This window comes from Notothenia rossii (assembly GCF_949606895.1).
Source record: "Notothenia rossii genome assembly, chromosome: 3".
Classification (NCBI taxonomy): Eukaryota; Metazoa; Chordata; class Actinopteri; order Perciformes; family Nototheniidae; genus Notothenia; species Notothenia rossii.
In genome coordinates, this window is record NC_136901.1 from 83,087,992 (window position 1) to 83,370,800 (window position 282,809).

The following is a 282,809-nucleotide window of genomic DNA, read 5'->3' on the forward strand; positions in this document are numbered from 1 at the left end:
CTATTTGACCCGAAACAGACAAACCAGCCCAGCTGTGGAGAAATGCTTAAGACACAATACGTTGATGACCAAAGTCTTCAGGCTACTCTCACAGTGAGAGCGTGGATGGAGAAATCAGACTGACTTATGGGTGCGTCTGCCTTTAAGGTTGGCAAACAGGCCCTAGAACTGGGACTGTCACCTTCATGCTGATTTACTGTGAGCTCACAATGACACGCCTTCCTCTTTAGCCATTGTGATGTACATTCGACTCCTGTGCAGTGATACCGGGCGCTTTGCTTCTCTCCTTCCTCACTATGGGGTCATGCTGGGGTCGATGAGGAAGGTCACCTGGGGGTCTTGCAGCTGAAAGCAGTAGCTTGGCTCTTTATTTCTGGCTTTGTGCGGAAAGGCTGCCACGCCCGGTATCTGGTTTGTACGTGTCTATGGTAGCTGGAGGAGGTCAGGCTACTGTACGGTGTAGCGTTTCCCTCGTCCCCCCGAGTTTTATTCTTTGTGTGAGGTTTCATTGAAGTTGTCAAGGATTTACCCCGTTCTCATGCCCCTGTGTGTGTGTGTGTGTGTGTGTGTGTGTGTGTGTGTGTGTGTGTGTGTGTGTGTGTGTGTGTGTGTGTGTGTGTGTGTGTGTGTGTGTGTGTGTGTGTGTGTGTGTGTGTGTGTGTGTGTGTGTGTGTGTGTGTGTGTGTGTGTGTGTGTGTGTGTGTGTGGAGGGATAGAACCAGAAGCAGAGCAAGAGAGAGACAGATACATACAATTGTAAACAGTGAACTAATCCTGAATTATTAATAACTCAGTAAGTCATATGACCCAGAAAAGTTAAAGGCCAATCCACAACGACCACAAAAAATACATTTGGAAAGAATCATTTTAGACTCAAACGAATATTACCATCATCATGTCGTCATAAGTGACATATAAACACAAACCTTTCTGGGCAGGGTTAGACACTTTTACCACTACTCAGTGTCCAGGGCAGACTGTCATGTCTCGGCCTGTACATAAACAGAGCTGTCTCATAGGCGTCAGCAGGTTATTAATTCCAGTCATTAACAGTGGAGGTACCCAGCATGCTACTAGAAGTAAACACTGCTAATCCTTTGGATCCTGCACACTTGGGAAAGGTTATCAATCATGTGTGACAGTCAGATTAGCCAACATTAACATGGTGGCTCAGGGGCTGAGGAAGGCACGTTACTGTTAGTCAAAAAGGTGTAGTGAGGTTTCTGATTCCTGCCTGTGGGAATGTGCACCAAGGGGAGGGGAAATGAAGAAGTAGGCAAGAAAAAAGGGAATAACTTCAACAGAAGTAGAAGAGGCCTTATTTCTTAAGTACATCGCAGGTGGAAAACCTTTAGAAGTTAATAATATCAATGTAATTTTTTTTGCGATGTATAGCATTTGAAGCATTAATGATTTGTAGGTGTTGCAATGTAGTCGCTAAAAGGCATTTGACATTGAGGTCAGTGTCAATTGAAGTGTAAACTATGAGTGCATTTTAGTTTCAGTTCAATAAGTTCAGTTAAAGTTGCAGCAAAGATAGTTTAAGTGTGTGCTGTGTAAATAATTGTCATTTGTTATGTAAGCAGTGACAACAGTGGGGATATGAGTTGAAGTATTCAAACTGTTAGTTGAAAAGTATGAAATGAAGTGCGAGCTGATGTGTAGCAGCTGCAGATTTGAGTCTCTGGGCATGTTGTCATTGAATTTTAGATGTTCAGATTTCTATTTTAAGAACTCAGGGAAAATTTCAAGATCAGATGATACAGAGAAATCTACAAAATGTCCTCGATATGCATAAAATGCCAGACCTATTTTTGTTATTTGTTGGGTCCATGATTTGTGAACAACTTCTCCTTTTATGTTCAAACTAATACTTAAGGTGGTCCCATGTTCTCACACAAAAGATGTTTCCCCATTTGTCTTTGTAAACTGAAGACTAATCCCACAATTTTAGTCTTTTGCTCAATTTTTCTCCCTAATGTACCCATTTCTACTTATCAGGTCAAGACAATCTTCCTCCGATGATCTGGTTTCCCTCTGTTTCTGTCAAACTGTACATCAGCTTAACAACCCAGAGGAAGTGACTGCAAACACGAAATAAACTGTTTAGTCGTCCGAGCACATAGAGATAGTGGAGAGGATCATCACTCCCCGAGAGCGATGGCCCTCCCTCGCTCTGGTCACCGTCGGTGTTTATTTAAAAGGTCTGCCTGTCATTGCGGTGAATTACAAGACAACAGTTGGAGATTAATATCTGGCGGACAAATTGGGCTTTTACCGTAAATATCTGATTTGTTATTGTGGTGATCCATTACATAGAAGGAAACACAACCAAATGAGAGCAAACTATGAAGGCTCCTCTCCACATGTTAGTGTCTGTGGGGATGTCAGCTGAGCTCCTTCATGGAAAGACTCTGCTCAGTGGCAGACCTGATTATCCTGACAGCACACAGACTTGGCATTAGCAATAAGTTTTTATTTTGGTTTGATGGATCCGGCCAGAAAATGCTCTCAAACCAACGCTGTTGCGATATCACCTTCCCTTAAATAATAGAAACATCTGCGAAAACTGACTTTAAAATAACTGAAGAGGCATTGTTACTTAAGCTTAGTCCTCTGGTATTTGGAAAACAAACCTTGTCAAGAGATGTCTGCCAAAAATCTATAAAAAAAAAAACGTCTATAAATACTTTTATAAATAATGTCTTATTCCTTTCCCAGTAAGTCATGAAAGCCAAACTTCAACCCAGTGAATAACATTACATGAATCCCTCGTGAAAAAGATGTCTAAAAAATAAATATGTTGCTCTCTTTTAACGAAAAAGGTTGGTAAAGCAGCTGTTATTACTAAAAGCCTTTTGAAACACTCCCGACCTGTATCATTAAGTTAGCTAAACTGCCACTGGGGCAGCAGGTGATAATTGCTGGATAATGCTGATATAGGCCACCTTAACTTAATTTTTTTTTTTTTTTTTAAATACAAGTTTTAATTTGAAGATTTGAGCTATTTCTACAAAACATCCACACTCTTGCTTTAAATGGGAAAATTCACACCAGAACCAAAGTCAACTGGCACATACTTTGCATTTCCAGACACTCTATTGTTATTCTCATTGACACATTAAGAGGGCCAAATGTGGACGATGTGAGAATTCAGGGGTGACTATTTCTTTTACAGTTCACCAACACATGTTGCCAAGGCAAAACAATACGCTAATAGCTCTACGTTGGCCAACCAGCCTGGAAACCCAACACCGCACTGTGTGATCCTCAGTGGGCTTTTTAAAAACCATGCTGTGATAACAGAGACACCTACTTACTGTTCTGCCGAGTCGGCTGCTGGGGACCAATTGGAGCAGTTTACCCAGCGCGCAACAGCCAGAGAATAAGCTTGACATAACACAGTTAATTGCCGGCAGCCTCGTTTTAAACTAAACAGCAGTGGGTGCAGAGGGGAGTTTGAGGGCTGAGGGTGGAATGTGTGAACTACATGTGTGTCTATGTGTTTGTGTGTGGTGGTGGGTGTGTGTGTTGTCAGAAACGTGGGGCTCTGAGGGGTCATATCACATTAAGTGAAAGTTACAGGGTTGAGCCTAATCAACCCCAGGGGAGAACCTATCACTTCCAACATTACCTCACACTATGTCTTTAAGACCCCGTTAAGAGGGTTTGCCTCAGTTTCCCCTCAATGACGACCATGAAACAATTCAGACTGTTTAGTGAGGGCAAGGATTACTGATAATGAATTGACTTACAACTGTCTGAACACATTTTTCACTTGGCAAGTATCAATACATCCCAAAGATGTTTCCGTAGTCCTGACATTCAATGAAATCTGGAATATTAGCTTTTTCTTTCAGATTTTGGGCCGCTTTGGTTGTATGGAGATTCATGTTTATGCCTCAGACTCATCTGCATCCACATACACCTCTGCACAGAAGTATTTTTGTGTTGCAGCCATTGCAACACCCGGGGGGGGAAATGAAATAAATAGGACCAGAGCAACACATTCTAATCAGCTCTAGGGGTTGCAGAGTGAAGATAGCCTTAAAGTGCTTATACGTCTCACTTTATTTTACATAAATGCTTCAGCAAAATGTCTTAAACATTCATTGGATCACAAGCCATAATCTGCACAAGCCATAATCTCTATACTCTAATGTATGGACCTTCATGTTTTTTCTGCAACAGTAATATAGTAGTCTACAAATTCAATTCAAATTGAGGAGTTTGATATCTCTGGCTTATGACTACTCTATGCTGATTTTAGTCTTCGTACTTTAAATGCATTGCCTGGTTGTGCTCTGTTTTATGCTTTCTTGGTGAACTCTGTCTCACAAGAGAAACCAAGTGGGAAGTGATTCATTATTAGACTTTCACAATCTATCATAAATTGATATTAAACTGCAGGAGGTTGAAAAAGCAGCTGAAACATTTCCCCTCAATATTTTATAGTTTCACTGGTTAGTTTAATTGCATGTGACATTTTATTTACTTTTAAATGTTCTGGTACAAGATACGGGGAAACCTTTACTACCTTAAAAGTCAGTAGAAATTATAATGAATCATTCTGGGGGTTGTCTGATTGAATAAGACATTGATTTAACTTTCACAACACCAGTGGCTAATAAAAAAAATGACTAGTAGAATTTATGTGAAGCATTTAAATGATTGGGTCCAACTGGTTTACATGACTTGGTGAGAGCTCGTAAAAAGTATTTTGAAATATGAAGGGCGGGATAGGTCGGTACGGGTATTATAAATATGGACACCATAATGTAAGTGTAAACAATATTAATTATCCTCCTTCAAAAAAGTGCTGGCTACAGTATTATACAGAATCGTCCCCGAAATAGTTTTGTATTAGATCTGAACAGTGTGCGTTTTGTTTACAGTTGTTTCAGAGGGAATGGAACATCTAAATTGAAATACCTTTAATACCTTTTATATAACTGTTATTTAAAACTGAAAGTCTTAATTATTTTTGTATTCAATAATAATTTCTGCATTAGTACAATTGCATAATATGTCATCAATGTGTGGCCCATTCTATACTGACTTTGGACATTGTATAACTAGATTTGTGAGTATATAACTTGTGGTGGAATAATTAGGGATCATTTTCAGTGTATTAGAACTTGAAGGAAAGCTAATAATATTATCATGACTTTTTCTGAGTGAGGACAGACAGATGAAGTGCTGTTAGTAGCCCGGTGTTGTGGAGGTGAGCGGGGCCCGTGCAGGAGCCCTGTGGGACTCCTGACAGAGACAGAGCGCTCTTTGTGCCGCGGTGCCCCTGCCCCGGTGGCCTGAAACGGGCCGGGACCGTCGGGGGACTCGCTTTCCACTAGGTCAGAAGTGTTCTGTCGACAGCTCATTGATCACAGCTCATCTTGTCATTTGATCGCTCTTCATGAAACGATGTGCAGACACACACACACGTATTCACGCTTTTAAACATAATCAGATACTCCGCGGCGGCTTGTAAAACAATGTGCTCTTCCTCTCCGGTCAGGGAATGTAAAACAGAGAGTGTCCAGCGGTAGCTCTGCAGAGAGCTGGAGTACCGGCCTGTCACTGCTTCAGTAAAACATGGCCTCGCAGCCTGGGTTAACGGGCTCCCAGGACTCATGAAAAGTGAACAAAAGGCCCAACTCTGAGCCGACCGCACAAGACGCTACCCTTGGTTTCACTGGCCATGTCCTCCGAGCTCTCCTGTTGCTGTTAAACTAAGTGGACTTTTATGGCCGAGCTGTAATACATGCCTGTGTGAGCCGGCAGCGTAACTATGAGCTATAATAATTATACGGAGCACATGGGAGCCTTCGTAATCGTATGCATCGTATCACTATAGGTCTATTCATAATTATAAATTCTTCCTACGAGCAATGATGCGTTGGACCGGCCTGCATATTTAACATCAAGCCGCAGCAGTGAACTGTAACATGGGGAGTGAGTTCTGCTCATGACTGCCTGAGCAAACAAGTTAAAAACCTGAAGCAGGAGAAGTATGCAAAGACAGTGATGTAACAGTTCACACCACAAACAAGTAGATTCAGCAAAAAAGGAGGGAAAAAATATGTTGATATTTCCCATATATTTAAAATAAATGCCTTTGGATCCAGATCAATCAGTTATTTACCCAACCCCTTGTCAGCAAGGCCCCTTCCAGGAATTCCTCCATATCAATGTTGTGAAGCAGAGAAATAAAGTGAAGCCTGAGCGTGATGAGGGTTCCAGGCTGCACTCAGGTCAGGTGGCTAAGCTGTGCTGTGAAACTCAAATGGCCCATGACTTGCCACACAAGAAGGTATGCGAAGACTGATCATCTACTGCATGTGGAACAATATTTGCTTTATGGATGGCTAAAATGAATGAGGACTTTCCATGTTTCGACAGGCCAGAGAGTTAAGAGAGATGAGTGTAGGGACCAAAGCTGGGTCAGCTGTTGATACAATTAAATCTTAGCGTTGAATATGGTACCAGATTGTGACTGTTGCATTGCTCTGTTTTTAAAGACCTCCTATCAGCCACCAAGCGGGTCTTAAACAAACCCTAGAAAGTATTTCTTGATCACTGCTGGACACATGTCATCGTCTGCAGCTGTGATTTGACACTGAGTTGTGAACTAAAGGGTAATTCAGCTGTAACTCTCCATTCATCCCTCCGTATCCTTTTAACCTGCATTTCTATTTCCCATCTTTTCCAGACTTGCAGAGAGATAGCAGGCTACAGTTAGTGCGGTTACTGAGACAATTCGATACGCATGTCTGTTCTGACCCTTTACCTTTAACCAAATGTGAAGAGACAGGAAACACTGGATTTGGTGTAAACTGTAAACATTCCAGATCTTTACAGAACCATTCAAGACATGCCTAGGTCTTTATATTGTATATATAATGTTTTACAGTTTTAAACCTGTGGTCGCGCTACCCACAGTGCAAAACAGACACTGCTGACGTGTTCATCCCCTCTATCTGGGGAGGGTGCCGGGGTAAGAGCACTGGGCTTTTGTCCCACCACATGTCTATTGTGGCTAAACCTTTCCCTTGGGGGCAATTAGGACCTTTTAGTTTGTTGTAAGAGGACCTAAGTACGAGTGGGTTGAGCCAGGAAAAACATTTGAGCTAAACCAAAAACAGAAGCGCATTGAGCTCCTCTGCGCTCCTGGACTTCTGAGCATCTCTCTATTAAGAAATGTGCAGGCCTGCACTGAACAGACAGGAACTGTGGCAGCTTTACGGGGCAGGGAGGTGACGGGGGTGAGAGAGCTGGGGAGGGGAGGGGGGCTTCAACCGAGGCCTTGCCAAGATGGCAAACAACTCAAGACCAACAATATTGGTGGCAAGGACATGCTCCACAAAAAAACCAAGAGTAAGGGGAGATTCATGTTTCGTCTTAACTTTCACATGGCTGAATGGAAACTGGGGAGAGTGAAGTGCGAGGGGTAAAAGGTATGCAGTGAGATCTGCCGTAGCGTGCGGAAAGCAAACACGCATGTTGTTTAACACAACAGAGAGTCTGAGCCAATGAAAAGACATTACTGTAAGCAAAGGCAGCTACAGTAGAAGTGTTAGTCTACACATCTGAGAGATAAGAGCTAAGGGTAGGCCTAAGTATGTGATTGAAAGAGTTCATGTTTGCACAGGGATGTAAATGAGTGTGCATGGTTGAGAGATGACGCAAGATATGGACTTAGAGGAGGAAGAAAGGGCAAAAAGGAATAGAGCAGAAGAGAAAGGCAGGTAAGACGTAATTGAGTTTCCAAGTTCTCTTCATGCGGGGACCTTATCTTCCTGCAGAGGGGAACGCTTCCCATGGCAGGCCTGAGTGGATCAGCAGTGAACAGTGTTAGAACCTCTGAGCAAAAAGCCATGAGTGATGAGGAGGGGTTAAGAGAACTGAACCCATTTAAGTCACCCAAATAAGGGCTGTACAAGCCCATGATGGATGCTCTGGAGTTCCTGAGGGAGAGAGCGCTAGCAATGGGAAGGGTGATGGGTGAGGAGCGAGCAGGGGTCCTGCGATCCCCACTTAATAAAAACAAATTGGTTTGATAAACGACACAGGCTTAATGTCTAAAAATGAAATGTGTGCACTGATTTTCAAACTGTAATATAAGCCATTTTAAAAGGCTGACCTGATATCACTGGTATGAGTTACACTGAACATTACAGACAAACATCTTAAAACCCACTTCTCTAAGTTGACTTTTCTATACTTTCTATATTAATATTGTATTCGTTCAAGGGTTGATTGTTTCTGTATGCTGTCTTTGTTAGTAAGTGCGTTGCGTTTGTATGAATTGTTCGAGCTTATCGTTTTTTATAATGCACTTTGTAACCCGTGTTAAAAAAGTTGCAATGATAATAGTTTTTACTAAATTGTTTACAGAAAGATGCAAAATATGAATTAGGACTGCTAACAATACACCATGTTGTTTTCATATCAGACCATCTCTGGTCTTAAAGGCAAACAGTCACAGGCCGAATCCAGCTGTTGTTAAGCAAAGAGCAAGAGAATTTATCGTTTGGAGCCCACTCAAAACTTACAGCACTTATAAGTCGACTAAAAATGAAACATTGGAGTAGATGACTTCCCTATAGGCCAACATATCTCTTGAGAAGATCCTGTGTTACACTGCGCTGTAATAAACAGTTATAGTATGTTTAGACAGACCAAGAGCTTAGCATTCTACCATTACTCGTGTGTTCCCAGAAAGTGTGTCGCTCTACCTAAGTGTATGCACCTCTGTGAGTGTCTGTGTACGCGTGTGTGCATGCAGTTGAATAAATAATTGTGTGCTTGCAATGTGTGTGCCCTCAATAAAACATTTCATTGGCTTCCTCTCTGAATTGTTACAAGTGGTACCATTATTTAACACAAGGCTCTGGGCAGCATATGGGGTTGCAGCATACTGACGCTTAACAAGCACACTTAACCCCAACCGGCCATGCTAAGCCGAAGAAAGGGAAGGTTGTTCCCCAGAAGTGACATGGCACAGGAGGGCAGTCAGGCCAAGGTGAGGAGAGGAGGGGACAGCATCATTAATGAACCAGTCCATAGGCTCAATTACCGTACACTGGGTAAAGAAGACGGTTTTAAAACCAAACGGCAGGCACAGGGTAATTCAGGAAACTAGACGTATTATACAGTAGCACATGATCTCTTAATAAGCCAAACAGGGTCACATTTGATTTGTAGCCCCCATGTTGACTTATCTTAGGACTTTTATTACATTGGCTGCATATGTATAACTCTTTCTGCTCTAACCAGCAACTAAATGAAGTACTACTACACAGAAGTGACTTCTACAGCCTGTGTTCACCTAAAGTTGATCTAAGTGAAAACACTCAAAATCTCCCCAAAGACTAGCCCTCACAGAGTCATAAATCTGTAGTGTTTTTAAAAGCCCCTTGTTATGTCTGTACGTCTATTTCTGTTGTCACAAACATGATGCCTTACTCAGTCCAACATCATGGGAACCATTCAAAAGTCATCTCAACTCCGCTCTCAAAAGAATGCTCTGTATTTATATGTTCAGCTTATTGTTTGTGTGTGCCAAGTATCCTTTTTGGAGAAAGAACAAAAATGCTACAATACTAAAAAAAGGCAAGAGAAAAAACTACGATGGGGTGTGGAGACGAAAAGTAAAACGAAAAATGTAGGTGTGGACACTTTTAGCTAGATAGCCAGACTAACTCTTCAAGCTCACTGAAAAGTCCATGGGAAGGTTCAGGGATTCATAAAGTCTCGCAAGGTAATTGATTGCTCCTAGCGGGGCAATCTGTGTGGGATTTTGTTTTTCTTTTTTTCAGTCTGTAGGAACAAAAAAAACACACATGGGCCGTTCTCAGCAATAGAGCCATTAGGGGGAGAGTGACTGTGGGAGTGTGGGGGTGAGGAGCCTGACAGCAGGATGAACACTACTTAAATATTACAGTACACACACTCATCCATACACCCAAAACCTAGCCTAAATACAGAGGCGCCCACCGTTAAAGCCGGGGCATTAGGAGATGCAACGGATGCGAGGACAAGAGAATCTTCTCGAGACAGGCGAATTAGACCGCGACCTTTGCTCCCCGCTGAGTAACATTAGCGAGAGCTTCCTGTGTGCAGGCACCACTCTGTTGACCGTTCATCATTGCCCGGGAAGGTGGACAGTCACCATTACACACACACACACTGACGCCTCACTTTACAATAACACGGCGGCAGCCATGACTCCACATCTGTCAAGGGGATGTTTAAAAAGAGTCATCATTATTACTCTTTATTCTGGAGGTGGGTGCAGGCTGATAGGAGGAGAGCCGTCTGGTTAACGTCGAGTTCCTCTCCTTAACCAACGACCTGGGACAGGAGCGCAGACTCAGGGGGGTACCAGACGGGTACTCACTGGGAGGGGGCGGGGGAGGGGGGGGGACCACAGATAAGCGGTGCCCTAGGTCCGTTGGCCCGGGGATCTTAAATCATAGTCAGTCTCTCCCCTAAGTTCACAAACATCAGCATTCCCATCGCTCCAGAACCTGACTCTCTTATCAACGGGCTTATCACAGCGATCAGTTATCTGGTGCTCTAACAAACACGTCTGCTACCATCTCACACTCACTCCTCCACACACAAACACAGACACGCAGAATGAAAAATGTGTCAGGGTGAAGTGAAGAGTGAAAAACGCTCTAATCATTTACATTTTTGCAGAAAATATAGCAAGTTCCAAACTCACACAGACACACTTTTCTTTAAAGTTGACTGTAATTCTTCATCTCTGTTGAAAAAAAACAAATCTTATTCTCACCTTTGTTCCCAATCAGGGAGACCACCGGCTGGATGTCATTTTCCTCGTTGGCCTTCTTCACCAAGCTGAACCAATCCTCCAGATTCTCAAAGCTCTGGTAGTTGGTGATATCGTAAACCAGGAGAACCCCCTGCATTGGAAAAGCATAAAGAAACAACCTGTGAGTACAGTACATATCATATTTGATTTTGATTTATATTGACTTGAGTATTACTAAGGGAGCAAGGGAACAGCAGATGGCACTGCTCCTCTACTGAGAGTCGGGGACACACTCACTCTCACACACCTCATCTGAGGGTCACTAGGATTATAATTCAGGTAAGACTCTGCGGGATGCTTTTTAAATGAAAGCTGTGTTCCCAGTTTTGTTAGCATTACATTCAGTCAAGAATTTGGTGCAGAATAAAGGTGAGGTTTGGTGATCTGCTATCTGATAATGAATGCACGCTGTCTGACTGAAGGCGTTCTCCTCCTCCCTCTGTAATCCTCTACACTGTAGGCACTGCAGAAACACGCATGCAACAACACCAGAGCCATGTTTGAGCAAACACACGGACACTTCAATGAATCAAAGAGTAAACACAGACACGAGAGCTGCTGGCGTAAATCAAGACAAATAATCAGGTAGTTGAACTTTCTGCTATCGCTGCTGAAATTGTTGCCATGTCTAAAAAGGGCCGGTAATTAAAAACCTGAGCCGCGGTAAATGTCTCCACTTTTACTGCATGATGCAACACGACTGAAGGGTTGTCTGTTGCTTTTTGTTCGTCAGACACGCACTGTCACAACACGCGAGGTTGGTGACGACAGCTCAGCCCTCTGACAATTACTGAAAGTCTTTCCGAAACAGCCATGATTGATTACAGGACGCACAGTGCTGAACAAAAGGTGTGAACGTTCCATACCGAGGAAAGTGGCGTAATGTGGCGGGCGACATTTTGCTTTTGAATGAGATGGACAGTAACGCACAAAATAAAATAACTCACCACATGATGATCCTGGCCGAAATAAATTCAGTTCACAATATAGTCAACATAATCATCCACCTATTGTTACAACTCATTACACTTAAACAGACCTTGTATATTCTTAGGAAACAACTATTGCATGACAGATAGGACAACTATCTTAAATATGGTTATCAAAAGGTCCCCCTGCATAAATAAAAAAATTTTAGAAGCGACATTGTTCTTTCATACAATAAATGTATTTGATATTTTTATAACGAGCTAGAATATTTTTTCAAGTCACTCGTGATGATATTTACAATAGTAATAATATAATTTACCCCATAAGGGAAATTCTACACAACCAACTTATTGTGAGTTTTTTTTTTTTACTCGATCGGCTATAAAATCCTATATTGTCCCTTCCTTAAAAGGAAGTGCTGCAGACATGGTTAATATACTGTACACTGCACAGTATTATTGCACAATTTAGAGCAAAAAAAACATGTCACTTTCACTATTTTAATGCCAAGTAGATTCATGGAATGGAAAAGAACCTCCAACTAATGTTTGTCTAGCTTCTATGGACAAACATGACAGAAGTGTGCTTGCAGCTGCTATATGGTGAAAAGTTTCCTGCCTGTGCCCGAATGTGAGGTCTAATGCTGCAGCACGGGTCTCAGATTCGACAAACTGCGTCCTTTAAGTAGTCCTCTTCAAACAAGGGACATCCTGGAGGTGACAGATAGCACTCGTCTGTAGCAACACGGCTACCTGATGTTGCTGACACGTGTACAAACTAGTACGCAATGACACAAATTACAGTGTTTTGCAGAAAGCTCACTTGTCATTTTTTGAAAACATGTTACGTTTTCCATAGGAGAATCATTAAATGAGAGTGAGGGATACATTTTAAGTATATTTTCCATAGACTCACAAATGAAATGACTAATATCGAAAACTGGGCAATACTTCGAATGATTTCAGTTTAAAAGTTCAATTCATTCTAATTTTGGAGTAGTTCAAGCATACTAGAAATGTTGTTTTTGAAAATGCTTACGATAAAACCTACCGTGTGCAGTATGATTAACATTTGTTTAGTCTGACACAAAACCTCAAACTAGGGCTGCTCGATTATTTGTGTCAATAATTGCTATCACGATTATTAAAAAACGATTATCCATTTACTTTGAAAACATCAATTTATTGGAGAAAGCTTTTTTGAACAGTATGTTTTTAACAGTTGATTACCCTGAACTTTAACTCAAATGAAAAACCAATTAAAAAAAAGAATTCATAAAAAGAAAAAATCGTTATATATTTCGATTACGTTGTTTTCGTAATCGTTGCAAGCCATAATCGTAATTGCGATTAACTGAGCAGCCCTACCTCAAACTGTAAAAAAAAAAAATGGAAATTAGCGATGCAGAGATTTGAAAAGGTCTATTGGCCTGTTAAGCTCACTGAGAATCCAAAATGACAGTTTATTATGATTTGGCTGCAGAGGGAGGGAGTGGCTGTACTAATAAGCACGAACAGTCACCAATACAGGACGAATAGGGAATAAGAAATGTATTCTTCTTAAACCGTCATCCGAGCATTCTTTACAAAGAGCGTTCATTTTAGAGGAATCCGATTCTGAAGTTCAGAGAGCGTGCGTGTGTGCGTGTCATCTTACATGAGCTCCGTATACATATTTATCCAGCATTTTTCCTCCTATCGTTTGGCCTCCGATATCCCACACCTGCAGGGTCACGTTTAAGTTTCCTACACAGGAGAAAAGACAAAACAATTAAAATATCAGAAAGACCTCATAATGCAATGACTAAATATTAAACCAGCTCCATAAAGAAGGTTTCAAAATCCCCAATGTTTTGTTTGAAAATGCTCTTTTCCAATAATGATTAAAAAGATTTATCAAAACAAGAAATAATGCTGCAATTTCTCAGTTTCCATTCATTTCTTGTGCTTTTTATTCATTAACATGTTATTTGAACAAAGCTCGTAATCCTGAAGAAACGAAGAGTCAGCAGTTACTGGAATTGCGGCGAGCGATTTTCTATAATAAAAGTCCACATTGTTGATATACATAATGGAAAACAATAAATCATCGATTAATATTTCATGCTAAGCGCTTTTGCCTGGCAGGTCACCCACACCTCACATCCAAGAATATCCAGCCCATAGATTGAGGGGGAGGAATAGGTGCGCTTACCCTCTAATTTAAACACGCTCAATACACAGGCAGAAAAGAGAGTGACTTCTTGTTAGCCTGGGAAGAGCTGTTTGCATTGTGCCATGTCCTGCCAGGTTAGGAAAGTGAAGAGAAGGATGTGCTGTTAAGGGAAATAGCAATAATTAACACAAAACGAGAGGAAAAGGAGACTGTTGTCCCTACGCCTGTGGAAAGAGAAAAAAGGAAAGAGAGAGAGAGAGGAAGACGGGCACAAAAACCAAAACCAAATAAATATTTTCTTCCTCTGGAAAATGAAAGGAGTGGTTGAAAAAAAAAAAAAAAAAGATGTAAAAAAAAGAGGGTGGACCAGACAGCGGGGAGTTTATGTTGGTGTGATGGGGAGCTGTGGACACGGCTGGACGACTCACCCCTTCATGAGACCCCCTTTTTAAAGCGAAGGAAGGAAACGCTGAGGTTCACAGTCACTACATCTAGACTATACAGTGTCAATGTAAAGCTACATTGAGGAGTGCGATGCATAACGGCTCCTTGGTGTTGTAGAGAGCCATCCCCACCCGCCCGTCCTCCAGGCCTGGACACTGGCTTTATTTATGTTTCAGAGATTCACGCTGACTCCACAGTGCTGACATTTTTCTGCTTATGCTTTGCACTTTTGGACTTAAATGTCATATTTATTTTTTAAAGTGATTGTTTTTACTTTGTTTGCATTTATTTTTAAATGATCTCCCGGTCACAATGTGATTCAAAGTGTTTTTATTAAGTCAAAGTTGAGTTTTCGTGTCTCGATTACTGGACCAAATGTCCCTATTTCCCGAAACTGCAACTGTGGAACCAAGCGATGAACCTTAAAACTGATAACAAGGCTAATGGGTAAAAAAAACACATGTTGACAATTAATTGACCTCTTAATGTGACGTGAAATGGACACAGACAAAGCAGCGCCAGAGAGTTTGAGGATTTCTAAAGTAAACTTCACCTCAAGTCAATCCCCTTCACCGCCTGTACCTCATTGGTTTGGCAGAGACATCTGGAAGAGGTATTGTTATAAAAGCACACACAGAGGAGGCTGTTGTGTGCCAGTCGGCCTCACCTCACCTCTCCCCGCGTTGGAAAATGTACATTAAGTTTGACAAGCTGGGCCTTCATGGTGAGAGGGGCCAACCCTGGCTAAAGGCTACTCTCCCCCCTGCTGGAAAAGACCCTTACAGCCCCATAGAGACCCGGAGAGCCACACAACCTCTCCGATACAAGGCAGGGTGGGGGTCCTAACGAACGTTTGGGACCACCCAGCTCGCAGAGCCACCCTCCTCTTCATCAGCTCATCAACACCCAATTCCCCAGAAAATGGGCCATTTAACAACTCCGCTGTTGGACCCAGTGTTGTTGCTGCCCCGGTGATACGTGCGCTATATTTGAACAAAGGTTGCAGTTCAGCACTGCCAGTAGAGCCCTTTCAGGAAAGAAACTGACTGGAAAGAGAAGTCAAACGATTAACAGCATTTGTTCGAGTTTGCATTAAGACGTTTGGGCCCGGTCTGTGCTTATGGTTGGCTCTTTTCATCCACCACAACATTTTTGGGGGTTTAGTTCTCCTAAGTCTCATAAGCTGAAACTGACACAAAATCAAAATACAATCCTTCAGCCAACTCACAAATCAGCATAACTTTTACTTTTAGCACTTAATTTGCCCTTGCTTAATGTTGTTTTATTAGTAATGAAAGAATGGAGGCACTTTGCAGATTTCTGCAGCTTAGGGCCTTGGCAGAGTTTTACAAAATGCCATTTCAAAATGCTGAAAATCCCCATTTCACATGGTAGGAAGTGAAAATGGAGTGCTTTCGTCTAAATATAGCATTAGTCAATAAACATTTATTTTACAGATCTAAGGGGGGCACAGAGTGTGGCTTTATTTCTGCGGGTTCAACATAAACAAATAGGAACATGAATGTTTTATGTGGTGCAGGACAAAGATCGGTTGAACTTGGGGATCAGTGATATGGATATAAAATGTTAATATATTTACTCTGTACGGTGCCACGGAATTATGAGCAAGGCTTGCCCTTTTGGACATAAGCTGTACATTGGCCTTGTGGAGTTTTAAAAAAAAAAGGTGTGCTGTTTGCTCTGGAGAGAAGAGCTTTCAGAGCGAATAAGCCTGAGAAGTGGCAGACACTCTACAATGAGGAGCTACCAGAAAAGACACATTCAAGAGTTAACCTGAAGAACAAACTCTGCCTTGAAATGGTAGGACAAGAAAATATGTACAGCGCCAGAAAATATGAGAAATTAAAATATGACAGAAAGTGATGTTGGAACAACAGGCCTTTTTGTCCGACTTTGAATTAATATTCTGGACTGGTACTTTCTGACTTTGTAAAGTACACACAAACATCGAAAACCTTGACATAATGTATATTTTACAGTATTACAAACAAAAACACTAAAGTCCGCCTGTCTAAGTAGATACTTACCAAGGACATAAATCCTCAGTATTTTATTGAATGAACAAGTCTGCCACTACGTGCTTGTGCAACACGCGTGTCTGTGCTGAGTCTGCGAACAGGCGAGCGCTCCCAACAGATTATGAAGGTGTCTCACCTGGAAGGCTTATTCTTTTCAGAAAGAAATCCAGGCCGATGGTTTGTTTGTACTGCTTCCCAAAAGCCTCCTGTGCAAACCTGGTGGCGAGTGATGTCTGAAACAGAGAGACAAAGTGAGAGACATGGTTAAAGTGCACCGATCTTAAATCCTCAGCGATCAACAGGAAAAGAATTAAGTCATTTACAGGAGTTAAGTGTTTTTAAAAGAAAAGACCTCAATCCAGTGCTTAGTATTTGGTTAACAAAAAATATTCACACGTATACGCACAAAATAAAAAGCAAAGCAAAATCGAAGCATAGCCTGAAGCAGATACTGCCTTCCAGAGAAAATATACAGTATATTAAAAGACTTCCTGAAAAAGTGATACTTTCGGTGGTGAGCAGAAGTACAAAAACGTTGATATAACTCAAACTGAGCTAACGCCAAAGAAAGCTTTTCACAATATTTCTAAAAATACAATTTATCTTATGACAACACTTGTGTGCAGCCATAATTCGTATGCGTTGCAGACTTTAAGAATGACCTGTAGGACATTCATTTAATTATTACAAATCCATTCTGGGCACCTTCAAAACCGTTGTTATTGATTGAAAGGTACGCTGATGTAATTGTCTGCCTCCTCCCCCCCGTCTCGCTCCCCAGCCACGGTTGTGACAGTGAAATCAACGTGAATTACAAAAACAGGTGCCGGGGTATGTCATGTCTACAGACTGCAGACCTAATAATTGCCACAAATTATAAAGCGTCCATCACTGTCACTGTTGTGTTTGAGGAGGGGGGGGGGGGGGAAAGCATGTTAGGGTCTCTCCTGAAATCCATGGGAATTCATAGCACAGGCTTGACATGCCAAGTTTAATTCATTTTGATGGATGAGGATAGGGAAAAAAATGAAGTGCTGAATGTCTATTAGCTATCTTTAGAGCAGTATGCTTACATAAACACAACAGAGAAGTGAAGCAATGGGATTCCCTGAGTGTTCATGTGGCAGCAAATGCATTTTAATGTGGTACTTGCCACTCACTGAGTGTTAGAGGATCTCAAACTAAATTCTTTCTTTCAATCCAGTAAACCTTCACTTGAGCCAATATCTTATCTACCTCCATTTAGGCAAAGGTAGTTTAAGTTTAGCCAAACAAAGTTTCAAATAAAACTTTAGGGCGGACACTGGCTAATTTATGAAGGAAAAACCTGTATCATGGTTTACCCATATCCTCTTCAAGTACATAATAGTATCTTTGGCTTCCTTAGGATACTTTGTCATTGTGGGGGTCAACTTTATTACTAAAGCTTTACGTTTATGCCAGCTTGGAATTAAACCTACGAAATGTTTAATGTTGGACTTTACCAGCGGCTTTTTTTGCAGTTTTATCCATCTAATTCTTTTAAAAGTTCACAGACCTACAGAAGACTTGATTTAATCTCAGCATTTCGAGCCTGTCACATGCTCAAGAGTGACTGAAAAATTAATAAAGGTGACTGACGCAACAAGGAGAAAATCGGCCATTTAAGTAGCCCAAACGATCATTGGCAACACAGGAATAACAAGCTCGGACAGCAAAAATGTATTCCACATGCTCGCGTTGGCCTAGTGGGCCATTTGTCTTGGCATTCCAGTAGCTTGGCTCTCCTCCCTCAGCGTAGTCCTTTTTTTCCAACGTACAATTGGAACTAACCAGCAAATGTAAAAGCTGGCGTAATCCTGACACTCCAACAGAGAACAGCACAGGGTCACCAATGATACCAATGCCGGGAAATGGGGGAAGTTATACTGAAACAAGAAACTACGAGGGAAAAAAATATGGCAAGCTGACCATTTCCATGTGATGCAACTCAAGATGCGGTGCATTTTTGCAACATTGCAATCAGCTTTCTCTAGATTCTCTACAGTGAAGACTGATATAAATGTTGGTATATTGCTGACAAGTTAGACTACACTTGCTCGGAAGCAGCATCCGTTAATGTACAGGACCTGCACCTAAAGAGCCTTTTTAAAGAGCAAATATTCAGAAAACTCAGTGACTTCTAACAAAATAGACCTGTGTGTAAGTTCCCCGCAGCACCTTACGAGCCTGGCTAAATGTGCAACTCCACATTTAAAAAACATCTTGCTCAGGTGGACAAGCCTTCCCACATCTCCCTATATTTCTGAATGGACAACTAACCACAAGCAAAAATACCACCGAAACTGCTGTCCAAGAAAAACTGATCCGATTGCAATTTGCTCAGCAAATTGACATTAATAAGGGGGGAAACGGCATTCAAGATGTCAGTCAGTGGTGCCTACTCAAAATGGGGGGCAGGGCTCCTGTTTTCTGCCCAAAACAGACAAGCAGGTAAGTCATTCAGACAGTGACGAGCTGACACCTGGCAGCAGTGTGAGGAGGGTTATTAATGTAGCGTATCTACTGGGAACTGAGTTGTGTGTGTTCTCTTCACCCCCCCCCTCCCCCAAAAGAAAATGTCGACTCTCCAGAATGAGAACATTCATTTTTCTCATTGGGTCTCACTATTACTGCTACATTCATTTTCTTTCTCCCAAAGGAAGGAGAGATTAGTAACGAAAGGGGATGTGTAGTTGAAAGCACTTGACGTCCCTGCCTTACATTCACACTCATTCATTCGAGGATTTGAAATGCAGCGAAGAAGAACCATATAGCTAAATTGTCATGACAACCTCCTTGCTTTGCTGCAAATGATTGTTTGGTGTGAGTAGGAAAATATTGCACTGTTGTGGAGGTAACTTAGGTTTATTTAATCTACATCATTATCACACTCAGGATCCAGTCCAGTAGTTCTGAAAGGGAAGAGCAGTCATAAAGCCCGTGTAGATTTAGCAAAGAGAAAAAAAGCACTAAAGGCCTATATTTGTTCAAAGTTCAGACAGTCATAAAACTCAGTCTTCACACATGACACTTTGTTATTTTTAATCTATCAAATGAGAAAACAGAAACATTTCTCATATGGGCTGTCCAGACATAATTTTCTTAAATGGGGCCTCACTCTGGAGCCAAATGCATACAGGGGGTGCTTGGCCAGGAGAAAAGAGGTACACTGATGGAAAACAACCACCAGCTGCAAGAACCAGGCTGAAAAACTGTCATACTCGGTATAACACTGCACAGTGCAGTGTTTTAGCCCAAGTGAATTGAGCAGTAGCTGCAGTCCCAAAGTGTTCTATAAATATGGGGACTGTGACAATTAATCATTCAGCTATATTTCCAATTTAAAACAATTAAAATATGCATTTTATTTGAATAGTCTAGGGAATGTTGTTATGTTTTCCTTCAAGCTTACCCTGTTGTAATTTCTCATACAACTTCAAAGCAGGCAATACATCAGTGGTGAATTAATTTGGGTTGACTTAAATCGGCCCCTTTTGATGAGAAAGTTTGAAAAGAATAACGAAACAACATCATATAATTTCTCCACCATGTAAGCCTATGTTCTTAGTTACTATAAACCACAGCTCCACCAGCACGTAGAGTACAACTACGTTCAATGGCAAATCCAAAGTGGATTAAGGACTGGGTAGACCTAATAGATTTAGATCCAGAAAACGTGCCACATTTAAATCATTAATGCTATCTTAGAGGTGGGAGTATGTCCGTCAACACAGGTATAACAGGATTAGGAAACATTTATTTATACAGACTTCATCTTTACTTTATCATGCAGTCATTACAAATCGTGATTAATACTGAATAACTTTTCAGTCCACAATTTAATTTGAGAAACCATATTCCCCCATCAATTTATTAAATGTCTTTAAAGGTCTTCTTTTGTCAGTCCTAAAGATGTTTAATTTAATATGAAATAAAACAGAGATTTAAGGAAATCTCCATATTTGAGAGGCTGAAATATCAAAGATGGCTATTTTTTACTGACCATTAACTGATCAAGTAGTTGACATATCATTTAAGCTCATAATTCAACCATCTCAAGCTCTGACTGAGATGAACCTTGCTGCTATCTTTCCCTGCCTGTCCCTAGAGCTATTAACAATTATTATAATTGTATACATAAGACTTCCAAGGGTAATAAGTCAAATGTAGGTAAATTAAAGTGTGTTTTGTTTGTTTGCTAGTATCACAATTAATGTTTGTTGAACTGTTGATAGTGATAAACTTGGAGTAATAAAAGGGAACATGCACAATAATGCTCTATGTTACTATGGCCTATGCTTTTGAGTAGTTAATGTCATACGGACAATTGTCTACAAAAGCTTGATATCCATGTTATATTGTTTTATGTGATGTTATGCTTCCTGCTGCAGTAATTGCACATTCGGGACGGTTGACTTGACATTAACTGATGTTGTCATCTAGTGATAGCTTTTGTCTAAGGGGTCATGGAGCATTTGTGCTAATATATTACATTTTGTTGATATTTTCGAGACAACGTACATGAGTTATATTAAGTGCGTATTGTGTTGTTGAACAACTGTTACATGAGATAAAGGTAACAAGTCTCCCTGTGTCGTAAAGTGTAAGAAACAAACCAAGTGTTCGCTAATTATATCGAACTATATCGAACTGCCTGTAGCCTTGGATGTTGTTAGCATTAGCAAGCTAAGCTACATAGCGTCAGTCGCCATGGTGACTGGGAAGACTGCAGCGGTTGGATGAGCAACGTAAACAGAAGCCTGCTTTCGTCCAACAACAGACAATAAAACACAACTATCTTTGTTGAATTTAGACTGTATCTTTAGTTACTTTCATTATGTGTGCGTTGAATATGTCTGTGATGGTCTCACCTTCCCACAAGCACCGTCTCCAACCACTACAATTTTAAGCTGCCTGTCCTGGCTGTCCTCCTCCGAGTCCGACATGACGCTGAAATGTTCTCCGACTTTATCAGCGTGCAAAACAAAAAAGGAAAACACTAGAAGAATAAAAACACCGTCACAGGTTGTCTGGATGTTGTTATGACACTAGTGTAATCACAAATGGATTAAACGATTGTTGAGTGGGCAAGCAGCAGACGCCATTTTGACTCTACTAACACAACACTGCTCCACTCGGCATGATCCACTCACACAACCAGTGTGCTTCCTCCACTGATTTTTGGTTAATCGGAGGGTAATGGCAACCGAAAAACAAACCGGAGGCCACTCTCAGTTTGTAAATATTTACAGTATTGCCATGAAGCCTTTTGCTTTGACTGGAAACGATCAGAACCGGAAACCCAAATTCACCAGCGGCGTGGTTGAGTCCTGTGTGACGCGTTCCCGTTGCCGTGGTAACAAAGGTCAACGTGTGAATATGAAAACAGAAACACCTCAAAGCAGTTTTGCTTGTTTATTAAGTAGGCTATTTTATTTTACGTTGGTTTGTTTGCTATTTGTGGGTCACTTAAATAGATTATACTGAGCAAAAGGTATTACACTATGTGACCCAAAATAAAGAATAAAAAAATCTGCCTAAAAAGTGTTTAAAGTAGGTAACCGTTTACACAGCAATAAAAATAGTTCAACTACTCTAACTAGTTTATATGTTCTGCCTACGTTATCGCTTACTTAAATATGGGCTTCTTTTGACTCTGCTAGTTTTATTGACAACATGTAGTCAGGTTACTTATTTTCCAAGTTTAAACAAAAAAACATATGATCAGTTTTTTAAATATGTTGATCTGTCCTACATGGCCAGTGATTATCAAGGTTGGCTCCCTCCGGGATAGCACTGTCACTGTCAAATTTTCCTTTTACTTAAGTATAAAACTACCTTTTGTTTTATTTTTCTTGCACTTAGGCTATGTATTTATTTCGTACTTTCTGCTGCTGCAACGCCTCCATTTTCTGTCTCATAAAATAGATGGAGATACCCTTATATTTTTTTATATTGAATGAAATTCTCTCTCTGCCTCTCTCTTAAAAAATAGACAGACAGACAGGCAGGCAGGCAGACAGGCAGGCAGACAGACGGTCACACTACACACACAAATACAAACACATACATGGTCTCATTGACTTTAGTAGTAATACAGTTTAATAAATATGATAATATATTAATATCTGAAAACCCATTTTGACATATAGAAGATGTATAATGTGCTTCCAACATCAAAATGCGTTCACTGTCTTGACACAGACACACTCACATACACATGCACTAGGCCTATATGTCATGTCAAAGTGAATCAAAAGTTTAATGGCTATGAAAACAGAGATCTAAAGTCTGAAGATCTCCATCACACACTGAAATCCACCTTTTAGGTTTGTACCTCTTAAATCATTATAGAGTCTGCAGTGTTCATCAACTATTATGAGGTTAAAGTTATTCCTAAAGCCTCTTAATCATAAATGGATGGACATATTTAATTTTTCCACAGCTAAATTCACAGCTCAGTCTCACCACAGTTTAGAAGAATATCTTACCAGCTGTGTAATGTGATGACACACTGATGTATTCACCAAATGATGTATGACTATTTTTGGCAATATATAGTCTCAGACAAAATGCAAAGACAGAACATTTAAATAATTATTTTTGTGACATTTTTCTCTGGTGTAATGGTCAATTATGCTCAATTATTTCAAGACATAAACATGAACAAATTGTAGTTAAAGAATCACGTTTCAAGGCTGAATTAGTTTCTCCACGACCTATTGCCAACAGAAACTTTATTCTCCATTTTTGTGATCACAGTATATATATAGTTATTTTTTAGGTTTGGAGTCCAGAAGATACATTGCATTATATTAAGGAACAACAAGGATATACCTTTGTCATATATAAATGACTTGAAAATGCAGCCTGTTTGTATTTATAAAATGTTAAAACATAAGGCCAATGAGAGGATTTTCATTGTGATCCTTGATGCCCTTCTCTAACAGTCCTAACTAATGATAATCTGTCCAAAAGGAGAGTTAAGACACAAGTATTCCCAAGAACAATATCTATATTCAAAATAATTTGGAGGATCTCCTGTATTTATATTTGTTTGTACGGAAAAAATAAAAAAGATTCCTGTGTTTTAACCCTTTTTACTTCAAATGCCCTAAAGTCCACTACATGTTTAGTGTTAATATTGACTCCTCGCTCAGTTACTCGCTTTTACGTTATATGTTTTGTAATATTCCCGTCCAAATGCTATAGCTGCAGTGTTTTACAGGCCAAAAGTTGAATCACTGTCCTCGTCTTTCACTCTCTTTACTCTCCAGGGGAGGATGTCGCTGCAGCATGAGGGAAGCAGAGGAATTTGCACCTGGGCCATGAAGCAGGTGGCAGAGACTGGCAGGTCAGTGGCTCCAACATGAGGGTGTGATTGACAGCTAACTCTGAGCAGACACAAAGCTTTGAAGGGAAATTAAGCTTAATTTTTTTTTCAAAAAGGTTGTAGACAGAAACGACCAAGGCAATTTCGAGTGAGACAGCAGTTGGAAAAATCTGTCAATTGACTTATTTTCATCTCATGGGTTTTGGATAGTCATTGTATCGCATTAATGGAGAAGGATTTATTATATATTAAGCTAAATTGCTGCACGAAAATTCATGGAAGCTGTGAAAATAGCTTACAAAAATGCTATTTTCTGATAATTTTTATAGTTAAATTATAATATTTTAGATAGCCTTAAACGCCCAATGTTGTTTCAGTGAGCTTTTGCAATGAAACAAGTTCTTCAGTTTTTATTTGTACTTGAAATATTAGTGAACAACATTGATTCAAATAAAGGCAATATAAGGATTAATGTAAATTAGGCCAAGGGCATTATTCAACGTATGCATGGGCCAAAATAAACAACAAACAAAAGGGACCTGTGGCACGAATTTAAACATATTTTAGATATCTATTTTAATGTAGTAACTTTGCATATTTGTATTTGATTGGTAATGTGTTATATATGATCAGGTTGAGGAAATTAGAACTCAGGTTATATGATATTAAGTTTCAGGGAGAGAAATATTCCTTTATTGATTCCTGCTACTAAAAATAAATATCTTAAAGCAAAATATCAGTTATTTATGGTTGAATTATTGCATTTGTTTAAGCCTTAGCCTACATATAAAAAAAACAATTCTTAGTGGGATCTGTCATTTGGTATTGCATTTTTAGACACGGGTGTTCTGATATCATAATAGACTACCATAATGATACATTTTAAAAAAGAGCTTGAAAAAAGGAAATTCAGAAATACTTAGAAAAGCGTTGAAGCAAATCAAACACAACCGTACATAATTAAGGATACGATATTTAAAGTTTTGTAAAAATTGAGTTGTTTTACAGTTTAATCTGGTGGTTAAAGGAGACATCAGTGCATTTTACAATCTGTGCTCGCTCCGCCGTAAAAAAAAAAAACACAAATGCAAACCATTATGTAAAAAAGAGGATCCGGGCGATAAGCTGCAGCTGTTGCAAATGCCAGTTTTCTATAATCAATATCAACTGTGGAGAGTCTCTGCAGAAGAAAATAATTACTGCTGAGTTAAAGCATCTCACAAGAGCATAGATCAGTTTAGGCCAGAAAGGATCAGCTTGTGTAAGTAATTTCCAGATGAATTGAAGAACAACGAAATCGTGTTTTACGAGGTGAACACGAATTCTGTTGGGGAAATCATAATTTAACCAAGCAGAGTTGTCTTTTCGAAATCACAAAAATCAAAAAGTGATCCTCCAAAAAGAAAATACTCAAAATAATGTAGATTGTTGTTTACTGTTGAACAATAATAAAGACAAAATCAGCGACTTGTGCGTACACTTCCATGCATAAATCATTTACGTAAAAAGGTTGCAAATAAAAAAACAAATCTTCTGGGTTCCCCTATAATTAGATTTTCAGGTGGCGAAATACACCCTAAACAAATGGTTTACAATCACAGCCTGTAAGTAAGTAGACTATATTTCCCACGCACGTCACGTAAACAATGAAGGAAGGAAAAAAAAGTAACGGGGAATGCACACCTATGGGGGTGTTTGCATTTCAGCGATCGAAGGTTGTAAGGAAAAACAACCGCGAAATATCTCTCTATATCAGATATCTCCGCATGCAGGTAGATCTGATGTTAGGACATAGGCGCCTTTCGTGAGTAGGGATGTTCTATATAGGTTTAAAGAAGATGGGGCACTGATTAGCCAAAAACCACACCATAGAGGTTAACATATGCCCGGATGTTGGTGCGTAAAAGCGGATTGCCATTGCGCAGTTTTGTCAGGGGGGAAATACTTTCTCATGGTTGGTCCACAGGAATGGCCCTGTACTTTTATGCTCTTTTTATCATCGTATGCAAGGTGTTGTACAAATTGTGATTCATTTAATTTCTTCGTATTACTCACGTTTATCACAATACAGCCTCCCACAGACTGTGAGAGTGCCTGCACGAGTTGTACAGTAGATATTCTTTAATGGTAAAGATGGCTGGCTGATAAGGCATGCTCCACATTGACCCTGACTTAACATCCAAGCTATTAGTGGAGACACAATATAGCCTACTCCCGTAATATATTGCAGTATTAAGCCTAAAAGTAGAGAAACAAGCTTAAAGTATTTGCCAGCTGACAAAAAAATATTGTTTGCGATGTGCCAACTCTTCCTTCTTTGACTGAAATGTACGCGCAGTGACATGGGCCTCCTTAACCCCGGAATACTCCTTTCCTTGTGTTGACATGCAGCCCTAAAGGTAGCTGTCAGTTTGCCCTGTTTGGGAATCACACAGCTATTCATCATTGTTTGACAGGTGTGTTTGGGAAAAAGCCATAGTGGCTCAGAGGACACAAAGTCCCAACGGTGGGAACCTTCATATGGAAGTTTTGGTTTGGAGAAAAAGCTTTGGTAAAAATCCACAGGTTTTACCCTAAAAATGCGCAGGATAAAGCTGATATGAAAAACATCGATAAACCAACGTATTTATATTTGCTGGATATTTGGCCAAAAACACACAAATATGTCCTGAACCAACGTCCTTAAGATATGACAATTAAATAAGTAATTGTAAGCAATTTCACTGTTATACTGAGGCTTTTTAGTCAGAAAAAAACATTGCGATTGTCTCGATTTTTACAATAAAGCCAGCCTTCTTAAAACTCAGGTTGTAGCAGAGATAGTATTTTCAGCACTGAGTAATGATAATTGCATTTTTCTTTTTATCACCGAGTTGTCCAATTATAGTTTTAGTGTATCCAATGTTAGTTCGTAAAATCGGACAGAAAAACGCGACTGTCCCAATATTACAATTAGTAATTTACGATCTTAAAATAAAATAAAATCCAGAATAAAAATAATGCCTGATATGTTTTTAATGTTTTTTTCGATCTTAACACAAATAACACATGTACAATTAGAACAATTAGAAGTCGGTCGGTTTTATGCTGCTTCCACGAGATCATTAATAGGCCTAACACAAGTGACCGCCCCCTCTCAGTCTGACACACACTGCAACGCATTTTACATTAAAGTAATGTATATAGCTCAAAAGTGCTGAAATATCTTACCTTTATAAACACAGCAAGAAAAAAAAAACACAACCTGTAACAGAGACAGTTCTATGAAAAGTCAATGGAATATGCCTATTTCCAATCACTGCAGAGGTAGGAAGGCGCATGTAAAATATAAACCAACATAAGGTGACATTTACAGTCTATCAGGCCGCTGGTTCCCACAGGGGGGTCCGTGTGGCTTCAGAGGTCCTTGTTAACATTTAAAAATCAGGTCCAAAGTCTTGTGATTTAAAGCCTAAATCGAAATGTCTTCTTCAGCGGGGTTCCTTGGAACAGACTCTTATTTAATTAAAGCCTGAGTCTTGTTTAAGTATTTGAGGATGTGATAAAGACGTTTGGGTACCCAGACCTGGTAAGCACCATGAGACCAAAAGTCTCCATCTGGTCTCATCCTCTTGTCAGAAAGAGAGTTTGTTTGATTTCCGGGGTCATAAAACATAAAAAGGAATAAATACAGTCACGTAGTTCACTGATTCCCCGCACATGCAGAGAGTGTCCATGCAGGGAGGCAGTAGGCGTATGGGTAATAGTAGGAGGGCTGCAGGGAGAGCAGCGGGGGCCGCAGGATCTCTCCCGGGCTGTACTGTCTCTGGTCATCCCGCACCAGGACCTTCACCGCCACCTTCTTGGCAGCCGGGGTCGACGCCATGAGATCGGCGGCCATCTGGCGCCGTTTCGTCTTGTACCGGCGGTTCTGGAACCAGATCTTGACCTGGGTCTCTGTGAGCTTCAGAGAGGCGGCCAGGTCAGCGCGCTCCGGCCCGGACAGATACCGCTGGTGGTTAAAGCGACGCTCCAGCTCGAAAACCTGCGCGTGAGAGAAGGCGGCCCTCGAGCGCTTCTTCCTCTGTTTGGGCTGATCCTGACTCTTCTCGTCCAGGGTGCTGGAGTCTGGGAGACACGCAGATGCAACATGATTCAAGATTGAAATGCTCATATGCACAGTATTTACAATGTAGTTAAACGTTTAAGTCCCAGTCTCCTTCAACAATGCAACATACATATATATATATAAGACATCAAAATGAAACAATACAAAATAAAGCAAGAAGAACAGAAGAGAAATCAAATCAAATAGTGCCCGAGTGCGTCAGAAGTAAACTATATACATGTAAAATAGACTACAAGTGAATTCCAGGATTTGTTTTTGTTATTTTAATACAGTTGGAAGCACATGTGCTGATTTGAAATTAGATAGGTACGTGTTTTGGGTGAGACTGATTAAAAACATAAAGCAAGCAGATTCAAAGTATGCACACTTGTACGTTAGGGTGTTTCACTTTTCTGATTTTAAAATGTGTTGGAAATGATTTGCCATGAATTAAATCAAATATACTTGGTGCTTTGGTTTTCAAATTGAAGTGGAAAATGTATCAGAGTTGTTATTCAAGCATCAGTGTGTATAACATCATCATTGTTATTCTGCAAAAACGAGCAGTATTAAACTGCACTATTACAATTCAAATCAACATTTTCAAACGTGTCTGTTTACAACATAACTTTCCTCAAGTCTTTACAGTTGTTTTCAGAGTGCCACACTTTATTTTGTATCATTTGCATGGGATTCTTTCAGTCCAACTCACCCGTAGCATTGTTGGGCTCACTGTCACTCTTTGCGTTTTCCGCAGCTGCAGACTCTTGGTCCGTCTCTTCTTGCAAACTCTCCTGCGGCACATCAGACGCAGGGTCTCCGTCTTTCTCTGACTTGCACACGGCCGGAGTCTTGCTGTCGTTGTCATCGCTGAGTCCCGAGTCAGAGTCGTAGCTTTTCTGGTCCGCAGGCTCACAAGCCTCCCCATCATCTCTCCGAGATCCTCCGTTCATCTCCCCAAATATTTTCCAGCAAGCCGTCTTGGAGAAGCACATGTCCAAATCTGGCAAGTGTCGGCTGTCGTCCTTTTTGTTCAGGATGGCTTGGATGGAGAAAGGCATCAGCGAGTTTCCACGAACGGCCATTTTCAAAGAAGCGGAGTTCTCTCGGTTCTTCAAGTTTAAGTGTAATCAACCGGTTCAATAAATGTCAGTTCATCCACATTTTAGACTACTCCCTCCGTGGAGCACAGCTGTCGCTTAACACTTTCCCTCCAGTGTTGGTTCCTGGTCACATCCCCGCGGTAAAAGCCGTGAAAAGTTTCTGCTACATCCGCAGGCACGATGCTGCTCCTCCGCATAGCTCTGCCATCAGCCCGGGCTGCCTCCAATCTCCGGCCCTTTTCACCCAGTTTTTTTTTACCAGCAACCCTCACCTGTGAGTGACAGGCACTCCTAGTGGCCTCCTATTGGCCAGGGTAGGATGAAAGTCGCTCTACGATTGGCCACTGTAAACTACGTCATGCTGCTTTCAACCGGGTGGGAAAAAGTTAAAGAAAAAGTTGGAGGCTGAATTGATAACCACACGAAGTATTTCACCTAAAAGTGTTTCCAAAACTTGAGAGCTTACTGTGTTTCTACATGGCTTTTGACAATTAACTGTTTTGTTGAATTTGATCAATGATTTATGATTTGTTTTTGCCAAAGTGCAGCATTTTCTGGGTTGGTAATATTCAACGTTTACGCAGTCAGAAAAGCAAAGACTCCGTGCGCTAAAGTCCGCGATCAAGAAGCTGAATATTAGCAGCAACACAAGTTCAAAAATAAACCAGGAAAGTCGTGTATTCCATTTCCGTGCAACACTTGAATGCAGCATGAGGACAATAAATCGTAGGACATGTCATCTTTTTCCTTTTTTTTTTACTCAACCCCTCATCATCCTACCGGTCTGCCGAGAGTCCGGTGCGTAATGGCAATTATATTTGTTGGAACATTTTGGGCACTGATCAATTTGTGTCAGGTTGTTACCGATTTCCTCTTTCTACGTTTGTATTAAACATTTAAAGTTATCGAAGTGCTAATTGTTGTCACTTCCTTGACAGCCTGCATCATGGATCGCCATGACCAGGTAGGCCTCAGCCTGTGCGCGGATCATCTTTTTTGCTGAATATAAATATTACATTTCCAAAAAAACAAAAATCAGTAGCTCGACCTTCTGTGTACGCTTGTATTTAACGTCTTATATATAAATGTAATAATTGAAATAGGCTAAATATTCGTTTTCAGCACCAGCCAGCTTTTGCTGCAGCACAGATTCATATTTGTGGACACATGAAACCTTGAAACATCTGAAATAACTGAAATGATTTACAATCAGAATATTTGACTCTATAAAGACGTTGATATGTAGCATAATCACTTTTAAGATCCCATATTACGCAGCATATTAATACTTGTTTGCTTAACTAATCCCCTGTTATATCTTTCAACGGCCGAATTGCCGAAGATGATTTGTATTAAATATTTGTACTTTTAATTAAATATAAAGAGTGGAAACAGCTCGGTCCTCGGATTTTAAGTGCCCCAACATCTGTCTCTGCGGATGCGGATCGTGACCTCTGCAGTTTTTTACGTCGTCAGTCTATATAACAGATCTCACAGCTTTTCTACTGTTCTCAGTCACCAACCATCAACAATGTAAATACTTCTTCAGAATATATTTTGTTAAAAACATTTAATAAAATAATCGACTTGGCTAAACGGACTATGGGGCAATGTTATAAGTTGATATAGGGCGTCTCTCATTTAATGGGCTTCTATCTTAACCCGTATATAAATCAGTAAAGATGCTTTGAGGCTTTTTCATCTTGAAGGCTACACACTTTCATGATTTTAATTCCTTATAATGAATTGTTTCTCTGAACTTGTTACATTTGTTTACTGTTGAAGATTGAATGGGCTACAACATAAGCATTCGTGAATCACGCGGTCTGTAATAGGCTAATGAATGAAAGTGGGTTGATGACCTCGGTGCTGCACCGATCAAAGTATTGTTTAATAAAACGAAGGGCTAAATAAAACATAATTTAAGAATTTGATCATAAGCCTCATTATAAATATAAAAGTCATAATTACAATAATAATCTCATCAATGTTATCTTGCTTGCTGCTAAAAACATTTTAACTATAGTAGCCTATAGAAAAACATGTTCAAATCGAGAACAATATCCTTTCAGTTTCAACAATGATGCTGTCAGCAGATCAGCTGTTGAAGACAACAAAACGGATTTGTTATTGTATTTTTGTTGTTTTTCCTTATTGTAAAATGCATCAGCCTTTTGAGTCGTTTTTTGGCACACGAAACGATTGCAAATTAAAACAAATTGCGTAACAGCTGAGACAAATTAATCTGATTTTTAACTTTTAAATGTCTAAATATGTGTCCTTATCCAATATGTCCCCTTAGGAATGACTCATGTGATGATTGATGGTTAAAGACCGCGTAAAGGCGGATTACATTAACCCTTGTTAAAATAAGAACACGTAAAAAATAAATAATGGAATTATTTATCTTCCTCCTGTTACCTGATTCGTAATATTTACACTCCAAAGAAATCGTGCTATATAAAATAATACACTAATTAATATCTTTATTGTCCTTAATATTATATGCATTATAAGAAAAAGGAATACAAAATGGCTACACGTTTTAATAGTCATTCAATTAATCCGACCTCTGTGCTGCTCACCTTATGCAAACTCGTTGCATGCAAACATTATACCATCTAGTGGCCACTGGAAATACCTCTGCAGCTTGACTTTTTGACATCTTGTACTTTGAGGTCAAAACACACAGAACTTCAGAATCTATGCAGATTATTATAAGATGTAAAGACATGTTTAAACAATGTACTAAGAGATGTGCTCTGTGAGAATGAATTGAATTAAATGATTTGGCATTGTCTCAGAGCTGAGTGACGGCCTGAATCACCGCAAGCAAAGAAAACAAGACTGGGAAAAGGGAAAAGCACAAACCACTGACACCATCTGGATATTTTCACACACCCTGCCTTTTAAAAACTACTCATTCCACCCAAGGCCAATACACAAGTGGTACGTGACATAGTTTTAAAATTATCTCGTATTGTTCAAGTTGTTTTCTCTGCGCCCTTCATGCAGTTTTTCATTCTTTTGTCCTAACACCAGCCTCACTGACCCGTACACAGTGGGCTTTACTTTAAGAAAATATGGAAAATAAATACAACCGTCTGCCAATTCCCCAACAAAGTGAGTCTATGTGCGCCCATCAATGTGAAGTCGAGCAGAGCTCCACGGGTTACTCTGTGTTTTGGTAACCACACTGGGAGGAAGAGTAATAAGCAGTAAGTAGCTGTAAGTGGCAGGAAATGTAAACAGCAGCTTGCTTTTCATTCAGACAACTGCAGGGGCATTTACAACAGGTACACTGCGGGTGTGATGGGATTCACAATCACAGTGTAAGGTGTTCATATCAGAGAGTGACATGTAATCATTCACTTGAAAAAAATTCAGAAGCATAGGAAACTACGGCTATTTCCTGAGCCCTTATTATTTCATTAAAACAAGGAATATTGAAGAAAATTAAATAGAAATGTAACAAACATAGTTTTACCTTAGGTCGACAGGTGCTCATTCCTTATAGGGGATGGCAGTAATGAAGCCAATTCACGTATAATAGCTGTAAAAGTAGCAACAAAATACAGCTTTCTTTTAGAACAGTTGATCAAAATAGCACTTATAGCAACACAAATAATTAAGTATTAGCAAGAAAATGTACTTATAGTATAAAAAATGCACAAATTATGCAAATAGGAGTGCTTACAGTTATTTATAAGCACAATTTTTAATGTTTAAATTGTTCATGGTGAAGCTACATTTAAGTTGTTATGTTTAATCTTTAATGATCCTTATAGATTTTATACTGACAGTTTCTCAGGTATCAAAAGATGTAATGCAGAGGTAAATTAGCATATCATGGAATATTTAAAAAGTATTAAAAGTCAAGAAATAGAAACTCAAAACTAAAAGTACAGACTTATTCCACTAATGCTGCAGCTTTGTATTAATTGAAGTGTTTTAACATAAGCTGTTGCATCGTTACTATAATAATTATTCATACTTTATTAGTAGAAGTAGAGATAATAGGAGTAAAAGTAGTTTAGTAAAATATGAGCATTATTTCAACCGACAATAGGCTATACATTTGCAATAAAATATATAATACATTACATCAGACGAATATATGTATGGGCTGCAACTTATATTTCCATTATTGATTTATCTGTCAATTACTTTTGTTATAAATTGCTGTTTAGTTTTTTTAATTGATAAAATATAGAAGAAAGAAAGACCAATACATCATCATATGTTGGGGTCTTCAAATGTAAAACATTTTCAAAAACACAAAAAAAATTCTTTACAGGGGAAAAGCAGCAAAACCTGAACATGGAAAAGCTGTAACCTGTGAATGTTTGTGTATTTCTGCTTCATAAATCACTTCAATGATGATCAATTTTAGACAATTCATTGGGACTATTTGATTAGTTGTATCAGATGGATTTCTGTGAACAAAAATATGAAAAATGAACATGAAAAAGACACTTTGTATAAACCCCCCTTTGTGTGCCAACAGTCATCATTAGGCCTTGTCTCTGTTTTTGTACAGGAGGTCTCCCTCTGCTGGTGGGAAGCTGACCTGCTGTCATGGAAAGATGAGATGATCACTATAATCGCCTTGCCGGGAAAAGGTACATTTTCTCAGCTTTTTTCTATCTACAATGACACGATCCTCTTAATATCCCCAGACTGTTTGTCTGCTCCCCTCCAGTTTTACACCGGGGTGAAATTCCCACCACCTTTCCAGTAAGGAAATCAACTTTAATGGCATATTACACTATTACGTTTGCCCCTCCACCCACCAGCCATTTTCCTGCCTCTTCCTGTAACTTTAACCTGGTGTTTCAGACTGAAATCACGCCTGATGCAGCAACACGCCAGTTGCCTTGGTAACGTCTCTGTTTCCCCTCCTCTCTCCTGGGTGTGTTTATGACAGGTCTTTAATTTTTTTCTAGCGTGCTGGTCTGAAAAAGGAGGCTCACAGCACGCCATACTTACCCCCCCCCCCCCCCCCCCCCCCCCCCCTGCTCCTTATGTGAGAATAGCTGCCAAATTGTGTTCAGATGGAGCAATACATAAGAGGGCACTGCCAAGAGTCATTTGCAGTAAACGCTCCCAAAATGCCCTCTAGATTTCTCACCAAATATCAGATCCACCCTGATAGCAGCCTTAATCATCCTCAACATTGGAAAGTGGAAGGAAAGGAAAGGGACGGGGGGGTTGCTGCCAGCTTGAAGTATGCTTTTAGACCCTAAATTACAATTGAACCCTCTTCCCCAAAGAAAAATTATCCTTGCATGCGATGGAGCACTAAATGGAAGAGCCCTTGGGACAGAACACTTAATACAGTAAATGGAAGCAAGAGACAAGCAGGGAGAAGTTCCTGCGTCTCTTGGAAGCTATTCAAAACATCCCAGCAATGGTTGCATTACTGCAGACACAGAAGTGGGGGGAAAGCCCGCTGTTACACTCCAATTAATGTGTGTAGATAGTGCAGACGTGATTTATAGTTTATTTTTCGGCTCTGCTGTGCTGACAAACGAGCTTCCAGCCGCCTCTGGCACGCAACAGATAATGCGTGCAGCTCAAGCACATCATGAAAGGCTTCTGAGCTCCTGAAGAGGGTTTGGCTGCGGCTCAGGTCTCTGTGACCGGCTCCCTTTCTCCTGCACTCATGCCTTCATAAAGACGTCTTTCAAAGCAGCAAAGCCCTTTCAGGGGTTCTAATATCACATGTATAATACCACTTTTCAACATGAGAGTTGATGTACTTATGAAAACGTCAAGCATCATTTGGAAATTCTTGAGATATTATGGGCCCTTTTTCTTTAAGTGGCTGACTGCAGCTGCATTTTGGATATTTTCAGAAAACAGATTTACCTCTCTGACAGGTGCAGTGGTTGGAGAGGTATTCAGATGTTTTAGCAGTAAAGTAGCAACACCGTTGTGCAGGAAATACTCTGCTACAAGTAGAAGTCCAGCATTCAAATCTAACTAAAGTAAAAGCGAAATGATATTTGCATAAAATAGGCCTACTCGCAAAGCACCAAAAGTTGCAAACTCATTATGCAGAATGAGCCCTTCTACATTCATTTAAATTATATTATTGGATTATAATTGTATATGAATTAGGTTGCTCATCATCAATTTAATTTAAGTTTATGTGCAGCTCACATTAACCTTTTTATAAACTGCTAGCTTAACCTATACAAAATCCAAATGTCCTGATTTATATTCTGACATAATCTGAATGTGCAAAGTAACACAGTATACAGTGAATAAAAAAGGTATCATATTTACCACTTCTACTCCAAAATAAATTGGAGTTTATAAACTTCACACACTGCTGGTACTCTAATGACTCAATTTGACCCAAAATGTGGTCAGTAAACACATATATCAGAAATAATCCTGCACTCTGGTGTGTTTGTTCCAGCCTCAGATGCCAGCAGTCGATCAAAATCTCGGCTCAACTGCAGCAATATTTCAATACTGCAAAAAAAAAAAAAATGGAGTAAAAAAACCTTTAAGACCCTAAACCACCACCCCTCCCTGCCGCCTGTCGCTGGCTATTTCTCTGACTCTCATATGAAACACTTCTGACGTTAAACACCTGTTAACTTTTATGTCTTGTGAGAGGAGTGGCTGAATGGGGGAGCATTATGTTCAGCGCTGGCCAAATCCCCAGTAGAGGAAAGACCCCTCCCCGTGCAGAGAGGCAGGATCCTGCGAGGTTCCCAGCAACAGTTACCTCGATTCCAGTTGACAGCTGCGTGAAACCACCGTCTCTCCGGCTCTCTGCAGCGGCCCTCAGAGGCAGAGTGAGGGGATGTGAGGGGGCTTATGTTGTTGGTGTCCTGTATCAAACTCACTTTCTCTTTCACATTTTAGATGCTGAAGTGAGGCCGGTGCCAGAATACACATGACCTGTACTTACCATCATGAAGAGCCTCTGACTGTACTGTCATGTTCAGGTACTTGAACTTTACTTACACATAATACTTCATACTTCTACTCCACTACAGTTTCGAGGCAGATATCATACTTTTAACTCCCCTAAATGTATCAGATTATTCAAAGAGAATATAATTAACAAATGATTAAATATTATGATAGATGAAGCTACCATCATTATAAAAAGTATTAACCCCACCTTAGCTGCAACAAATGTGATTCATTTGATTGAAAATTAGATAACGCTCAGAGCATTGGCATAAAAACACATCTTTGCTGGAGAATGCTGTGAAACGTTGATCCCAATATGAATGGCTGCAACCAATGAACATTTGCATTATCAATTCATTCGTTGAGTGTTCCCTCATTTGTTTAGGTGTCAATGAAATGCAAAAAAGATGGGAAAAGGTATCACGAGAGCAAATGAGCAAATCCTCAAGAAACTAGCCAACAGGAAATGTTTATAATTTTCACAACAAAAATAGTTGACTTATTGTTTAATTCATTGTCTGTAGCACTGATGGATGCTGGTCTTGTGAGATATGTTGTATTATTTGATAAATACATTTCTATTGTAGATTATTCGGTTAAATCTGAGTTAATATTGTTTTTGAATGAAAACTTTAGCTGAATTATCTAGTTAATCTATAGATTACATTATTGACTGATGGACTGTGTATAAGGGGACTAGGAGCAACCTAATGATAAAGGGTAGATAGACAGAGAAGTTGAAACATTTGTTATTGTTTGTGATTGAGAGCCGCCACTTCTTTCTCTACAGAATGTGTAGGTAGAGTACATTCAAAGCAACCTAAAATCAGGTCAACACGTGTCCAGATTTGTGCTTCAGCAGCAGTTTTAAAGATATATGTTGGATATTAACTTGTGTTGCTGCTTTCTCTAACTTTCTAGATTCTTGCTGTGAGGTCCCCGCTGAGCTGAAACCTCATACATAAAACATGCTGCCAATAAATCGCTCTAATGTGCCTCAAACTGCTGATACTCAGCACTAGAAACCTGCTTGGCAAATGCAGAAAATCATTTTTGGACTACAATGCAAACGACATATAATAAAATGACGTCTTAAGTGGCTCCAATTGGCATCGGTGAGTGAAAGGAGCGCTGTTTGTGTGCCAGGCCTGGTGGCTAAATGAAACGAGAGTTAATATTTTAAGGCTTGGATTGCAGCACCAGGAAATACCTGGGAGAGGTACACCTTTCAGGAATCAGATTTAGCAAATCCACAGGAATGGTTGGAAAACTTTACCCGAGAAGTCTCTTTCCGTAACATCTCTCCGGGCTTTCTGGATCCCGTAAGTTCAGGTGCGATTAAAGCCTCCTAACGTGTTAATGATGGTGGAATATTTCATCCTGAGTTTGTCAGTTTTATCCCCCATTAGCAGCCAGGAATGTGCTCTCCTCTTCTCCGCTAAGAGGCGATTGGTTTCTGTCTTCGGCTATTTACACATTTACAGACAGCACATCCATTTAGGAAACACAGGCGATAACGCTCGAGACATAACAAGGGGGTATAAATCAAAAATGTGCAATGTTTTATCTTTTCATAAACAAATGCTTTAGATTGTCAGACGCTAATCTTTGAAAAACAGAAGCAACGCAGTTTAGGGATTACTTCAGAGGTTGTTTTGGAAAAGTGGAAATCTATGAGCTCTGTAATTTAAGCATATTCCAGAAATTAACATGTTTTAATGTTTTAACAACCACATCCATGAATTAACCACAGAAGTGTAAAAAGGAAAAAGTGATACCTTACTTTAAAATAGGTATGTATATTTATAATTACTTACCACAGATAGCTTGAAACAGTGAAAAAAGGAAGGGAAGCAATATTAGGTATTTTTACATTTATAAAAAAATGTCTTTACATTGACAGGTAGGCAACATCTAACACCATTATATTGATATACAGTTAACAAAATACACATAACTAGATCACATGAGTTTGACACCAACAAACTGTTCTTTGTTACACTTGTGTCATGAAGTAGATTCAGTTCATAAAGTCACTGTTCGAGGTTTTTCCTGTCTGATGCTAATACTGGCGTTATTTAAAAACAAACTAATACGTGTCCCTTACCGTGTGAAAAGTATAAAAAAACACATCTTAAAAAAGACTGGGAGGGAAAACCTCTCCTTTCATTCACAGAATGAATATTGAAAAACTCCCAATGAATGCTAAGACGCTTCACGATGATTTCTATGTAAGTGTTTGAATTTACACAAAGTCCCAGCAGGAACGGAGATTTGAACCTCTTTACCTGAAGGTAGGACTGGGCTGCTGTTAGGCCTGAGATTGGGCTGGAACACTCTGACTCGCTGGGCATTACTGAATAAACGGTGGGATGATGAAGTCTGATGCAAACCATATGGGCGTAGTGCGGTAGAAGGTATTCTGGGGGGATTCCCGCACAGATCCTCAGGTTTACACACAACCATCAGATTAATACTATCCAGAGCTTTTCAATATCTGCAGTCAGTGAAGCAGAAACGTCTCGACATGCTAACGGACTGCAGAGACCCTCTGACCCCCCCGGCAACAGAACGGACTTTAATAATATGGAGTGCAGCGAAAACGCCGCCGGGGCAAACAGAAAGTCTGAGATTTTAGCGTTTGGCTCTCTTGGACGGGGGCTCCTCTGATTTCTGTCCTCCCCGCGTCCGCACAGCAGGGGGGCTGGCCTCCCGTTTGCGGCCCCCCTTCACTGCTGCTGCTGCTGCCTGGCCCCTCGTCCCGCTGCAGGAGGGAAACAAGGAACAAGTGTCAGGCCGTTTGTCTAAAGACTCATATGTAGGCCCTGGGAGATGTGTCTCAGTGCACTTGTTTGCAGTGAAGGAATACTTGTTATTGCAACTCTTTTCACGAACAACTCTAGACGGGGCCGGACTTGGTGGGTCCACATTCACTTAAATAGAGAAAATGTGCATGAGACAGATTTCTAAAAGACCCATTTAGACTTTAATTTAGTCTGAGGTCAAAGACAGAGTAAGGAACATTTCTGACTAAATCTTCATGGGGAAAAACAATGGGTGGAATTGGAAGAAAGATGTTCTCAGGGATGTAATTAAAACAAATAATAATACTGTAGTAATGTGAATTAATCATCTCATTTCTTACCTTATATAAAGCAACTGATAGTGTATCTTTGTTGAAGAAACAGGGATATTGTTTTTGTAAAACTTAAAAAATAGATAAAATGTTTAAGTGAGAGGAATTAGGCATTGTGTGTATTATAGTCGTTACACAGTTATAAGTCTATATTCAGTGTATAAAAAGTCAAATGGAAAAAGTGAGACTACTTTTGAGGTTTCTATCATTTTGAGTTTTTTTTTTAGGTTTTCTATCATTTAACATGACTTACATGTATTAAAGAGCATATTAAGTACACAAGCCTCTCACCTGAAATACTGGATTAATAAATAAAAAATACTGTTTATTTTATCAAATTATTAAAAACGTTACAAGTTCTTTTGATCCTATAGCTTACCTGCAATGCCCAATGTTTGATACACAACAGAGGCCATTCAGAAGTATGTCTTATTTGGGGAGGTATTAACTTAAAAGCTATTTAGAATTTCCGGGAAAGCTTTAGCTCTAATGTTGTCTTTCTCAGCGGCGACCTCATAGCGCTCAGTTTTGGTCGGATCCCTCAGAGGAACTCACCGTGTGCCAGCTGCGCTCTCCTCTTGGCCGTTCTGTCGGTTCGCCCGGGTGGATGGTTTACTCGGCTTGTTCCTGAGGAGCAATAAAAACAAATATGAAACATAGTGCTAAATCTCCCCCCCCCCCCCCTCACGCTTTCATTGAACAGGATGTGACACTAGTGATGATGCCTGCTGGGTGTTTCAGAGAGTAAACATTCAGCGCTAAAACAAGCCTTTCATCTCCACAGAGAGTCTCATCACTGCGACCGCACGATATCAAAGACGGGTTATTAAATGGATTTAACAGCATGTGTTTTGTGACAAGCGATTTTTAAAAAGACTTAATTGGTCTCATTCAATTCTAATGACTTGCTTTAACTGCAATTACCAAATAAGGATGTTACAGTACAGTTTGAATGACGTGGTACGTATGTTGTTGTTATTGTGGTGCGTTTGTGTCCGTGTTCAATTACTTCTCGGCCTCCAGGCGAGCTGCAGATCGCGTCGTTGCTCTCCTTGCGTTTCTTTTGTCTCCGTCTTCTTTATCCCCTTCATCGTCCTCCTCCTCATCATCATCATTCTGCTCGCTCTCGTCTGCCTTTCCTTCCTTTTTATCTGTGGGTTAGGATGACAATAGATTCTAAATGATGTATTTTATTGCCAAGTCAACAGATTGTAGGAACTCATCCATAACATTAAGACAAGAAACACCTATGTACTTGCTAGTGTAAAGCTTAGAATGATAATGAGTATTAATAAGAACAAAGTAACAATCATTTGACTTTGTTTTTGTTTGTTTTGTTAGATAAAGCTTTTAATCTCCTCACCTGGATCCTCGGGGGCTGCCGCTGACTTTGACGGCCGTCCCCTCCGACCGGTTCTCTTTGGAGTCGCCTCCTGGTCCTCCTCTTCAACCTGGATAAAAAACAACAAATATTAAAGTCCTGACGTCTGATCAGAGTTTGGAAAAGATTGGGGGAATGAGATATGAGCAGTGCAGAGTCAAAAGGTAAGAAGTTCCACGCTTTTTAAGTTCTGCGAGAGTGAATGATGCACATACAGTGTTAACAACATACAGGTGAATGTTTAAAGGCCTGAGCGGACAACATACATCGTCTGGTTTCTTCTCGCTGCAGATCTCCTCTTCACTCTCTGCCTGGCTCGCTGCAGGGGAAAAAACTGGAAGAAGATACAAAACAACAACTTTAATGATCAAAGTAACTCATTTTCATTCTAAAAGGAGGGCTTTTTTTTATAACGCACATTTCAGCAACAAGGCAATTCAACATGAGGTGCCAAGAAAACACTGTACAAAAGGACATTCATATTCAGTTTAATAAATGAAATAAGTATCCAGGCTAGGGCTGCTTGATTATGGAAAAAATCATAATCTCGATTATTTGGGTCAATCATTGATATCACGATTATTAAAAACGATTATCCATTTACTTTGAAAACAAGAATTTATTGAAAAGAAACATTTTAACAGTATGTTTTTAACAGTTGATTACCCTGAACTTTAATTATAATTCAACTGAAAAACCAATAAAAAAAAAATTGTTTTATTTCGATTATGTTGTTTTCATAATCAAAATTGCGATTAAAATACGATTAATTGAGCAGCCCTAATTCAGGCCTTGTGTTTTTTTTTTTAGATACAGTATACAAGGACCTTTGCTAAAATGACAGACTAATGATTTATCTTGGATGTGCGTGCTTTCTCACCACTGCCGTCTTCAGGTTGTTCACTTGGTTCCTGTTGACTGGAGTCATTCTTCTCCTCCTCTTCAGCCTGAGTTTCCTGTAAAAGGATCATTCAAATACACATTTAGACACATACAAAGTTAAAGGTAGGGTAGGGAAGAATGGAGAAACCAGCTCGAGTGCGCTAGAATTTGAAAATACACAGCCGAAAAAAAAATCTGCCCCTTCCTTCAGACTTCCTTACAGAGCCCCTCCTCCAACACACACGAACGCGCACATGACCAATGAGGGCACGAGATAAGTTTGTGCACAGATGGAAGGCTGACAGGCAGGTAGGCCATCCAATCATTTTAGCCAGCTAAAATGATTGGTCGTGCTTTTTACAGCGCCACGGCTTCCAGAGATAAAAATTGTTATGTATTTATTGTCAAAGCATTTAATGTATTCATTGCTATCGGGATGTTAAGAGCATTCCATGGAATATAACAAAAAGTGTTTCTGAAGTGAATTACCTATCCCACCTTTAAGTAAATACAGAATTAGATGGAGGAATTGCAGACCAGGAGACAGCGAAGGTTTTAATCCACAAATACGTCAAAACTCACCTCCACAGATTCCTCCGTATCCTCGGACCTCTTCCTCTTCACCGCTGGTTTACCTGGGATGGAAACATGATGAAATATGTATCCTATCATCTCTCTCACATACAGGGAACACCCTGAAAATATTTTGTTTTGTTTAACTCATAGCAACGCAGCCAGCATTCCCCCACGTCTACTACCAATGCCAACATACTCAATCAAACTATTTGACAGGCTTTTAGCGGTGATGACAGCAAAATGAAACGTGGTTTACTTTCAACATCATGCTATGAAATGTTCCAGTTAGCTGTTGAGGTTTGGCTCACTTATTCTTTTAGCTTGCATGTAGCCACACCTCGCCAGAAAGTTATTCACCATTCATAGCAGGCACAGTGGTGTCAGTCATTTAAAGAAAAGGGACAACAAAACACAAAAAAGACTTGAACGTACGTGTGGCGTCTTTGGAGTCGGAGCTTCCTGCAACGGCAGATTCTTCTGGAACAGTCGACGGCAGAGCAACTTGACTTCCTCGCCGTGTTAATTTCCTCGGTCCACTTTCTTCTTCTGTTGCCTGCAGATTTGAAAAGATATTGTGAAAAACAAGATGAAAATTCAGATACAGTGAAATATTGCTTATTTTGTTGGTGGGCTCAATCATCAGAAATGAAAAAAGTGTATGTAAAAAGTAGAATTTTTCGAACATCAGGTTTTGTTGCCTTATTTGAATCCATTTATATACAAAGGCATTCTCTTAACTTTTATTTTATTGATCAATTTATATTGTGGAATTGTACTTTTCCCTAAATGTAGCTCCTTTTGTTCAATGTTTAGACTGTGTACAACAATTAATTGGCTGTCTACCAGTTGTCCTTCCTGCAGCGGTCAGACTATACAAACAGCACAGCCGCTAGTTGATTATATTATATCATAACTTAGTACTCTTTTTTTAAATGCATGTCACATATTTAACATATGTAACATTAAGCTGTCTGTGGCTCTTTTTCCTGCTGTAACCACGCACATTGCCCCTCCGTGGGACTAATAAAGGTATTCTGATTCTGATGTCTTGTAAAGCACTTAGTAACTTAGTTTTGAAAGTGGAAAAGACAAAGTTCATTATTATTATTATCATTATAATTATTATTAATGTACATTTCTGTTAACGTACCTCTTCTGTCTCGGTGCTCTTCTCGTCTTTGTTCTCCTCATTCTTCTGATTATCTGAGGTTGGAAAAAGAACACAAAAGAAAACTCAAATTAATCAATATTTTGAACACTTTTTAGCTGCACTAGCTTAGAGAAGGACATACAACTGAACCCTTTATAGTATTTTTATTATAGCTTATTTGGTACCACTTTACAATAAGACTACCCTTATAAAGGGTTTACGAATAGTTTGTAATTCATTTATTAATATTAAGTTGTGAACACTTTATAAATCATTAATAAGCTTTTATAAGACATGAGATAACCAGGGCAACTGTGACCGGTTGCTTGCCAAATAGTGAGCCCACTGTTGGAGCTATATATATATATATCTCTTTATATTATTTAATAGTTTAACATTTATTTTCTTGCTGTTTATTATTATTTATCATTTATTTATATGTATTCTTAGTTAGCTTCATAAGTTAAAGTAGTTTCTATGCTTTTATTTTGAAGGCATGTTTTGGGCACTGGGTGATTAGAGCACCTGATGTAATTGTATATATTGGAGACAAGGGGTGGTGGGAGCCAGAGCACTAGTAGGCAAACGGTTTTTTATCAGGGTATGTCAAGCCACACAAGCGAAAGCCATAGGAAAGGCTTAAGGAAAGATATATAGGAAACCTGTTCATTGTATTTTGTTATAGGAATAAAATGTACAACGGAGAATCTTGTCTGGACCTGGATCATTGCCCTGCGTAAGATCCGCTAACTAGTGCCTCAGCGGCTGTATTATTTTAAGTTAATTATCTGTTTTATTTCTATATGATTTTGGCCGCTACACCCACATTTATCTGTACTGCTAAGAAATGGTAGTAACTCATTAATAAATGGTGATTTGTTTCACACTTTACAATAAGGCTCCTTTTGGCAGTTATAAATGTTAGTAACTCATAAATAAATGGTCATAAAGAGAGTACATATGCCGGGCCCCTAAGTGGCGCTGTAGTCCTACCACAAAAGCAGCGAAGAACACTTCCCGCACATGGTTGCCCTTCTGTTTATTCTCCGCTGTGGCTCTTTTTCTCCCTCCCAGAGGCAAGCGTTCGCTCCTGCTGTATATCTCTCCGGTCCACCAGCAGATGAAAAACACCCACCTCTCCGCCTCTTCCAAGGGACGAGGGGACCGTGCGGCAGAGTTTCCGTTAACATTTTTTTTCACCGGTCAACATGTCCGTTAAAGTTTAAATGTTTCGGATAAAATTAGAAAAGTGCCTTCTTTGTTATTTATTGAGCTTTAAAACAAATTGATTTCCTCCCCCTCTATATATATATATATATATATGGGGAGAGGCGGGGCTATTGCTTCAACGTTATCAGGAAATGATCCAATAGGCGTAAACACGGAGCCGTTTGCCCCCCCAGAGTGTTTTGTTTGCAGATCTACCCACCTTCGGACCCGTTATTGTTATCGTTTTATGAGTTTCCATTTCGGCCTCGTGTGGCCGAACCATATTATATGATAGAGAACTGTAGCGGATACGACCGTTACCGTTCTCGTGTGGCTAGGGCCCAAGTCATCTTGCCAAATAGTGAGCCTGTGTTGATGTATGCTGGTTTATAAATGGTTCTTAATGATTAATGTGTTTACAACCTAATTATAAACCCTTTATGAATCCTTTATAAGGGTAGTCTTATTGTAAAGTGGTACCGCTTCGGTAAATCAATATTGTGCAACAGTGTTCCTCAGGAATACATTTTTTAAAACATTCAAATTATATTTTCCAGATCCTGATATCTTGACTCAACTTGAATATTTTGGCTAGTGCATTATATCAATGAACTGATATTGCACAATGACCAGGAAGAACAGTTCTCTTTAAAAGTGAAATCCTAGATCAGACGTTAACAACAATTGTGTTTGCTGATTTGAAATCTTACCAGCAGAGGTGGGTTCCTTAGCAGCCGCTCCTGAGCGCCTCCTCCCGCGGCTCGGGGTCTCCTCTGGTTTCTCAGGTTCTTTAGGTTGCTCCTTCTCGGCCTCCTCGCTGGTTTTGGATGATCGACCCCTGCGAGGCGTCCTGACCTCCACAACCTTCTCCTGGTCCGTTTCCTGAAGGTAACAAGAATCCATGTGTGTAGTCAAAATAAACGTATACAGAAGTCAATTCAAGAAAGGTTTTGAACCCCCCAAAAAACACACATTGCACCAATTTCATAATTACATGGTGGTTTTAGGGAAAAAGGCTGTGTTTACCTCAACAGACGGTTGCTCTTTACTTTCATTTTCATCCCTCTCATCACCTGATCAGGAACAGAAAACAGGTGAACACATGAAACTCATCCCAAAGGCAGATACATTTTAGTAAGTGCGCTCTTCAGTGGAATCAAAATGTTATTTACTGACTGGATATAAATTTAAAAAGGTTCCTATTTAGTTGGATAGCTCATAACCGGCAGTGGCTCTGTCAGTAGGGGCTTGGACTGTGAGCCGTAGGGCCGTAGGGTCGCCGGTTCAAGTCCCCGACCAGACCTAAAATATGGTGATTCATCCCTCCCTATTCTCTCTTAAAACATTAATTTAACCTTATCAATTGACCAACTTATCATTGCAACTCTAATGTCTTAAGATAAATGTTTAGTTTTTCAGATGTAATGAAAGTATAAAATCTTCGCCAGAAACTTTGAGAATTATAGGCGTTGAATCTTGAAAAGTGGGCGAGGAAAGAAAATCTCACCAGATTCCTTCACTGCGGCAACTTTCTGAGTGGACAGCTTTCGCTTACGTCTTCCTCGTCCCTCCGTCTTCTCTTCCTACGACACAAAATAAGAGGTTAGGACACTGCGTCCACACCTACATTTATCAAATCTGTAACGCAGCGTCCACACGGCGGCGTGCGTTGAAGCTTGCCGGTGGGCGTGTCTGAAACTCGACCAACAACCAATCACATGAATCTCCCGCCCCCGACACACAAGCACCCGGTTTGATTGGCTAGAGCTTGTACTGGCATATGATTTGATTGGCTGACGCTTCCGTCGAGCAAACCGACGGAACCACAATACAGTTCGGCAAAGCGTGACGTCACCCCATTCAAAGTGGACGGGCCGTAAGAGCCACATTGTACACAAACTGTTGCATTACCTTTTCTGACAGATCTGACCCCTTCTCATCTTCCTGGCTGTCTGTACTGGAGACATTACCTGAAAACACAAACAAAAATGACTGACCGACAGTAGAGGAGTTGATGACACATGAAAGCCATGTTCTGGAGTCCGATTTTTCTAACTGTAAATATCTTATTTAAAGGCAGCTGTTGAGGAAAAAAATGGTATGATACAAAAGTCACATGACTCACTAATTTGTTTGACCAGTACGGACTGACCCACTGATCCACTTTCTCTGATCTCCTCAGTCTTCTGCGGTGCATTGTGTTCCATCTGGATATCATTTACAGATCAACAAAAGGATTTGGATCAGATAATATCATTACATTACATTGCATTGCATTTAGCTGACACTTTTTCGACCAAGAAGATACAAACTTCAAGAAAACAGAATCATATAAGTACATCAGGTTTCGTAGAGCCAAAAAATTTCAAGTGCTACTCAACTGGCTTTAGATAAGACAGTCCTTTATTAGTATATAAGTGTTTTGTTAGTGTATTGCTCGAAGTGGAGTTGAAAGAGATGAGATTCTGCGCCGGAAGATGTGTAAGCTTTCTGCTGTCCTGATGTCAGAGGCGAAGTCTCTCCCTTTCCGGTGGACCTCCGTCGGACCTTATTTCAGAAAAATTATGTATTGAAGTCAATGGCGAGAGAAAAGTTATCTTTCGATCCCGTTTCAATTTGTGCCACGATTTACACATATGATGTCTGTCAATTTAAAAGATAATTTTGCAAGTAACAAAAACAAATGTTTTGCCGTAAAACTTTGAAGTAAGACTTTTGTGTGAAACCACTCAATGAACTACATCTCTGGTCTCGCACAACAACACACGTCACCAAGATGGCCGTCACTACTGTCTTACCAAACAAGGGATTGACTACCCTCACCGTCACCACAATGAAACACGTCCAGAAGAATGTCATGCAAAGCTGCCTGCCTGATCTTTTTAATGTTCAACGTTAACATTTGTGCAGATAGCATGAAGTAGAATAGATCCCCGATGCTAATGTAGCGTTAGCATGTCTCCCCGGGGGCATCCAGGCTTAAACGGATTACTATAGAATGATCACACCGGTGTAACAGTACTCTTCAAAGGGTTCACGAAATATGACTACTACTCTTACTGTTTAACATTTTGGGTTACTTAAAGGGGACCTATCATGCAAAATGCACCTTTGTACTTCTTGTATACATGAATATGTGTCCCCGGTGTGTCAGGGAACTCAACAAGTGTCAGAAAACACAAACCTCTCTCTTTTCCACCATACCCAAAATCTCTAAAAACGGGTCTTTAACGGATCTGATACAGACTGATCCAGATTTGAAAATGGCTTGACATCAGTGACGAGGAGCTCCGCCTATAGGGCCAAATGAGGCATGGCTAAAATGCATGATCTGTTTGGTATTTTGAAAAAGAAAACGTATAAATATACCTTATATAGGTATAGCCCTACAATATATTATTCAAATATAGCATGATAGGTCTCCTTTAATGTTACTTCATGTTAAGGCTTATACAAATGACAAGGCTAAGGCTGTAATGCTAACTAACGTGCTCACTTACGCGACTCTGGGATTTGTAGTCTTTCTAGTTGTGTGTTTTTCTTATATTTCAACAGTTTTACAACAAACTGTGACTTTTTTGACATAGAAATTATTTTTTAAGATTGACCAACATCATATGTGAAATTCATGGCACAATTCAAACGGGATCGAAAGATACGTTCTCTCTCTCCATTGACTTCAATACATTATTAAGTAGAGACTTCGCCTCTGAGCTCATTCCACCATTTTGGAGCCAGGATAGCAAACCGACGTGTTTTTGCTGATGGGAGCTTGGGTCCCCCTCGCAGTGCGGGTGCAGCGAGCCGCTTGGCTGATGCAGAGCGGAGCAGGGGGAAATGTTACAGGTTGTTTACATCTGAACAGAGTGAGCGTGACGGAGGCGAACACTTACAGTTTGTAGACTCTTTTCTGTGACAACGTTTCCTTCCTCCACTGTCTTACTCTCAGCTTCACCTGGTGGAGAAAAGAAGCAGTGTTAAAGATATTGCTTACAGTATTAAGAATGTCTGTCAAAGTTAGATGAGAAAACATCTTACTATGATCTACATCCATCTTTTCCTGGTCGTCATCAGCTACCACTTCCTTGGCCTGTTTCACAATAGATAAATGAGTTTGGTTTTGTTTACAATTAAACAATGTAAACAAATAAAATGTATTCCTGGTACCTCACCTTCGGGCTCGTCTTTGTGTCTACAACCTCTGCACTCTCAGTTTGCTCTAAAATAACGGTAGCATGAAAAGTTAACAGTCAGATTAAGACAACACATCTTTGACTTTTTTACAAGAATGTTTTCAAGCACTCACCTTGTTCAGTGGAAACTTCTGAGACTTGTTCAGTGGAAACTTCTGAGACTTGTTCAGTGGATACTTCTGAGACTTGTTCAGTGGATACTTCTGAGACTTGTTCAGTGCATACTTCTGAGACTTGTTCAGTGGATACTTCTGAGACTTGTTCAGTGGATACTTCTGAAACTTGTTCGGTGGATACTTCTGAGACTTGTTCGGTGGATACTTCTGAGACTTGTTCGGTGGATACTTCTGAGACTTGTTCAGTGGATACTTCTGAGACTTGTTCAGTGGATACTTCTGAGACTTGTTCAGTAGGAATATCTGAGACTTGTTCAGTAGGAATATCTGAGACTTGTTCAGTGGTATCAACTGCAGTAGTGCTTTCATCTGTTGTTTCTCCAACTTCTTCTGACACTAAAGTACCAGCATCTGAAATATCGTAGACAGTCAAATTAAATGAAAGAGCATCGTCAGGCTGAAACACAGTTGATAGTCAAAAAGGTATTTTACCAAACGACAAACTGAGTGGTAATCATTATAGTAAAACGTTTACTTTCGTTGGTAGTTGATGCTGCTGCCGGTGCCGTGTTTCCATCTAGCTGCTTCTCAGGAATTTGAGTTGTTTTAGCTTCATCCATATTTGAAATAGATTGATTTGAAGTAGTTTCATCGTCCTGTGTAGAAGCAAAATTGTGATTTTCCAAAGCACAATAACACCTTATAAAATGATACTTTGAAAAGTAGTAGAAATGTACCAGGTCATTTGAAAATAGTCCAAAAGGAGCAAATGAAAACCAAAGGAAGAATGTTTTTATCCATAAACAGCAAAAAAAAAAAGGCAACTTAATTGTACAATGTGGAGAATGCTCTTACCTGTGGAGCAGGAGAGTCCTTTCCCACATCCTTTTCTTTCTCTGAACACTCCGACACATCTGTAAGAGAAAAATATTTCTATTTAGGAAACCTCCCGATATGTTTATGTAGTAAATAATGCACACATTTTCCCACACTGTTCTGTATTTACCTGCAGTGCTTGGTTCCTCAACGAAAGCAGCTGGAGACGGCTCAACGACAGCAGCTGGAGACGGCTCAGCTTCAGCAGCCGTTTGCTCTTTTGGTTCAGCTTCAGGACTTTCCTCCAGTTGTCGGGCCGTCTGACTTTCCTTTGGTGCCTCCCCTTTATTCGGGGGAATTATTTTGGAGGCACCTTTAGGATCCATGGACAGCAGAGTGAGAGCGGCCTCCTTCATCAGATCAGCGTCCTGCAGGAGGGTCTCCGGCTCCTCGTGGGGGAGTCTGGCCTCGGCTGAAGCACAGACGTCCATGAGAGCCAGCAGGGCGTCGGCCTCGGCGGGCAGGACGGGGATCTCGCTGAGTCGGGACTCAATGTCGCCCTCGGGGGGCTCGGGGGTGATGTCGCTCAGTGCGTCGCAGGTATCGTCTGAGTAGGGGGTGGTGACGGGGTCCGAGTCGGTGCTGGTTTCCTGGAGAAGGGAAGGTTTCTTCGGCTGCTCCTCTGCGTCGAGTGAGGACACTGAAGACTTTGAAGATTTGTCTTCTCTGGGGGTTTTCTTCTCCTCCTCGTTATCGTCTGTCTTTTCTGGGACTTTGTCTTTCTTCTCTGTTTTTTTCTTTGCAGTCTTGATTTCAGATTTCTCCTGGGGAAGCTCCTCTGAAACCTTTGGCTGTTCCTTTACCTCTTTTCTCTTCTCCTTTGACGCCTCAGGTTTTGCTGCTGAACTTTGAACTTTATTATCCGTCTTCGATAACGATGGAGTCTTTGTTTCCTCTTTAGATTTTGATTTAGATTTATCCACGGTTCTAACTTTTTCTGTGGGCTTGACCCTTTTCGAATCTTTGTCCATCTCAGAGCCAGACTTGATTGATCTCTGGCTGTCTTGATCTGCTTTGCTCTTCTCCTTCTCGCTGTCTTTACCTTCAGTTTTAGATTTGGCTTTGTCTCCTGGCCTGTTCTCAGTGTGGCTCTTTGACCTTTTCAGGACTTCCTTTGAGGGTTTATCTTTCCTTTTGCTGCTGTCGGACCCCGGCTCCAGGTCTGACCGGTCCTCAGAAGAGCCGGCAGAATCGTGGCGAAGCAGCTGCTTGAATTCACTTTTCGCTGAAGCTTTCTCTCCCTTGACCTTGTCTTTACCCTTATCCCTTATTTTGTCCTTCTCTGTTTTAACAGTATCAATAGATGGAGCTCTTGCCTTCTTGACAGCAGCATCTTTAGGACCCTCCTCTGCCACAGCTTCTGACGACTTCCCCTCTCTTGTAGTCCCGGCCATTTTCTTCTCACTTTTAATCTTAGGCTTCTTCTCCCCTTTGTCTTCAGAGGACACTTTAACAGCTTCCTTCTGCTGAGATTCCTCTGCCTGCTGTTCTGATTTTTTCTCCTGCTTTTGTTTGAGTTTGAAACGTTCATCTGACAAGCTGCGTTCTTTGTCTTTGCGTTCTTTAGGGTGAAGTTCCTTACGGGACAACCGATCAAATTTCCCACTGGTGCGTGGTTTGAGAGTCTCTTGGGAACCTTGCTCCAGCTCCAGGATGAAGGAGTGTGTCCGGCTTTTTTCTGAGAGCTTTTTGGGTTCACTGGAGTCTTCCGAGACGCTGCCGCTCACCCTTCTGTTCCACTCATCACCCGAAGCTGATTCGGATAGGTTTCTCATTAATTTTGGTTGTGGAGGCTTTAAAGGTGTAGGTCTCGATTCCTGATATTAAAAAAAACAAAACAAGAAGGACGCATGTTACATCTCAGCAATCCTGCTCCCTATGATATAATTAAGCAATAGCTCACGACAGGCCGTGGTATATGCTCATTATATCACAGCTAAGGGGCGTGGTTCGGCCCGACGCGAAGCAGCAATTAGTGATGGGAATTATGGCTCTTTGAAGGGAAAATAAGCGAAATAATCACCAGGATAATGATTGACTGTATTGCCAGACCTAATTTCAATAATCTTCTTTGTAAACATGACACAAGGTGGCGCCATATCCATGTCAGTGAATGTACTACTTTGAATTTAGCCTCTGTATGTGTTAAGTAAATAAAGTTGTCTTGCCTTGAATGAAATTCACGCAACTCTTTACCAATGACTGAGCCTCCGTGCAGTGAGTGATGGCGAAGACCGGAAGTACTCGGGCTCACACCCAGCCGCCGGAAGTTGATAGACGTCATCTTGTGCAACTAGCCTATTCATTATGTTAAACCTTCAAAAGTATCTAGATATCCCTGCCCTAATGCCAAAGGAACTGCACACTGAATATGTTTTGACGTTTGATGTCTATGTCTGGACCGTTGCGTCAAAAAGGTTTTGCTTTTCAGCCCAACGGTATACTGTTTTTCTCAGACGCGGAGGGATACTGACTTGTTGTGAAAAGTAACTTACAATTCTACCCGTGGAATACGCTCAGTATATCACGGCTAAGAACCAATCAGATTGCTTGATTTGACTTGTCCGTTTTATAACAGGGTATATGCAGGAATCCTGAAGTCAAATGTAATTCCTTTTAAGACCCTTTCCATACGTTTTAAGACCTCATCGCTGCGAGTTTTAACCGGTTACATTGGCGACACGTTACCTCACATTGACTATATACAGTATTGATTGTCCTTCCTCCTTATCTTCCAACCATTTGGACGCAAACTTGCATTTCCCCCATAACGATGTTGTTTAACAACCGGCGTAAACGGAGCTTTGCGCGCTATCAAGCAGTGAGCGTGAGATGTCCTGTTCAGATGACGTCAAATCCAACGGGATGCCATAAATAAACTACACAGAATCACACTACACACCTACGCAATGATTACATTCAGGCAGACTGTAGAATACAACCTCTTTGGACAATTTATATACTTATTGAAAACAAGCTACAACATGTAATACCTTGGAAAATGCCGTTTAATACTTTTTAATAGCCGTAACTTTTTGCTAAATTGATTGATCAACTTTTAATACTTTATAAGACCCCGCGGTCACCCTGGATAATCAGTTTTATTCATGAAGTCTTTCACATACCGATTTCTTGGATCCTTCCGTATCTCCTCTCTTTCTGCTTGAAACATCTCCATCTTTCCTGAAGGGAGAAATCATTGAATGCATTTATATATTGTGTCAACTTTAATATTTGGTTCTTTTGTTTATTATCAGCAGCGTTAACTACCTTGAGTCTAGCTTCCTCTTCCTGTTGAGAGCCATTTTTTTCTCCAGAACTTTCCTTTCCTTGCGAGCCTCTTTGGCTCTGGGGAGGTTCTGCATTTTCTGATCTGTAGAGGAAACAAAGCCTGATAAATGGTAGTTCTCAGTTTGGAGGAACATAAAAACAAGATTTTATTAAAACGTAAGATGAAAGTACCTTGTTCTTCGGCCTGTGCTGCTTTCTGTTTACGCCTCTCTTCCATTCGCTCTCTGTTCTGTTGTCTCTTGAGCAGCCTTTCCTCTTTGTCCTTTGCCTATGAGAGAAAGGTTGAAAGACAAAAATGACAGAAAACTTCATTTAAAACAATTCTGCGTTGTTTTAAAGCTCACGATCAACTTATTTGCCAAGTAAAGCCTTTGATTTAACTGTAAAAGCAGTAAAGCAAAGATGCTCTGCTAACGCCATGCCTTCAATGTCAACATTAATAACTCACCACAGATTTCCTTCGTTCTTCCACAGTGACTTCATCATCCGAGTCGCTATAGTAACGGGAGTAAAGGAAGGGCTTGTGAACGTAGGCCTTGCGGCGAGGTTTGCGCTCCACTTCTTCTGCGTCTGTCGGCTTCTTCTCTGCATTCTCATCTTGATCTGAGGCAAGATACACAAAAACATGAGACTCTAAAATAGAGACAGGGTTGAAAATGCAATGTTTGGTAGTAGCGACCACAATTAACAAAGTGATGAAGGAGACCATCTGATGGAAGCTCCCCCTCCTCAGAAGAGTCCGACAGCCCGTCGTCTTCACTTTGTTCCTCGAATGACGACAGGTCGCTGGTGTGGACGGAGCTCACTGTGATGTCACTCAGCCCGTCCAGGTCCGAGTCCTCCAAAAAGTATTCTGCAGGGCAAAGATACATCAATATTTAAACTCAAATCCAGCAAAAACTGCAATTCCTACTGACATATAAATGGTTAGCATTGAGGTTTTCATACATTGATATGCCTTGAACCTTTTGTTATCTGCTGTAATAACTCATATAAGGAAATAAATAGTAACAACACAACAGCAGTGCATCAAATATCCACAAAAAGTCCTCGTTTTCCAAAATGTAATTATTATTATTATGTTACTCAAGTTCAGTGGATTGTCTATTGCGTTAGGCATACAGATGTTTGCACCATACACATCTGGACAATGAGAGAATTGTTTTATAAGTTCTAAAAGAAAATCTTTGAATTCTCTCTACTAGGAAATCCAGAAAATGCCCATCACAGTTTCTTAAAAAGGTCCTTTTTAAATTATACACCCAATGATGCAAAACCATAACAATATATTAATTTTACAATGACATAAAACTAGATAAAAGTAGAAAACCTTCGTATTTTCACGACAGTTAGTTTTCTGTCGCTGGACTACTACTCAACTAATCATTTCTGCTTGAACTTTTGTCTACCCGAAAAAAAATGAATATAAAAACCCTGAATACTAACACGTGGTTTTATCAAGATATATTATGCATGCTGACTAAATCACAGTAAAACAGGAAGTACCTACAGAGAGAACAACAGCTCACCTTCTTTAATCCTCTCCCTGGCTTTCTGCTTATCCTGACTTGGGGATTTCAGAAGATCTTCATCCTGCTTCTCCTCCGTGGGTTTCCCAGTTGTTTGGCTTGCAGCTTTATCCTTCTCCTCTTCGGTCTGTTCCAGAGTTCCTGACTCCTCCTCTTCCATCTTCACCTCCTCTATTAACCCCTCTTTTGCCAGATCCACCTCTTCCTGCGTGTCCTCCGTCTTCACTTCTAGAGCCTGAACCTCTGAAGCCAGCTCCTCTTCCTCGTCCTCATGGTGGCTGTCCCCTTCCTCAACAATACACATGTCCTGCTCGCCCTCCTCCCCCATCATGGGCTCATCTCTACGTCCTCTGTCGGTGCTCGCCCTCACGCTGGCCTCATGGTTTAGAGAGGTTATGGTGTCCAGGATGGACATGGCGTTGCTGGCTGCCGTGGTAGTTGGAGCAGATGACGAGGCTGTAAAAAATATAATGTTGCATTTTAACTATGTAAGTGTGATCCTTTTTTATTTTAATTGTCTCCTAATATACTATTTTTAGGTCTCAGATATATATAAAAATATAAAAAACATGTCTATGAAGTGTTTTGCTCAAAATACCAAATTGATCACCCATTCTAGCCATGCCTCTTAGAAACTAAAAATAAAAAGAGATGGGGGGGGCTTTTTTACACATACTCTCTCCAGTACAGCGTTAGCTCTGAATGTTAGCGATGCTTGCTAATGTAAACAAAGATCATATTACTTCCAAAACACGTCGCACATTGTTTCTGATAGCAACGTTTCTGATACGGCCGTGGGTCTAAAGCCAACCCACATCTCCGATATTACATCACATCGGCAGCAAATCTGGATCAGCTCCGTTGTACCCCCGTTTTTAGAGATATGGGTACGGAGGAAAAGACAGAGGGTTTTGTTTTCTGTGACTTTGTGAGTTCCCTGGCACACCGGGGACACATATTTATGTATAAAAGACAAAGATAGGAGACAGTTAACTTTTGTGAGAAATTCCTCATTTTGTTTATCATGGTTGACTGATGGATCAAAAGCGGTGCACCTTGCTCAGGAATGCTGCTCTCTGGTTTGATCTCAGCTGAAGGCGGTGGTGGCGGCGGCTCCTCCTCCGAGCAGCTGCCAGGGAACAGAAACTGACGAACCACCCTCTCCACCTGCGGCCTGAAGATATGGTTGACTTTGGGATCCACCGTCTGGGCCACAATCCTGTCCACCCCCTGCTCCAGCATCCCAGATCTAAGAGGAACAGTTTCATTTTCTAAGTAAAACTAGTTTAAAACAACATAACGCAAAAAATACATAGCCATTCCTGAAAAGTATAAGCAAAAGCTGATTTAAATAATAGAAGGTGGAACATGTATAATTCTCCTTTCTCACTCACTGCAGCACAAGTTGTCTGATGTTGTTTCTCAGCTGGTTCTTGTTCAAATGAGGGCTCCATGTGTGGTTAGAAAGGTGATTGGACACAAAGTTGTCCACTCTTTGTTTCAGGTTCAAGTAAGCTGGCTGCAGGAGAAGAAAAAAACAACATGATCACAGTGGAGAAGCTACTTTTGCATGTTTACTAAATACTTACTTCTCTTTTAGTATATAAAATGTCAGCTTAAGTGGTTAACTTATCTTCTGAAGTAGCTACTGGTATAGTAAAATACATTAAATTGTAGTAAGAAAATAGTTAGTGTTCGGTCTGTGTTGTTTTAACAGCAAATGTGAAAGTCAGCTGCCAAATTGCAACAAGCAACTAAACTTATAGTCCTTCATATTGTCCTTTTACATCCTTTGTCAAATTGGTATCAGTTGACCAGAAAGTGTCAGTAGCATGTCTGATATAAACCCCACAATAATGTAAATACAAATTGTTTATCATAGAGGTCTAACTTGACCTTCTCATCAATATGTAACATGAGTGATTGTGTGTTACTGTTGCAACAACACATTCATATGTACTTATTCTGTATCATAACAATGCTCAGTGGCATTTATTGTACTTTTTCAACCTCATTAAAACTACAGGAACATTTATTACATTTAAAGTTTTAACAAAATTAATGGACGAAATTGATTTGGTTGATTGTCAAAAACAAATAACACAACTATGCCTTCCCAAATAAAACCCTAAGAGGGATGAAATTATGTGAAGTACACTACTTAAACACAATGTTTTACTACTTTGTACTTCCACTCCTACAACTACAATTCAGAGGTAACACTTTACTCCACTACATTTATTAAGTACCTTTAATTACTTTCGATAGATTTTGTTTTATGAAGTGAAATATAGACAACACTTAAATAAGACTTTAGTTACACCTGGAGTAACATTCAAAAGCTACCTAACATTTAACAATTGTGATAAACACATGAATGCATCACTCATTAGAACCAACACATAAACAATATGTTATAATAATATGAGCCAATCTGCATAATGAGTACTTTTAGTGTTGGTACTTTAAGTATACTTGTTGTACTTTAACTTGAGTAACATGTTGAATACAAGAGTCTTACTTGTCCTAGACTGTGGTATTTCTACTTTTAATTAAGTATATGATCTGAGTACTTCTTCCACCTACAGTGAGGAGTAGCTTTGGTGACCCAATACAGATATCTACTATCAATGTACCCTAAAAAAGATTCGCATGTTGACGTTACATTACCAGTTATATAAGACAGTAAACAGTTACACATTATTAGACGTTATGACTGTTTCCTTACCTTTGTGTCAACGTCTGCCAGGCAGTCCCTCCTGAACTGGTCGAAGAGACCCTGAGTTTTTAAATGATTGACGATCATGGAGACCAGCTGTGGGTCTCCGGGCGGTAAACCTGCCATGTCTGAATCTAGTAAGCGTTATCTTGCACTCGGTTAAATTAAATTAGGCAATAATGACAACCACATGAGGATATATCCGACTTGAACGGCCCAGGCTTCTGTTGTGGTTTGTGCAGTTCGAAGCGGGTTTGAACCGGAAAGAGAAAAACGGTTGGCTTCCACTGAACCGGAAATGCTTTGAAAGGGATGGCTTGCTTACCTAAATAAAAGCTTGTCAATTACATTTTCCGTGAAACGAGTTAATTACCGCTTTATTTTGCACACATGCCTGAAACCAATTTCCATGATAGTTTATAAAAGTCAATGTCGGAAATGGTCTTGATTCAGCGTTATGGTCTTGTATATATCCTTGTTGAACTCAATGGTTGAATGACTAAAGGGAAATTAGTTATTTATTGTTATTTGGCGACATCCAGTGGTTTGAATGATTATTGTAGCAAGAATAATCCACATTTCATTTACACATTCACTCATTAATAGATTTGTTTTTAATTGAATAAGGTAAACAAAACTTGTGATATTATGAACTGATCTACTAAAAATTAAATTGTCTCAGAAGTTAGCGAGGCTAAGTAACGAATAATTGTGTGTGCTTTCAAGGTATATCATTGTAACCTTGCAAGGTGATTGGCTCTGCCCATTGTTAGTCGCGGCGTGATTGGCTCAGGTCCACTCTACATTGGATAACGAGTGTATAGATTGGATGATGATATTGGGAATTGAATTTTGACAGAACAAAAAAGATTCTGGCAGCGGTGGGATTTGAATCCACGCCTCCGAAGAGACTGGAGCCTTAATCCAGCGCCTTAGACCGCTTGGCGTGATCAAATGAGATTTTGAAGAAAAATGCCACATTATCAGATTGTGTTGCAATTACGTAACAATGATTTAAATGTTATGAATTACTTTTCACAGTTGAGACAATTCTTCAGTCTTATCCATCTTTAAGGAAATCTCACCTACACATTATTATGTGAGCATTTGTGTGTTCCCGTAACAGTCAGTAAATGGTTGCAAATTACCTACAAGGAAGTTATACAGAGAGGTTTTACTCTTGAAGCTTTATGAAAATGTTTTTCAGGATAGGCTTATAATGGGCCAGAATCTCAGCGAATCCCTTACACCAAGTTCTGTTTAGGTAGGTTGAACTAGAAAAACCTGTTGCGGCAGTAAATCCTACCTTCATACATCAACCAATGGTCAGTTTTGTTTTTAACTAAACTCTTTTTGCTTCACATATGTAAATAAGGTTGATACAAAATAAAAAATGCTTCCAAAATTTGTTGGATGAACAACTTTGTAAAACTGTTTAAAAAAGCAGAATATAACATTTGTTATAACAAACTGTTGGGATTGGCAGAATGCAAAAACATTTAGATCATCAATTACTTAAACGTCAACCCATTGTTTTAGAATATTTATTAGAATTTAAAAGCTTGAGGGGAAATAAAACATACTATTCAGTACAACCCTCAAACTATTGAGAAAAGTCAGCTTCAATCAGTCCAACAGTAGTACTTTCAACTGTCAACACTGATACAGAAAGTCAAAATACAACTGTGTACATTTAAAATAAAGAAAACAAAGGTTCAAGAAGGAAAAGACTATAAAATACCTCTAGATAAACATAGATAAGGACATCACACTGTACAAGAAAAAAAGTGGTTAAACCATCCCAATACAAATCACACAATGTGCTGATAAGATGGCAGTTTGAAGCCCATGCCATTGAAACCTAAAGGCCCAGTGTCTTGTGGAGGACAGATAAAACACCCCTCAGTGGCAGGCAGGCGGGCTCAGGATTGGTCCCCAGGGCAGACGGGCGGTAGGACTCTGCGAGAGTTGGCACGCACCCATGTGTGATCAATGACACTCTGTAGTGGGAGACGATCGGCGGGGTTGTGGCGAAGCAGCTTGGAGATCAGGTCCCGTGCACCGTCTGAGATGTTTTTGGGGAACTTCAAATCCACCTGCAAACAGTAGGATATCATCTATTAATGAAATCTGAACCATGACTGTTATAAAATAACCTTGGAGTTTAATTCAAAATCAGTCAAGGGACAGTTTCCCCCAAAACAAATATAGTTCACTTGTAATGCTATTTATCAATCTAGATTGTTTTGGCGCATTTGTGTCATTGTGAGTCATGCGCATTATCATATAGAGCACACATGTCAAACTCAAGGCCCGGGGGCCAAATCAGGCCCTTGGTGGATTTAATTTGGGCCGCAGGATAATTTCTAATTACTATTAGATCTGGCCCGCCGGTATATTGCACGCACACCTTCCCTCAACCCTGAGGATTTCCTCCGCTCAGAGCCTGAGCGCAAACATTGATGAACTTGCACCCAAGATGAGATGCCAAGTATCTGAACCAGCATCACAGAGCAGCACACTGAGTTTCAATGGATGTTTCCTTCTGGACTTTTTTTCCTGCGACAACAGGGCATGTTTGGTTTGTTCTTTGAGGGAAATTCTTTTTTTGAAGCTGTTGTTTGCCTGTGGGAAAATGTGATCATAAGAAATGACTCGGGGAAAAGCTGCAGATAGAGCCCTAAGAAATGAATGCAACTGATTATTTAATGTTGTTTTTATCGGCAATAATTTAAGCTTAGTTAGTTCCAGGTTTAATATGAGCAATAAGTCATTTCAATAAGTTTTGCAATAAACATTGAACCAAGTTCGGCCCTCGACTAGTGCCAATTTTTTAATATTGGCCCACTGTGTATTTTAGTTTGACCCACATGATATAGAGGGACAATTTTAAAGTTAATTTACAAATGGTTAAATACATTTCTCCCAGATGTTTCTATCAAACGTTCCTATAGAAAAGATTACTCAACATTCATATTTGTCCAACACCAACCTTCGTAATTCTTTTGTACGTTTCTGAAGGGCTGACAGTTTCAAAAGGTGGGTTCCCGACCAAGCATTCGTAGCAGAGGACCCCGACGCACCACAGGTCCACCTTCTCACTGTGAGTTTGACCCTTAATCATCTCTGGAGGGAGGTAGTCCAGAGTCCCACACATTGTACGACGCCTGGAGGGATTTTAAAACAAGAAGTGAGCTAAGAAAAGCAGCAACAAGCATCGTGTGACTCATCAGTATTGAGACAGCGCTGATAAAACACAGTAGAACTTTATACTGGATCCTCACCTTAGAGAAGGGGCATGGACGGACCATCCAAAATCGGCAATTTTCAGCTCTCCACGAAAGCCCAGAAGCAGATTCTCTGGCTTGATATCACGATGAATCACTTTCCTTTCATGGCAATACAACAGTGCGTCCGATATCTCCTCCATGTACTAAAAATGTAAAGAGGTTAACTTAATAGACAATAAGACTTTAAAGAATACTTATTTTTCAAGATAAAAAAAACTAAATTGTAGATCGGTCAAACTTCTCTTTGAACACAGGGCACAGCAAGGATTGAAGGAATTAAGAATTCCAAAACTAGGTTCACTGACTAAACAATAACAGCGTAAATAAAATGCCTTTAAGAAGCAACATCATGTCTTACTGTCGCAGTGCGCTGGTCATCAAATTTTCCACATCTCTGTAGCTCTTTGTACATTTCACCACGTGGGGCGTACTCAAGCACCAAGAACACCCTGGTCTGATCATAGAAATAATTGTAGAAGCGCAAAATGTTGGGGTGCCTGAGGAGAAAACAGAGGGTGTTTTGAGGAAACTGTTAGTCTTTGTTTTGAAAACAAATTAAAATACTTTTCAGGTCAGCAAGTTTGTGGTAGGAGATACAAAAAATCCTGTTTGATTTTACGTGAAACTATAATCCACTTTATTACCTACAAATAATTTCCTGAGCATTTTGTTATGTTCCTGTAACCATCCGTAGATAGTAGCAAATAACCTACAAGGAAGTTATACTGAGAGGTTTAATTCCTTGTCATTTATCAAAATGTCTTTTAGGATACTCACTTAAGATGTGACTGGATCTCAATCTCCCTCCTGAGTTGATGCTCCACGCCTTCTTTCTCCATCTGTGACTTGAACAACACCTTCAGTGCCACGACGGCCTGCAGCGACTTCAACCTCGCAAGGTAGACATTTCCAAATTTGCCTTTCCCCAGAGGTCGACCGATGTCAAAGTCATTGATGGAGATTTTCCTTATGAAAGTAAAAAGATGGATATTTATACTCATTTTAACCACTTTGATTTGGGAAAGCATTACAAAAAACACAACTGGCAACAAAAACGAGATGTTTTTAAGGGTTATACGTACTTTGAGACAGCACTGGAGGATGAGCCAACACACTGTCGCCCTGGGCCTGAAATGATAATACAATTAAAACTGGAAAATGTCTTATGGTTTTTTAATGTTATTTATTGAAGAGGCAGGTAATGTTACCTGTAATGGCTTTTTTGTCAATCTCTGCTCGTGGTTTCACCTGAACGTGCTGTGGGCCTGCCACCATGCTTGGGGTTGCGAACTGTTATACAGAAGCAAACACAAATAATAAGAAACCCATTGTTAAAATGTTGTTCCAGCCAATAATAGTTTCTGATCCATTTTGATACCAATATTGGGATGATAAATGGTCAGTTGTAGTTCAATTTATTAAATATTGCTTGATCCCAGCGGGAAATATATATGTATATATTTTGTTTGACATCTTACCGGTCCTGTGAAACCACTGGGCTCATCATTTTCCTTATTCTGTAAAGAAATAAATACAGCAATCACATTAATTTACCATACAATTGAACTTAATGCATATTTTCTTGTCATTCAGACTCTAAACTGGGGTGAAACTTCAAACCTATATGCTGGAAGACTCCGAATTGGAAACAGATTACTTTTTAACGGTGCAATTGCACTTTTAAATGTCCCTTTTTAACTATTTGCCCACGTCGTACTTAATAGTGAACCTCATTTGATCACAAACTATTTTGTGCTCAGTTCAGAGTCAGACAATCTGTAATACCGCAGTGGATTGTGTGTTTTTTGTCTTATAGTGTACATTTTCAGCAACACGTTGGAGAATGTCTGCTGTGTTTGATATTGATGTACGGTTATACGTTGTATAAGGATAACAAAGGCGCATTTATTGTAAAATATATTCTAACGCCAGATGATTGCTATATTCCTAGTCACTGCATGAATTATTTAAATAGCTACAGGTGTTTCCTGTGGATTCCGTATGTAGGCTAAGTTTAAATGTTAACGTAGAAGTTTTTTTTTTTCAAAAAGAGAAAGGTCCAGTAGGCCATTGTTAGGCTACGATACGCTAACATTGGCTCCCTGGTCTGAGGTTGGGTGTAATGCAGGGACTATGTAACCCGTACTTGTCAACCCTCCCGATTTTCGTGGGAGACTCCCGATTTCATTGCCCTCTCCCGGTTTCCTCCCGGGGTCATATTTCTCCCACATTTCTCCCGATTTATGACAAAATCAGATTTACACACGACTGTTTCCACTCTGACTGTAATACAGCTACACCATTGTTTGGTTTCCATGGTAACACGTCTCTTTAGTAGCGCGCGCTAGGGGTTTTAACAACTAATCGACTAGTCGACTACCTTTACCACTAGTCGGCGCTGTAGGCCCTAGTCAACTAGTCGTGAAAAAAGGGAGGTAAACGAGGTGCTGCAAAACACGTCCGACATTGTTATGTATGGCAGTATTTCAACGAAGATGTAACCAACTCCACAGTGAAGTGTCAGTTGTGTACAGCTGTACTGAAGTACAATACAAATGCATCTGCTATGCGCAACCATCTGAAGATGAAACACCCGCTGCCGACAGCTAGCACTAGCAGTAATGCTAGCACCAGTGAGCAACGGACCGGCGTCAACACTGAACAGAGGCAAACGAACAGCAAGGAAACACGGGTCAACAGTGATGCGGATGATGAGCTACGGGATTACTGCCTGCGGACACCGCATATCCCCACAATGGATAATCCACTGGAGTGGTGGGCAGAAAACGTGCACCGCTTCCCCCGCTTTCGAGGAGCTCCCTGGCTATTTCAGCCACAAGCACTTTGAGTGAGATGGTTTTTTCCCTGGCAGGCAACACTGTCACCTGAAAGCGGTCAAGCCTCCTTCCCTCACATGTCGATGCATTGGTGTTCAAACCAAAAATATGGAAAGGTGGACGTTATCGTGGAGGACAGCGAATAAAGTGTTGCGCACTGGATTTATGTGGCATTTATGCAAACAAGAGTTTTTTGGTGAGTCCAGTTACTGTTTGTTATTTACTCAACCATGTAACACAAATTAAAATGCAGTGTTTAATATTACTGTATGAGTTCCAATATAAAATACAGTTGTACACCTCTCTTTGTGTGACTTTATTATGACGTAACGACTAGTCGACTGCTATTTTGAAAAACGCGTCGACTAGTAAATATTGGTAGTTGTGAAACCCCTAGCGCTCGCCACTCAAAGTCTGAGAAGGTGAGGCAGATATTCACAAAAAACAGAACAAGAATCGACAACTACTCTACTCTCTGCTCACTCCTTTCCTGTAAAATACAGGTCCAGCCCACACATATGCTCCATCAAGGATGGTGCTACAGGCCGCAAGGCAGTGCACTTACAACTACAATAAGCATGTTAATGTTCATCTAACAGCTCCGGCGAGGATTTCTCTATCAAAGACTTAAAAAACTAGATTTACCTGCATTGTAGAGAAGGATGAACGTATACACGTTTTAGTAAGGAAACACCCGAGTTACTGTCTCTTGAACTCTCTCCGCCGCCAAAGTTTTAAAACTGTCTTGCGCGCACCTGGTCGGATTTGTTGCATGTGATTGATTTACACCAGGGGTGCCCACACTTTTTTGTAGTGATGGGATTTATGGCTCTTTGAAGGGAGCCGGATCTTATGGCTCCGTTCCTTTCAAAGAGCCGTTCAAAAGAGCCGTTTTTTTGGCGGGGTTACTTGGTTTGTCTGTGAAATAATCACCATGATAAGGATTGACTGTATTGCCAGACCTAATGTCAATAATCTGCTTTGTAAACACGACACAAGGTGGCGCCATATCCATGTCATTCATGTCCGTGAATGTACTACTATGTGTTAAGTAAATAAAGTTGCCTTGCCTTGAATGAAATTCACGCAACTCTTAATATTAGATACTGTGTTTTTAAGTGGCGATGGAGATCATTTGTTGGCCCTGCTTTAAAGGATATTTTGCCTTTACAAATGGTGCGCTTTTTTGGTTGAAGTGCATCAAAATGCTGCTGCGTTTTCGCCTTTGGCTCATTTTCCATCCGAAAAACACGTCGTCTACCTGTCCTGTAGCCTACCACTTGTTATGACTTCTCTCTCTCGCGTATTCCGTTAAGACCCACCCCATCTCACTCCTCCTGCTGAAACCTACTAATCAGAGTAGGGGCGGGTCTTCACAGAATACGTTTGGGGAACAAAATCAAGCTTTTTAACAGGCGAGTGGATTTTGGCAGGCAGTGAGTGCGGACTAACAATTGAACGATAACAAGAACGGCTCTCACCAAGTACGACTCGGTAACCCTCGTTCATACCAAAGAGCCGTTCAAAAGAATCGGCTCGTTCGCGACCGACACATCACTACTTTTTTGGCTGGTGAGCTACTTTTGAAATGACCAGCTCACCGTGACCGAGGTCTATCAACCAAAAATAAAATCCCAAATTGCAAGGCTTGCTGAATAACACGTTTTATTTATACATAGGATAACTACAATAGGGCTGCCTGCAACAAACGACTAATTTGATAATCAATGAATCTATCGATTAATGGACTATTCGGACTATTACTGCCTTGCACAATTTCTCAAACGCTCTTATTTAGCCATCAACTTTTAGATTTAGCTTGAGGTTGTTTTAGGCATGTGGAAACTAACAATGAAGACAATAAAGTTGAATACTTGATTCAAAAATACATATATTATTAAATTAACTTGACAAATTGTGAACAAAATTAACATTGCTTTTTATTTAAATAAAATAAATAATATTTCACATCAAAAGAAACAACAATGTTTTAACAAATCTTATTAAATAATCTGATGACAGAACTGTAAACAGAATAGCTGAAACTTTAACAAAATAAAGAGTAACTCAGATACCTCTAATCATTAACGCATGTTTGTATCATTGAGTTAACTCTGGGTGTTGCTGCTAGCATACATAACACCTGACGTGGAACCGTTACTCGTGGATGGGGCTACAGAGCTACTAGAAAGACAGTCGAACGCGGTGCATTCCTCCGTCTGAATCGAATGTGGTGCACTTTAGCTAAATGTTTAGACAAATTGCTCATGTTACCGCCCTTACATGCTCAACACTCTTGGCAAGGAGCATTGTCCACCCCAAGACGGGTAACATTTAACCACACCTTGGAGCGCTTCTCTCCGCCATCTCCTCTGTGTGTTGCTGCATGTAGCAGCCGCGTGTGTAAACTGCCCGCCCCCTCGCACACAGACTGGAGAGAGATCTGGGGCCTCATTTATAACGCCGTGCGTAGGATTCACGTGGGAAGGTTGCTTATGTAGTTGAAATCCGAAAAATATGTCCATACATTTTCCGCCACATTCCGATTCACCAAACATTGCGTACCAGCTAGGAAAGCTGCATGTGACTGCAACTTGTTCCTGTTCGCGGACGACTCAGCCCTGCTGGTCTCTGACAGGAGCAGATTGCAGGTTGAAAAAACCCTCAGCTCCGAGCTCGGCACAATCTGCACCTGGCTCGCCGATAATAAATTATCATTACACCTGGGTAAAACAGAGTCCATTCTCTTCGGTTCGAAACATAATCTCAGCAAATCCGACGACTTCTCAGTTGCAGTGGGTGACATTATTGTCACAAGTAAGAAGGAAATTACATACCTAGGATCTATTCTTGAGGCAAACCTCTCCTGTGACAAAATGGCATCCAATGTAATAAAAAAAGTCAATCAAAGAACTAGATTCCTATACCGGATCTCCTCTCTGGTAAACAAAAACACCCTGAAAACTCTGGCAGGAGCACTCATTCAAGGGTACTATGACTATGCTTGCACGTCATGGTACCATAGCACCTCCAAGGCGCTAAAAATAAAACTTCAAACATCACAAAATAAACTGGTCAGACTACTGCTTGACCCTTCATCTAGAACCCACCTCACCTCTGCCCACTTTGACAACCTAGGATGGCTTAGAGTAGACGACAGAGTACAGCTACTTGCAATGGGCCTGGTCTACAAGATCCAATACACCTCTATGGTACCCATGTACATGTCAAAATTCTTCCCAAAGGTCAAGGAATATCATGATCATAACACCAGAGGGAGCTCCACAAATCATGTAAAACCCAGATTTGGCACAAAAAAAGGGGAATACACGTTTCGCAATTATGCCACATCAAGGTGGAACGCTCTTCCCACTACTGTAAAGCAAAGTAAAACTATACTTACCTTCAAAACCTCTCTTAAAGAGCACCTTCGGGGAAGAGCATTGCAAAACTGGCTCCGGTAATGGTACAAATCTCAACCTGTCGTACAATGGACAGCTTCCCCCCCCATCTATGTATATACTCGCATTTTAGACTCTGTTACTAACTGTATATCTGTAGACTTGGTATGTCTTAAATGTCCGGTTAGGATGTATTAGAACGAAATCTAAAATGAAATTTGTAAGTAAGCCATCTGTATGTAAAAAAACACCTGTATGTAAATTGTAAATAAGCCATCTGTATGTCAAATATGTCTTGTATGTCTTAAATGATATGATGAATTGGAAATGGGGGACCCTGATGTAAACAAGACGAAAGTCTTTATCTGGTCTGCATCCCCTTAACGATTGTATGTTTTGAGCTGTAGGCTACTGTACTGTACCCAATATACAAGCTGTTAATAAACTTTTCAATCAATCAATCAATCAATCAAAAGTGCGTATGGCACTTCCTACGCCGGTTTCCCTTTATAAATAACAACCGACTCGAAATACGTGCAGCTTTTGCGGGCTTCACGTAACGCCCATATTTGCCTATAAATAGTCAAAGAAACGCCCTTTCATGCATTCATTTTGACTGACTGCATGGAGAAGATCGCAGGAAATGACGACAGAACAGCTAAAAGAAAAAACATCTCACACCGTGTCAGATTTTGATTATTTTGGGGAAGTCGAGATAAATGATATTGTTCGGTGGATGCAGTTTGAACCAGAGTAGCAGCATGGAGGTCGGATCGTCACCAAAATAAATAAATAAATGGTCTGAAAAAGGTTCATGACAAAAAAAATACACATAGCCTTCCTCAGGCAGTGTGTTTGTACCGGGGACAGGAGACCCCCCACCTTGATGAGAAACTGTAAGAAATGATCGGGGAATCCCTCCGGAGTGGAGTCACGACCACTGGATCTGAATTATGTTTTAGTATTTGGTGGTTTGTGTCCCAGCTGTCGATCAGCTGTGCGCAGCGTCTCCACTGCAGCCTGTGCATCTCAACCCCCCCTCTGCAGCAACTCTATATCCGTCAGTTAAAGGAAATACAACTAATGTCTGTGTTGTGTTATATTAGCTGTACAATTTACCACATATGGTGCTCTTAGTTTCCATACCTCCCGTGTTTTACGAGCGACTTATCAAATCTTTGCAAACGGCATAAAACACGATTAAACATTTATTAAACATATAAAACCATGCTCGTATCTGCAACCTATAGAAATGCAAAACGGCGTCAGTTTAGACGTAATTCTGTCCTCCTGCTTACTGCATAATTTATGAGAAAACATTTCAATACATTAACACAACATATTCGAAGTGGTTTTAAATAACATATCCGTATTTATTTATTTCTCCCAGTTATGTTTTTGTGTGCACTGAGGAGTCTCAAACAAGCGTTTGTTAAATCATTTTAAGATTGGCTTTAATCAATGTTTGAAAATGAATTCTTCATATATGATAAATGAGAGGTAACATTTTATTTATGGTATTATTTCCACATATTTCTCTCCATTCTTCCTTCTGCCAACGGTGTCGCAGTTTCTCGTCTCTCCCGTTGTTGTGCTTAGTGCGTACGCATTGGTTAGAGTTTGCGTGGAGGACCGCACGTTTTCCCGTCAAGTTAGTATTTTATAAATCGGAAACATTGCGTAGAAACTGCCGTAAGTCATTTTTTGAGCGCAAAACCCTTTATAAATGAGGCCCCTGGTCTGGATTGGAAAGGTCGAAAATACACTGACCATAGACGTATTTGTTTGTCTTTTTGCATGTTAGAAACGAGTTGGCGACAGTACGACACTAAGACTGCGAGATAAGGTTTTTGTAGCAATAATAGATGGCCTTTCTCTTTCTCAACTCGCTACTCGGAGGGAAGTCGCTGTCATATGCCTTGTGAACACTCCGATAATGCCTCTCCACGTTACCTTTCTTTGGCAGAGAGATGCTTGCTTTACAAATAAGGCAAATAACCTTTGAATGTGACATCACAAAAAAATATTCTTCCTCCCATTCTGTGTGGAAGTGGTATGTCTTTAGCTTTTTGCTCGATCCCGCACTCATTTTGTTGTTTGTCTCTTTAACTTAATTTGAGTTTTCCTGGCACTTGACTGATTTTGTATTGCTTTGCATTCTGGGTTAACAGACTGGAAAGCGATAGGTCGCTTTTTCTGTCAATCAAGTAAACTCCTGAATTAAGTGGCAGGGAGGCCAAGGGAGGAAGGATCAAAACCTGTTTTGTCTATTTTAACGGAGCTGGATTTTTTATTTTTATGAATGACTCGTGATCTACCAGCATTGCCCCCGCGGTCGACGTACTGGCAGTGGTTAATTTGAGCCGGATCCTGCCGGAACAGGATCCGGTGTCGGTACCAGATGTGTTCGGGGTACCATATGTGTTCGGGGGCCGTCTCTTACCAATGACGTCACGCATTGTACGCATTGTGATTGGCTGTACGGTAATTTACGCAGGGGTGCTCGGGGGCAAATCACATCTACAGATCATGACGAACCGAATTGAATTATTCCTATGCTCTTAGCGTGTGAAAATGTTTGTGAAAAACATGTTAAAAAAACATGAAAACGGAGCAATGGCTGTACGCCATTGGCTGTACGGCAACTCAAGAGGACCATCATACACGGTCAAATTCCGAACATTTAAACATAGCCTACACTTCATTCTTTACTTTGTCCGTTATTATATGTAGAAGATGAACTACCTCTCTGAAAGGTCCCAATGTGTTCATTTTGATGGGCTGTCTTCTGAGTGGTTAAACATCACTAAAGATTTTCTGACTTCTGACTGCTTTGGATATATAATTACACCACAATAAGGTTTTACTATCACAGTGCACTGAGATTTGTGACAAACTGTAAAGCACTTACGCATCACTGTACACTGTAAACCAAGGCGGTTTTGCCATCACTTACTGTACTGAGGCTCAGTCACTGGTACATTTTCATTTAGAAAAGCCATGTTGGATAAAGTACCATCTTATATCTGCTCCCTGATCTCTCGGCAAATTGAAAGTACTTATTGCCTGAGATCTCATGCTGTGGTTTTATTAAATGTGCCAAGTGCTAGGACTGTCTTAGGGAAGAAAGCTTTTAGATGTGCAGCTCCACTAACTTGGAACAGTCTGCAAAAAGAATGTAAAATTACCAAGCTGGTACCACTACATGTTTTTAAAGCTCGGTTGGATGCTCCACAGTCAGATGCTGTTGGTACCTGTACATGTGGATAGATATGTAAATTGTAATCCCTGTATTTTTTGCTGTATGATGTCCTTTTGTTGTTCTGTTGTTTATGTTTTTATGTCTTCATGTGGAACCTACTGCTGCAGGTCTCCCTTGAAAAATAGATCATTGATCTCAATAGGATTTTACCTGGATAAATAAAGGTTTTGAATTGAATGTCGAGCATTAACTGCAAGTCACTCAAATGCATAAACTGGAGAATAATTATGTTACAAGTGTTACAGAAAACATATCCAAGTGTAACAAACATCCAGTATTAACCTTACTTAATACTTTTCATGAAGTGCATATTTATTCCAAACTCACAATATATATATATATATATATATATATATATATATGTATATGTAATAAAACATAATGCACAATGGTACACAGTATCCAAAATCTTTAGGCACTGGTCAGAGGCATTCATGTAAAGCAGATCACCAGAATCCAATACTGGTAAAAACGGTGCAGAGATCAAATGTTTCCTTGTCTGAAAGGAGAAACCTAATTTTAAAACAACATTTTCAGTGTGTGACTTGAAAGATAAGTTCTGATCAATAATAAAACCTAGATATGTGTATGTAGTGACCCTTTCAATGTCAATGTCAGTCCCTTGAACAGTACAAATGTTGGGGAGAAAATAAGTTAACTTTTTGCGATTTGAGAATATCATGAGTTTGGAGTTGTCTGCATTTAATACTAACTTGAGTTGAGATAAATGGGATGGAATAACATCAAAGGCAGACTGGAGGAAATCAAGACTTGCTCTATAGAAGAGGATGAACAATAAATAACAGTATCATCTGCATAAAAATGGAAAGCAGCATTTGAAAGATTATTCGAGATTATTTACATACAGTATATGGTGAAATTATTGGTCCTAATATGGAACCTTGGCGCACACCCTTTCAAATCAAATCAATCAAATCAAGTTTTATTTATATAGCACATTTATAAACGATTTTTGGTCGAGCCAAAGTGCTGTACAAATAATAAAAAATACCCTACAGTAAAGACATTTTACAGCTAATACAACAGCAGTTTGTTCAGAATATCAGTATGAGAAGAAAACGACACCCTTTGTCCTTAGACCCTCACATCGTACAAGGAAAAACTTCAAGAGAAAACCCACAGTTTAAAGGGAAAAATGGGAGAAACCTCGGGGAGAGCAACAGAAGAGGGATCCCTCTCCCAGGACGGACGGACGTGCAATAGATGCCGTGTGTAAATCGAGGAGATAATACATTTGCAACATAGGTAGACCAAATGTTAGGAAATGCATGCGTCTATAATAATAGGATGAATCCACGAAGATGTCAACAATCCTGTGGGAGCCTTCAGGGAGGCAGCACGACGAGACCCAGGCAGGACCGCAGAGACAGGTTCAGCCACGACCCGAAGTCCACGACTTAATCCAGAACTCAGGATAGAGGATCCAGGATGCGGGACCACAGCAAGAGGATCAGCCTCGACTCAAGATCACATCAAGACACAAAAGAAGAAAAATTTGGCCGGGTTAATCGGAACATGAGAATACACAGATTCAGACAGACAGAAGGAAGAACAAGCACTCCCTTTGGAGTGATTTTTTTTAAATATTGAAGTTAAATGCATCAATCTGGTGCACTTTGATAGCAAAATGAAGAGATATATAGATACCTCTCAACATACATATGAAACAACTGTAAACAGATTTACTTTGTCTTTATGGATTCGATTGTGGACTTGATTGTGATTGCTGCACATTATCCCTTACTTAATAAATACTTTTTTTGATAATCTATTATATAGAAAAGTATATCATATTGATATATAATATATAATTTATTGATAATATATAAAATAATCAAATATAACAAGCAAAACTAAATAAGTAGTATTAAGTATTAGGGCTAAGAAAATATTGTACATGTGAAATAGTTGTATGTATTGATTTAAATTGACATGCATACGCTAAGAAAAATAGTCCGTTGTTACTGTTTGAACTAACGTACCAACGGCACTGAACATATTACATATTGTATACCATATTACGTTTTATACTTCTTACCTTCGATTTCTCTTGTTCTTTTCCTCATTCGTCTTTGTTTTTCTTCAAGTTTTATTGTATTTCTTCAAGTTTTTATCTTGTTGGTCGAATGCATTTAAGCGTCAGCTAAATACAATGTAATGTAATGATCAAAAAACCCCTCTATACTCTAGACAGCGTGGGTAAATTACCGTAGAGCCAATCACAATGCGTGACGTCATTACGTCGTGACGTCACTGGTAAGAGACGGACCCCGAACACATATGGTACCCCGAACACATCTGGTACCGACACCGGCACCTCTTCATTTTGGCCACCCTGTGTTCCGGCACCTATTTGGGCAGATCCGGTACCTCTCACAAAAAATAAAAATTAAAAATGGTTAAAATGAAATAAAATATGCAGATATTAATTTACAGAAAAAATCCAAAGAATTTCATGTCGTTTATTAAGATTAAGATTTGAAAGAGTCGGAGATCTGTGTTGACGCACTGAAAAGCTGGACCAACGGACAAACGTCTTTCACTTTTGAAATTCGCCACATGAGGAGCACGTCGCAGAGAGGAAGAAACGGTGATTCAATGCAAGCATGTCAAAAAGACAGTTACATTTACTGTCTTTCTTCAAAAAGAAGGAAGAGGTAATAGACACTTCAAAACGAGTCAGAAAAGCCTCCACAAGCAGCGACGAGGGCAGCTGCAGCGGTCATATTGATGGTCAAAACCAGGAGGAGGTTAGCGCCGCAACAGCTAGCCAGCTAGCTAACCGACAGCTAGCCAAGTCCGGGCAGCGGGTCAGGTTCACCGCCAGCCGGAACAGGAGCCAGCTACCGTCAGCCAGGTGGACCACCAACAACAACGGGTGGGTACCCTGGCATCAACTAGCCCGGTACAACAGCCGGAGCAAGAGGCGAGCGGAACCGCGACATCAGCTGGCTTACAGCAGGAAGATTCAGTAGGAGAGGAGAGCGCATTGAGCGTAGAAGAGTGTGGGACGTCCAGCGACAGGTCAGTTTTTTCTAACTGTGGCCAAGAACTTGGAGGACCGTATGTTATCTCAAGGAGGCCGGATGCCACATAAAACTGGATATAACAAGTTCATTGAGGAGTTGAAGGTGCTTTACGCACAATACTGGCCCGAGGACGCAGGTGCGCTGTATGGAGAGACTGAGGTCGAGTCACTGTGTCAGCGCTTCAACATTGCCAACCCGCGCGCAGTCATACGGGCCTACAGAACGTACAGAGACTCAGATGGTAAAGACACCCCCGATGAGCTGATGGAGTTACTTGTTGCTGTCAACAGCATTCCCATTGCAAGTGCTGAATGTGAGCGCGGATTTTCTCAAATGAGCTGGATTTACACTCCCAACCGTAGCTCTTTGCTCACATCTACCATGTCATCTTTACTCTTCCTAAATCTTGTTGGACCCCCCCTGGCTAAATTCAATCCAGTCCCGTACGTGAGGTCCTGGGTGGCCAAAGGACACAGAACTGCCACAGACACACGCAATAAAAGCAGAAAAAAAGAGATAGAGGACAATCCGGACATGCTCGTGATGTGGGGTGTTTTAAACAACTAAATATGGTGAGCAAACATACTGTCTATTAATAGGCCGCCGTGCCAATCTTTGAATAGGCCTAATAAATATTTTTTTTACACGTTAAACCTGTTGAGAAATTAATTGCTGGCTGTATACTGAAGTCCCACCTGTGGTGATGTGGGCATTTGCCTATGTTGTGCGTACTAGCCTAAAAAATTATAAATTATCGTCATAACATTTATACCATGGATACTATTTGAAATTGAGGCTTGTAAGTCCCACAGCGTTGCAAGTGGACATTTTCATGTTGTTTTCAGCACCTTTTCTGTATACGTTCCGGGACCTGTACACGTCTCGTCATCCCTGAGCTGTCATATGTACTTTGCGTTCCGGCACCTTATGATTTACAAATTAAGCACTGCGTACTGGGCACCTCTGGTTTACACTGACGGCAGTAAGACGTCGACCCGCCCTACAAGTTCCATGGATGGATGTATAGTTCCCTACCTATTTTTAGAGTACTCTTCAAAGGGTTCACGAAATATGACGACTACTCTTACTGTTTAACATTTTGGGTTACTTAATGTTACTTCATATTCAGGCTAATACAAATGACAAGGCTGTAATGCTAACTAACGTGCTAGCTACTAGCTAGGTAGCTAACTTGATCCAGCAACTCCTGGGATTATGTATTGTCCTATGTTATTTTTGTGTGTATTTGTTTTGAGGTTATAATTCATTAGTTATATATAATATATATATATTAGTTATATTCATTAGCCGATTCTTTTGAAAATGAAAAATGGAAAATTAGCTAAACTCAGCAGCATTTGGATGCACTTCAACCAAAACCCTGGGAGTGATAAAACGCACCATTTGTAAAGGCAAACTATCCTTTAAAGCAGGGTCAACAAATAATCTCCATCGCCACTTAAAAACACAGTATCTAATATAAAGAGTTGCGTGAATTTCATTCAAGGCAAGACAACTTTATTTACTTAACACATACAGAGGGTAAATTCAAAGTAGTACATTCAATAGAGTCTGTATGCAGACCGCAGCAAGGAGGCGGATCCTAAAGGGGGTGGATCCTATAGGGGGCGTTTCCTAAAGGGTTATGAGCCCCGCTCCCCACGTATTTCTTAAAGATATATGACGCTCTGTTTCTCATGCATTTTAATGCTTTGAATGAATCATAAAGGAACTTTGAAAAATAATAATTATAACTAATTTGCATAAAGAATGAAGAGTATACAACCCACAGAGAAGACAAATTAATTGACCTATTGACAGATCATAATGAATATAGAGTCAACCCTAACCCTAACCGTAACCCTAACTCATAAATTGTAGGCATATCATTTTTTTAATGGTTGGGCAGGTGTAGTAATTATTATTCAAATCAATCAACTGCGTTTTATGGAAGAGATTGCTGTATATCATTTAACAACATGAGTAGAGGTTTCTGTACACCTAAAATACTGAAGTTGAAGTTACTGTCCTGATGTGTATCATTCATTTGTTCATGTTGTGTCTGGTGGTAAGATTAATTAATTAATTAACGTATTTATTATTTTTGAAACATTACAATACACATCAAATACTAAATATGAAATGTATACTACATACCAATACATTGTACAAAGGAAAATATATACAGTACATACAAAGAGGAAAGTCTTCAATAAACATAAACATTTTAACAATTCTGATGCCTGCTTGCAATTTTCAAGCTCACAAACAACTTGGAGGCTGTTTCCCCAGGTGAACTTCTGTACATGAATGGGGTTTCTCATCCCAGAAAATGTTCTTCCAACAGCAAAAATGCCCTTTTGAAGTCTAAGCATTGGGATGGAAGATGGTGATTAGAAGTAATATCAGGAACAGATGATGAGTGACGTCGATCCATTTGGGTCTTGAGGTTTTTCATATATAATTCAGTTTTACACAAAGGGCATGTTGTCCTTTTGGCCCTTGACTGGACTACTTTGCTGCGACTGATGGCTTGGAGTGGAGTGGAGGCTACAGATGCTGTGGCAATTTGGGAGGCTGCAGAGGTGACAGGGTAGGCTGAGGAGGAGACAGTGGATAGATTACATTATAGCAGTATAGTTGTATAATACATTTTTCCCATGTTTTGTTTAAGTTGTCTTTAGGGGGAATAAGGTTATGACCACTGCTTCTGGTGTGTTCAAGTGCATCACTTACTCTGGCGAAGCGATCCAACGCTGCAGGCTGCTGGGCCAACGGTGTAGTCTGCTGGGGAGACAGAGGAGACTACAGTGGCGGCTGGTGGGGAGACAGTGGATAGATTACATTATAGCAGTATAGTTGTAAAATACATTTTCCCCATGTTTTGTTTAAGTTGTGTTTAGGGAGAATAAGGTTATGACCACTGCTTCTGGTGTGTTCATGTGCATCACTTACTCTGGCGAAGCGATCGAACGCTGCAGGCTGCCCCTGCGCACTTCTGAACATGTTTCAGAATAGTGGGCTGGGTCCCCACAGTAGCAGCAGTGGAAATGCGAGGATTTGCGACACACACCATTGCACCTGTACATTGTGAATCCTACAAAGAGAAATCCAGTTTACAAATGACTTCATTCTTAAGGCAATATAAAAATGTAAACTGTATTCAAATTCGAGTTAGAATAATATTAGTTAGTAATACTTAATTGGTGTAGACTAACTAAAATTAGTCAACTATTTGTACATTTTTGAAGATCTGCAACATTTATTTAGATTAAGAAATACCTCCATGTTTAACAGCCGTTCTTCTATGTATGGAGCTAATTTCCTGCCTTAACTCCACAAACAAACTAAACAGGTTTTACAAATGCCTCATGATTCACTAACAAACACAATGTGAAAAATTGTATATGAAAAATGTGTTTATTTGATACGTTTTTTCTTTGCAAAACTAAATGCATTAGTTTGTAGATGGTGTTTTGTATTTGCAAACCACATTGTGTTTGTTAGTGAATCATGAGGCATTTGTAAAACCTGTTTAGTTTGTTTGTGGAGTTATGGCAGGAAATTAGCTCCATAGAATTACTTCTTCTGCGAGGATTTATAAAAGCAGCTGGAATCCCTTAAGTTGCATTACTGCCACCTACAGTATGTATTTCTGCTGATTGTCATTATTCTATTGGATAGGGGATAGATATATATATAGATATAGGATCCTCCCCCTATAGGAACCGCCCCCTGCCTGCGGTCTGCATCCAGACCCATCTCAGTACATTCACTGAAATGGATATGGCGCCACCTTATGTCATGTTTACAAAGAAGATTATTGACATTAGGTCTGGCAATACAGTCAATCATTATCCTGGTGATTATTTCGCTTATTTTCCCTTCAAAGAGCCATAATTCCCATCACTAATTGCTGCCCAGGCTTGCCCATGCTTTTAACAGCGGTCCGTTCTGGTAGTTGACCAGGAAGCAAGCCACATTCAAGAGCTCCTCAATGCTTCCACACACAGACAGTGGTATGGCTTTGTCAAATAGTTTGTTCTCTTTGACTCTTCTGATGCACCTCTCCACATGGACGAAACGGACAGAGCCGGCCTTTTCCCCCTAAAAGTGATGTTTAATCGGGCCCACTGACAGGTGCATGAGGAACAGCAGCAGCTCATCTATGGGTGGAAGTTTCTGTGAAAACAAATAAGTGTTAGGCATACTGTAGATACTGTTATAGGGGAGACCGGGTACAGTTATAACACATTTTCCTGGGGTTTGTTGTTCTGTGTGTGTGTGTGTGTGTGTGTGTGTGTGTGTGTGTGTGTGTGTGTGTGTGTGTGTGTGTGTGTGTGTGTGTGTGTGTGTGTGTGTGTGTGTGTGTGTGTGTGTGTGTGTGTGTGTGTGTGTGTGTTTTGTGAGTGATGTGATGCACTTGTTAAACGGTGGTATAGTGCGCAGCGTGCACATAATTATTCATATACATCCACGCTTGTATGCTGCTTACCGTTGTTGATGGTTGAGAGGAATCCGAGCTGCTGGCAGAGGATGCCTTGGCGTTGGTAATCCGCACCATCTTGGTGTTGGCTGCAGGCTCCACCAATTTCCAAAAGGCGAGGAAATGCTTGTATGTGGCAAATCTAAGAATGTAATAGTGTTCATGTTAGACATAGTTTTGTTTCTTAAATTAGCTTCACCAAATGAAAAGTGTTTATCAAACTAGTGGCCATAACAACATCCTGATAGCCTTATAAACAAACCTGGTGTAGAAACGAATGTCCTAGTCCGACCCTGCCAGGCGTTGTATCCCGAAACGAGATCTCAGTTGTAACACTTCCAGCTGGTGTTGGAGCTCCCTAACCTGGATTTTCAAGGCTTCGTTCTCGTCGGCCACCTGATTTGCCATCACTGCCGTCGCTGGATTTACAGAGTAGTCATGATCCGGCAGCGCAAGTGTTTCCACCTCGTACTCAGCTGTCAAGTCCTGGGTGGGACTCTCTGCCCTCGGCCGACGCTCCCAAACATTACGTCTTGGTGTTGGCTCTCGTAGTTATTCCAAGAAAAGAGAACAGGTGTAGCTCCTTTCTTTACTCTGTTCAGTCCTCCAGCTGTGACCAATAAGTCTCCTGGTCGAAAATGCCTACTACACACAGGGGTATTCCCTACGGACCTTGATCAGCCACTGAGCCTTTCCCTCAGCATCAATAGGAAATTGATGGAAACTTATCTCCCGATTATAACGGGACTTATTTGTACAAAGGGGCACACAGCAATGTAGTGCCGACTTTCTTACCCGCTGGAAGGCCAATCGCTTTTCTTTACCGCTCATCTATGCTATCTATCGCTATCTGTATGCTAACTGTATGCTATGTATCTTGCTATCTCTCTCTCTCTCTCGTATGTATATCGCTAACTCCCCAAACAACTCCACACCGAAGACCGGTTTTAATAATTTTTCAGAAATAAGGTCCAATGGGGCGGAAGTAGATGGGCGTAACTTCGCCACTCTATAGATTGGATGATGATATTGGATTTTGACAGAGAACAAAAAAAAAATCTGGCAGGGGTGGGATTTGAACCCACGCTTTAATCCAGCGCTTTAGACCGCTCGGCCACGCTACCGTGCGGCCATAAGTGATCAAGTGCGAGTTTGAAAAAAAATGCGACATGATCAGATTTTGTTGCAATTACATAATGATTTAAATGTTATAAATTACTTTTCAGTTGGGACAATTCTTCCGTCGTATCTATCTTTAAGGAAATCTCACCTACACATTGTTGTGTGAGCATTTGTGTGTTCCAGTAACGGTCAGTAGATGGTAGCAAATTACCAACAAGGAAGTTATACCGAGACGTTTTACTCTTGGAGCTTTATGAAAATGTTTTTCAGGATAGGCTTATAATGGGCCAGAATCTCAGCGAATCCCTTACACCAAGTTCTGTTTAGGTAGGTTGAACTAGAAAAACCTGTTGCAGCAGTAAATCCTACCTTCATACATCAACCAATGGTCTTTTAACTAAACTCTTCTTGCTTCACATATGTAAATAAGGTTGATACAAAATAAAAAATGCTTCCAAAATTAGTTGGATGAACAACTTTGTAAAACTGTTTAAAAAGCAGAATATAACATTTTTTATGACAAACTGTTGGGATTGGCAGAATGACAAAAACATTTAGATCATCAATTACTTAAATGTCAACCCATTGTTTTAGAATATTTATTAGAATGTAAAAGCATAGCTTGAGGGGAAATAAAACATGCTATCCAGCACAACCCTCAAACTATTGAGAAAAGTCAGCGTCAATCAGTCCAACTTTCAACTGTCAACACTGATACAGAAAGTCAAAATACAACTGTGTACATTTAAAATAAAGAAAACAAAGGTTCAAGAAGGAAAAGCCTATAAAATACCACTAGATCAACATAGATAAGGACATCACACTGTACAAGGGAAAAAGTGGGTAAACCATCCCTATACCAATCACACAATTTGCTGATATGATGGCAGTTTGAAGCCCATGCCATTGACACCTAAAGGCCCAGTGTCTTGTGGAGGACAGATAAAACACCCCTCAGTGGCAGGCAGGAAGGCGGGCTCAGGATTGGTCCCCAGGGCAGACGGGCGGTAGGACTCTGCGAGAGTTGGCACGCACCCATGTGTGATCAATGACACTCTGTAGTGGGAGACGATCGGCGGGGTTGTGGCGAAGCAGCTTGGAGATCAGGTCCCGTGCACCGTCTGAGATGTTTTTGGGGAACTTCAAATCCACCTGCAAACAGTAGGATATCATCTATTAATGAAATCTGAACCATGACTGTTATAAAATAACCTTGGAGTTTAATTCAAATCAGTCAAGGGACAGTTTCCCCCAAAACAAATATAGTTCACTTGTAATGCTATTTATCAATCTAGATTGTTTTGGCGCATTTGTGTCATTGTGAGTCATGCACATTATCATATAGAGCACACATGTCAAACTCAAGGCCCGGAGGCCAAATCAGGCCCTTGGTGGATTTAATTTCGGGCCGCAGGATAATTTCTAATTACTATTAGATCTGGCCCGCCGGTATATTGCATGCACACCTTCACTCAACCCTGAGGGTTTCCTCCGCTCAGAGCCTGAGCCCAAACATTGATGAACTTGAACCCAAGATGAGATGCCAAGTATCTGAACCAGCATCACAGAGCAGCACACTGAGTTTCAATGGATGTTTCCTTCAGCACTTTTTTTCTCGCGACACGTTTTTTTTCTTTCTAGGGATGCTCCGATCGCCAATTTTGGGGCCGATCGCCGGAATCAGTATCGGCCGATACCGATCGAGTAGGCGGGGACTAAATGGAAGATTTAAACATCACTTTAAATCTTCCATTTAAATTGATGATTAAAACTCAGTTAATGGGGCTCATTCACTGGAGCTTCCACAAACAACAACCAACATAATTATTACATTCAAATGATGTACATTATTCAAGTTTACATTCACTTTGGATAATAACACGGGAGAAATGAGCGGAAGCGCTCTCTTTTGATCTCCTGACAGCCCGTCAGTATCTTCTCATACAGCTCACTGATCCAGTAATGAGTGACCCGACAGTGAAGAATAAATATATGTATAACTAGTTTAGCTTGTTCCAGAGGTAGTTAAAATAGCTAAGTGTGTTAGGTCTAACTCTTGTGTGTTTCGCTCCGCTCACCGGTCCGGCGGGTGGAGCTGCAGGATTTCTGCTTCACACACGTTGCATTCCGCTATTTTACTTTCTTTTTCGGACACCTTAAAATACTGCCAGACCGGTGAAGCCATTTTGGCGAGCTTGTTTTCCACGCACAGAGAAAAGTGTAATGTATTTTAAGTCATGTGATCTGCTCTCGCGATCGGCATGTTTAGAGAGTAAGTATCGGCCGATCTCGATCGGAGCATCCCTAGTTTTTTCTTTGAGGGAAATTGTTATTTTGAAGCTGTTGTTGGCCTGTGGAAAAATGTAATCATAAGAAATGACTCCGAAAAAGCTGCAATTAATTCAACTAATTATTTAATGTTGTTTTTATAGGCAATAATTTAAGCTTCGTTAGTTCCAGGTTTAATATGTGCAATAAGTCATTTCAATAAACATTGAACCAAGTTCGGCCCTCAACTAGTACCCATTTTTTAATATTGGCCAACTGTGTATTTGACACCCCTGATATAGAGGGACAATCTTAAAGTTAATTTACAAATGGTTAAATAAGTTTCTGCCGGATGTTTCTATCAAATGTTCCTATAGAAAAGATTACTCAACATTCATATTTGTCCAACACCAACCTTCGTAATTCTTTTGTACGTTTCTGAATGGCTGCCAGTTTCAAAAGGTGGGTTCCCGACCAAGCATTCGTAGCAGAGGACCCCGACGCACCACAGGTCCACCTTCTCACTGTGAGTTTGACCTTCAATCATCTCTGGAGGGAGGTAGTCCAGAGTCCCACACATTGTACGACGCCTGGAGGGATTTTAAAACAAGAAGTGAGCTAAGAAAAGCAGCAACAAGCATCGTGTGACTCATCAGTATTGAGACAGCGCTGATAAAACACAGTAGAACTTTATACTGGATCCTCACCTTAGAGAAGGGGCATGGACGGACCATCCAAAATCGGCAATTTTCAGCTCTCCACGAAAGCCCAGAAGCAGATTCTCTGGCTTGATATCACGATGAATCACTTTCCTTTCATGGCAATACAACAGTGCGTCAGATATCTCCTCCATGTACTAAAAATGTAAAGAGGTTAACTTAATAGACAATAAGACTTTAAAGAATACTTAATTTTCAAGATAAAAAAAACTAAATTGTAGATCGGTCAAACTTCTCTTTGAACACAGGGCACAGCAAGGATTGAAGGAATTAAGAATTCCAAAACTAGGTTCACTGACTAAACAATAACAGCGTAAATAAAATGCCTTTAAGAAGCAACATCATGTCTTACTGTCGCAGTGCGCTGGTCATCAAATTTTCCACATCTCTGTAGCTCCTTGTACATTTCACCACGTGGGGCGTACTCAAGCACCAAGAACACCCTGGTCTGATCATAGAAATAATTGTAGAAGCGCAAAATGTTGGGGTGCCTGAGGAGAAAAAAGAGGGTGTTTTGAGGAAACTGTTAGTCTTTGTTTTGAAAACAAATTAAAATACTTTTCAGGTCAGCATGTTTGTGGTAGGAGATACAAAAAATCCTGTTTGATTTTACGTGAAACTATAATCCACTTTATTAGCAATCACAAAGCTTTAAGCACATCTAACCTACAAATAATTTCCTGAGCATTTTGTTATGTTCCTGTAACCATCCTTAGATAGTAGCAAATAACCTACAAGGAAGTTATACTGAGAGGTTTAATTCCTTGTCATTTATCAAAATGTTTTTTAGGATACTCACTTAAGATGTGACTGGATCTCAATCTCCCTCCTGAGTTGATGCTCCACGCCTTCCTTCTCCATCTGTGACTTGAACAACACCTTCAGTGCCACGACGGCCTGCAGCGACTTCAACCTCGCAAGGTAGACATTTCCAAATTTGCCTTTCCCCAGAGGTCGACCGATGTCAAAGTCATTGATGGAGATTTTCCTTATGAAAGTAAAAAGATGGACATTTATACCTCATTTTAACCACTTTGATTTGGGAAAGCATTACAAAAAACACAACTGGCAACAAAAACGTGATGCTTTTAAGGGTTATACGTACTTTGCGACAGCACTGGAGGATGAGCCAACACACTGTCGCCCTGGGCCTGAAATGATAATACAATTAAAACTGGAAAATGTCTTATGGTTTTTTAATGTTATTTATTGAAGAGGCAGGTAATGTTACCTGTAATGGCATTTTTGTCCATCTCTGCACGTGGTTTCACCTGAACGCGCTGTGGGCCTGCCACCATGCTTGGGGTTGCGAACTGTTGTACAGAAGCAAACACAAATAATAAGAAACCCATTGTTAAAATGTGGTTCCAGCCAATAATAGTTTGATTTATTTTGATACCAATATTGGCATGATAAATGGTCAGTTGTAGTTCAATTTATTAAATATTGCTTGATCCCAGCGGGAAATATATATGTATATATTTAGTTTGACATCTTACCGGTCTTGTGAAACCCCTGGGCTCATAATTTTCCTTATTCTGTAAAGAAATAAATACAGCAAATCACATTCATTTACCATACAATTGAACTTAATGCATATTTTCTTGTCATTCAGACTCTAAACTGGGGTGAAAGTTCAAACCTATATGCTGGAAGACTCCGAATTGGAAACAGATTACTTTTTAACGGTGCAATTGCATTTTTAAATGTCCCTTTTTAACTATTTTCCCAAGCGTACTTAATAGTGAACCTAATTTGATCACAAACTATTTTGTGCTCAAATTAAAGATGTGTACAGTTGGATATACAGTTTAGAGTCAGACAATCTGTAATACTGCAGTGGATTGTGTGTTTTTTGTATTATAGTGTACATTTTCAGCAACACGTTGAAGAAGATCTGCCGTTTGATATTGATGCACGGTTTTACTACGTTGTATAAGGATAACAAAGGCGCATTTATTGTCAAATATATTCTAACACCAGATGATTGCCATATTCCTAGTCACTGCATGCATTATTTAAATAGCTATAGGTGTTTCCTGTGGATTCCGTATGTAGGCTACGTTTAAATGTTAACGTAGAAGTTTGTTTTTTTCAAAATGAGAAAGGTCCAGTAGGCCATTGCTAGGCTATGATACGCTAACGTTGGCTCCCTGGTCTGAGGTTCGGTGTAATGCAGGGACTATGTAACCTACTAATCCGGTTCATTTGGATTAAACCAGTTGCTATTGTAAATAATATCCACGTACGTTATATACGGCTTTTAATAGAATATAACGTAGCGTAATGCTAAATTAGCTTAAGCTAATTTATTTAGCAAAAACCTGTTCCCTTTTACACCTTTCAGAATTGGCGCGTATGGCGAATCTTTTGTTGCCCTAATCTAGTACACGGTCTTATTTCTCTATCAAAGATTTAAAAAAATAGATGTACCTGCATCGTAGAGAAGGATGAACGTATACAAGTTTTAGTAAGGAACCCCCAGAGTTACTATTTTGAACTATCGCCGCCGCCAACGTTTTAAAACTGTCTTGCACGCACCTGATTGGCCGGATTTGTTGCATGTGATTTGTTTACAATGACGTCAGTAAAACGTCGACCCGCCCTACTAATCCATGGATGGTTGTATAGTTCCCTACCTATTTTTAGAGGAGTGTCCTGTCTTCTCGGTACATTACTTTTGTTTTCTTCATAAGCTTGGCACCTTATATAAACAGTTTATGGCCTGGCCACATGAACCTAACCTAATCATATTCATATGTAATACAACTGAATAAATGTGTGATATATCAACATATTTGATCACATTACACGTTTTTTTCCCTAATATGCATAAATGTCAGTCTATCAAGCAAAACTTAGATCTTTTATGGAATTTGTAGTATATGGTGCAATTAGAAGAAGAAAAAAAGACAAATGATACAAAATATGTATTTGTTCAAAATAGTTTTATTCAGAACAATTCCTAATATGTATTCTACAGAGTGATAAAATGAAAATGGTTGGTATCAATGCATCACAATTAATTTCAAAGACATACATCTTCCATGTTTTCCACTATTGAATAGGCAATGGTTTTCCCAATAATACATTAATGGTTTTCAATAACACATCAAACAGACATTAACAATTACCATTTCTTATTTCTACAAATAAAATTGAAACAGAATTGGGACTTGTTAAAGACTTATTTAAATATCCCTTGCTGTTTTGCTGTCAAACCAAAACCAAACACCTGCTTGTATCAGATGTTGATGTTTTTTTTTATTGTATACATTGTGAAGCGAAGGAACAGGAAACAGGTGCCAGCGGTATGCTCCTGTTATACGCCTGCTTGTGGCTTCACCCTCTAGCTGTGACAGTTTCATATTGTGTTATTTTAGTGTGACTTTAAAGAGTACATATGAATAACCTTGAAGACTGTCTTCTTATTTCATACATCAAGAGCTTCTCATTTCGTTTTCCATAACGGTTTTTATAACGTTCTTCACAATATGTAGCACCATAAAAAAAAAAGTAAGCTTTTATTCAAGTTTGAAGAACAATGTTTGGAAAATATTCTGTTAAAACCAAATAGATATGTATGGATGTTAAACAAATTATGGCCCTGAATCATATTAAACATTTTGCTTACCAAGAAACCAACCATTTTTTATTTGCAAAGTTGAAATCAGATTTTACTCCTCTTGCTTTCGAGGTTGACAGATTATTAAAAGGTGGCAAAACAGTCTTAAAAGCCTGGACAAGTAGGCCAGTTGGTGGACTTTCTTCAGTATAGTTTACTTCAATTTCATCAGTATTATACAGTAAATGTTTTGACAGCGATCATTTTTAAAATGTATAAATTAAAAGATCTGATTCCGATATCTGGAACCTGCTTTACTTCATTTGTGATATCTTGTCGTATCATATATATACGCATTACACAACAATACAAACTGAAGTTGTTTGTTGTATTTATAACGCTACATAAAATGACATATGCTTTTGTGAAAGGGAACTGTATCTCTATTTGCTACTGCCTGTATAATGAAGTAGTAGAGATTTAGTCTGGATTAATCTGAACAGAGCAGTTGGTGAAAACCACAGTGCATGATGGCAGCAGGGCAGCCAGTGAGCGACGCAAACTGGGTATGGGATCGTTTGCATCTAGTGTCCTGTTCTCATCATTGTTGTTATCTCCACCTGCTGCTTCATCATTGTCCTGCTCTTCTCCTCCTCCACCACCACCCTCTCCCTCCACTACAGGTGGACACTGTGGAGGCTGGAAGATCACGTCCAAAAACTCCAGCCGGCGGAGTCCACGGAGCATCCTGCAGCTCCGCACTATCTGCATCTTGCTGAGTGTGCAGGCCCACAGGCACAGACACTTCAGGTCCTTCAGACGGCTGGCGCAGAGCAGGCCCGGCCCCACCTCCTTACCCCCTAGACTCAGCTCCTCCAGGCCAAGCCATCCTGCCCCCAGCCCGAGGGAGGCCATCTGTAACTGGTAGCCTTGCCGCCCAGTGATGCCTATTTCTAAAAACTTGAGTCTGGAGAGGCCTTCCACACCACAGACGCCCTCCTTGGCAGCACTGCTCCTGAGCCCGTTTGCTGTTACACGAAAGGTGTCGCGCAGCTCCAAGCGCCTGAGCCTCTCCCATGTTGTCAGACTCTGCAGATGCTGGTCTGTGAAAGAAGGCACGTTGTTGAGGACTAACGTATCAATGCCAATCCCTGATGGAGAGGTTTGCCCTTTTCCTTTCTGATCCCTTCTTTTCTGTTGAGCACCAACACTGGATGTGGCTTCTGGTGTTTCTTGCGAACTAGCAGGGAAAGTCTGGTTGAAAAATTCTCGCGGCAGCTCACAGCCACGCAGCTCCAGGATCTGCAAAGATGGAGGGAGGAGCTGGCAACTGGGGAGACCTCGCAAGTCTGCGTGCAGAAGATAGAGCTTACTCAGGCGAGGGCACTTTGTGGACAAAGCTTTTAGCCAGGACTCAGACAGAAAGGTTCCCCCTCGGGCAGAAAGAAGCAAACCACGCAACCGCAGGCACCGTAGACCACAACCCAGGTACTGACGCAGCAGGAGCCAGAGTATGCGGGATGTTACCTGGCACACAATGGACAGTCCATGTATGTGTTGAGTGGGGGGGAAGGGAGGCAAAAGAGACAGTTTCAGTCAATATTGCAAAGACACAGAACCTGTATGAACAGTATTTTCTTCAAGAGAAAACTGAACATTTTTATTTTATTTTAGCATTACCTAATGAGGCATAAGAAAGTAAAGGTGAACACATATTTCTGAGTCATGTCCGGACACGAAGCCTCTGATAGAGGTTGCTGTTTCTTCTTTGTCTTTTGTTTTGTTTTTTACAGACGTTCAACACTTTAATATACGTTTCTCAATGACACCAAGTCTCTTGACATGGTTGTTAGATTTCAAAGACAGAGAGTAGAGCCTTTTCTTCATCACTATTTGGTGAAGTGTTATAGGTACAGTACATGTGATTATAATGTATAAGAAATTGTACCTTTTTAGAGGCCACTTGCTAAGATTGCTTATACTTGTTTATTTATGTGTATTTCTATTGTGACAAGTATGTAGAAAGAACCACTGCCATACACCACAGCCCAAGATAATTTGCAATATACGTGCTTAAATTGGTCTTTAAAATAAAAATACGTAAGAGAACAAACAAACTCAACAATTGAGACTCGAATATGATAAGGTGCCATAAAACAAGAGACGCCATTCATGACTACATGTTTGTTTCATTAATGACATGGCTATGTTCCCTACATAAATGTAACACCACACTATGAAAGGATTAATGGAGAGAAAAAAGGTGAAGCCACATCGCTGTTAACACTCTTACCCCTTTCCATGTAGTCAGATCCACAAGTCTCCACAGTCTTTGGTCTTTAACGAGACGTTTCCATCTCTTACACACTCTAAGAAACACCGTAAAAAAACAACAAATAACTTCATCATGTGACATAAATGAGTCACAACAAAAGACACAGTTTTCTTTCACAAGACGAATAACTGGTTAAAACAGATGTCAGCAAAGTTAAATGTATCTTACCTCCCGGCTCTGACAACCTCTCGTACGCTCAAAAACGACAAGACATCAATTAAGATATTTTCCGGAAAATAGTCCAGGTTACAGGCTTTATATTCATCCATTTTGTAAACAAAACTATTAAAGCCTCGAACACGGACTGGTATCCCAGCGCACACAGGATGTGCTATCTAAGCTAGTCCCCCGGAAACATGTCCCTCCCTCTGCGGAAGGACTGAGCAGCAGTTAGCCTGCAATATCTTGGACTTCTTTAGGTGAAACACACAGAAACACAGCTTTTCTCAGATCACATCAGCCTATTTTTATGTAAAACTGTGTAATGTAGGACAGTAACTATGTGGAACAGCTTGTTTGACAATATTATGATCTTTTTGATAACTTAAAAGAAACAATCTCGCAGACAATACAAAGTAAAATACATGTATTAAAAACTTACGAATAGATAAGGAGGATTTATATACTAAATGATATAAATACGGTGGAGGAAAGTAACTAAGTACATTTAGTTCAATATTTTACTAGTGCGAAAGTACTAGAAATAAAGTAAAAAAATTAAAACCGATGCGAACACTTCCTGCAACACTGCCACCTAACGGTTGTTGACGTGAAGAGCGCACTGCGCCTGCGCGGATTACCGGACAAGATGGCGACCAGCAATGGTGGAGGAATGGAAGTGGATGGGGCAGGCGAGTATTTCTCACTTATCGCAACATTTCTGCCTGATATTAACACAAACACCATAGCATATGTCCTACATGTGTGTTATGGGTGTGTGTAAGTGTTGATTTAGTGATGTTTAAGGTGGTAGTTGGCTAGCTTGCTGACATAAGCGGGCTAACGTACACGGCTCTGCTATAAAGCTGTCAACAAATGCATCACTTTGTGGTGTTTCAATCCGTATTTTCATATTTTTTCTTGCTTTATTACTCGAGTTAGCGTCAGGAATATAAACATAAGTCAGTCCGCTCAGGTAGGATTGATGTAAAACATACTGACTAGTCATAACAACAACCCAATCTCTATTTAAGGCTGTTCCGCTGTCCATGTGATGAATGGGCCTATCTCTAGCTTTCAGTAAATGTATATCACATATTTGTATTGAACCATAGAAGACTACACATACAGTTTATTATTGTGTTAATACTCATTTAAATTAAGTTCATGTGCAAACATTCAGAGATATAAAAAGATAATATCAAATGTATAGTAAGTATTTTGAGATTGGAACAGTAATATTTAAAAAAAAAGTTTTATTTGAGGGGGCCTTTCGCCATACCTAAGGTCTCCGTACAGTTCAATACATGCTCAAAAAGATTAAAACATGAGAAAACATAGGACAAGCATTCATAATGATCAAATTATGGAACATTTTCCAAATAAATGATCAAATAAATCTATAGACCAATTATGAGAAAAACTAAAGATCTAAATCTGAGAATAGGAACATGATTTGTGTAATGCAGTCTAAAGACCTATTCATTGTCCTTTTTTAACCCCCAAATCAATGAAAATATGTGATAGTTTTGAATATTGCATTGACAAAATTACTCGCAATAAATCAACAATTATTAAAGTCTACGTAGCCCTGGCGCCCTGCTGGTTTTTAAAGTCTTATAATGTTGAAATGTAATATACATATCTGTGTATTAAACTATTACTGGCCTAAACACCATTACCACATAAATGATTGTTATAATCGATTAGATTCAAACACACATCAATGAATGGAGTTTGCAAAAATTTCTATTCATCTATTTCAGCTACTGTATGTCCTGATATATATGTAGGTGTTTTGTTTTCTGATTGTCTGATCAATCCTCTAAAAGCTGTCAGTCAATGACTGAAAAATGTGACGTTGTAAATGAGCTTGTTTTGTAATTTTGAAGTAGATGTTAAAGCTCCTCTTGTTGTGTCTCTGTTGGACTGTAGCCAGCCCCAGTGTTATGGCTGCAGGCGTCACCGGCAGCGTGTCTGTGGCCTTACACCCTCTGGTGATCCTCAACATATCCGACCACTGGATACGCATCCGCTCTCAAGAGGGACGTCCAATGCAGGGTATGTAAGACAGCTCTATTGAAGAGAGACGGCACGTCAACAGTCATTTAATGCACGAGCTAATGTTGTATTTCCCGTTCAGTTATTGGCGCCATGATCGGGAAGCAGGAGGGGAGAAACATCGAGGTGATGAACTCCTTTGAGTTGCTGTCCGTCACCATAGATGATCGGGTACACATTGACAAGGAGTACTACTACACCAAGGAGGAACAATGTACGTAGATTATGTCTGAATGACAAAAAGAACTACCCTTTTTTTTTTTTTTTTTTTTTAATTCTCCTTTCATTATTTTAAGAAATGTAGTAAAGCCATGTCTTTTGTCTTGGCATAAGATCTCGTAAAAATGTCATTTAAAAAAGCATACTAGTAGTGCATAGTAGCTTTATCAAAGGACTGCAAATGATATTCACTTATTAAAACATGTCTACGGTGCTTATTACAGAAGTTCTCATGCTTGATGTAATTCTTATTTTATATTTTCTTTTGTCTCTCAGTCAAACAGGTCTTTAAAGAGATGGAGTTTTTGGGCTGGTACACCACAGGCGGACCCCCCGACGCATCAGACATCCACATTCACAAGCAGGTACGCAAAAGTGGCGATATGTACAGTCAATGTTGTTGTTGGTAATACATAGTCATCTGTCCAAGGGTAAATACTATTTGATGTAAGATTCATCCAAACTTAATGGCTATATCGAGTGTGACAAATTCCTTTTTGGGCTTCTGCTCTCCAAATTAAATATCTAATTCAGTGTTTCCGCCAGACCAGGGCTGAGAGGGGGGGTGCTTGAATTTTGAATCAAGCCGTCTCTTATAGATACTGTCTCTTTACGTTAGTGAGCCGGATCATTTGGCTCGGCTCTCTTAAAGCGCCGGCTGTTTCGGCTTCCAAACAGCTCTTCATGTTACAGGGGTAGACATTAAGGGTAAAATGCCACTGGCCCTCCGGGCCGGTGGAGTTGTATTATCACTGGCCCCACCATTGTAACCACTGGCCCGGAGCATTCGTCCAAAAAAAAATCGATTAATAATGAAGAAAATGAACACATTTGTTGCAATAGTCATTTATGCACTAACTACATTACTACTTGTACTACAACATTTGAATCATCAGTTCTTCCTCATTTTCCTCAATTGTTCATAGTTGGTTTATTAAAATAATGATATTGTGGTCATTGTTCAAAAATGCCTGCTATTATTATGAGTATTATTATTAGTATAATGCGCTTTCTGTCTTCCTGTCATTATCAGGAGTTAGACATGTAATGGCTATGTATTAGATTAGATTAGAACCTTCATTCTCCTAAACTGTTGGGACATTTCCCTATAGCCAATACCTTTTATATTGTCAACTCTTCACTTACTTGTCAGCATAGGTCGGCTTTGATGTACACAGCCGACAGAAGACCTTGTTTATATTGGCATCATATTGAGAGGTGCAGTGACGCGTCCTAAAACCAGGAAGTAAGCTGCTGGTTCCCTCGACAAAAAGGCAATGGGATTTCTCCATAGGGTTTTGGAAAATAGCTAGAAATAAGGTCTGTGGAAAACAAACCTGTTTGATAAATGCACGTTTTGTTCAGCCGGATAATATCCACATGTCTACCCTACTTTTATAATTTTCGAATCATAAATCTAATCGATAGATTATAAAAGGGTTTTAGGACGCGTCACTGCACCACTAGAAAACAACTCCATCGATCAAGCTGGCTGAAACTTTCTCTCCCTCTTCTTCTCATGCTACCTGTCACTCTCCTTTAACTCCTCCGGTGACTTTCTTTTATTTGAAGATAGAATTTTGCCCGGCGCTTGGCCGGTTACCGCTGGTATTAAAAACATTTAGGCGAATGGTTAGGTGGCGCAATAGTCTGTAGTGAAGGAGCGCGCTCACGGGAACCTACTCGCGCTGTGCTCCGCAGCAAACAGCTGTTTGCTTTTCACCCAACAACAACAACAAGCGACTCACGAAACGCTATGTTGTAGCGTTAATAAACAAAACAATTTAACAACATTGCTAGTCAAAATACTAAAACACAGGACCATTTTTTTTTTTTTAGTGGCCCGAGCGGGCAAGTGAAAAGTACGTTATGCTGGCCCGGGGTGTCTAAATAGTGCTCCCTGTGTTACCACAGTTTACCTCGGAGCTTCAGTTTCGCCGCTGCGAGGCTCCGGCGCAGTGCTCATCGTGTCCAAATCGATCTTCTCTTGAATTATTAATATTTTTGGACGCCCTCGGCTCGAGTTCAGGGGGTTCCAAGCTGAATAAGGGCGGCAAAACGCCCCCCTGGGAGAAACGCTGATCTAATTGTAATTCTGTTATTTCTGATTGTGTGTTGTACATTTAGTTGACTGTTATTTCCCTCTTGCTGCCAGGTGTGTGAGATCATTGAGAGCCCTCTCTTCCTCAAGCTCAACCCATTGACCAAACACACAGATGTGAGTTTCTCTGCATTTCCCCCTCATAAATAAGTTGTTTATTCGATAGAGCTGCTTTTAACAAGCTTTTCTTTCTCCTCCAGCTTCCTGTCAGTGTTTATGAATCTGTGATTGACATCATCAACGGCGAGGTAATCTTTTTATTTCATACCGTCTAAATATCATTTTCAAAAGCAGTGACCTAGTTTCCTACAGAAAAGTCTGATCTGACATGTTTTTTATTTAACGTAGGCTACCATGTTGTTTGCTGAGCTGACGTACACTCTGGCCACAGAGGAAGCGGAGAGAATCGGTGTCGACCACGTAGCTCGAATGACCGCCACCGGTACCGGAGAAAACTCAACAGGTAAGAGTTATTGGGACACGTTCTTACCTTTTGAAGCTTCAACGCTGCGAGTGAGTTTATATACTCAACAATATCATGTCTCCTGTAAACCATCTGCACTTTAGCATTGTTTTTAAGGTTGCTTTTAAGACACATTATTTATTTAACAGCCATTATCACAGCTCTTGTCTCAGACTATGATACATTTACATCCTGTGGCTTTCGCAGCTTCTGAAGATACTATTGAACTTTTTAACTTTAGTTCACTAATGTTCTGACTACTTTGTGCTGTGTCTTTGTGAGTAGTATCATTTATTTATTTGCACATATACACATTCATAAATAGAGTGTAATAATTAAAGAAAATGTATTAACATTGTACTGATGCCTTCATTATTAGATATTAAATGTTATAAATCTGAAATAGATTCAATATAAGAGCAAGGACTTGCTACAGGAGACAAATCTAATGGGAATTTACAAATAAGCTAGAAGTTGCGTTACGGTTAAATCGGTGACCGTTTCATCTTCGTTAACTAAAGTCCTTTTCAGAAGTTTTTCTCGAAAGTAACGATCATTTTGATTCTGATAATAGTGATGGACATTTCAAAGGAACCTGCTGCCCTGTGATCACACTGATATTAAACGCTGTCATCAAAAATGACTTGTCTGAACCCTTAGATGCATAAGTGGGTCTTTTTGACCCGGTGAAGGGGTTCTCTTAGAGTATCTTTGTAATTACATTACAAAAAACATGTCTTGGATATCATGCCATTCAAATTTGAAATTTACATTTTAAGAAATTGTAGTTTTTGTATTACTACCCCAAGCTTCCATAAGTGTAATCAAACCGCATGCATTTTCTATGGAATTTCGTTTTCTTTTCAAAATGTAATTTTTTTTTTCTAAATAGTGTAAAATAAAATATTTCTAGTGTGAACAAAAATATAATACTAAATATTATACAAGTGATTTTTCTTAAACAAAATGTCATCAAAACACATATTATTCTAATACGGGTCCTTTTTGACCCACTTATGGAAGAGTGTAGGCTCCAGTCACTCGGGCATCGAAGGGTTAACTGACTCTGTTTGTTCTCCTCTAGTGGCTGAGCACCTCATAGCCCAGCACAGTGCGATCAAGATGCTCCACAGCCGGGTGAGGATCATCCTAGAGTACGTCAAAGCCGTGGAATCAGGTGAGAGACGACAGCCCTTTTTAATGAGGCCGTTAGAGCGAAGAATGTGGAAATAAGTTTGGAAAACAGCTGTTCATAGATAAGATGTTTCCAGGCCCCTCGAACACACCTCCTTAATTACAAGCCTCTGTAAGATAGTGTTTTGACCACATAGTCTTACCTCTTTTGTTTTAGTATACTGAGCTGAACATGTATTTTAATATTTCCCCTCTGTCTTTATTCTCTGCAGGAGAGGTGCCATTTAATCACGAGATCCTCCGAGAAGCGAACGCCCTCTGCCACAGATTGCCGGTCCTCAGCACCATCAAATTCAAAACAGACTTCTATGATGTAAGCAAGCTTTTTGTACCTTCACATATGAGAAGTGTAAATGCATGGAGATTTGTTTCATCGGAAAGTCAAAAGATATGGCTGTCATGATGAGTGTATGTTTTCCTCCAGGAACAAATCCCATATAGCGGCTAATTCCAACAAATAATGTGATATCTTTTAACAGACGTTACTCAGATAGGAGTAAATAATGCATTTTTGGGTTACTATTTGAAGCTACTTGTTTATTGATTTGATAGATTCTTGTTCATCATAATGCAGAAACATGTTATGCAGCACTATAATGAGGTTTTCGGTGTGTCTTTAATTGCTGTTGGAATCACTAGGATGAATCAAATGTTGCTTTTGGTCTTTGCATATGATTTCTTGTCATTGGAAGAAAAAACATTTGAACAATGCAAATTTGTTTTCCCAGTAATCCTTAAGATGAACACTTCATTTTGGGTTATCGTATATTTTCCAACGCTATATTTATATTCACAAAATACAATCTCCACATAAGACGGAAACGTATAACCATGAATGATTACATTGTCATGATCAGCCTTAAGTAGGGATGTCCCGATCACCTTTTTTTGCTCCCGATCCGATTTCGATCATTTGATTTTGACAATTTGCCGATACCGATTTTTCCCGATCCGATCTTTATGCAATGCATTAAGAGAAAAAAAAGAAAAAAAGCATTCAAGTTGTCCCTTAAGGTTATTTTTTTATTTAAATTGGATATTCTATCCAACGTGGATATAGCTTCTTTTTTTCACAGCAGCATTGGATCAGTTCAGTTGTGCAGCATTGGATCAAAACAAAATAAAGCTTATCAGTACTCGTTAGTTTACTGCTACAATTAGACACTGCGCCCTGCCCACTCTGTTGCCAGATTTGAGAGAAATAAGCAATGAGGTCTATGAAAACAAGCCCCAAAGAAGCAACACATACATGATGTTGTGTAATTTGAAACCAAAACTAAGGCCTCAGGATGACTTTAAGACTTGAACATGGTCATTTTTGTTTTGTAACATTGAATACAACATTTTTAAAAAAGTATTTAAAAAAAAAAAAAAAAAATCCCGTTCCCGGATTTTTTTCCTCCCGATTCCGATCTTTTGAAAATCACGTGATCGGCTCCGATCCCCGATCACGTGATCGGATCGGGACATCTCTAGTCTTAAGCAAGCAGTCTTACATTGTGTTTGATTGTTTTGCTTTGTATAACGCTGCCTTTCTTCTCCCCCTGCAGCAATGTAATGACGTGGGTCTCATGGCCTACTTAGGCACCATCACTAAGACCTGCAACAGCATGAACCAGTTCATCAACAAGTTCAACGTCCTGTACGACAGACAGGGCATCGGCCGCAGGATGAGAGGACTCTTCTTTTGAGCTGACAGCGAAACGAGGCAGAGACATGCGCTGCAGTTTCTTTTTTGGTTTGTTTCATTTTTGGTTAGCTAAAAACAAATTCTACAGGATCTTCTCAAACCTGTTTCTCATTTTCAACCACAAGTGTAATGAAAAGCACCTAATTACACCGATCAGTAAGAGAAAATGGCTCAAGTCTATCTTGGTTATGCACAGGAATGAATTCACTGTACATGAACGTTATATATATTACCCGTTTGTTATATTGTTTCATGTTTCTGTATGTAATAAATGATCTGCTGATTTTTTTCATGGGACTTTGACTCCTCTTATTTCAAAGCTTAAACCTGGAGTGCCCCCGATTTCTATAACAAAATACAGCATTTCAAATAAATGGACTTTTACCTTTTGAACTTTTTTAGAAATGTTGTATCAACAGTTCCAATCCTGTATTGGATGTTATTGTATTGTGTGCCATACAAATGCCCTGGTGTATAATAGCATTGAAAAAAAGTATATTATGCTATAAGATGTCATAAAAAAAATGATTTGATAAGTCTTGGAATAGTATGCCTTAAAAAAACATAAAATGAGTATTTTTGTTGATTTAATGCCTTAAAAAGTCAAAGCGAAGTAGGAAAAAGTCAGAAAGGGAATATAGTTTCATACTATGGTGTGTCAAAACGTCATAGTAAGGAGTTTCTAGAAAAGTCAGAGTATAATTTGTCAAAAAAAAGGAATAGAATCCGCCCTGGCCCCCCCCCCCTCCTCCTCCTCCCCCACCTCCAATCCTCGTCAAGAAGACCTTCGCGGTGCCCATCCGCTCCTTCAAGGGCATGGAGTACGACTGTGACCACCCCCCCCCCCCCCGGCCCATCAAGGGGAAGACTATTGTGGTCCAGCCTCCACGCCCCCCCCACTTCCTGTGAAAATTTGGAAAAATAAGGCATATTGTATCCCCCAAAAGTGTAGTATGTAAAAAATAAAGTCTTATATGTCCAAAAAAGTCATTCAACAGTATGTAAAAAAAAAAAGGCATAGTATAGTATTTACCAAAAAGTAATAGTACAGTATGCCAAGAAAATGATATGTTACAAAAAAGTCCTAGTACCGGTATATGAAAAAGTAATCTACCCTCATTGCAAATGAAAGGCCCTTGTTCAGAACCGTTGTACCTCAACTTGTTTCATTTGTCATCTTAACTAACAAACTTGATCAAATGATATTAAAAGTTGTATTATTTCTTAATGGTATGGACTCTTCTCTGTTCCTTGCTTTTGAGGTCACGCCTCCACCATCTATTGGGCATGAATAAAAGAGTTCAGTAAATACAAATGACTAAACAGATAGCCCATAATAATATCAGAGCTGCACTCTGGAGGGGGGGCTATGTGCAGCTGCAGGTTTACTGTCAGGGTGTTTGCCGTTAGCGCAGCTTTTGAAGTTGTGTTCCTGCTGTTCGATTGCCTTCAGAGGATTTAAACACAGACACGCAGCAGGAGAAAGGGGGCCGGGGGAGTTATAGCTCCAGAGTTGGAGGTCTGACAGGAGTCAGCGTTTTTATGGGTATTAAATGTACAGCGGAACCAGACATAATGACCCCCCATCCTGCAGGCTGGCACCGCTACTAGTCTGCTCTACCTGCCATGTGGCACTCTTTTCTTTCTGTCTTCCTGCATCCAACATGGCTCCCAAAGCTTCTCTATATACTCGTCTGTGAACTAGAGACATGTTTTAAGGACCTTGGAAGTCTTGAACTGTTATACTCTGTGCTAGACTGGACATGTTTTGACTTAGATCTTCAGCAACTAAATAAGTCTCTATTGTTCAACTTAACAGTGTATTGTTTTGCATGAAATGCTCAGTGTTGTATCATTAGGCTAGATAACCTGTTGGGTCCTTGAGGGAATTAGGAAAGTTTGGGAACCCGGACAAACATTTTCTTTCCTTTCCAGTGTACTCAAAGCTAAAATGCTTCTCAATCAAAGCTGGAAAACTGTTTTTGTGACACTTTATTATCTCATCAGTCCGATATCATAGGCAATACATACTTGTGTTGACTGCAAGCTGTAGTAAACACATTAACAGTTCAATTTAATAAACAAATACTGAAACTTTTCAATGCTTTAGTAAAGGTTGTGTAGTGATGGTACATTTGCAAGATGTTAAAATCCCTCAAAATATGAAAATGTTCAATTCCAATCAATGTCTGTTTGATGTAATATTAAAAACTCCTCTCCTCCCACACATCGGGGGGGGGGGGGGGGGTTCACTGGCTGTGGCCGGACTCTGCTGGCTCGTCGGCGGCGGGAACGGGCTGCGGGTACTGGAACCGCATCGGGTCGTACAGATCATCCATGGGGTTGTAGGCCTTGGGGAAGAAGTAAGGGAAGATGGGTCCTTTCTTCTCTTTGGGAGCAGGATGAGGGGGCTCAGGCACTGCTTCCTCTTCCTTCTCCTCCGCCACAGGGGGGGGTGGAGGCTGGACCACAATAGTCTTCCCCTTGATGGGCCGGGGGGGGTGGTCAATCAGGCAGTCGGGGTCCCAGTAGGGGTCACAGTCGAACTCCATGCCCTTGAAGGAGCGCATGGGGACCGCGAAGGTCTTCTTGACGAGGATTGGAGGTGGGGGAGGAGGAGGGGGGGCCGGGGCGGACTTCTGTGGTGGAGGAGGGGGAGGAGGGTGGAGTGCTGCCACTTGAGCTGGAGCTTTCTGGGGGGTGCAGTGGGGGTGGTAGCGGGGGTCGCAGAGCACGGGCACGGAGCCGGTGGGCATGTAGACGATGTGGGGCTTGCAGAGGGGGTCCTTCTTGTTGCACAGGTACAGGACGTCGGCCTGGGAGATGACAGGGGCTGGGGGGAGGGCGGGGGGAGCTGTGGGCTTTCCTTTCATGGGAGGGGGAGGAGGAGGAGCCATCGGGACCCCCAGCTTGTTCTGGTAGTACGAGGCGTCGGGGCCGTAGGTGTGCTCCAGGGCCCTCATCTGCTGGTAGAGCATCCGCAGCTTGTCGATCTCATAGATCTGAGAGGGAGAAATAAAGTTAGAAATCACAACTCCTTCACTTGTCCCGCAGCGGGGACATTTACATTGTAACAAATAAGTGACTAACATAGAAAAAAAGTGGCAAGCACACATTAGTAAAAATAAATTCAAGTAGATTGAGTACAAAGAAAAGTAGGTGACCAAATAAGAAGTTGTGAGGTAGAAGCAATTAATAATATTCATATCCATATAATATTAACCCCTTTAAATACAAGATGAAAGGGAAGACAATTCCAATGTTACTAAAACATGATCCAGCAGCTGTCATAGAAGCCTTTAATTTGGATGAATAAATGTGTAAAATATAATTAATGTTATATTTGACATTGTATGCTTCATATATGAATTTGTAGTATTCCAAAGCGCAACATTAGATGGTTTTAATATATTTCATGTTTTGATTTGATTTATGTTGCATACAATATGTTTGATTCTTTCATAAGTCATTTTACTCTCACTAAACTCTCCCAGAACTAGACTGTAAACAGTATCTAATCACAAAGCCTCGTGTCTTTCCAGGTAACATGTGCTCACCCCCTCAGTGTGTCCGATGCTGCTGTAGTAGCGGTAGTAGGACTGGAAGTCTGGGTTCCCTCTGTACCACCGAGGGTCCGCGTTACGCTTCGGCCTGGAGTTACTCAGGAAGCTGTTTGCTCTCTGTGAGTCGATACCTACGTTACCGACTGGTACCATCTCTGTAAACAGATGAGATCAAGTCACTTAGAAAATAAAATATTTATAATTATATATATAAATGTTTATTTGAAATGATTTAGGATCTGCTTACCCTCCTGCTGCATGTCGTTTAACAAAGATTTGGCCTCCAGCAGGCCTAGGAGAGGAGACAGATCATTGGTTTGATTTAAGTTATGTTTTTATTACATTTTTCTAATTCTTTTGCCTCACTTTAGAGGTTACTCAGATTTCCATAGAGGACAAAAAGGCCTGCATTAAAAAAAACTGCCATTAAATAATGAATTCGTATTTTCTTTGACCGCTTACACAGAGTTAAAACCTTTAACCATCTTCACTCAGGGGGATTTTTTCAGAATTCTACCCATTTAAATAAGTTGATTAGTTTACAATGTCATGTGCACAAACTAAATTCTGAAATAGAGAGGGTTAAGCAGTTGTTCAATACAAAATCAGCTCTTACCGGGGAGCACCAGACAGCAGACGGCCCCAAACAACCATAATGAAGAAATCATCTCGAACCCCTGGAGAAAAGATTTGAGTTGTATCATTTTAGAGGAAAATAACCAGAAAAGCACATCTAGAAGTGTACGTTAGTAACTTCTTAGTCCTTTTTACAACTGATTTTCTTACTAAATAAAAACGTAAAGTGTATTACAAAAACAATGCTTAAGACTATTGTTCAACAGTATCAAAAATAAACATTATACATTTCCAGGTAAACTGTCCTAATTTAGTTTTAAACAAACAAACATTTGGATGAAATATTAGAGAAACTTCAGGAGGTAAAGCTATACCATGTTAGTTACACAGCACTTTGGATGCCTAATGATAAAGACCCTCCATGTTGTACTCACCTGGCTCAGGACGCTGTCTTCCTGCACTCAGAGGGCCAAGAGGGTTAAATACAGATCCGTGTGTCAAACCCCCTGAAACACTTCCTCCCGTCCAATAGGACTGCGACAACTTTGACACAAAACTCCACCTCTCTTTTAATACCGTTTAATAAGGGGCCTTTGGCGCCAATTATGGATATAAAAAGCCCCTGTAGCTTCAGCAGCAAAGCCATAAAGAGAACAGACTTCAAATGGAAACTCCCCATTAAGTCTGGAGGGAAAGCATCACCCGCTGGGACAACTGCAACTGAGGGGGAAAAAGCTGCCGACCAGCACAATATCTCAGCCAGAAAGACAGTAAAACTCCTAGATGGCGACCGGCTCGGCCTTAAAATGTACTTTTATGACTTGTTAGAGATTTCTAAAACGCTGTCGGCTCCACAAGGCTGTTATTTCTACCCAGAGGACACCTGCTTTTCAACATTAGAGACGTGGATTCTGGCGATCAACTCTCCGTCTCGACATGTTCAATAGTATATTAGAAGCACTCAATATCAGAATGAGGTTCAATTCTTCAATTATTCTCTCTTACGTTATCATAAACAAATTATTTATTAACTCACATGCTCTGAACTTTAGAGATTTGGAGGGCTTTAAAAATACACCAAAGTCAAACTTAAGATGCTTCCAAAAGTTGTTAGATAAGCGTCTATCAAGTTTGATGTTTGGTACTTTTAAAGATATACAAAATACATTTTTTTTTAAAACTGTACAAACTAATGCAAAAAAGGTGGGCGTACAAGGTAAGACTCCAGCTTATAGTTTTCAAGCACCTTAAGTAAATCCCAATTGTTTTCTTAAAAAGGTTTGTATTTGAGAGGTATCGTTTAAGACACTAATTACATGTCAAACAAACAGCTGGTAGTCAACTCCACAGAGGTCCCATCAATCTTACAAATTCATACGTTAATGTCTTTGGGTTTTAGACTACGAGTCAGAAAAGACAAGTTATCGTGGCCAAATATGGAACTAAAGGAGTGTTTAACATACATTTAACATTTTCTTTGCACAAATTATTGAAATATGATCTCAAATGATTATATTATCAGAATTATCGCTGCAGACCTTATGTTAAAACATTAATATTTGAAGACATAGCTTTGGGCTTTTAGGAAACGGGATATTAGAAAGATGTATAGACCGAGCAATAATGAAAATAATTGCTCGTTGCAGCGCTGCATGTTAGCATGTTTTATGAGCAAGACATGTTAAAGGAAGTCCTGAAAGCAGCCATTATGTCAAACAATAAACCAGGTGTTAGCAGGGGGGGGGGGGGGGGGGGGGGGATTTGTGGCACATTTCCAACTGTCTTCATCCCATATCATGCACAGTGGAGTCTCAATGAACCACATTAAAGCAGAGTATTGAACCATCATTTATTATACCTATCGTTCACAATACGAGGCCCAACACTAATTCATCTTCAAGATTTGCATTGAAAGTATATAAAATATACAGGAATGCAAAAAAAAAAAAGGGGAAGCGTTAAACTCGTAAATGCAAATGCTACACAATCCCAAATTCTGACACATATTTACAAGAGATTTAGGAATAACAGGAATCTTAACATAAAAAGCGATGGACTTTCCAACAGCAGGGACTCTTGCATAATGTCCAGGTTGTGCTTGATGCTGTGGAGGGGAATGAGCAGAGCCCCGATAGAAGTCTGTAGAAAGCCCACAGCAAAGAGCTTTCCCTCGGAGTGCATGAAGTCGTGTTCCTTCAGACGAAGGTGATGCGGCTGCGGGCCTGGTTCACCTGCCACACGTTCAGCTCCTCGTACTCCTCCAGCGCCTCCTGGAACTGGGCTGGGGTGAAGCCACGGGAGGTGCAACGCTGCTCTGCTTCAGTCACTCGCACCACCCCGCCCGCGCCACCTTTTCCAGCCAAGCCCTCGGAGGAGAGCTCTCGCACCAGAGAGAAGATGACGTCGGCCGGACGCTGAGCCCTGGAGAGAAGGGAATCAGAGAGGAGGAGATCTTAGGACATCAGAAGACACTTTGTAGCTTTGGTACAGAGCCACTTTATGATTTCAGTCTTTATGCTAAGCTAACCATCTACTGCCTCTTGAATAACAGAAGCGTCATATACTTAGCAAGATGGCAAATAAGCAAAATATATAAAGCTATATCTTTAAGAAGATACTTTTTATTTTTGTTGTTGCTTTAAAACTATTTTTGAAAGGACTAAACAACCTGGCTTCCTTCCCCTTTTTTTTTTTTTTAAAGCCTCCTGAATGTTTAAAAGCTGCACAAGGTGAGGGGTGCCAACATGTTTCTCAGTTTACATGCTTCCGTGTGGAGAGCTCCATAAAAACCCAGAGACATTTTACAGCTTCCTCCAGGACACGCAGCTACCGTTACGGGCAAATAACTAACTCATAAAGGGGATTTGGGGTTGGACGATATCCGGTCACTCGTGTTGCAGAAAATCAAATGCCATCAGTAGGAAAGTGTAAACACTGACCTTGATGCGCTGGACTTGTCGGCTTGAAGTGAATCCTTGGACATCTCCATGAGTCTCATGGCCTCGTTGACGTCTTCCTTCTCCACGGTCTCCATCAAGCGAAGGCGAGCCTGCAGAGAGGGGACAAAACGAGTGGGGACTGATTGAGATGGAACAGAAGAATCACAAAGCATCAGCAGCTTTAATATTTAGTTTGATCTCTGGATAACGAAGGCTGCGCTGTGCCGGCACTGTCAGACCGAGACAAGTGCAATGCCATCTGGTATGGCCGGCAATTGCCCAAGTCTCCGCCTCTCAACACCAGCTAGTCTCTCTACATGTGGAAATTTAAAACACACCATAGGGTGCACATAACATCGAAGCTCCAAGTTTCTTCTTCAAATCACACACAAAGAGGATAGAACATGTTGATGAGGGTTCTGGCCATGGTCAGTTTTGCATGGGTTTGCACAGCGGCACCTAAAGTACACAGGCTGACTGCAGACCCTGCAAAGCTGGCCAGGATCAGAGGAAGAGCTCCCTCAAGACGATTATCAACTCAAAACATCTGGAGCATCACAACAAACACTCAATTTGGTTTAAGTGCAGAAAATACATTCATTCTTTAAATCATGGACAACTCAATCCGTTCCTCCCACAGAGGGAGGGCAGCAGATCGCCCCCTGGTGGACATCAGTGTGCAGCACGGGGCCGGACCGTGTGCCTGAAGTGCTGGTTTTGCAGTAGGTGGATGACTGCTACCTGCACAAACAGCACTTTTGACACCCAGCGGCAGAGAACAGACCATGAGTCACTCGAATTCAGGAAATGAACTTCTCGTGATGCCATTCCAGAGATCCAAGATCAAAATACATTCAAGAATACTTGCATTTATTTATGCGATTTGCCGAATGATGAATATTTGGTAGACAGTAGATCTTTTGTCCGCCGTGGGAAAGAAGTGCTCACATTGCAGTAGGCCAGGTTATAATCACTACCTGCACTGTAAGCACTTTATCACAAACTGGACGATTGATTGTAGACATACAGGGACGTCGAATTCACTCCTATGTTGGAAAAGTGACCGATACAGTTTCAATGATTTCAAGCAGGCCGTTTGCTTTTCCTGCAACCCAAAGCTTTTCACAGTGGGGCTGAAGTTCTCACCAGGGCAGTGGACAGACGCAGGATGGAGAGGAGGGTTCGGGCGGAGGTGAAGGTCGTGTCTTTGCTGACTCGGGCCTCCTTCCTCATCTCTACATAGGCAGCGGTGATGTAATCAGCCAGCGACTCGGGCACCATCGGCTGACGCTTCTTACACGCAGCCATGTAACGCCTGGAGGAATTCACAGTGGAGAATTTCTTAACATTTTTTGAATATTACATCAATTATTGGTTTGAAACAATGTTCACAGACAAACTTGCTAGAGAGCACATGACCTGGTTTATTTTACGTGTTTCCATAACATGTCTTCTTTCAGACTTTTCAAAAAGCTGTCAAAGGTGTGTAAGTGATACTGTGAACAGGGCGAAGCAGAACATCAGACAAGGCTTATTGTGTGCATCTAAACAATTAGAAAATGCAGTGCAGAGTAATGTGTTTGTCTTCATGCAAGTAGTTTATTGGGGAATGTTATGATGAGATCTACTGCCCTAAGAACCTGGAGGGTCTCCTCTTAAACGTTTTCAAACACAAAGCAGATGTTTACCTCATCAGCTTCATGTCGATGGGGGTGAAGTGAGTGGGCGGCTGGCGGGAGTGCATGTGGACGTAGGTGATGTGCTGGGCCAGACGCAGGTCAGAGTCGGCGTCCGGCTTGTCCTGGATCAGCCACAGCAGGTCGAAACGGGAGAGCAGAGCGGCGGGAAGCTGAATGTTGGCCTCGATGCTCTTCCTGGGATTGTAGCGGCCGTAGGCGGGGTTAGCGGCTGCTAGAATGGAGCAGCGGGCATTGAGGGAGGTCATGATGCCGGCCTGGAAAAAGAGTTAAAAACATGAGTTTAGATGTGATGCAGGCGTTAGATTTAAATATCTCCACAGATGAACAGTGCCGTCAACTTTACCTTAGCGATGGAGATGGTCTGCTGCTCCATAACCTCGTGGATGGCCGTCCGGTCAGCGTCGGCCATCTTATCAAACTCGTCAATGCAGCAGACTCCCTGGTCAGCGAGCACCAGGGCTCCTCCTTCCAGGGTCATCTCTCCGGTCATGGGGTCACGCATCACCGCTGCAGTCAGACCCACACCGGAGGAACCGCGACCCGTCGTGTACTGACCTGAAAAACGAAGACACGAGGAAGTGAGCAAACACATGGAATGGCAGCACTTTATTTAACTGGTACTTAGAGAGGTGTTGTCAAAGCTGTGGGTAGAGTTATTAAAAACACACAAAGCAATAACAATACAACAGTCTTTAGTCTTCTGTGGTCCCATCCCAAGTTCATATTTCCCCTATGTAGCCTGAATGGAAATGAAATGCCTTACTGGATAAAACATTAAACCATCCCGGACTTTCACTCCCACAGAGGACTGTACTCACTTCGAGGAGCCAGACGGTCGATGTAGGACAGTAGCTGGGACTTGGCCACTCCGGGGTCTCCCATCAGGCAGACGTTTATGTTGCCTTAAGGGACAGAGCGTTGCAGTTATTAGAACATCTCATAAAAGGCTTTGTGCTCCGAACATATGGATAGGAAAGCAGTTGGTGACGTGCACACAATCTGTTATTGAATTAATAACATCACATTTGCATAACCTTAAGTTTAATGTCGTTACTGTAATAAACTTTATTGTTAGATGAAAGACGTTTTTCATGAAATGCTTCGGCAGAGAATTCATTTCCCCCCCCCCCGTAATTGCCACTGGGACCACCTTTATGGAAGTGATTTAAAAAATGAACTCGAGTTGTGGCTCACCTCTGATCTTCATGCCTTTGGGAGCCTGTTGCACCCCCCCCACCAGCAGCAGGAGCAGAGCCTTCTTTACATCCTCGTGTCCATAGATCTCTGGTGCTATCGAGCCGGCTAGCTTCTCATAAAAGCCCTCCTCTGCAACAGATAATGAAATCACTTCAGTTGCTAAAAGAGCAACAACGTTCTCACCAATGTCAGCCGTACACTTCTAGTTTGATTGAACACAGCCATCGCACACATGCAGGCTCTCACCTGTGATGCTGCGTAGCTCCTCTTCACTCAGGTCATCATTGCCAAGCTCGTCGTCCTCTGACTTGTTCATGAGTGTGATGCTATGAGCCTCCATGTAGGTTTCTGACAGAAGACCCTGGAGATGGGATGCATTGTCATTATTAAAGATATCAAGACAAACAAATGCCCCGTCTTACCATTTCTACAGGTTTGCTTGAGCGCTAAGTTAAGATAGAGAAATACTTGATTCAGGATAAAAGCCCTTACCTGAGTGGCCTGTTTGAACCCTGTGCGAAGAAGAGGGAGGAAGACCCCGTTGATGGCTACATGGTCTCCTGGCTGGGCGAGACGTGTGTTTTCTCCGCGGGCATAGATAGACATGCTCCGTGGAATGTTTCCGACGGGCACCTGGTCGCTCTGTTTGACAAAAAAAGACATTTGTGAGAAAATAGAAACATGCCGTAAACACAAGAATACAATTCATGGAAACAGCGAGGGGGCACTTTGTTATTAGAAGTTCCTTACATGTTCCTGAATACGCAGCTCCTGGAACTTGACAAACTTTGAGCCTCTGGTCTGCAGGTAGAGCCGCCCTCCGGATTTGTTGGTGACGCACTCTTGGCTGGGACACATGACGAGGGGCATGAAGGTGGGAGACTGGATCTGAAGGCCAAAAAGATGTGATTAATGAGCAACACTTGATAAATGTCGGAATTGTCCGACTATATAATGATCTCGGCACAGGAGTTCAAAACTTTGAATCTCAATCAGAAATCCCATTTTTTGTGATCCAGGATCAGACCAGTCGGACAGATTTTGTCCCTGTAGTTCAAAGCAATTCAGGATAGGATCACCCTGATCCAGATTACGACTTTTCAAAATAACTAAATCCTGAATATCAGTGCTTTAATCCGACCGATCGCCATCTAGTGGACATGAAAAATAATACAAGGAAGACAAGAGACCACATCGCAGAGACATCTATAATGTCCAATGATATAGTTTTTTATTTGAAAGGTGATGACAGGTGGACTTTTTTTTGTTGAAGATATTTTTACTTTACTGTCAATTACATTTGTGATTGGCAATCTTTGTTGTGATACTTTTATGAGCATAAACATTTATGTCATCAACATTTGGTGGAAAGCAAAATAGGCCACCACAAACGTGAGCAAAAATGGAAAAATAAAATGTATTTCCCATGAAGGCTAAAAATGGTGTATTATTTCAGTTAACAAACTTTGCCATCTTATTTAAATTGAAACATATTTTAAAATAAATTGTACAGTACATTTTGCTCTGGTAATCCACCCCTCTGGTGGGATCAGGATAATCCAGTTTTTTGGGATCAAACTGATCCCAATCCTGTGTTGTCGGTTTGAACTACCAGTTTTGAAGATTTGATCCAGATTAAAGCTTGGATTGGATTTCCTGATCTGATATCAAAGTGATCCTAATCTTGTTTTTGAACTAACCGAAATCCATATCTGATCAGATCGGGATTAATAGTGTTGAACTCCTGGGCCCAGAGGACTAAAATCCAAACTTACAGGTTGGTAGGTCTCCGCACCACACTGGTCACATGTGTACGTAGCGACAGCCATCATTGGTTTGACTTCAGAGGCGCGAGTCACTATTCCACGAACGTTCACCAGATGCCCGATGCTGTCCGCTCGCACGTCACGAACCACTTTGGGCTTAGAAGTGGTGGGAGCCTTAAAGTACAGCTCGCTGTGGAAGGAGGATACAGTTCATGAGAAAGGTAACCAAAATGTAATTGCATGTGCTTTAGTGAAAAGAAAGACCACAGCAGCCTTTATCAAAAAACCTGAAATATTATTAAAAATGAAACTTACAATCTCCTCATGAGTTCAGGGGGGTATTGGTTACGACGGTCTCTGGTGTCTGCAGGGTCGCGACCCCTCTGTTCCATCATCAGCCTGTGCTCAATGTACACGTCCAAAGAATCCTTGGCAACAATCTAGATATAAAAGCATTTCCATTTAATAAATAACACCCGCCTTTATAGTCTTGAATGTTAAAATGAAATTGGTAAAAATAATGTGTAAACGTTTTATACCGAGTGCAGCTAATGTATTACCAGCTGTTCAGATTTAACATTATCTGACATTATGCTAGTAACAGATAATCTTAACCTTTTCAAAATAAGCCATTTAAAACGTCACGACCAATTTACAAAAAGATCAATAAAGTGTTAGATAATGTGCCTCGATAGATGTATGGCCTTCGTCGAGTCTAATCATGCTTTTATCTTTTAAACGTAAAAGCTCAACTGTGCATTTACACGTACATCTCTTTCTTTGTACTCTGGCAGCAGTTCGTGGACGGCGTCAGCGACCAGGTCCATGTAGCGCTTGGCGTTTTCACAGATGCTCTCAACAAGCTCGGGGTCTTCCTCGGCCACATCGTCCAGATCCACGTAGAGAGCCACCTGCTCCCTGTGGGCCAGCGCCACCTGGGAACAGACAACATGATGAGCAACTTCATTAAAATACCTTTCATGCACAGATAAGGCTCAATGACACCTTTACACTTTCAAACTGTGATAAGTATGAGTTTATAATGTGGGAAAAAATGTATTTGTCAGGTTCTTAACACCCAAGCAACATGGATGCCCCCAAGTTATCAGTTAATACCATTTTGCTACTTGAGGCGTTTCTTCCTTTAGTTTTGAAGAAATTTGATTTATCAATACTTTCAGAAATTACATTAGGACAAAATGGTTGCTAAACAATTAAAGACAAAAGATAACGAGTTGATCCATTTAATTTGAGCTTGCTTCTCCACTTAAATTATTCATGTTTGTGTGATAATGTCCAAATCTATATTCCGGGAAAAAGCCACTTCCTAAAGCTTTTGTGTCTGCAACTCATGATTATTTTATTTATTGCTTAAGCTGCCATTTATATTGATAAATTATTTGGTATATATATATATAAGGGATGCACGGAAAATGGTTAAAAAGGCCCTATCGGCCGAAAGGGTTTTAGCACCGAAAAAATATCAACGAATGTCAGAGAACAGGGTTACGTTGATCATACTCCGCATATTTGTCCGGGTGTTCTGATTTCAAGTGGTGGAGTAATCCCGAAGTGGTGAAAGTATTTGCAGTTACACCCCCTCGAGAAATGTCAGCTGAACAAGTTTTACAAATCGCAAACCGCGCCTCTCTCTGATAGTTTGAAATATCTCCAAGCAGCAGACATGTTGGCTGTGAGCCAGCCGAGAGCATGGTCGCGCGCCGTGCTTGCCGCCGCGTTTTGATTACGTCATCACAACAACACGTTAGGTTACCAAACTTATAGGTGCATTTGTTGTTGTTGAAGGCCTGGCTGTTAGTCTTTATTTACACTATTTTGTAGTAGGCCTACTGGCCTAGATGTTTATGCAGTTTTAAAGCACCTTGGCTTTGTTCTGGATGCACTTTGTTGTAGTTATCCTACAGAGAAAAGAAAATGCAAATTATATATATATATATATATATATATATATATATTATATATTAATATATATATAAATCATTTTCGGCCTTTCGGCATTCGGCCAACTGTTTCCTATTTTCGGTATCGGCCAAGAATTTCCCGTTCGGTGCACCCCTAATATATATATATATATATATATATATATATATATATATATATAAATAAATAAATAAATAAATAAATAAATAAGCAAACATTTTCCCTTCCTGTCCCTTAAAGTCAAAGGTTTTGTCTTGAAACAGCTCATTTATTAGTCAAAAATCTAAAGATAACATCAGTTTATTATAATATAGAAACAGAAAAGCAGTTGTTTGAGGTGCTAAAATACTATTTAATCTTCTTTGAACATTAATTGACGATCAAAATAAGAAATATAAATGTACTACTTACAAGTTGAGCTCCATATTTGAACACCTTCTTCCCATTGTCGTCCTCAGAATAAAACTCCTGCAGGACCCTTTTGCATTTGTCTGCAAAAAGAAAAATCTTCAGAATTATTTCACAGCAAAAAAATCAAAACAGGCTACATCAAGTAAACACCAGGTGGAGATTTGTTTGTCCACCATACTGTATATTATTCAAACAGATAAATCATTTTTTTCTGGGGTTATCTTTTAAATTGTTTATATATTAAAGCTGCTTTTCTGAGTATAAATGTGTGATTAACAACACCACCACCACCACTGGGCCTGGAAGCTAATTTGTTGTCCTGCGACGACCCCTTTGTTGAGTAACATGGCATCCTGTAATCTCGATGAGTCACTATTGCCTTGATTAGAGCGCAAACTGCCTCTGATGTAATACATGAACCAAATTCCATTCGTGTGTACCAACTATCAAAGTTTTAAAGTGAAATATCCGACAATTACGAAGCAGATTTCTTCGGTGAAATAATGTAAATACAACAACAGGCGCGCTCAGTTCAGGGTCCATTTTTTTTTTTCTTTGAGAAAAACATCCCTCACTTCTCGAAAGAGCCACAGCAACTAACAATACTTAATTCCACGTTACAACCAATGAAATCAGCCCTACCGCGATTATTAAAACACTCTACTTACTTTGTCGCTTTAGCAGAAAATCCGCACATCTGGTTTATTATTTCTCTGTTCGAGGATGTTATTGTAAACAAAGCAGCACATGGCTTTTTTGCCTCGTCACTGAGTATCCCTCCGCTCTTAAAAATAGTCCTGGCTGTTGTTTTCAAAAGCAAGGCCAGCCATCTTCTAACGTTAGCTCGGGTTAGCTGAGTGTTTCTAACATGGACAGGTCCGTCGATATTAGCCGCTATTTACATAATCCCTAGCCGGTAAAATGTCGCCGACTTGATGTCTAACTTCCAAGATTTCTGATGGATCATATCCTCCAAGTAAAACTTATAAGATTCAAAGGCGTTTTCTTCATATGCACAATAGCTACAGAGTAGTTATGGCAATACAACTGTTAGGTCCCATGATCCTCCAACAATGCAACATAAATATATACAAGATATAAACAAATAAAAACAAACAAAAATAGTGCAAGAAGAAGCAGTAGGAATAAAGAGTATGTTGCAAGACCAATGTGCAATTAATGCATAAGTAAACGATATACATTTAAAATAAAATGCAATAAAAATCTGGCAAGTGATCAAGTCAATGCAGAAGTCAATATACATGTAAATAGAATAAGATAAACAAGAACATAATACTGTAAACTGGAATAAATAGTTATTGTAGTAATAAATAAATAAATGTGTGTCTATATACGTGTAAATAGAATAAGATAAACAAGAACAAAATGTACAATTAAATACTGTACAGTGGAATAAATACATATACATTTTCTCGGTTTATTGTTAGGTATGGCCTTTTAAGTTTAAGGCAAATTAGATTAAAAAAAATGCCAGTGTAACAGAACCACGAGTTAAATAAAATAGGAAAATCATGGTTGGTTACAAACTTTAAAAAATTCAAATTCAATTGTTGTGTAATAATTTTGAATATTAGGCATTTCCGTTGGGGTGCCTTTAACATTCAAACAAATACCATTAGTTTATTCATCAGTTACAGAAAAGTGTGTGCCGACATCTTCGTGGACTCAATCCCCTACCAGCATTTCAACCAAGTATCCCTTAGCAAAGCATAAGGCAAGGGACAAGGTGACTAACCATCTGCCATTTTTTTTATCAAAACAGTTGGATGCAAAACGGTACGTTAACTTGTTCAACTGACAAGCAACACCGTTAGCTAACCGGCTAGCATGCTAACATAGGTTGTGGAAGCTAGCAGTTAATTAGTGCCAGTTTAGTTATTTCATGTTGACTTAAAGTCCTGAAAAGTTTGGCCTTGTATATATTGATGGGTAAAACATGGAGGTTACGCAACTGTATAACTTATTGACTTTTTACTGTTTACTAGTGTACCTTTTTATCATTGAGAAAAAGCCTATTTTTTTTACCAAAGAAACAACATTAGCTCGTTATCCTAAATTGTATGCTTCAAGTAATGTGAACAAAGTCACTTAAAAACCGTGAATGTCTAACGTCACACTTAACATTATTCTTAAACTGAATGCATGTCGTGAGGTTGTGTATTGTAAGTTTAAATCGAATGCACATGAAATAACAATGAGCATATGATGTCTAGATATTAACCGAAATATGTTGTTTGAGAAATTCCTCTTTGTTTTTCAAAAAGTTATTGTTGGACATGTGCTTCCACAGTGGCGCCTGCTCCTTTGTTTAAACGGTTCCATCCGGGTCACTCACTGTGTCTAAAAGAGGTAATGCTTAACTAGTTACTTAGGAGAAAAGTTACTGCAACGTTTATTTTCCCGGATTGTTTTTCACCTAACGTTTTAAAATACACATGCATGACCTAATGGGCTGTGGTCTAATGAACTGGAGTTAGAGTAGAGGGAACACGAAGAGGGAAAGTAACCAAACTGGCTACTCAATTGTTTGTGCACAAACACGACTCGTTTCAGATGAGCTGCACGACACTGCATTATACAAATCAGGAACGTAGGTTTTCAAAAAGGGATTTTGAAGAAGATATTTAGTTTAAAGTTAAGCTCCGTTATCTTGGGCCAACCTATTACTGCCATGCCGTTATTGTGAAAGTTAACACATTACCTTTCTCTGCCGCATAATCCTTACGAGCCATGACTGCAGACCTTGACCCTCAGGTGAGATAACTTGATTCCAAAATCCTAACGATACCTACAGACTCAAATAGAGTTTAAATTCACGGTTTAATTACTTCAATATCACCGGAGACTAGTATTCATTCACTTGCAGCTTGCGGTTCTCCCCGGTCTCCGTGCAAGAAGTGGCGCGAGTCTGACGTAGCCAGCAGCCAATCGCGTGGCTTCTTTCCGCAGTGAGAGGCGGGGTTTTCGTGGTGGCGCGAAAGTTGAGGGCGTTCGCGTGTCACGTGACTCGACAAACTTCCGCCCTGTTAGTCAGGATTGGCGCGAAATGCAATGATTGGATTCTATACAACAGAGTGAACCCAGAGTGAACTCAACTCAAACAGACTGTAGTATAACTTTTGTAAACACTGCCGAGTCATGGCCAAAATAAACTTAAAACGTTCTAGAATTCAAGTTATTTGTAAGGCAAACGTTATACAATTTTCATAATAATAATTAATGCAGATATTTATTGTCCTAACTGGTATACATATCATGTGGGTAGTTTCCAAGCAGATACCTCTTTAAAAATAAGATACAGGTTTATAACGTCAGCAGAAAGTGTAATGACCTCAGGGGGTAAAGGTTTTTGTTTTTGCCATCAATTTATTAGTAACACTCTTATTTTAGAGCAGAATCATTGATAGGGTAATAAACACATAAATAAAATGCAATGGCAATTGAGACTGAGTATTGGTGTTTATGTATTTTCATCTGGCTTTTCAAAATGTGAAATATAAAGGGTGTGACTTTCTGATGTAGACATTTCCCCCAGTGAATTGTGTTCTGTTTAAAAAAAAATTGTAATCGTTTGGTTCACAAATTACATATATTACTAAATGCATGATATTAAAAAGGAAACAAAAACTCCAAGCTTAGTTGTTATTAGTTATTTATTAGTTATCACAGTAGTACATACCATCACATATTTGAACTTGTTTAAAAGGTATTGATGTATTGTGCATTCTCTAAACGCATGCATCTGCATCACATCTCATCCGTTTTTACACATCTTTTCTTGTGATCTCATTAAAACCCTGTTTGCTCAATAAAGGATATTTTAATAATAATTATATAAACAAACGTTAGACACGAAAAAACCAGTCGACAACAGTGAAATACGTTATGAACCTAACTTCAAAAAGTGGGACACAGGAGATACTTTTAACTTGCTGCCAGACAAGAATCAACCAACAAGAATCTAACTGAACATGAACACTCCTTTTAACATTTTCTTTCAAAACATAAACTTTCCTTTTGGTGAAATGGCATAAACTTTTCCCCCCAAAACTCATCATTTAGTTTTTCCTTTTCCCCTCCAACAAAATTAGTAACTAAAATAAATCTGATAGATGAACTTGGTAAGTGGTCATGTAGAAGAACAGATGCCCCAAATAAATAGTACACTGAAATGTACTGAGAAAACGCAGTAGTGTTGAAGAGATACTTTAACGAAAAACAACGGTTGTTCCCCCGACGGTACAGGTCTCCGTGTCCTCAGTCAAAGAGCTCATCGAGGACGCTGGCAGAGGTGTGGCGCGTGGAGGGCTGCAGAGAAAAAGCAGGACGAACAAAGTTGGAGCTTGACAGGAATATTCATTGGAAACCAAAGTGCCATTCCGACACAGTTCCCCAATCATGCATTTTGTTTGCCGCCATAATGTACCATTAATTAGGCTGTTAGTCAGCTCCACAAAATCACCAGTATAATGCACTTTTATAGACATTCATTCAATTGTAGCTCAGCTGATCAAGTCCACCAAAGTGTTACAGCAGTGTATTAAATTGCTACTGAACTGAATGAAGACTGAATCAACATTTTCTAAAAGAGCCAAACTTTGGAAATAATGCAGACAACTGTGTAATTTACTGCAGACTCATCAATCGTAAGAGAAGTATGTCATGGATATAAATGCTTTAAAGTGCATTTTAGTTTGTTTACCAGTGAAAATTCAGATTCATAATCGGAACCACTTTCATAATCATCAATCTCAGCCTCTTCTCCTTCTTCACCATCCTCAATCAGAGAAAGTCTGGGGAGAAAACAATGTTCATTTTAATGTAATGTATTCTTGCCGGATAAAAGCTAAGAAAGACACAATATATATATTCACATTTTCTAAATATTTAAACGTTTCTCTTGGTACTCTCCTCTAACGTTATAACGTCAGTCTTACAAGCTGAGGTTGGAGTTCAGGTCCCGCTGTTCCAGAGAGGTGCCGGTCTGGCTGGAGGAGAGACGGCATTGCTTGGTGGGCTTCACCTTGCGTATACTGAACCTGTTGAACAGCAGCAGGTTAACATGAGGGGGAGGAATACTCCATGTGGAGCTCACCAGCATCTTTTGTGGAAGGTGCTTATATTTGTTCTGTGTACAGGGTTCATACACTTTTTTACCAATGATTTTCCATGACTTCTCCATGACCTTTACCTAATTTTCCATGACCAAAACAATTACTCTTTCTCAGCGGTACCACTGAAAATGGTTTATTACAGGAAAATAAGGTCTGCATATGAAACATGTTGTGCCTATCTAAAACAAATCAAATAGTAGGCTTATTAGCTCCTACACGCTAAAGCAACTAAAATCTCTCACCAGCAAAACACCTCGTCAGTTAAATGCCAATTTACGTTTCAATACTAAACGAATTTATTATCATTATAGTATTACTATTTCGGCAATTAGATAAAATATAAATTATATTTGATGCAACTTTAGTTACATTTCCATGACTTTTCCAAAACTTTGGGAAAAATATTGTTTTCCATAACTTTTCCAGGGCCTGGAATTAGCATTTTGAATTTCCATGACTTTTCCAGGTTTTTAATGACCGTAAGAACCCTGTGTGTATTATCCTGTTAGAAAAATAAGATTAAGATTAAGATGGACCTTTATTAATCACCGTGGGGAAATTCAGTAGTTTAACAGCAACAGGGTAAGATTTGAAAAACAGGACGACAGCACAGATTCAAACAGATTAAGGATACAATTTTAAAAAAAAGATACAAATAAAAAATGGTAAATAACTATAAAATAAGAAATGAATGAAAATGAACATATATACATATACCCAGTCAGGTCAGCTGTAGCAAAACTTACATAATGTAATTTGGACAATAGGATGTGTTAGTTATTATTAAATAGATGTGGGAACAAGAAATTGCTCTAAATTTCCAAGGTCTGGATTAATTCATATTAACTTCATGTTAAAAAAAAGAAAAAAATGTATATGTTTTTATAACACGCAACAACAACAACAAGAAGCAACTAAACAAGACATAATGGGGGGGGGGGGGGGGGTGGGGGGGGGGGGGGAAATGCAAGGATGACTTCCTAAGACATCAAATTGTTACAGACACAAGCCATTACACAGGAGATGCCGTATTGACTATTTTGATACAGCTGACCTGACTGGGTATATGTATATATGTTCATTTTCATTCATTTCTTATTTTATAGTTATTTACCATTTTTAATTTGTATCTTTAAAAAAAAATTGTATCCTTAATCTGTGTGAATCTGTGATGTTGTCCTGTTTTTCAAATCTTACCCTGTTGCTGTTAAACTACTGAATTTCCCCACGGTGATTAATAAAGGTCCATCTTAAATCTTAAGCCCTCGAAAAAATAAAAAGGTGTTCTGTTTTGATGATTTTCTTGCTGAACAAAACTTCTAAATATCATAAGCTTTTGTTTGCCAGAGCTTTTTCCATCTTAAATTGATATATGCTGGAATCCTGAAGTCAAATGTAATACCAGTTAAGACCTTTTTTAAGACCCTTTCCATACATTTTAAGACCTCATCGCCACTTCAAGTTTTAACCGGTTACATTGGTGACACACTTTACCTCACATTGACTATATACAGTATTGATTGTCCTTCCTCCTTATCTTCTAACCATTTGGACACAAACTTGCATCTCCCCATAACGATGTTGTTTAACAACCGGCGTAAACGGACCTTCATGCGCTATCAAGCAGTGAGCGTGCGATGTCCTGTTCAGACGAAGTCAAACCCAACAGGATGCCATAAATAAACTACACAGAATCACACTACACACCTACGCAATGATTACATTCAGGCAGACTGTAGAATACAACCTATTTGGACAATTTATATATTTATTGAAAACAAGCTACAAAATGTAATACCTTGGAAAATGCAGTTTAATAGTTTTTAATAGCATTACATTTTGCTAAATTGATTTATCAACTTTGAATACTTTTTAAGACCCAACGGACACCCTGTAAATGAATCCAAGATCTGATGGAAAGATGCCAGATGCAGAGCGAACTAGAGTGATACTAACCTGTGATTTGGCCTGAGAAAAAGCCATCCTTACAGTTCTCTATAGAGGTCGTAGATATTGAAATGTGAAGGATACACGTTAACTGACCCTATGGAGAAGTCATCCTCAGACTCGGGCTCAGTGAAGCCGCTGCCCTCATCACTCTCTGTGGCTCCGGGCTTTCTGGAGGCGGCTTGCTGCTTGGCTCCGACTCTCAGGGCAGTAGAGGTGAGGGCGGGGGTGGGCAGGTTGCTGGGGAAACTGAGGCTGTCCAACAAGGACTCTCTGGCTGAGCTGGCCACTGAACCTGGAGGAGACAGGAGACAACTACAGTAACTAACTGTTTGTTAAATGTGTGGGTTTTTACAATTGCCGACAAGATTTAGTCACAAAGTCCTGCCCTACAACGGCTTACTAAGGCCATTGTAGGTAAAAGAAAACCGGGAGGGGGGTCTTATTCCAAGAACTGAATCACAAGTTAAAAATGTAAAATAAAATAAATCTAGGTTTGGTGGAAGTCGTGATAGGCATTTTCACTGTTTTTGTGATAAATTGTGAAAAAAGGAAGAAGACTAAAGAAAAACTCCACAAAGTATATTGGTTGCAGCCCATATTAAGTTACATTTGGGAGTTGAAGCGATCTCCCATTCACATAATTATTATTAAAAGAATCTCTTATGGCGCATTTCCACTGCAGGGCCTCGCACGGCATAGTACGGTATAGTTAGGCCTTGGTAGGCCAGGCTCACTTTATGCAGCGTTTCCATTACAGTTTAGTAGCTGGGGCAGTAACTATAGTAACGCAGTGTAGGCGGAGCCGTGACGTCATCTTCAATGCAAACCACAAAACCAACATCAGCCGTTAGCTGTTAGCCCTCTGAGCTCACAGCTGCTCATATCTGTTCAGAAACTAGACACAAGTTAAAGACTTAAAGACTTAAAGACAGACTGTCTGTGTCACAGACTGTCTGTGTCATGGCGAGTACAGTCGCTGGTTTATTTATGTCTGTAGGCCGTTGTTGTGAGTGTGGGCGGAGCATATACAACGTTAGCTTAGCCGATCTCCATTCAGTGAAACAAGCATTTAAAAAGGTTTTTCGCCTGCCGTCTGTCTGCAGACTTGTCAAAGCATTAATTCATGTTTTTTACTAACCGGTATCAGTATGTTGTCACTTCGTCATCATTTCGAAACGTGTATTACAATTAAATCACGGTAAAATATGTTCATTTTGTTGTGGTTGTCAGCGATTCTCTCACTAGTTTAGCATACTGAGCCCGATCCTTACCTGACCCATCTCTTGAGAAAGTGAATCAAAGACAGATCATCTTTTTAACTTCAACTGTTAACACAAGCTGTGAATCCTTGAACAGCTTGTTGTGTTTCTAGCCTGTGTGTCCATCTCACCCGGGGTAGCGGTCCTCTTGCGTTTAGCTGCAGGTGTACCGTGAGAGGAGGCGGCATCTCCTCCCTCCTTCTCTCTGGGCTTAGAGGAGGAGCGGCCCTCTAAGGAGCACTGATACATCCTGACGGACGGCCAGGAGAGGGCAGCAGAGGGACACTCTGATTTCAGATAGGCAGCGCTGGGAGGGGAGGACAGAGTGACAGAGAGATGAGGACAAAGACAGATAAGCCTTTGTTCATATTTACAGGTTATGTAGAGCTTTTTCAGGTTTCTCTTAGTAATGATGAGTCCATTTCAATTTGTGCGGTTGTAGAGAATAGTTTGAAGCTTCATTAAGATAATGACATTTGATCAACATTTAAATTCACGTTTATTCGTTCTGTTCAAACCCTTTCCAAAGTGAATCATATGTTTTTATCTCATAAAATATTCTGCTGGAATCCATATGTCCAGGTATTTATCCGTTTTCCCCCGTAATATTTGCGGTTCAATAAAAACAGTTTGCCGCGTACAAAGCATCCATCTAGCTGCATAAAAAAATAACATTTATAAAACCAAAATAACAAAAAATATGTCTCTGCTCTAACACTATCAGAATCAATTATTTAAGTCGTTATAAAATATCAAAATATGTATCCGCTTGGAACACCATGAAGACAGTTTTATCAGTCTCATACTAAACACTTTAGAAAGACGTCAGAGAAATCAGTTGTTTTATTAAATAATCAAATGCATCACTTTTTTCACTTGGAATCTAAATACGAGCTTCGAATGGGAATAAACAACATGTGGAAAAGCGTTAAGAGTGACATTTCAAGAATGATCACATTATTTTCTGTGTTTGCTTATCAATATATAAATATCTTGATTTAGTAGGCTAAAGGAAAATGTAACTTTGTCCTTTGAGGTGCCTCGTGGTGATCGTCGAATGAGGAAAGCAAGTGTATGGATTGTCTGTTTATATATTATGCTTATATTGTGATATTAGTATTCCTCTGATATTTGAGTGAACATGTTCATGTGAAGGAGTTTTTTGTTTCTCACAGCTGGGTGCGGTCCTGACGCAGCAGCTTGAAACTGAACTCGCTGAGGATCTCCAGGAAGGCCAAGTTCATGTTCGGCTCTTCCCCCTCACGTGGCTCCCGAAATGCAAAATGCATGCCATCCCTAGGATCAGAAACAACAAGCACAATAGAACTAACATAAAAAACAAAATAACAGTTTGCTCTTGCTTACAGTCTCTTTAATTAAGTCTTTGAGGCGGCGGCGTGTGGCGCAGTGGATAGAGCGTTGGTGTTCGGATCAAGGGAGCACAGGTTCAAACCCCACTGCAGTCAGCATGTCGTTGTGTCGCTGAGAAACTTCACCCCAAATTGCTCCTGTGGGGATTGCCCACAGTATTGAGTATGTAAGTCGCTTTGGATAAAAGCTTCTAACAAGTGAAATGTAATGTAATGTAAAGCACTGGAGAAAAACGCAACATAAAAAAGGAAATGAATGATCAGATATAAGAGTGAAAAACTTGTAACAGTTGAATCTTCACCATTTAAATGACATTTCTTTGAACTAATTTTGAGTTGATTATCATGACAGAGATAATAATATAAATATAAACTCGTGCCCTTAAGAGACTGTAAAAACATTCAAATCAAAATGTCTGTCAGAGGTGGTCTGTATGTGTGTGTGTGTGTGTGTGTGTGTGTGTGTGTGTGTCAGAGACGTGTGTGTGTGTGTGCTTCGTACATGTGCAAGGCCCCCAGTGGTTTGCGGACGCGGTGAAGATCAACGCCAAAGCTCATGGCAAGCTTCTTGGCCAATTCTCTAATCTCACTGAGATCCTGCTGGCTGTGGTCCTCCGTCAGCATCTCCGAGAACAGCTGAGCACACACAAACATGACTTTACATAAACATGTGCCACAGTGTGTCACTTGTTCGCTGGTTAAAATACTTTTTATAATAATAATAATAATAATTATGTTTTCGGCTGTTATTTCACACTGAAAGTGATATAGTTATCTTTCACTAGACGGATTAAATTAAAGTATTGCATAAATGTAATGATTATAGTCTGTTATGGCCCTTTTGTCGCCCACCTGCTGCAGACTGAGGCAGACCGTCTTGGCGCTCTGGACGGGGCTGATGAGTTTGCTCTTGCTTACGGTCTCTTTAATGATGTCGCCAAAGTCTTTAAAGTACTGGAGAAAAACACAGACACTCAAAGTTACTTCAAGCACGATCATTAACAGATGAAGTTAACAGCATTGTGATAATTCCCTTTAAGTCATCTGTGCTTTTTAAAATCAGTTTCCCTCTGACTCACTCTCTGCACCTCGCTGGTTCATTAAACAGATGTTATCACCATCCTCCACTCTCTTACACATCCTCGCAAGTATTCATCTTTTATTCATCCATTTTTCTTGAAAGGAGGCTAGTTTTTATTTGTTTTTATGGGTGTAATCCTTGAGGGAAAAAATCTTACATTGAACTGCTAATATCATGGATGTGGGTAATTCAATTATTTTTAGTTTTTTTACTTGGAAAATTATATATTCTAGAGGGCTATTATCTCCAACCCTCACACCAAATCAATCTAATGATAAAGTATAAATGTGTATCTAATGAAATGTAACTATCCCTTAAAGGGGACCTATCATGCAAAATGCACTTTTTGATGTCTTTTATACAAAAATGTGTCCCCCCGGTGTGTCATGAAACCCTCTCTTTTCCTCTGTACCCAAATCTCTAAAAACGGGGGTACAACGGAGCTGATCCAGATTTGCCGCCGAAATGACGTAATATCGGCGGCGGACCCACGGCACTATCAGAAACGTTGCTATCAGAAACAATGCCCGACTGTTTTGGACGTAATATGTTCGGTGCATGTTTACATTAGCATCGCTAACACTCAGAGCTAACCTGTACCGCACAGAGCATGTGTGTCAAGAAGCAGGAAATAAAAAGGAACTCGCCTCGTGGTATAACCGGTAGGAAAGAAAGCCTTTGAGCTCCATACTGTTTCAGGAATAATTATTGATCTAATAATTCTTGATCTAATAATCCTTGCGTTTCATCACTGCAGCATTTTAGACGCATGAGCATAAGCTCCGCCCCTCTTATTTTTTTCAGTAAAAAAAAAAAAAAAAAAAGCTTTATTTTTATTTTGCCTTTATTTATACAGGTGAAAATCTCATTGAGACACAGGGTCTCATTCTCAAGAGAGACCTGTTTATACCCAGAATCAGCACTTTTGAAAAAGGAAGTGAAATAGAGGGATATGAGGCATGGCTAGAATGGGTGAATGGGTTTTTTGACCAAAACACTTCATAGACATGTTTTGTATATATCCGAGACCTATGCTATTGCCTAAAAATACCATGATAGGTGACATTTAAAACCCTTCATCTCCACCTTGCTGTAGTGCTTGAAGACTTCGGTGGCGGCGTTGAGGTCCAGCACGCCGTAGATCACCAGCTTACAGTAGCCAGCCAGCAGGTTGCGCTTCCTCTGGATAAGCGTTATCTTCATCTCTTCCTCAACTAAAGAGGAGAGCAGAACCAGGGTGGAGGAGAGCAGGAGTAACAGTAACAAAACAACAGTCAGGTTATGATAAAGACAAAGGCAAAACGTGTGATGAAAGACTGGTATTTGGCTTGGGAATTAGCCGAACATTGTGAAAACAGAAAAAAAGGATTTGTTATAGCAGCAGATTCTCAAAACAAGACATCAAAAACTATGTCTGCAGGCATAAATGAGGAGAGGGTCCTCTGGGAGAGATTTGGCAGTGTTAAGATTTGTTTCAAAACCACTACACACCCACTAGGAAAACAAAATCTATTTGTCTACTCAGAAGTTTCAAAAATGGTGAGGATGATATGTAACAGCACTGTCAAAAAAAGACTGGAAGTGGTTCTGGAAAGTACCACGGTTAATGCAAACATTTATTTAGAGTAGGTGTTATTTTTGAAAATACCATTGAGCTCGTCATCATCAGAGTCAGAGAAGACGTAGTCCACGAGGAAAGCAGCCATCTCAGAGCGCATGGAGTCTGAGGGCAGGAGGACCAGCGTCTGGAGGGCGGGCGACGAGCGGACCGAATCCTGACTGTACAGGAGCAGCAGGTCGCACAGCAGCTCGAACGCCTGCGGAGGGAAGGACCATTTTATATAGGAAATCTCTGGAAAGACAGATAGATAAGCACGTCAGCGCTTACAAAAAGGTCACCAGCACTTTGTCTGAGGAGTCTTTTTGTGTCTTTGTGTAAAGGAGGGCTCAAGGACAAATACGTCTATCTGTGTTGACAGGAATGTTGTCAGAATATAAGAGCATAAAAGAAAAAATAACCTTTTCCCCAAGCAACAAGCCAATAACATACAGTCTTAGTGTGCAAGGCCACGATCAGTTCAGTTTTGAGGAGTGTCTGGTTCCCTTCAAATTAAATTACACAATGAAGGAACAGTAATCCGTTACAGTTAGTGAAGGACATTTGAATCACTAATCAAATTGTTGGTAATTACAAAGTGGTTGCGTCTATATTTATAATTTTCTGTGAAAATAGAAGATTATTCATTCTGGTTCTTTTGGCATATTTCCAGGCCATGCAGGTCACCAATGTCGTGCAACGTCATCGGCTTTCCATCTTTATTACCCAGTTTTAACCATTTATTGAAAAAAAAGTAATTATAATACAGCTAAATTACTTGTTTCATTTGAACAGGGCAATTAGTTATCTGTAATGCATAATTAATATTGTCCCACTGAGGTCACATGGGTCGACGTTTCTCACCTGATCTCTGATCTCCGTCCGGTTCAGAGACAGACACGTCTCACACACTTTGCAGAACGAGCGCAACTCCTTCTTCAGACGCTTTAATTCCGCCTGGGGCAGAAGGTGAGCAGATCTCAGATGAAATGATTACATTTCTATATTTCTGTGTGCAAGACAGGATGAGGGGCAAGAAGTGATAACCAATATGGATTTAAGACTGTAGCAATAAAATATGATGATTACCAAAGTCCACGTAATGTTTTATAAAGATCGTCTATTTGTCATTCAACAAAGGGTCACAGTGACGCGTCCTAGAACCCGGAATTAAGTCAGCATTTTACCACTTCCGGTTCCTTCGACAAAAACGCAATGCAATTTCTCCATAGGATTTTGGAAAATAGCTCCAAATAAGGTCTGTGGTTGACACACATTTAAGAGACGGATCACGTTTTCTTCAGCCGGATAATATCCACATGTCGACCCTACTTTTATAATTTTTTAATCATAAATCTAGTCGCCAAAAGCAAAATGCTAACGTTTGCTATAAGCGAACTACAGCAGGGTCGCTGCTTCAACGTCACGCCAACTTAAGATCCATATTCAAAAATACAGATTCTAAAGTGTACAAGTTGAAGTGTTTGTTTTAAGTTTGCAGGAGGCAGGTACTTGCTTTCAAGCAGCACGCGGGGAAAAACCAACTTGGCGGGAGTGTTTACGTGTTCGGTCGAATGACGTAAAACGGCCTCGACAACTTCTGTAGTCCTATTCAGACACTTGTTAACTCAGACATGTAAACTCTTCAAAAATCACTAGCGGGGTCACTGCTGATGTATTTAATGTCGTAGAACAAAACGTGATCCGTCTCTTAAATGTGTGTCAACCACAGACCTTATTTCCAGCTATTTTCCAAAATCCTATGGAGAAATTTCATAGCTTTTTTGTCCAAGGAACCGAAAGTGGTAAAATGCTAACTTACTCCCGGGTTTTAGGACACGTCACCGTGGCGATAAGAAGTACTTTATTGATCCCAATTTGGGAAATGTTTGTGTTGCAGCAGCAGAAAAAGACAAGGCATTGTACAATAAAAATAAAAGACAAGAAATAAACAAGAGGGTAGAAAATATACATGTTGATTCTTGATGATGGATAAAGGAAAGAAAAAACTATTTTTGCTACACAAGTGCTGTCGTCCTGTTGTCAAAGTAGACATTGATAAAGTGATGAGTCACAAATTAAAGTCACCATCATTTCAGCTGCTGTTCTAGCCTACAAGAGAGAGAGAGAGTGTGTGTGTGTGTGTGTGTGTGTGTGTGTGTGTGTGTGTGTGTGTGTGTGAAGAACCTGCCAACCTGTGCTGCTATTAATACATGAAAGACTAAATGCAACACAAGGAGGATATAACATGCGTTTTCTCAAACTCTGGTTTATGTTAACACCCAAATCAATAATAATAATCTCTTAATGCGTGAGAAAGTGAGAGAAATATTGTAAAAAAAGTGGTTAAAATTAGCTCAAGAGAGGAGGAAAAATAACTAATTAATTAAAAGAAACAGAATGAAAAAGTGTGAACCAGTGGGAAATAAATGTCTGAGTGTCATCGTGGGCTTGGAAACGCAACAGATTGTTGTGTTAATTGCCTGCTGTCTGTGCAGCCGGTGACTTGTTGAACAACACAGACGACAGGAGCTCCACAAACACACAGGAAGGACACACTGAGGGTTTGCTCTGATCGATAGCAGGTAGGAAGGAGCCACGGTGTGTGTGTGTGTGTGTGTGTGTGTGTGTGTGTGTGTGTGTGTGTGTGTGTGTGTGTGTGTGTGTGTGTGTGTGTGTGTATGTATGTATGTGTGTGTGTGTGTGTGTGTGTGTGTGTGTGTGTGTGTGTGTGTGTGTGTGTGTGTGTGTGTGTGTGTGTGTGTGTGTGTGTGAGTGAAAGAGTGAGAGAAGGTCAAACTATTTTTAAGCGTCTTATAAAAGGGTGAATGCAATGTCGGAGAAAAGAAACATTGCTGCAGAAGAGCACCTCAGCTGGAGTTGATTTGACTGCGTTAATTTTTGCCCAAATCAGGTTAAAGGCAGCACACTTCAGAGCCGACACCATGAGCTGAAATCAGACAAAAATAATTCAATTTGTTTAGATTTTGTACAATGCATGGCTGCATAACATGTAATGTCAACTTGCCTGATAAACACCTCCGGAAAGACTGCAGTATTACAGGATTTCCTTAAGTTTGTTTTAAAAGAATACCAGTACAAAATGCCCTTTAAAATGTAGATGTTTTTGTCGTGTGTGTATTACAATTACAGATTCAGAGCTGAAAATGTCCCGATTAAAATGTTTGAACCTACACACTTAGTTCAGCCCAACTATAGAGCGGCGAAGTCCCGCCCATCTAATTCCGACCCATGGGACCTTATTTCGGAAAAAATTATGTATCGAAGTCAATGGGGAGAGAACATTTGTCTTTCGATCCCATTTCAATTGTGCCACGAATTACACACAAAAACAATTTCCATGTCAAAAAAGTCAGTTTGTCGTAAAACTGTTGAAATATAAGACCATGAAAAACACTAGAAAGACTACAAATCCCAGAATCCCGGTCCTGCATGCTGGCTCTTACGGAACCGACTAACTCCCCTTGTGTGTGTGTACAGCTCTCAACATGCCCAGACTTGGAGTGATTTTCACCTCTTTTAATACTTTTCACCTCATTCTGAAAGAAAGAAGTGAAATGTACCAACGTGACGGCCGTCTTGGTGTGTGGTGCGAGACGGGAGAAGTAGTTCATTGAGCGTTTCGCAAAAAAAAAAAAGTGTTACTTCACAGTTTTACGACATATTTTAATTTTTTTGACTTGCAAAATTCTCTTTTCAATTGACAAACATCATATGTGTAATTCGTGGCACAATTCAAACGGGATCCAAAGATAATCTTTCTCTCGCCATTGACTTCAATACATAATTTTTCCGAAATAAGGTCCCATGGAGCTCCCCCGGAAAGGAAGGGACTTCGCCTCTCTATAATGTTCTGTACGATAGTTATACAACGTGGAGCATTTTCAGAGGCGGCTGAAATGCATGTAATTCAAACAAAATGCCTCGTTTGAAAGATTATCAGAAGGCTCTCTCTAGAATATAAAATGATCCGACCGTATCACAAACCTCTTTGTCGAGGTCTCTGGACTCAATCCTGCTCCTCAGAAGCTCAAGGCAAGGGTTGAACAGCTTCGAGACTGTCGTGTCCTTGGCACTGTGTAACAAATAAACAAAAATGCACACGCACACACACACACACACACACACACACACACACACACACACACACACACACACACACACACACACACACACACACACACACACACACACACACACACACACACACACACACACACACACACACACACACACACACACACACACACACACACACACACACACACACACACACACACACACACACACACTTCTGTGTAAGAAATAAGCTGTACTCTTGCTGTCATGTTTATCATAAACACACACACTTACTTGCTCAGTGCTGCAATCCTTTTCAGAGTAGTGGCTGCACTGTAGACGCTGTCGTCATCTGCAGTGCCCTGAGTACAGAAACACACTCACTGTTCAGAGAACCCATGGTTATCAACTTTTTCTTTCAGCCCAACTACGAAAACAAGGTGCTAACCTGAAACCATACATTTATTTTTTGAAATTGCATGTGTTTGGGAGGAAGCGAGCATACAATTAGATAAATGAGATTTGGATTATAGATTTTTAACGGATGCTTTGATATGGTTTTGCTGTTCTTTAACAATTTTTGTTTTTTTAATTCTTTATTTATTGTTCAGGCATGCCAAATAAAAAAATGCTCTTCCAAGAACGCAGGGTTACGTGGGGTAAACAGTTGATAAACATATGGTCCTTTTGTAGGAGTAGTATTCCTTTACATTACATTTAGCTGACGCTTTTATCCAAAGCAACTTACAATAAGTGCATTCGACCAAGAAGATACAAACTTGAAGAAAACAGAATCATAAGTACATCAGGTTTCATAGAGCTAAAACATTTCAAGTGCTACTCAACTGGCTTTAGATAAGCTAGTCCTTTGTTAGTATACTGTAAGTGCTTTGTTAGTCATTCTATCGCTCGAAGTGGAGTCGAAAGAGATGAGTTTTCAGTCTGAAGAAGATGTGTAAGCTTTCTGCTGTCCTGATTTCAATGGGGAGCTCATTCCACCATTTTGGAGCCAGGATAGCAAACCCACGTGTTTTTGCTGATGGGAACTTGGGTCCCCCTCGCAGTGTGGGTGCAGCGAGCTGTTTGGCTGATGCAGAGCGGAGTGCACGTGCTGGTCCAGTTTAACCATGTCCTGGATGTAGGAAGGGCCAGGTCCATTCACAGCATGGTACGCAAGCTGTCAGTTGTTATATATATAATGGTTTCTAAACCTTTGTCATTTGTATACGACAAAGACCTAGTTGTCCTGGCATAGTCTAATTGAATATAGTTGGTGGGCATGACTTTATCCAATAACAACATACTAATAGACACCAAGTATGTGCATGTTTAACCTGCTCCTTTTGCCTGTATAGAGCTCCACTGACACACACTCTACTCTCACCAGCAGCAGGTCGCTCAGGTAGGAGTTGAAGCACTCGGTCAGGCCGTCCAGCAGCTGGCTGAAGGCCAGGTGAGAGCGGGAGGAGAAGGTGTAGCAGTCGGCACAGAGGGCGCTGAACAGGTTGGAGCAAGCCTGCAGCACAGTGATCGCCGTGTGCTTCTCCATGATCCCACACAACTGAAACAGCAGCTGGTCCAGATGCTGGGAGGAGATCCATAGAGAACTGGTTAACTAGTAGTACTTTAAAATAAGATTTAGTAGTATTAAAACATGGGGACGGGGTCATTTTCAATGGATTATTCTTCACTCCTACCTTCTCCAGCCGAGGCACGCTGTTGTACATCTCCAGGTTAAAGTAGAGGGGAGCTTTGAGAAGGAGAGTCACAATCTCTGCATCTGCTGAGTACTGCAGGCCAGGGAGAGAGGAGAGAAACACTGGATTTACATCAACAAAGAAAATAAGAAATGCTGCTTCTCTATACTTGGCATAGACATTAGACATTTTTTTTCCAGATACAAGTACAAATGACCTTTTACAAAATGTAGTCAACTGCCTAATCCAATTCTCACAATATTGAAACAATCTCACTTGATGACTTTATGTTTGATTACCTTATTAACAAATATGCAAATGTTGAAATATCAATAGGGTTACATTTGGATATTTCGGTAGTTTAAAAAAAAAAAAAGTATTTCATAATGAATTTGAAATAGTTATCCTACTAAAGTAAATGAAACACTACTCATACGCTCAAATTGTTTCCGTATTTTTTTATCCTTATTACATAATGCCGTTCCATATATTACCTTACATTCCAACGTATATATATATACACAGGACTGTCTCAGAAAATTAGAATATTGTGATAAAGTTCTTTATTTTCTGTAATGCAATTAAAAAAACAAAAATGTCATACATTCTGGATTCATTACAAATCAACTGAAATATTGCAAGCCTTTTATTATTTTAATATTGCTGATTATGGCATACAGCTTAAGAAAACTCAAATATCCTATCTCTAAATATTAGAATATCATGAAAAAGTATACTAGTAGGGTGTTCAACGAATCACTTGAATCGTCTAATTAACTCGAAACACCTGCAAGGGTTTCCTGAGCCTTGAAAAACACTCAGCTTGGTTCAGTAAACTAAATCACAAGTATGGGGAAGACTGCTGATCTGACTGCTGTCCAGAGGACCGTCATTGACACCCTCCATCAGGAGGGTAAGACACAAAAAGAAATTTCTCAAAGAGCAAGCTGTTCACAGAGTGCAGTTTCAAAGCACATCCACAAAAAGTCTGTTGGAAGGGGGAAATGTGGCAGGAAACGCTGCACAACCAAGAGAGATGACCGCAGCCTTAACAGCATTGTGAAGAAGAGTCGCTTCCAGAATTTGGGGGAGCTTCAAAGACAGTGGACTGAAGCTGGAGTCCAGGTATCAAAAGTCACTGTTCACAGACGTGTCCGGGAAATGGGCTACAATAGCCGTATTCCCATGGTCAAGCCACTTCTGAACTCAAGACAACGGAAGAGGCGTCTGACTTGGGCTAAGGAAAAGAAGCACTGGACAGTTGCACAGTGGTCCAAAGTCCTCTTTTCAGACGAAAGCAAGTTTTGTATTTCATTTGGAAGTCAAGGCGCCAGAGTCTGGAGAAAGGCTGGAGAGGAGCAAAATCCAAGTTGCTTGAAATCCAGTGTGAAGTTCCCACAGTCAGCGATGGTTTGGGGAGCCATGTCAGCTGCTGGTGTTGGTCCACTGTGTTTCATCAAGCCCAGAGTAAATGCAGCTGTGTACCAAGAGATTTTAGAGCACTACATGCTTCCGTCTGCTGAAAAGCTCTATGGAGATGAGGAATTCATTTTCCAGCATGATCTGGCACCTGCCCACAGTGCCAAAACCACCAGTAACTGGTGTACTGACCATGGCATTACTGTCCTCGATTGGCCTGCAAATTCCCCTGACCTGAACCCCATAGAGAATATGTGGGGTATTGTGAAGAAGAAGCTGAAAGACACCAGACCCAACAATGCTAATGAGCTAAAGGCCGCTATTGAAGCATCCTGGGCATCCATAACACCTCAGCAATGCCACAGGCTGATTGCCTCCATGCCACGCCGCATTGATGCAGTAATCCGTGCAAAAGGATTCCCAACCAAGTACTGAGTGCATTAATGGACATTTTCAAATGTTTGATTGTGTTTTGCTGTTATAAATCTTTTTTTTTTACTTGGTCTGAGGAACTATTCTAATTTTTTGAGATAGGATTTTTGAGTTTTCTTAAGCTGTATGCCATAATCAGCAATATTAAAATAATAAAAGGCTTGCAATATTTCAGTTGATTTGTAATGAATCCAGAATGTATGACATTTTTTTTTTTTTTTTAATTGCATTACAGAAAATAAAGAACTTTATCACAATATTCTAATTTTCTGAGACAGTCCTGTATAGACATATGGTGAAGGCAATACTGTGCAACTGTTTCGTGCAGGACACTGTGTACAATGTAAGAAATGTAACGGTATAATATCAATAGCCTCGAGAGTACCTTGGCCAGCAGCTGTGGCAGTAACGGGATGAAGTGCATGGTGAGGCGCCTCCTGTCATGCTCCTGGGCTTTCTTATCCTTCATACTGAGAAGCTGATCCCACATCAGTCACAAGCCAGCAATTCAACCATATGTGAGGAAAAAAACATTCAGAAATTGATTAAATGTGTGTGTGTGCTTCCTGTGTTCAAAGTGATGTGACCATACATTTCCAGTAAAGTTCAAACAATTATAAATGAAAAGGATATACTTTTTATGAAACTGTAATATATGCACATTTCTATCCTAATAAAAGTTACTTAAACTAAATAACGATATCACGATAAGCACTCATTTTTGATAAGACATGAACAGATGAACACGGATATTCTCTACACATGAAGTAGGCTGATGTGGTTTATCTTATGTATTCCTGTTTAGTGTCACAAAGTTGCGTATAGAAGCTTTAAAACTTTTTGTATGATGGTTATATTTGAAGTAAAAACAAAGATATTTCTCTCGCCCACTAACTCGACTGTTCCAGATTAAACACAAACTACAGAGGTTTATTATGCATGTGTTTGGGTGTCACCACCTTCTTGCTCTGAGTCCTCCCAACAGGGGGGCTCGCCAGTGCTGCCTGTCTGAGGGCGCATATCATCAGCTCTACGAGAGCCCCCTCCTCCTCGTACATCAGACCTGACAACACACACAGATGAACAGAAGTGAGAGGATGACAGCTGATGAGGCACCATGCAGAGAGGGAGCAGCACATGGAAACAACTTAAGGCCCTGACACACCAAACTGACACCAAAGAACACGTCCCGACGGAGCCGATTGTTGTGTCGCCTCACGTCTCCTGCGTCTTGGCCAAAAAGTCGCACTGGAACACACCGCAAAGACTTCAGCTGACGGCCAAGTAGCACGTACGCACTGCGCATGCGTGAGTGGCAATAACTCTCCTTACCAGCAGGCGGCGGTAGTGTTTATTCTTAACCAGTTAAGCCCGACGACCCTGCCGGTGGGGGAAAAACGCAACATCTTGCAAGACACAGCGTCTGAGGGTTTCTTAACATAACAACCTATGAATGTGTCATACCCACTTAACGGGAAGAAACTCAGCTATCAGACAATATTAACAATCTTTAGCTAAACGAAACACAATGGTAATAACAAAGGCTCTGAATTAGCCCTGAGCGAAAAAAATGCTAACGCACTAAGCACGGAACTCACTGTAAAATACCCTTATTACTTATCGGATCCGCATAAACAAGATATCGATTAGCAAGCTGAGAGTCCACAGATTCCAGAAATATAAGTATAATCACTGAGCGATCAAACCTCCCGGCATGGGAAACAAACGCACACATCACACCACGTAGCTTTACGGAGCAAACACGGGACATTGTCTTACCTTTGCTGTTGTTCTGATCAAAAGTTGTGTTCAATGGCATTAAAACGATAAACACACTGCTGAAGGTTAATCCATAGGTTAATCCAATGTGTCTGTGTCACTTTGAAATGATTACTGATAATCCATCATTCCATGTAAATAACGGAGTTTTCATATCAGCTGCTATGATAGCTACTAGAGTGTATGACAGCTTCTGGTTTTGGCCATAGAGATAGGTCAAATCCACCCAAATGACCCCAGAAGTGTTTTTTTGTGTTCTAAATCTCTCTGAAAAGGTCAAATGTCACTTGTTTTGCATCAATCTTGATACAGGGTACTTATTATATGTTATAGTTTGGATTCTTAAAGCTTTTAGTCTCCAATCCCATCATTCAAGGGTGGTTTTCACTATAAGTAATGGGTTTGTTTTTGGACGGACACAATCATTTACTTTTTTTTTTACTATGTTCAATCTGAATTTACTTTAAAATAAAAAACATTCTATATTGATTCTGACTTTTCTACATCAAACTCACAGGTGTATCATTGCTTTGAGAAAAAAGATGATTAATTTACCCCTTTTTAAAAGTTTAGCTTCTCATGCTCTGATTCGCTAAGCTGAACAGCCAATCGGAGTGATTTATTTTGCCGACACAACCGAAAAGACACGACGGTGCTGGACACACCAATCTGAGTAGGGCGACAGGACGCTCATCGACGGCCGAAATTGGCTTTGTGTGTCCGGGCCTTTACTGAGATATAACACGAGTTATATACATTTAAATTGATTATCTTTATTCACATACTGCTTTTAAAGGTTGAGTTGATTCAGTAGTTTCATCTGATTAATCAATGGGGTCAAACTTTTCTATTCAACATACATTTATCTTATGAATAATTTAAATTAGTCAAACAAAAACATACCACAACCATATTTCAGTTTTTATTACGGCATGTGTAAATAAATCAATAAAAAATACGCTTTAAATGATTTTTCATTTCAGAACTGCTCATTTAGAAATAGTTGTAGTAGTACATTACTGATTACAGAATATATGGGTTTAAACGCACATGAAGCCTAAACCTGTTCCAATAACTCAATGCATATTTATGATTTTAAATGTATTAATAATGAGTATGAAGCTATACTGACATTAGAATGTGCATGAGACCACCAATTTTAGGGCTTTTATGGAACATTTCTCCAGAGGGTCCCATGGCAGGCTACTTTATTCCCATTGGCTGGACTTCATATCCTTGTAAAAATCCTCACTGAGCTCTATCTCTGCTGCAGCTCAGAATGAGGTCTGTTGTTCCTCACCAGACTCCTGCAGCAGAATCGTGGTCATGCTCTCCCAGTCTCTCAGCTCAGATTTCGCCACGACCCACAGACTGTCCACCAGGTACGCCCCGTGCTCGTGGAACTGTCAGGGGGGAGAAGGAAGGGACATTGTTTTAGATTAACTCTAAAAACATACTTTTAATTCCCAGCTGCCAAACACTTATCTGCTTCTGAACATTATAGAGAGGCGAAGTCCTTCCCTTTCCGGGGGAGCTCCATGGGACCTTATTTCGGAAAAATTATGTATTGAAGTCAATGGCGAGAGACAAAGATTATCTTTCGATCCCGTTTGAATTGTGCCACGAATTACACATATGATGTTTGTAAAGTAAAAAATATATAAATGTGTCGTAAAACTGTGAAGTGACACATTTTTTGGGTGACACCGCTCAATGAACTACATCTCCCGTCTCGCACCACACACCAAGACGGCCGTCACGTTGGCACATTTCACTTCTTTCTTTCAGAATGAGGTGAAAAGTATTAAAAGAGGTGAAAATCACTCCAAGTCTGGGCATGTTGAGAGCTGTACATACACAAAAGGGGAGTTAGTTGGTTCCGTAAGAGCCAGCATGCGGGACCAGGATTCTGGGATTTGTAGTCTTTCTAGTTGCGTATTTTTCATAGTCTTATATTTCAACAGTTTTACGACAAGACTTTTGAGACGTGACATGCATTAACCGAGAGCTGCAGACTTGAGAATTGGCTAAGGGTTACAAAAATTGGTCTTGCGAATCGACTCATTGCTGTGAGACTTGGCTTACTCCTAACATTTTTTTTTAACTGAGTGTTGTTTTGCTGTTTCTGCTGTAAAATGTCCTGCTAAGCCTGGTAGATAAATGTTGTCGTCCATAGGGAACTCAAAACAAAAAATGGATTTGCCAGAGAATTAATCTTATTGCATGACTTTAGGGCGTTTCCCAGGGGCAAGTTTTATAAGGGTTTTAAAGACCAAAAGTTGACCTAACTGAACCACGGTTTTGTGTTAAGGTGAACAAGGATTTGGATTACACGTTTCAATAGGATTTGAACAGTACTTTTAATCAGAAAACATGATTGGAAAGGTGGAAATGAGGGCAGAAAGAGACACTACCTCACTCTGCATGTAGAAGGTGATGAGGATTTGAAGGAGGTCTGCATTTCCACTTGTACCATTCACCTGGTTCTCACTGTCAATCACAGTTTTCAGCCTGACAGACAAACACACAAAATATTCACATCAACCAAAAATAAAGAACTGGCATGGGAACATTGCTCACTGATTTAACGCAGATGCTTAGTTACAAAGGGAAGTATACATATTTGACCAGCTCCATCGAAATCAGTCGCATTGACCCGGAGACACATTTTGAGTTGTATACACTGTTGGAAAGAGGAGATTCCTAGCTTTCTAATGATATCAGGATTGTTGTTGTACTCCAAATATTAAGCAAAATATGTCATTATATAATGACTGTCACCGAGTCATCATTTTGAGAAAAAGGCCTTCAAAGTTCCCTCTTCTCTGGAATCCATCGATCTGATTGATCCGATATTTTCGTTTGGATTACTGGTCTGGTCTGGGGAAGCTCGTGAGTGTGTGTGTGTGTGTGTGTGTGTGTGTGTGTGTGTGTGTATGTAATTTTGCGTTTGTGTGTATTGCGTTTGTTTCCCGGGGAAAACCCTCACGAGAAACACCGGCTGTTGTTACGCCTGCTGTGACGTCAAGTTACACCGTTCTCCGCTTGTTATTATGCCGTTACAAGCTTCGAAGTTCAAAGTTGTATTTATCATCTGAATTTGCCGAAACAAGTTTAATATTCTGAAAGCCAAGACTTTGTTTATTTGACCCTGCCATGTTATCTATGATTACTATAGACTTACATTCATAATTTCAGCTGGAGGGAGGGGGGGCGGCGCTGCGGAAGAGCAGGGTGCGAGTGAGAGGTGCCTGTCATCTTCCCTTTACAAGCATCAGACATGTATTTATCGTGTGACTTTGGAAATAAAAGTTTCATATTCTGAAAGTCAATAATTTGTTTATTTAAAATCAAACAAAACACACGCAAATCCACATTTATTTTGAAATGAGCCGTTGGGACTTCCGACTGATTTCGATAGAGCGGGTCACATATGTGTTTTACACTGCTTGTAACATGTAGTATGTATCAAGGTCATGAAAGACATCTAATGTTTTGATTTGGCGGAATGTCTTTGATAAAAAAATCAATCAACAAATAGAAATTGAAACATATCTGTCCAATACAGGAAGAGCCACACCAATAGGGATGCAATTTCCTTGGCAAATTCCAGTTTCTATTCTTTTTCATTTCTATTATTTATGACCTGCCACTTCCAATTTTCTTTCTATGACGCATCACTTAGGCAGAAAGTCCACACGTTAGCAACCCAGTTGTGTGTGTTGCTATGACAATAGGTGGTTACTGTCTGCACCGGTGTGTTTGTGTGCAATGTAAAACCATTATGTGGGACAGGACATACAGTGGGGAAAAAAAGTATTTAGTCAGCCACCAATTGTGAAAGTTCTCCCACTTAAAAAGATGAGAGGCCTGTAATTTTCATCCTAGGTATACCTCAACTATGAGAGACACAATGAGAAAAAAAAAATCCAGAAAATCACATTGTCTGATTTTTAAAGAATTTATTTGCAAATTATGGTCGAAAATAAGTATTTGGTCACCTATAAACAAACAAGATTTCTGGCTCTCACAGACCTGTAACTTCTTCTTTAAGAGCCTCCTCTGTCCTCCACTTGTTAACTGTATTAATGCTGTTTGAACTCGTTATCAGTATAAAAGACACCTGTCCACAACCTCAAACAGTCACACTCCAAACTCCACTATGGCCAAGACCAAAGAGCTGTCAAAGGACACCTGAAATAAAATTGTAGACCTGCACCAGGCTGAGAAGACTGACTCTGCAATAGGTAAGCAGCTTGGTGTGAAGAAATCAACTGTGGGAGCAATTATTAGAAAATGGAAGACATACAAGACCACTGATAATCTCCCTCGATCTGGGACTCCACGCAAGATCTCACCCCGTGGGGTCAAAATGATCACAAGAACGGTGAGCAAAAATCCCAGAACCACACGGGGGGACCTAGTCAATGACCTGCAGAGAGCTGGGACCAAAGTAACAAAGGCTACCATCAGTAACACACTACGCCGCCAGGGACTCAAATCCTGCAGTGCCAGACGTGTCCCCCTGCTGAAGCCAGTACATGTCCAGGCCCGTCTGAAGTTTGCTACAGAGCATTTAGATGATCCAGAAGAGGATTGGGAGAATGTCATATGGTCAGACGTGTTTGGAGGAGAAAGAATGCTGAGTTGCATCCAAAGAACACCAAACCTACTGTGAAACATGGGGGTGGAAACATCATGCTTTGGGGCTGTTTTTCTGCAAAGGGACCAGGACGACTGATCCGTGTAAAGGAAAGAATGAATGGGGCCATGTATCGTGAGATTTTGAGTGACAACCTCCTTCCATCAGCAAGGGCATTGAAGATGAAACGTGGCTGGGTCTTTCAGCATGACAATGATCCCAAACACACCGCCCGGGCAATGAAGGAGTTCGTAAGAAGCATTTCAAGGTCCTGGAGTGGCCTAGCCAGTCTCCAGATCTCAACCCCATAGAAAATCTTTGGAGGGCGTTGAAAGTCCATGTTGCCTAGCGACAGCCCCAAAACATCCCTGCTCTAGAGGAGATCTGCATGGAGGAATGGGCCAAAATACCAGCAACAGTGTGTGAAAACCTTGTGAAGACTTACAGAAAACGTTTGAGCTCCGTCATTGCCAACAAAGGGTATATAACAAAGTATTGAGATGAACTTTTGTTATTGACCAAATACTTATTTTCCACCATAACTTGCAAAATAAAGTCTTTTAAAAATCAGACAATGTGATTTTCTGGATTTTATTTTCTTCTCATTTTGTCTCTCATAGTTGAGGTATACCTAGGATGAAAATTACAGGCCTAATCTTTTTAAGTGGGAGAACTTACACAATTGGTGGCTGACTAAATACTTTTTTGCCCCACTGTATGTGGGAATTTAAGACAATGGTAACAATTGATGGCAGATTAGCTGACAATCAACCGGTTTGAATCAAGCCCCCAGGAAGTGCGCCGGACTCTGAGGAAAATATTCGTTGTGTCCAAACGGCGGTACTGCAACATCCGTGTCAGTCCGTGATGTCCCTGGGCCCGGAAATACTCTTTCCCATTGACTAACATTGACTCTTACAGTCAGGCATGATGGGTAATCTGTGACGTTTCGCTCTCAAAGGTTGGGCCATTTTGTCCTCAAGCGCCAATGAGCAGCTCTCATAGGAAAGAACGAGACCCCGCCTCTGACGCTGTATCCAGTTCTTATTATACATCCATGGTTTAAATCAGTATTATCTTTATGCTTCTCTACTCTACTAATGTTCTAAAACAGTCTGACAGTTTGCAGAAAGGAAACATGAAAATGTACTTGTTGAAGAGGAAGACGCCAGCGGCAGACGCAAGGCCTCGGTTTGCAGCGTAGACCAGCGGATAGATGTGTCCGCACTCCTCCTCTCTCAGACCACCCTCTGTGCTCCTGCATATGTGCACATAAAACTCTTACTGGACAATGTAAAACACAGGGTTAAAAACCGACATTGTTTTGCCTCTTGTCTAAAAGTGTTTCAGTTTTATTTCAACAGGTATTTAACACAGTACACTATGCTATTTATAAAACCTTTATTAACAATCAGTAGGATTTTTCCATACATTTCAGAATCACATTGTCTTCTCTTTCAGTTATCTACATCTAAGTTGTGAGTTGAGTCAGTGGTGGGAGATGTTGGCCAATCACACTGTGATTCATCTGCATGTACGACAAAGAGTGTTATCACACCAATGAGTAACCGTTTCACTTCTATTGTCGAGAAACTGGACCTGGAAGGAGGACAACCAGGATCTATTTGCAGTATTTTTGGATTTTCATCTCACATTTCTAAGTGAGAATTTGGTATAAACAGATTCTTATTCAGGCACTTTCATGGATTAAAGACCAACTGAATCAAATAACTGGATAACATTATAACTAATTATATTCATATCATTTGTTTTTCATAAAGCACAAAACAATCCAAGCAAAAATAGGGAAATAGTAAAAAACTTGATATATTTGGTTTGTTTTGATCTATGCCAGTTAAGTTCATGCATTTAACATGCATTTAAACAGTCCTTCGGCGCCACTCGACGACATAGAAACATTGTTTCTTTTAACTTTCATGCCAGTAAAGCCCCTTTGAATTGAAAGAGAGAGTGTGTGCTCACTGTTGGATCAGCAGCAACAGATTGATCACTTCCACTGCCACATCCAGGTCTTTGTCCAGCACCATGCCGAGCATCCTTTCCTTAAACAGACAGAAGAACAGCCATGCCAGCAGACACATGGGTGTCGAAATGACACACATTAAAGTACCCACAGACATGCATGCACGCATACAAACCAACTGATTAGGCACTAAGCCATGGCATGAAAACCATTTATCTGCAGCAGCACATGTGGCTTAGGAGGGTTTGTATGTGTTTGAACAAAGCTTATTAACCAATAGTAATTGGCAGCAATTAATGCACCCAGACACACACCCAGAGACAAAGGATAAGACCGACACAACAAACCAGAACGGTGAATAATAGTAAAAAAAGGCAGAGAAGTGGGAGGGGCACAATAATACTGCGAAGACAGACAGGCAGGCAGCAAAATAGAAACAATAAGCTGACACAATAGATTAAAGAGAGGGTATGCAGACAGACAGACGCACCGCCAGAAAGACAGACAGACAGACAGACAGGCAGACAGACAGACAGGCAGACAGACAGACAGGCAGGCAGACAGACAGGCAGACGGACAGGCAGGCAGACAGACAGACAGAGAGACAGACAGAGAGAGAGACAGACAGGCAGACGGACAGGCAGGCAGACAGACAGAGAGACAGACAGAGAGACAGACAGACAGGCTGGCAGACGGACAGGCAGGCAGACAGACAGACAGAGAGACAGACAGAGAGAGAGACAGACAGGCAGACGGACAGGCAGGCAGACAGACAGAGAGACAGACAGAGAGACAGACAGACAGGCTGGCAGACGGACAGGCAGGCAGACAGACAGACAGAGAGACAGACAGAGAGAGAGACAGACAGATAGACAGGCAGACGGACAGGCAGGCAGACAGACAGAGAGACAGACAGACAGGCAGACGGACAGGCAGGCAGACAGACAAGCAGGCAGACAGACAGGAGGGAGAAGGAGGGGGAAAAGAGACATTAAATGAGGTGAGTCCAATCCAGAGGGAGGCCTCACTTTAAATCTGCTGGTGAAAAGCTCCAGGCGGCCAATGAATTCCTCCTCCTGGTACACGGCCTGCAGGGCACGGACACACTGCAGACGCACTGGACTTTGCTGAAGAAAGAAACACACTGTAAACTACATACAGACTGATATAAGACCGAGAGGACATTTCTCTTTGTGTGAGGGAGAGTGTGTGTGAACTTTTTTGGGTCTGTGTACAGATATTCTACAATAGCGCCGTCTGGTGTGAGAGGCTTTCTGACTATTAATCTTGAATATAAAATGAAAAGATGCCTATAGCCTGTACACTGCAGTCCTCTGCTGCCCTGCAGAGAGCTGCAGACAAACAGCTGCTGCCACTGTGACACAGGTGAGATTCAAGGGCTGTACTGAACAGTTTCAAGCTGCATTCAAAATACGTTGACCTTAAACTTATAAATTAACATTTGAATGGGGCACAGGTTTTATTTTTGCATGTTTATTCATTCTGTTTGAACTGGGTGGTTCTGCTTAATTGCAGATTAGGTTTAAACTGAACTAATATCATTAGTATTAAATTATAAAAACATGTATAAATAGTTGGTTAAATACATACCTTGAATTTCGGAAATTATCTTATCCAACAGAATCAATATTTGTTGAGCCCTTTCAAACATAATTTGTACTGTGGGAAAATGTTTCTCGTCCTGCTTTTAGCTAATATAGAGGGATACACACAAGTGTATAGGTGGCAGGTCTAGAAGCAATATTTAATGCCCCTTTCGTGCTAGTGCTCTTCTGGTTCGGAACCAGATCTTTTCAGACACCGTTTTGTTCACACCGCCCAGAGCCCGACTGCTGCTGCCTCTGCTGCGTCATGACGTCACCGTTTCGTTTACGTCGCTGATTTTCTCCCCCACGGCGCTCACAACAACAACAACAATGGGGGACTGCGTCGGGTCTATGATCATGTTACTTGTAATCATACGAAGCCAGATTAAATTAAATAACGACTTCTCCAACCTTTTCTCCAGAGTGCCGTGGTTCATTGTTTATTAATGTGCTTCAGCGGCATTTATCGACCGCTGCAGTGCTGCTCTTCCACAGGGGTTTATTCTCCCGTTAACTCACACGGCAGCGGCCGCTGTAAAGTATTCACTGTCTGACTGTCACACAAGCAGCTGATACATATCCCCAATTCCCCAAGTGAATGTGTTTCAGTATCAATTGACGCTGTTCGGCCCATGGATGTATAATAAGAACTGGATACAGCGTGGGAGGCGGGGTCTCGTTCTTTCCTATGAGAGCTGCTCATTGGTGCATGAGGACAAAATGGCCCAACTTTTGAGAGAGCGAAACGTCACAGATGACCCATCATGCCTAGCTGTCAGAGCAGAAGAACTCGTATGTGCGCTTAAAGAGCATGCGCCCCTTAAGCCCCGCCCCCCCACCCAAGTTCCCACTCTCGGCTCAGTAGAATGAATGGAGACTAGATTTGGCTTTTAGTGCATTTTACCACTTTCAGGACCGAATGATTCTAATAAGGGCTATACAATAGTTCATACTGGGTAGATTATTTAAAGGAGACCTATCATGCTATATTTAAATGATATAGTGTATGACCATACCTATATAAGGTATATTTATACATTTTATTTTTCAAAATACCAAACGGATCATTTTTTAGCCATGCCTTGTTTCGCTCATTTTCACTCTATTCCAAGCCTGTCTTTGAAAATTCTGAGCAGCAGCTGAGCACGCCCCCCTGCAGAAGAGGGGGGCATGAGCCGGCGAGAGTCACGTTACCATGTTTGCTGTGATTACGAGTGTGGAATAAACATGTCATCTCAGAGCAGTGCATGTGTTCAAGCATATTATCAATTTGATCCAGAAACTGACCCTGAAGCAGCGGAGGTTTTGGTGGAGGTGCAAACATTTCGGTTGCAGCAGGACGTTTCTGAATGGTTAGTTGACAACATACTTGTCAACCCTCCCGATTTTCGCGGGAGACTCCCGATTTCATTGCCCTCTCCCGGTTTCCTCCCGGGGTCATATTTCTCCCGCATTTCTGAGGTCTAAAGGTTGGCAAGTATGGTTGAGAAGCTGTTGTCCCTATTTATTTTACTCTGTTTGTTACGATGCTTGCTACTTATTCCGTTCATATTTTGGCTAATTAGCAAGAATGCAATGTGTACAGTTTGTAACTTAGAGTTTGACCCAGGAAATAAGTCTCTGAAAGGCGGGGGAAAGTTGTGTGGATAGAGGCAGAGCGCCGCGGCAGGCAGAGGAGCAGGCTGCGATACCACCCATTATGATTTTACTTGTGATAGTCGGACATGACAACCTGTGCAGCCCATGTATTGTTCCATCCGATAGCTGCTATAATACAAAATGTCTGCCTGCTCTCCACAATGATCAATAACAGCGAACGGATGGTCAAAGTAAGGCACAAATAAACAGAATCACAAGAAGCCTGGTTAGTGTTGCCTGACTTTATAAAGTGTGTGGTTGCGTTCTAGTCACTTTGCTCAGCGCTACTGCTTGTTACAACTTGTATTTGCCTCACTCGCCATAAAGTGTTAGCTCAGGTTCATCTTGCGTCCCTCCGACGTAAGCGTGACGTTTGCGGTTCTTGCTTCTAGACTGACAATTTGTTGGTGCTTGCTAAGCACCGGTTTTCGGTGCTGAGAGCAAGCTCCGCTGTGGTGTGAACAGAAAAAAACGGTGCTTATCAGGCTCTAGCTCCGAACCAGCCCTGGAACCGCGTTGGTGTGAAAGGGGCATTACAGCAACATAAATTATATTTGTATAGTCACAAAAACCAAAAATCGAGAAATAAAATCTCACAAATCAACAGTTGTGGAATTGCAGAAAATCAACATTGCAAGCATTCAAAGTTGATTTGATAAGAATGAAAAATCTGATTAATCCAAACTGAGGGTCTTTTGCAGAATTCTTCGTGTTGACGTCCTACATACAGACAATCAGAGCTTGACTCTTATCCAAAATAGAAGCTTAATGTAAAAAAAATTCTGAAGGTAAAAACATTACTTAACTCTTCTAACTCGTTCTAGTCCTGTCTCTAGGTGTCTACCTTGTCATGTAGGGTCCACCCCAGGTACTTCAAACATCCGTCATTCAGAAAGTCTTCGGGGTCATTTATCAGCCAAACGCCCAACTCCTCAATACAAGCAGCCCGGATCTCAGGCAGCCGGTCCCGGTAACGGAGCACAAACACACCACGAAACGTAGCGTTCATCATGGAGGATACCTCCTCTTTGTTCTCCAGCAGCTACAACACAAACATGTCAATGAGAATTTCTGGATTGTATTTATTATGAACATAATTTAAACATAAAAAAGGGCAAAGAGCATGTTCTCTTTTTCCTACTTGCAAAAGTGTCTTCAATATGAATACTTTAGTATGATCGCTTTAAGCACTAATTGTATCCTCTCCCATGGAAAAAAGCAGCACATTTTTATTATGAGATAGTGGCTTTGTGCATGCATTTATACCAGTGTTTGTGTGTGTGTGTGTGTGTGTGTGTGTGTGTGTGTGTGTGTGTGTGTGTGTGTGTGTGTGTGTGTGTGTGTGTGTGTGTGTGTGTGTGTGTGTGTGTGTGTGTCACCTGACTGAGGATAGCCCGCAGTTCCTCCAGTCTGTCAGTGGCCCTGTCAGATGCCCTCTGGCTGTTCTCCTGGTCGTATTGCCGCTGGGTGGTCTGCTGCTGAACAGACACGATCACAGCCACTTCCACCAGCCCAGTCATCAGCTTCATGGCTAACACAGAGAAGCATGCAGGTTGTCAGGGATAGAGAGCACTGACACATCTAAATATATCGTACAACAGTGTGGGGGAAACTCCTGAAGCAATTGGAAACAGGACTCAGAGGGACACGAGGAGAGCTGGAGCTTTGATGGCAAACACTGACGGTTTATTTGGAGTAATCTTCTTTTTTTTTGACAAGACAGGTGGTGTGTCATGAGTTGACGCAGCGGTTGCCAAATCAATTCTGAATAACTCTTTCTGTAGATCCAGGTTTGAACTAATTCAGAGTAGGGCTGGGCGATATGGTCTCTAAATGATATCGCGATATTTACTGACTATATCGCGATATACGATATATATCGCAATATTCTGAAATGTCCTCTAAAAACAAATACATTTTTTTTATTTAACCCCTTGATGTTTACAGTCACGCCAGTATGATGATTCTAGTAGTCCCTGCAACATGTCTGCATTAAAAAAATCGACTAATAATGAAGAAAATTAACACATTTGTTGCAATAGTAATTTATTCACTAACTACATTACTACTTGTACTACAACATTTGAATCATCAGTTCTTCCTCATTTTCCTCAATTGTTCATATTTGGTTTATTAAAATAATGATATTGTGGTCATTGTTAAAAAATGTCTGCTATTATTATGAGTATTATTATTAGTATAATGCGCTTTCTGTCTTCCTGTCATTATCAGGAGTTAGACATGTAATGGCTATGTATTAGATTAGATTAGAACCTTCATTCTCCTAACCTGCTGGGACATTTCCCTCTAGCCAATACCTTTAATATTTTCTACTCTTCACTTACTTGTCAGCATAGGTCGGCATTGATGTACACAGCCGACAGAAGACCTTGTTTATATTGGCATCATATTGAGAGGTGCAGTGACGCGTCCTAAAACCAGTTAGTAAGTTGCTGGTTCCCTCGACAAAAAAGCAATGGGATTTCTCCACAGGGTTTTGGAAAATAGCTGGAAATAAGGTCTGTGGAAAACAAACCTGTTTGATAAATGCACGTTTTGTTCAGCCGGATAATCTCCACATGTCTACCCTACTTTTATAATTTTCGAATCATAAATCTAATCGATAGATTATAAAAGGGTTTTAGGACGCGTCGCTGCACCACTAGAAAACAACTCCATCGATCAAGCTGGCTGAAACTTTCTCTCCCTCTTCTTCTCATGCTCCCTGTCACTCTCCTTTAACTCCTCCGGTGACTTTCTTTTATTTGAAGATAGTTTTTTTCCCGGCGCTCACGGGCAAACGGGAGCCTGCTCGCGCTGGCTCCGCAGCAAACAGCTGTTTACTGCTTTTCACCCAACAACGACAACCGCCTCACGAAACGCTATTTTGTAGCGTTAATAAACGAAACAATTTAACAACATTGCTTGTCAAAATACCTATATGACAGGATAATTTTTTTTTTTTAAAGCAATATTTTTAGTGGCCCGAGCGCCGGGCAAGTGGAAAGTACGTTATGCTGGCCCGGGGTGTCTAAATAGTGCTTCCGAGCCAGCGGGCCATTTATAATGTCGAGCCCTGCTCTCTGTCACTGTGCATGTGTGTAATGTTTGTGTGCAAGTTAGACGGGGCCTGCGTGTGTGCCTGCGTGTGTGACTGTGTCTATGAGGGAGAAAGGAAAGCTCATTTTGGCCGCGGCGGGAAATTGATTTGACAACATAATACCAGGGCCGTGGGAAGTAGGGGTGCTGAGGGTGCTGCAGCACCCCCTGATGGAGGACAGGGAATCTGCACGTCCACAAGATTAAATGTAAATATAATACAAAAAAACGAATTTTCAGCCCTGATGTAACAACATTCATAATTAAGTAAAGATAACACCCTTTTCACCCCGGTTACAGTTTCCATTTTCCCTGTACGATGAAAGTGGGGGATGTTGGCTTATCATGCGCCCGCAGCTCACACACAGGACAGATATCAGCTGTCTGGACAGGACTGATAGCCAGACAGACTGAGAGGCTCAGTGAGGTAAAGGACTGACTGTTTAGATAGTTCACTTTTGTCTAAGTTATCTCAGAGGGTCTCAAACGGTTTGTTAACAATTTATGTAAACAAATATTTCCAAGGCACACCTTTATTATTGGGATAAATAATAACAGGTTTGAAATCATTCCAGTGCATACTATAGGACAGTAAACCAGAAATATTGTTTAAATCTGGAGAGTTTAAAGAATATGCATAAATAAATAAATGTTAACTGGTCAAATAAGAAATAAATGAACAACAAAAATAAAATAAGTTACATTTACTTGTTATTGGCTATGTTAGGTTATTGGTTATGTCCACATACTTATTTGATTATTAAAATGTAAACCGATCTTTTCGATATGGGTGTTTAGAGTTGTACCCCTTAGATCTAGTCTCTGGCAATTCAGCTCAAAGTGCACCAGATTGAAGCATTTTACTTTATAATGTTGAAAAAAAATCTTCCCCCCACAGCACCCCCCATTTGAAACATGTTCCCACGGCTATGCATAATACTCGATGTTCACGATGTGGTCATTTACGACATCGCATGTAGTGCAATCCCCGATATATCGTGTAAACTCGATATATCGCCCAGCCCTAGTTCAGAGTGTAACAATCAACATTCTTCATCAGCGAGACTAAACAATGATGGACCCTGAATCTAACTAGAGCTCTCGTCCATAGGAAAGAATCTGCGCCAGGGAAACGACGTCCCTGAACAGCAAACTACCTCATGGCAGCTTGTGCTCTGTCATAGACTGGCAACAACTATGTGCCCAAGCTGCTCCTCCTTAAAGAGCATCTTGCAGGTTTTTATTTTTTCTACATTTATGCTTAAACTTGCTTGAAAATTACAATTAAAAAAGTGAATGCAGGATTTGATATGTTTTACGAGACATAAAGGCAGGAATTCAGAGGGAAAGGAGCCATTTTAAGCTCTGCTCTTAAAAACGGCCTTTTTTTAAGGTCATACGTCAAACGCGTCATATTACATCACACAGGGGACACATCTCCACTCTCTGACCGCGGGTATAGTAGAGTTGCGTTGAGTAAAGCGGTTGTTTTTTAAGGAGCTGGTATTTTTCGGTAGTTTTACATTGTATTTCACCATTTGTAATCATGGCGCAGTATTGTGTTTGTGCAGGTTGCACAAATACCAGCCTGTCAGGACATCGAGTCCACAGTAAAAAGGACCGGAGCTAGCGTTCGTTCCTGGGTGCGTTGTGCGTCCACCTCCCTGCAGCACATACTCTCCACAGCTTTATCAGGAAACCGTATTACTTCTCTCCCCCCCCCCCCCCCCCCCCTTCGCTGCTCTCTCTCTCTCCCCTCCGGTACACGGCACCGTAAGACGTAGTGTGGAGTTGCATTAGGTAACGCTGTGGTGGCTGTACTGCTCCAGCCGTCTCCTTTGTGTTTGTTTGTTTCCCCCTGTCTGTGTTGTTTGTGTGTGCGTGGTGGCTGTCACTCCTGGCTCCCGGCTCAACCTCCACTCACCTGCTGCAATCAGCTGTGCATCCTCCCCGACTACACACCTGCTTTCCATCAAGCCATTTACAACGACATATCAACGGAGGCTCCACAACCTTTCTCCGCCAGATCGTCAAGTATCAGCCGTATCTCACGTCTCCCCTCCGGTCAGCACTGTAGTGTGGAGTTGCATTAGGTAACGCGAGATACGGCTGATACTTGGGCATTAGTATCTGTTATGGATCAGTATCAACAGTCCTGCCAGTAACGTTACTATATTATCAATGCTACTTTAGTTATAGCCTGATATATGATAGCTAACTTCACAATGTTGTGATGTGACGTTAGCTAACATTCTTTAGCTAACGCTGGTCACTCACCAAGATAGCTGCCCAATTCTCCACTGGTTCTCCTCACACCACAGCTCAATTACTCTCCGATGGCCGTTATTTCTTCTAATCCTTGGCTGCTCCTGGTCTCTTGGACGCCTAGCAGGCTCATAATTATAAGGTTGTGGTCCGTCATATGCACTCGAATATTCATGTTCAACTTCTTCTGTGTCTCCTGTGTCGAAACTAGCATTGGGATCCATGTTTATTAATACGTTACACCGGCCGCTCTCCCCCTTGTGTCCCCCGTGTTACGTCACACGCGGGAGGTCACGTGCCGAGGCCTTTTTATGCGGAAGTGAACATTTCTTACAAAAACGACGCCAGATGTCACTGTAGTGTATATTTCTGTATATTCTTTGGAAAATAGTGTATTCATCATTTTCTTACACATTTATTCACAGGTGTCTTTAACCTGGAAGTTGCTCTTTAAGAGAGATTGCAGCAATACCCAAGGCCGTAGACCTATGCCATGGGAAAGGAGACAGTTGCCCCTTTCACACCAACACGTTTTCAGCTCCGGCTCGGAGCTGGAGCCTGAAAAGCACCGATTTTTCCTGTTCACACCGCAGCGGCGCCGCCTCTTAGCTCCGGAATCCGGTTCACTTCCAGCTCCAAAAAATGTCGGTCTAGAGGCAAGAGCTTCGGAGCTAAGAGGCGGCGTCGCTTACGTCGTCGAGGCGTGCAGGAAACTAAACCCGCCTCCCCTGAACATGTGTCGACTGAAGAGTCTCGTCATGCCTGCCTACAAGCAGGAGTACTGAGCAAAGTGACTAGAAGGCAACCACACATGTATAAAAAGAAACACACTTTATAAAGTCAGGCAACACTAACCAGGCTTGGTGTAATTCTGTTTATTTGCACCTTACTTTGACCATCTGTTCACTGTTATTGATCATTGTGGAGAGCAGGGAGACGTTTTGCAGCTATCGGATGGAATCAATACATGGGCTGCACAGGTTGTCGTGTCCGACTATCACAAGTAGAATCATAATGAAAAATACGCCGGTAAAATGTGCCTGTAGAAAACGGCTTATGCCACAATAGGATAGCAATAACGAGTAGTCAGCTTAGCTTCGGTTGCTATGCTAACATCACCCATTTTATACCAGAGACACTTTAATAACAGCATTGTGATGCCAAACAGCGTCAATTCAGACTGACACACATACTTAAGGGGAATTGGGGATACGTATCAGTTGCTTGTGTGACAGTCAGACAGTGAATACTTTAGAGAGGCTGCTCTAAAGTATTAGCTAACCCGGAGCTAACGGGAGAATAAACTCCCGTGGAAGAGCAGCCAGCACTGCAGCGGTCGGTAAATGCCGCTGAAACACATTAATAAACAATGAACCACGGCACTCTGGAGAAAAGCATAAGGTTGGAGAACAGGGCTCTCGACTAACTTTTTTCACCATCCTCCCGGAACCGTCCCGAAATACAATCTAAGCCGTCCCGAAATTAATGTGGACCGTCCCGAATTTAAAATATTAGTTTTTCTACTACTTATCATTAGTTAAAATCATTCAAAGTGACCTTTAACATTAATAAAACATCATACAAATCATTAGATGATAATTCATTAACCTTTTTATTTGAGTAAATCAGTCAATCACATGACAAAGGCTAAATATATTTAAACAAACACACAAACGAGAAAATTACTAATATTGAATCAAATCAAGTCCCATCCAATTAACCAAAAAAATCCAACACTCTGTCCTGAAGACAGAACCCAGAGTAACCACTAACCAGGAGGACAGTCTGTAACACAGTCAGGAGACCTTTACAAACTGCCCCGCCCCCTCGCACACAGACGGGAGAGAGAGATCTCGTCTGGATTGGAAAGCTCGAAAATACATCATAGACGCATGTTGTAGTCTTATTGCATATTAGAAACGGAGTTGGATAAACTAAAACTGCGATATAATGTTTATGTAGCAATACTACATATGACATATATTTTTTAAATGTCTCCAGTACCGATAAAAAGTCAGATAACGTCGGAGCTTAACGTTACCACTGTCTTTAATAATTCCGGCCCGGGCGGAGCCCGTTTAATACCGGGGCTCGGTACCCATCCATACATGGGGAGAGGCGCAGCATGTTGCTAAGGACTAAATACGATGGAGGGTTCTCATCTCAGCCTTATTACCCATAGGGGATGAAGTGGAGTAAGTAAATAAAGAGGCCGGCGCTCCAGGGTCTGGTTCTGCTGTGCGTTTTTGTGATGTAAAGGTAAAACATTTCAGAATTCCTCCACGGGATACCATTGTCATTTTACATCACTCAACCCGCGAAATACACACACTCAGTACATAGCCTACTGTAGATAGACCCGAGAATTTGCGGGCCAGGAATTCGCGGGCACAGCCAGCTGTGCGGCTGGCTGACAGCACATGGACACAGTTTACGTGTGTGTGTGTGTGTGTGTGTGTGTGTGTGTGTGTGTGTGTGTGTGTGTGTGTGTCTGTCTCTGTGTGTGTGAGTGTGTGTGTGTGTGTTTCGCGGGTTGCTAAATGTTTTGTGTGTTTATGTTGACAAGGAGGTTTAATAATTGTGTGCTACACACAACGTGCAGTCGATTTCATTTTCATCGCCGTTTGTAGTAGAGTTACCATGGTATTTTTATTTTAACTCTCGTCCCAAATTCGTCCCAAAATTATTTTTTATCCTCCCTGACACTATTTTTTTCGGCCCCGGGACGACGGGAGGTCCTTAAGCTCGAGCCCTGGGAGAAGTCGTTATTTTTATTTAAAATCTGACTTTGTGTGATTAAAAGCAACACGATCATCGACCCGACACAGTCCCCCGTTGTTGTTGTTGTTGTTGTTGTTGTTGTGAGGGCCGTTGGGGAGCAAATCAGCGACGTAAATGGTGACGTCATGACGCAGCAGCGGCTGCACCAGTCGGGCTCTGGGCGGTGTGAACAGAGCGGGAGCAGGAAAGGGAAACCGGAGCTGAACCAGAAAAGCTCTAGCTCGGAGCTAGAAAGGGAAAAGCGCTGGTGTGAAAGCCGCAAGTGAGAGATGAAAATGATGAACTGTGTCAAAGGTTGAAGACCTAAGCAAATTATTCCCCAACAAACAGTACAAACCAGCCCGCTCCAAGTGTAAATTAGCTGTTGGACTTTATTTTGTGGTTTTAGTTGAATAGTGGAAATCAATCAAAGGAATGGGCTTTCAAAGGCTGAGGTTTAAAAAATAACAACGAGAAACATTTACAGGAGGAGTACAAATAACTTCTCGAACAACTGAAACTGATGTCAGCTGAATGGAGTACTTTTGTACTTCGAATTTTAACCGGTTACATTGGCGACACACTTTACCTCACATCAGGGTTTCCCACACATAGACTATACTTGGGCGGGCCGCCCAGGTATATTAACGGCCGCCCAAGTATATTTCGCGACCCATTTAGTTTTTTTTATTATTAGTTTTTTTTATTCGTCCGTGACCACATTGCCATCTGCGATCGATTAACTTGTGGACAATGATCCCTCGCACCTTGCTCTGATCTCGCCTCCTTCTGGCCTGTTAAGTGGCCTGCCTCACACAGGGTGACTGGCTGTCCACATTATGTGGCCTGCCGACATGGCCACTGTCATACAGATCATAAATCAAAGCCCTTGATTGGTCTCTGTGTGTCATTCAAGCTCGGGATAACCTCAGCTCAGGTGAGGTAAAGGACACTCTGAGTGTTTAGATCAGAGGTCTCAAAGTCAAGGCCCGCGGGCCACTTGTGGCCCGCCGGCCGACATTTTGTGGCCCCCGAGTGGACATCAGTATGTAATGTTAATGTGGCCCGCGTGTCTTTACCAAACGCGCTTTGGCCCACATGGGCTACCATAGCAGGCAGCCAGCCGGGTTGCTAGGAAACGCAGCAAGCAACGGAGTGACACCAAGTGGAAGCGTAGCGGTCCTCATTCATCACATCATGTCCCTCTCAAAACCCACTGGGAAAAGAAAGGTCGACGATGACCACAGACAATTTCATGAAAGGTGGGAGTTAGAATATTTATTTGTTGAGCACAGGGGAACCCCTACCTGCCTTGTATGTGCTGAAAAAGTTGCCGTTGTCAAAGAATACAACATCAGACGCCACTACTTAACGAGGCATGCCGAGGAGTATGCGAAATACCGGGGAGATGAGAGGGAGAAGCGAGTCACAGACCTAAAGAAATGTTTCACCTGGCAACAAACTCTCTTTAGGAAACCAACCGACGAGGCTGATAAAGCAGTAAAGGCCAGCTACACACTGAGCGAGATGATCGCTAGGGCAGGAAAGCCTTTTACAGAAGGCGAGTTTATTAAGGAGTGTATGTTGCAGGCTGCGAGTATTGTCTGCCCCGAAAAGAGAGCTCAGTTTGCCAGCATCAGCCTGTCACCTAACACAGTGGCAGAGCGTGTTACCGAGCTGTCAGGTAACATTTATGGCCAGCTACGTGACAAAGTCAAAGACTTCCGTGCTTACTCAGTGGCCCTGGATGAGAGCACAGACACCACTGACACTGCCCAACTGGCCATATACGTCCGTGGTGTAGATGATAAGTTTCATGTAACGGAGGAATTACTCAGGGTTATCCCTATGTGTGGCCAAACCACTGCGCAGGAGATATTCCGCCAGCTGTGTGATGCCCTCTCGGATGCTGGTCTGTCATGGAAAAGGTTGGCTGGGATAACTACAGACGGAGCGCCTTCAATGACAGGGAGGAAGAATGGACTTGTTGCACTTGTGCAAAAAAAATTGGAAGAGGAGGGTGTGGAGGAGGCAATCGCTCTGCACTGCATCATCCACCAGCAGGCCCTAGCCTGCAAATGCCTAAAGTTTAAACACGTGATGTCTGTTGTGGTGAAGGTCATAAATCGACTCAGATCTAAGGGCTTAAAGCACCGTCAGTTCCGGGCTTTTCTGGAGGAGATCGAGTCAGCGTACGAAGATGTTCTGTACTTCACAGAGGTAAATATTCCTTGTTTACGTATACCTTCTCTCGGTCTGTTAATATTTCTTATATTCTCTGCCCCCCCCCTCTCCCCCCCTCTCTCTGTCCCCCCTCTGTCTGTCACACACACACACACACACACACACACACACACACACACACACACACACACACACACACACACACACACACACACACACACACACACACACACACACACACACACACACACACACACACACACACACACACACACACACACACACACACACACACACACACACACACACACACACACACACACACACACACACACACACACACACACACGGGGGGGCACCACCAGATGCGCATTTCTCCTTGCTGCCCGGTCAGCAAGCGCCTCGGACCCTCAGCTGTGTGTCTGTGGCTATGTGTAGCCTGTGTCAATGTGTGTGTTAATCTCTCTTGCGCTCTGTGAAGATGAATAAACACAAATCGCGCACCGCGAGAGGTGGCGCAGAGGTGCGCGCTCTGGCTCATCTGGCACAATCGGTTAACGGGGCCGAAAGGAAACTGGCTTCGCTCCGTGGCTATTTCACGTCCGACGTTGATGTTAAACACACGTTGTTATTGATATTGTAGCGTCCGACCCGACGTAACTACAACAACATAACACAAACTTATCTGACAGCTCTCACTTTTTCCTCTGCTCCTCACTCTCACACACACACACACACACACACACACACACACACACACACACACACACACACACACACACACACACACACACACACACACACACACACACACACACACACACACACACACACACACACACACACACACACACACACACACACACACACACACACACACACACACACACACACACACACACACACACACACACACACACACTCTTCTCGTTAAGTGTTCTTTTTCTGTTAGGTTATTCTTTCTTTTTCTTTTCCTTCTCTTTCTTACCTGTTAGTGTATGAAGACAATTAATTTAATTTAATTTAATTTGATTTCAGGTACGCTGGCTCAGCAGAGGGAACATGCTAAAGCGGTTCTTTGAGTTAAGGAATGAAGTGAAAGCCTTCATGGAGCAGGATGGGATGGAGGTTCCTGAGCTAAGTGACCCAAAGTGGCTCATGGACTTCGCTTTTCTGGTCGATATCACACATGAGCTGAATGTGCTCAACAAGAAGCTACAGGGCCCAGGCCAGCTGGTCAGCGCTGCCTATGATAATGTGAAAGCGTTCTCCACAAAACTGGTCTTATGGAAAACCCAGGTCTCTCAGAAAAACCTCTGCCACTTCCCAGCATGCAAGGCACTTGCAGACAAAGGTACACCATTCAGTTGTGAGGAGTATGTTGAAGCCATTGTGAAGCTACAGGAGGAGTTTAATCACAGGTTTGCAGACTTTAAAACACACAAGTCCATCTTTCAGATTTTTGCCAACCCCTTTTCCTTTGATGTGGAAGATGCTCCCCCTGTGCTTCAAATGGAGCTCATTGACCTACAGTGCAGTTCTGATCTCAAAGCCAAGTTCAGGGATGTGCATGGGAATGAAGAGAAGCTTGGACAGTTTATGAGAGAATTGCCCGCCACCTTCCCTGAGCTGTCCAGGATGTTCAAGAGGACCATGTGCCTTTTTGGGAGCACATATCTATGTGAAAAGCTCTTCTCCACCATGAACTTCAACAAGTCCAAGCACAGGAGCAGACTTACAGATGCACATCTTCAAGCCATACTGAGAGTTTCAACCGCCTCTTCCCTCAAGCCAAATGTGGCTCAGCTGTGTGAGAGGAAGCGCTGTCAGGTCTCTGGCTGCAAAAAGTAGACAAGAGAGTCCTATGTTCTGAAGAACTGTTCATTGTTCACTTTAAAAAAGAGACTTGTTCTTACTTCCCTGGGTAAAAAAGGTAAAATTAAAATTAAAAAATTTTTAAGAGGAATTTATGTTTATAATTACTGTTCATGCACTTTGAGATTGTTGACAGTGCAATACAAATTTAATAATAATAATAAATGTCTGTTGAGGAACTGTTATGTAATAATAAATACTGTGAAGGTTGGAACAGTTGTTTTCTAAAAGGTTAAATTAAAAAAATATATATATTTTTTTTTTTTCAGAGGAATTTATTTATGTTCTGTTTATGCACTTTGAGAATGTTGTTGAACTGTTGATGAACTGTTAATAAATATTGAGAACATTGGAACCGTTTTTTTTTTTTTTTTAATACTAAACACCCTTTTTAAGAAATACTTGAGTACTTGTGGCCCAACCTCAGCCAGGCTCCCCCTCCAGTGGCCCCCAGGTAATTTGAGTTTGAGACCCCTGGTTTAGATAGTTAAGTCTAAGTTCTCAGTGGGTCTCAAACGGTGTGGTCACCATTTATGTAAACACATATTTCCATTTGAGAGGGTAGTGATTGGTCTGCGACCACCAACTGGCGTCCCGCGGGCCACATCCGGCCCGCCAGTTATTCTCATCCGGCCCGCACGACGGGGGTGACTGTGGCGTTGGCGGAGTGGTTACTGCGTTCGCCCCCCACCCATTTTTTAAAAAAAACGTCTCATGAGTAAGGTGCAGTACTGGAGTCCAACAGAGAGGCAGCAGCTGTGGGACAGTAGACTGCGTACTGCGAAACCTTCCCTGCCTTGAAGAAGAATTGATCCTTCGTTGTGAAGAGTCTGCTTTGTGCGCTCCGCACCACAGCAGTAGCCCCGCTGCGACAGAGTCCAACAGAGAGGCAGGAGCTGCGGGACAGTAGCCTAGAAGCAGGGTTGGATTGTAACGGAATACATGTAACGGCGTTACGTAATCAGAATACAAAAATCAAGTAGGCTAACTGTATTCAGCTGGCGTTACATTTGCACAGCGCTGCAGCATGTCTGTGAGCGAGAGAGACATGCAGTCTGTGAGGCCCCGCCCCCGCACGCAGATGAGAGAGATCTCTTTTTAAAATATATTGAAAGTTAGAAACGGAGATGGTTAGATAAAATGTGCAAGATAACGTTTATGTAGCATTTATTTATTGTCGAAATGATGACATTTCATAACAGGATCAAATCAAAGTGAATGGCCTGCTGCTGCTGAATGCTTGGGGCAAGTGACTGGAAAAAGTTTTAAAAGTTATTACATCGTTTCAGATAATAAATAATGATGATAATTCATTCTATTTAGGGGCGCCTTTCAAAGCACCCAAGGACACCTTACAATTTATAACATATTCCAAGGAAAGGTTTTAAGACAGTACAAAGCATGCAGTCCGGGTGATGTTTTTTATGTGGGGTGCAGATGAGAGAGCTGTCCAGAATGACACCAAGATGTTGTATTTGAGTTCTTGATGAGCCATTAAAACAGTAAAACACGTGTCTCCTGTGCACCAAAACATACCCATCTGTTATGGAAAAAGAAAGTATTCCAAAAGTATTCTAAAAGTAATCTAAATACGTTTTTTAAGACACGTAACTGTAACTGTATTCTGATCACTTTCAGAGCATGTATTCAGTATTCAGTAACTGATTACATTTACAAAGTAACCCTCCCAACCCTGCCTAGAAGTGATCCTTCGTTAGCGTGAAGAGGCTGCTAAGCGTTATGCGGTCCGCAGTACCTGAGCGTGCTCCACTAGCTCCCCCCCCCCCCTGATCAACAACTTCAAGATTCTGGGCTAGATAAAAATCTCTGGCCCGCCATAGTGTCTATTAGATACATTTTGGCCCTTGGACAAATGTAGTTGGTGATCCCTGGAATGGATAGTGAGGTGGGCTGAAGATCGGAAGGCTGTGAGTTCAAATCCCTCCAGGAACATCACCACTAGTGTGCCCTTGAGTAAGGCACTTAGCCCTTAGTTACTCCAGGGAGAATGTCCCTGTAATCGGTCATTATAAGTTGCTTTGGATAAAAGCGTCAGCTAAATGAAATGAAATGTAATGTAATGTGATTAGTAAAATATTTATGAATAACTAGGTGAAAAAAGGTAAGATACACTTTTAAAACTTGTTGAGAGCTAAAACTAGTCTTTGCTGCTGCCCCAAAGAGGAGCAGGGAGGAGAGGAGAGAGACAGGAGAGGCTGATTCAGGAGCACAGACACACTCACAACTATAAATGAACCGAAAATAAATAAATATGTTTCAGTGTTTTTTCATATTGGAAATGGTATGTTATTGGTTATGGCCATGATTTTATGATTATTGAAATGTATACAGTTCTGTTTCATATAGGTGTTTCCATAGATCTAGTCTCTTTATTTTCCCCTCAAAATGCACCAGATTGATGCATTTAACTCCAAAATTAAAAAAAGATTACCGGGGGAGCATGCCCCCGGACCCCACTAGAGGATTTGAGGTCGACCCCCACTTAAAATCACATGGATAGGTTCCTAAATACATTTATAAATACATTAATTTTTTTAAATAGTAACCCATTTCCATATGTTTATGTGTGGGTAGTAGATTTAAACTATTAAACTATAGGGCTATCATTATGGGCCCTGCCTGTACCTGTTCGCTCTGCCATCGCGGGAAGGGTCTGCAAACAAGCGACCAACCAAAAGGTTAATGTTGTTGAACGTCACCTCAACTCCCCCCCCCCACCCCCCCACCCCCCGCAAGTATATTTCAGATCTGTGGCAGTTAATGGACCAGCACCAGAGGCGTTCCCATACACACAGGCGTTGGAGCTGTTCTTCATGAAACCCAGAAGGATGAAGTGCTCTGACAAACAGTGCCATCTTTGTGCAAAATGATCATACAGGAATGAAAAGTCAATAAATAAACATGTTAAAACTCACACGTTTTGTTTTTTTATTGCTCTGGGAGGGGAAAAACATTTTTGACCGTTGGCGCTCATTCTAATTTTTGACCTTGATGTAACAACATTCATAATTAAGTAAATGTAACACCCTTTTCACCCCGGTTACACTTGTAATTTGCCCTGTACGATGTACAGGGCCGCGCTGTAAGTAATGAAAGTGGGGGATGTTGGCTTATCAGGTGCCCGCAGCTCACAGCCAAAGTGCGAGCATGGGAGCGAGAGAGAGAGAGAGAGAGAGAGAGGGCGCACAGGTACCGGCGCTGTTGTTATTAGAATTTGGTGCTAGCTTCGCTAACGGATATAAGAAGTAGATGTTTCTACAACCAGGGTGGAGGAGAGCTCTCCTGTCAGACTGAGAGGCTCAGTGAGGTTAAGGACTCTGAGTGTTTAGATAGTTAATTTTAGTCTAAGTTATCACAGTGGGTCTCAAACAAATATGTGTTTACAAATTATGTAAACATATTTCCAAGGCACTTTAAAATTATTAGGATAAATAAAAACAGGTTTGAAATCATTCCAATGTATAATATAGGACAGTAAACCAAAAATATAGTTTTAAGTTGGAGAGATATATTTCATATGGGTGTTTTAGAGTTGTATCCCCCAGATCTAGTCTCTAGTTATTGTGTGCTCAAAGTGCACCAGATTGAAGCATTTTAATTTAAAATGTTCAAAACATCTTTTCCCGGGGGGGGCATACCCCCGGACCCAACCTAGAGGATGTGACGTCCATCCCCCAATTAAAACAAGTTCATACAATACTGAATAAATGTAAAGCCATTTTGACATATATTACCTATGTCAATAAGTTTCTGTAGTGTATTTGTCTTTTGTAGAGATTTTTCATTTATTCTTTATATATAAAATCTCGCCTAGGGCAGCAAATTGGCTAGAACCGGCCCTGGTACTAGGCCTCAAGAGCCTTTCTCGTGCTGGCAGACACATAGAAAGAAATTGGTAGGGCGCACTTCGCACGCACTAAAATATTCCACGCGCTCCACGCTCACATTATGCTGGGCCCACATGCCTTAGCACCGCTGCTATGACTCCATCCTAGGGGAAACACTGCCTATGCAATGATTACATTCAGGCAAACTGTAGAATACAACCTCTTTGGACAATGTATATACTTATTGAAAACAAGCTACAAAATGTAATACCTTGGAAAATGCTGTTAAATACTTTGTAATACTTTTTAATAGCCTTCATTTTCGCTAAATTGATTTATCAACTTTTAATACTTTTTAAGACCCCGCGGACACCCTGATTTTATGCACCATTACTGTACAGATGTACTTACCGAGCAGGGTGCTGGTGTGTCTAAAGGCTCTGACCTGCGAGTCGGACAGGCCGGTGAGCAGAGCCAGCAGGGAGGGGAACAGGTACTCGTCAAAAATAAGGCTGTTCCTACAGGAGCGCACCAGAACCCGAGTAAACTCACACAGGCCGGCTTTGAAACGCCTCATATCAGGGCCTGGAATACATAGAGGGTAGTTCACTGAGTCCTGGAGGAAGACAGAAAAAACAGAAAGCGAAAATATCTTACACTTTTCTCACCATAGCTATTTGAGGCAGAGGTTTGATATAAGGACAATTTAGTGGCAAACCGGAGTAATTAACTCATTAATGTGTCCATTTATCAGCATGAGATTTTAATTGGTGTGTTCAATCACACTGTACTCGTCCTTGGGATAACAATATCCTGGGATATAGAGGTTGTTGATTTCTCAGCAAATTGCAGTTGAGACTGGATGAGAAACATTGTGATGAACTAGATTTGAACCCGCAGGTCTGGGAGAATAACCTTTATCTTCTAGTAAGTACTGAAACAAATCTTAATTATCTTACCTCATTAAACTCTTTGGTTAGGATGCTGATGATCTCAGCGTTCTGCATGCTGTCAAACATCTCTCTGCTCACCACACCTGTACACAAGTATTCCACACAAGAGAGATAAACACATTAACATAGATAAAGGTAGCAATGAAATCATTCTGGTTCTCCTAAAAAATGAAATGGCATGACTTATTTTCAATTTATTTTACTCTCACAAAATATTGACATATTGCGTTGTCAATGGACAGAGGATTAACACAGCACCTAGACATAGCATCGTTACCGCATTGGGAGATCGATAGTTGAGTGCTGATCATTGCCTGAGCTTAAAATTGGAAAGATAATCTCCTGAACTCTGACTACCACCCCCCCCCATCGCCTGGGCTCCCTCTTGACCTCTGACCTTTGCATCCGCAGGACTGAACAATGAAGTTGATGAGCACCAGCAGCCCCGCCTCTCGGCTCTGCTTGTAGCTGTCCAGCCACTCGTCCACCACCGTCTTCAGATTGACAAGGAGAAAGCAGCCAATGAGAACGCTGGGTTTAGATCAAAGGATGGATGAATCATATAACAATATAAAATTCAATACAATTATGGATTTCAGCCTCTTCGTGACAATGGCCTTGTTTTTCTCAGTCACATATGTGGGTATGCCCTAAAGTTCTCTCCACTTGTATTCGTGCTCATGTTTTTTGGCAACAATGACACCAATACAAATGAATGGACACTACCTAAGAAACTGCTGTAGGGCTTCAAATAACAATTATTTGTATTATTGAATAATCCACAGATTCTTTTTGGTAAATAAAATGTGAGAAATGTGTAAAAAATTTCTATCTGAGTATCTCTAAGTCTAAGATGATTTGTTTAGAGGTCTTGTTTTGTTAGTCAAAAACCCAAATATATTAAGTGTAATATGTGTTTAAAAAAAGATAAAAGCTGGAAATCTACATATTTGAGAGGCGGAAAACAGTGGATTGGAAAATGTATTAGTTGACTACATTTTACAACTCGAATCTGCTTTGAATACTGTCAGTATAATTCAAAAAATATTTATAAAAATATATATAAAAAAGGAAGGGGGGAGGAGAATATTGACAAAAAGAACTGAGAAACCTTTCCGTAACAGACTATAATGTTGTGAAATGCAGAGTTGCTGAATGTGTTGTCTTCACCTACAAATACCATCTGCAGTGTGCTGCCTTTCTACACTGTAGTGACAGACTCTTTTTATTACTGCTCACCACTCTTTTTTGTCTTCCTATTGTTATGTGATCCTTTTTGTGTAGTCTTTAACCAGAAGAGACTGGGACCAGAACAACAAAGGTTGGGATGGACGCATGCTGTCAATCATTGACTACACATCCCAGTGAAAGCACTCCTTCCTCTTTGCGTATCAAAGCTAATTCTGTAGGGTCAGATCAGTCAGCCACTGACAGCAGATGAAAATCTCTGTCATTGTTGCTTTAAAGCCTTGTTTCTCTTTTCATTACACATGGCTCCTTCAGCACCTACATCCCTGCATGTGTTTATCTCTATAAACCCTTCCCCCTTTTGCTCTTCAGCTGAAGGTTTGCTCACCACCATGGCACTCTTTCCAGAGCGGACAGCATCATAGATATCCTTTGCACTGATTCCCTGGTTCCCCTGCTTGGATCTCCTTCGGGACTGCTGCAGCAGGGGGGGGGTTGGAGGGGTGGGGATGGAGCTGCTAGTGCTACTGAGGCTGGACCCCCTCAATGCAGCTCTATGCCTGGGTCTCTTGGGTGGCTTTAGATGAAAGAAAAGGGAGGGCAGCTCAGCAGAGGATTTGAGGTGAATTGATGTTGTCAACTGAATTAGTGGCAGCCATGGTAAGATAAGGTACAGGCTTACTACAGCTATTACAACTCTGGATAGGCTTTTTTTAAGAACGGAAAGATAATCAACAATGATGCAATTTAATTAATAACAAATGTATATTTGCCCTTATCTACTCCATTGTGAATAATGCAAACTATAGGTTTGTAAATGAGAGTAAAGTAGTTTGAGAGAGAACAACATAATTTACCTTTGGACAAGTCACTGCCTGTTTTTTCCGCTTTGTGGATTTTAATGTCGCCTCGTAGTCACTGCCAGAATCTGAGAAGTTGTCTATCTCGTCAAGACTAACAGACAAGAAAACAGAATGAATACATTCCTCCAGCATAAACACATTTTGAAGGTTAACAAAAATACAAAGCCGGACAGGCATTCGGATACACATGTTGATAATTTGAGCTCAAAAGTTTGTATTTGTACTCCTTACATTACTGTAGCACTCTGCTTCTGTGGCCAACAGTAGAATAACTTAGGAGACTCCCAGTGTACCTCAATATGTTATCATCATTGTATTTACTCCATTTAACTGTGTTCCTTCAAACTACTTTTTCATAGTTTTATTCCAGCACTTTTAACTGGCTATTTGTTAGCTGTTATAGATGCACACATATTGCTGGGGCAGTGAAAATGAACTAATATGTCAGGTCTGTGGATATTATCAATGAGGCAATTATAGATAACAAACTTTATTATTGTATATAGAGGAAACATAATTGGATATATATACTTGAGTTGTGGCTGCGAAGCAGAAAATGTTGATTTTAACAACTCTTTATTCAATTATAGCAGATTGTTAATGTGCTGTTCATTTGTGTGCATTTTCTTATTAGAAATATATGTATGCAGGATAAATGATAAAAATCCTAAATTAAATACCCAAAACTGATTAAGTTTGACTAAGTCACTAAAGTATTGAGTGGCCATTCAGGTGGCAAAAGGAACCATCTAGGCGTATCTGTCTTTACCTTTCAAATGAGGAGTCTCCAGCTGCCATTTTCAGTGATTGGTTTAGATCTACAGCTAGGTTGATCTTTGCAGTGACAGTTACTGTAGGGGAGAAGAAACGAAAGTGGTTACAAGACTAGTAAGCTAACTTTACTCCTTACCCAATAGATAATACCTAGCATTGGCTAAGCTAACGATGAACGTAGCATTAGCTAAAATGACATTAGCTAAGATGACATTAGCTAGTTAGTTAAAGGACTTGCAACCGCAATTCTAACTAGCTTAAATATATCTTTTGTCGACCGACATTAATTAAATTAGAAAAAAATATACTGGCTAATGAAGGAAATGTCCGATTATTCTTTATTAGTTTCTAACGGACAAGACGCATTAGCAGACGATCCCTTAGCTTCAAAACAGAAAAGGTAAGCTTCCAAGACGTGTAGCCAGCTAGCTACTACAGCGACACATATTAATCGAATAATTACTTACTAGTTACGGCGTTTTAAGTAATGATTTTTTAAATAATCGATCAGTTTGTTTCAATCTTTGAGGATTTAGCGTGAATTATTCTGTCCTCAGTAGATTCAAGGGCGCGTAAAAGTACGCAAAATGATTATCTTTGCTGATTGGCCAGCGCCTCCTTAGATCTGAAGGTGATTGGTCCCTACAGAAGGTCACTGGATGATCATTGGTCACTCAAAACAAGTAGTTATTCTGCTTCGTAGACGGCAACACACCCGGCGGTAACGTAAATGTGACTATCTCCATGAAATTCAACGGACGTCATTAAAAACTGAATTAATTTGAAAATAATATAATAAAATCAAACTATATATTTAATTATTGCTAAATAAGTATAATTATACGCATTTTACAATATAGGATGTAATTTGGCTTTACACTCTTAAAGGACATTTCTTTTACACGTTTCTTTATTTACTGTCTATATTCTTGCAGTCTGTCTGCTCTGTTTTTGTCTGTTGTCTGTCTGTCCAGTTTGTAGGACCCTGAGGTGTGTCTCAGCTGCTCGCCGCCCCTCCACCGCGGGCTCCTCAGTCCTCACCCTCTCTCCCCTGTTGGTCCTCCTCTGCACGGCCCATTGTTCTGGGTTTGATAGGCTTAACCACCATGGTCAAACCAGCTGGAGTAACACACAACTTCTGGTACGAACCTTTAAAATAAAATGCCTTTGCCTAAAATTGCTTTTTTTTTGTAGAAAAAGCAGATACAGTCGAAACTTCAAATACTGAAAATACTAACGAATATTATACTTTAAATTATTATTTCATTTCCCCCCCTGTTGAACTGTAAGACCAAATGTGTACTGGATAGTAGTGCTTTGTTGTGGGCTATATTGTCACCAAGCAACACCTATGTCAAACTGTTTACCATTAGGAGAAACCATTTCCATACCGTCTATTTACTGCATTTTTTAGAATTGCCATAGGCAAAACACTTTTATTATAGGCTCCTATACAAGAAAATTCAAACAAAAGACCAATTGTTGATATTTTAGAAAGTCTGTAGGAGGACAGTTAACAGAAAGCCAAACATTAACTTGGGCTATAGTGCTACTTGGGCCTTACATTAGATTCTACAAAAATAAAAGTCTATTTGAACAGAATGTTGTGATTTTTGAGATTATATGTTGATAATCATTCAATGCAAAATCTATACAAAATTACATATTAGGAGGCTTTTTTCGGACTGCTCATTTATTTATTATGGCACCTTACTGTTATTCTCTTTATTTTTAATTCAATTTCACCAAATATATATCTGTCATTTAAAAACAAAAACTCTTAAACATGTTTTTATATTCCTTTTAAATACATGTCATTTATATAATATACATGTTATGATGTTTTTTTATGGCCTAAAAAAAAAAAACCTTGTAAAAAACATTAAAATAGCTTTATTTTGAAAACAGGCCCTTTTCCGGTATCGTGCTGCCAGCCCTGCCCTCTTGACAGAGTAAGTGAGCTGGATGAGTCTGAGCGACGGGAGTGCCCCATTCACACTCCCTTTACATTTACGTACAACAGAGGATCTCCCAGGAAGGACTGTAAATTAACTGGACACGGTGCATGGAGACATATGTGTGATGTAAAAACCAGCCCGGATGCATCTGTTCATTGCACTTATCGGGGAAAACTATGACTCTTTTAAACGACTGAGGATTTGGGATACCGTTTTTACTTTTGCGTGCATCCAAACCGCCCATTCATTCATTTTTAAAAGGTGCTGCACCCGTCTGGTTTTATTTAAAGCCGCCCTCTCCCCTGCTGTCTTTTTCTACGTCCTGTGGTGAAGATGGATACCCGCTCTTCTTCCTCCAGGTACCCGCTTCTGGTGCTTCTGTGTGCGGTGTGTTCGCTGTCGGGGAGCCGGAGTCCCGTGGCTTCTGCCGGGAGGAGCTGCGCCGACACCCGGCAGGTGTACGCGGAAAAGGGCTACAGCACAGGCACCGCTCCGGTGACTCAAATCTCCGGTAAGACTGCATCTACCCTGCAGTGGGATGAACCACACACTTTTTAGAGAAGAGGCTCATGCAGAACCGTCCCATGATCCATAAGAAAATAAGTGACTAATTCAAGTTTTGATTCAAATGTAAGATACATGTCGCAGCAAAATGCTCTTGTTTGTCCTGACATGCATACAAACACCATTATGCACATCCAGGTCATATGAACTCGCTGTTCACCACCACAAATTATTTATCATGGGAACATCATAGCAAAAAACTAGGTTATCTTTAAATAAAATACCTAAAGTCACGATAGAAAAGTAATATCTAAAAGTACAAGATTGCACACAACTCACTTATATCCACCAGAGACATAATGTGGGAATATCAATGGTGAGGTTTCCTCCAGAGAAACAATACCGGGTGGTTTAAAACAAATTACACCCCCCCCTCCTCCCCCTGGTGCGGTTTAAATAGGATGATTAAGGGGATGAGCAATTTGCCAACACCGGTGCAACAAAGAACCTCGCCCCTAATTAGTCTTTGCCTACTGGGCCAATGTTAAATCCCTGCATGTACCCATAGGCTCTGTGTACTGGAGATAATCTTATCTGCTAAATTGAACCATATCACATGGATTAATATCTGTGGGTTTTGGATAATTTAAAGTTTTGGTTAGAGGCAGGGATACAGGAAAGATGGGAAGTAAGGGAACATTTGGTTAAATATTGATGTCTGACCAAGTGAGGGATCAAATGTTGGAGAACATGAGTGGCTAAATATGTGTCAGGAAGTTCAGCCTTGCATTTAAATCAGTGAGAGAATAACATTGTGTGTGTGTTAACCCTTAGACAGACTTGGAGCTTTCCCTAAATAAATTGTCAAATGTTTGAGTAAATTGTAGTGTGTGGATCTCTGGTGTGTGAGGATTTATTTTGTTGCAATTTATCTGTGTGTGTGAGAGTCAGTGAGACAACTGCAATATTGATTGAGTGTGTGAGTGTGTGTGTTATCTCTGCCTGAGTCTTGGCTCCCTGTCCCGTGGGCCAGGGGAGCAGATGGCCGGGAGAGCGAAGGAGGAAGAGAAGCAGTTTAGAAATGGAAATAGAGGGATGAGAGAGGGGCTAATAGTGAGACACACAGAGAGAACAAAAGAGGCAGAGGGGGACATCAGCGAGGGTGGAGTTGGGAGACTTTCCCCTGTATTAACAGCAGCAATATTCATGTTAGATGTTAAATTATACAGACAAAGAATTCAAACCATTTCCACATTCAGAGCGCTGTTTTTTTTTTTGTCTGTCTGTCTCCCCTGCTTGTCGTTTGCATATCATTACCTCTGACATATCAAAGAGCCAACCTGAGTTGACAAAGAAAGACAGATTGAAGCTGAATAATTCATGCAGGGAAATTAAAATTATCTATCACATCCTTATCTTTGATAGGATTTCCCCTCAGTAACTGAACAGACTGATGATTGGAGGAATTTGGTTTTCCATTAAAACATCTGCTTTAACCTGATAAAAGATACTGATGTCATTGAAAAAGGGCTTTGTTTTCATTAAAATGTGAATTATGACTTTTTTTTTAATAGAAGCTTTTAGCCATAAATGCAGCCCAAAGTGCCTTACAGAAACACAACAATAGAATATCTTGTGTTTAAGCCAAATACATTTTCTCCACTTATGTTCTGACCTTCTTCCCTGGCCTTGTGTAGGTGAGCACCTGCGGCTCTGTCCTCAAGACTACACCTGCTGCTCCAGTCAGATGGAGGAAACGCTGGCCCTGCAGAGCGAGAGGGATTTCTTAAAAGCCGTCGAGGAGAACAGCCAGTTCCTTTTGACTACTTTTACCCAGAGACACCGCAGGTTTGACGGTGAGAGGCTGACTCAGAAGCAGTTATTCTTTATGGTCATATTATCTGTTTTTTAAATGTAGTCTAAGTCTTCTGTCCTCACATCACCCTCCTCTACCGAGTTAATGGAGTGCAGAGATTAAAAACGTATTAAGGATATTCAACTGCACAGTTCCTCTCAGATGGTCGGATTCTGAGTCTCAAAAAAAATTGACTTTGGAATCTAAAAGCAGTGATGCATGAATATTGCAATGTTCCTGCATAGCATGCATGGTTCTTATTCATGTTTAACCGACACACAATAACTGCTGAAATCAAAGTAACTTCAGAAACTTTAGCATTGAACTCTCATAAAGTTGAGGGACTCACAAGAGACAGGATATACAAATGATTGAATCATGATTAGTAGCAACGGTTGGGATATCCTGACAGTTAGTCCCTAGTATGGGTTAAGATCCAGAAAACTAGATCCTCAATTCCCATAATGCAACACAACTTTGATTAGATTCTTTTTTGCCTGGTAAATGGCAAATACCCCACTAAACAAATGTACAGCTCCAGTTTGTAACAAATGATTATACTTTTTGCGGTAGCCAACCTTAGCGGAGGTAACCCTGATGACATCACTAAAACACCAGCACGTTTTCTTTTCAGATGTTTGAGCGCTGCCTCTGGAGAACCAGAAAACCTCATAAACAAAACCTAACCGTAGCTGAAAACTGAACTTAAACATATATACAAATTGGTCGAGTTTCCCTGTCAACAAATGGTGGCTGGAGGGAAATCTACCCAGACATCTTTAGTGGATGTATTTCAGAGAATTCAGCCCACGTTGTCTCAATCTCTGTATGTATGGCTGCAGGTTAGTTGCTGCCCCAGCACAGAGCTGAATTTACACGTTCTCCTCCTACCTCCGGTGGACTGCTCTCACCTTTTTTTCTCTCCTCATCCTTTTATATAATGTACATGGTGAATCATTTAAAGAAGCTGTAGCAGTGGGAGACTGCATATGAGTTCTAAATAGAGTACACGTTGTTATTCTCATTTAACAGCGTGCAGGATCTGATGTAACTGTCCCTATGAGCTGTTAATCGTGCGCCCACGTACCTAGAAACCTGGCTAAGACATCGGAAGAGAATAAAATGGATGATAAATTAATATCTAATCTGCTTTTCCTGTCTGTCTAGAGTTCTTCAGAGAGCTCATCGAGTTGTCAGAGAAGTCGATGAACCAGATGTTTACCAAGACCTACGGACGGCTCTTCACCCAGAACGCACACGTGTTCCAGGAGCTGTTTGTGGAGCTGCGCAGATATTATTCTGGTTAGTTTAGTCAGATAATTCAACTAACTGAGACGATTGACAGGGCTGCTTTCAGCCTCTCACAAATGTAGATTTCCTGATTTTCTGTTTTACATCAAATTGATCTGGATATCTTTGGGTTTAAAACTAGTAAAATAAAACTTGTTAAGACATCACCTTGGAAACTGGGATGTTTTAAATAGTTTGATCACTTTACCTTAGTTTATTGTTATGTATGGAAATGATCTAATGGTGTATGCTAAATAAATCCCAGTGGGTTTGATTTTGCCATATAAAACGGTGAAATCATGGACATCCTGTTGGTCTAAGATGTATACCATGAAATGCAAACGTCAATTCAACTCCTGACTTAGTTGGGATACCCCTCCATCCACGCTCTCTTATTCTCTCATTCCCAACTTTCAAACTAAATGGCAAAAAAAATATTTTCCAAATGAAATGAATACTAGAAGTCAAAAGAAAGCCTGAATTGACAACAAAAAATACCCTTCAAGAGACAATTATTTAGACAAATAACCTTACTCCTACCGCACCACCATATAAATAAGTGTTTGGCTGGTCTGGTTAAAATGGTAATCTGGTAAAGAGCTTTGATGATTCTATGTTGCAGTCACAGTTTAGTCTTGTTTTAGCAGTCGACATCCTTTCCGAGGTAAATCCACAGCCACTTTCATAAAAAGGAAACATTGCCTTTTGAGGAGAATTGGGATGGCAAGAGTAATTGGAGAAAAATTAAAGAGAGAATTGGATTTCCACAGACGACAGTTTCTATTTTTGTTCCGGATCGCTCCGTTTTGGCAGGACAGAGGCTTGCTGGCGAGTCTGTCTGCAGGCTGTTGCTGCTTAGTCAACCTGTCTTTGTCTGCCAAACAACATGTATGGCTTATTTAAGGCCGCATTGTAGACAACACATTGGAGAGTCACATGTCAGTCTGCCAGTTGGCTACTGACGGAGAATGACAAGCACCCATACACATTTAAGGTCATGAGGAAAACCTGAGCACATCACATATAATGCTAGGGTTGAACAGACAATATTCATTGAAGAAAGGTTTGTCACTTCTTCACTTTTATGTAGTCTGTTAAGAAAAATGTGCCAATATACTTTTACTTTATTTGTTTACAATATCCTGTAGCTGCTTGCACCAACCAGAGTTCTATTACTGAGCACAATATACACTTGTTGAGAAAGGGATACTTTCCCCACATTTAAATACTTCCTACAAATTTGAAGGACTGGACCTTGGACCACTAAATGTGGTTAGCCCTGTTAGTTGATTTCAGCTAAGCCTTTTCCAAACCATTGAAGTTGACTTGGCTATCTTTATAACCATCAAAGTTCTCCAAACACGAGTACAGTGTGTGTAGTCAACATTTACACTGTGTAACAAAAGTCAGGTGCATTTTTCTGAATGTTGTGTGTATTTTCTGTTGGGTTTAATTCAGTGTGTATGGAGCTTCAGATGAAAAATCCCAATTTAAAGCTCTGGAACAGCAAACATCAACTCTGCTGACGGGTGTTTTTGTGCACACAGGGGGCAGTGTCAGCCTGTCAGAGGTGCTCTCAGACTTTTGGTCCAGGCTGGTAGAGCGGGTCTTCTCTCTGGTCAACCCCCAGTATCAGTTCAGTGAGGACTACCTGGAGTGTGTCAGTAAACACGCCGAACAGCTGCAGCCGTTTGGGGATGTGCCCCGCAGACTACGCGTACAAGTATGTGATAAAACACGTTAAGAAGGCTTTGATACTGCAGAACTGCATTCACAGTTATGTTAGATTTACTATGACCAAATGATTTACATTATTGTGCTCTCTTTCCTTGTGAAATCAGGTGATGAGGGCTTTTATCGCAGCCAGAGCTTTATCTCAGGGCTTGGCTACTGGTCGGGATATTGTTAACAAAGCAACAAAGGTGAGTTGTTATTTGTACTGAGATGTTCGTGTACCGTCGTCTAATCTGCAAAATAAAGTTTGAGAAAACCTCATCATCAAGAATCCTAAAGCTTGAAGTTTCAGTTTATTTGTTAAAAGTTGCACTCCATTATATTAGAAAAGGTGTCTAGTGATGCAACTTGAAATATCTGTAGTTTATGTGTCAAACATATTCCACGTTTATTTTTTATTTCTATAAGATGCCAGGAAGTTCTGAAATGTGGGATGACCTTTAAAAAGTTGGACTCCAATATATTAGAAAAGGTGTCTAGTGATGTAACTTAAAACAGTTTTCATCTGTTGAGTTCTAATGGCTGTGTATCCCCTCTGCGTACCCTAGGAGAGAGTAGTAAGAGGAGAGGTGAAAAGCAGGATGATTAAGAATAAACCAAAGCGCCATATGAATAATTCCCTATCAGATACAACTAGTGGCAGAACATTCTAAATGGTGTCTTTAATAATGTTAATGTTATTCTTCTTGTCCTTAACCCTCTGACCCTCTGCTTTGTGTGTTTTTAGTTGACAGCAGAATCAGAGTGTGTGCGTGGTCTGATGCGTCAGTGGTACTGCCCTCTGTGTCGGGGCACGCCCTCAGTGAGACCCTGCCACTCCCTGTGCCTTAACGTGATGAAGGGCTGCTTAGCCAATCAGGGCGACCTGGAAACCGAATGGAACAATTACATAGGTGGGTGGTAGGGAAAACAAGAAAAACTCAAAGTAGCTTTAGGGCCAGGTGCATTGAGACAAATCATTCATATCTCAAAGAGCAACAATACCTTCAGTTTTAATTAAATAAGGTCGTAAAGGAAAAACACTGCTCTGCTCCAGATGAAATTTGAAAAGCCTTTTCAATTATTAGAATGATTCAATTGTGAATAGCTAAAAGGAGACACCTCTTATTGCCCTCTGTCACTCATTTAATTTCACTTCCTCTCTCCCCATAATGAATTCCTCATCCATTAATCATTCATGCTTCTCTGCTCCTTCACAATTGATCTGTCTTCCTATGTTTCCCTTCCCCTTTCATCAAACCCATATGTCCCTTCCCCTTTCCCCCCTATTCATGTGCAGTGCTTCCTCTCACCTTTCATCACTCAATCCCTGTTCACACTGCACCCGGACCCATTTCACCCCCATGTACTCTTTTTATCCCTCCATTATTCTTCACACTTCTCTTCATATTATGTTGGCGTGCTTCCCAATCTTCCAATCCTGTAACCTCATACACAGATGAAAATCTTTGAAGTTGGTTCAACATGAGTTTCAAGACACAGGAAACCGGCTTGATGTTTATCAGGGTTACGAATAGGCTCATCAACCAAGTTCTTTCTTTGTATTTAACCCCAGACAATCAGAACTTCAGTGACTATAGTAGAACTTTATTACCTTTGCATCTCTAATTTTTGTATTTCCTCTATCAGATGCTCTGTACCAGGTTTCAGAGAAGCTGGAGGGCCCGTTCAACATGGAGCTTGCCGCCGACTCCATCTCTGTGAAAGTGTCGGAGGCCATCATGCACATGCAGGAAAACAGCGTCACCATCTCCACTAAGGCAAGGAAGAAAGCCTAATGCCAACCATTCCCCTACAAATAGGGAATTCAATGGATGTATTTCTTTTAAATGGTTTCCGATTTTGCAGACGAGCTTTTCTTTTAGTATTTATCAAACCTTTGTAAGTGCATAAAGATCCTTTTTTACCTTCTTTAAAAATAAATCTGAATCTTTCTACTGTGACAGCATGCGGTAAACCTGATAGGAATTATTCACAGGGAGCATGGCAGCCTCACAGTATGATTAAAACATGGCAGACATCCCAGCAGCTTATCCACCAGAGAGACCCCCACATCTCGTTACAACCAGAAAATCCTGGTTTGTGTTAGCGGCGCTTCAGGAGAGGCAGCTCTTTCCTTTTCAGCTCAGCTTCGTGTGATACTGCCTTGAAGTCATTTGGCGTAATTCTAGAGGTCATGGACGACTTTTTCTGTTTACCTGCAGCACCTTCGGGCGTAAAAAATAGAGCGGTTAAGATTTCATTGGAATTCTCGCCAAAATCGCAATACTAACTGGTCCAAATTTCATGAAGCTCAATATTTTTTAAAAAGCAAAATAAAGTTTTTAAGTAAAATGGAATTAGGTTATTCTGTGAACATACGATAATGATGCAACAATTATCCTTAACGCCACAATAGAGGTTCATGCTGCAATTATAATACTAAAATAATTGCAGGTCAATGCAGATATTTGTTTCTTGATCACTTTCACATGTTTTTGGCAGGTTATTTTTACACTTTTCTTAGAGATTTTGAAAGTAAAGAAATGACCTTAAATTAAAACAGAGATAGAATGCCATGCAACAAAGGACGCCTTAACTCCTAAAACATGGGATGCCGCAAAGTATCACCAAATAAAGTAGAAGGTGAAAAGGATGCAGGTTGAAGGATAGTCAATGCAATAAAAGAGTTATTTAACTATATCCTATAGACTGGAGAAGATATGTTCAAGATTATCCCAGAGATTCCTCAAAGCCTGTTGTGATGATGATGATGATGATGATGGTATATTACAATTGTTATAATACTTTTTATCCAGCGGTTTCAACTGTATTGATTTGTTGTTGTTTACCTCAGGTGTTTCAAGGTTGTGGAAGCCCCCGTCCAGCTCCAGGACGGTCCAAACGCTCCCCTAAAGTGTCAGGAGGAAACAAGAGGCCCTTCCGCACCTACACCCCCGAGGAGAAACCCACCACGGCTGCAGGCACCAACCTGGACCGACTGGTGAGAAACAAGCATACTGTGGCTACTCATTCGGTCAGATGTGTTTACTATACTGACATTGAGACACCTTTAAAACTGCATGAATGGCTCTTTTGGTCAGCACAACACGCTACAAAGAAAAAACGTTAATCTCTTTGTGGCAAAAAGGGCTTATTAAATATCCAGCAAAGAAAGTAACATAAGCATTCATTTGAAATGCGGTACCTGGCCTGTTTACCAATGTAAGACAAGCATAAGTTTCTTTCTTTTTTTAGGTCTGTAATAGACTCAAAATTATGGAATTATTGGTCTCTTTAGCGGCTAAATGCATAAATAAATGTCAGCCATCATTCAATGCATTTTAGTTGCATGCAAGGAAACCAAAACAATGAGCTAAAAGATGAAAAACTGCTTGGACCTCAGATGAAATGACTACGAGCGACTCTGTTCACAATATTGCGGTTTTCGAGACTCAAAAATGTTTTGGTGCAGGTCATATTTTTGTGTTGAGTGTGATTTCAGTACATGCTTTTGAAACTGTAATAAAGGCAACATGTTTACACTGAGCATGAGTCAGGGTTCAGACATAGCAACGGAGGAAGAAGAAAAGAGGACAAACTGGTGATATAGCCAGGTGCGAAAAACTAATAATAAAGAGTGCGGCGGTCAGAGGCCAGACAGTACTCCTGTGACTGCTGAGTGGTATTGAAAGATAGAAGTGCAGGAAAATAATTGGAACCAAGAGCAGAAGAGGCAGAAGGAGGATGATAGGTATTCATATCTATTTATAAAACATAAAAAGAGATGTGGTCTGAGAAGTAACCCTGAAGCAGTGTCAAGTCAGTTTATGACTTTGGCCAGCGTCAGCACCGAAGCCTCAATATGTTTCCCCCGGCCAGCCATACCAAACAAGGATACTTTTGACCAGGTCTTAGTCATAACCCATTTCTTTCCGCCTCCGTTCAGGTTACCGAGCTGAAGGAAAGACTGCGACCTATGCGTGGCTTCTGGGTGTCCCTCCCACACACCATCTGTAACGATGAGAGGATAGCTGCCGACGTCACCAATGAGGACCGCTGCTGGAACGGGCAGACCCGGGGGAGGTGAGCGAGAAGAGAGTGGAGGGTTGGGTTTGGTAGAGGTGTAGGAGGAGGAGTGAGTGATGGTGCAGAGGTGGAACGGGTGCAACAGATAGCATTTTGTTAATTTAATTTGACCACCACCAGTCACATACATGCTCTCTGTGTGGGGCTGGTTTATTTTATGTTCAAAGAGACAGCCTAACACAGACATGTATTTCATACCACACACAAAAAACAAGTAGAATGAAAATGTGGAATAGCTTGTCCTGTTTATATTGAAAAATCAAAAGACAGTCCAAAAGAAAGGAGACATGGCTTCGAACAAGAGTAACTAGTTATTAGATCTGTAAGGCTCTTGTTAAACACAGCAGGTAAAGGTATAACATGTAACAATGTACTGTTATATATCATCTGTGACTTGATGCTGACGGAAGTTCACATCAAGGCCAGCTGTGTCATTAAAAACATGGAATTTTGTAAAGATACACATGGCAGTTTTTAAATAAGTCTGGGTCACATTGCTGCAATTTAATAAAAAAAGTGGGTTGCTCCCCGTCGGGAACAAAGCCAGTTATTGTAGTGAACATAGTTATTGTAAAAATACACAATGTTCACATGTGGTGTTATGCTCATTAATGTTGTGTTACAGACTGTTTCCTATCAACACAAACTGTGTGAAATTGCACAGCATTGCTTTAAAAAGATCTGTGCTTGTGTGCATTCATGATGTCTGAGTTTTGGTCCATGAACCTGTGTGTGTGTGTGTGTGCGTGTGCTCAGGTACCTGCCGGATGTGATGGGCGACGGGCTGGCCAGCCAGATCAATAACCCCGAGGTGGAAGTAGACATTTCTCGGCCGGATGTGAGGACCAGGCAGCTGATCATGGAGCTGAGGGTCGTGACCAACAAACTGAAAAACGCTCAGACCGGACAGGACATGGACTTCATGGACAGTCAGTGTTCAAATATCTGTATAACCTAAAGGAGTATGTGATGCATTGCCTGTATGTAGTGGTGAAATGCAACTAGATACATTTACTAGAGTATTTGTTCTTTATTTGAATCTTTTCCTTTGACAGCTATTTTTCAGGGAAATATGTTGAACTTTTTATTTTATTACAATGATCTGACCTATAAAGGGTCAAATATTGAATTACAGGCAAACATATGAACATTTAAGTATATATTGTAATATAATAACTATCCAACACTGAAGGACAATTGGTCAATTACAAAAAGGAACTTGTTTAACAAAACAAAGGTCCATTTAGGTTATGAAAACTTTTTTCCAAAACAAGCGATACAATTTATAGTCTTAATTCTCTTTTTCCTTGTTCCAGGTGAGGAGGGCAGTGGCTCAGGAGGTGGAGATGAGGGGGAAAGGTACAATGATGATTGGCCCGGCCATGGGCCTTACTCCCCGCCCTACAACAAACCCCCTCGCAGCCCCGCTTCAAACCCTGCAAAGCCACCTCGGGTCCGTGAAAGAAACGGATCCAAATGGAACAAAAACAACGGCCAAGGTCGGATCAAATCAGCAACAAGAAAGCTGTCTTTCTCCCCGGTTCCTTTGTTGTTGCCGTTCATGGTCACTGTTGCCCCCATGTGGAGATAGCTGGTGAATACAGTCTGTAGGTGGAGGTTTAATGTCACACTGGAGTCTAAAGCACATTATGAAGAAAGAAGTCATTCCATTTTGTAAAACCAGCAGGAAAAAATAGACACAATCAGGCTAATTTAGCAATAATTAAAAACCTTTAAACGGCACATCATAAATAGGTTAAAGTGAATATCATTCCTACTGCCCAAGCTACAAAAGAGGTATAACAAGGCATTGATTCATATGAACAAAACATTAGAAGTACTGCCATTTTGTTTTGTCATTCGTTTGACCTATTGGAGTGTTGATGCTGAATGTATTGCTGGAGCATATATACGTCTGAGAGGGAAACAAAAAGTACAAAAGCAGGAATTTAATTAGCTCATGTTCTCATGGTTTGGTGGTCTTTTAGATGGAGATAATCACCATATTATTTCAGTTAGCAGGCTTGTGGTTTATTGCTGCTTTCTCATGAAACTAAGTTAATTAGTTTAATCGATTTTGGTTTCAGTGCGGTTGTGGTTCATTTTAATCTTGTGGAAGTAGTAGGATTTAATTTACTTACTTAATTAAACCTCCGTATTTTGGCTTGGAGATCAAAAAAGAAAGTCAATAGTGTGACTCTTGAAACCAAACAACATTTATTTTGAATGTACCGAAAAGCTCAAATTCCTTTTGGGATTACTTGTGACAACAAGGGGTTAACTAATGTAATATATTGATGTTTTTAATTTATTTGTAATATAATATTTCATTGTTCTTATTGTTATGATTTTGGAAAGGGTTGAGTGTTATCTTTTTAAAAAGTGTCAGCCTGGTATGATGAAAAAGGATAAAACAAGTTGTATTTATTGCTCATTTCCGTAAACCAGTCATTATGAAATATTGTTATTGAACCAATAACAACCAAACACTTAATTAGCCTATTATACAATATTTGGTCAAAAAACATTGATTACTTTCAGCCAGAGATTAAGGAGAAGTGTGTGTGTGAATGTGTGTGTGTGTTTGTAGGATGGTTTTATATTGTCTGTTGTATGTTCTGGTTTCACTGTTCAGGGGTCATGTTGAGAAGATGTTGGGATGTTTTTTAATGCCGTGCTTTTTTACCCTTTTTTCTTAAAAGCAACAAAATATGATGAAAACAGTGAGCTAGTGTAAACTTGGACCAAATGTTGACAGAAAGACAAATGCTGTCGAGCACCGAGTGGCTATTAATTAACCTGCGCTGAATGTTGTTTGATGAAGATGAAATCAAAGAATAATCAAGGAGGGAAACATGGACAGTGCGCAGGACTAGATCAAATTAAAAGATTTTTGACATAGGCTACTCTAGTTTTAATGAGTTAGATGAAAAGAGGATAAATGGCCCTCATTTTTGTATGGTGACGCTGCAGCCAGTTAGCTTAGCATAAACATTGTTACAGCACGTAACACCCACCAAACTGCAAATTCACGTTTTGATACCTAGGTTTTTATATAAGTTAAGCAAACAACATTTGTGAGCCTGAGAGGTGTTTGTTTACCCTGGAAAAGAATGATTATATTTGCTATCTCGCCTTTTTTTTTAATGTTTTTATGCTAAGCTAACTAGCTGCTTGCACCATTTCCAACTTTTAGCAAGAAAGCAATTTTTTTCAAAATGGTTAACCACTTCTTTAAAGATATTGAAATCCTGATAGGATTACAAAAAATGGCAGAGATAAGGATGGCAGATTTTAAAATAATGTAGGCTATAGATAATGGGAAAATAAACGTTTCTGTTGAATGAGGAAATTCACAAATGTCCTGTTGAAAAAGAGGAGGGTTTAATTCTCATATTTGGCTAAGAACATTCACATTTGACTCCTAATCACTAGCAATCTAATTGTTACGTTTAATGTGAAATGTAAGGAATTAAACCCTTCAAAGTCTGTTTGACCTTATTCACAACTTCACTACAAACACAGTATTATGTGGCACAACTACAAATGAAAACACAGTATTTCACAAGCAACAGTATTGTAATCGATTGTACTTTGAATTATCAGCAGTCAAAAAATAATGTGGCTGCAATATTTCCCTTGAACTTCAGGTAAATTGTTCTTTATTACGACCACTCATCCATCCCAACCACTGGCACATTCCTTCATGGTGAAAGTAAAGCACAACTTTTTTCATGTTGTAACAGTTTTTTGGTATCGAACAAGTGACATTTTCTGATCCATTAAAAATATCCTCAAGAAAAGAGTGTTATTCTCTCTTATTTCATTTTAAGAAAGCAGCAAAACATGAAACAAATGTTAAAGAAAAGTTCTGCCTCAAAAATATATCACAAAAAATCATGTACGTAATTAGATGTTATGGGTTGGATACTCTTAACATCAAGTGTTCATGGTTATTTGTGTCTCATAGCACTGAAGCTTCAGGGTCTAAGGGGAGCGGTCTCCGTGTTTGGGTCTTTTTCATGCAAGGGCTTCTTGTTGTGAGCTCATGTATCCACGCTGACAAAAACAGATAATATAGGAGAGTCAAAACAACATTCACAGACCACATTTTACTCAGGCACTATGAAAAAGGTAGTATAAAGTGAATACAATCATAAAGCATGAGTGACAAATCACTTAATGCAACATATTAAACCTCAATGTAAATATTAGCAGGCATTTCATGTATTTCACAACTTTTTAATTGAGATTATTCACATTATAGAATATCAACTATTCTAGATTCAATGCAATTTAATATCTCCCAAAGGTAAACATTCTCCAGTTACTTTAAACTTTGAAGACATTTAAGTAAGTACTTTTACACAGTTTAGTGTTTAATTTAAGACTGGTGTATCATTCCTTTGATGTTTTTAGACAATGCATTGAACATCTTAATCGCAGACAGTAAATATTTAGCATGGAGGCAGAAATAATAAAATCATTATTGAATAGTGAGCTTATTTAAGAGGACAATCATTTGAATTTCTTGGATAACATACATTCAATTGCATTATTATCTTCATTGGGTTAGTTCACCAAAGCTAAAAAAAACACTATCATACATTTGATTTTGATTACCTTCCATAATAAGAAGACAAAAACGGCCAACAACAGGAGAAATGCAATGAGCGTCAAGAAGATTATCCACCTGGCAACTTTGGATAAATGTTTTCTCTCGATGAACACTGTAAGTTTAACCTGCGGATATAGAGATTTTACTTAAATCAGTTCCATGTTGTGATTGTACTGCAAAATCAACAAAAAAATTCCAAGCCCAAAGCTATAATATCTCCAACGTATATAAGTAATGTAACAAATCAAAGAACATTTTGGTGTTACCTTTCTCTCAGGTGTCTCTGTTTTAAATCCAATATTCTCTGGAGAGTTTGTCAAACTGAGAGAAGCATCCACAACAATGTTCAGGTAGTTCCAAGAGCTGTAATCCTAAATGGGACAGTCAAAAAAGATGAGTAATGATGATAGGGCTGCAAATATTCATCAAAGAGTCCTATTGTAAATCAGCTTGACAGAAATAAATCACCTCTGTAAATGTGGTGTTCCACAGGCGTGAATTCAGGACAATCACTGCAGTACTGTCCAAACCCAGCAGAGGGCAGCGTAGCTCCACACACTTCAGTCCATCAGAGCAGGTCTGAAAGGCAAAAAACAAAGCCGATATTGGACAACTAAAGTAGAATACATTTTTTTGTTACAGCATTGTCTTTCTTTAATATACATTTTGTGTGAACTCAATGAACATAATTCACCATAATCTCTGGATAAACTCAAGCTTTCTTATGTTTATTTTTCTGTTGTATTACATTCACAGTAACAGTTGGACATTGTCAGTGTGTTACTATGGTAAAGTAGAATGTTAAGAGTAACTTAGCAACGGTTGGCTTTGTCTTTTTTTTTGCTTCATTAATAGATCTCTATTTTCTCGTTACTTCACAATGTATTCGATTGTTTTAGCAGGGGAAATGAACAATACATATAATGAACCAAATATAGGCCTACAAAATGCAAACTGTCATCTGTAGTTCCCTGGCAGAGGTCACTAAGCGCAGGTAAGAGAGATCAAAGATCAGCAAATTAAAACCGTATACTCTTGTCTGTGTAAAAACAGACACAGTGAATAAAACATAGTAAACAAATGATATTCATCCTGAATCAAACAGCAAAAAAAAAAAAGATCCCAAAAGATATATAACAATAATGATAACAATGATTTCTTACCAAGGTTTTGTATTTCCTCTTTTTTGAAAGAAATGACAATCCATCAATAGAGAGAGCTTCAAGTTCAGCTTCACGTCTTTTCCTTGAGGGCTCAGGCCAACCCTTATTCATACAACCCTAGTACTAGACTCCTGGTACTAGGATGGTTTAAAAGCAGAGAACACATTTCACTGTGTGTGCTGTGTGCTCTGCACGTGTGACCATTAAAGAGGGTTTCATCCCTCCCTATTCTATTCAATTCTAAACATCATCAGGATAGAGATGTTTATTATTACAGTTGTTGCTTAGATTTGGAAATATAATAAACAAAAGAAGTTGGAGTTGTTTATTACCTTTATATGTTTAAGTGGATTGATCTCGCTCCCAGGTGAGCAGGGGACAGACTGCACACCTTTACTGCTGATCTGAGTGAGGTACAGAAGTCCCTTTCCCACTGAGTTGTCCTTCGGCCAGTAGATGTTTCAAGATGCATTGGCAAAAGATTTCAGTGGTCTGCCTAAGTTTGTTATCTGGTGGAAAAACAAGACACAAGAACCGTTTCCTTTGACCTTTTAGTGTCTAACAGTAAGATAACTATTCAATTATGTTTCACCTTGAATTCATATTGAACTGAAGCTCCAATATCGTCTATTGATTTTATGGCGCTTTCACCCAGCAAGTGTTTACAAAGTGACACTTGAGAAGGTCTGGCTAGTCTGAAAAACAATGATACACCACGATGTTATGTTATTTGATTATTCAAAAGCATATAAAAACATTTTTAAGACCAAATAGCTTTTAAAAAATCTATTTGTATATTGTATTGCATTAAAAAAACTGTTGTTCTCCACTTAAAAATAGCATGATCATAAAAACTGATGGGTAATTTACATTTGTGTTGAAATGATAACACGTATACATGAAACTATAACATATTTGTGAGATAACTCTCACATTTAAAAAAGCAACTCTACATACCCATATTTGCAGCTCTAGTTTAAAAACCACTCTAACGCCTCGATTGGTTGTATAGTCTGCACACTCGACCTGCATCACAGGCATAACACATTTTTAGTTATTCATCCACAGAACACTTAGAAAAATAAGTATTGTATACAAGTTTCCAACGTGATAAACCTACTGAGGTTTCAAGTTGCAGGGGGACATTCACATCTTTTGTAGTCAAATAGATGCCAGATGTTGCGAGTATTGGACATAAAAAGGGACCTGAGGGGAGCAAATAACCATGACACACACACACACACACACACACACACACACACACACACACACACACACACACACACACACACACACACACACACACACACACACGATGCATGCAGGAAACAAAGTAATTTGTCAATAAATATTTTCATACGCATTGAACCACAATCCCAATATAAACTCTTATTCCACCGACGTTTCTTTCCCTAAATGGCTGATACTTAAAAATGTTCACACAAATGTTTTTTGAACTATTGTTCTTCCATTGTAGAGTAGCCTACTTACTGATGCTGTGCTGTAGACCAGGGGTTCCCAACCTTTTTTTCCAAGAGCCCCCCCAAAGGACTTCTGTTGGAAGGGGGGGGGGCCGCAACAGCGGTAATTAAAGTTTAAAACTCTCAAAAATGCTACAACTACTGTCACAAACTAGATGAATGTGAAGTATTTTGTTAAAGGAGGATGAAAGTGTAATAAAAAAGGAGCACTATTGGAGAGACTTTGATGGTTATTGGACTCAGGATTAATTCATTTGGATTCCCGCTGTATGAAGAAATTAAAGGACGGCAGGGAAGTGGAAACAATTCACCAAGGGATTAAACTGTTTAAAACACATGCTCAAAGTAAACCGGATTTTGCCGATGTGTTTATGTGGATTCAAAAATCGTAAATAATCTACAAAATGGAGGAGACCGATCCGATCGGAGCAACTGTGACAAATAATCCAACTGAAACCGGCATGGACAATGACTATGTTTTAGAAATGCGCTTATCCAGACAAGCTTGGACACTTTACGGGCAGAAGAAACATTTCTATTAAAGAAACAATTATACATTTCTGTCTTTTTATGCCTATAATAGCTACTAACTTGAATTTGTATTCAAATTAATTAATCAATTATTTTTTATATTTTATTATAATGTAGAGACAAGGCTTTTAGCGACAATCATGTATTGCGTTACAATTATATGTAAAAAAAAAAAGTCTAAATATGATATTTGGCCTCAAATCATCTGAGGCCTGGCGCACCCCCCAGGTTGGGGACCACTGCTGTAGACAATGGAGGAGTAATGCAGAGTTTCTGGAACATGGAGTCTTTACGTCCAAGAAGTTGAGTTGGAACAATTTTCTTTTTTTTTCAAGAAGGACTAATCCCTAAACAGGTCTGCAAGCTGCCATAATAACTGGATATTAATAGAGCAAAGTTTTACTCCACAAACTAAGAGAGAAATTAAAAACACTGTTATGGCTAAAAGTATAGAATAAAAAACTGTCACATGTCACACATATATGTCTTAAATGATATGATGAATTGGAAATGGGGGACCCTGATGTAAACAAGACGAAAGTCTTTCTCTGGTCTGCATCCCCTTAACAATTGTATGTTTTGAGCTGTATTGTATTGTACCCAATATACAAGCTGTTAATAAACTTTTCAATCAATCAATCACACACTGGCTGCTAATGCCTGTGGTGAAAACTCACATCATACAAAATGCGTGTTGCTGGATTGAAGCTCCCAGAGGGCCAAACATTGTCTTTCTGTATCCTCTGGGGGATATGAATGTTGTCGGCAAAGATTTCATTGCAATCTACCCTTTAGATTTGAATATAATTTGACTGTAAAAAAAATGGTTGCTATTCATAGCAGTTCACTTAGGAACATTTGTTCACTGAGGACTGTAATACCACAACAAGTCTGTTCAAGTCTTTGAACAATGCCCCTGTATTTAAACTATATTGACCTCTTTAGGCCTTGCATAAAGCAAATCAGGCATTTGTATAGAAATCTAAAGTAAACCTATCCATCACCATTGAGATCCACCACTGCCACGTCGTAGCCAAAAGAGGAAGCCAGGCCCGGACCGGAGAGCACTAACTCCACAGATAGATTCCTCTCTGCCACAGGGTATGCCTTCAGAAATGCCACCTGGCCGCTGTATCCTCCTCTGGGCGCTCCCGACACGATGGTCAGCTCGCCCTGACTGAGGAGGGCCATCCCAGAGTCATTGGAAAATCCTGGAGGACAGAATAGGAGGCTGTTTATGGAGAAGTTATACAAAAAAAGGGAATAAAGATAGACATTAAGGTAGCTCTTTATTTATACTCACACCTGAATATCTATCTAAATCATTTCATTTAACATTGGTTCTATGAAACTAAGCCAACTTAAATGAAACAAACTGATTTAGTTCAGACGAGAGACTGACCCAGGGAGCTGTTTTTCTGAAGAGGAATCAGTGCTCGGTTAAATTGCTCAACATCTCCAGTCTCACGACTATCTGCAGCATTGATGTCCAGGTCGTCCATTCGCACAATTCCTTTGAACAGCAAGAAAATAAAAAATAATAAAAAATGTAAAAGCTATTATGTGCAAAAATGATGCCATTTTATGAGGACAGCATCCATCCTATTGGGTTTCATGTTGAAAAGTGCATTGAATAATAATTGTGTTTCTATTTCTTGGGATGCAATAAATGATTAAATAATTAAGTTCAGTTCCACTCAGTCTGGCGTACATGCTCGTTCATTTTGGCGAATGAAACAAGAGCTGGAAGTTTTCTTTTTACCTTTCCACTGATACGCTCCTGGTGCCCCAAATATCAGAGATGTGTTGTCTTTTGCAAAAGGTGCTCCATGACCCTGTTGGCAGTATGCAAACCAATCATGGTCCCTCTGACGTCTGCTCAGATGTTCATAATCACAAACGACCATCCTCCACGTCCTTTTCCTTCCCGACCTGCAGGTCTTCTTCCAAGAGGTAACACTGACCCATCATTAAGTTAGGAACATATTCCATGAGGGCTCCATTGCTTGTACCGATGAGCACGAGTTTAACAAGGGAAAGATGAAAAAATGACTGTTTGATTGTTTTATTTCATTATATCAACATGAGGTGTTTAGCTTACCATTACATTTTTACCAGGACCCTGGCTCGTCACACTCACTCCCATCCACTGGTTGCTTAAGCCTTTACTGTGAAGGAACTCAAACAAGTTAAGCTCACTGTGCAGCCACAGTTACAGTATAAGTATTTTAGGTTGAAGTTTACTCAGATCTTTTGGTTACAAATCAAAAACAATTCCTGCATATACAATAAAGTCCTCCTTGATTAAAATGTCTTGTTCAGCAGAAACATGGCTCCTGTGACTGATATTCAGTTAGAAATGACTTTAGGTTGCTGATACTAATGCAACAATGTATAAGCAGCAAACTGCTCTGTATGTGTAGTGTAGCTATTACATCTGATGGTTTTGTAGTATGATTAATGGCATATAAAAAGAAAAGAAAAGCAAAATAGCTGGGAATAAAATCTCTATTTATTTTGTGGACATTTCTCTAACCTTTGATTTTATTGGATCAAATAATTTGATTTCTTTCAGCGTCAAATTTTAATAGTACCTTATTTATAGACTTTTTTTCATGGTACATAAAGACAATTTACAATGTTTTTATTGTAAAATGTTCCTCTGAAAAGTAACCAGCTGCAAGTACAATATTAACATCTGAAATATAGTGTAAAAGTATGAATATGCATGAACAGACTAAGTTAAGTTTATTTCAAAATAGTACCTATTGTAATTGATTACATCACATAAACATACAAACATTCAGATTAAACAGCAACACAAACCTTTATTATTAAACTCAATGGGCTGGCAGTGCTCAGATGTTGTAAAAAGATCACACTGGTAAACGGCACCTGTAACATTCAACTGGTTCTGATGTTTGGATCGTGGCGCTCCGACCAGCAATCTGGAGAAAAGTACTGTGATTGGTTAGACACAGACGCACAATTGTAATTTAATTAATTACACCTTATCAAAAAGCTTTACATTTCACACACAGGTTCTTTTTGTCCGGGTCCAGCTGCTGGTGGAAGGCAACAGAGAATCCAAACATGCTTCCTGGATCTTGTTAGAAATTAAAATCAATGTTTTGATGGTATAATGTAGCTTAAACATACCGTCAGTTTAAACGCTCTTTTATACTGAAAAACCAGAAATTCTTGTGCACAAGCAGTTAAGCTTTTATTCTGAAAATCCTTCATCTACGGTTAGCATGTGGCTAATATACGATTTCCTAAAGAGGTGAATTGAGTAGCGAAATGATATGGAGTGGTGCAAATCGAAACCTACGGATTTAACACTACAACTATAGATGTCGAGGTACTACCATGTTGAATATTAAATGAAAGTACAGTTTATTTGAATACATTATTGTTTACAGACGAGAGTAGCATGTGACAACATCCGGAATGACCGGAAACCAAACGAGCCGAGAAGTATTGTTTAGAGTATTGATTACAGCGTTTAGAATGTGTTAAATGAAAAGTGATGAAAGAGAATATGAGGAGAAACTGCGTGTTAAGCATATATTGAATGTGAAAAGAACCTATCCTCTGTTGAAATGCAATAACGGACATTGGAGACGAGGTGAGCCGGCTGGTGATGAACTGTGTTAAAAGAAATTGTAGCACTCTAAGGAACATATGAAATGCAATAATGCAATAACAGTGCAATAATGAAATTAAATTACATCAAACTTTATTTTCACTCAAACAGTACAGGCACATATGATATATTGCACAGCATAAAGAGATCATGTAAATTGTGCATTATGTAAACAACAGACAACTGTTGGCTCCTGTGGGCATGACCTAAATAAGGCAGTTTATTTTGGTTTTATGCTGGGCCACGTCGTCATGTTATCCTCCCAGTTTTGCACTGAATTCGGGTGGGGGAGAGTAACGCCATCTCCAGTCAAAGAAGTAGAATCGTGTTCCCAAGCTAGCATCACTGTTAGCATCGAAATCGCTGTGTTTACACCAGTGCCCGTCTGACTGTTTACATCGGTTTACACCGACAGACGCTGTGCAAAAGACTTCCGGCGGAAATGAAGTGCATTTGTGTAGTGTCATGGCGCTACCCGTGTTTTGGCGCGTAAACTTGTCTATAAGAGCGCTGGAGGAGAGATCCGGTCACTTCTCTTCTTGCTCAGGAGAGCCAGATCACAGCTGTTTTCTGCCGGAACAATATTCTGTCTGTAACACTACCGCGCCTTTTTTAATTAAAGTATCCCATTTGAATCTTTTCAGAGACTCCATTTAGTCTCATTTTAAAGCTTCTCTCCTGGACGCGAGAATAAAGAACAGATTTAACAATCTCCACTTCTCTGCAGCACACTCTGGGTGTCCAGATTAAAAGCTGCAACATTAAGAGTCTGAAGGAGCCAGAAAGTCCACAGATGAGACACCATGTGACAGTGCTTTGCCGTGACATTGATTAAAATGTGTTAGCTTCCCTTCCTCATGCAGTGGCCGTGCTCTGCGTCAGCACAGAGTGAGATTTAACCCTCATGGAAAAGGGATTGGCCGCAGACGGTGCTAACTGGCTCACTGTAGACACACTGACAGGGTGTACTGGGAATACATTTATCTTTATAGTCAAAAAGCTGCACTGTTCAGCTTTATGAGTTGATAACTATAGTAAACATTAATCAACTTATGCTATGATGAAAGCAAACGTGAGACACACCCTCTGAACAATCTCTGCTAGCAGAGAGCTGAGAGTCAATCAAGCTTTGAAATAATTATATAAAAAAAGGGAATGAGGTCATTTGTGGCTTTCCCTGGCTCTGCAAAATGAGTGTCAATATGTACAAGAAACCTTTCATTTACTCTGACAAGCTTTCCTGAGATGTATGGGAACTCATGGCCTTTTGTTCAGAAACACTCGGCTACTTCTTCACAATGACAACGACCTTCTTAAAGCTTGTTTCTCCCATTCAGCATCAGATAATGTATTCATACCTGTGGAGGTTAACACTGTCACTTTCTCTATTTAGCTCAAAGGTTTCCACCTACCACTCCGTCAAAAATAAATAATGCAATTACAAGCGTTGTTTTAATTCAGGCGCTGGTACCTTGCAAATGCTAGAGAAGTAGAAGTATAGAAAAACGTAACTCTGGATTTGTGTTAATGTTTGAGGTGCAATAAACGACTAAGCAGCTTTTTGGCATCATACAACTATTATTTTCTGCCTCGCTCATGAGAGTAACAGCTGGTGAAATGACAGCCTCGCCTACTGATTTTAATTTAACCATATCGAGCCCGATTGTCGATTTCAAATGTGTGCTCTAAAATTATATTTGTTAAATTACTATTATCATTATTATTATAAGCAAGACAATAAATGACAAAGATATGTAGAAAATAAACGTATTGAAGATACGTTCATAACAAACGTAACGTGGGAGAAAATACGTTTCTAATTAAACGTAATTGAGAACGCAGTTTAGTTCTGTGGGAACGTCATTTTTAGGAGACAGGGTTGCAACCGGCCTGTATACCTGTACGACCCACAGGAGCGTTTTAAATCAACGGTATTTTCCAGAAAGGGTTATTTGTGAATAAACGACCCTCCGGAGCGTTTGCAATCAACGGGAGCATGTTGTTTCTTACACGACAACTAGAGGTGCTACACTTTAAAAGGTGGATATGGGTCGTATTAAGCTGCTGAACAATCGACCTATATGGTCGTTTTTTGTAGGAGGACAGGCTGGCTTCTATAGGTGTTACAGCAGTAACGTAAACATTGTGTTTGATGGCAAGTGATCTGTCGCCATGGCAAAGGCATTAGATGACATCCAATAATACGCCTAGATCTGCTGAGGGCTGCATCGTTATCAAACATGTTGACACGCCGTTTGGAGCTAAGGCAGAAGGTTTATTTAAATGTTTGCTGATTACAGTTCAAGTTTATTCCAGTAAAGCCTTGAACCCAGTGAAATGAACATTGCTGTAATCACAGTATGATCAGACAACAAACTAATGATGCAATTCACTGTTTCACAGTCCAAAGTATGGGCTACAGGAAAAAGGGAAAACATATAGGACATATGCACTTACACTGAGGATCAAGTATACTGCACAATGTCCATTTTTACACAATTGTATTAATACTCATTAAATGTCTTTGGTCAAGAGTCTAGCCTTTTCAGTCAGCATTACAGTTATTTAGGGCTGCATATTAATCTAATAGGCATCACAGTTGCAATAGGAGCCTGTGCGATTATATAACCAAAAGGCTATGATTTAGTTGAAAAAAAAGTGTGTGTGTGAATGTGACAGCGTATTCACTGTTTGTGTAATCTGATTAACATGTAACCACATGATGCATAGCCGACTAATCAGTCTGTGTTTGTCATGCTGCGTTTGGTCACCTTACTGTGCAGAGAAGAGCTGTAGACCACTAACATTGTTAAAGTGGTAAAGTTAAATCACTAGATGATCCAGTTTTTTGGTCATTTAAATACCTTTCCATTTTGAAATTGAAAAGACGTTATACATTGTTGTCATACATCGTTATATTTTATACTTTATTTATATCAGACAAACTTTTCTCCCACATAAACCATGCCTTTTCCAAAGTAATGTATCCCACATTAGGAAACAGTGGTGATATTCATTGTTCTACTGTTGAGAAATCTGCCCAAAGCAGTTTGTATTAATGCCATTAGTCTGAAAGAGGATATCTTTGTTGTTATTCATTTAATTTTCTTAACTATTATTTATTATTTTATTGTTATTTTGGAAACAGTGCTTTACAAATGTTCCAGTTTTTGAACTTATGTTACTTTAGTTGTAGATGAATGACTAAATAAATATACCTTTTAAAATGAGGAGTAGTCTGTGCACTTTCCTTTCGATAAAAAGCAAGTATACGCATGATTGCATTTTTAATTATAATTTTGCAGTTGCAAATCGCAATATTGTCCACAATAATCCCAAAATAACTTTCACGTGTAGCCTTTCTGTTTTTGTAATTATTTTGCACCTTGATTCATGAAAAAAAAAAGTTAGGACACAAGCGACAGAAAAGAAAAAAAGTTTTAAACCAGTTTTTTATTTCTGAGAAGAGGGGGGAAATACCAACACTCAAGCCTATAAAATGTGACCTGGTAATTCAGACTGTTGCTTTTTTTCCTTACCGGGTGAAAGCAGTTAACACGATGTCCCACTGAAATGTGACAGTGAGATTTCTGATGGCCCTAAAGCTTTTATACAGAGTAAAGCAGCAAGGCTGTAGAGGTTATTTATGAGTTTCAGTTAAAAAGCTAGAAAACTGAAACTCTGTCGCTCATCCAGGTAGAACGTACTGCTGGGAACACATTGTGAAACCCAGATAATGAGGTATGAGGTATAATTCTTTTTTTATGCATCATGACAAATAGTTATATTTTAGTGTTGTGAGCTGAAGGTCAAACAAAGTCAAAGTCCAAGCTGAAATTGTATAGATAGTGTTTGTAACATTGTCAATTTGAATGTGTTGTTTGGAGTAAGAACTGGTCCAAAAGCAAAGAGGATCCAAACAAGTGTTATTATTATTCCCTTACTTTGGTCTAAATGTATAATAATAAACTCTCATGGCAAACCTACAAATCTGCAGTTTAATTCCTACAGGGTCCGATGTGATTATCTTCATGTTAAAGACTTACTTCTGATTAAAGCAACTTCTTTTGCTTCATTTTGAAATGTTGTGTTTCTAACGTTCCCAATATATCTCTGTATGTACCACTTGTATTTCCAATGCTGACTCAACTTGGATATCAGTAGGCTATATATCTGTCTCTCTTCACTCTGCCGCCATCTTCTGGTACAGGTGCAAGACTGCTTTGCTCCAACATTTGAGCAAGTTGCATACTGTATGGTTTCACTGAGGAGGCCGACCTATTCAGACTTATTTCTCGTTTCTTTTCATATCCTGTAAGCCCTGTCAGTTCATTTCTGGAGTCTGATGCCTTAATAATAAACACAATTAAAGCTCCGTGCAGGTCCGCTGTTGTCAGTACGTCGACACGTCACGTAGATGCTTTCCGGACTCGTCCGGGGGCAAACGTGGGAAGTTTCGGGCCAATAGGACAGTTTCTATAGGAGTTACAGCAGGAACATAAACATTGTGTTTGATGGCAAGTGATCTGTCGCCATGGCAACGGCATATTATGACACCCCATAATACGCCTAGATCTGCTGAGGGCTGCATCGTTATCAAACATGTTGACACGCCGTTTGGAGCTAAGGCAGAACGTTTATTTAAATATTTGCTGATCACAGTTCAAGTTTATTCCAGTAAAGCCTTGAACCCAGTGAAATAAACATTGCTGTAATCACAGTATGATCAGACAACAAACAAATGATGCAATTGGCTGTTTCACAGTCCAAAGTATGGGCTACAGGAAGAAGGGAAAACATATAGGACATATGCACTTACACTGAGGATCAAGTATACTGTACAATGTCAATGTTTACACAATTGTATTAATACTCATTAAATGTCTTTGGTCAAGAGTCTAGCCTTTTCAGTCAGCATTACAGTTATTTAGGGCTGCATATTAATCTAATAGGCATCACAGTTGCAATAGGAGCCTGTGCGATTATATAACCAAAAGGCTATGATTTAGTTGAAAATAAAAAGGGGTGTGTGAATGTGACAGCGTATTCACTGTTTGTGTAATCTGATCAACATGTAACCACATGATGCATAGCCGTGTAATCAGTCTGTGTTTGTTATGCTGCGTTTGGTCACCTTACTGTGCAGAGAAGAGCGGGAGACTTGTGGAAATGGATGCTGACGCTAATCAGAAGGTAGACACTGAACTGTTGGTCAAATAAAACATGACCTCTGTTGTATAATGATACTTTGGCTTTAAGCTCGGCTACAATAAGACCAAACTTTGAAAAACAAATGTTGCTACAGTACGCAGCAACACAACACATTTGTACCAGCCCCTGAAACAGTGAAAAGTAAGAAGAATGCCTAAAAACAAAAGTTCAGATTTATAAAAATAGAGTAATATCACTGTCGTAATGGCAGGCGCTGCACTACATGACAGGTCTTTACAGAGGTAGAGGGAAAATATTGGCTCATGGGACCTGAGTGAGGAGCGTCTGTCGCAATCACAACACACAACAACACTAACATTGTTAAAGCGGTAAAGTTAAATCACTAGATGATCCAGTTTTTTGGTCATTTAAATACCTTTCCATTTTGAAATTGAAAAGACGTTATACATTGTTGTCATACATCGTTATATTTTATACTTTATTGATATCAGACACACTTTTCTCCCACAAAAACCATGCCTTTTCCAAAGTAATGTATCACACATTAGGAAACAGTGGTGATATTCATTGTTCTACTCTTGAGAAATCTGCCCAAAGTAGTTTGCATAAATGCCATTAGTTTGAAAGAGGATATATTTGCTGTTATTCATTTAATTTTCTTAAATATTATTTATTATTTTATCGTTATTTTGAAAACAGTGCTTTACAAATGTTCCAGTTTTTGAACTTATGTTACTTAAGTTTTTTATGAATGACTTGAGAAATACACCTTTTAAAATGAGGAGTAGTTTGAGCATTTTCCTTTCGATAACTAATCAAGGATACCCATGAAAGCATTTATATTATAATATTGCATTCACAAATCGCAAAATTGTCCACAATAATCCATATATAAGCTTTACGTGCAGCCTTTCTGTTTTTGTAATTATTTTACACCTTGATGCATTAAAAAAAAAGACAATCGTAAGCTTTTAAATGTATTTTATTATATTGAGAATAAAGTACAGTGATTAGTTAGTTGTTAAGGGACACAATGTCTCTGCCGTAGTGCGCTGGGAGGTCTCCTTCACATCTGATCACAATGTACCTGGTGCTGCTTCGACCGTGGTACTGACAGTGGGGTCTACGGGCCCCTTGGTTCCTCAGTGTGCAGACGACAATGTCGAAGGGTGTGGTGCTTTTGGTCAATCCTACACCATATGCCACTCCTGCACCCTTACATACTTTATTGATTTGGTTGGTGCTTGCTCGTATGAAGGTATTGATTTCTTTACACATGTTACTGTCAGTTTCGGTGATCCTTCTCTCCCCTATCACCTGGTCACACCTGTCTACAGACATTTCCACTTTGATGTGCTGATTTATAAATTTTCTGTAAGACTCATTCTGACAGCTCACAGTAGCAGAAAGCAACAGCAAACAAGCAAATGAGATCCACATGATTCCCTGGTGAAAAAGAGGGAAACACTTTTGTTAGAGAATGAATGGCAGCATAAATGAGTACTTATAATAATTCATCTTTCCCATATGCAATAACATTTTATGAGACGTGGTGTTGTAGCATCACCACTGTTATAAAATTATTCTTGTTTGAAGTACAATGAAATCAATGGACTCATTTAATTATATAAAAATGCATTTTATGGTTTTTATTTTTTTAATATTGTCCTATTTTGCAGAATTAAAATATAAATATATATTTGTTGGACAAATTGTTTGTTGAGATTAAAGGTGTCTTAAGAAATCCAAATACATATTTAATGAGTGTTGCCAAAAATAATTGTTTTGTATTTAGCTTTTAAGTGTTACAGACCTGCAGAGAAATCGGGTAAGATCACATCCAACACAGTCATGAGGAACAAAACAAAAATCACTCTTTTTCAACTCTTACCGACTGCTGCATTATAAAAGGGAGAGTAATAAGAAAATACAAACCTTTTAACTTTAATGTGGAATGGTAACTGTTTACCCCCCTTGCGTCTAGTCCTTGCAGCTGAAAAGGTAGAAATAAATGAAAACAAGTTTTTGGTCATCAAGTTTGTCTTTAACATATTGTATACTAATGTTTCATAAAAGGCATATTTACCTGAATCACAAACACAGTGACAGTGAAGTCTCTTCAAACTGCTGGATCATTTATAGGAGTTGTTTTGAACTTTGATTTCTTGGCCCAACTTTGCATTGGGGAGAAAACTCCCAAATCATCACGTTGGCCAAAGGTAAACAAAGTATTTACTGTTTGACAACATTATGCGATATAGCATTAGTAACCACAAATCCTCTGAAGTTTGACTAAGTCTTTCAAACCTGCACACATGCTTCTGAAATATGAATTATTTTTGACATTTCAAGTCTTTTAAACAAACGATTCACACACAGTAGTGCCTCGAACAATGTCATCAATAAAAAGGACACAATATGAAAGTGAAGTATCGTGTTTTTCCATTTAGTATGTTTCGCTTTACAAACAAAATAGAGAATATTGTTTACACAGTTAAAAGTGCTTTTACATTCAAATTAAACATAAGGGTTTGATAACATCTGACAGGTGTACAGGACAGATGTCTTTCTTCCCTTTGAGGTCAATGCTTAAGAGTATTCATATGCATCATGCTGGACCTGCAAGTTAGAGATGCTGATAGTCATAAACCACATGACTCACAATAACATGATGAGAACTAAATAACATTTTGCACGACTCACCTCCAATGTCCTGTCGAGCTGCATGTGATTTCGCTTGTTTCCCAGACCACTGCACACATCACTTCTCAACAGAAGAATTGACACAATATTAAATTATTAAAAATATTATGAAAAATATGGGACATAACTACTTTTGTATGAATTAAGATATTTGATGTATTTGATATAAACTGAACACAAACAGTAAGGAAAGTTGTGTTTGGTAGATTATTTCTTTGCAGTAACAATGCTTCTTTCAATACATGTATACCGTTGGAAAACCTGTTTATTTACCTTTCAAATGGTGCCACATTTGTGAGGATCATGCATCTGTGGGATGAGCAGCAGAGCTAAGTATGTGGGTTGCGCCCAGGAAAAATGTGACAAATCTGCTTCCAATGCCATAATAAAAAAAGTTGCATGTTCAGTTGATTAAAGCATCACAACACTTGTGCTACCTTCTGCTTGAAAGGATAGAAAATAGACTCATGTCACTTGGCACAGATACCATATTTTGGTATCACCTAGTTGGTTTAGTAGATTGACAAATAAATGAGGAAGTCCCCAGTGGAAACTATAACCAAATATCTGTTCTAAGGTCGCCTTAAACAACCCTACGCAGCCATATCTGGAATCTATTCTTATTCTATTGTAAACAAATAGTAGTAGCATCTTCATCTGTAACTGTGCAGAAGTACTGGGTTTTAACTTGTTAGAAGTAAAGGCCTCTGGTCATGCAACAAAACCCAAATAGGCTTTTCAAACTTTTTGAAGAGCTTTTGAAGAACTACAGTTTTTTGTTTTTTTTAAAGCTTAACATGTTAGGTCAATGCATGTTCACCTTTTACTTGATATTAAAAAACAAAGGTTATTTAAAACACTTTACATTTGCAAGGTACAGTTAAACAGACATCAAACAAATGTTATTCAGTTAACCTGTTACAACTAAAGGACCAAAAAGCATGTTCTACCTTCATGGCGTCAACAACAGGCGCCTCCTTTGTACTTCCATCATACCAAAGGCAGCTTTATTTCGCAGGGGCTTGAGCAGAGTGCTGTTGGCTGTCGGCTCTGCACCTTCCCATGCAGTGGCTCCTGATGGAAGGTCAAGATGGCTGTTCAATGCAAGGAGAGCCACCGTCCCACATGAAATGAGAAAAGATAAGGTAACAAAAAAAAGAGAGTACAGAGCCATATACTATTCCAATACAAATACAATTGGTATGTTTATTAAAAGTATTATTTCTATCCAGCAAAAGTGACTTATTCTTAGATTTACAATTCGTACAACTTATATTAAAATAGAAAACAATGAATGAACCCAAACCTTACAACAAAGTAAATGACTGCAAACTAACCTTGCTATTTCTTTAACTTTTCTAACTATAAATATCATGCATTTTGTTCGAAATACAGTTCATGTTTTTTGTATGTTTGTTTTAGCTTAAATTAGCACTTTTCACAAGCCCATACAAAGCTGATCTTTTGTCCAAAAAAATATTCCAATAAAATCAGATTTCTGGCACCGTTTACATTCATGCTGCACTTTGTTATTTAGGGAAGACAAAAATAATACAACTAGTAATTTGGCTGGTCTTCATAACCTTTACTCCAGGTTTAACTGCCAACTGAATAGTGAAACTTATATACCTAAGATGCGTTTGCACCTTTCAATCAGAATCAGACAAATGAAAATAACACAATACAAGTACTAATGCTGTTTATTAAATAACAAATAGCTAAGTGAGTGGGAAAAATTATACAAAACCCTACACAATTGGGCACAGATGAATGGGAAGAGCTTAATGTTGAGGTAGTCCTGGGTCCAAATGGTATCTTGACAAATATATGACACCCATCACCCACACACCTCTCAAAAGACGGGGCTTTGGCCAGCTGCTGGAAGAATTGCTCCTTCTCCTTCAGTTCTGGGGCAGCGGGAAGTTGAACCACTTAACCGAACGCCTTTGCAGACCGGTCTGCAGACTGTGTCTCTGGGATCTTGAACGGCCCGGGACACCAAACTGTGTTCTAGCCAGTACAGTGTATTAGCATTATGTGTCCAAAGGCCTGTCTCCTACCAGCGTGCAGGAGGTAGTGTTTATCATGTAAATGCAGCATAGGAACAATACAGTTGAGGTAAATGGATGCTTGTAGATTTTTAGCTGTTGAAGAGCACATGGGTGATACCCTCAAAACAGATAACTTTGCACAACATTATTTTCTATTTTAAGATAAACATGTTGTATGTCTGATATTCTAAATAAATAATAATAATTTTTTGATAATTAATTGTTCATGCCAAAATGGGAGAATTTTTCCCCCACGTGCAGCGCCGTGGGAAGTAGGGGTGCTGAGGGGGCTGCAGCACCCCCCGGTGGAGGACAGGGGATCTGCACTTCCACAAGATTAAATACAAATATAATACAAAAAGACGAATTTTCAGCCTTGATGTAACAACATTCATAGTTAAGTAAAGATAACACCCTTGTTACATTTTCCATTTGCCCCGTACAATGGGCGCTGCAAGTGATGAAAGTGGGGGATGTTGGCTTATCAGGCGCCCGTAGCTCAAAGCCAAAGTGAAAGAGAGAGATAGATTGATAGAGAGAGTGGGTGCATGTTGTTAGCTTCTGCTGCGCTAACGGATATAAGAAGCTGTTTCTACAATAATGTGGAGGGAGAGTTCTCTCCTGTCAGACTGAGAGGCTCAGAGGTAAAGGACTCTGAGTGTTTAGATAGTTCACTAGTCTAAACTGTCTCAGTGGGTCTCAAACGTTTTGATCACAATTTATGTAAACAAGCATTTCCAAGGCACACCTTTATAATTATTAGGATAAATAAAAACAGGTTTGAAATCATTCCAATGTATACTATAGGACAGTAAACCAAAAATATTGTTTAAAACTGGAGAGATTTTAAAATATGCATAAATAAATACATTTTAACTGGTAAAATAATATATAAATGAACCACAAAAATAAAACAAGTTAGCCTACATGTATTTGTTATTGGCATTGGTAGGTTATCGGTTATGTTCACATACTTATTTGATTCATAAAATACAAACCGATCTTTTTCACATGGGTGTTTACAGTTGTATCCCCTAGAATTGGGCACTCAAAGTGCACCAGATTGAAGTATTTTACTTTAAAAAATCTTCCCGGGGGATCACCCCCGGACCGATGTGAAGTCCACCCCCCAATTAAAACATGTTCATGCAATACCAAATACATTTGAAGCCGTTTTATATAAGCTGTCCACCATGTCAATACATTTCTCTTTTTGTAGTGTATTGGTCTTTTGTAGAGGTTTTTCATTTCCAGTTAAAATCTTGCCTAGGGCAGCAAATTGGTCAAAACCGGCCCTGGTGTCCTCCCCACAGCACCCGACATTTGAAACATGTTCCCACGGCTATGCCCACGTGGGAATGTTCTTTTCAGTTTTTATACCATATTTAACTGAATATCCTTGTGTGTTGGACTGATAAGACATTTAAAGTCATCCCCTTTGGCTTTTGAAAGACAGGGACAGACATTTGTGACTCTTTTAATAAAGTAGTGAACTTTTAGATATACTTATGTTCACATAAAAAATAAACAATGCAAATATCATAAATATGACATCACACATTTTCATAGCTATTCGGTCACATCAAAAATTATCAGTGTACCTTTTTTTTTTATCAATATGCATAAGAAAAAGAAAGCACTACAGCTGACTGCAGAGCGCCAAAACAGGAAGGAATACATAATCTCAAACATGCAGCAGCAGGCCTAATCCCATTTATTCATAAATAACCACACAAACAGCAAGTGAACTCTGAACTCCTGTAGTATCAACAACAACAACAACACAGCAAATCGTTTTATGAACAAAAACAGCAAAAATAAATACGGACCCATTAGGGAAAAAAGGGCAGATAAGAGAAAAAATTGGTATATACTGTATAAAAACTCACGTTATCTGCCGTTATCAGGCTGTAGAGGTTATTTACGAGTTTCAGTTAAAAAGCTAGAAAACTGAAACACTGTCGCTCATCCAGGTAGAACGTACTGCTGGGAACACATTGTGAAACCCAGATAATGAGGTATGAGGTATAATTCTTTTTTTATGCATCATGACAAATAGTTATATTTTAGTGTTGTGCGCTGAAGGTCAAACAAAGTCAAAGTCCAAGCTGAAATTGTATAGATAGTGTTTGAAACATTGTCAATTTGAATGTGTTGTTTGGAGTAAGAACTGGTCCAAAAGCAAAGAGGATCCAAACAAGTGTTATTATTATTCCCTTACTTTGGTCTAAATGTATAATAATAAACTCTCATGGCAAACCTACAAATCTGCAGTTTAATTCCTACAGGGTCCGATGTGATTATCTTCATGTTAAAGACTTGCTTCTGATTAAAGCAACTTCTTTTGCTTCATTTTGAAATGTTGTGTTTCTAACGTTCCCAATATATCTCTGTATGTACCACTTGTATTTCCAATGCTGACTCAACTTGGATATCAGTATATCTCTGTCTCTCTTTACTCTGCTGCCATCTTCTGGTACAGGTGCAAGACTGTTTTGCTCCAACATTTTGAGCAAGTTGCATACTGTATGGTTTCACTGAGGAGGCCGACCTATTCAGACTTATTTCTCATTTCTTTTCATATCCTGTAAGCCCTGTCAGTTCATTTCTGGAGTCTGATACCTTAATAATAAACACAAGTAAAGCTCCGTGCAGGTCCGCTGTTGTCAGTACGTCGACACGTCACGTAGATGCTTTCCGGACTCGTCCGGTGGCAAACGTGGGAAGTTTCGGACCAATCGGACAGTTTCTATAGGAGTTACAGCAGGAACATAAACATTGTGTTTGATGGCAAGTGATCCATCACCATGGCAACGGCATATTATGACACCCCATAATACGCCTATCTGCTGAGGGCTGCATCGTTGTTAAACATGTTGACACGCCGTTTGGAGCTAAGGCAGAAGGTTTATTTAAATGTTTGCTGATCACAGTTCAAGTTTATTCCAGTAAAGCCTTCAACCCAGTTAAATGAACATTGCTGTAATCACAGTATGATCAGATGATATGAACATATAGGACCATGCACTTACACTGAGGATCAAGTATACTGTACAATGTCAATTTCTACACAATTGTATTAATACTCATTAAATGTCTTTGGTAAAGAGTCTAGCCTTTTCAGTCAGCATTACAGTTATTTAGGGCTGCATATTAATCTAATAGGCATCACAGTTGCAATAGGAGCCTGTGTGATTATATAACCAAAAGGCTATGATTTAGTTGTAAAAAAAAAGTGTTTGTGCAATCTGATTAACATGTACCCACATGATGCATAGCTGACTAATCAGTCTGTGTTTGTTATGCTGCGTTTGGTCACCTTACTGTGCAGAGAAGAGCGGGAGACTTGTGGAAATGGATGCTGACGCTAATCAGAAGGTAGACACTGAACTGCTGGCCAAATAAAACATGACCTCTGTTGTATAATGATACTTTGGCTTTAAGCTCGGCTACAATAAGACCAAACTTTGAAAAACAAATGTTGCTACAGATCAGGGGTGGTACTAGGGGAGGACCAACGGGGTCCAGTGTCCCCTAACACCGACTTTGGACCCTCCTGTGGCCCCCCTGAAAATGAAAAGTTTATGATTAAACTATTTCTTGGCTGACGGTATCGGCGGAACTAACGTTATTTCTCATTCTAGTCGGACCCATTAGAGCGTAGAAACTGTAACCATAAGTATCTGAAATATGTGTACTGAAACAAATACCAATAACTGTATTGCATTGTTTTCTTATGCGTAATTACTTCATACTGTCTTTCTTTTTTTCATCGTACATTTATTGTGCCCCTCTCAGAAAATAACTGGCCCCAGCCTGGCCCCCCCCAGTCAAATTGGTCTAGAAACGCCTCTGCCTACAGTACGCAGCAACACAACATATTTTTACCATCCCCTTAAACAGTGAAAAGTAAGAAGAATGCGCAACAACTAAAGTTCAGATTTATAAAGATAGAGTAACATTACAGTCGTCATTGTTTTGGTAATTTAAATTACCTTTCCCATTTTTAAATTGAAAAGACGTTATACATTGTCGTCATACATCGTTATATTTTATACTTTATTTATATCAGACAAACTTTTTCCCACAAAAACCTTTTCCAAAGTAATGTATCACACATTAGGAAACAGTGGTGATATTCATTGTTCTACTGTTGAGAAATCGGCCCAAAGCAGTTTGCATAAATGCCATTAGTTTGAAAGAGGATATCTCTGTTGTTATTCATTAAACGTTCTTAAATATTATTTATTATTTTATTGTTATTTTGAAAACAGTGCTTTAATGTTCCAGTTTTTGAACTTATGTTACTTTAGTTTTGTATGAATGACTTGAGAAATACACCTTTTAAAATGAGGAGTAGTTTGTGCATTTTCCTTTCAATAACTAATCAAGTATACCCATGAAAGCATTTATATTATAATATTGCATTTACAAATCGCAATATAGTCCACAATAATCCCAATATAACTTTTACATGCAGCCTTTCTGTTTCTGTAATTATTTTGCACCTTGATGCATGAAAAAAGAAAAAGACAATCGTAAACTGTTAAATGTATTTTATTATATTGCGAATAACAGTGAACAGTTAGTCGTTAACCAAGGGAAAAAACGTCTTTGGCGAAGTGCACTGGGTAGTTTCCTTCACATCTGATTACAATGTACCTGGTGTCACTTTTACCCTTGTACTGACAGTTGGGTTTATTGTTCCCTGTCTTCAGTCTGCAGACGACAATGGGGAAGGGTTGGGTGCTTATGGTCAAACCACCATGATATGGCTTTCCTGCTTTCCCACATACTTTTGTGACTTCGCGGCTGGTTGCTAGTATGAAGGTATTGGTGTCTTTACACGTGCTACTGTCAGTTTCGGTGATCTCTTTCCTCCCCATCTCCTTGTCACACCTGTTTACATTCATTTTCTTGATGATGTGCTGTTTTACAAATTTGTTGTGACGCTCATTCATAGAGCTCACTGTAGCAGAAAGCAACAGCAAACAAGCAAATGAGATCCACATGATTCCCTGGTGAAGAAAATAAGGGGAAAAACTTTTGTTAGAGAATGAATGGCAGCATAAATGAGTACTTATTATAATGAATATTTACCGTATGCAATTACATTTTATGAGACGTGGTTTTGTAGCGCACTATTATCAAATTATACTTGTTACAAGTACTGAACACGATGAAATCAATGGACTCATTGTATTATATTAAAATGCATTTTATGGTTGTTTTTCTTTTTATATTGTCCTATTTTGCAGAATTAAAATATATACATATTTGTTGGACATATTGTTTGTTGAGATTAAAGGTGTCTTAAGAAATTGAAATACATATTGAATGAGTGTTGCTAAAGAAATTGTTTTGTATTGAACTTTTACGTGTTACAGACCTGCAGATAAATCAGGTAAGACAACATCGAACACAGTCATGAGGAACAACAAAATATCAATGTTAAACTCTTACCGACTGCAGCATTATAAAAGGGAGAGTAATAAGAAAATACAAAACTTTTCAGTGTAATGTGGTGCAATTGATAAGTTTTTTACTCAGTCCGGGCATAAAAGGTGTGTCCTTTACACACCACCACGAGGTACCGATAAACTCCCTTCTTTCTATACTACATCCATTCATCAATTTTACATCATTTATCTTTTCCTGTTAGTTTATCCCTTTATATTTTAGTCACAGACCTTAATGAACAAACCTCTGAAACCTTTGGGATGTTAAGCACTGCTGCAGTAATTAAGATCAAACGATCCTTGCGACCTCCAATATGACTTACTTTTTCTGCAACAGAGTTGACTAAGTGCTACTTACCAGCTGTTATCTCTGGAGAATGCAGTTGCAGTTGTGCAAGTCCACTATTTTGCAAGAAGAACTGAGTACAAGAGGAACTGCTCTCCAATGGTCTTCAGTCTTCTTTATATCCTCTTTTGTCACGTGGTTTGTGACCTTGTGCGTGCAAGCTCGTACGTAAGAGGCGTTCTTCTTCGTTGCTTTGTGGTTAACTGTTCACTCCAAAACACTCCAAAAAAGGAGTGCGTAGATGAAATGTTCATCTCCTCTGAAAGAGGAAGTGCTGAGAAAGTCCATCTCATCTGAAAGAGGAAGTGCTGATAAAGTCCGTCTCCTCTGAAAGAGGAAGTGCTAAGAAAGTCCATCTCCTCTGAAAGAGGAAGTGCTGAGAAAGTTCATCTCCTCTGAAAGAGGAAGTGCTGAGAAAGTCCATCTCATCTGAAAGAGGAAGTGCTGAGAAAGTCCGTCTCCTCTGAAAGAGGAAGTGCTGAGAAAGTCCATCTCCTCTGAAAGAGGAAGTGCTGAGAAAGTCCGTCTCCTCTGAAAGAGGAAGTGCTAAGAAAGTCCATCTCCTCTGAAAGAGGAAGTGCTGATAAAGTCCGTCTCCTCTGAAAGAGGAAGTGCTAAGAAAGTCCATCTCCTCTGAAAGAGGAAGTGCTGAGAAAGTTCATCTCCTCTGAAAGAGGAAGTGCTGAGAAAGTCCATCTCATCTGAAAGAGGAAGTGCTGAGAAAGTCCGTCTCCTCTGAAAGAGGAAGTGCTGAGAAAGTCCATCTCCTCTGAAAGAGGAAGTGCATAGTTTGCTACATAGGCCTTTAAAAGGACCAATATAAGGATTTCTATGTTATACATCCTTTTTATAGAAAAAAGCATTAAACTATACGATACATGATTATGGCATACAGAGTTTTAACACAGTTTTTAACATATTTAAGCTTTATATAATAAAATACATTGTTCCATTTTCTTCAACAGTGGAATGGTAACCGTTTCCCTCCCTTCCTTTTGTCTAGTCCTTGCAGCTGAAAAGGTAGAAATAAATGAAAACAAGTTTTTGGTCATCAAGTTTGTCTTTAACATATTGTATGCTAATGTTTCATAAAAGGCATATTTACCTGAATCACAAACTCAGTGACAGTGAAGTCTCTTCAAACTGCTGGATCATTTATAAGAGTTGTTTTGAACTTTGATTTCCTGGCCCAACTTCGCATTGGGGAGAAAACTCCCAAACCATCACGTTGGCCAAAGGTAAACAAAGTATTTACTGTTTGACAACATTATGCAATATAGCATTAGTCACCACACGTCCTCTGAAGTTTGACTAAGTCTTTCAAACCTGCACACATGCTTCTGAAATATGAATCATTTTTAAAATGTCAAGTCTTTTAAGCAAACGATTCACACACAGTAGTGCCTCGAACAATGTCATCAATAACAATGACACAATAGGAAAAGTTAAGTATTGTGTTTTTCCATTTAGTATGTTTCGCTTTACAAACAAAATAGAGAATATTGTTTACACAGTTAAAAGTGCTTTTACATTCAAATTAAACATAAGGGTTTGATAACAGATCTGACAGGTGTATAGGACAGATGTCTTTCTTCCCTTTGAGGTCAATGCTTAAGAGCATTCATATGCATCATGCTGGACCTGCAAGTTAGAGATGCTGATAGTCATAAACCACATGACTCACAATAACATGATGAGAACTTAGTTACATTTTGCACGACTCACCTCCAACGTCCTGTGGAGCTGCATGTGATTTTGCTTGTTTCCCAGACCACTGCACACATCACTTCTCAACAGTGATGCATACATGAAGAATTAACACAATATTAAATAATAACAAATATTATGATGCACAAAAATATGGGACATAACTACTTTTGTATGAATTAAGATATTTGCTGTATTTGATATAAACTTAAACACAAAAAGTAAGGAAATCTGTGTTTGATAGATTATTTCTTTGCAGTAACAATGCTTCTTTCAATACATGTATACCGTTGGAAAACCTGTTTATTTACCTTTCAAATGGTGCCACATTTGTGAGGATCATGCATCTGTGGGATGAGCAGCAGAGCTGAGTGTGTGGGTTGCGCCCAGGAAAAATGTGACAAATCTCTGCTTCCAATGCCATAATAAAAAAACGTTGCACGTTCAGTTGATTAAAGCATCACAACACTTGTGCTACCTTCGGCTAGAAAGGATATACAATAGACTCATGTCTCTTGACACAGCTCAGCTACCATCTTTTGGTATCACCTAGTTGGTTTAGTAGATTGACAAATAAATGAGGAAGTCCCCAGTGGAAACTATAACCAAATATCTGTTCTAAGATCGTCTTAAACAACTCTACGCAGCCATATCTGGAATCTATTCTTATTCTATTGTAAAAAAATATTAGTAACATCTTCATCTGTAACTGTGCAGAAGTACTGGATTTTAACTTGTTAGAAGTAAAGGCCTCTGGTCATGCAACAAAACCCAAATAGGTTTTTCAAACTTTTTGAAGAGCTTTTTTTTTTTTTAAAGCTTAAAGGTGGGGTAGGTACGTTTGAGAAACCGGCTCGAGATACACTTTTTGTTATATTCCATGGAATGCTCTTAACATCCCGATAGCAATGAATATCTTAAGTGCTTTGACAAAAAATCCATAAAAAAATGTCATCTGTGGAAGCCGAAATACTGTAAAAAGCACGACCAATCATTTTAGCCGGCTAAAGTAACTGGATGGCCTACCTGCCTGTCAGCCTTCCATCTGTGCACAAACTTATCTCGTGCCACATGTTGGTCATGTGCGCGTTAGTGTGTTGGAGGAGAGGCTCTATAAGGAAGTGGCAGATTTTCTCCGGTTGTGTATTTTCAAATTCTAGCGATCCCTAGCCGGTTTCTCAAACTTACCTACCCCACCTTTAACAATGTATGTTCACCTTTTACAGATGTAGCACTCCAGATAGGACTCCAGCTAGGGCTGTGCGATTCTGGCAAAAATCATAATCACGATTATTTGGGTCAATAATTGATATCACGATTATTTTGACGATTATTCATTGACCATTTATTGAACCAATAAACAAGATCAACAAATGTTGGAGCGCACTTCCAAAACCATACTAAACATATTAATATGATAAATAAAAATAAATTAGACCAAAATAAATTAAATCAAATATGTTGCAGTGCACTGTCACAACCGACGGAAAACTTCTTAACATAGCCAACATTTTGGTAAAACATATTCAACATATTCCACTCAGTTAAAATGTGAAGGCTGGCCAACCGTCATAGTCCAGAAGTAACAGGAAATAAATGTTCAACTACAATTTAAGACCAAATAAAAATGTTTTGGCCACCATGGTCACACCATGCTGGTAGGGCTGCTCATGTAATCTCTTAAAGATTTTTTGCAAGAAACACCAGCCTGTTTACATGGTCTGGTTTCAGAGATGAGCGCAGGCAGGTGACAATATTGCCACCTGTACTGAAGACCCACTCTGAAGAGGAACTTGTGGCAGTGCTGCGACATATGACACAGGAAAAAAAGAAAAGACTCTGAACCCTTTCTTTGCCATTATATACAAATAGTGTTGCTACAAAAGTATAAATTAGGCTTACTAATAAGACAACTCAGATCTGAAGCTACACAGGAATCTGCTGCAACAGTGCAATAAAAAAGACAAAATTAATAGAATCAAACCCATTTTTTGTTGCATATTAGAGTATAAAAAGAAATGCCTTTAAAATATGATGCAAGCAACACTAGTTTCTTAACCTGAATTGATAATAGACTATAATCAATTTAAACAGAACAGATCTTAATGTTTGCATTCTTATACCATTGTGTACAATAATTATAATGAATAAGTTCAAACAAACTAAAACTTACAGCTGATTAATAACAGTATCTAACTTAAGTTGTTATTATATCAAAACCCTGTTGAAATGCTACTGTTATTTTTACTGTCCCCCAAAAGCGTGTCGGCAGCCTCCAGGAATGATCCTTTCACAACTTCGCCGTCTTTGAAAGACTTCATGTGTTTCACAAGAACGTGAATGACACGATAAGATGCTATCGTAGCAGCCTTGCAATTGTTGTTGGGCCTGGTGAAAATGAAGTGCTGTGCATTTAGCTGTCCTTTCAGGTCCCTCCCCTTTTGGGAGCGTAGGGCAGAATTGATTCCGTCTCGTAGCGTTTGTGCACTGTTTTGAAATGCCGCTCCTAAATTACCCTTCTTCGATAAAGCCACACTCGCATTGCAGATGAGACAGATGGACTGGAATAGATAAAAAAATAATCATCCTCCCGCTCGGAGTAAAAATGATATATTTTGGGCTTTTTTGCTTCTGCCATAATTGCGGTCTTTTGTGTGTGCGGACTGTCACTCCGAAATAGTGCCTACTGCCCACCAGCCATGCCCCGACACATGGGGTGAGGCCGGCCAATCGCAAAACTTTGATGCATTCAAGTGCATTATTCTGGCACAGGAAGATTATGTTACAGGATATTAACAATAAAACAGAATATTGTTGTTCTATTTTTAGACACATCTCACGATCGACTGGGAATCTCCCCGCGACCCTTCTTTTTAACGAGTTGCTGCTCTTGTTCTGACATATTCGCTCGTGCTGAACACTCAGAACACATGTCACTCCCACGTGGCCGAGTGGGCTTTTAGGGAGGGGCAAAAGCGCACCCAGCAAAACAATCGTATTTTGTCAATTATGCTGTTTTCATAATCGTCGCAAGCCATAATCGTAATCGCGATTAAAATACGATTAATTGCACAGCCCTAACTCCAGTTTACAGCTTCCTGCCTAAGACCCGCCTAAAACCAGCGTCTGGGAATGTTAAGCCCTCCCACTATTTTCCAAGAGGGCGTTGCCAGATTTTCAATTTCAGGATTTAACCAGGAGATGTTTTTCATGGACTTTCAGTTGTGTTTTGAAGAGCATTTGAACACATCAATATTTTAGATAAGAATAATGCGAATTGAACTGGTATAATTAATTAGTGAGTTTATTTAACCTGTTACGCACCGCCCCCCCGGTACCGTGCGGATAAACGCATCATTTGCAGGAAACAACGTCTAAGGAATCTTAATATTTAATAAACTATGATTGTTTTATATCCATGTAACGGGAAGAAACTCAGCTAACTGATCTTTTAAAAGAAAAATTCAAAAGAAAACCCACAATGCTAACACTGAGCCTCTGAATTAGCAACGAGCGAAAAGTGCTAACACCTTACTGCACCGAAAATCACTCACAAAACCTTATTATTTATCTCTTCTCTACATCCATGACATCGTGAGGTGACACAGAATCGATTGACACCGACATTACCACTGAATTATACATATTTGCGACGTTATAAGCAAAAACTGACATCAAAACAGGTGACGCTAGGTAGCTAAAAATGCTAACATTTTTACCTTGGCTCTGTAGTCTCGCCAAAGTGGTCTTCAATGGCATTACAACGATAAAAACGCTGCTGAAGTTAATCCATAGGTTAATCCAATGTGTCTGTGTCCTCTTTGAAAGGATTTCTGATCATCCATAAGCAATAAAACTGCTTTTTCGTTTCCAGATGTCAGAGTGAGAGATTGCTTCACTCTGGTGCAAACCTGCATGCGGAAAGCCCCCACCGTTTGTTTTCACAATGTGTTACGTTATCCGAGAGGACCCAAACGCAGGACAAGATAGAGTATTGGAAAATGATTATTTTAAGGTGGAGGAGTGTGGAGAGTAATCCGGCTGGAAATGGCGACTGGTAGCGGCTATTGATGACAGTACGGCAGCCGGAGAGTGATCCTGGAGCGCAAGAAGAACACGAAAGAAGAATATACAGTGTTGAGGAAAATAGCTAATAAAGCTAAGAAGGCTAAGAAGGCTGAGAGTTTTACCACTGTGGTTTAAACAACGATCTGGCGCTGACAGGTTGTGGAGCCTCCGCTGATATGGCATTTGTAAATGCTGATGGGAATCAGGTGTGTAGTAGGGGAGGGTGCACAGCTGATTGCAGCAGGTGGAGGTTTGAGCCGGGAGCCAGGACTGATAGCCACCACGCCCACACAAACACAGACAGGGAAAGGGAAAACAAACACAAGGGAGGCGGCTGGAAGAGTACAGCCACCACATTACCCCCCCTTAAGGGACGCCTCCAGGCGGCCTTCCAGGTCGACCAGGTCTACCAGGGTTATCCCGGTGGAAGTCCCGTACCAGGGACGCGCCCACGATGTTTCGCCGGGGAACCCAAGACCTCTCCTCCGGACCATAGCCCTCCCAATACACCAGATATTGGAATCCCCTTCCACGGCGACGAACGTCCAACAATCGCCTGACGGTGTAGGTTGGGTGATCATTGATGACGCGGGGGGGTGGGGGAACACTCACTGGAGGAGACAAGGGGCTGCTGGCAACAGGTTTTAACAGAGACACATGAAATGTAGGATGAACCTTCATGTGTGGGGGGAGCTTGAGTTTGACTGCAGATGGATTTATAACAGAGTCGATGATGAAGTGGCCGACATAACGTGGCATGAGTGTTTTAGACTCTGTCTTGAGTAGTAGATCTTTGGAGGAAAGCCAAACACTCTGACATGGTAAGTAGTTGGGGGCCGTGGTCCTGTGGCGGTCTGCGATGAGGCGGTTGCGGGCAGCGGAGCGGAGTAGGGCAGCTCGGGTGTCCTTCCACATCTTACGACAGCGACGAAGGTGGGTTTGAATGGAAGGAACAGCAACTTCCTCTTCCTGGGCTGGAAACAGGGGTGGTTGAAAACCCATGGCACAATGAAAGGGTGAAATACCAGTGGCTGTATTTGACAGGGAGTTGTGGGCATATTCGATCCATGGCAGATGTGGGCACCATGATGAAGGGTTCCTGAAAGCCACACATCGAAGAGCGGCCCCCAGATCCTGGTTGGCCCGTTCCGTTTGCCCGTTCGTCTGATGATGATAGCCAGATGACAGGCTCACCAATACTCCCAGAGCCTGACAGAAGGCCTTCCAAACGTGGGAAATGAACTGGGGACCCCGGTCAGAGACGATGTCGGTGGGGATCCCATGGAGTCGAACAACATGGTTGACCAGAAGATCTGCAGTCTCTCGGGCTGTGGGAAGTTTGGGAAGAGCAACAAAGTGTACCATCTTGGAAAATCTGTCCACAATAGTTCGGATGATGGTATTTGTGTTGACATGGAATTCGCATTTCTCCGCCTTCACAAAGAGTCTGTTTTCCAGGAGTCTCTGCAGCACCTGCCTGACATGGATAATATGCTCCTCCTTGTTACGAGAGAATATGAGGATGTCATCCAAGTAAACAAAGACTGACCGGTTGAGGAGGTCACGGAGCACATCGTTCACCATCGACTGAAAGACTGCTGGAGCATTCGTCAGTCCAAAAGGCATCACCAGATACTCGAAGTGACCGAGTGGTGTGTTAAAGGCCATCTTCCACTCGTCCCCTTCTCGGATTCTGATGAGGTGGTAGGTCCAGTTTGGAAAAAATTGTGGCTTCCTGGAGGGCTTCAAAGGCGGAGTTAATGAGGGGTAATGGATATTTGTTTTTTACAGTGATGGCATTAAGACCCCTGTAATCATTACAGGGCCGCAGTGAGCGGTCCTTCTTGGACACGAAGAAAAAACCAGCACCGACCGGGGAGGAGGATGGGCGAATGACACCGGCAGCCAGGGAGTCATAGATGTAACTCTCCATGGATTTTCTCTCAGGGCGAGACAGGTTGAACAGACGTGAGGAAGGCAGAGGGGCTCCGGGAAGGAGGTCAATGGGACAGTCGTAGGGTCGATGAGGAGGAAGAGAAAGAGCTCGCTGTTTACTGAACACCTCTCCTAGGTTATGATATTCAGTGGGGACAGATGACAGGTCAGGCGGCTCGATCTTGGGTGGTGGAGAGGTGGCCTCTGCTGGCGGTAGGGCAGACTGCAGGCAAGAGGATAAGCAAAAAAAACTCCAACTAATGATTTTGCCAGTTATCCAATCAATCTGGGGGTTGTGTGTTCTTAACCAGGGATGGCCCAACACTATGGGGGCATGAGGTGAGGAAATTAGGTGAAACTGAATAAACTCACAATGGTTTCCAGACAAAATTAGGTTTACTGGCTTGGTGCGGTGAGTGACTTGGGCCAGGAATTTTCCATTTAGAGCATTAGCATTAAGAGGCGAATCTAACACCTCGCAGGAAATTCCTGCCTGAGCTGCAATGTCAATGTCCAAAAAGTTCTCGTCCGCCCCCGAGTCCACAAAAGCGAGTAGGGGTAGGGACTGTTGGTTGCAGCAAAGCACGGCTTCTAGCTGCGTTCTGGGTCGGGGGTTGAGAAAGGAGGAAGGGCTCGCCAGAATCCCCACAGCTACTGACGAGCCTGACCTTTTGGCAGATTAGGACAGGAGGAAACGAGATGACTGGTTTGGCTGCAATAAAACACATTCCCCAGCCTGGATCCTTCTAGCACGCTCAGATGGTGAGAGGCGGGCCCTTCCTACTTGCATGGGCTCATCTCCAGGGGGTGATACCGAGTAAGGAGTCGGGAAGGATCTGGAGATTGGGGTAGTGGCAGTGCCAATTTGGGGATCAGGTGAGGAGTAGCTGGGATTGGGGTGACGGCTATTCCTATCCCTACGTCTCTCTCTGAGGCGATTATCAATCTTGATGGCTGTGGCAATTAAATGATCCAAGCTAACTGGATCGTCCCTAGCAGCGAGCTCGTCTTTAGTTGCTTCGTTCAGCCCCTGAAGAAAAACATCCTGCAATGACTCGTTATTCCAGCCTGAGTCGGCAGCAACTGTTCAAAACTCAACTGAAAATTCGGCTACATTACGGGAGCCCTGCCGGAGAGAAAGAAGGCGTCTGGAAGCGTCCCTCCCCCGTACCGGGTGATCAAAAACTTTTTTCATTTCCGAAATGAAAGTATAATATGACCAGCAAATTTGTGGCTGGCTCTCCCTAACAGCTGTAGCCCAATCTAAAGCACTCCCCCTCAACAGACTTATTACATATGCTACCCTAGCCCCATCTGTATGATACTAGGCTGCTGCTCAAAAACTGTTCAAAACTCAACTGAAAATTCGGGTGGCTCTAACAGTCAGAAAGAGGTGTCAACCATCAAAATCGATCAAAGGGGGCCAGAGATATGGAAAAAAAACATTTTCACCCAAATGACCTCAGAGTAGTGCGGGAAAAGAGAAGTGCACTGTTTTGCCTGGCTGGATCTGGCTGTTCTTATTATACATCCATGGGCTGGACCTGTAATTTAGAGGAAAGGTGTGTGCGCTACTAAAGAGACGCGCTACCATGGAAACCAAACAATGGTGTAGCTGTATTAGTCCGAGTGGAAACAGTAACATTTGGAGCGTTATGTTAGAATGAAACAGCCAGGTCGTGACTCACAAAAAAAAAGTGTTACTTCACTAACTGTAAGCTTGTCACTCAGAGTAACCTACAGTTAACTTAACTGCTGGAGAAGAAAGATCAGGGGGGGAGAGAGCTGTGGCTGATGGGCACACAGCTGAGAGCTGCCGTTTCATTCAGACTGTTTAAAAAACGGTAACAACGGACTATTTTTGTTAGCGGATGCATGTCAATTTAAATCAATAGGCCTACATACAACTATTTTTTAAATCAATAAAAACATTTTCTAAATTCATAAAAGCATTTCAATTAATATTGGGAGTCATGTCGTTACATTGTTGAGAATGTGGCCATGTAATAAGCGGGATATTGTTCAGCGTCTTGGTCATTATGGGGAAAATAACACCCAGGGATCTGCCTGACGAGGCTCCATTAAAATATAAATATATTTTGTGAATTACTGAGTTTAGGCACGTTAATAACGTTTTAATGAAGTTGACTACAGTGTATTCATATTTGTCAGTGCCTTCATGTCAATTCGGCGAACATAAACATAAATGATCGTGGTGAAGATGATGATTAAATTAGGATTAAAAATCGAGAGCCGGGCTTTATTTCCTCCCGTTCGTTTTTGGAGCCGACGGGCTTCCTGATGTTTTTTGTACAGTAGCTGTGGACTAAACAACATTATTTTGTTAAGTAAAAACATGCTGATGTTTTGTAAATGATCACATGTCTCTTATTTAGCACAGAGTATGATCCTATCCGTGACATATGGATCTTAACAAAGATTCACTATACAGTAGTACCAGACATAAATCTACCGTACTGTATCAGAGTTTATTTCACATGAGCTCCAGTGTGGAACCCCACTGCACCCCCTGGTGGATCAATGATCCATTGCAGCTGGCTTCATTATAATTAAATGTATTAATCAAGGGGGTGGTCTCAAGTCACGCTGGAGGTTGTCCTTTGAGCGAGGGCAGAGCCCCTGCCGACCACGGCCCTCGCATTTTGAACTGTCCGAAATGAGGTGCTACATCTGTACTTGACATTAGAACACAAAGGTTATTTAAAACACTTTACATTTGCAAGCTAAAGTTAAACAGACGTCAAACAAATGTTGTTCAGTTAACCTGTTACAACTAAAGGACCAAAAAGCATGTTCTACCTTCAGGGCATCAACAACAGGCGCCTCCATTGTACTTCCATCTTACCAAAGGTCGCTTTATTTCACAGAGGCTTCAGCAGAGTGCTGTTGGCTGTCGGCTCTGCACCTTCCCATGCAGTGTCTCCTGATGGAAGGTCAAGATGGCTGTTCAATGTAAGGATAGCCACCGTCCCACATGAAATGAGAAAAGAGAAGGTAACACAAAAAAAGAGTACAGAACCATATTCATCAAAAGTTACTTATTCTTAGATTTACAATTCTTACAACTTATATTTTAATAGAAAACAATGAATGAACCCAAACCTTACAACAAAGTAAATGACTGCAAACTAACCTTGCTATTTCTTTAACTTTTCTAACTATAAATATCATGCATTTTGTTCGAAATACAGTTCATGTTTTTTGTATGTTTGTTTTAGCTTGAATAAGCACTTTTCACAAGCCCATACAAAGCTGATCTTTTATCCAAAAAAATATTCCAATAAAATCAGATTTCTGGCACCGTTTACATTCATGCTGCACTTTGTTATTTAGGGAAGACAAAAATAATACAACTAGTAATTTGGCTGGTCTTCATAACCTTTACTCCAGGTTTAACTGCCAACTGAATAGTGAAACTTATATACCGAAGATGCATTTGTACCTTTCAATCAGAATCAGACAAATGAAAATAACACAATACAAGTACTAATGCTGTTTATTAAATAACAAATAGCTAAGTGAGTGGGAAAAATGATACAAAACCCTACACAATTGGGCACAGATGAATGGGAAGAGCTTAATGTTGAAGTAGTCATGGGTCCAAATGGCATCTTGACAAATATATGACACCCGTCACCCACACACCTCTCAAAAGACGGGGCTTTGGCCAGCTGCTGGAAGAATTGCTCCTTCTCCTTCAGTTCTGGGGCAGCGGGAAGTTTAACCACTTAACCGAATGCCTTTGCAGACCGGTCTGCAGACTGTGTCTCTGGGATCTTGAACGGCCCGGGACACCACACTGTATGATAAACTGTGTTCTAGCCAGTACAGTGTATTAGCATTATGTAGTGTCCAAAGGCCTGTCTCCTACCAGCATGCAGGAGGTAGTGTTTATCATGTACATGCAGCATAGGAACAATGCTGTTGAGGTAAATGGATGCTTGTAGATTTTTAGCTTTTGAAGGGCACATGGGTGAACCCTCAAAACAGATAACTTTGCACAACATTCTTTCCTATTTTTTATGACAAACATGTTGTATGTCTGATATTCTAAATAAATTATTATTATGTTTTGATAATACATTTGTTCATGCCAACATGGGAGAATTTTTTTCCCCACATGTGGGAATGTTCTTTTCAGTTTTTATACCATATTTAACTGAATATCCTTGTGTGTTGGACTGATAAGACATTTAAAGTCATCCCCTTTGGCTTTTGAAAGACAGGGACAGACATGTTTCACTCTTTTAATAAAGTAGTGAACTTTTAGATATACAGTACTTATGTTCACATAAAAAAGAAACAATGCAAATATCACAAATATGACATCACACCTTTTTTAAAATCAATTTGCATAAGAAAAAGAAAGCACTACAGCAGACTGCAGAGCGCCAAAACAGGAAGGAAGAAATAATCTCAAACATGCAGCGGCAGGCCTAAACCCACTTATTCATAAATAACCACACAAACAGCAAGTGAACTCTGAACTCCTGTAGCTTCAACAAAAACAGCAAAAATAAATACTGACCCATCAGAGGAAAAAGGGAAGATAAGAGAAAAAATTTGTATATATAAAAACTTGCGTTATCTGACGTTGAAGAATATTCTGCTTTCTGTCAAGAAGTATCCATATAATAGCCTGCATCACTATTTCAGAAACATTTGAAATGCATACACAAATGGAACAAAACGCCTTTCATTTTAATCAAGTATTTTTACATGTAAACATATGAACAAAATAATATTCCAGATAAGCCAACACATTCTCACTCCCAACTCGGCCTACGTTCACGTTATGTCATGGTCCCTGTCGTCACTTTCCAGCGCAAGGGGGGGACCTTTAGCGTTGACTTTCAACTAACAGGGAGTCCCATTGACTTGCATAGAGATCCCTCAACGTTGGTAATAGACGAGTTGGGATCGCGGCGAAATGCTCTCCGCAGATCCATTCTCACAGCGTTTATCAACCTTTTTCTTACTCGATATCAAGCCAAACTTATTCTTACTCAATATCAAGCCATACCTATTGTTTTTACTTCTTTATTTTAACCTGTTAAGCCCGAGAGACCCCGGTACCGGGGCACTGCCGCAACATCTTGCAGGAAACAGTGTCTGAGTGTTCATTTAATAAACTATAAATATTTTATATCCATGTAATGGGAAGAAACTCATCTAACCGATCATTTTAATAAATTTTTTCAAAAGAAAAAAAACCTCACAAAACCTTATTATGTATCTTTCCCCCACATCCATGACATCGATTCACATCGTGAGGTGACACAGCATCGATGGGTACCCTCATTATCACTGAATTATACGGAATCGCGACGTTATAAACAAAAACAGACATCAAAACAGGTGGTGCTAGGTAGCTAAAAATGCTAACATGGTTATCTTGGCGCTGTAGTCTCTCCAAAGTGGTCTTCAATGGCATTAAAACAATAAAAACGCTGCTGAAGTTAATCCATAGGTTAATCCAATGTGTCTGTGTCCCTTTGAAATGATTTCTGATAATCCATGAGCAATGAGATTGATAATCCATGTTTTTCCGTTTCTAGATGTCAGAGCTAGAATGTAGCTTCACTCTAATGCAAAATTACATGCACAAAGCCCCCACCTTTTTTTTCTCACAATGAGTGTGTGTGGGGGACTCCCCCTTCGATTATATTGGCTCTAACGGTCAGAAAGAGGTGTCAACCATCAAAATCAAGCAAGGGGGGCCAGAGATATGGAAAATCCACCCAAATGACCCCAGATGTGTTTTTTTCTTTGCTAAATCTCTCTAAAAAGGTCAAACGTCACTTGTTTTGCATCAATCTTGATACAGGGTACTTATTGTTGTACTTTGGATTCCTAAAGCTTTTAGTCTACCTTACCATCATCCAAGGGTAGTTTTTCACTATAAGTAAAAAATTATCTTTGGACGGACACTATAATTTACAGTTTTTTACTCCGTAAAATCTGAATTTTCTTTAAAATAAAAAACATCTATATTGATTCTGACTTTTCTACATCCAACTCACAGGTTTATCATTGCTTTGAGAAAAAAGATTATTAATTTAACTCTTTTAGAAGGGAAGATATGGTAACTTGTTCTGGGAATGTCATTTTCGAGCCTGAGACCTGAAAAACAGGCTCAAGGCTTAACAGGTTAATTGAATAAAGTAGGACTTTTGTTGCCGTCAGCTATGGGGAGAGTAGGGGCTCAGAATACTGAAATGTGTATTGTTTCATCGTTTTTTCCTTCTAATTTTGTATTCTTTTCTAAACTACACACTGTTATTTATTCAACAATAAGACACAATTATCCAGTTTGTATTGATTTGTTTGATTGTATAATGTCGGACTTTTGGAGTCCGTCAGGAACGAGGGTCAGAGCAGCTCATTCGAACACAGGAAGCTGTATTTTCAAAATAAGAGTTCATTTTAATATTATGTTTGATAATATATTTTTTATTAACTAGACCACTGGGTAATGTTAAGACCATCTTGGTTGGTCGGTTGGTCGGTTTGGTGTTACAAATATAAAAACAATATATGTGTGGATAATAAAATACATCCATCATAAACTAAACTGGAAACAGCAGTATATTTTATTGTGTTAACACACCGCCTAGTGGTTAAAGCATGTCATTGCAATTTTTTGTTGATACCTTATATTTGATGAAAACATAACAATGTTAAGAGTACATACTTTCATAGGGGGAAAGTAGAAGGTCAATGATAGAAATATAGAATATAAAATATCAAGAAGATACTAAGTGATCTCTACAATAAAACAGTTCAGTGCAGGACGTCCAAAGATATTAACAGGAGGATGTGCAAAACAGACACACTAATTAGGCTTTATTTAAACACTAAAGAATACTTCAGGTTAAGGTCTTCTTTTGAATAAGAAAAAAGCTTTGGGGGTAACTACATATAAATATTAAGCCTGACAAAGTACTTAACGTTGAATATATTGCATAGTTTGTTTTGGGACTTGACAATCAACTTTCCTGCAATGTTAACTATGTTGAAGCACTTATTTTAACTGATATTATACATACGTATGTATTCAACTCTTATAAGATGTATGTAGATAGAATAAGAAATGTGAAAAATATGACAGTTTAATGGTGGAGGTACACACATATCGAAAGATGTCTTGTAATGCACTGTTGAGGAACCTGCGACCCAAGTTTTTCATCTCTGACCTTGTCAGGTATTGAACATTCAATAAATAAAGAACACAGAATTATTCAATATAAAACACAGAATTTGTGTGATTATACTAAATGATTTACAAATAAACACCACTGCATATTTACAACTGTTACACATGCTGCTGAAACGAAAAAATGTCCAACTTGGGTTCAATAAAGTATATCTTATTTTAAGACGATTGATGGCTACTGCCATATTTGCAAAATGTGCCTCTGAACCTTGACAAGTGCATGTTTCAGGCTTATCAATTAACAACAGGAGGGGTCACAGACATAAGATCAGCTGTTAAATAAAGCTCTTCTGACCTTAGCTGTCATGTGGGTATATATTAATTCTGCCCATGGATGGAACCAAGCAATTTTCACCCATTTATTAATGATATGTTTTAAATTTGAGTGTTTCCAATCCCCTAAACCTCCAGGTATGTACACAGTTTAATACTGGCAACTTCCTATTATGGGAAATACGAAAACGTCTTTTAAAACTACAATTCCCAGTAGAGACGTGCCACAGAACATGTTGCGAAACACACAATAGCCAGTATGTGTAGTTCTGGGGACGGGATGGGGGAGGGGGGTGGTGGACGCATTCAAATCCAGTTTTGGATAATCTGCCGTAGTTCCATCCCATTTGAATGTGCTGTTTGACGCTCGGCGTAACCCTCGACGCACTGCCACTCAAACATCCAATCACAGAGCTTGAGGACTATCACGGGGTTTGTCGGTTTTTTCAAGCAAAGCGGAGAGAATACTTACTTCCGTGTGTTCAATTTCTCTAAAGCAACTATGAGCTGCTCCGACCCTTGGTCCTGACGGACTCCAACTTGTGTTCATTAATCAAACAAATAAATAAACACAAGGATAATTGTGTCTTATTGTTGAGTAAATAACAGTGTGTGGTTTAGAAAATAATACAAAATTAGAAAAAAAACAATGAAACAATACAGATGTTAGTATTCTGAGCCCGTACTCTCCCCCTAACTGACAGCAACAAAAGTCTGAAATTATTCAATTAAAATAAAGAAGTAAAAACAATAAGTATGGCTTGATATTGAGTTTGAAAAAGGTTGATAAACGCTGTGAGAATGGATCTGCAGAGAGCATTTCACCGCGATCCCAACTCGTCTATTACCAGCGTTCAGGGAGCGCTATGCAAGTCAATGGGACTCCCTGATAGTTGTAACTCGACGCTAAAGGGCCCCCCCTTGCGCTGGAAAGTGACGACAGGGACCCTGACATAACGTCAACATAGGCAGAGTTGGGAGTGAGAATGTGTTGGATAAACATCTTAGGCTCAATGCAAGCTAAATCACACATGGTAGAACAGCTTTTAGCTTTACAACTCAAACAGGCAAGCTGCAGTGTGCTTATTTAATGCAATACAATTGTCAAATTCAGGATAAATCTCATCTGCTTGCTGTCCGATCTGTGAGCAAAACATTTTTTGTCAATCTTAGCGGAGTTCACTTCTAACAAGTTAATCCGTTCAAAAAGCCTTGGCAGCAGCGTAGATCCTCTCTCTCTTTGCTGCTTTTCCCTCCCTCGTTACACCAATGCTGGTTTCCATGACGGTAAAGACGACAGTAGAATAAATCCATGGGTCTTCATTTCTCTGAGGAAATGTAATACAGTTATGCATGAACGAAATTGGTCAAAACTGATCAAGATGCACGATAAGGTTTTTTGCAATAGTGATCTTACCTTTACATTTCTTTTCGCAATATTTTCTTGCAGGGACACAGCAGCTACAATATGAACAAAAGGCATTTAGTGATAGATAGGGATGTCCTAGTTAGCATCAGCTAATAAGAGATATAGAGAGGGACTATACTTACCCTTGTCATGGCAATAATCACACTTGTTTTTCTTGATGGCGTGAATAAGGATGGCTATAACAGTCACACTAATGGCCAAGATCACAGACGGCATAAGCAGAAATACATTGTCAGTCTGTAAATCACCAAAAGGCAGTAAGCCGGTTCCTGAAACATGAAAGGAAAACACAATAACATTTAGTTAGAGTTAAACAAAATGTACTTTCACCCAAGAATATTTTACTTTACTTCAAATATTTCTTCACAATCAATATGGATTTGATTTGACTTTGATTTGAATGTAACTTCTTATCAATGCAAATGGAAATGTCCCCATCAAACACTTAAACTCTGGAGGTTAACACTGTCACTTTCTCGATCTAGCTCAAAGGTTTCCGCCTACCACTCTGTCAAGAATAAAGGATGCAAGTGTTGTTTTCATCCAGGCGCTGCTACCTTGCAAATGCCTCTAGAAGCACTGGGGGGAGGCAGAGGAACTTTAGTATATTCATCAGATTATCTGTCTCATGCATGACTTTCAGGATATATTGACCGTTTCAGCAAATGTGACCCAAAGCTAATTTGAGATAGATTTACTAGCTGCAGCTTCCACAGAAGTTATCACTCCAGTCATATATTAATTGTATTATTCACAAAAATGACATTGTATGAATATATGTCCCCTCCCCCTCAAACAGCCTCTATACATTTGTCGTTTACGTTTAAACAACATTAGCTCCTGTTGATAAGATGGTAAATTGCTAAGGGCACTACTTAAAACATGAAGAAACATGACACAAGATGTTGCAAGCTTGGCTGATACTTAAAGGGGACCTATCATGCTATATTATTCAAATATAGCATGATAGGTCCACTTTAATGCATCACATCCACACTCTTGGACTTCCTGTCTCTCTGTAATGGATGTTAAAAAGAAAGAAAGGAAAGTAACATATATTACAGAATCATATATCTATTGTTGACTGATCTGTACAGTTTTTGCCAAGGTTAAAATAAATAGGCAGAATGGGTGTGAAACCACAGAGGCTATCTTTGTGGTTTCAAATCTTCGTGCTATCTTTGTCTTTAGTTTCAGAGGAGTCAACACACACACACACACGCACACGCGCACGCGCACGCACTCACGCACACACACGCACACACACACACACACACACACACACACACACACACACACACACACACACACACACACACACACACACACACACACACACACACACTCACGCACACACACACACACACACACACACACACACACACACACACACACACACACACACACACACACACACACACACACACACACACACACACACACACACACACACACACACACGTGGTTTCAAATCTTCGTGCTAACTACTGATATTTTGTTTTCACAAGCTTGCAGTCTACATAAAAAAAAAGTTTTTCCCAGAGAAATATACTTATTTCTTACAGAGTTCAACGTAAAGACTGATATCAGCCTCAGGTGCATACTGCTAATATGAAGCTACAGTCAGCAGCTTAGCTTAGCACAATGACTGGAAACAGGGGGAAACAGCTATCTCCACTCAGGGAAGTATTGGACTCTAAATCTAGTCGTGAAAGGGGGGATCTCTTAAGTTTCTTATGAGGACCTGGATTAAATGTTGGGCTACGCAACTCACACACATTTACTTGTGACATTCATCATAGTCTTACATTGGTCAGTCAAACCAAATGTCTGGTTTGATTGGTTTGTAGATTAGTTTTTTAGGGCCCTTCACCCACCACTAGCGGTGAGCCAACCTGATGCTGAGTACGATAGTGAATATCATCGTTTGAACAGTAACAGACATCAAATCTATTTATTTTGAATAGTAACCACAACATAACTTTATCATTTTATAACAAAGGATGTAATTAAAACTCAACAATTGTACTTGCATGGGATTGGGTTGTGTTGTTAACCAGACATTGATTGAACTAAATGGGTTCACATCCAAGAAAGCAAAACCAAAATCTATCACATTAACGGCTTTTGCTAAATTTAGCCTGCGGAGGCTTCTTGAACGCTAGTGACATATCCTGTTGCTGCCCAAAGTCATGAGCATTCTTAGTAAACATGCTTTGCGGTCTGTCAAAGCAGAGAAATGGCCAGCCACAGCCTACATCTCACAGATCCGCTCCTGCATGTGGCTTTGCTTGTTGTTTCACATACATGCAAACACCTCAGTGCAGTGAAATTCAAATAACCAAACTATGTTTTTTAGAAATAACACATAAAATATCTATTGTTTGCATTTCAGAAACTATTTTGGAAGCTCTATTTTCCTGTCCAAAAATAGATTCTCTCTGCAGAATACACACCTATAGGAAGCAACTTATCTATCTTGTGCAATAACAATGAATAAGTCACATTTTAAACACAATTACAAACAAGGAAGAACAGGGTGAAATTAGCTAAGTTTTACATTTGTACTATTAAATGTGCATAATGTTTTTGTAAATTTAAATATCTTTCAAATGTACTGTTTCGATATATATATAACATTAAATTGTGTTGTATTTGTATCTTAAGAGCAAAGTCAGATTCAACTCGGTTTCTTCAGCAATAGTGATCTTACCTTTACATTTCTTTTCGCAATATTTTCTTGCAGGGACACAGCAGCTACAATATGAACAAAAGGCATTTAGTGATAGATAGGGATGTCCTAGTTAGCATCAGCTAATAAGAGATATAGAGAGGGACTATACTTACCCTTGTCATGGCAATAATCACACTTGTTTTTCTTGATGGCGTGAATAAGGATGGCTATAACAGTCACACTAATGGCCAAGATCACAGACGGCATAAGCAGAAATACATTGTCAGTCTGTAAATCACCAAAAGGCAGTAAGCCGGTTCCTGAAACATGAAAGGAAAACACAATAACATTTAGTTAGAGTTAAACAAAATGTACTTTCACCCAAGAATATTTTACTTTACTTCAAATATTTCTTCACAATCAATATGGATTTGATTTGACTTTGATTTGAATGTAACTTCTTATCAATGCAAATGGAAATGTCCCCATCAAACACTTAAACTCTGGAGGTTAACACTGTCACTTTCTCTATCTAGCTCAAAGGTTTCCGCCTACCACTCTGTCAAGAATAAAGGATGCAAGTGTTGTTTTCATCCAGGCGCTGCTACCTTGCAAATGCCTCTAGAAGCACTGGGGGGAGGCAGAGGAACTTTAGTATATTCATAAGATTATCTGTCTCATGCATGACTTTCAGGATATATTGACCGTTTCAGCAAATGTGACCCAAAGCTAATTTGAGATAGATTTACTAGCTGCAGCTTCCACAGAAGTTATCACTCCAGTCATATATTAATTGTATTATTCACAAAAATGACATTGTATGAATATATGTCCCCTCCCCCTCAAACAGCCTCTATACATTTGTCGTTTACGTTTAAACAACATTAGCTCCTGTTGATAAGATGGTAAATTGCTAAGGGCACTACTTAAAACATGAAGAAACATGACACAAGATGTTGCAAGCTTGGCTGATACTTAAAGGGGACCTATCATGCTATATTATTCAAATATAGCATGATAGGTCCACTTTAATGCATCACATCCACACTCTTGGACTTCCTGTCTCTCTGTAATGGATGTTAAAAAGAAAGAAAGGAAAGTAACATATATTACAGAATCATATATCTATTGTTGACTGATCTGTACAGTTTTTGCCAAGGTTAAAATAAATAGGCAGAATGGGTGTGAAACCACAGAGGCTATCTTTGTGGTTTCAAATCTTCGTGCTATCTTTGTCTTTAGTTTCAGAGGAGTCAACACACACACACACACGCACACGCGCACGCGCACGCACTCACGCACACACACGCACACACACACACACACACACACACACACACACACACACACACACACACACACACACACACACACACACACACACACACACACACACACACACACACACACACACACACACACACACACACACACACACACACACTCACGCACACACACACACACACACACACACACACACACACACACACACACACACACACACACACACACACACACACACACACACACACACACACACACACACACACACACACACACACACACACACACACACGTGGTTTCAAATCTTCGTGCTAACTACTGATATTTTGTTTTCACAAGCTTGCAGTCTACATAAAAAAAAAGTTTTTCCCAGAGAAATATACTTATTTCTTACAGAGTTCAACGTAAAGACTGATATCAGCCTCAGGTGCATACTGCTAATATGAAGCTACAGTCAGCAGCTTAGCTTAGCACAATGACTGGAAACAGGGGGAAACAGCTATCTCCACTCAGGGAAGTATTGGACTCTAAATCTAGTCGTGAAAGGGGGGATCTCTTAAGTTTCTTATGAGGACCTGGATTAAATGTTGGGCTACGCAACTCACACACATTTACTTGTGACATTCATCATAGTCTTACATTGGTCAGTCAAACCAAATGTCTGGTTTGATTGGTTTGTAGATTAGTTTTTTAGGGCCCTTCACCCACCACTAGCGGTGAGCCAACCTGATGCTGAGTACGATAGTGAATATCATCGTTTGAACAGTAACAGACATCAAATCTATTTATTTTGAATAGTAACCACAACATAACTTTATCATTTTATAACAAAGGATGTAATTAAAACTCAACAATTGTACTTGCATGGGATTGGGTTGTGTTGTTAACCAGACATTGATTGAACTAAATGGGTTCACATCCAAGAAAGCAAAACCAAAATCTATCACATTAACGGCTTTTGCTAAATTTAGCCTGCGGAGGCTTCTTGAACGCTAGTGACATATCCTGTTGCTGCCCAAAGTCATGAGCATTCTTAGTAAACATGCTTTGCGGTCTGTCAAAGCAGAGAAATGGCCAGCCACAGCCTACATCTCACAGATCCGCTCCTGCATGTGGCTTTGCTTGTTGTTTCACATACATGCAAACACCTCAGTGCAGTGAAATTCAAATAACCAAACTATGTTTTTTAGAAATAACACATAAAATATCTATTGTTTGCATTAGAAACTATTTTGGAAGCTCTATTTTCCTGTCCAAAAATAGATTCTCTCTGCAGAATACGCACCTATAGGAAGCAACTTATCTATCTTGTGCAATAACAATGAATAAGTCACATTTTAAACACAATTACAAACAAGGAAGAACAGGGTGAAATTAGCTAAGTTTTACATTTGTACTATTAAATGTGCATAATGTTTTTGTAAATTTAAATATCTTTCAAATGTACTGTTTCGATATATATATAACATTAAATTGTGTTGTATTTGTATCTTAAGAGCAAAGTCAGATTCAACTCGGTTTCTTCAGCCCAGCTGTAGTTATGTCACATGCAGGCAGTGTCTTGCATCTAGTTCATGAGATGAGAAGATGACATATCTGCTCTGAAGTGGTAAAGCCCATCAACAGACACATGAACAGTGAGCGCTATCATCAAAGCACAATGTTCGCTACCTGATGTGCTTTTAGGTGTGAGGAGAAACTTGTATCCTTGTTCTTTGTACATTACATGCTCTATTTCAAAAGGAAGCTTTAACAGAAACACGATTTATTGTCGACTGGGGGAATGTGATTGAGACTTTTAAGGTCATATATATATTTGGACTTGAGTTAACCCAGTGCAGCAGCATTTGAGTTAATATTAGTAACATACTACCTAACACAGAAGATATTCTACCAACAGGCATCAAGATAATGGCATAAGCTATAAAACCTATTGAGGTTGCTCGGACCGTGAGAGAAAAAAGCAGTTTCCCACTAAACAGTGACAGTTTTCTGCTGGTAGTGCATGACATTAAGACATTTTTGTTGGTGGGAAGACAGTGAGGGGTTATGTTTTCGTCATTGCAGCTTTAAAGTTGGTAAAAGAAGGCCTGCCTGGAGGTCCAAATGATATCCTTTTAGAGATGTGATGGATTATGTAGTTAAATAGAAAGACAAAGAATGTACAGCCTAGTGGTTACAGTGGTGGTTTGAGCTAAAGGCTATTATACGCACAGTGGCCATGATAACATTCTGATGTTTGGGAAGTGTAATTGTACCCATCTTGGTTTGGAATTCAAGCATTTGAAAACAAACCTGTTAGCAAAAACACAAAATGACATGTAAGCAATCGGGATTCTCATTATTTCAACCTCATGGTGGCAGTAATGTGAATTCATCAAATCCCCCAAATGATTACAAGCAGAGAAGGACTTGAATGTCTGCATCAGTTTACAATGATATTTCATTCAGAGCAAACAAGTTTAACCACATGGTTGGTGCTAGAGAAAGATATGAGGTATCCCAAATAATTAGGACTAGGGACTCTGGGAACCTTGAATCTCCATACAAAGTTCACTCGGCAATGTATCCAGTAAATGTTGAGATATTTCCTTTAGGTGAAAACTTGGACATGCAGGTGGTGCTAGAGGAAAAATCCCAAAATTACCCCATTTGGAAGGGTCCATCCTGCTGGGACCATCAATGTCTATCCAAAATGTCATAACAATCTGTCAAAAAAGTTGTTGAGATGTTTTACCCTTGACCAAAGTGATAGTCTGACGTCTCCAGAGTCTATCCAAGCTAGACAATACCTGCCTGTTGCCCTCCTGGATATAAACTTTTATTTCAGATAATTTTGACAAATATTACAAAAATGAATCCTGCCAGTTGTTAACTGTACATTGAGATTTTGAGGACACTTTTTACATAATCTGTAGACTATAAAAAATGACAGCCGTATTTGAGGCAATTAAGGATTTGACATGTATTGCACACTTTTCAATGGCCGTGGCAGTATGAATCAGCCATGCTCGACACTTCTACGGTAAGTTGCGTAATGCTCATGTCTGCAGCTGAAATGTCTTTTATGAAAATCTCTGCATGTGTTGCCTATTTTTTCTCCCCTTCCCCTGACATTTCTCAAACCTCAAAAAGTTGCTTGTGGCTTCTGATTGATGAAAGGTTCAGTAAATAAAGTAAATCTTCTTAGAACTAGGACTGGGACTGCTGCAAAGACTTTTTGGAAATCTAACTAATAAGGTGTTTTTAAATTGTGTTGGCTTTAGAGATCAGTGTTTCAGATTTCTGCGAAGTTCAAAGAAGGGTGGCGGAAGTTCAAGGTTGCTCAATTTTCCTTGAACTAAGGGTTGAATGTCGTTTGACTTATGTAAGCGCCGTCACCTTTACTGGAAGATGGTGGGTGAGAAAACATCAAAAAGATTCTTCTTCTACATATAAGCAGTGTGAGAGATTTAGTATCACATCATTGGCGAATTCACACTAGTTTGGTTTTAAAAGTAGTGAAAGATGCATTATCATTAAATGTTAAAGCACTACAAATTAAATTAAATAAATACTCTGTTACAAGTAATAGTCCTGCATTAAAAAGTATAATTTACTTGTAGTGACAAAAGTAAAAGGTCCCTATTTGTGTTATACCTATTGGAACATTATTATAGATAATTAACATGAAAAACAACTATCATGGGTCACTGAGAAGGATTTCATTTGAACTGCTTAAATAATAAAATAATTAATAGTTAAATATAAATCAGTGCACCAGCATTTTTTTGTCATGTTGTCGGATAAATGTATTGGAGTAAAGGTACAACATAATTTAATGATCTCAAAAATAAGTACAGTAATTGAATAAATGCACTACTATAGCCTTTAGTTCTTTCATGATCCTGCATTTCCCAACCATTTAGTGCCCTTTGGAGGAAGAGCATAGTGTTTCTCTCAATATCAAACATGCACTCAAAAACACTCAAAGCTAAACTTTAAAATTTGAAGAATGTGCAAATGTTCCCAAATTATTATTTAGTATAACAATCAAGTGAGATTTTAGGGAGTATACACTATAAATAACCTTTCGTCGACTTTAAATGTACACCTTAGCTGCCTTTGCTTTGATACAGTGGAAAAAGCATTCGTTACTATATTTACCAAAAATGGGTCATCGGTTTGCAAAATCTTACAGGAAGTAAATTATGTCTCAGCCAATCGGTTTGATTTCCACTTTGTAAGCTTTGATCACCATGACATAAAATCTTCCATTTGAGTGTGAAGACATCAGTGGTGCACGAGCAGGGCTCTGTGTCACAATGGTTGAAGGACTGGCTGCTTTGATTTTTCTAAGTGCATTGTGTGAGTGCAACTTCCCTTTTCTACTTTAAGATGAATACAACTGTAATATATAGTTTTGTAGAAAAATAACACAAAACATTTGAGGAATTATTGTATCGAACTGTCTTCTGTTGAGCTTGTAACAATTGTTGAGACTTTATTTCTCTCTTTTCTTCAGTCCTGATTCAAACTGCAGAGCATTCTCACCAGATCTCTCTGACTGTGGTGGAACTTGGCGATGATTTGGATTTAGCATGTTCAACTGTTGAAAATGAAGCCGGGTTATTTTACTGGTATAAGCTGAAGTTTGGATATATGGTCGAAACAGTTGCAGCAGGAACTTTGGCGGACATAACACTTCAAGGAGAATTTAGAAACTCAAGACTAACTGTTAACAAACGGAATGCTCAGTTTGTTCTGAACTTCAGAAATGTAACTAAAGAAGATGAAGCAACGTACTTCTGTCAATCAGGAACAGCATACACCATGGAATTGGTTAATAGCACACTTTTGGTTGTTAATGGTAAAGTATGTTCATTTATTCTTTGCTGCTTTGTCAATTACTCTCTCCCGTCCTTCGCCTCTCTCTCCTCTCTTCCCTGCCCCCACTGGACTATAACTCCCCACACACACTCAGACACTCAAATCCAGCACAAGACACTTTTTTTTACGCTGCTATGGACAATCTGCAATAAATGCACATTCTATGGGAAATCTTGCACCAAATATATTGATATTGAAGGGACTGTTATTTAGTATATATTATTTAGTATATATTGATTGTTGTGTTTATTATCTGAATGTGTGCATATGTGTAAATGTGTCTGTTAATTGTGTATATAGGATATACATATTTTATACATATTTTATACATATCTGTAGTTTGTATAATTTTATATCGGGATTGTTGGAAACGTCATTTTGATCTCTCTGTCTGTAAACACAAACTGAGTAAGATTGACATTAAAGTTGACTTTTGAATTTGACTAACTAACACTATCCATTAGTTCAATCCGGCCTTTTTGTCCTTCACACAGATCATAAACACCTGAAGAAATCTGTCTACGTGAAACAAAGTCCGAAGACCAAGTCAGTCCAGCCCGGCGACTCAGTGACTCTCCAGTGTTCACTCCTCTCCAAAAACAAAGAAAACGCAGATCAGTGTCCAGACGAACACAATGTGTACTGGTTCAGATCTGGATCAGGAGAATCCCATCCAAGCATCCTTTACACTCACAGTGAGGAACAAAAGGAACGCCGTTGTGTCTTCAGTCTGTCCAAAACTATACACAACTCCTCTGATACCGGGACGTATTACTGTGCTGTGGCTACATGTGGACAGATCCTGTTTGGAGAAGGAACTACAGTGGAGACAAGTACGTTACGTCTTATTTAATTCCCAATGCATTTATGTTGATTATTCGCTTGCTTCCTTAATAGGCTTTAGTGTTAGCTGCCTCCGCTACACTTTCCCTATCTGTTTTTTCCGTTTGTGTGTTTCCTATATATTTCCTGCTGTACTCTTTTGTACATCAAGGCCTCTTTTGCTGTTCATGTACTTGTGCAGCTTATAACATATGGCTCTAAAATTGCAGATTAGAGCAATACTACAAAAAGCGTTTTTTAAAGTATATCAAGTCACTGCTGCTGTGAAACAATTCGTTGGTTTTCCTTTCAGTTTTTACTGTTATGGAAGGCCAACAAGCCCTCCTATCTGACACACGAAATATGTACAGTAATGGATCATCACTCAAAATTCAGAGTTTTTAGTGATTATAAAACTATAATGAATTATAATTATTTACTAATGTAAAAGCAATTAAATTACATTTGAGCTAATAGTTAATTGTCTCTGTAATTGTTTTTCTCATTACAGGACAACAACTGGACCTGTCCCGATTTGTCCCTGTGCTCGGAACGCTGCTGGCCTGCAGTTTGATTGTGATTGCTGTTCTTATAATCTTCAGAAATCAAAAGTCAGTTTGTGAACATCGCAAAGGTAGATTCATGGGGTTTGTGTAGAGTCTTTGATACGTCATTAACCAAGTTAGGTTTCAGCAGTTCAGCATATTTTTACCTAGGTTTTGCAGTAATTGTAATGGTTTGATAATGGTAATCATAACGTCTGTATTGGTACATTAATAGCTTCAGCTTTCAGCTCTTCTACGTACACTAATTAAATGAAATGCCAGTAAAGATTAAAATGTTGGGTTGTGACCAGCAGTAAAGTAATTATTCCTGAATCACAAACTTTGATGCGAAATGACAACAATAGCTTCATTGTTTGCCTTTCATTTTTTTTTTACAGGAGAATCTTCCAACCATGATCTTCATGAAGGATTGGCTGAGGATGAATCAATTAATGTGGTAAAGATAATTTAAATATAATCTTATGCATGACTGCAGTAACTGAAGTTACATTTTGGTTAGAAAAAGACCCAGAAATCTTTGGGTCCTTAACTGCACATTTGACATATCATTTTGACGTTTAATTTGAAATTCACTTGGTTGTTGTTTAAATGCTCTAAAAGGGGACCTATTATGCAAAATCCACTTTTTCACGTCTTTTCTACATCAACATGTGTCCCCTCCGTGTAAAGAGACTCTGAAAGTTTCTGGAAAAAAGATTTGCTCACTTTTTGTCCTGATCCATTTATATAAAAACCTGTCTGAAAATGAGCTGATCAGATTTTGGCCACTTTATGACGTGAAACGATTTTTTGGCTTGTGTAACCATTAGCCAATCACCAACCAAGGTAACCCCCCACCCCCCCCCCCCCCCCCTTATCACCTGAATAAGCACCGTTGTGTTGTTTTTAACCAAATATCTCTCAGAGGGGTGTGGGGAGTGGCAACTTATTTTCATCGAAAGTAACAGACAGAGAATCAGCACTTTTGAATCAGGGCTGAAACAGAGGGGATTATGCTGCAATGATCTGTTTGGTATTTGGAGCAAACACTTATAATAGAGAACCTTTAAAGCTCACAATCCTATTTGTTTTCTTTTGCAGGGCGGTGGAGCAGCACTGAACTATGTAGCGCTGGATTTCCCCTCAAGAAAAGCCAAAAGATGGAAAAACAGTGAGTTAACGCAGGACTGTCTGTACTCTGGCATGACAGATCATCAGTGAACTACACGACAAAAGAAGGTCTATTGTGTTTCATGTTAGATTGATCTTGAATAAACACTGAATAATTCACAGATTTATTATTGAAGAGTTCTGCCAGAAAATCCATCTTTGTTATTTTTATTCAGAAAATGTTGTGACATGTTTTGTTTGATAAAGTCACCTGTGACCTTTTGTACAATTCTTAGCTGTTGTTTTAATGAATGTTTGGATTGAACTTTGAGACACTTTGAGTTTTTATCTAAACACAAGACTGTTAGGCTTTATGTTGGGTTAATATGCAAAGACAGTATATTCAGAACAGGCTACAATACAGGAATAGTGAGTGCACAATGAGTCCAGTTTTTACGTGTGACAGGTAACATTAAACACAACGTAAAGTATCTAACAAAAAGACTAAACTATATCAGTACCAGCATGGCAAAAATAATTACACTTCCTGGAAAATGATATGTATATTCATATGAGTGATAGAGATATATTAGTAATGTAACATTTACTATGTTGCTGCCACTGTTCATCACTTCTTAAACCCAAACCCAAACATGGTCATTTTTGTTTTTGGAAAAATGTTTTCCTCTCAGTCACTTTCACATTATTTCTGTACTCAAAGCGCCGGATGAAGACAACCTTTACAACAACCCCAAAAGGACCAAGCAGATAATTATCATATCACATAATAATTATATTTCCACCCCATTGAAATAAATACAGAAGGTGAAAAAGGACTTTTCAATTATGATGGGTCCTTATGATTGATCAGATACTGCTGACCACTGCATTAATACATGATTTATAAGAATCTAATTATTTATTATATTAGCGTAACATCATTTTTTGGTGTTAGCTCTTTTACTTAAGTACAGATGTGATATTTCCTTTTACAAAAAGGTTGTAAAGTTATGCTTAATTAAGAAAAACCTCTTTCTCAATTATTTGTTTTAATATGTTTAATATAACCAATTAGGGTTAGTATTTCTAAGATCAAATGACGACACATTCAAACACAGGATGAGCAGATCAAATAATGGTCCCACAAGGAATATAAAAAGCATCTGTATGATATGAGTTCAGATTTTAGCATGGAAAAACCTCCCTCTAAACAAAAGGGAAGCTAACATATTTACATTATAAGTCATTGTCAGAGGTCAGTGTGATCAACCAACCTACGGGGTTTATTTGACACACATTCACATTTAGCATTTAACATGAGAGTACACACTTTCTTCAGTCGTCAAATCACTCCTCCTTCCTCTTGTAGCCTTCCTTCCAGATAAATGAAGGGCAGCATAGTTCAGATCATTTCCCCCTTCAATCTGTGCGGCAAATAAAAAGATCATTATACGTTTACTTTTACACAGTTTTGTTTGAATTTATAAACAGATTGGTTGATGTATTTGGTAAGTAGTCATGTAATAAGAAGGACCTCGTACAGCTAGTCGGTCATTCTGGACAAAATGAATCACCAGAGGATTTAAGATTGCTGCTCACCCTGTCAGGGCTCACATCGCACTAATGACCGGCCAGATGTACATCCTCCCTTACATGTTTACTGTTAGTGGTGCTGTTTGATTTCATGTTATTAAAAAATATGACAATAAATATTGTGTCATTACTTACCATATCATGCACTGGTTGGCTTGAGTCGTCATATCTTGCTTGCCCAGTGGGGTTTTCTATTCCTAAAAATGAAAAAAAACACAAATGTTATTGGTTTAAGCTTCATTTTATATAAGGATCGTAACCCCAATTCATGACTTTTTTTCTTAGTAGCTTAATAAGACAGACATTTGACCTAACAGAAAATTGGACACATGATGCTGCCAGTGTTTGTTGATAGATTTATTTGATATAATATCTTAAATAAAATATTTCTGTTCAGACCCAACTTCTGCAGTTATTTATAATTGTGTCTACAGGCATGAGGTTGAGGTTCATCCTGTCCTTTATGATGTTACATCTCTTGCACAATATGTAATAAAATCAGTGTATACCATTTTCAAAACAACACTTAACTTTACATTTTGAAGTTCGGCAACAGAAGAAAAAAATGTTTCCAATCACAGAAATGACCAAGCAGACAATCGCTATCACCAGCGCAAAAACTTCAGGACTTGCAGTTTTCTCTGGACAGCAAAGAAAAAACACAAAGCAATCATAATGTTACGAATTTCTTTCGAATATCACCTCTAATATTCAACATTATAAAACAATACCTAATTGCGTATGTGTTACATCTCCAAATAGTATCTCTCCACATGTGGCCACAGCACAGTAGTAAGTCCCGGCATCAGAGGAGCTGAAGTTCTTTGAGAAGCGATAAACACAACTCTTCTGAGTGTCCGGTAACTTCTCACATTCCTCTTGTCTCCTTCCATCGGTGTAGATGATGCTAAGACGAGATTTATCTGAACCAGCTCTGAACCAGAACACACTGATGTCTCCTTGACATGTTTTATTCTCCGATTTAGAGAGGACCGAACACTGAAGGGTCATCGAGTTTTCTTGAGGAGCCGGATCAGATAATGTCGGGCACTGAACAGAATAGTTTGAAGTCCTCTGAGTGTTTCCTGGAAAATAAAAAAGTGTTAAAAAGCACATTCGACAGCCTAAAATGTGTTTGAATCCATCTTAAATGTGGTACGTTTTTCATCAAAGAAAAAATACATTTTTAAACATTGATCAGTGCTGAATAAAAAAAAACAAGAAAAACCGGATAATGCTAATTTGTGGTTTTAACTTAATTTTAAGATTCAGGACATGGTGAAATTAGATTTTCTTTTATCAAGAACCCAAATCATCACAAATATTTGGAAATAAATTCTTCAAACCATTTTGTAGATGTTCAAATCAGGGTTCGGATACTTAAAGCTATTTTGAAGCTTTTAATCAGATCTAAAACATTTGAAAATCTTGTGAAAATTAGATCACATGTTTACCTTTTAGTAACAAATATGTCCCACTCCATACACGATTCCTAAGCAAATCCTCGATTAAGCTGTGATACATTCCTTCATCTTCTGGGATTGTCCTCCGAATGGTCAGAGTGCTTAAATTGTTACCAATATCTACCTCCAATTTTGAGTCAGAAAACCCTGGTGCAAATGTAGGTTTTGAGGATTCGGGCAGTGTCACAATTAATGTCAGAGTCTCTCCAGCACTCTGCTTATACCAGCGGAGCTCTCTGCGCCTTATCTCAGTTTTATGTAGAGCACACGTCAAGGTCACAGATTCACCAAGTTGAACTGTAGTCACTGGAGCCAGCATATCTGAAATAATTGACAGAAAACACACCGTGAAACAGTAAAAAACAATTAGTGGACAAAATGGGTATTCAACATGCAAAAACAAGGTATCGGAAGCTTCATATATCCAAATGTAAATATTTAACTTAATACTTGCACCTACATCCTTGATGAAGAAGAAGCAGTGTTACCGATAGCAGTAACATCTTGACAATGTCTCTTGTTTTTTGTTTTCAATGTGTACAAAAGGTGTCATGGCCGCCCATATGCATGTCATTCTGCATCTGATTGGTTTTCACAGAATAAAGGTTTAAAAAAGTGCACTTCCTGTGTCAGTGGTCCTATTCTGATCTGTTTTGATCATATCAATTCATTCTTCTCAAGTTATTTATGCAAATCTTCCAATAAAACTCTTCCGGGAAAAAAAAGTGAAACTGTAAAGACAGCTTTGGACGACAAAATCAATGACAGTGAGTATTGTTAGTAATTCTTGAACCCTGAGAGCAGGACATACTGAAAAGAGTCAAGGGAAGCTTATAAAAGTTAACAGCATTTACATAACACAAAAGATCAATCAATCAATCAATGTTTATTTATATAGCCCAATATCACAAATGTTACATTTGTCTCAGTGGACTTCACAGTTTGTACAGAATATCAGTATGACAATACGACACCCTCTGACCTTACCCTCACATCGTACAAAGAAAAACTTCCCGAGAAAACCCACAGTTTAAAGGGAAAAATGGGAGAAACCTCAGGGAGAGCAACAGAGGATGGACAGACGTGCAATAGATGCCATGTGTAAATTGAAAAGATAATACATTTGCAACATGGGTAGTCCAAATGCTTGGAAATGCATGTGTGTATACTGTAATAGGAAGATGAATCCACGAGGATTATGCAGTGGTGTACAAATGAAATTGAAAGCGGAGGCACTCTCCCCATGTATTGGTCAGCCCAGGTCAGGAGAAGAAGAGGTCGATTATTGGCTTGCTCTTCCTGTTGTCATCAGAGGTCTTCTCCTATTGGCCGGGGTCGACGGGGGCGGGTCCAATGCAATGCCTGCCTTTTTCTGTTGCTAAATTACTCCATTCTGTTGTCTGTGGTTATTTAAACATTCCCTAATAAACGTGATTTCAGCGTCAATAAATGAGTGTTAACCCCAGTGTGTTTAGGGTACAACATCACGTAATGTCACCTTCAATTTACGGTTTGAAAACGTTGCATTTCGCCACATGCTAATGCTAACCGGAAATGACGAAATTCACTAGCGGAAAACCGGAAGTAGTGTGAATATTCGGTTTTTAGAATAAAACTGATTTAAATTAAATACAGTGTATTTAATTCAAATTACGCCATATCAACATTGATTTTAATTTCTAACAGTATGAATGAGTGATTTAAGAGGCTTAGTTACCAGTCTTCGTTACAAGGACACTGGATTAACAAAAGGCTAGAATAGCTGTCAAATTAGCTAAACTGTGCTTCCAGTGAAGACACCAGACACAATTATCCCCAGTAAAATATTTTATAAGAGTCAGTAAAAACTAATCTCATAATGACTCACTCAAGTAACAACAGTTTACAGATAATTCTATTTACTTATAATGTTGTTTAGGCAAAACACATGTAATTGCAATAATGGCTAGCTTAGTCAGCAGTTAACTGTTCAGAGAAAGAAAAAAGTTACCATAACACCTGTTGTAATAGGGATGGTAATCTTGAGCATACTGGGGCGGAGCAGCCATTTTTTGAGGGAACCATACGTGGCTATAGCAGCTGTTGTTATTTGTCGCTGGTCTTTTCATCCGTCATCTGTCGTTCATCATCATAAATGTAAAAGGTTTGTGAAAAATATATAAATGCCGATGAAGGGCGATATATTGTAAACGTTTAAGTAAGTGGTATCGATCCTTACAAATTAGAAAGGGTTCTAGCTAACATTATGCTAACTAAATGCTAACAAAACATTGGCTTACCGTGCAAAACTAATGGTTATTGAAAAATGAACACTAAGTATGAACCTTTTTTATGTCCCAATGTTAACTCGAGATAGGCCTACTTACATTTTAAACGGTGTATTCACTATTAACAGTTTTTTTCTGATAATTCAGCAATTCTTTTTAACACTTACAGTAAACAGCCGGCGGATGTCACTCTTACACGTATTCCCATTACCTATAAAGAAGTACTTTGATGATAATGCTTGAACTAAGGTATTTGGATAGTAGGCTACAAAATAGAATATAATAGAATAAAACCGGAGGGATGAAACCCTCTTTAATGGTCACACATGTAGAGCACACAGCACACACAGTGAAATGGGTTCTCTTCTTTTAACCCATCCGAGTACCAGGAGTCTAGTACTAGGAGCAGTGGGCACCTATTGTACAGCGCCCGAGGAGCAATGGGAGTGAGGGGGGAAGGGGGATGTCCGGTGCCTTGCTCAAGGGCACCACGGCAGGGCCCAGGAGGTGGACTGGGACCTCTCCAAGTAACAGTCCACACTCCATATTTAGGTCTGGTCGGAGACTTGAACCGGTGACCCTACAGCTCCCAGTCCGACTGACTGAGCCATTGCCGGACGTAGCAAAAAAGGTTGCCTGTCAATAGAGTGATACATGGATGATGTGTCTTTGACGGCTAAATCCTTGAAGTTAGCATTGTAGTAGTTCCCTTGACCAAAACCAAATGGGATTTTTGGATTATAGCAGAAAAAACATCTTTGTGGTAAACAGCAAAAGTTAGACGCTAACATGAGGCCATACATAGGGTGGCTCAGGATTGTCCACCAATCAGATGATGCTGGTTATAAGCCCAGTGGTAAACATGTCAACATGTCTTTAGTAGAGACACTTAGCTAGCTAGCAACATATTCCTTTGTAGTTGCCAATCATTCGACTGCTCAAATAACCCAATAATTATTAACCCCCCTCTAGTGTTTGTGTCTCCCCCTTACTTCGGTGTTCCTGATTACATTTTATCGTTCTGTTTTAACTCTACTTACATTAACACAAAATTAAGCAACCATCACCAAATGTTATTAAACACCCTCTTAAGCTGTACACAATATATCAGACTGCTGGATTACATGAATAAGCGCAATGAATATAAACAAATATAGACACTGAAAATGTTTTCAAAATGAACACGGTTGTCGATTTGTGGGTGTGTACTATCTGATGGATGAACATAATCTAGGTCAGGGCTGTCAAACTCAATTTCATCTTGGGCTACATTAGTATTATGGTTGCACTCAAAGGGCCGGTTGTAACTTTAAGACTATATAAATATACATATATAAATATACAAGTTATATATTCCATAATGTATTATATTACATTATTGGCTCTGCATTGGATTATTATCAGTTTAAATATGCCAAAATAAATACAAAGACGGATTAGGTTTCTTCAGCGTAGTATTATAAAAAAATCATTTAAAAAGGAAGCAAGAAATCAACACAACTCCCAATTGCGGTTAGTGTTTTTACAGAGCATTGACCGAGACAGTAAGTAGATGACGCTCATGGAAGAAGTAAACAGATTTGAACATTCATAACGTATACAAAATGGCAGAGGAGAACATCTTGAAACAGTTATGTCTGATGGCCCTAAATAAATCAGAGCAAAATCATTCCCCCCATGATTTTTTACATTTTCTTTAATGAAAAACACACTTTGGTTAGTATTTTAAGATAAAAGACGACACATACAAACACATGTAATCAAATATTGGTGAAACATCGAACATAAAGAGAATATCTGTTTGCTGCTATTTTGGCTTTTAGCATTAATTCAAATGTAAATCTTTGTCAGAGGTCAGTATTATCAACCAATTTACATTTGTAATAGACTCACATTCAGCATTCAGCATTTAACTTGAGAGTACACACTTTCTTCAGTCTCCATCTCTCTCTTCTTTCCTCCTCTTGTAGCCTTCCTTCCAGAGATATGCAACGCAGCATAGTTCAGATCATGTCCACCTTCAGTCTGAGCAGCAAATACAATCTCCATTATTAAGAGACAGCTTTGTTGATGATGATTGTTTGATTATAGAATTATAATGGTCTATTATTTATTTGTAGCAGACTGCTGCTAATATAACAATGTGTTGCCATAGACACAGTCCTGATATCTAAACACAGCAAGCTAACTAGCTTTTTAAAATGATGTTAAACCAATATTAATTGTCAAAGGATTTACCTCTTTAGTAAGAAGCCATGTAATTAACTGGATGATGAGAATTATGTTAATCAAAATAACGAAAAAATAAAGAATGTCGTAAGATTACTTACAATATCCTGCACAGGTTGGCTTGAGTTGTCATGTCTCGAATGCAAAGCGACGTTTTCATTTCCTAAATATGAAAAGAAAACATTAATATTATGAACTTAAACTGAGTTTTCAATACAGATCCCCAGCACATGGCATAACTTCATATTATCTACATTGCATTATGGGGTTAAGCATATTTAACATAAATGGAGCAACCAATATGGAGAATCGTGCTGCAGATGTTGCTGATAAATTCATATAATAATATTCAGAATAACAGATTTCTATGTAAAAATAAACAGATTTGTTAAGTGTAATAGTATCCAAGAACATGAGGTTAAGGTTAATCGTGTCTCTCAAGATGTCATGCTTCTAAAACTATTTAAAGTAAAATAATCGGCGTATTACACTTTTTGACTAAATCAACAAAATGTACCTTTACATCGTGAACAACCTGCTCTTGAAGTCCGGAGGCAGAATAAAGTAATGTTTCCAATGATAGAAACGACCAAGCATGGTATTGCTATCGCCAGCGCTATAACTTCATAGCTTGCATTTTGCTCTAGAAAGCAAATACATTAAACATATTAATGATGTGGTTCATTGGTTCGTACACATTAACCTCCATATTAAACAAAATACATCGGTATAACATACCAATTTTCAGTTTTGTTACATCTCCAAATAATATCTCTCCACATGTGGCCACAGCACAGTAGTAAGTCCCAGCATCAGAGGAGCTGAAGTTCTTTGAGAAGTGATGAACACAACTCTTCTGAGTGCCCGGCAACATCTCACATTCCTCTTGTCTTCTTCCATCAGTGTAGATGATGCTAGGACGAGATTTATCTGAACCAGCTCTGAACCAGAACACACTGATGTCTCCTGGACATGTTTTATTCTCAGAGTCAGAGAGGACCGAACACTGAAGGGTCATCAAGTTTCCTGGAGGAGCTGGATCAGATAATGTCGGCCACTGAACAGAATAGTTTGAAGTCCTCTGAGTGTTTCCTGAAAAATACAAAACTGTTTTAAAAAATGTATCCCATTTTATCTGACACTCGTAAAAGTATCTGCTGATATTTAGCAAATGTGGAGCTGCTTTATTACAGTAGTAGAGATTTCCTCAAAGTGAAATTAGATTGTTTAAATATCGATTAGAGCTTCAATAAAGATAAAGCAGAGGATAGAACTTAATTACCAAGTTTTAACCATATATTTAAAGATATGGTGCATGGCAGAATTGCCATCACTTTTAGTGTTGAGTGGTTAACACTGTAATTTTCTCAAATATATACAACATAGCTGTTGGTAAATAAATCAACATCCAAAGTAAATACAAATATCTGAAAATAAATAGAATATTTTAATCTTAATTGTATGTCTAACTGAATTTGCATTTTAATTTGTGTTAATATGCAACAGATAATTTAAATGTTACTTTACTTAAACATTACCAAAGTGCGGCTTTGGATCCGACCTGAAGCACTTACAAAACTCATTCTAATGAAGTAGATCACATTTACCTTTTAGTAACAAATATGTCCCACTCCATTCAGGATTTCCATAACGCTCTGTGATTGAACAGTGATACATTCCTTCATCTTCTGGGATTGTACTCCGAATCGTCAGGGTGATTAAATTGTTATCGCGTTTTACCTCCAATCTTGAGTCAGAAACATTTGTTGCAGACTCAGGTTTTGTAGATTGAAGCAGTTTCACAATTAATGTCAGAGTCCCTCCAGCATTTTGCTTGAACCAGTAGAGCTGTTTACTGACAATTTCAATAGTAGGCAGAGCACACGTGAAGGTCACAGATTCACCAAGAGGAACTGTAGTCACTGGAACCACCGTATCTGAAATAAATGTTAGAATACAACACGTGAAACAGTACACACATCATGCAAGAACACAAATGAACCCCAATAGTAGGCATGCACATTTTTACTGAATACTTGCTCTTACATCCTTGATGAAGAAAAAGCAGTGTTGCCCATAACAGCAACATCTTGATATTGTCTCTTGTTGGGAAACTTTTGGGTATTTCAGTGAGAACAAATGTTGAAGTCACATGACCATGAATGTCTGTGTCAGAGTGTACCATGCATCTGATTGGCTCTCATAGAATCAAGATGCAAAAGTGCACTTCCTGTCTCACTTGTTGTGAAGCATATCATCTCATTCTTCTCAATTTACCAAAGTCATTTTAGCACATTATCCAGACCAGGTTAGCTGTTCACAGGCTTACATTGTGCTTCCAGAGACAAAGTATAACCTGATGTTCTCAGAGTAAGAAAAACTAAATCATTAATGTAGGATATATGTGTGTACACAACAGTAAAAATAGTAAAGAGTAAAATAGATAAGGTAATTCAAAGTTTCTCTTGTGTTGTTTTAGCAAGAGACAGCTTGCTACTATTATTTCTAGCATGTTTAGCAACAAACTGTAATTCTCACTTTTCTAATAGGAAATGGAATTCTTTTAGCTACTACGCTTTGGTAGCTTTTCTTTTGTCACTGTTATTTTAATATACAGAAAGTGTAAAGAGACATTCTAGGCAAATGGGGGAATATGTAGAAATGTAACTTAGGTAAGAAATTGATCCTTACAAATTACAGGGGCTTTTTGCTCATGTTAAGGTAACTGAATGTTAACATTTTACGTTTTCTAAGCATGCATAATTAATCTACCTGTGTCTTGAACAATGAAAAACGTACAGTAACGTTAGCCTACATACAGTATAGGCATAGTACATTTAAAAAAGAAATTGTATTAATTGTGAAGAATGTTGTGTTACTCAGCAGTTTCTTTGGTCACTTTAATTAATTAAACAGCCAGTGGATGTCCAACCCGTAGCCTCCAAAATGGGAGATTTGTTGTTGATGACACATTTCTATTATCTGTCAAGGAGTAAGTAGAGATACTTAAAAAATGTTGAAGTATACATATAATAGTCAGCAGTTAAGTGCTAACGTTAGGCTATAAAAGAGGCAGCTGTGGCTCAGGAGATACATGTCTAGAAAGACTAGAAAACCACTATTTATATCTTTAAACGAAATACACCAAGCTCATCTAACTGCTAAAGGCAGACTTCAGCACGCTGCCGTTTAATGAGTCTCTGTTAGCCCTTTGTTAGCGACTATCATTTATACGTAACTTCTTAAAAGTTCACAAGACTTGTATTTACTGATGTATTTATGCTGTAGACTTTAATAATCTTTTAAGCTTGAGTTAACCAAAGGCATATTTCAGGCATCGCACCAAAAACACTTAACAAATTGGGCTTACTTTCAGGTGATGCTTTCGGTGTAATAAGCTATAACAAATGTACGTGTTCTCCTGCAGAACTATATAGTGAGTGTAACCAGGTTGAAAATAACCCTTACAGTGAAATTAAAACAAGATAATAAATATTTCATTTAGTCAGTGGCGTAGCCACCATAGGGCCAGGGTGTGCCAGGGCCACCCAGTTTACTCATCGGCACACCCTGAGAAAGCTTCGTTGTCATTTAAAAAATATAATTTTATTATTATTATTAAAAAAAAATTATTCACCCATTGAGAATATCCAAGAATTCAAAGTGAAATTCAAGTGAACAAATATCGAGTTTATTTAATGTTGTGTGTGTTTTGTCCTCTGAACCGAACTGATTGTTGGTTCCGGCGCGCGCCATAATAATGCGAGAGAGGCAGAGAGCTGCCTGCAAAATAAATTATGGCTCAATCACTAATGAACTTTTTTTTTTTTAAAAGCCAGACTCCAAGAAGAGCCCCTACTGCCCTCATCTAGCAGCGATCTACTATACCAGTGATTCTCAAATGGGGGTACGAGGAACCCTAGGGGTACGTTGGGGTACTGCAGGGGGTACGTGAGATAAAAAATAAATATAAAGGTTAATTAAAAAAATACCATCCATGATTTCAAAAATAATGATCATAATCATAGAAAACACAATTTTATATAAAATATTACTAAAACCACCAAGGGTTCAAGATCCGTTCTTGTGCATTTCTGGTGCTCAACTGGTTCTTCTCTGTTTTTTACAAGTGTGGGGTCACGTTCTAGTCACTTTGCTCAGAGCTACTGCTTGTTACAACTTTTATTTGCCAGACTCGCCATGAACTGTTATTGCTCAGGTTAATCTCGCCCCCCTTCGACGTAAGCGTGAAGTATTGGTTCTTGCCGGGCAGCCCAGTGGGGCCAGCTAAGAACCGGGTTTCGGTACTGAGAGCTGGCTCCGGTGCGGTGGAAACAGGAAGAATTAGAGCTAAATCAGGCTCTAGCCCGGAACCACACTGAGCGGGAAGCCAGTTGCAATATTATATTATAACAAATAGACATTGAAATGGAATCGTGGTTAAAACGTGGACAACGTAGAAAAAAAGAAAGCCAAAATTGAGTCAACAAAATGCCGTCAATATTAGGAGGCGTATGCTTTGATGGGATTCACGTCAACCAATGGCAACCCGCCCCAGGCATTGTGTTTTTTCTGTGGGGAGAAACTAACCAACAGCTCGATGAAACCAGTGCACCTCCAGAGACATCTCAGCACCAAACACCTGTGTCATGTTGGTAAGCCACCGGAGTTTTTCAAGAGAAAACTTGCTCAGTACAGATCCTCGCAAGAGATGATGATCCACTTCGAGCGATAGAACTATTAAGAAAGCACTTGTATACTAATAAAGGACTAGCTTATCTAAAGCTTGTTGAGTAGCACTTGAAATGTTTTAGCTCTATGAAACCTGATGTACTTATATGATTTTGTTTTCTTCAAGTTTGTACTTTGTCGGTCGAACGCACTTATTGTAAGTCGCTTTGGATAAAAGCGTCAGCTAAATGCAATGTAATGTAATGTAATGTAATGATGCAAAAAGCCTCCACAACATCAGCCAAAGCACTGGAGGCATCGTATGAGGCGTCTCTTCTCATCGCTAAAGCCAACAAGCCGTACACGATCGCTGAGGATCTACAACTCCTAAATAGTGTCATTGCAGTGTTATTACATAGTTTGTTTATAATTGCAAAGTTTTTGAGTTACACATTTTGTAACCCTTTCATGCATTGTGGTCACTACATTAGCCTGTTAAGCCCCACGGACTCCTCGGCGGGTCCGAAACCACAACATCTGCAAGTAACAGTGTCTGAGGGCTTCTTAAGATTTAATAAAGTATGAAGGTTTCATATCCATGTAACAGGAAGAAACTCAGCTAACTGATGATTTTTTTTATGTTTTGCAAAAAAAAAACACAAGGCTAACACTAAGCCTCTGAATTAGCCCTGAGCGAAAAAATACTAACGCTGTTAGCACATAACTCATGGTATACCTTATTACTTATACCTGCACATCCAACCCATCGATTAGCATCGTGAGATTACACAGGTTCGATAGGTATCTGTATCATCACAAAAACAAAAACAGACATCACACCACGTAGCATTAGGTAGCAAACGCGGCAATATGTCTTACCTTTTTTGTTGTCTGATCAAAAGTTGTCTTCAATGGCATTACAATGATAAAAACACTGCTGAAGGTTAATCCATAGGTTAATCCAATGTGTCTGTGTCACTTTGAAATTATTTCTGATAATCCATTAGTAATAAACCTAGTTTTCAGTTTTCAGATTTCAGAGCGTAAAATAGTTTTTGCTTTGGGCAAACTGCGTGTGCATAGCCCAAGCGGCAAACTCTGGGGAAGAGCCGGGACGCCAATGCGGAAGTGCTTCAAACTGCAGTTCATCTAGTGGCCAGTAGGAGCAGTCTGCAGAATGGAGCAATTTCCATAGACCCCAATGTTAAAATGCCCAACTTTAGAGCAGAATTAAACATGTTTACATCGTGGTTCAAAAAACCATATTCTCTGTATAGTTAGATCCCCCCTTCATGAATATGGATTGGGGGGGTGCATTTTTTCTCAAGTCATCTGTTTAATTAATATTAAGCTTTAAAGCTTTTGCATAAATTAGGGCGTGGTCACTTTGATGGACATGTACATGCCTCACTGTCAGCTAACAGCAACTTGTCCACTCTTCTAGGCTACAACCATAGAGGCTACAACGTTAGTTAGTTGTAGTTGCTGTACTTGACCCTTTAGCTTTAGCCGTGTTCGTGGTGATTGTGCCTTTTAGGGAATATTGTTACAAATACCAGACAATTAAAATGTTTTGCTGTGCGCTTGAATGTACTAACAAAACTTCCAAGAAGTCTAAAATGATAATATTATACATGTCCCGTTCGCAGGTGTTTGTGTGCTTGGTAGCTTAGCTTGTTACTTATTAGCCACCTAAGGACGTAACCCTTTATACTATATACATTTTAGTTTATGATTCAGCCTTGGGTAAGACTTTTATAGTCTATGGCTATGACGCCCATAATGCTAAACGGGAACAAATGTTAATAGGGGACCCAATTATCCCAGTGGTGGCCGCCGGAGCTAATGGAGCCGCAGGGGGCTAGCTCCAGCCGGCATCCCGGAGCTAGCCCACTGCGGCTCCGTTATCTTTTCATAACGTGTGAATTACAAGCATTAAGAATAACAAAACATAGCTAATTCTCTTGCAGATTGTCTCATTTGATTATGAATGTAACGTTTATATAGGGGAAATACACTGTTAGCAGTAACTTGGTATGCACGTATTTCATGTTAGCTTAGCTTCTTAGCCTGAGCTAGCTCTGTTTACTTCCAGTTCGGAGGCAGCAGGTCCCGCCTCGGCTCCGCCTCTTTGGCTTTATTTGGAGCAGGCGGGATTAGACTCTGACGTCGCTGTCAAGCCGTTAGTGGCCGACTCCGCCTACTAAGGGCTTCTCGGCAACTCTGCAGAATCCTATGGGTGACGTCACGGACACTACGTCCATTTATATACAGTCTATGGCATAGCCCCTACTTCTCAATGGTAACGTTGGTGTGTATGTGGAAATTCCCCTTTGATTCAAAAGAGATGTCAATCATCAAAATCGACCAATGGGTTCCAGAGAAATGGCAAATACGCCCATTTCCACCCAAATGACCCCAGAGGTTGAGTTTTTGCTAAACCTCTCTAAAAAGGTCACATGTCACTTGTTTTGCATCAATCTTGATATAGGGTACTTATTATATGTTGTACGTTGGATTCCTAAAGCTTTTAGTCTACCTTACCATCATCAAAGGGTGGTTTTCACTATAAGTAAAAAAAAAATGTTGGACGGACACTATAATTTACAGTTTTTTTACTATGTTCAATCTGAATTTTCTTTAAAGTAAAAAACAACTATATTGATTCTGACTTTTCTACATCCAACTCACAGGTCTATCATTACTTTGAGAAAAAAGATTATTAATTTACACCTTTTAGAAGTGAAGTTATTGTTGTTTGTTGTGGAAAGGTCATTTTTTTCGAGCCTGAGACCTGAAAAACAGGCTCAGGGCTTAACAGGACTGCTAATTTAATGCTGTTTTTTTGTATATTCATGGGGTTTCGGATGGTATAGTTGCACATCAGGCACCACAGTGGATTTTATTGTAATATTTGTGTATTGTATTTAATAGTTTTTGCATAATACATCATTTTGTTCATTGGTTTGTTTAACATATATTACTTAAAAATCGATTTAAAAAAAATGTTTCATGCATAAAGATGAACATATCCTTAGTTTATTGTAATTCATGCATGAAGTAGTTAATAAATCATACACTGATGGAACATCACTATATTGTAATTATTTGGCTTTTTTTTAAATCAAAAATGTTCGGGGTCGGTTAGGGGGTAGCCTACTTGGCTGAGAAAATATTTCAAAGGGGGTATAATACTGAAAAAAGTTTGAGAAGCACTGTACTATACGATAATTTTCTGATAACGATGAAAAATAGCCCCGCCTCCCTCTCCCCACCTCTCCTGCTGCTGGGCTGTCAGAAGAAAATAAATGTTAACGGAAACTCTGCCGCACGGTTCCATCGTCCCTTGGAAAAGGCGGAGAGGTGGGTGTCTTTCATCTGCTGGTGGACAGTCCGGAGAGAGATACACAGGGTTGGGTTGTAACGGTATACATGTAACGGGGACACGTAATCAGAATACAAAAATCAAGTGTATTCAGCTGGCGTTACATTTGAAAAAAGAGTAATCTGATTACAGTTACTTTCGTAAACCTGAAGTGAATACATTTTGGAATACTTATTGGAATTATTGGTGGAAAAGTTTCCTCACAACATTTAATATTCATTACCTGCAGAACTGTGTGCACACTGCACAGCGCTGCAGCATGTCTGTGAGCGAGAGAGATGCAGCGTGTCTGTGAGGCCCCGCCCCCGCACGCAGATGAGAGAGGGAGATCTCTTTTAAAATATATTGAAAGTTAGAAACGGAGATGGTTAGATAAAATGTGCAAGATAACGTTCATGTAGCATTTCTTTATTGTCGAAATGATGACATTTATAACGGGATCAAATCAAAGTGAATGGCCTGCTGCTGCTGAATGCATGGGGCAAGTGACTGGAACAAGTTTTTAAAAGTTATTACATCGTTTCAGATAATCAATCAATCAATCAATGTTTATTTATATAGCCCAATATCACAAATGTTACATTTGTCTCAGTGGACTTCACAGTTTGTACAGAATATCAGTATGACAATACGACATCCTCTGTCCTTAGACCCTCACATCGTACAAGGAAAAACTTCCAGAGAAAACCCCACAGTTTAAACAACCAACAACCAACAACCCTGCATTCTTGGAACGCAATGCCCTAGTAGGACAATAGGGTATAATGAGTTATTTAAGGTAAGATGGCGCCTGCCCATTAAGGGCTTTGTAGGCGAGAAGAAGAATTTTAAATTCTATCCTGTGTTCTATAGGGAGCCAGTGTAAGGCAGCCAGTACAGGAGTAATGTGGTCCCTTTTCCTAACTCTGGTTAGTACACGAGCTGCAGCATTTTGAATCAGCTGAAGCGACTTGACTGACTTCTTGGTACACCCTGATAATAAGGAGTTACAATAATCCAGCCTTGAAGTAACAAATGCATGGACTAGTTTCTCTGCATCGTTTTGAGGCAAGATATGCCTGATTTTTGCAATGTTACGTAGATGGAAGTAGGCGGTCTTTGAAATTGATTTTATGTGGGCGTTAAAGGATAAATCCTGATCAAATATAACACCAAGATTCCTTACAGTCTCAATGGAGGCCAAATTAATGCCATCCATAGTTAATATATCTTTAGATAATTTGTTTCGTAGATTCTTCGGGCCAAGTACAATAACTTCAGTTTTGGTCGTGTTTAACATCAAAAAATTTAAGGTCATCCACGTTTTTAAGTCCTTGAGGCAGTCTTGAATTTTATTTAGATGATTAATTTCATCAGGCTTGATTGATAAATATAGTTGAGTATCATCCGCATAACAATGAAAGTTTACAGAATGATTCCTTATAATATTGCCTAACGGAAGCATATATAGGGTGAACAAAATAGGTCCAAGCACTGAGCCCTGTGGCACTCCATGGATAACTTTGGTTTGCATGGAAGATTCATCGTTGACACGTACAAACTGAGAGCGTTCAGATAGATAGGACCTAAACCAGCCTAAAGCAGTTCCCTGTATGCCAACTAAGTGCTCTAGTCTTTGCAATAGGATATCATGGTCGATAGTATCAAATGCAGCACTAAGATCGAGCAAGACAAGAATAGAGACAAGTCCCTTGTCAGAGGCTATTAGAATGTCATTTGTGACTTTAACCAGAGCTGTCTCTGTGCTATGTTGTGTTCTAAAGCCAGACTGAAAATCTTCAAATAAATCATAGTTTTTTAAGTAATCACACAGCTGTTTTGCGACTGCTTTCTCAAGAATCTTTGAGAGGAACGGAAGATTAGAAATAGGTCTATAGTTGGCTAAAACCTCTGGATCGAGGTTGTGCTTTTTAAGAAGCGGTTTTATTACTGCTACTTTGAATGATTGTGGAACATAGCCTGATAATAAAGACATATTCATAATATTTAATAAAGAAGTGCTAATTAATGGAAAAACTTCTTTTAACAGCTTAGTTGGAATCGGGTCTAAGATACACGTTGATGGTTTAGAAGAGAGAATCATTGAATTTAATTGTTCAAGGTTTATGGCTGAAAAGCATTCTAGTTTACTATCTAGTGTAATATTAGAACTTACGTTTCCGGGAGCTGTTGATAACACTATACTGGTCAAAGGCAAGAGGTCATTGATTTTGTTTCTAAGAGTAACAATTTTATCGTTAAAAAAGCACATAAAATCATTACTACTGAGTGCTATGGGAATAGAAGGCTCAGTCGAGCTGTGGCTCTCTGTCAGCCTGGCTACAGTGCTGAAAATATATCTTGCATTATTCTTATTCTCATCTATTAATGAAGAGTAGTATGCTGCTCTTGCTTTACGCAGTGCTTTCTTATATTCATTGAGAGTAATATGCCAAATTAAACAAGATTCTTCAAGTTTAGTGGAACGCCATATCCTTTCAAGTTGTCTCGACTTTTGCTTTATTTTGCGGGTTTCGGCATTATGCCATGGAGCTAATCTATGTTGTTTTATTTTCTTCTTTTTCAAAGGAGCAACAGAGTCTAATTTTATTCGCAGCGCATCTGTAGCACTATCAACAACATGATCAATTTGGGGTGGTGTACATTTTGTATAAGTTTCCTCCCCTACATGCAGACATGCTATCGAGTTAAGTATTGGTGGAATCTCTTCCTTAAATTTGGCTATAGCACTAACAGATAAGTTTCTGCTGCAGGAGCTTTTGGCTAATGCTTTGTAGTCTAGTAACAGTACTTCAAAAGTTACTAAGAAATGGTCGGATAAAGCAGGATTATGCGGTTCGACTAATAGTTGCTCAATTTCAATACCATAAGTCAGAACAAGGTCAAGAGTGTGATTATAGCAGTGGGTTGGTTTATTTACACTCTGACAGAAACCAACAGAATCTAATATAGAGTTAAATGCAACAGTAAGGCTATTTTTATCATCGTCAACATGAATATTAAAGTCACCTACGATAATTACTTTATCTGTTTTAAGTACCAAAGCTGATAAAAACTCAGAGAATTCTGATAAGAATTCTGAATAAGGACCTGGTGCACGGTACACTGTAACAAATAAGATTGGCTGCAAAGTTTTCCAGGTTGGATGCGTAAGACTGAAAATGAGGCTTTCAAAGGAGGTATAATTTAATTTTTGTTTAGTATTGATAAGTAAACTTGAGTCAAAGATTGCTGCAACTCCACCTCCTCGGCCCGTGCCTCGGGCAATATGAGTATTGATATGGCTGGGTGGAGTGGCCTCATTTATGCTGACATATTCTTCATGTCTCAACCAAGTTTCAGTGAGACAGCATATATCAATATTATAATCTGATATTAAATCATTTACCAGTATTGCTTTAGATGCTAGAGATCTTATGTTTAAGAGACCACATTTAATCTTCCTGTTTTGTTGCACTGTAGTAGTTGTTACATTTACTTTTATTAGGTTATTATGTATGACACCTCTATTAGGTTTTACCTTAAATTGTCCTTGGGCAGACACACACACCGTTAATATTGGGTATTTTATTGGGGTCGGGATTCCTATGGATGACTGCCTATGAGAGAGCGCAGAGAAGCGTGTAAGACTGCGACTCTGCCTCCTGGTCTCAACTCCAGTTTGTCATGGATTAAGTCCACAGAGCCCTGAAATGTTTGCCGAAATGAGATTTGCACCTTCCAAAGTAGGATGAATGCCGTCTCTCTTAATCAGACCAGATTTTCCCCAGAAGGCTGTCCAATTATTCACGAAGCCCAAATTGTTTGCTGGGCACCACCAAGACAACCAGCGCTGAAATGATGACATGCGGCTATACATGTCATCATTGATCAGATTATTAATAAATAATAATGATAATTCATTCTATTTAGGGGTGCCTTTCAAAGCACCCAAGGACACCTTACAATTAATAACATATTCTAAGGAAAGGTTTTAAGACAGTACAAAGAATGCAGTCCGGGTAATGTTTTTTATGTGGGGTGCGGATGAGAGAGCTGTCCAGAATGACACCAAGATGTTGTGTTTGAGTTCTTGATAAGCCATTAAAACAGTAAAACACGTGTCTCCTGTGCACCAAAACATACCCATCTGTTATGGAAAAAGAAAGTATTCCAAAAGTATTCTAAAAGTAATCTGCCACCGGTACCAGTGTCGGTACCAGATGTGTTCGGGGTACCAGATGTGTTCGGGGTCCGTCTCTTACCAGGGACGTCACGACGTACGACGTAATGACGTCAATGATGTCACGCATTGTGATTGGCTGTACGGTCATTTACCCACGCTGTCTAGAGTATAGAGGGTTTTTTGATCATTACATTACATTGCATTTAGCTGACGCTTAAAGAGCAACTTCCAGGTTAAAGACACCTGTGAATAAATGTGTAGGAAAATGATGAATACACTAGATCTTCCCAAAAATATACAGAGATATACACTACAGTGACATCTGGCGTCGTTTTTGTAAGAAATGTTCACTTCCGCATAAAAAAGCCTCGGCACGTGACCTCCCGCGTGTGACGTAACACGGGGGACACAAGGGGGAGAGCGGCAGGTGTAACGTATTAATAAACATGGATCCCAATGCTAGTTTCGACACAGAAGACAGAAGAAGTTGAACATGAATATTCGAGTGCATATGACGGACCACAACCTTATAATTATGAGCCTGCTAGGCGTCCAAGAGACCAGGAGCAGCCAAGGATTAGAAGAAATAACGGCCATCGGAGAGAAATTGAGCTGTGGTGTGAGGAGAACCAGTGGAGAACTGGGCAGCTATCTTGGTGAGTGACCTGCATTAGCTATATAATGTTAGCTAACGTCACATCACAACATTGTAAAGTTAGCTATCATATATCAGGCTATAACTAAAGCAGCATTGATAATATAGTAACGTTACTGGCAGGACTGTTGATACTGATCCATAACAGAAACTAATGCGCAAGTATCAGCCGTATCTCGCGTTACCTAATGCAACTCCACACTCCGGTGCTGTGTACCGGAGGAGAGACGCGAGATACGGCTGATACTTGACGATCTGGCGGAGAAAGGTTGTGGAGCCTCCGTTGATATGCCGTTGTAAATGGCTTGATGAGAAAGCAGGTGTGTAGTAGGGGAGGGTGCACAGCTGATTGCAGCAGGTGAGTGGAGGTTGAGCCGGGAGCCAGGAGTGACAGCCACCACGCACAAACAACACAGACAGGGGGAAACAAACAAACACAAAGGAGACGGCTGGAGCAGTACAGCCACCAAAGCGTTACCTAATGCAACTCCACACTATGTCTTACGGTGCCGTGTACCGGAGGGGAGAGAGAGAGAGCAGCGAAGGGGGGGAGAGAGAAGTAATACGGTTTACTGATAAAGCTGTGGAGAGTATGTGCTGCAGGGAGGTGGATGCACAACGCACCCAGGACCGAACGCTAGCTCCGGTCCTTTTTACTGTGGACTCGATGTCCTGACAGGCTGGTATTTGTGCAACCTGCACAAACACAATACTGCACCATGATTACAAATGGTGAAATACAATGTAAAACTACAGAAAAATACCAGCTCACTAAAACACAACCGCTCTACTCAACGCAACTCTACTATACCCGCGGTCAGAGAGCGGAGATGTGTCCCCTGTGTGATGTAATATGACGCGTTTGACGTATGACCTTAAAAAAAAGCCGTTTTTAAGAGCAGAGCTCAAAATTGCTCCTTTCCCTCTGAATTCCTGCCCTTATGTCTCGTAAAACATATCAAATCCTGCATTAACTTTTTTAATTGTAATTTTCAAGCAAGTTAAAACATAAATGTAGAAAAAATAAAAACCTGCAAGATGCTCTTTAAGCACAACACATCTAGTTGCAATAATGGCTAGCTTAGTCCAGATGGGAATCTGGAGCATCCTGGGGCGGAGCAGCCTTTTTTTTTCTTCCTGAGAACCATATGTGGCTATAGCAGCTCTTTTCATCCGTCATCTGTCATTCCTCATCATAAATGTAAAAGGTTTGTGGAGTAATGAATAAATGTAATTGTAAAGAGAAGCTAGGGCGGCAAAGGGCGATATATTGCAAACGTTTAAGTGGTATCCAGCCTTACGAATTAGAAGGGCTTCTAGCAAACATTATGCTAACTAAATGCTAACAAATCATTGGCTCACCATGCAAAACTACTCGTTATTGAAACATGAACACTAAATATTAACCTTTCTTGTGTCCCAATGTTAACTTGAGATAGGCCTACTTACTTACGTACTTGGATGATAATGCTTGAACGAAGGTATTTGGAGAGTAGGCTACAAAAAGGTTGCCTGTCAATAGAGTGATACATGGATGATGTGTCTGTGACGGCCAACACTTAAGTTAGCATTGTTCTCTTGACCAAAACCAAATGGGATTTTGGATTCTAGCAGAAAAAACATCTTTGTGGTAAACAGCAGAAGACGCTAACATGAGGCCATAAATAGGGCAGCTCAGGATTGTCCACCAATCAGATGATGGTGGTTCTAAGCCCAGTGGTCAACATGTCAAAGTGACACTTAGCTAGCTCGCAACATTTTCCTTTGTGGTTGCAAATCATTTGACATCTCAAATAACCCAATAATTATTAACCCCCCTCTAGTGTCTCCCCCCTTACTTCGGTGTTCCTGATTACATTTTATCGGTCTGTTTTAACCCCACTTAAATTAACACTAAAATAAACAACAATCAACAAATTCTATTAAACACCCTTTTAAGCTGTACACAATATATCAGACTGCTGGATTACATGAATAAGTGCAATGAATATAAACAAATATAGACACTGAAAATGTTTTCCAAAATTAACATGGTTGTCAATTTGTGGGTGTGTACTATCTGATGGATGAACATAATCTAGGTCAGGGGTGTCAATCTAAATGTCATCGTGGGCTACATTAACATTATGGTTGCACTCAAAGGGCCGATTGTAAATGTAAGACTATATAAATATACATATATAAATATATAATATATATTCAATAATGTATTATATCACATTATGGCTCTGCATTGGATTATTATCAGTTCTGGTACTAACTTCATAAATAAATACGTCTGAAAGCAGAATTGTAGGGCAAATAATTGAAAGCAAGTATTCAACAATTACACCAATTGTATTGTATATTATATTCTTTGCAAGCTGTTGCGGGCCAGATAAAATGAGGTCGCAGGCCGGATTTGGCCCACAGGCCTTGAGTTTGACACCCCAGATCTAGGTTTACCAAATAACCTCCTATGTCGGTCATTTTTTACCGGGAACATCATAGGTGTAGCAAAGTTGACTAAAACACAAAAAACTCAAGGAAAGTGGAGATCAGCAAATGTTATATGTTCAAATGTCCACTGTGGAATATATCATTAGGCTTTGAAGCAATCAAATCTAAAACACAATATAGTAGTAAATCGGTCAGATTTGACCCGAACACGACAGGGGGATAAAAATGAAAGGTGACTTCTTTACAACACCATTAAAGTGGTAGGTTTATTTAATAGTTGGGGTACAAATAATCATGCATAACTTAAATGTGTAGTGCTGTGTTCACCAGAGCAATGGCAGCCAAGATGGTGATCAGTGAGGGGGAGTGTCCGTTCTATACTTAACTTTATGACCTTCATGAGAGCACCATTTGTGGACACACTCAAGCACTCAAAATAGCACATTTTATTACAGAAGAATGCAAATAAAGACATGGCAATAAAGTACGCTCAGTACTCTCAGCTATTAAATTCTGATCTCTGTAGTTTTGAAACTCCAAAAATCATATCATTAACAAGTCCCTTGGTATAAGGTAAAACAGTTATGAAATGTCGACATGTCAAAATGGGTTAAATATGCCAAAAGAAAGACAAAGACTGATTAGGTTTCTTCAGCGTGTTTTGTGTTGCACTGTTGGAGAAGCCTGTGACCTAAGAATTTCATGGGCATAACTGCACTGTAGCTATGTTCGTATGACTAAATGAAGAACCTTGAACCCTCCTTAGTATTATAAAAAATGCATTTAAAAAAGGAAGCAAGAAATCAACACAACTCCCAATTGCGGTCAGATGTTTTGACAGAGCATTGGCCGAGGCAGTAAGTAGATGACGCTCATGGAAGAAGTAAACAGATTTGAGCATTCATAATGTATACAAAATGGCAGAGGAGAACATCTTGAAACAGTTATGTCTGTTGGCCCTAAATAAATCCAAACAAAATCATTCCCCCCAGGATTTTTAACATTTTCTTTAATGAAAAACACACTTCGGTTAGTATTTTAAGATAAAAGACGACACATACAAACACATAATCAAATATTGGTGAAACATAGAATAAAAGAGAATATCTGTTTGCTGATATTTTGGCTTTTAGCATTAATCCAAATGTAAATCTTTGTCAGAGGTCAGTATTATCAACCAATTTACATTTGTAATAGACTCACATTCACATTCAGCATTTCACTTGAGAGTACACACTTTCTTCAGTCTCCATCTCTCTCTTCTTTCCTCCTCTTGTAGCCTTCCTTCCAGAGAAATGCACCGCAGCATAGTTCAGATCATGGCCACCTTCAGTCTGAGCAGCAAATACAATCTCCATTATTAAGAGACAGCTTTGTTGATAATGATTGTTTGATTACAGAATTATAATGGTCTATTATTTATTTGTAGCAGACTGCTGCTAATATAACAATGTGTTGCCATAGACACAGTCCTGATATCCAAACACAGCAAGCTAACTAGATTTTTAAAATGATGTTAAACCAATATTAATTGTCAAAGGATTTACCTCTTTAGTAAGAAGCCATTTAATTAACTGGATGATGAGAATCATGTTAATCAAAATAACCAAAAAAGAAAGAATGTCGTAAGATTACTTACAATATCCTGCACAGGTTGGCTTGAGTTGTCATGTCTCGAATGCAAAGCGACGTTTTCATTTCCTAAATATGAAAAGAAAACATTAATATTATGAATTTAAACTGAGTTTTCAATACAGATCCCCGGCACATGGCATAACTTCATATTATCTACATTGCATTATGGGGTTAAGCATATTTAACATAAATGGAGCAACCAATATGGAGAATCGTGCTGCAGATGTTTGCTGATAAATTCATATAATAATATTCAGAATAACAGATTTCCAAGTATAAAAAAACAGATTGATTAAGTATAATAGTATCCAAGAACATGAGGTTAAGGTTAATCGTGTCTCTCATGATGTCATGCTTATAAAACTATTTAAAGTAAAATAATCGGCGAATTACACTTTTTGACTTAATCAACAAAAGTTACCTTTACATCGTGAACAACCTGCTCTTGAAGTCCGGCGGCAGAATAAAGTAATATTTCCAATGATAGAAACGACCAAGCAGAGTATTGCTATCGCCAGCGCTATAACTTCAGAGCTTGCATTTCGCTCTAGAAAGCAAAGACATTAAACACATTAATGATGTGGTTCATTGGTTCGTAGACATTCATCTCCATATTAAACAAAATACATCGGTATAACATACCAATTTTCAGTTTTGTTACATCTCCAAATAATATCTCTCCACATGTGGCCACAGCACAGTAATAAGTCCCGGCATCAGAGGAGCTGAAGTTCTTTGAGAAGTGATGAACACAACTCTTCTGAGTGTCCGGTAACTTCTCACATTCCTCTTGTCTTCTTCCATCGGTGTAGATGATGCTAGGACGAGATTTATCTGAACCGGCTCTGAACCAGAACACACTGATGTTTCCTGGACATGTTTTATTCTCAGAGTCAGAGAGGACCGAACACTGAAGGGTCATCGAGTTTCCTGGAGGAGCTGGATCAGATAATGTCGGCCACTGAACAGAATAGTTTGAAGTCCTCTGAGTGTTTCCTGAAAAATACAGAACTGTTTTAGAAAAATGTATCCCATTTCATCTGACATTTGTAAAAGTATTAACATGAATCTGCTGATATTTAGCAAATGTGGAGCTGCTTTATTACAGTAGTAGAGATTTCCTCAAAGTGAAATTAGATTGTTTAAATATCGATTAGAGCTTCAATAAAGATAAAGCAGAGGATAGAACTTAATTACCAAGTTTTAACCATATATTTAAAGATATGGTGCATGGCAGAATTGCCATCACTTTTAGTGTTGAGTGGTTAACACTGTAATTTTCTCAAATATATACAACATAGCTGTTGGTAAATAAATCAACATTCAAAGTAAATACAAATATCTGAAAACAAATAGAATAATTTCATCTTAATTGTATGTCTAACTGAATTTGTATTTTAATTAGTGTTAATATGCAACAGATCATTTAAATGTTACTTTACTTAAACATTACCAAAGTGCAGCTTTGGATCCGACCTGAAGCATTTACAAAACTATTTATAATAAACTAGATCACATTTACCTTTTAGTAACAAATATGTCCCACTCCATACAGCATGTCCATAACGCTCTGTCATCAAGCAGTGATACATTCCTTCATCTTCTGGGATTGTCCTCCGAATCGTCAGGTTGCTTAAATTGATATCACGTTTTATCTCCAATCTTGAGTCAGAAAACTCTGGTGCAAACTGAGGAGTTATAGATCCGAGCAGTTTCACAATTAATGTCAGAGTCCCTCCAGCATTTTGCTTGAACCAGTAGAGCTGTTTACTGCTAAACTCAATAGGCAGAGCACACTTGAGGGTCACAGATTCACCAAGAGGAACTGTAGTTACTGGAACCACCGTATCTGAAATAAATGTTAGAATACAACACGTGAAACAGTACACACATCATGCAAGAACACAAATGAACCCCAATAGTAGGCATGCACATTTTTACTGAATACTTGCTCTTACATCCTTGATGAAAAAAAAGCAGTGTTGCCCATAACAGCAACATCTTGATATTGTCTCTTGTTAGGAAACTTTTGGGTATTTCAGTGAGTACAAATGTTGAAGTCACATGACCATGATTGTGTGTGTCAGAGTGTACCATGCATCTGATTGGCTATCATAGAATCAAGATTCTAAAGTGCACTTCCTGTCTCACTTGTTGTGAAGCATATCATCTCATTCTTCTCAACTTACCAAAGTCATTTTAGCACATTATCCAGACCAGGTTAGCAGTTAACAGGTTACATTGTGCTTCCAGAGACAAAGTATAACCAGTTACATATTTTTTTCTCAAAGTAAGAAAAACTAAATCATTAATGTAGGATATATTTGTGTACACAACAGTAAAAATAGTAAAGAGTAAAATAGATAAGGTAATTCAAAGTTTCTCTTGTGTTGTTTTAGCAAGACTATTTTAGCAAGACAATTTTTTGCTACTATTATTGCTAGCATGTTTAGCAACAAACTGTAAATCTCACTATTGTAATAGGAAATTGAATTCTCTTAGCTACTTCATTTTGGTAGCTTTTCTTTTGTCACTGTTATTTTAATATACAGAAAGTGTAAAGAGACATTTTAGGCAAATGGGCCAATATATAGAAATGTAACTTAGGTAAGAAATGGATCCTTAGATATTACGGGGGCTTTTTGCTAATGTTAAGGTAACTGAATGTTAACATTTTACGCTTTCTAAGCATGCATAATTAATCTACCTGTGTCTTGAACAATGAAAAACCTACAGTAACATAAGCCTACATATAGGCGTACTACATACAACAAAAAAATTGTATCAATTGTGAAGAATTTTGTGTTACTCAGCAGTTTCTTTGGTCACTTTAATTAAACAGCCAGTGGATGTTACTCTAACCCCTTAGCCTCCAAAAGGGCAGATTTGTTGTTGGTGACACATTTATATTCCCACTAAGGCACTGGTGAGTACACAAAAGTTGCCCAGCAATTGAATGATTCAGATATGTGTCTTTGTACGCTGGAAGATAGAAATAGTTTCCTGAACTATGGCAGAAAAAAGGTCTCTGGCAAAAAAAAGTATGCAACTGAACATTTTGTTCAGCAAGAAAATCTTCACAAAGGATCACAACTTAAAAAATGTTGAAGTATCCATATAATTGTCAGCAGTTAAGGGTTAACATTAGGGCTATAAAAGTAGCGGCTGTGGCTCAGGAGGTAGAGTGGTCGTCCTCTAACCAGAGGTTGGTGGTTTAACTGCCCAGCAGTTAACATCTATAGAAAGACTAGAAAACCACTATTTACATCTTTAAACAAAATACACCAAGCTCATCTAACTGCTAAAGGCAGACTTCAGCACGCTGCCGTTTATGAATGAGTCTCAGTTAGCCCTTTGTTAGCGAATACCTTTTTTAAAATACGTAACTTCTTAAAAGTTCACAAGACTTGTATTTACTGATGTATTTTATGCTGTAGACTTTAATAATCTTTTAAGCTTGAGTTAACCAAAGACATATTTCAGGCATCGCACCAAAAACCCTTAACAAATTGGGCTTACTTTCAGGTGATGCTTCCGGTGTAATAAGCTAACAAATGTAGGTGTTCGTCTCCAGAACTATATAGTGAGCAATTAATGGACATTTATTTTAGAAATCTATCATCATCATCATGCAAAGTCTGCTAGTCTTGTCGCTTAATTGTAATTTATATATTGGTAAAAAGATTTGTCGGATTGTTATCAGAAAGTAGTTCACATGCCATGGACACAAATGTTGGTTCGTTGGTTGAATTAGAGTGCCCTCTATAGTGGGTTCATCTGTACAAGAGATGCTGCGATCGATCGACCGCCGATCCTTATCGGCCGATATTCACTCTTAATAGTGTGATATATGCGCAGCTTACTTCCAGGTTTTAGGACGCGTCACTGCACCACTCTATCTATACAGAAGTTACACAAATATAAAATGGCAGACAGGAAATTCAGCGCACTAGTAAATACGAAGTGATTCAAGATTCAGCCCGTTTGCTTCACACACTTTCCTAACTCTGTTGACGTACAGTGTTGAGCAGGAATGAATCTCGAAACCCGGAAATGATTAAGTACTTAACCTCCGGTTGTCTTGTCTTGAAGTCAGTGGTCAATGGTTTTTAGTGAGAGGACTTAATTATTAAAATAAAATATGTCAGTAAATGCAGCACTTGAGAACGACCGCAGCTTCTACGTGTCATAAAACCGGCTTTAATGATAACCGACTAAATGAGACTACTCAACGTCATCATGCCAAACACGAGTGAGCCTTGAGTAAAGCGGTGGTGACGCCCAGCCATGCGAATGTAATGTAGTTCGTTTATCACCTATTGTAAGCTTTTTACTTCTGCTCATTGCATTTATGCTTCAAAAGTGATAAAAACAATGATACAAATTATCTAAAGATTATCTGCTGAACAGAATTTGCAAGTATCATAAACATGTGTTTTCCACAGATCCTATTTTCAAAAATACTCCAAAATCAAATGGAAAAATACCATTTATTGTTGTCGTTGTTAAAAACGAACTAATTTATTTTAAACTGCAATTGATAAGGGCAATATATGGTGGGCACATTTATACAGAATGTCCACTTAAATAAAATGGCAGGAAAAAGTGCACTAGTTAGTTAGAGTTACTGACTGATAATGGAGACACAACATGCTTGCTTTAGCAAAGTTTCCTCACCATGTTTTTTCTAGGCTCTATATATAATTACTAAATAAGCTTGACAATCCATCTACGATTTCTTGAAACAAATCCAGTCTGGACCAAATTGGTGGACTGAACGATTAACACTCCAGCTGACAAGAGAAGTAGAGCAGCTAGCAAAGCTAAAAATCAGGAAATAATTAATCAACATGTACTGTACATGAAATGAGAGCAAGACTCATCTTAACGCAACAGCTGGCCTATGGAGTGTCAGGAAGTTAAGCTCAAATTTAATTTCCATTCTTAATCCATATTGACATCACCATGGAAAAACAGCTATTATGCAAGCCTTCTGGATTATTCTGTATTTTGTCTGTTACACTGATGTAGGCTATATGATGGTAAACAAATATGTACAGATGTAATGAACTTTGACCTGAGTTTGGCTGACCTATGTGAGCAAAAGTATAATGCAGAGCTTGTTTGGGTAATAACTAAGGGGGGGTTAAAATGTGGAGTATGTTCATCAATCTGAGCTGTATCTGTCTGTGTGAACAGAGCAGCCGGTTCAATTCCTTATCAGTTTGGTATCTCTTGTGAAAATTAAATTATTTATTAGGAAAAAAGCAACACATTAAAAATTATCTTTACATAACATTGACACAGACAGTACACAGATGTGGAAAATGTACATTTAAAGACTTGAAACTTTATGATGCAAGTTGTTGTTCACAACTTTGATTAATCACAATAAAACAAATATGTATCCAGTGTACAGTGTGTCTATCTACACAAGCTTACAGTAGCTTTTATATTAGTGTTGTGTCATGATGATTACTTATGTTTGCAAAACATATACATACAGTGCAATACAATATATGAATTGGATTAATGACATTAGGGGCTAGTACCTTTCTTGAACGGAATTAAAATAAATATTACATCTGCAAAGATTAGCAAATCCAGTATTACACCATCAAGCCAACCCAAGAGCCCGGGCATCAGTGTAGATACACTCTTCTTTCATTGCTTTTGGACCCCCAGTCCCTTTGCTTGATATCCTACGGATGAAGGTTGGCGCAGAATAAATCAATGAGTCATCATCTGTCTGTGAAAGAATACAGAGAGAAATGTTATGAGACAACATTTTTAGAGGAAAAACTATTCTAACAACTTTACAGGCTTGTCTTTTACTTTACCTGCTGACCTCGCTGATTTTTACCGGCTGTTGTTTCATTTGTATGCAGAGCAACATCAGCTGTATTATAATGAAACATTACAAAACCCATTAATGTAAGGCAGCTTTTGCCACATAGGTTAGATATATATTTGTATCAGTGAATGTACTTACTGTTGCAAACACCACAGGATTTCCCCTTCAGTTTCTTGATTGCATAAATGAGAAAGGCATTAACAATCATACATATAGCCAAAGCAGCACCTAACAGAGAGATGATGGTATTGTTCTGCTGCTGATTCAACAGGAAGTCTGATGACACCATGTGGGGAAAAAAGCAGATAATGAACATTAACATTTGGCATGTGTGAAATTAAGAGCAATTTCCAAGTGATTATGTTATAAACCATCACTTGACCTTAATCAATCTCATATGCTACATTACTAATTACAGTTAAACATGATGCAGTTACCTGTAGTGTTGAGTTCTGATCTATTTCCAGAAACGATGTCCTCACATGCGGCCACATCGCAGTCACATGTCTTGTAGAAGCTGTAGACACATTTCTTCTTTGAGGGTCCACCTGGTTCCTTTTCATGTACTTCAACACCGTTTCCTCGAGTATTATTCAAACTTTGATTAAAAGCCTTGAAACAGCACAGATTTTGTTCTTCTGGTCGTGTTTTGTTCTCGGAGTCAGAGAGTATTGAACACTGCAGAGTCACAGAGTCTCCAGGATGGACTGGATCAGTTGGAGAAACTGCAGTGCTTTCAGGTTCTGGGAAATGTAGTTTCAGTTAGCTAGAAATACTATCATGATTTTTAAAATAAAGCTGCAATCAGTATTAGGTAAATCAATTGGCATTCAAGTAAATGTATTATTACTTCATAATTATACTATCTCAAATATAAATTCCTTGAGTGAGATTACATGTATCTCATTAAAGATACTTCCTTAGATGCAATTTATTGTTTCACTGGCTCTTTTATTTCTTGCTGTCAGAAAATCAGTGTTCTCAATTTGAGCTCAAGTTCACATAAATATGAATTATAGTTAAATAAGTAGTAGTAGTTCAAAATGTGTGTCCCAATGTTGCAGTATAAAAGTTCATACATTTCTTTGCAAATCTACTTAAGAGTAAAAATGATACTGAAAATGAACTATTTTTACATTCTAGTTGTTTATATGGAAAAATAAACTAAAGTACATGAAACAGGAATTGTAATGTGTTACTAACTGTAATGAAATAAGAAGCGTATTTACCTTTAACTCTTAGGTCAGTTTGTGTCAGGAATTTGATGTTCTGTTGGCTTATTTGAATACAGTAGTAGACCGCAGCATCACTTAGCTTTGCTTCTTTAACATGTAGAACAAATAGTTCACGCTCTTCTGTAGATGTGATGCGATCATTACTCTTAAGGCTAAATGTCTTCCTTAAGACTTCAGGAAAGTCTCCAGAATCAATCCTGATCCAAAACAAGCTTCCCGAAGACTCACGGGGACATTTCAGCTCCACAGAAACTCCAACACCAACAGTCTTTGTCTCAAAGTTTGGTTTTTTTGTGCATCCTGAAAATACATTTGACATTAACCGCAGAGAAAAAATGAGCTATCTCAATTATTGTAAACATGGACACACACATCTGAAAATCAATAGGACATTTTTACATGTACTTACGTCCCACTGCTAGCATCAGCAGTAAATTAAATACAATCCTCATTTTCTGTTTATTCCACTTGAGACTGGTGCAATTTTGACACGCATTAAAAAAGATTCACTTTAATGTCATTATATCAAGTGGGAGGTAACAGTTTCAGAGCAATCTCATTGGCCTCCTAAGTCGCCTTTTATCACAGCGGAAATATAATGAACCATCAACTGCCTTGTGCAACCTGAACACATGAAACAAAACCAACAGCCCACTTTTCATGTTGGGTTTCTATTGCTGACACAGAGTTAAAACAGTAAATGATCTGATGTTATTGTGAAATACTAATATAAACAAACCAAAGAGACAATATCACACAATACATTTTCAGTTCCATATATTTAGTATTTATTTGTTGCGTGGCCTTATCACCAGAAATCCTCAACTAGCAAGCAGTAATATGTTTGTGATTCATGGGCTGTTGTATTTTCTTAACATTGTTTTTTGCGATATTTTAAGATGTTTCAAATTTTTCCACACAAAAAAAAAAATGTGCATAATAAACAGGTTGACTGAAAGGCACATAGTCCTCAGATACGCAGTTCATTTAAAAATATGAATCATAACAATAGGAATTCAATTGATCAGTTTGATTAATCTACATTTGGAAAGTATTTGTTACACTATTACACAGCAATAGTGAAGCTGTCTATGCGGAGTATAATGGACTCCTAGTGATAACCTGCCCACTCTTCCTGTCAGTCACCTGTAGCAAACATAGCAGACAGAGGAGAGCTCTTACCACATTGTATTACCTTTATACATAGTGGAGAGAAAGGCAAGAACAGCGCACCACTTTATTAAAGATCCTAAAGTGTTTTTAAATGAATACCAGGAACACCGACTGCAGTCAAACTCTGGCATTAGAAGTATTACTAGAAGTGAGACCCCCATCATCCCAGCCACAAACTGTTCTGTCTGCTGCCGTCTGGCAGGCGGTGACGCAGCATCAGGTCTGAAACCACCAGTCTCAGAGACAGTTTCATCCCACAGGCCATAAGACTGCATTAATGCCTGAGCTCTGTTAAGATCCTCCATAACCTAAAGCATGCATCTGTCTGCATCTTACACTTGATTTATCTTAATGTTAATCACAATAAACAGTATTTTATTTTTTCACTATTTAATTGTACATGTTTATAGACTCCTGCATTTACTTGGTCACTTCCAACATTCTCTGCATTATTTAGTTTATTGTTTTATTTATTTCTGACATGTATATAGTTAACGTCATAAGCATTACTTGCCCATTGGTCTTGCAACATAATCTGCACTATTCTAATGTTTCTTCTTGCACTTAATTAGTTGTTATCGTTGTATATTTATATATATATATATATATATATATATATATTATGTTGCATTGTTGGAGGAGCTTGGGATTTAAGTGTTTCATTGCCATATCTACACTGGAGCATTGTAGGCTTAGAAGAAGCCTCAAAGCATACCTTACCTTGGGTTCCTTAGCCTTTTTTGAAGTATTCAAATGTTACAGAGCAATGCTGTTGCTTTTAACAAGTGAAATCATATGCTTTGGACCATCTACTTTTTACTTTGTGTGCACAGCACTGCCTGCATTTGGCAAGCTGACAGAAACAGATTGATATGCATTCACAGTCACTACTGAAAGACAAATGATGCATGGAAACTTAGGGACTGTTGTGGTTTGGCCTCAAACTAAGGTGTCAACAGAGAGGGGCTTCTGCCTTTCTCATTCTCTGTTTTAGCCTCAGGAAACTCGGCATGCACTGCTGATTTTAATAGTGGAATAATAAGACATTTCAGTAAAGGGTAAAGTCATGACATGACCGTCTTTTTGTCAAGTGCAGGACTTAAGTTTGCCAGATAATCAACAAACATCCGTCTGAAAGCTTTACAAAAATCTGCTCCACTGCACAATAAATGTTGCACTCAAGCAGAGTACTCTGGCAGATGCATAAGAGTAGATGGTTGCCTCTTTCTCTTGGTACTTTTACTGAGCACATTGAAAACTAATTAGCAGTTTATTGCAACTTCCCCCTCACTACATATCGATTTGAACCCAATAGTCAGGTGTGTTCTGAGTAAACAGCGTTGGGCCTGCTTGTCAGTGTAGCCGTTGCATGTGGCTTTGCTTGTTCTCACACCAGACATCAAAGGGCTTTACAAAGTGATGAGAGGCTAGAAGGATGGGGGTTTTCAGTTGCCCCCCACCATTTCTTCATGCTGTACATCTTTAGACATGTTTTATGAAGTTGTGGTGACTAAAACACGGACATGCAATGGGTAAGTTGCAGTTCATGTTCAGTATATTAGCAGCTGAGCCACGACACTGCCATGTATTTCATTTGTAACCATTTCCTATGTGTAGTGATTTCACACAACACAAAAATCTTCGACGTACCGATGAACTAGATAAACATTGGGGTATCAACAAAACTGACTAGGATACATCCTATGGAAACATTTGTCCAGATATTTCACTCTGGATCAATGTGTGGTCTGAACGGCAGACCCTTGCCCCAATTGTTGCTGAAATACATGTTTTATATATAACTAACAGCATGGGTTAATGTTGATGGTCAAATGAGTGACATGTTGTGTATTTTAAGAATGATTTGCGAATCGCTTTACCGTATTTATGCCTCAGACTTTGCGCAAAATCTAACAGTTTCACACATATTTAGGTGTAGAATATCACCATTAAAAGCAATTAGAACTATAACAATTTGCATCCAGTAACCAATGTACTTTTATTATAAAAAAAAGATTATACAACGATTTTAAGCAGATTTGACTTCATTTCAAAATGATATATATATATATATATATTTATATATATACATATATTTGTTACAGGTTATAACATTTCTCCATTTTCTGAAAGTGAAGCAACATATTTACAACATCATAAGTGTGAAACTACAGAAGCATTGGAGACGAAACTCAGAGAGACACTTGGTGAGCTGGAACCTTGATGGCAAACACTGATGGTTTATTTTTGAGTTACAGCCGGAGAACCGACAAGACATGTGCTGCCGCCACGAGGTGACACAGCGGTTGCCAAACCAGTTCTGAAGATCTCTACCCCAGACCCATGTATTTAGCTGGTTCTGAGAGAATAATCAATATTGTGCATAATAAGATAAAACAGGCAAAGCACTAAAACACCTCTATCAGCTGACGCCAACAGGCAGGAATAGGGAGACAAAACACTGAGAGCACAGCAGCCCAAGGTTGCAGGCCTGTGCTCAGTGAGGGCAGTACAAACTGACTGGGTCAAAGTTATGGGCCTCGGAACATATATCCCCAACAGTAAGCTTTAATCAGAAAGTCCAGTATATTGTTAGTCCATCACTAAAGACCTGGCATCGGTGTAGATCGTCTCTCCCTCTGCTGATTTTGTATTCTTCCTGTTTGCTCTGCCAGTTTTCCTCTTCGTGAAAGTTGGTGCAGAATAAGTTATTGAGTCCTCCTCTCTCTGCAAAAAAGTATGGGAAAATGTTTGAGATGGGATTAACATGTAGAAAATAAAATGAGTCAACAACTTTTTTCAGTCACATCTTCTCTTTTTGACCGTACCTGCTGCCTCTGCTGATCACCGCTGGCTGGTACGGGATTTGTTCGGAGCGAAAGAGAAGCTTTATTTTGAAATAAAATACATTTGATGACATATGATGTAGGTACAGTTATTCCTTTGTAATGTAAATATAATGTAAAAAAAGTTAGCTTTGCCAAATAACTGTCTGATAGATTGACTTATGAGAAACTTTATTTACCGTTGCAATAATCACAAGTTTTCATCTTGATAGTATAAATCAGGAAGGCGATTACAATCAGACTTATAGCCAAAGCAGCAGCTAACAGAAGCAGAACTATGATGGCCTGCTGACCCCCCATCTTAGGTGCTAAAATCATGGAGAAAAGGACAAAATATGGGTTAGCAAATTTTAAAAAATTGACAGTATTACAATGCATGACAATTGGATTTTGTTTTATGAGGGTTTCTACCAGATTCAAAATGAATGATTATTAAAGATTTGTAAACGCTCTGCAGTTACCTTCAATGTCCAGTTTTGTTCCATGTCCAAATAACATCTCCCCACATGTGGCCACAGCACAGTAATAAGTCCCAGCATCAGAGGAGCTGACGTTTTTAGAGAAGTTGTAGATACATTTCCGTGGAGAGCTAGCCTCAGGACTATTCTCACAATCATCTCCGCTGTTTTTATGGCTGTAAATGACACTGGGATGAGATTCATCTGATCCGGCTCTGAACCAGTACACTCTGGTTTCTCCTGGACAAGTTTTGCTCTGAGATTCAGAGAGGACTGTACACTGCAGAGTCACAGAGTCTCCTGGAAGGACCGGATCAGACTGATGGCCTTGAATAATGGCAGTGATATCTGGTTCAGGGCCTGGAAATTATAAATATATAGATAAAGTATACGTTTTCAAAAAAATGTGAAATCTACTTTTTCTGTATTTCATTTCAGAAATCAGAAATAATTTACGCATTTCCCTCTGAGGTCATTTACAATGTTACCCCGCGAAGGGTCAGTAAAGATAAAAGACAAAAATAGTAAGCTGTCATATCAAACAAAAGGGGTTTAGTTCATAACACATTAAGAAAGTAGTAAAATACAGTTATGTTATGTAGCAGACAGTAATAACAAAGATGAACAGTTTAAATGATTTACCTTTAACTCTCAGATATGTCCCATTAAAAAATGTCATGTCAAATTTGTTTACTTTTAGGCAGTAGTAAACTCCAGTATCGCTTGGCTCTGTTTTATTTATTTGCAGGAGAAAGGTTCCAGGCCCTTGTTTTGCTGTAATGCGAGCATGCGGAGTCTTGTTAACACCATCATAATCAAAAGAAAATGTTCCTCCCAAGGCTTCAGGGACGTTTCCAGGTCCATGCCTGATCCAGAAAATGTTTGTTGGATCCAAGGATTGCTGGCGTGAACAAGTCAAAGTCACATCATCCCCAACACCAACAGTCTTTGTCTCCAAGATCTGATCGTGTGTGCATCCTGAAAAATATAATAATCACACAGATGATTGATTTGTGATACATTAACAATAATTAGCACCCAGCTGAATGATTATCAGAACATGACAATTAATATACTATATCTCAAGTCTAGATACTTACGCCCCACTCCAAGCATCAGCAGTGAATAAACTATGATCAGCATTTTCTGGTCAATCCACTCGTGGCTGCCGGTAAATGAAATCGTATTCGAGTAGATTCGCCTTAATGTAATCATATGAAGTGGGAGGTTACAATTTTAGAGCAACCTGATTGGCTTCTCCTTATTTCATTGTACCACCACAGTGGAAATGATATCACCCTTTGTTTCAGCCTAAACACATGAAACAAGAGCAAAAGCAAGCTTCTGTTTTTATGTTTCATGTTTTCCTTTAACTACACAGAGTGTAAACACACAAAACAGAACAATCGAAAAACAATCTTGATTTTCTTGTCATTTCCAGATGGACTTTTTTGATGTGGTGCAGTATTGCCACTGCCCAGTAAGATACACATGAGTGGCAAACTTAGGAGGAGCTAAGCAAACAAATACCTTTTGAAGCCACTTAAATGTGTTTTACCTAGACCATAGTGTTTACTTTTGACCATTGAGCGATTGTGTTACCAGGATTAACTTAAGAAGAGAACAACATTAAAGTTGGGGTATGTAATTTATTTCAGAAAGACTTTTTGTTATATTCCATGGAATGCTTTTAATATCCTGATAGCAATAGCCGCGTTCACACCGGAGTACTTTTCCCACTTTAGTTCCGATATAGTTCCGATATAGTTCCGAAATGTCGCGTTCACACCAAAAAGAGCCGGAACTAAAATTAGTTAATGAGAACCTTTTTACCCCCTTTTCCGTCCCTGCTAGAGAGCAGGGACTCTCATGCGGCTCTCTTGTGAGAAAAGAGCTATATTTCTGATTGGCTGGGCGGATTGCAAACCACGCCCCGTAAAACTCAGAAAAGTGTTGTGAAGCCACCATTTTATTATCCTCGCATTAGCATTATTAGCATTAGCATTAGCCCAGCACAGAAACGCAGAGAGACTAATTTATGGCAACACAAAATAAAACATGGGAGCGTTGGAGATGAGGAGGTGTCGGCGTTCTGGCGATTTACTCGGAAAGCCAGTCCCCAACTCCGGGGACTTCCGGCCGGGGATTTTGGGCGGCAGTATACGCCGTGAAGTTGTTTGCGGCCTGCCAGTAAACCCAAAGCAGAAGAAGAAGAAGTGACGTCAGCGGCTTCATTTGCCTAATCCACCCCCAGGGACTTATTCCGGTGTGAACGCGATCTGTACTTAAAGAGTTCTGATGAACTAAGTTCTCATGAACCTTTGTGGGAAAAGTACTGCGGTGTGAAAGCGCCTAAGGAATATATTAAATGCTTTGACAATAAATGCGTAAAAAAATGTCATCTGTGGAAGCCGTAGCGCTGTAAAAAGCACGAGCAATAATTTTAGCCTGCCCGGCTAAAATAACTGGATGGCCTCCCTGCCTGTCAGCCTTCCATCTGTGCACACAAACTTATCTCGTGCCCTCATTGGTCATGTGCGCGTCCGTGTGTGTTGGAGGAGGGGCTCTGTAAGGAAGGCTGAAGGAAGAGGCAGATTTTTTTCGGCTGCGTAGTTTCAAATTCTAGCGCACTCAAGCTGGTTTCCCCAAAATTACATACCCCACCTTTCACATAATTATAATAATATGTGCATACTTCCGCCAATTGTAAAAAAGAAAGCTTTTTAAAAGATGATCAGCGTTTTCTGGTTTATTACATTACATTATTACATGTCACTCTTTACCCAAAGCGACTTACATACACCCAATACCGTGGGCAATCCCCATCACACATTACAGCACCAGCAGTTAGGTTTTGACATGATTCATTGCTAAAATGAACACGCTTAAAGCCAATTTCCTGGTCACAGAAATGGGGAAGCAATGTTTTGTATGCTGGCTAATAACGGAAGATACATTTGCAGGTAAAGGTTGCTCCATTCTTCTGTATTATAGTACCAAACAGTTTGGGGAGTTACGGATTTTTAAAAAGAATGTTCAAAGTTTAAGCAACTTTAAAAACACTCCTACATCTCCTATAACGCAACATTTTTTTAAAATAGGTTTCCTGATATAATATGCCTAGGTCTTTTAAACTTGATCCCTCCAGTTTGTTATGGTTGCTCCTGTAACAAATGTGTTTGATGGATGTGGTAAAACAATGCAGAAAAGTCATGTATCCAAAGTAGACCAGTTTAAGAACCGCCTCTTATTTGATGAATGTGTAAGCATACACACTAAAGGAATTGAAACTGAAACTTCATGTGATCCTGTGCTCTGTAGCAAATGATTAACTCTGACGCTTTCAGAATTGGGATTAAATTAGATTCCAAGGACGTAGCAAAATGTTTAAAGTTTGTCTGGATTCCTGAAAGGGATTCTTGGAAGTGATCAAAACCTCTCATTTGCTAACTACCAAGTGATAGTACAATGATTAATCAAAAATATATATTTTTTTAGAATAGCTGAATATTCATTATAAAAAAAGGTACTAATATAATTAACATTTCAATACAAATGCATAATTTGTAATGCATCCAAAAATGTATAGGCCTGAGTCTCTAGGACTTATCCTACCACATTGTTGTTGCCATTTATTTAAACATGCATGTATCTTTTTGATTTGTGTAGACAGAAAATACAAGCTGCCATTTGCCACATTGATAAGGACAGAGGAACCATCTTAAATACTGTGCAAACCAGCCAATTGGATGCTCCACGTCATAAATGATGAACACCCCCTCTGCCTGTCAGTCACTTCAGCAGGAAGAGCACAACTCAGAGCTGGGCTGTTAAAACATCCGTCCTCTACAATACACTTCATTTCAGAGAGCTTTAGAGAGGAAGAAGCAGAGCGACACTCTCAGAGAATCAAAGGAACACATTTGTCCTGAGACGATTTACAGTTTCTCTCCTGCATATGTTTTCCCTGGGAAGAGAAAACTAATGTACACCAAGGAAACAAAACAGATAAATTAAACCGACTATTTACAAGGCGCTTAACATAAAACAATCCTGTCTAGTGTCTAAACTACTGACACTTATTAAAGGAACACCTATCAAGATAATGCAGTCCAGTAAAACTCCCCACATTTTTTTATTTATTAAGATTTAGGGTTTCTTGACAACTCAAAAGGTGTATGGAGAATATCATTATAAATATAAATAGCTTATCTATCTATATGGCCAACATTTCCAGAACATTTGTCAGAGCTGCAGGTTGTGGTTTGTGGCTTTCTTCAGGGTCAACAGTTGTTGACATTGACAACAAGCCATAACATGCCTTGTACTTTCACACAAACAGTCAGATATAAATGCATTCACACTGACAACCAGATGATGCATGGAAACTTCAGTGCTGCTGTGGTTGGGCTTCACACTGAGGTGTGAATACAAAGGGGGCATTTGTACCTTTATCACTCTATAAACTTCAGTAAGCTGGGCTTGCACTGCTGATATACTTATTTGTGTTTCAAATGGCAAGTGGAATACCACTAGTCACACTATGTGATGATCCTTTTTGATTTAACCTTACTGCAAGTTATTGCCTTTTATCTGTAGTTGCAGTTAGTCAGGGGAGGTGCCCATCATTTCCTGGTCCAACCCCCGTCTTTCGGTCAAAGCAGGAATTTGAACCGTGATCCAACATGGTGATAAAATGGCTGCCTGTCTAATTAAATGTTTAATGAATCAATAAAGTTAGATTGTAAATTAGATAGATGCTTTTGCATCTTTAGAAATAATCTTGAGATAGACATGTTTTTACATGAGCATGTGTAAAACTAAAACAATGATGAAGCCTGCTGAAGTCTCATGTAGCTCTCACTTCACTTCACATCCTGTTGAAGCCCATAGTTCTGAGTAACAGCCTTGATGCTTGGTCAAAGGGTGGAGAGATGGCCCACCACAACGCATGACTCTCAGTGTAGCTGCTGCATGTGGCTTTGCTTCTTGTTCTGAAGCAGAAGGTCTTTACAAAGGGATGTGAGATCTGAAAGGTGGAGTGCTCGATTCTATGAAGTAGTTGACTTCTGACTTTCTATTTTGTATTTTGAACAACAAACATTGTCTTTTGCAAATAAATATCAATTGTGTGTGAATCCCAAAATATTCCCCACGTGTTTTGTCAGCCATGCTTCGGTCTCTCCCTCTTAAAAGATCTTTGCAAAAATGAAACATAACATGTATGCTGTGTAAAATATTATACACCACTTCTTTCTCAGTGGAAATTGTCCACAGGTGTAACGATAACATGGTTATTTGCAATAAGAAAGGGCATGGCCTAGTTACTTATGTTACTGGTTTTACTTGTGCTTATCCTGCTATAAAGAATTTAAATGTCTCTTGTTAAAAAGTAATTGTTAGGGTTAAAACCTGATCTATTTGGGAACATTAGATAATCACAAATGGTCAAGACCGGTTGTAGGATTATAAAGTTTACAGAAATACAGCATGCACAAAATCATATAAGGGCAAAAAAGGAAAAACGTTGAGTAGGCCTACTCAGTAAAATCTAAAATACATGAAGGCATGCTTTGGAGTTAACTGCCAATAAAGGAAGGGAGTTTTTGGTGTTTAAAAACAAATAAATCAGTGATACTCTACAATATTGTTCAACTTGAGAAAATGACAATGCTCTACCTTACAGAGAGCACTATCTCAACACATACTTTAACCTGTAAGTTCTTCACATCTCTTGGTTTTGGTGATATTTCCTCTCACCTCTCCCCTACAGCTTTCTACCACCTACACTGTGGCTATTGTAATGTTATGGAACAAAACAGCTAGCCTACATAGAGTGAAATATACAGCATTGAGCAACTCCAACAATGTCTTTGGTGTGTGGAGCCATCCAACTCACTGCTGTTGCTCAGTAAGTATATCCAGTATGTAAACCAAACATCTTATTAAGCTACAGAATTAGTTTTCTGTGACCATATGGAATCTGCAATGTACTTTATAAAAACAGATGTGTTTGCTAGCTAGCAGTTGTCATGTTCCCACATTGCTTTCCTGGTGTGTTACACGATTAACCACAGCCATCGGTCTGTTGAATAGAGTGACACTGAAATAATGTCTCTGTGTGTGTATTTGTTGTTCTCATGCTGGTATGATTAAAACCACATTCTTAAAATGTGTCAATCGGGTTTTGCTGTTTAAATAGGTCCTGTACTTCTTAGCTAAGTACCAAAAACTGAAAACATGTTTTATTGTCTAATTAAAGGGGCTTCTTTGAAAAAATTAAATCTCAGTAGATAGAGATTTCGAAAGAAAGTGGTCCTCAGGTTTTAAATGTAGGGGGGAGGTAATTTATACATTTCAGCCAATCACTACAATTGCTACTTTGTAGACGTTGATCTTCTTGTGAGCAAACCTTCATTTGGTTGGAAAGACATCAGTGGCGTGAGACGACAGAGCTGCACCACAATGATCGGTCAACTGGCTGCTTTGATTCTTCTTTCTACGATGTGTAAGTGCTATTCTTTACTCCTGTATGAAAGACAATACCATTTGATGATCTTAAAGATGATCTCCTCCATTAAACATTTTCTTTGTCTTTTTTCTTTAGCTCTGATTGAATCGGCAGAGGATCCTCACCTGATCTCTTTGGCTGTGGTAGAAGTTGGTGGAAATGTTACTTATCAATGTCCAGTTTTGGAGATCGAAGGCAAAATACTTTCTCTGTTCAAACAGTCTCTTGGACAAATGGCCCAGCCAGTCTTTAATGTGATTTTTGGCAAACTAACAGTGACTGAACCTTTTTTAGACGAACGGTTCAAAGCAACAAAAGATGATACTCATTATCTTTTCACAATCAGAAATGTCAGTAAAGAAGATGAAGCAACATATTTCTGTCTCACTGGATCGACGTATTCACTGAGTTTTGGAACTGGCATCTTCTTGGCTGTGAAAGGTAAATATCTATTACTTTCAGTTATTGTTTCAAGCCTCATTTCATACAAATAATTTATATAAAATGTTATGTTTTCTTTTACTGAATCACGCAGATCAGCGGAGATCTTTCTACGTGAGGCAAAGTCCGAAGACCAAGTCAGTCCAGCCCGGCGACTCAGTGACTCTGGAGTGTTCACTTATCTCTAACAACGAAAGCGCAGATCAGTGTCCAGACGAACACAATGTTTCCTGGTTCAGATCTGGATCAGGAGAATCCCATCCAAGCATCCTTTACACTCACAGTGAGGAACAAAAGGAACGCAGTTGTGTCTTCAGTCTGTCTAAAACTATACACAGCTCCTCTGATACCGGGACGTATAACTGTGCTGTGGCTACATGTGGACAGATCCTGTTTGGAGAAGGAACTACAGTGGAGACAAGTACGTTTTAAAGTTGAATTCTGAAATCTTTAGTACATTTTGAACATTAATGCGAGTCAGATATATTGGATAAATATTGATAAAGTGTATATAGAATATCAATAAATGATAGATGCTAGTTTGGATGTATTAATGTTAGGATAAATATTTGTTCTAAATATCGATCTGCATAAGTCAAGTTGCATATTTCAGTCAAAAAGATTCACAGTTCTTTGATATTTTAAATCTTACTCCAAGTAGATACACTGTTTTGTCATGCACTTGAAAAAGTTGGTGCAATAAAAAAAACTTGTCCTTAAACAGAAGGCTCTTTTTGACCTTAATGTAAAGTAAAGATTGATCGACAAAGCCAAATACATTCTCCAAATATGACAGTATTTTTAACAGACAATATTGAGAGAAATGTAAATCTCTTAAAATTGGAATGAGGAGTTAAGTGTCTATTTTTCTAATTCCAGGATCAAAACTGGACGGAGTTGTCCTCGTACTTGGAGCACTGTTGGCCTGCTCTTTGACTTTAATCGTCATCCTTACTTTCTACGTAAATCGAGGAGTTTGTCGACACTGCAAAGGTAGGTTCCTAAATCATACAGCAATGTTTAGGCATTGATTTTTGCTCATGTTCTAAATTGTAGGAATGTCGTTTTATTGTAACTTCTGTTAATTTTACCCAGTAATAACAGACCCAACATCACATTGGGCTTAAACCCAAGCACATAACATTCATTCACTTTGTGTCTCCTACAGAGGCCTTTTTTATATTAATTGTTGAATCATTTTCTTCCCAAGCTTCCCTCTTTTTAATCCTCATCAAGCAAGTATAACTATTAATTTATCAGTTTAACCCAAAGGATATACATTTTGAGCTTTGTGTAAAATGGTTGCGAGTTTGAGTCCTGGGTTATCTCAACATCCTTTCAAATGTCTTCATCTGTCAAAAGGGAAAATTCAACTTCAATACTTAAAGGTGACCTATCATGCAAAATGCACTTTTGTACGTCTTTTATACATGAATATGTGTTCCCGGCTTTCCAGTGAACTCACCAAGTAGGTGAGTAGGTGAGTAGGTGAGGTGGTGGTGGCGATATCGATAGGGAGTTGGCTTGGCAACTGGGAGGTCACCGGTTCAAGTCCCGGTAAGACCAAGTGCTACCGAAGTGTCCCTATGCAAGGCACCGTTCCCTACACTGCTCCCCGGGCGCCGTTCAAAATGGCAGCACACTGCTCCTAACACTAGGATGGGTCAACTGTAGTGAAACAATTTCCCCACGAGGGATGAATAAAAGTCCATCTATTTTAAGTGTCAGAAAACACAACCCTCTCTATTTTCCTCCATACTCTTAAAAAGGGGCTGCAACGGATCTGATACAGACTGATCCAGATTTTAACACTTCTATGACGTCACAGAAGTGGCGCTACGGCTATTGGGCCAACTCCACCAATCAGGAGGAGACGGCCACGGACATTGCCGTTCCAAAGCGCTGGAGACGCTGTAGTATATATGCCAGGCCTGTAGATGGTGCTGTTCTCACAGAATCAGCCCATGCAAAGACAGTGTTAAATTGAGCGAAATGAGGAATGGCTAAAATGCATGATCTGTTTGGTGTTTTGAAAAATAAAAGTATACATATGCCTTATATAGGTATGGTCCTACACTATATTATTCAAATATAGCATGATAGGTCCACTTTAACTCTAAAATAATAATCTCTTTGCCGACATGTCATGTATGATGTCACCATACATGTACTCAACATATTCTGTGAACTCATAATTAAAGTTTCATGTAGTTATATTTCAAAAATAAATTCAAAAGTAAAATTCCCACAAAAGGGCAAAACTCCAGACTCTACTTAAAAATTCAGGGGACAATTGAACAATTGAACCCCCTCTAACATTATTTAACTTTTTCTGCAGTAGCAACGTGTACCATCCGTAATCCTAGAACCAACGAGGCGGCAGTGGACGAATCAACTGACCTGGTAAATAAGTTTTGAATTTTGAAACTATGCACCAAATATGGAAGCAAAAAGCATCCTTGTACTTTTTTCTGATTTTAGACTCAAACATTCAAACATTAGACTTGGTTTGGATGAAGTGTTTTTCATTTTACAGGCCTAATATTTAAGGAATGTATATTTAATAGACTGTATGATTTGCAGGATGGAGACGAAGAGGTGGTAAACTATGCAGCACTGAATTACTCCTCAAGAAAAGTGAAAAAAGTGAAGCAAGAGTTACCACAGGAGTGTGTGTACTCCGCTGTGAGAGCAAACCACACACAGCACCATGCGCCCCTGTGAGCATTTAGCTTAGCTCAGCTTTGCATGTTTTTAACAAATGTTGTGCTGTTGATTACTTAAGCAATAGCTCACGACAGGCCGTGGTATATGCTCATTATATCACAGCTAAGGGGCGTGGTTCGGCCCGACGCGAAGCGGAGGGTCGACAACCCTTAGCTGTGATATAATGAGCATATATCACGGCCTGAAGTGAGATATTGCTTTTATAAAACGTTTACCAAGTGTGGCAATAAAAAAAGAAAAATACACACTCTAATTTAAATATTTTTTATTAGTAAATGATGTTCAAAATAAAATAGTCCCTCCGTTGCCTTCAGCACAAAACATAGTGCAAGGTGGTTGCTATGCAACAACACTAACAGCGAGCGAACATATTAGACAGAGAGCGTTGATCCATTATTTGGCTGTTTATTTACATTAATGTGTATGTTGCTGTTTATTGTGCATCCACTGAAAAACTGTCCAGCATCAGTAGCATGGCTTACGTGGTCACTTGTATAGGTTGAGGTTGGTCTAGGCCAGGGGTGCCCACACTTTTTCAGCTTGGGAGCTACTTTTAAAATGACCAAGCCCAAAAGATCTACCTACAGGGCCGCCCCTGCCCGATCTGTGTCGCGAGCGCGAGGGGGGGGGGGGGGGGGGTGCTATTGGAGTAAATGGCGGATAAACTGTGACGCGCTTAGACGAATTGCGCCGCATAAGCACATAATAGTGCGCCACATTTGCGCTTCAGATGAGGAGGTGAGGCCCCCTCATAACTGCATGAACCTGTATGGCACAATACAACTCAGACTGGCTTACCTGTATGTCAATCAAGTGGCAAATGCCATAGTAAGGATGGATTATAGGCTAACTTATAATTTAAAAAAATATATACAGGACTGTCTCAGAAAATTAGAATATTGTGATAAAGTTCTTTATTTTCTGTAATGCAATTAAAAAAACAAAAATGTCATACATTCTGGATTCATTACAAATCAACTGAAATATTGCAAGCCTTTTATTATTTTAATATTGCTGATTATGGCATACAGTTTAAGAAAACTCAAAAATCCTATCTCAAAAAATTAGAATAGTTCCTCAGACCAAGTAAAAAAAAAAGATTTATAACAGCAAAACACAATCAAACATTTGAAAATGTCCATTAATGCACTCAGTACTTGGTTGGGAATCCTTTTGCACGGATTACTGCATCAATGCGGCGTGGCATGGAGGCAATCAGCCTGTGGCATTGCTGAGGTGTTATGGATGCCCAGGATGCTTCAATAGCGGCCTTTAGCTCATTAGCATTGTTGGGTCTGGTGTCTTTCAGCTTCTTCTTCACAATACCCCACATATTCTCTATGGAGTTCAGGTCAGGGGAATTTGCAGGCCAATCGAGGACAGTAATGCCATGGTCAGTACACCAGTTACTGGTGGTTTTGGCACTGTGGGCAGGTGCCAGATCATGCTGGAAAATGAATTCCTCATCTCCATAGAGCTTTTCAGCAGACGGAAGCATGTAGTGCTCTAATATCTCTTGGTACACAGCTGCATTTACTCTGGGCTTGATGAAACACAGTGGACCAACACCAGCAGCTGACATGGCTCCCCAAACCATCGCTGACTGTGGGAACTTCACACTGGATTTCAAGCAACTTGGATTTTGCTCCTCTCCAGCCTTTCTCCAGACTCTGGCGCCTTGACTTCCAAATGAAATACAAAACTTGCTTTCGTCTGAAAAGAGGACTTTGGACCACTGTGCAACTGTCCAGTGCTTCTTTTCCTTAGCCCAAGTCAGACGCCTCTTCCGTTGTCTTGAGTTCAGAAGTGGCTTGACCATGGGAATACGGCTATTGTAGCCCATTTCCCGGACACGTCTGTGAACAGTGACTTTTGATACCTGGACTCCAGCTTCAGTCCACTGTCTTTGAAGCTCCCCCAAATTCTGGAAGCGACTCTTCTTCACAATGCTGTTAAGGCTGCGGTCATCTCTCTTGGTTGTGCAGCGTTTCCTGCCACATTTCCCCCTTCCAACAGACTTTTTGTGGATGTGCTTTGAAACTGCACTCTGTGAACAGCTTGCTCTTTGAGAAATTTCTTTTTGTGTCTTACCCTCCTGATGGAGGGTGTCAATGACGGTCCTCTGGACAGCAGTCAGATCAGCAGTCTTCCCCATACTTGTGATTTAGTTTACTGAACCAAGCTGAGTGTTTTTCAAGGCTCAGGAAACCCTTGCAGGTGTTTCGAGTTAATTAGACGATTCAAGTGATTCGTTGAACACCCTACTAGTATACTTTTTCATGATATTCTAATATTTAGAGATAGGATATTTGAGTTTTCTTAAGCTGTATGCCATAATCAGCAATATTAAAATAATAAAAGGCTTGCAATATTTCAGTTGATTTGTAATGAATCCAGAATGTATGACATTTTTGTTTTTTTAATTGCATTACAGAAAATAAAGAACTTTATCACAATATTCTAATTTTCTGAGACAGTCCTGTATATATATATTTTTTTTTCCATGCCATGCGATCTACCCACACTACCTTTGCGATCGACCGGTCGATCGCGATCGACGTAATGGGCACCCCTGGTCTAGGCTGTTGCTTGGCGTGGCGAGAATATTGCTCCACTTTCTCCGGTCCCCGAGATTGGGCTTCCAGTAACTGGAGAGAGCTTTCGCACCTGTGGCCACTACGGTCATAATTTCTCTGCTTTGTTTCAAGACCCACATCAGAAAGCTTTTGAATGGTGGTACTTTTCCAGTTGGTCTACCTGCTCTTCACGTAGCTCTGCATGTCGTAGTTTAGGTGCTTTTTTTTCTGGAGATAGGCACTGCTCAATCCACTCCTCCATACTATAGTAAGACCCCCCCGGAGGTCGAAGTTAATCTTAAATGTTTCCATTTTATGCTTTGTAAGTTTGTTTCGTAACGGAAGAAATGTAAATATATTTATAAAACTGACAAGTCAAATCAAGCAATCTGATTGGTCGATAGTGTTTTTGCGGACCTCTTTGATTACAGATTTGAAAACATCGTTGCTTGCTTTAAAAGTAGCACAATTCATTATGTCAAACCTTGGAAAGTATCTAGATATCCCTGCCCTAATGCCAAAGGAACTGCACACTGAATATGTTTTGCCGTTTGATGTCTATGTCTGGACCGCTGCGTCAAAAAGGAGGGCTTCTGCCCCGTTACTTCTCAGCTGCTTTCTTGTTTTCAGCCCAACTGTATACTGTTTTTCTCAGACGCGGAGGGATACTGACTTGTTGTGAAAAGTAACTTACAATTCTACCCGTGGTATACGCTCAGTATATCACGGCTAAGAACCAATCAGATTGCTTGATTTGACTTGTCCGTTTTATAATTTGCTTTATATTTTACTTTTAAAAAGCTAGTTGTTGATGTGACAAGCACTAAAGAACACTGCTTGTTGCACAGGCATGAGGAGGCGACTGAGAATGGCTCAAGTTGAATCAATAAACTGTTCAAACACCCAGAGAGAATATGTGGGTAATCAATGTTCATCAAAAAGCAATGCTGCATCTAAGAGACTACACACATGTACATGTTATGACTGTGCATTGTTCTTCAATCGGAATTTAAATAGATGTTGGTATACTTGAGCCAGAGTAGCCATGTGTGTTGTACTGTGGCTCATGTGCATTTCTATGATCAGGGCCTTGCAGTGGACGCAAATAATTTAAAATGTGTCCTCTTAATAATCATCACCCAGCAGCATATACAGTGACTCGGAAACAGAGCAGTTTGGAACCGTACTGTGTAGAATATATCAAAGTAAAAAGGTTTGCTAATATTGATTTAAAGGCCGAGACCACACACGGCATAAGCAGAAAAACATTGTCAGTCTGTAAATCACCAAAAGACAGTAAGCCGGTTCCTGAAACATGAAAGGAAAACACAAAATAACATTTAGTTAGAGTAAAACAAAATGTACTTTCACCCAAGAATATTTTACTTTACTTCAAATATTTCTTCACAATCAATATGGATTTTATTTGACTTTGATTTGAATGTAACTTCTTATCAATGCAAATGGAAATGTCCCCATCAAACACTTAAACTCTGGAGGTTAACACTGTCACTTTCTCTATCTAGCTCAAAGGTTTCCGCCTACCACTCTGTCAAGAATAAATTATGCAAGTGTTGTTTTCATTCAGGCGCTGCTACCTTACAAATGCCTCTAGAAGCACTGGTGGGAGGCAGAGGAACTTTAGTATATTCATAAGATTATCTGTCTCATGCATGACTTTCAGGATATATTGACCGTTTCAGCAAATGTGACCCAAAGCTAATTTGGGATAGATTTACTAGCTTCAGCTTCCACAGAGTCCCATAGTAGTTATCACTCATATATGAATTGTATTATTCACACAAATTACATTGTATGAATGTAGGCCCCCTCCCCCTCAAACAACCTCTATACATGACTCATTTGTCGTTTACGTGTAAACAACATTAGCTCCTGTTGATAAGATGGTAAATTGCTAAGGGCACTTATACTTAAAAAAATATTAATATTGTTTAGTTACAAAAGAAACAACTTTAAAGAAATGAATGGGCGTAGGAACATGACACAAGATGTTGCAAGCTTCGCTGAATGCATCACATCCACACTCTTGGACTTCCTGTCTCTCTGTAATGGATGTTAAAAAGAAAGAAAGTAATTTAACATATATTACAGAATCATATATCTGTAAGGGAAACTTCTGCAGCAATGGAGAGTCAGGACTCAGAGAGACACGAGGAGAGTTGGAGCTTTGATGTCAAACACTGAATGTTTATTTACAAGTATCGGCCGGAGAAATTCACATCACAAGTCACACAGCCAGAGATTCTGACTGCCCTGGTGGGTTGCCATGACAAATCTGCCGCGCCTCTCTCTCGATAGACCTTTTAATTAGTTCAGAGATAGTAAACAACATATTTGGGGGGATAGACTAAACAGCTGGGCACCCTGAATCACTTGCGTCTGACCCTTAATGGCCTCGAAGCCATCGTTCCCACAGCCGTAAACCATTTCGTGACCGAGAGTTGAACTGGTTTATCAAGATAGCTGGAGCCTCCCATTCCTTAAGAGAGATAACAGAGCCAGGGTTGGTCGTAAACGTCAACACACAGAAAAGGTTAAATATCTAGGAGTAAAGACAGATATATTCCATCACAATATCGATAGTATCTGTACAGTTTTTGCCAAGTTTAAAATAAATAGGCAATTTACAAGAGAGTCTTTGGTTGATGCTTACATGCATACAAAAAAAAGAAAAAATGAGAGATGGAAACTTCAGAAAAGTTTGGTCAGAATGGGTGTGAAACCACCGAGGCTATCTTTGTGGTTTCAAATCTTCGTGCTAACTTAAAAAATCTTTAAAAAAAAAAATATTTTTATTTTTTATTTTTATTTTTAATGAACAAGGTAAATATTATATAGTTGGTATCAGTAAAATGTATAATCTACATTAAAATCTCGTTTACAATTTTTTTACGATGTCTAAAGTTACTGATAAGTCACATGTTTCCTGCCTGGCCGCAGCGTGTATCATTACCCTCTCTCGTCCGGGCGGTAGAAAGGAGCCCTCAGCCACAGCAGCAGCAGCCAACAAGCTGACTGTTGCTATCTGTAAACTATGCCGCCGAAACATAATTTCAGCCAATCAGCGTCGTCAGATCTGATGCTCAAAAGGCGCCCTGTCAGCGCCCTGGCCTGTGTGTCTGTGAGTTGTTTGGACTCGTATCCAAGGTGACGCTACAGTAGTTGTCGAGGATGGCTGCATCTGCAGTTGTAGACTCCGGTGCTAGTGGATCGCCGGAGCTGTAGATTAACATTTACATGCTTATTGTAGTTGTAAGGGCAATGCCTGCAGCACCATGGAGCATATGTGTGGGCTGGACCTGTATTTTACAGGAAAGGAGTGAGCAGAGGGTCGGGTTGTCGATTCTTGTTCAGTTTTCATCTTCCTCACCCTCTCAGACTTTGAGTTGCTAAAGAGACGCGCTACCATGGAAACCAAACAATGGTGTAGCTGTATTAAAGTCTGTGTGGAAACAGTCGTCAGTAAATCTGATACACACACACACACACACACACACACACACACACACACACACACACACACACACACACACACACACACACACACACACACACACACACACACACACACACACAATATTCATATTTAGTCTCCTGATTTTAAATGGGAATTACATCATTTGAGTGTTCCCAAAGCACCAGTGTTCTGCAGTTTGTGTGGGCCTACTGTACTGTTGCACAGTTTTGGAAGATTCATAGCCAGTGTTGTGCTAGTTACTGAAAACCAGTAACTAGTTACCATTACTAGTTACTTCATTTAAAAAGTAACTCAGTTACTTTACTGATTACTAATGCGTTACTGTGAACAGTAACGCATTAGTTACTTAAAAAAAGGGCTCCCATTAATGCCCTTATAGCCTTCATTTCAGTACTATTATTGCATTGGAGAATAATACAATCTGTTGATCAAGAAATAGCAATAGAAATAGTAGACATAGCCTGCATGTGTTCTGCAACATACCGTGCAATGGCTTTATCAACTTTTCCCTGGCTAGCAGTCCCTCGGTTAAAATCCAGCCGCTGTTGCTTAGGTGAAGGTGGAGTGGCGTCGGATGAGTCTGGGTCTGTGGTCTTAGCTACTAGCTTCGTCCCAGCATGTTGTTTCTGCAGATGTTTCAACAGATTTGAATTGCTATTTTGGGCAGTAGATAGGACCTTTGACCCGCCAAGACACAACTTACATTTAACGAAAACGTTCTTTTGTTTGTGCTCGACAAAAGTGAAATAGTGAGAATATCTCCAGGCGGAGAAACTCGACTTGAGCTCCGCCGCCGCCACGATAGTCTTGTTAGTAAACATAAACACGCCCACAGCACGTCTCCGCATGTGACACAGGAAGTATCTAAGTACATTTACTCAAGTAGCCTACTGTACTTAAGTCCAGTTCTCATCTCTGTTCGCCTCGCTGTTGGCGCCACTCACCAACGTCTGGGAGCCGAGACTATATAAAAAAAATAATGGAGTAACGCACCATGTAGTAACGGTAACTGAGTTACTGAATTTAAAAAATAATGCGTTAGAGTACTAGTTACTGCCAAAAATAACGGCGTTACAGTAACGCGTTACAGTAACGCGTTAGTCTCAACACTGTTCATAGCTAACCACACTGAACATTATGGATTGTCTCATATTTTTAAGCCTCAATTTGAAATCGGGAGTCTCCCGCCAAAATCGGGAGGGTTAGCAAGTATGATACACACACACACACACACACACACACACACACACACACACACACACACACACACACACACACACACACACACACACACACACACACACACACACACACACACACACACACACACACACACACACACATACATAATGTTCGTATTTACACACACACACATAATGTTCGTATTTACACACACACACACACATAATGTTCGTATTTAGTCTCCTTATTTTAAATGGGAATTCAATCATTTGAGTGTTCCCAAAGCAATAGTGTTCTGCAGTTTGTGTGGGCCTACTGTACTGTTGCACAGTTTTGGAAGATTTATAGCTAACCACACTGAAGATTATGGATTATCTCATATTTTTAGGCCTCAATTTGTCCTCCCCCCCCCCCTCTAACATCACCAGAACTCATAATTTAAGGGGTCATTTCTCAAAAATGTATTCTGGGGGAGGATCCCCCCGGACTGCCCTAGTATGGTTTGGTCACCATTTCCATAGCGCCACCAAAGATATTTTCCACCAGCCGCCACTGATGACCTGGATTAAATGTTGGGCTACGCAACTCACACACATTTACTTGTGACAATAGTCATAGTCTTACATTGGTCAGTCAAACCAAATGTCTGGTTTGATTGGTTTATAGATTAGTTTTTTAGGGCCCTTCACCCACCACTAGCGGTGAGCCAACCTGAAGCCGAGTACGATAGTGAATATCATCGTTTGAACAGTAACAGAAATCAAATCGATTTATTTTAAATAGTAACCACAACATAACTATCATTTTATAACAAAGTTTGTAATTAAGACTCAACAATTGTGCTTGCATGGGATTGGGTTGTGTTGTTAACCAGACATTGATTGAACTAAATGGGTTCACATCCAAGAAGCCAAAACCAAAATCTATCACATTAACTGCTTTTGCTAAATTTAGCCTGCGGAGGCTTCTTGTACGCTAGTGACATATCCTGTTGCTGCCCAAAGTCATGAGCATTCTGAGTAAACATGCTTCGCGGTCTGTCAAAGCAGAGAAATGGCCAGCCACAGCCTACATCTCACAGATCCGCTCCTGCATGTGGCTTTGCTTGTTGTTTCACATACATGCAAACACCTCAGTGCAGTGAAATTCAAATAACCAAACTATGTTTTTTAGAAATAACACATAAAATATCTATTGTTAGCATTTCAGAAACTACTTCGGAAGCTCTATTTTACTGTCCAAAAATAGATTCTCTCTGCAGAATACGCACCTATAGGAAGCCACTTATCTATCTTGTGCAATAACAATGAATAAGTCACATTTGAGACACTATTACAAACAAGGAAGAACACGATGAAAATAGCTACATTTTACATTATTTTGTTGTATTTGTAAATATCTTTCAAATGTACTGTTTCGCTATTTGGTTTGACTTTTAGCACTTGTGGAAAGTTTCTAATATATCTCTCTAGCAGAAATGCTTTGGTACAACTGAATGACATTAATCTAGGCCAAGGTAAGCATTTCATGGATTAGTAAAAGATCCCTCCATTATTATTGATCCAGCCAGTCTCATTATTACAGGGTTGTTGAAAATATCAGATATACTGTAACGTTAAATTGTGTTGTATTTGTATCTTAAGAACAAAGTCAGATTCAACTCGGTTTCTTCAGCCCACCTGTAGTTATGTCACATGCAGGCAGTGTCTTGCGTCAAGTTCCTGAGATGAGAAGATGACATATCTGCTCTGAATTGGCAAAGCCCATCAACAGACACATGAACAGTGAGCGCTATCATCAAATCACAATGTTCGCTACCTGATGTGCTTTTAGGTGTGAGGAGAAACTTGTATCCTTGTTCTTTGTACATTACATGCTCTACTTAAAAAGGAAGCTTTAACAGAAACACGATTTACTGTCGACTTGGGGAATGTGATTGAGACTTTTAAGGTCATATATATATATATATATATATACAACCCGGTATCACGGCAAGATGTGAACATGTGACGATTTAGCATGCTGGGAGACGTGAAGATGTCACGATTTCGTCCCTTCAAACGAGACAGTTACATGGTATTGTTAACATGGCCGAACTAGTGGAGAAATACCTGGAAATGCCAAGCAAACGCTACCCCGACGGTCGGTTGTCAATATTAATATAATAATGGTTTATTTTGTAATAGTCACACTCGATTCCGCCGATTTTCTTGTTGCCCCAGCTGGTCGACACCTCTTTTAGCAGAAACAAAGGCTACATTAATGTATTACATCGATTTTAATCCATGTGTGTGTTTGTGGAATTAACGGACGTGACGTTGTGCGATTGCGTTGCCAGGCAACAGCTTCGGTTCATGTTAATTTACAAACTCTTCAACTAGAACCGTAGTTATATTTAAAAACATTTTAGAAGTCCTCACGAAGTACTTTAATTTAAATTCAAATTTAAATGTGAAAATACAAAAATACACCCGTCATAAACAATACCGGAAACAGACGTAGGCAATATCCTCAGCTCGCTGATTGGATGGTTT

General features: G+C 39.7%; 14 protein-coding genes, 4 long non-coding RNA genes and 1 pseudogene across 23 annotated transcripts in view; 3 read left to right on the forward strand and 16 right to left on the reverse strand.

The window, feature by feature from the left end:
- rab28 (RAB28, member RAS oncogene family) overlaps positions 1–21,770 on the reverse strand; it is a 27,820-nt gene extending 6,050 nt beyond the window's left edge. For both annotated transcript variants that reach the window (XM_079672807.1, XM_079672806.1), the window contains exons 1-4: positions 21,300–21,770; positions 16,544–16,640; positions 13,427–13,515; positions 10,802–10,931 (exon numbers count right to left, since the gene is read on the reverse strand). In XM_079672807.1, the coding sequence (XP_079528933.1) occupies positions 10,802–10,931; positions 13,427–13,515; positions 16,544–16,640; positions 21,300–21,374 (391 nt within the window). In that variant the 5' untranslated portion in view covers positions 21,375–21,770. The remainder of the gene's footprint in view (positions 1–10,801; positions 10,932–13,426; positions 13,516–16,543; positions 16,641–21,299) is intronic.
- Positions 21,771–26,958: 5,188 nt separating this feature from the next.
- nkx3-2 (NK3 homeobox 2) lies at positions 26,959–29,199 on the reverse strand. The gene is made up of 2 exons (XM_079672149.1): positions 28,561–29,199; positions 26,959–27,868 (listed from the first exon to the last, which is right to left on the reverse strand). The coding sequence occupies exons 1-2, from the start codon at positions 28,931–28,933 to the stop codon at positions 27,444–27,446; spliced, it is 798 nt and encodes a 265-aa protein (XP_079528275.1). The 5' UTR covers positions 28,934–29,199; the 3' UTR covers positions 26,959–27,443.
- Positions 29,200–37,746: 8,547 nt separating this feature from the next.
- On the reverse strand, positions 37,747–57,227 carry bod1l1 (biorientation of chromosomes in cell division 1-like 1). Its single transcript, XM_079672805.1, has 30 exons — positions 56,955–57,227; positions 55,621–55,745; positions 55,282–55,475; positions 54,227–54,682; positions 53,404–53,550; positions 53,146–53,300; positions 52,869–52,965; positions 52,677–52,779; positions 52,532–52,589; positions 49,537–51,223; positions 49,386–49,444; positions 49,066–49,186; positions 48,528–48,941; positions 48,394–48,440; positions 48,260–48,311; positions 48,115–48,176; positions 46,347–46,428; positions 46,133–46,191; positions 45,729–45,804; positions 45,248–45,294; positions 44,932–45,103; positions 43,013–43,065; positions 42,295–42,415; positions 41,869–41,921; positions 41,285–41,360; positions 40,671–40,738; positions 40,387–40,474; positions 40,033–40,174; positions 39,579–39,650; positions 37,747–38,651 (listed from the first exon to the last, which is right to left on the reverse strand). Exons 1-30 carry the CDS (start codon positions 57,069–57,071, stop codon positions 38,522–38,524), a joined length of 5,133 nt encoding a protein of 1,710 aa, XP_079528931.1. The 5' UTR covers positions 57,072–57,227; the 3' UTR covers positions 37,747–38,521.
- Positions 57,228–58,510: 1,283 nt separating this feature from the next.
- On the reverse strand, positions 58,511–66,149 carry LOC307031026 (aurora kinase B-like). 2 transcript variants are annotated; one of them, XM_079667748.1, is made up of 9 exons: positions 65,910–66,149; positions 61,714–61,752; positions 61,444–61,525; positions 61,318–61,363; positions 61,013–61,201; positions 60,594–60,732; positions 60,230–60,378; positions 59,938–60,112; positions 58,511–59,041 (listed from the first exon to the last, which is right to left on the reverse strand). In XM_079667748.1, exons 3-9 carry the CDS (start codon positions 61,508–61,510, stop codon positions 58,868–58,870), a joined length of 939 nt encoding a protein of 312 aa, XP_079523874.1. In that variant the 5' UTR covers positions 61,511–61,525; positions 61,714–61,752; positions 65,910–66,149; the 3' UTR covers positions 58,511–58,867. The 2 variants fall into 2 exon arrangements, with proteins under 2 accessions (XP_079523874.1, XP_079523873.1); XM_079667747.1 differs by lacking the exon at positions 65,910–66,149 and adding an exon at positions 63,718–63,874.
- Positions 65,242–95,459, forward strand: cops6 (COP9 signalosome subunit 6). 2 transcript variants are annotated; one of them, XM_079667750.1, is made up of 10 exons: positions 65,242–65,246; positions 89,373–89,500; positions 89,583–89,714; positions 89,996–90,084; positions 91,875–91,937; positions 92,021–92,068; positions 92,169–92,283; positions 93,368–93,460; positions 93,690–93,790; positions 95,028–95,459. In XM_079667750.1, the coding sequence occupies exons 2-10, from the start codon at positions 89,389–89,391 to the stop codon at positions 95,166–95,168; spliced, it is 894 nt and encodes a 297-aa protein (XP_079523876.1). In that variant the 5' UTR covers positions 65,242–65,246; positions 89,373–89,388; the 3' UTR covers positions 95,169–95,459. The 2 variants fall into 2 exon arrangements, with proteins under 2 accessions (XP_079523876.1, XP_079523877.1); XM_079667751.1 differs by lacking the exon at positions 65,242–65,246 and adding an exon at positions 88,074–88,135 and having other exon boundaries at positions 89,379–89,500.
- On the reverse strand, positions 74,123–75,813 carry LOC307032216. Its single transcript, XR_013806181.1, has 3 exons — positions 75,741–75,813; positions 75,522–75,602; positions 74,123–75,383 (listed from the first exon to the last, which is right to left on the reverse strand). It is a non-coding gene; the product is annotated as an uncharacterized lncRNA (long non-coding RNA).
- On the reverse strand, positions 78,979–83,932 carry LOC307032215 (aurora kinase B-like). The gene is made up of 9 exons (XM_079670056.1): positions 83,814–83,932; positions 82,880–82,918; positions 82,612–82,693; positions 82,486–82,531; positions 82,180–82,368; positions 81,733–81,871; positions 81,369–81,517; positions 81,077–81,251; positions 78,979–79,545 (listed from the first exon to the last, which is right to left on the reverse strand). Exons 1-9 carry the CDS (start codon positions 83,817–83,819, stop codon positions 79,372–79,374), a joined length of 999 nt encoding a protein of 332 aa, XP_079526182.1. The 5' UTR covers positions 83,820–83,932; the 3' UTR covers positions 78,979–79,371.
- On the reverse strand, positions 84,310–88,015 carry LOC307031025 (F-box/LRR-repeat protein 12). Its single transcript, XM_079667746.1, has 3 exons — positions 87,449–88,015; positions 87,239–87,314; positions 84,310–86,472 (listed from the first exon to the last, which is right to left on the reverse strand). Exons 1-3 carry the CDS (start codon positions 87,547–87,549, stop codon positions 85,426–85,428), a joined length of 1,224 nt encoding a protein of 407 aa, XP_079523872.1. The 5' UTR covers positions 87,550–88,015; the 3' UTR covers positions 84,310–85,425.
- Positions 95,460–97,316: 1,857 nt separating the features above from the next.
- On the reverse strand, positions 97,317–99,862 carry and4 (actinodin4). Its single transcript, XM_079672169.1, has 5 exons — positions 99,741–99,862; positions 99,347–99,407; positions 98,978–99,022; positions 98,725–98,885; positions 97,317–98,169 (listed from the first exon to the last, which is right to left on the reverse strand). Exons 2-5 carry the CDS (start codon positions 99,396–99,398, stop codon positions 97,417–97,419), a joined length of 1,011 nt encoding a protein of 336 aa, XP_079528295.1. The 5' UTR covers positions 99,399–99,407; positions 99,741–99,862; the 3' UTR covers positions 97,317–97,416.
- Positions 99,863–101,141: 1,279 nt separating this feature from the next.
- mcm7 (minichromosome maintenance complex component 7) lies at positions 101,142–112,217 on the reverse strand. Its single transcript, XM_079669705.1, has 15 exons — positions 111,983–112,217; positions 109,261–109,340; positions 107,679–107,843; positions 107,224–107,348; positions 106,918–107,098; positions 105,893–106,030; positions 105,635–105,784; positions 105,389–105,503; positions 105,140–105,271; positions 104,764–104,847; positions 104,289–104,500; positions 103,934–104,199; positions 103,392–103,560; positions 102,246–102,355; positions 101,142–101,727 (listed from the first exon to the last, which is right to left on the reverse strand). The coding sequence occupies exons 1-15, from the start codon at positions 112,011–112,013 to the stop codon at positions 101,502–101,504; spliced, it is 2,184 nt and encodes a 727-aa protein (XP_079525831.1). The 5' UTR covers positions 112,014–112,217; the 3' UTR covers positions 101,142–101,501.
- A 699-nt stretch (positions 112,218–112,916) lies between these two features.
- stag3 (STAG3 cohesin complex component) lies at positions 112,917–161,364 on the reverse strand. The gene is made up of 32 exons (XM_079668457.1): positions 161,207–161,364; positions 160,735–160,816; positions 159,960–160,056; positions 159,491–159,679; positions 158,312–158,408; positions 157,921–157,997; positions 157,373–157,577; positions 142,310–142,461; positions 141,775–141,972; positions 138,714–138,812; positions 137,685–137,764; positions 136,852–136,959; positions 133,474–133,570; positions 132,360–132,462; positions 130,240–130,343; positions 129,666–129,758; positions 127,430–127,522; positions 127,117–127,317; positions 126,027–126,094; positions 125,661–125,748; positions 124,522–124,602; positions 122,517–122,609; positions 121,704–121,872; positions 121,142–121,269; positions 119,827–119,928; positions 119,477–119,610; positions 118,778–118,900; positions 117,736–117,911; positions 116,439–116,637; positions 114,219–114,320; positions 113,984–114,074; positions 112,917–113,589 (listed from the first exon to the last, which is right to left on the reverse strand). The coding sequence occupies exons 2-32, from the start codon at positions 160,761–160,763 to the stop codon at positions 113,539–113,541; spliced, it is 3,627 nt and encodes a 1,208-aa protein (XP_079524583.1). The 5' UTR covers positions 160,764–160,816; positions 161,207–161,364; the 3' UTR covers positions 112,917–113,538.
- Positions 161,365–162,796: 1,432 nt separating this feature from the next.
- Positions 162,797–174,534, forward strand: gpc2 (glypican 2). The gene is made up of 11 exons (XM_079668458.1): positions 162,797–163,208; positions 164,899–165,057; positions 166,224–166,358; positions 167,894–168,069; positions 168,188–168,268; positions 168,808–168,973; positions 169,710–169,840; positions 170,917–171,063; positions 172,009–172,145; positions 172,905–173,077; positions 173,465–174,534. Exons 1-11 carry the CDS (start codon positions 163,031–163,033, stop codon positions 173,737–173,739), a joined length of 1,758 nt encoding a protein of 585 aa, XP_079524584.1. The 5' UTR covers positions 162,797–163,030; the 3' UTR covers positions 173,740–174,534.
- A 4-nt stretch (positions 174,535–174,538) lies between these two features.
- LOC307033065 (integrin alpha-6-like) lies at positions 174,539–182,087 on the reverse strand (annotated as a pseudogene). The gene is made up of 12 exons (XR_013810631.1): positions 182,043–182,087; positions 181,704–181,946; positions 181,344–181,454; positions 180,946–181,152; positions 179,421–179,483; positions 179,050–179,135; positions 178,883–178,955; positions 178,522–178,619; positions 178,262–178,438; positions 177,235–177,345; positions 177,033–177,137; positions 174,539–176,891 (listed from the first exon to the last, which is right to left on the reverse strand). The product of XR_013810631.1 is annotated as an integrin alpha-6-like (transcript).
- A 7,646-nt stretch (positions 182,088–189,733) lies between these two features.
- LOC307031384 lies at positions 189,734–190,852 on the reverse strand. The gene is made up of 2 exons (XR_013805940.1): positions 190,695–190,852; positions 189,734–190,205 (listed from the first exon to the last, which is right to left on the reverse strand). It is a non-coding gene; the product is annotated as an uncharacterized lncRNA (long non-coding RNA).
- Positions 190,853–198,054: 7,202 nt separating this feature from the next.
- LOC307033927 lies at positions 198,055–200,424 on the reverse strand. The gene is made up of 2 exons (XR_013806717.1): positions 199,331–200,424; positions 198,055–198,531 (listed from the first exon to the last, which is right to left on the reverse strand). It is a non-coding gene; the product is annotated as an uncharacterized lncRNA (long non-coding RNA).
- A 23,770-nt stretch (positions 200,425–224,194) lies between these two features.
- On the forward strand, positions 224,195–228,981 carry LOC307033339 (uncharacterized protein). 2 transcript variants are annotated; one of them, XM_079671772.1, is made up of 6 exons: positions 224,195–224,272; positions 224,430–224,774; positions 225,289–225,627; positions 226,128–226,250; positions 226,560–226,618; positions 227,263–228,981. In XM_079671772.1, the coding sequence occupies exons 1-6, from the start codon at positions 224,230–224,232 to the stop codon at positions 227,380–227,382; spliced, it is 1,029 nt and encodes a 342-aa protein (XP_079527898.1). In that variant the 5' UTR covers positions 224,195–224,229; the 3' UTR covers positions 227,383–228,981. The 2 variants fall into 2 exon arrangements, with proteins under 2 accessions (XP_079527898.1, XP_079527899.1); XM_079671773.1 differs by having other exon boundaries at positions 226,128–226,227.
- On the reverse strand, positions 228,312–229,211 carry LOC307033340. The gene is made up of 2 exons (XR_013806473.1): positions 229,000–229,211; positions 228,312–228,695 (listed from the first exon to the last, which is right to left on the reverse strand). It is a non-coding gene; the product is annotated as an uncharacterized lncRNA (long non-coding RNA).
- Positions 229,212–234,117: 4,906 nt separating this feature from the next.
- LOC307033356 (uncharacterized protein) lies at positions 234,118–236,914 on the reverse strand. The gene is made up of 6 exons (XM_079671788.1): positions 236,870–236,914; positions 236,431–236,760; positions 235,562–235,915; positions 235,341–235,466; positions 234,925–234,986; positions 234,118–234,619 (listed from the first exon to the last, which is right to left on the reverse strand). Exons 1-6 carry the CDS (start codon positions 236,910–236,912, stop codon positions 234,497–234,499), a joined length of 1,038 nt encoding a protein of 345 aa, XP_079527914.1. The 5' UTR covers positions 236,913–236,914; the 3' UTR covers positions 234,118–234,496.
- A 25,338-nt stretch (positions 236,915–262,252) lies between these two features.
- On the reverse strand, positions 262,253–271,240 carry LOC307034564 (uncharacterized protein; the record flags this gene model as incomplete). Its single annotated transcript, XM_079673390.1, has 5 exons — positions 262,253–262,762; positions 262,864–262,922; positions 263,061–263,189; positions 263,343–263,699; positions 271,201–271,240. The coding sequence occupies 5 exons, from the start codon at positions 271,238–271,240 to the stop codon at positions 262,628–262,630; spliced, it is 720 nt and encodes a 239-aa protein (XP_079529516.1). The 3' UTR covers positions 262,253–262,627.
- Positions 271,241–282,809: the final 11,569 nt, after the last annotated feature.

What these genes read in the sequence shown, in the direction of transcription:
- and4 (XM_079672169.1), bottom strand. Translation starts at nt 99,398, where the DNA reads ATGATTTCTTCATTATGGTTGTTTGGGGCCGTCTGCTGTCTGGTGCTC. An exon ending in AAACGACATGCAGCAGGAGG is followed by an intron (nt 98,886 to 98,977) that starts GTAAGCAGATCC and finishes ATCTGTTTACAG; the next exon opens with AGATGGTACCAGTCGGTAAC. An exon ending in GCATCGGACACACTGAGGGG is followed by an intron (nt 98,170 to 98,724) that starts GTGAGCACATGT and finishes TCTCCCTCTCAG; the next exon opens with ATCTATGAGATCGACAAGCT.
- LOC307032215 (XM_079670056.1), bottom strand. An exon ending in TCCTCCAGTGCTGTCGCAAA is followed by an intron (nt 82,369 to 82,485) that starts GTACGTATAACC and finishes TACTTTCATAAG; the next exon opens with GAAAATCTCCATCAATGACT. An exon ending in GTCCATGCCCCTTCTCTAAG is followed by an intron (nt 81,252 to 81,368) that starts GTGAGGATCCAG and finishes AAATCCCTCCAG; the next exon opens with GCGTCGTACAATGTGTGGGA.
- stag3 (XM_079668457.1), bottom strand. Translation starts at nt 160,763, where the DNA reads ATGGCAGCTGGAGACTCCTCATTTGAAAG. An exon ending in TCAGTCCTGCGGATGCAAAG is followed by an intron (nt 157,998 to 158,311) that starts GTCAGAGGTCAA and finishes ACTTGTGTACAG; the next exon opens with GTGTGGTGAGCAGAGAGATG. An exon ending in AGGATTGCAGCACTGAGCAA is followed by an intron (nt 125,749 to 126,026) that starts GTAAGTGTGTGT and finishes TTTGTTACACAG; the next exon opens with TGCCAAGGACACGACAGTCT.
- LOC307033356 (XM_079671788.1), bottom strand. Translation starts at nt 236,912, where the DNA reads ATGTTGCTGTTATGGGCAACACTGCTTTTTCTTCATCAAGGAT. An exon ending in GACATATTTGTTACTAAAAG is followed by an intron (nt 235,916 to 236,430) that starts GTAAATGTGATC and finishes TGTATTTTTCAG; the next exon opens with GAAACACTCAGAGGACTTCA. An exon ending in GCCAACCTGTGCAGGATATT is followed by an intron (nt 234,620 to 234,924) that starts GTAAGTAATCTT and finishes TTTGCTGCTCAG; the next exon opens with ACTGAAGGTGGACATGATCT.
- gpc2 (XM_079668458.1), top strand. Translation starts at nt 163,031, where the DNA reads ATGGATACCCGCTCTTCTTCCTCCAGGTACCCGCTTCTGGTGCTTCTG. An exon ending in TCCGGTGACTCAAATCTCCG is followed by an intron (nt 163,209 to 164,898) that starts GTAAGACTGCAT and finishes GGCCTTGTGTAG; the next exon opens with GTGAGCACCTGCGGCTCTGT. An exon ending in GGACATGGACTTCATGGACA is followed by an intron (nt 173,078 to 173,464) that starts GTCAGTGTTCAA and finishes TCCTTGTTCCAG; the next exon opens with GTGAGGAGGGCAGTGGCTCA.
- mcm7 (XM_079669705.1), bottom strand. Translation starts at nt 112,013, where the DNA reads ATGGCTCGTAAGGATTATGCGGCAGAGAAAG. An exon ending in GGAGCTACGCAGCATCACAG is followed by an intron (nt 105,272 to 105,388) that starts GTGAGAGCCTGC and finishes TATCTGTTGCAG; the next exon opens with AGGAGGGCTTTTATGAGAAG. An exon ending in AGACCATCTCCATCGCTAAG is followed by an intron (nt 104,200 to 104,288) that starts GTAAAGTTGACG and finishes CTCTTTTTCCAG; the next exon opens with GCCGGCATCATGACCTCCCT.
- cops6 (XM_079667751.1), top strand. Translation starts at nt 88,089, where the DNA reads ATGGCGACCAGCAATGGTGGAGGAATGGAAGTGGATGGGGCAGGCGA. An exon ending in CATTGACCAAACACACAGAT is followed by an intron (nt 91,938 to 92,020) that starts GTGAGTTTCTCT and finishes TTTCTCCTCCAG; the next exon opens with CTTCCTGTCAGTGTTTATGA. An exon ending in TACCGGAGAAAACTCAACAG is followed by an intron (nt 92,284 to 93,367) that starts GTAAGAGTTATT and finishes GTTCTCCTCTAG; the next exon opens with TGGCTGAGCACCTCATAGCC.
- bod1l1 (XM_079672805.1), bottom strand. Translation starts at nt 57,071, where the DNA reads ATGGCAGGTTTACCGCCCGGAGACCCACAGCTGGTCTCCATGATCGTC. An exon ending in GGGGGAGCTTCCATCAGATG is followed by an intron (nt 53,301 to 53,403) that starts GTCTCCTTCATC and finishes ATCTTGCCTCAG; the next exon opens with ATCAAGATGAGAATGCAGAG. An exon ending in AGAGCACCGAGACAGAAGAG is followed by an intron (nt 42,416 to 43,012) that starts GTACGTTAACAG and finishes TCAAATCTGCAG; the next exon opens with GCAACAGAAGAAGAAAGTGG.
- nkx3-2 (XM_079672149.1), bottom strand. Translation starts at nt 28,933, where the DNA reads ATGGCCGTTCGTGGAAACTCGCTGATGCCTTTCTCCATCCAAGCCATC. An exon ending in TGAGCCCAACAATGCTACGG is followed by an intron (nt 27,869 to 28,560) that starts GTGAGTTGGACT and finishes CGTGTCTCCCAG; the next exon opens with ACTCCAGCACCCTGGACGAG.
- LOC307031025 (XM_079667746.1), bottom strand. Translation starts at nt 87,549, where the DNA reads ATGGATGAATATAAAGCCTGTAACCTGGACTATTTTCCGGAAAATATC. An exon ending in GAGGTTGTCAGAGCCGGGAG is followed by an intron (nt 87,315 to 87,448) that starts GTAAGATACATT and finishes GGTGTTTCTTAG; the next exon opens with AGTGTGTAAGAGATGGAAAC. An exon ending in ATCTGACTACATGGAAAGGG is followed by an intron (nt 86,473 to 87,238) that starts GTAAGAGTGTTA and finishes ATTGTGTGCCAG; the next exon opens with GTAACATCCCGCATACTCTG.
- LOC307033339 (XM_079671772.1), top strand. Translation starts at nt 224,230, where the DNA reads ATGGTTGAAGGACTGGCTGCTTTGATTTTTCTAAGTGCATTGT. An exon ending in GATTTTTCTAAGTGCATTGT is followed by an intron (nt 224,273 to 224,429) that starts GTGAGTGCAACT and finishes TCTTTTCTTCAG; the next exon opens with TCCTGATTCAAACTGCAGAG. An exon ending in AGGAACTACAGTGGAGACAA is followed by an intron (nt 225,628 to 226,127) that starts GTACGTTACGTC and finishes TTCTCATTACAG; the next exon opens with GACAACAACTGGACCTGTCC.
- LOC307031026 (XM_079667747.1), bottom strand. An exon ending in TGACAAAAAAGCCATTACAG is followed by an intron (nt 61,364 to 61,443) that starts GTAACATTACCT and finishes TTATCATTTCAG; the next exon opens with GCCCAGGGCGACAGTGTGTT. An exon ending in ATGACCAGCGCACTGCGACA is followed by an intron (nt 60,379 to 60,593) that starts GTAAGACATGAT and finishes TTACATTTTTAG; the next exon opens with TACATGGAGGAGATATCGGA.